Consider the following 260,806-nt stretch of genomic DNA (forward strand, 5'->3'; position numbering starts at 1 on the left):
CACCTAGTGGCCGGCATGTCTGGATTTGGTTATCTGAGTAGCGGTGCCGGACCTGGTTCGAGTCATGTAATTGGCGCGTGTGCACCATTTACGGTTTGGGCTGTAGTTCCACTTTCACGGGGAGGTAGTATAACTAGAACTGCAAGCAGTTATGCAGGGGTCCAAGAAGTGTGCATTTCGCCGGCACAACGCGACAAGAAATGTGCGTTTCGCCGGCACAACGCGAAGCATGTGTTGAAAACGCTACCCTGAACCTGTGGATACAAAGGATTTGACTGTGGTAGGAGTAGCGAGAAGTCAGTGTAGCGTTTTCGCGGCGAAATTTTGCAGACGATATACAATTTCTTCGTTTATTGCGCCCCCTAATGGCGAATTTTTCCGAATTTTTTATCGAACGACGTTAAGGTTAACACCAACATGTGTGTACAATTTGGGCTTGATCCGATGTCTAATTTTGGATTTCTTTGGATTTTTGATATTCCACGTCTAATTTAGCTAATAAACCAATATTCAAAACGCTACCGTTTCGTCGTCAAAGGTCGCATCAAAAAAGTGTGTCGTGCATTCTTTGCGTGTGCGTCTGAAGATGTCGTGTGCAAAGTTTGGTGTTGATTGGTCGAGAAATGTGGGAGGAGTAGCGAAAAAACAGTTTTGCGGTCTTTGCGATTTAGCGAAAAAAAATTCTAGACGCAAATGGGCGTGGCCTAGGCCAAAAGATGCAACAGACTCCAGTGCATCTGTGTGTACAAGTTTTTGGACTCTGGGAGGTTCGGTGTGGGAGCTATTGCCCCAAACGTGTTTCTCCTTGGTATAGCGCCACCTAGTGGCCGGCATGTCTGGATTTGGTTATCTGAGTAGCGGTGCCGGACCTGGTTCTAGTCATGTAATTGGCGCGTGTGCACCATTTACGGTTTGGGCTGTGGGCCCACTTTTAGCGCGGGAAGTATAAAAAGAAGAATCCTTACAAAAACAATAGGGATCCAACCTGTTGGCTTGGACCCCTAACTAGAACTGCAAGCAGTTATGCAGGGGTCCAAGAAGTGTGCATTTCGCCGGCACAACGCGACAAGAAATGTGCGTTTCGCCGGCACAACGCGAAGCATGTGTTCAAAACGCTACCCTGAACCTGTGGATACAAAGGATTTGACTGTGGTAGGAGTAGCAAGAAGTCAGTGTAGCGTTTTCGCGGCGAAATTTTGTAGAAGATATACAATTTCCTCGTTTATTGCGCCCCCTAATGGCGTAATTATCCGAAATTTTTATCGTACAACATTAAGGTTGGCACCAACATGTGTGTACAATTTGGACTCGTTCCGATGTCTAATTTTGGATTTCCTTGGATTTTTGATTTTCCACGTCTAATTTAGCTCATAAACCAATATTCAAAACGCTACCGTTTCGTCGTCGAAGGTCGGATCAAAAAACTGTCTCACGATTCCTTTGCGTGTGCGTCTGAAGATGTCGTGTGCAAAGTTTGGTGTCGATTGGTCAAGAAATGCGGGAGGAGTAGCGAAAAAAACTGTTTTGCGGTTTTCGCGATTTTGTGAAAAAAAATTATAGACGCAAATGGGCGTGGCCTATGCCAAAAGATGCAGCAGACTCCAGTGCATCTCTGTGTACAAGTTTTTGGACTGTGGGAGGTTCGATGTGGGAGTTATAGCCCCAAACGCGTATTCCTTGGTATAGCGCCACCTAGGGACCGGCGTGTCTGGATTTTGTTATCTGAGTAGCGGTGCCGATTCTGGATCTAGATTCTAGATTCTGGATCTGGATCTGGATCTATTGGCGCGTGTGCACCATTTACGGTTTGGGCTGTAGTTCCACTTTCACGGGGAGGTAGTATAACTAGAACTGCAAGCAGTTATGCAGGGGTCCAAGAAGTGTGCATTTCGCCGGCACAACGCGACAAGAAATGTGCGTTTCGCCGGCACAACGCGAAGCATGTGTTCAAAACGCTACCCTGAACCTGTGGATACAAAGGATTTGACTGTGGTAGGAGTAGCGAGAAGTCAGTGTAGCGTTCTCGAGGCGAAATTTTGTAGAAGATATACAATTTCCTCGTTTATGGCGCCCCCTAATGGCGAAATGTTCCGAAATTTTTATCGTACGACATTAAGGTTAGCACCAACATGTGTGTAAAACTTGGAGTCGATCCGATGTGTAATTTTGGATTTTTTTGGATTTTGGATTTTCCACGTCTAATTTAGCTAATAAACCAATATTCAAAACGCTACCGTTTCGTCGTCGAAGGTCGGATCAAAAAAGTAATGCAGGAATTCTTTTCGTGTAGGTCTGAAGATGCCGTGTGCAAAGTTTTGTGTCAATTGGTCGAGAAATGTGGGAGGAGTAGCGAAAAAACATTTTTGCGGTTTTCGCAATTTAGCGAAAAATATTCATGGACGCAAATGGGCGTGGCCTAGGCCAAAAGATGCAGCAGACTCCAGTGCATCTGTGGGTACAAGTTTTTGGACTCTGGAAGGTTCGGTGTGGGAGTTATAGCCCCGAACGTGTTTTCCTAGGTATAGCGCCACCTAGTGGCCGGCATGTCTGGATTTTGGCGTCTGCGTAGTCCCCACGGATCTGGATGTAGTCATGCAATTGGCGTGTCGGCACCATTTACGGTTTGGGCTGCGGTACCACTTTCAAGGAGGTAAGTATAATAATAAACACTACAAAAACAATAGGGATCCAACCTGTTGGCTTGGACCCCTAATAATAAAAATCCTTACAAAAACAATAGGGATCCAACCTGTTGGCTTGGACCCCTAATAACTAGAACTGCAAGCAGTTATGCAGGGGTCCAAGAAGTGTGCATTTCGCCGGCACAACGCGACAAGAAATGTGCGTTTCGCCGGAACAAAGCGAAGCATGTGTTCAAAACCCTACCCTGAACCTGTGGATACAAAGGATTTGACTGTGGTAGGAGTAGCGAGAAGTCAGTGTAGCGTTTTCGCGGCGAAATTTTGTAGAAGATAAACAATTTCCTTGTTTATGGCGCCCCCTAATGGCGAATTTTTCCGAATTTTTTGTCGAACGACAGTAAGGTTAGCTCCAACATGTGTGTAAAATTTGGACTCGTTCCGATGTCTAATTTTGGATTTCTTTGGATTTTTGATATTCCACGTCTAATTTAGCTAATAAACCAATATTCAAAACGCTACCGTTTCGTTATCGAAGGACGGATCAAAAAAGTGTTTCATGCATTCTTTGCGTGTGCGTCTGATGATGTCGTGTGCAAAGTTTGGTGTCGATTGGTCAAGAAATGTGGGAGGAGTAGGGAAAAAACAGTTTTGCGGTTTTCGCGATTTTGCGAAAAAAAATTATAGACGCAAATGGGCGTGGCCTATGCCAAAGGATGCAGCAGACTCCAGTGAATATGTGCGTACAAGTTTTTGACTGTGGGAGGTTCGGTGTGGGAGTTATAGCCCCAAACGCGTCTTTCCTTGGTATAGCGCCACCTAGTGGCCGGCGTGTCTGGATTTTGTCGTCTGCCTAGAACTCAGGGACCTGGATCTAGTCATGCAATTGGCGTGTCCGCACCATTTACGGTTTGGGCTGTGGACCCACTTCTAGGGGGGAAAAATAATAACTAGAACTGCAAGCAGTTATGCAGGGGTCCAAGAAGTGTGCATTTCGCCGGCACAACGCGACAAGAAATGTGTGTTTCGCCGGCACAACGCGAAGCATGTGTTCAAAACGCTACCCTGAACCTGTGGATACAAAGGATTTGACTGTGGTAGGAGTAGCGAGAAGTCAGTGTAGCGTTTTCGCGGCGAAATTTTGTAGACGATATACAATTTCCTCGTTTATTGCGCCCCCTAATGGCGAATTTTTCCGAATTTTTTATCGAACGACGATAAGGTTAACACCAACATGTGTGTAAAATTTGGACTCGATCCGATGTCTAATTTTGGATTTCTTTGGATTTTTGATATTCCACGTCTAATTTAGCTAATATACCAATATTCAAAACGCTACCGTTTCGTCGTCAAAGGTCGCATCAAAAGAGTGTTTCGTGCATTCTTTGCGTGTCCGTCTGAAGATGTCGTGTGCAAAGTTTGGTGTTGATTGGTCGAGAAATGTGGGAGGAGTAGGGAAAAAACAGTTTTGCGGTTTTCGCGATTTTGCGAAAAAAAATTCTAGACGCAAATGGGCGTGGCCTATGCCAAAAGATGCAGCAGACTCCAGTGAATATGTGTGTACAAGGTTTTGAATGTGGGAGGTTCGGTGTGGGAGTTATAGCCCCAAACGCGTCTTTCCTTGGTATAGCGCCACCTAGTGGCCGGCGTGTCTGGATTTTGTTATCTGAGTAGCGGTGCCGGACCTGGATCTAGTCATGCAATTGGCGTGTCGGCACCATTTACGGTTTGGGCTGTGGGCCCACTTTTAGCGCGGGAAGTATAATAACTAGAACTGCAAGCAGTTATGCAGGGGTCCAAGAAGTGTGCATTTCGCCGGCACAACGCGACAAGAAATGTGCGTTTCGCCGGCACAACGCGAAGCAAGTATTCAAAACGCTACCGTGAACAACATGTGGATATAAAGGTTTTGACTGTGGGAGCTTCGGTGTGGGAGTTATAGCCTAAAACGCGTTTTCAGAACATTGGCCAAATAGGAGATAGACAATGTCGTAGTTTTCTGGCGCCGCCCTGTGGCGAAATCTTCCAAAGACAATTTTCCTTTGCCAAATAACTCCCGCCCACATTAATAATTCTTGGCCATATTTTCTATATAGACTCGGGTTTGCCCCTTGATGGTTTCCCTTGAGTTTGAAGAACATTCCTTCAGCCAATTAGAAGATATACAATTTCCTCGTTTATTGCGCCCCCTAATGGCGAAATTTTCCGAAATTTTTATCGAACGACATTAAGGTTAGCATCAACATGTGTGTAAAATTTGGACTCGATCCGATGTCTAATTTTGGATTTCTTTGGATTTTTGATATTCCACGTCTAATTTAGCTAATATACCAATATTCAAAACGCTACCGTTTCGTCGTCAAAGGTCGCATCAAAAGAGTGTTTCGTGCATTCTTTGCGTGTGCGTCTGAAGATGTCGTGTGCAAAGTTTGGTGTTGATTGGTCGAGAAATGTGGGAGGAGTAGCGAAAAAACAGTTTTGCGGTTTTCGTGATTTTGCGAAAAAAAATTCTAGACGCAAATGGGCGTGGCCTATGCCAAAAGATGCAGCAGACTCCAGTGAATATGTGTGTACAAGGTTTTGAATGTGGGAGGTTCGGTGTGGGAGTTATAGCCCCAAACGCGTCTTTCCTTGGTATAGCGCCACCTAGTGGCCGGCGTGTCTGGATTTTGTTATCTGAGTAGCGGTGCCGGACCTGGATCTAGTCATGCAATTGGCGTGTCGGCACCATTTACGGTTTGGGCTGTGGGCCCACTTTTAGCGCGGGAAGTATAATAATAAAAATCCTTACAAAAACAATAGGGATCCAACCTGTTGGCTTGGACCCCTAACTAGAACTGCAAGCAGTTATGCAGGGGTCCAAGAAGTGTGCATTTCGCCGGCACAACGCGACAAGAAATGTGCGTTTCGCCGGCACAACGCGAAGCATGTGTTCAAAACGCTACCCTGAACCTGTGGATACAAAGGATTTGACTGTGGTAGGAGTAGCGAGAAGTCAGTGTAGCGTTTTCGCGGCGAAATTTTGCAGACGATATACAATTTCCTCGTTTATTGCGCCCCCTAATGGCGAATTTTTCCGAATTTTTTATCGAACGACGTTAAGGTTAACACCAACATGTGTGTAAAATTTGGACTCGACCCGATGTCTAATTTTGGATTTCTTTGGATTTTTGATATTCCACGTCTAATTTAACTAATAAACCAATATTCAAAACGCTACCGTTTCGTCGTCAAAGGTCGCATCAAAAAAGTGTTTCGTGCATTCTTTGCGTGTGCGTCTGAAGATGTCGTGTGCAAAGTTTGGTGTTGATTGGTCGAGAAATGTGGAAGGAGTAGCGAAAAAACAGTTTTGCGGTTTTCGCGATTTAGCAAAAAATATTCCTAGACGCAAATGGGCGTGGCCTATGCCAAAAGATGCAGCAGACTCCAGTGCATCTGTGTGTACAAGTTTTTGGACTCTGGGAGGTTCGGTGTGGGAGTTATAGCCACAAACGCGTATTCCTTGGTATAGCGCCACCTAGTGGCCGGCGTGTCTGGATTTTGTTATCTGAGTAGCGGTGCCGATTCTGGATGTAGTCATGCAATTGGCGCGTGTGCACCATTTACGGTTTGGGCTGTGGTTCCACTTTCAAGGCGTGAAGAATAATAACTAGAACTGCAAGCAGTTATGCAGGGGTCCAAGAAGTGTGCATTTCGCCGGCACAACGCGACAAGAAATGTGCGTTTCGCCGGCACAACGCGAAGCATGTGTTCAAAACGCTACCCTGAACCTGTGGATACAAAGGATTTGACTGTGGTAGGAGTAGCGAGAAGTCAGTGTAGCGTTTTCGCGGCTAAATTTTGTAGAAGATATACAATTTCCTCGTTTATGGCGCCCCCTAATGGCGAAATTTTCCGAAATTTTTATCGTACGGCATTAAGGTTAGCACCAACATGTGTGTACAATTTGGACTCGTTCCGATGTCTAATTTTGGATTTCTTTGGATTTTTGATATTCCACGTCTAATTTAGCTAATAAACCAATATTCAAAACGCTACCGTTTCGTTATCGAAGGACGGATCAAAAAAGTGTTTCATGCATTCTTTGCGTGTGCGTCTGAAGATGTTGTGTGCAAAGTTTGGTGTCGATTGGTCAAGAAATGTGGGAGGACTAGGGAAAAAACAGTTTTGCGGTTTTCGCGATTTTGCGAAAAAAAATTCCAGACGCAAATGGGCGTGGCCTATGCCAAAAGATGCAGCAGACTCCAGTGAATATGTGTGTACAAGGTTTTGAATGTGGGAGGTTCGGTGTGGGAGTTATAGCCCCAAACGCGTATTCCTTGGTATAGCGCCACCTAGTGGCCGGCGTGTCTGGATTTTGTCGTCTGCCTAGAACTCAGGGACCTGGATCTAGTCATGCAATTGGCGTGTCGTCACCATTTACGGTTTGGGCTGTGGGCCTACTTCTAGGGGGGAATAATAATAACTAGAACTGCAAGCAGTTATGCAGGGGTCCAAGAAGTGTGCATTTCGCCGGCACAACGCGACAAGAAATGTGCATTTCGCCGGCACAACGCGAAGCAAGTATTCAAAACGCTACTGTGAACAACATGTGGATATAAAGGTTTTGACTGTGGGAGCTTCGGTGTGGGAGTTATAGCCTAAAACGCGTTTTCAGAACATTCCATTGGCCAAATAGGAGATAGACAATGTCGTCGTTTTTTGGCGCCGCCCTGTGGCGACATTTTCCAAAGACAATTTTCCTTTTTCAAATAACTCCCGCCCACATTAATATTTCTTGGCCATATTTTCTATATAGACTCGGGATTGCCCCTTGATGGTTTCACTCGGGTTTGAAGAACATTCCTCAGGCCAATTAAAAGATATACAATTTCCTCGTTTATTGCGCCCCCTAATGGCGAAATTTTCCGAATTTTTTATCGAACGACGTTAAGGTTAACACCAACATGTGTGTAAAATGTGGACTCGATCCGATTTCTAATTTTGGATTTCTTTTGATTTTTGATATTCCACGTCTAATTTAGCTAATAAACCAATATTCAAAACGCTACCGTTTCGTCGTCAAAGGTCGCATCAAAAAAGTGTTTCATGCATTCTTTGTGTGTGCGTCTGAAGATGTCGTGTGCAAAGTTTGGTGTCGATTGGTCAAGAAATGTGGGAGGAGTAGCGAAAATACAGTTTTGCGGTTTTCGCGATTTTGCGAAAAAAAATTATGGACGCAAATGGGCGTGGCCTATGCCAAAAGATGCAGCAGACTCCAGTGAATAAGTGGGTACAAGTTTTTGACTGTGGGAGGTTCGGTGTGGGAGTTATAGCCTAAAACTCGTTTTCAGAACATTCCATTGGCCAAATAGGAGATAGACAATGTCGTCGTTTTTTGGCGCCGCCCTGTGGCGACATTTTCCAAAGACAATTTTCCTTTGCCAAATAACTCCCGCCCACATTAATAATTCTTGCCCATATTTTCTATATAGACTCGGGTTTGCCCCTTGATGGTTCCCTTATAGTTTGAATAACATTCCTCTGGCCAATTAGAAGATATACAATTTCCTCGTTTATTGCGCCCCCTAATGGCGAAAAATTCAGTTTTTTTTATTCAACGCCATTAAGGGTAACACTGACATGAATCTAAAATTTGGGCTTGATCCGATGTCTAATTTTGGTATTTTTTGAATTTTTGCGTTTCGGCGTAAAACGTAGCTAATAAACCAATGTTCAAAACGCTACCGTTTCGTCGTCGAGGGTCGGATCAAAAAAGTGTTCGAACATTCTTTGCGTGTGCGTCTGAAGATGCCGTGTGCAAAGTTTGGTGTCGATTGGTCAAGAAATGTGGGAGGAGTAGGGAAAAAACAGTTTTGCGGTTTTTGCGATTTTGCGAAAAAAAATTATAGACGCAAATGGGCGTGGCCTATGCCAAAAGATGCAGCAGACTCCAGTGCATATGTGCGTACAAGTTTTTGACTGTGGGAGGTTCGGTGTGGGAGTTATAGCCCCAAACGCGTATTCCTTGGTATAGCGCCACCTAGTGGCCGGCATGTCTGGATTTTGTCGTCTGCGTAGTCCCCACGGATCTGGATCTAGTCATGCAATTGGCGTGTCGGCACCATTTACGGTTTGGGCTGTGGGCACACTTTTAGGGAGGTAAGTATAATAATAATAAACACTACAAAAACAATAGGGATCCAACCTGTTGGCTTGGACCCCTAACTAGAACTGCAAGCAGTTATGCAGGGGTCCAAGAAGTGTGCATTTCGCCGGCACAACGCGACAAGAAATGTGCATTTCGCCGGCACAACGCGAAGCAAGTATTCAAAACGCTACCGTGAACAACATGTGGATATAAAGGTTTTGACTGTGGGAGCTTCGGTGTGGGAGTTATAGCCTAAAACGCGTTTTCAGAACATTCCATTGGCCAAATAGGAGATAGACAATGTCGTCGTTTTTTGGCGCCGCCCTGTGGCGAAATTTTCCAAAGACAATTTTCCTTTGCCAAATAACTCCCGCCCATATTAATAATTCTTGGCCATATTTTCTATATAGACTCGGGTTTGCCCCTTGATGGTTTCCCTTGAGTTTGAAGAACATTCCTTTGGCCAATTAGAAGATATACAATTTCCTCGTTTATTGCGCCCCCTAATGGCGAAATTTTCCGAAATTTGTATCGAACGTCATTTAGGTTAGCACCAACATGTGTGTAGAATTTGGACTCGATCCGATGTCTAATTTTGGATCTTTTTGGATTTTTAATTTTCCACGTCTAATTTAGCTAATAAACAAATATTCAAAACTCTACCGTTTCGTCGTCGAAGGTCGGATCAAAAAACTGTCAGAGGGTTTCTTTGCGTGTGCGTCTGAAGATGCCGTGTGCAAAGTTTGGTGTTGATTGGTTAAGAAATGTGGGAGGAGTAGCGAAAATACAGTTTTGCGGTTTTCGCGATCTAGCGAAAAAAAATTCTAGACGCAAATGGGCGTGGCCTAGGCCAAAAGATGCAGCAGACTCCAGTGCATCTGTGTGTACAAGTTTTTGGACTCTGGGAGGTTCGGTGTGGGAGTTATACCCCCAAACGCGTATTCCTTGGTATAGCGCCACCTAGTGGCCGGCATGTCTGGATTTGGTCGTCTGCATAGTCTTCACGTACCTGGATCTAGTCATGTAATTGGCGTGTCGTCACCATTTACGGTTTGGGCTGTAGTACCACTTTCTTGGTAGGAAGTATAAGAACTAGAACTGCAAGCAGTTATGCAGGGGTCCAAGAAGTGTGCATTTCGCCGGCACAACGCTATAAGAAATGTGCATTTCGCCGGCACAACGCGAAGCAAGTATTCAAAACGCTACCGTGAACAACATGTGGATATAAGGGTTTTGACTGTGGGAGCTTCGGTGTGGGAGTTATAGCCTGAAACGCGTTTTCAGAACATTCCATTGGCCAAATAGGAGATAGACAATGTCGTCGTTTTTTGGCGCCGCCCTGTGGCGAAATTTTCCAAAGACAATTTTCCTTTGCCAAATAACTCCCGCCCATATTAATAATTCTTGGCCATATTTTCTATATAGACTCGGGTTTGCCCCTTGATGGTTTCCCTTGAGTTTGAAGAACATTCCTTGGGCCAATTAGAAGATATACAATTTCCTTGTTTATTGCGCCCCCTAATGGCGAAATTTTCCGAAATTTTTATCGAACGTCATTAAGGTTAGCACCAACATATCTGTAAAATTTGGACTCGTTCCGATGTCTAATTTTGGATTTCTTTGGATTTTTGATTTTCCACGTCTAATTTAGCTCATAAACCAATATTCAAAACGCTACCGTTTCGTCGTCGAAGGTCCGATCAAAAAAGTGTCTATCAATTCTATGCGTGTGCGTCTGAAGATCTTGTGTGCAAAGTTTGGTGTCGATTGGTCAAGAAATGTGGGAGGAGTAGGGAAAAAACTGTTTAGCGGTTTTCGCGATTTTGCGAAAAAAAATTATGGACGCAAATGGGCGTGGCCTAGGCCAAAAGATGCAGCAGACTCCAGTGCATCTGTGTGTACAAGTTTTTGGACTCTGGGAGGTTCGGTGTGGGAGTTATAGCCCCAAACGCGTATTCCTTGGTATAGCGCCACCTAGTGACCGGCGTGTCTGGATTTTGTTATCTGAGTAGCGGTGCCGGACCTGGATCCAGTCATGCTATTGGCATGTCCGCACCATTTACGGTTTGGGCTGTGGTCCCACAAGTACGGGGGGAAGTATAATAATAGGAAAAATCCTTACAAAAACAATAGGGATCCAACCTGTTGGCTTGGACCCCTAATAATAATCCTTACAAAAACAATAGGGATCCAACCTGTTGGCTTGGACCCCTAACTAGAACTGCAAGCAGTTATGCAGGGGTCCAAGAAGTGTGCATTTCGCCGGCATAACGCAACAAGAAATGTGCGTTTCGCCGGCACAAAGCGAAGCATGTGTTCAAAACGCTACCCTGAACCTGTGGATACAAAGGATTTGACTGTGGTAGTAGTAGCGAGAAGTCAGTGTAGCGTTTTTGCGGCGAAATTTTGCAGACGATATACAATTTCCTCGTTTATTGCGCCCCCTAATGGCGAAGTTTTCCGATTTTTTTATCGAACGACATTAAGGTTAACACCAACATTTGTGTAAAATTTGGACTCGATCCGATGTCTAATTTTGGATTTCTTTGGATTTTTGATATTTCACGTCTAATTTAGCTAATATACCAATATTCAAAACGCTACCGTTTCGTCGTCAAAGGTCGCATCAAAAAAGTGTTTCGTGCATTCTTTGCGTGTGCGTCTGAAGATGTCGTGTGCAAAGTTTGGTGTCGATTGGTCAAGAAATGTGGGAGGAGTAGGGAAAAAACAGTTTTGCGGTTTTCGCGATTTTGCGAAAAAAAATTATAGACGCAAATGGGCGTGGCCTATGCCAAAAGATGCAGCAGACTCCAGTGAATATGTGCGTACAAGTTTTTGACTGTGGGAGGTTCGGTGTGGGAGTTATAGCCCCAAACGCGTCTTTCCTTGGTATAGCGCCACCTAGTGGCCGGCGTGTCTGGATTTTGTCGTCTCCCTAGAACTCAGGGACCTGGATCTAGTCATGCAATTGGCGTGTCGGCACCATTTACGGTTTGGGCTGTGGACCCACTTCTAGGGGGGAAAAATAATAATAATAGGAAAAAAAAACCTTACAAAAACAATAGGGATCCAACCTGTTGGCTTGGACCCCTAATAATAAAAATCCTTACAAAAACAATAGGGATCCAACCTGTTGGCTTGGACCCCTAATAATAGGAAAAAAAAACCTTACAAAAACAATAGGGATCCAACCTGTTGGCTTGGACCCCTAATTAAAAAAAGATAAATTATTTAACAACACTAAACACTAACAGAGGCAGGGAAAAAGGACAGAGGAAGAAGACTTCTCCGTTGTCACAGCATCAATGTCCATCTGTAGAGATCAAGAAAGGAAGAGGCATGAGGAGGAGCACAACAGAACACTGCTCTCTAGGAAATCGTTTACTGATGTAAACTTAGTGGATGCAGTCTTAAAATTATGATTCTAATCCAGGTTTCTATTTCAGGAGAAAGAAATGGCTCATAATCGTTGCTAAAAAAAAAGCTTTATCATCGGCACTAGTGAGGATTAAAAAAAAACACTAAGTATACATATGTAAAACATTCGCGCATTTCTTTTTTTTACATTAGCTCACTAAAACTCGGTAACTAGTAAGCAAGAAAAAGCCTTACCTCCAACAGCTGGTATTATCGTTGCGGGAAGTGCTTCAGAAACTGCCGTAAAGCACTCAGTACCTCTGACAGTGTGACGTCATCGCATTTTTTGAACACCTTTTTAGAACAGATACGTGACCGTAAAAAATGCAATATTCAGCTGAGTTTATTATTGTAGCCCCACCTTTTGAAATCAACTTTCAAATTACTTGACAAAAAATTACATCTTGAGAAAAGTGGATTTTGAGGATAAAACCCCATAGGCTCCCATTCATTCTGGACTGGCCTACGAGCGCCCCGCGTGGACAGAGATTATTACTGCAACCATTCGAGAAAACCGGAACTAACCAGCGAGTGCCCATTCTCCTCATATTAGACATTTTTTTTGACTCGTTTATTTAGTAAGAGAGAAACAGGAAATCAAAACGTGCCGAAGGTAAACAAATCCCGCATGGGCTCTGACGTCATGAGACGCTCGTAATCCTTAAAAGGGACAGCGATCCCTGAACCACCAAGATAGTGAACGACATGCCTAACACAATTGAAAGAACAACACATAACAAAATACTGTAGGTGAATTATGTTACACTCACTACAACCCATTAAATACGGTATGATTTCTAGATGTCATGGCAACGTCCGCTCGCGACACTGGACTTGCGATCGAGGCATCGACGCGGACGTTCATTCACATAGCCAAAAACAAGAGAATAGATGGCTAGATAAAATATACATCAAGACATACAATTCTAAAAAGAACAGATGATGCAGCTACCCTTTTTTCCTTCGCGGTTTGCCCACAGAGCAGCGCACCTGCATTTAATATATCCGTGTATTGTCACAATTTCTCAGTATCAAAGGTGAAAGTAGAAACGGGTGGCCAAAAGCTGTCGTATTGTTAGTTATCACAGACAATTTTAAGTAGAAACGGGTGGCCAAAAGCTGTCATTTGTTAGTTATCACAGACAATTTTCAACAATGAATGTTCTGTACGGAGCTCCATAAGGGACATTAGGGAGAACCTTAGTTTGGAAGTCATGCTTAGTGACACGACAAATAGCCTACTTCCAATTGAAATACAAAATTTAGAAAATAGGCCTACGTGTCCCTGATCACGTTTCAATCGATTAAATAACGTGACAGTGTCACGTATTTTCGTGAGACCATACCTGTACTTCCATGAGTATACTTAAAGGAAGTATACTATCCGCACTGTCTACTACGTTAATTTTTCAGATGTGAGTGCTGTTCCAAATCGAGTACTCTGCCGTGTTCTTTTTGGAAGAGGTCTGTCGAGTCAGGATCGCTTTAACTCACTTTATTTAGCAAAGGTTTGGACTAGCATACTATGAAGCAAAATGAGGGGAATTGTACATGCACATGTGGAGATACACTTAGTAGGGCATTCAAAAGGATGCTATACCTGGAGCGTTCTAACCCCCTGGGCTATGGGTTGTAACTTTAATACTGGGCAGGCGTGGACTTAGTTATGTGCTCTGATTGGCTAAGCATGGTGTTGAACTCCCGCCTCCCTGGATGTTGTATGTGTCTCTATGCTGCTCCCTTGTGGCTATGTGTTGGCATTGCAACTTGCTTTTTAGTATGGTGCTGACCCCTGGTGGCTATGTGTTGGCATTGCAACTTTGTTTGTGGCTATGTGCGGGAATTACACTTGTTCTTGTGGCCTTGAGCGTCTGGGTCTCTCGAACATCCTGACCGCTCGTATCTCTAGCATTGACACATGATGAATGGTCTCCTTTATGAGCTGGACGCCTCCCTAGGCTCCGGATCCCTCCTTAGCGTGATAAAGAAGACTCTAATTGGTAAGGGTATATGTGGCCTTTGATATAAATGTGTGAATTATGTTACATGGCTATGTGCGGGAATTACACTTGTTCTTGTGGCCTTGGGCGTCCGGGTCTCTCGGTCATCTTGACCGCTTGTATCTCTAGAATTGATAAATGATGAATGGCCTCCTGTATGAGCTGAACACCTACCTAGGCTCCGGATCCCTCCTTAGCGTGAGAAAGAAGACTCTTTAATTGGTAAGGGCATATGTGGCCTTGGTATGACTGTGTGAAATACGTAACAACGCCGTGGTGCACTAACCGGCAATTACGATCACGTTTGCCGCCGTGGCTCCTCCCCCGCAATAAACATCCCGCTTTGAACGGTGAACTACGCCTAGCAGCTATAAAAAGCTATAAAAATTACAAAATGACTCTATTAATGCAGACTATGTGGGAAATGCGCCGACTTTGGCTCAGCCTGGCTCCGCCTCTTTCGCTACGTAGTAAGATGGCTGCCGTTGAGTACGGGGGCCGTGTTCCAATACCCGTACTGTCCGTACTGCGTACTCAAAATTTGATTACGCAGTACGTTCCAATTCAGATCCGGCGAAAAGAAGTATACTTCAAGGACCCGGATGCCGTACTCAAAATGGGCTAATCGTGAAGTGTGGATCGTAAACACATGTGCGCTTATGAATAAAACATGGAAGCAATCAAGCTGATCGTTATTTATTTGACTTTTGTCTGTTATGAATGCGGTCATGTCTCCTTCGCATGGAGCCTCTTTGGGGAAGTCACAAAAGCTTTGTTGTGGTTGATCCATTCAATTTTTATAAAACTAAGTGAAATTGTCTGAGAACTTAATTCATGCATCACATTTACAGTACGGTTGATTACTATTATGCAGGGGGAAAAAGACAAAGAAAGAGATGATAAACGTGTATTTATTTGGATATATTATTTAACTGATCTGATTCATTCATTCATATATGCCTACAATCTACCAGTGCTTTGAACACATAAGTATATCATATAAAATACAATTATATACATTCATTAAAAATTACAAACATTGCAAATGATCGGTTGTGCATTAATTTTACAACATTGGATAGTGGCACTATCCCTTCCACCGGTAAACAAATGTTTGTGCGCCACCCTAAGGCGCACAAAAGCCTCCGTTTGCTGGGCTGACCCTAAAAAAAACGATTCAACACAAACATAAATAGGTATACATAAATAATGTAATCTTGTGAGCGAGTAAATTGACATTGGTGACAGTGGTGTTTAACACCAGCTACGTCCATGCAAAATATAGCAACGTATCATTAAGTTGCAAAAACGTTTGAAAAGTGGCACAGGTCTTTAGGCTTGATTATTTGCATTAACATGATGAATCTATAAAAAGCAATACGGCACAAAATATTTCTGAAAACTAATATAACTTCACTTCGTTTGAACGTGTACTGCTCTGCCATTTTCAAGAACCCGCCCAGTGAACGCAGAGGATTGTGGGTAGTTTTAGTTAAAAAAAACGATTCAACACAAACATAAATAGGTATACATAAATAATGTAATCTTGTGAGCGAGTAAATTGACATTGGTGACAGTGGTGTGGTGTTTAACGGTTGGTGCCTGTCCTTGTTAATCTGCTTTGTAATGCTATCTCTGTCCCCAGTGAAAAAGCTGAAGCTATTGTGAGCTTTATTCGGACAGCAAGGCCAGTCATGCAACAGGGACGTCCGCGGACAGGTGCCAGGATATTGTCATCCCAGCTGGTAGTGTGTCGTGGTTAAAGTGCTTCCACCAAACATTGATGCTCTGTACAAAGATCGTACACCTCCATCCCAAAACCGCTCTTCAAAGAGGTAAAGGAATATATCCAAGACCTCATACTAAAGGGATGGATAGTGAAGTCTAAGTCTCCCTATTCTGCACCCGTCGTATGTGTGCGGAAGAAGGATGGCACACTGCGCCTGTGCATAGACTATCGTCTGTTAAATCAAAAGACAGTCCCTGACAGGCATCCACTGCCTCGGATTCAGGACTTGACAGACACTTTGGGAGGGTACTCATGGTTCAGCATCCTCGACCAAGGCAAAGCGTACCACCAAGGTTTTGTGGCAGAGGGTTCACGACATCTCACGGCCTTCATCACCCCCTGGGGATTACATGAATGGGTAAGAATCCCATTTGGACTATCTAATGCACCTGCTGCTTTCCAGAGAAGCATGGAGGAGATGTTGAGTTCCCTGAGGGATGAATCTTGCATTCCCTACCTGGACGACATACTGTGTTATGCAAAGTCCTTCAGTGATCACGTGGAGGTGTGTCGTAAGGTTCTCCAAGCTCTGCAGCACCATGGGGTGAAGCTTCGACCGGAGAAATGTGAGGTATTCAAGCGAGAAGTTCGATATGTTGGGCGCATGGTGTCAGCCGAGGGTGTTCGAGTTGACCCTAAAGACTTTGAGGCTGTGCTGGCTTTGAAAACCAAAACCCCACAAACAGTCGGCGACATCAGGTTCAGGTTCTTGGCTTCCTTAGCTACTACCGATCCTACATACAGGACTTCGCCAAGATAGCCAAACCACTATATGTGCTGCTCCAAGGGAAGTCCCCCATGCCAAAACAACCCCCCCGGCACTGTAAGTCCAAGGGTCCTCAATTACCCTCCAGGACGCCTATAGAATGGACTGCAGATCACCAAAGTACACTAGAAGAGCTCATCAACATGCTAACGCATCCCCCAGTTCTAGCATATCCAAACTTTGAGGAGCCATTCGTTCTGCATACTGATGCGTCAGAGAAAGGGCTTGGCGCAATCCTCTACCAGCAGCAAGATGGGAAACTGCGAGTCATTGGATATGGATCTAGAACATTGACACCTGCGGAGAGAAACTACAACCTCCACAGCGGAAAACTTGAGTTCCTTGCTCTAAAGTGGGCAGTGTGCGAGAAGTTTAGAGATTATCTCTTCTACGCTCCACACTTTACCATCTACACTGATAACAACCCACTGACCTATGTAATGAGCACTGCAAAACTCAATGCAGTTGGACATCGCTGGGTTGGAGAATTATCAGATTTCCGCTTCAACATCAAATACAGGCCTGGGAAGATCAATATTGATGCTGACACACTCTCCCGCATCCAGCTGGATATGAACAGTTCTGTGGAGACATGTACTGAGGAGCTGTCACAGGAAGTGTTACATGCAACCTGGGACGGTAGTCAAGCAGCAAAGAGAAAAGAAGTGGCCTGGCTAGCTGCTCTCTACGCCTCATCTCTCGATGTAATCCCACAGCCTCGTATGACCCTACCTGAAATCAGTCATGATGAGCTTGCAAAAGCGCAAAGAGAAGACCCGGCAATAGGGGAAGTAATAAGGCTAAAAGAGACAAATGCTGTTCTTACTGATGCAACACGGAAGTCTGTGAGGGGGCTCACTCGAAAGATCCTTCATGAGTGGAATCAACTACACCTTGAAGATGAAATCCTATACCGACGGACAACGGAAAGAAAACAGTTAGTTCTTCCTGTCAAGTACCAACCTGTTGCTCTGAAACACCTCCATGATAACATGGGACCTGTGGGTACAGAACGAGTGCTTCAACTCGCCAGAGAAAGGTTTTACTGGCCTTATATGAAAAGGTGCATAGAGGACTATGTGACAAAGAAATGCAGTTGTATAAAACAGAAGAAGCCCACAACGCATGTGCGCGCACCAATGGGTGGCATAACATCTAACTCGCCCCTTGACCTTGTCTGCATAGATTTTCTGCATCTAGAGAAGAGCAAGGGAGGCTACGAGTATATTTTAGTTGTCATCGACCATTTTACTCGGTTCGCTCAAGCCTACCCAACCAAAAATAAATCTGGACAAACCGCAGCAGAGTGAATCTATAATGATTATGTACCTCGTTTTGGATACCCAAATAAACTCCACCACGACCAAGGGCGTGAGTTCGAAAATGTACTCTTCAGAACACTTGGACGGCTGTCAGGTGTCGGTCATTCTCGAACATCCCCGTACCACCCCCAATGTAACCCAGCGGAGCGTTTCAACCGAACGCTGCTGCAAATGTTAAGAACCCTGGAAGAAAAGGAAAAGGATAAATGGAAAGAACATCTTCCACAGATTGTACATAAGTATAACTGTACGCGCCACGAGTCAACTGGGCACTCACCCCATTACTTACTCTATGGACAGCACCCTCGCCTCCCTGTGGATCTCTTGTTTGGATTACTTGAGGAGACAGACCCGGTAACACACACAGGATATGCGGCGAAATGGTCAAAAAGGATGAAAGAGGCATACCAAATTGCAACCAAAAACAGCCTAGCCTCTAGTGCTAAGGGCAAGTCCTATTATGATCAAAAGGTGAGAGGCTTAGTTCTAAAACCAGGAGACAGAGTGCTAGTTCGGAACTTAAGTGAGCGAGGAGGGCCTGGAAAATTGCGCTCGTACTGGGAGAAGAGGATATATGTGGTAAAAGAGCAGGTCTCAGACAATCCAGTGTATATCATTCAACCAGAAGGAGACTACAAAGGAAAAACCAGAACCTTACACAGAAATCTACTACTGCTAGTCAATGACTTACCAGTTGAATCAACACCACAGTCAGCCAACGCAGTTGCAAAACCACCACAAAGGCAAAATAAGTCTCAGCTGAGAGCAAGCGCTACAACAGACCTGGCTCAAAGTGAGGAGACATCAGACTCCGATGATGAATGGACAGGAGGTTACTGGCTGAGGACGCCTGTAAACAGGATGGGACAAAGCCAAGAACCATCGTCATCTGCAAAGGCTGCAGTTCAGACTCCTAGTAAACCTGCCATAACCCACAGAGAACATGCAAATACATTACCTGAAAGAGGGGATGAACAATACATACCTGAAATAGAGGACTTACAAAACATTCCTGAAAGAGAGGATGATCAAAACGATCCTGAAAGAGATGTGATGTTGATGGGAGATAGAACACGGACAAATGAACTATCGGACGCTGAAAACATGCCAGAGCATGAGGAAGGCGAACAAGATGGATACCCTCAACAAAGACAGGAAGAGAGGCTTATTCCCCCCCTTGTGGTGTCTAGTCCTGCAAGAGATGTATACAGAGAAGTCAGACAGTCGGCCAGAGAGAGGAGACCAAGACAGTTATTTACATATGATACACTTGGCCAACCCTCTCTACATGCTTACATAGACACAGTCTTCACTTGCACTACACCATCCCACATACCTTCTCTTAGTATGCCACACTACATCCGACCATTGTTCTCATCTTTGCCCTACACATCACCTATGTACATGCCATACACATATTACATGCCATACACCACACCTGTTTACCAATGGGGAAATATACGTTTTTGAGGTGTTGTAAATGTCAGGGGCCATTTTTATTTTGTCGGGGAGTGTGTGATGCCCACTAATGTGTGCCCACATTTGTGTATATTAAGTTTTTATATACTACACCATTTTATATTATTAAGACACAATATTTCCTACTAAATTGATCTTATTTTGTATGAGCAATATCTTTTATAGTTTTACATTTTCACAATTCAAGTGCACTATCCTGCCAGTAGGAGGCACAGTAATATTGTGGTTTGCCTGAATCCCTGTGAGATCCTCATAACTAATGAGGATCTGAAAAGACAAGTCACGTCTCCCGTGTCAGCATTCTTTTCTCTTTGTTTCAGGTGGGTTATGTGTTTAAAATGTAAAACAAGTTGATGTTAGTGATTGGATAATGTGTAGTGAAATGTTTTAGTAAAGTATGAGTGTTAAAATGAGTACATGTGTAGCTAGTAAGGTCCGACGCTCGCCGAGAGATTTGTAATTGCGGCGCCGTTGGAAGTTTTACCGTTAAGCTAGTAGCTTTAAGCTACTAGCTAGTAAGGTCCGACGCTCGCCGAGAGATTTGTAATGACGGCGCCGTTGGAAGTTTTACCGTTAGGCTAGTAGCTTTAAGCTAGTACCGACCACGCTCGTCTCTACCTTTTTGTTTTATTGTAATAACACCACACGTGGCTCACTTCTTGACGTTTTGTAAAGTATTAAAATGTTTATTGATTGTTGTAAAGCACTTTAAAGATACTGTCAACGGGTTAAGAAAAGTTATTTGAAGTTCAGTAATAAGAAAATGTTTGATATAGCCTACAAGGTAGGTACTGTTAAAAATACTAGTTCAGTAAAACCTAATGGGTTTTAAGAGCATTAAAGATGCACCTTGTACAAACTGTTTATTGTATCAGAGAGATGAAAGAACAACACTGTGAGAAAAGGTGTGTTTTGAATTGAAGAGTATAGACAACATATGGAGTAATATGATGCTGAGTTTAAAATGCATGGACAATGTGAAGATAAACGGTAACCTTCAGTAAATTGAGAAGTTAAATGAATAAATATAACTAATGAGGATCTGAAAAGACAAGTCACGTCTCCCGTGTAAGCATTCTTTTCTCTTTATTTCAGTTATCTATAATCTGTCCACGGCGATCCCACCTGGGACCCGTTACATTAACACCAGCTACGTCCATGCAAAATATAGCAACGTATCATTAAGTTGCAAAAACGTTTGAAAAGTGGCACAGGTCTTTAGGCTTGATTATTTGCATTAACATGATGAATCTATAAAAAGCAATACGGCACAAAATATTTCTGAAAACTAATATAACTTCACTTCGTTTGAACGTGTACTTCTCTGCCATTTTCAAGAACCCGCCCAGTGAACGCAGAGGATTGTGGGTAGTTTTGGCTCGTCTAGGATGCAGCGATGCATCCTTGAAAAATCTCGGAATTCTCAAAAACAAAGGACGCAAAAATGGCGCGGCTTTCGAGTGTCCTCAACATTGGAACAGTGCTTGTCGGCGTTCTATGACGTAGCGTCCTTAAAAGGGCGGCCGTTGAGCATGCTTCCTTGACATTGGGAAACAGCCGCGGACACGCAGTATTAAAAAGCGGAACCGCTTCCACACTACCAAGTCGTTCCCAAAGTCCGACGTTACAAACGCTAGAAAGCACTCGAGCTAGCACTCTAGTCTCATCTCCATAGGACGCGACTAGCAAGGACGCGTCCTAGCAAGGCTGCAGCCTTCACTTTGGGAAACAGCCAGAGTACTCGATTTGGAACAGCACTCGCATCTGAAAAATTTGCGTACTCAAGTGAGTACGGATAGTGCAGATAGTGTACTTCCTTTAAGTGTACTCATGGAAGTACGGGTATTGGAACACAGCCGGGGAGTGTCCTTCGATCGCCCGTTTTGAGTACGGCATCCTTGAAGTATACTTCTTTTCGCCGGATCTGAATTGGAACGTACTGCATACTCAAATCTTGGCTAGTAAGTACGGACAGTACGGGTATTGGAACACGGCACTGTACTTACGTGACACAAACCAGCACCGCAAACGCTCTCTCCCGCTTGAGATTGTCTTTCTTTATAGGTTCATGGGTCTGATTCGCCGATTTCCCATGCTGATATCCCCGGAGATTCTCGGGCATCTTCGACAATTTGGCTATAGATTGTCTCATTACACGCTAAATAATATAATTATAGCCTAATTATATATATTGCCTATACATATATATAGGCAATATATATAATTAGGCTATATATATATATATACATATAGCATTTGTGGTTTTGGCATAAACATAACTAGGGTGCACTGTACTGTAGTGGTATGAGGCAACACGGCTGCTTAGACACAGTCTTCTGTTTCACCACGCCCTCTCCGGCCCGTTCGCCAATCATTGCTTGTCGAGGGGATAAAAGTAGGCCGTGCCCTTCCTCCTGAACTCTCGCTTCTTGCCTCTTCGGCCCGTCCACTTCCGGGTCGTTGCCCTCGCCGCTCACCTCAGAGCACAGGTAGGCTCACCTCCGCATGCTGTTGCGTACATTCGTCAGCGTTTTACTAAAACTTAAACCATTACTATAATAGATCTGCCGAGATCCTCATCGCAATCGGGGCAATGTATTGGGGTCGTTTACCGCCGCTGACCAGAGCATAGGTGAGTCATGGTGAGCGTTTTGTTGTCGTTTGCCTGTTGGCAGGGGCGATTCTAGGGAGTGTGGGGGCCCTAGGCAGAGGATTGTTGACGGGGGGGGGGGGGGTATGGAGCGATTTTTTTTTTTTTTTTTGTCTCTAGGGGGCCCCCTAGTAGTGGCCCGGGGCCCCAAGCAATTGCGGGGCACCAGGCAATTGCCTGGTATGCCTAATGGGATGTAGCGCCTCTGCCTGTTGGTCCGGTGCTAAGCTCACTTTGCGCTCCTCTCCCTTTAACAGTCTGCTTGTCGCATGGTGCGTGGTGGCTGTCTCCCCCGCTACGCCGATACTCTTCACCCCTCTCCCTCTTTAGAAGGGACGCAAGAGAACCGGGATTATGAACGCTTGACCGAGAGCTGAGCCTTCCGTGTTATCTATTAAATCATTGCTGTATTGTCATTGCTGTTGCTTCGCTGCCACTTCCGCCGACTTGGTTCGGGGCTCTGTTTGCTGCCCCTGGTCGGCTTGCCTCCTGCTGTTAGCCCTGAGTCCCGCTGCTGCTGTGCCTGGTGCGGTGTGTGCGTGTGTGGCTGCCGCTCGGGTGGGCCGCTGCGAGCTCCGCCGGGACTCACCCCTGGTTTGGACTGTGTGTGTGTGTGTGTGTTTTGAGTTAAGTTTTTTTTTGAGTTAAGTTTTGTGTCGTTGTTCATTTAATTTTCATTTGGAAGGGGAACTTCTCAATCTGAGCCCTTGTTTATTTTTGTTTAAAACATATGTTATTGTTACTTGTTGAGTTGATATCTCTGGTCAGAGACTGTTTAATTTTCTTGTTTACTTTCATTTTGAGTGATTTTTGGTTATTGCAAATTAATACTCTTTAGTTTATTGATTTGATTTGTTACGTGATATTGTCTGTCAGTTGTGAGTCCTCCTAACTGTGCCCCTTCCTCGTAGAGCTGAAGGCCGACAGTGGTGGCGGTGGTCCTCCTGGACCACCGCCACACCGCCACACGCACACATGGGTGATCCCTTGTGTGTGCGTGCTTTGCTTTAGATTTTATTCGTTTGGACTTCACGTTTTTGCTGTGTGTGTGAGGTGCCCTTATTTCTTTTGTTGGATTTAATTTCCCCCTGACGACCACTCTCCCAGCCGGTAAGCCTCAGCTTGTACTCACTTCCTTCCCCAGTTGGGCTTACTTCTCTTTTTCCTCTTTTTGTGCCAAACTGTTCGTAATAATAAAATGCTTTGTTATTTTTGAACTCTGTCTCCCGCCCTCCCTGATTGAACGAACCTGAGTGTCTTATCGTCAGAGGTGACAATCATAATCACAGTGTATAGGTCCTTGGGCCCAACCCAAGGTGGCGTTGTCGGTAACATAGAGAAGATACTCTGACATAAAATAGTAAAGCCTCCTCGTGTCGCCACAGTACTATCTGCGCACACCCTTTCTGAAGCCTCTCTCTCGCTCTCTCTCTCTCTCTCTCTCTGTCCCTCCCTCTCTCTCTTTCTCTCTCTCTCGTACCGTTTTGTGGAGCATGTTCATTGTCTGACAACACTCCCATTCAGAAAGCATTGGTTTACATTTCGTTCTGTGTAGCACGCAAAAAGTCGGACTATCGTACTCCGGAACACGCTTCAATAGATTAACGTTTGTGCGCATGAACACGCAATCGCGTGATTCCGCGGTTGAACAATATGATGGATCAATCTCAATCAATCTAATCTTTAGCATGGATTCTGAAAGCCACAAGAGGTCAACATTGTTTGGTTGTTTTTTATTTTAGTCAAAAACTAAAACAAGACAACTCCATCAGAACCATATAGTCATTGTACAGTTTTAGTTGCTCATACGAAAGAGCCATAGAGACTATATTGTGTACATGTAGTGCACGAGTAGCTGCTCTACGATTAATGATGTATTTTATAAGAATTAAAACTTTAATTCTGGATTTAGTTTATATAAGAGGAGAGAAGACGCCCCAAACTGCCTTTTTAACCATTGCCGTGTTCCAATATCCATACTATCCATACTTACTAGCCTAAGTTTGAGTACGTAGGGCGTTCTGATTCAGATCGGGCGAAAATAAGTGTAATGAAAGGACCCGGATGGTGTACTCAAAACGTTCAAATCCCGAAGTGTGTGGTCGATGTACACTTTTCGTACTCAACGGCAGCCATCTTAGCTACGTAGTGGAAGAGGGTGGAGCCAGGCTCCACCCTCTTCAAAGTCGGCGCATTTTCCACATAGCCTACATTCCTACATTAATGGAGTCATTTTTTTTAGTTTTTATAGCTGCTAGGCTTAAAGTGTTCACCGTTCAAATCGGGATGTTTATTGCGGGGGAGGAAGCGCGGCAGCAGTCGTGATCTTAATTTCCGGTTAGTGCACCACGTAGTATTCGATTTGGAACAACACTGACATCTGAAAAGTAGTGCACTTAGTGAGTGCGGATAGTGTGTACTTCGTTTAAGTGTACTCATGGAAGTAGGTATATCGGAACACGGCACATTGCTGTGTTCCGATATCCATGCTTCCATGAGTACACTTAAACGTTGTACACTATCCGCACTCACTCAGTGTGCGGATTGTCAGTGCCGTACCAAAACTAATATTCTGTGGTGCATTAACCGGAAATTACGTTTGCGACTGCCGCTGTCATGCCAAATTTGTACCGGCTGCCAAATTTGTACCGGGAACGTCAACAGTTGTCCGTTGCCAGGCAACGGACAACTGATTACGTAAGGGTTGTCCGTTGCCGGGCAGGTTTAAAAAAACATTCGCGCTCATGTTGCCAAAGACGAAATAACATAATACAGATAACGGATCGCTAGATAACACTTGTTTTTACTTTATATCTGTATTGTATCTAATTGTTTAATCAAATTTAGCAAGTAAACTGAGTGTTTAAAGCAGGTCAAGGACGAAATAGCACAATACAGATAACGGACAAGTGCGAATGAACGAGCTTGAAGGTTCGCGAATGTTTGTGAACCTTTCACGTCATTCGACGCGATCGTCCGTTGCCAGGCAACGGACGACGCGATCATCTGTTGCCAGGCAGGTTTGGAATGGATTACGTATGGATGACGCGCCCGGTACAAATTTGGCAGCCGGTACAAATTTGGCATGACACCGCCGCGACACGTCCCCCGCAATAAACATCCCGCTTTGAATGTTGAACTCTTTACGCCTAGCAGCATTTAAAATCTATAAAAGCTTTAAAAACTACAAAATGACTCCATTAATGCAGGCTACGTGGAAAATGCGCCAACGTTGGCTCAGCCTGCCTCCGCCCTCTTCCGCTACGTAGCTAAGATGGCTGGTGTTGAGTACGGAAACTATACATCGATCCACACTCAGCGGTTTGCCCGTTTTGAGTACAACATCCGGGTTCTATCAGTACACTTCTTTTCGCCCCGATCCTAATTGGAACGCCATACGTACTCAAACTAAGTATAGTAAGTATGGATAGTATGGATATTGGAACACAGCACATGTCTATCTAACCTAATTAACAGTGCCAAATAATGAAATACAATAGTCCTCATCCTCATCGTCAAACCGCTTATCCGGGATTGGGTCACGGGAGCAGCAGCTCAAGCAGGGGGGCCCAGACTTCCCTTTCCCGTGCCACATTGACCAGCTCTGACGGGGGGGACCCGAGGCATTCCCAGGCCAGTGTTGAGATATAAGCCATTTCTCAATTTGCGTTCTTTTCTGTACTTGTGCACTTGCGTTCTTGTGAAACGTCATCAGTCGTAGCCCAAGTACTGTTCCAATTCAAAATATGAATCAAGTCAAGTGCTATCGTAAAACCCAGAAGTGTTCTTGATGTGTTCTTAAACTGGCCATTTCATCGAGGATGCATCGGAGGTGACTTGTGTGGACTAGGGACCGTCAAATATTCCAGGATGCATTTCACAGCATTGCGTACTATGGCGGAGCCTACTGAAACCTTGGAGAAGACCCACAACTGTAAGCATAATTACTATTTTCTAGTGCTGTCAGTTTAACGCGTTAATAACGGCGTTAACACAAACCAATTTTAACAGCGTTCATTTTTTTATCGCACGATTAACGCTCTTTTGGCTTGGCAAACGTTGTCGGTTTTCACCTGCTGTCTAGCAATACGTCACGTCAGCAAAATTACAACACCATACTGGATCTAGCTACACCGGAAACAAAACCACAAGGACGCGGCACAAACTTGTTGGGGCAAGCAAGGATACAGAGCGGGTGAAAAACTCCTTAAAAGTGTGTGTGTGTGTTCTATGTCGTATAGGCTTTGCCTTTTAAGGCTAGCGCTATTGGGTTTTCCCTAGGCGTGAGCCGTAGCACTGAAATTTGTAATCCCCTCAATCACGTCCGCAGTCCGCACATATAACCGTGCGGCGGCGGGCGTTCTGCTCCCATTTTCTTCAGGACGATTCTGTAGCATAGTGAAGTAGATAAATAGATATTATGGACTCAAAGACGATCCGCGTCTGCAAGACATGTCACACGGGTTACATCTTGCCGTATAATGGCCATGAGGTGTGCGAGGGCTGCCTTGGGCATGAACATGCCGTCTTGGCGCTTTGCCGCTCTGCCTGTGTCGGCATTGTGTGGCGCTGCTGGTGGACGACACAGTGCAGAGCCGACACTGCCGCAGTCATTGCTGAATGGGCCAACGACTTTTCTGTCCCGCTCGACAATGCCCTCTCTCTCCTTGTGAGCTCGGAGTCGGACGACTCCGACCGCGACGAGGAGGGGGCGTCTCCCCCGGCTTCCCCTCTCCGAATGGAGAGGCCCGGGGCAGCAGCATTGCCCGTCTCTGCAGCCACCTCACTTCCAGTGGTTGGAACTTTGGTGGCAGAGCTACCGGGTATTATCGCCAGGGCAGCCGCAAACCTGGCCTTGCGGTGCCCATGCCTCAGGCCTCCAAACGCCCGGACCAGCTGCATGGCTTCTGGGTGCTCGAGGCCGCGACACGCCCTGCCCGTCCCGACCCGATCTGGCCGATGTTTACCGCCATCAGACCGTACTTCAGTGGGGCTGCGTCGGAGCCCGGGAAGCTCGGGGCCCCGGTGAAAACATTTATCCAGGACACAAAGACGGAGGGTCTGACAGACAGGGGTTACAGGGCGGTACCGCCGCTGGATCCCGCTCTGTGTGCTGTCTTTGGAGTGAAGCCGGGGCTCAGCGACCGCTGCCCCACTCCCAAAGACCAGCTGACGGCCAAGCTTACAGACATAGCGCATCGGTGTATGATGCCTAAAGAGGCTGTTATGAATAACATCGCCCTGCTGGCACATAACATCTCCACCATGGCGGCTGACCCTCGTCGTCTGGCCGAACAGGCAGTCGACGTGGCGAAAACCGCCAGTGTGCCTCTGCTCCACCGGCGCGGTGGCAGCGGCCCGGACGGCGGCATGGCAGCACCTCATACAGAGGAACCTGTGGCTGCAGCAGTCCCTGAGCCGATGAGGCGACAGTTACTGGAGTGCTCCATCAGCCCGAACAGGCTTTTCGGGCCCCGCCTTTCATCTAGGGTGGATGACATGCAGGCCGCTTCCGAGGAGGCAGAGAAATTCCGGAGACACGTCTCCCGCCCTCCGCCTCCACCCGGGCAGCAGCGCTCCGCTTCAGGCTCCCGTCGCCGCCATAGGCCCCCGACAGCCACTGTCACGGCGCCGCCGGCAGCTCCTCCTCCTGGCCCCCAGGCTTACCAGCCCCCCCCGCCTCCATCGCAGGCTGCGGCGAGCGGCCAGCAAAGGCCTCGGGCAGCGGGCGCATGGGGCGATGTCCTGCCCCACAAGCGCCGGCAAAGGCAATTATGGGGGAGGGAGAAGTGTGCGACAGAGAGAAACACATCTTTACTAAAGACGGCTGTTTTCTCCCCACACCCCAGTTAACGCTGGAGCCTATCGGCTCGGCCATAACTGTTTCACACGCATCTTAAACCACATCCAGGCAGGCCATCAATAAACCTTGTATTATTGATCGAGCCAGCCCTACATTACTTTCCCCTCACCACATCATGCCTGGCATGACATGTGGCGAGACGGCCGCTAAAGCGAGCTCTCTGTCTGCGAATGACACGCAGCTCGTTCACAGTGTCGGCAGTCTGCTGCCCAGTCACAGTTGTATTCCTCCTCGCGTCCCAACGCTCAGGAAAGAGGAAGCTACACTCCTGTCACAAGCTGAGCAGGCAGGGCATGCCTCTGCTAATGACCCACACCCAGCCCTTTCGGGCAGAGCTCCCCATGGGCTACGAGAAGGACTCCTCCCCTCGCAGCGGCGGCAGGGGCTCAAGCGTGGCTTGTTTCCAGGACAGCCGCATCAAAACAAGAGGCTGCACAGCCGCTTTCAGAGCATTACTCAGAATGGCTGAACGTGTGTACCCTGGCCAAATTGATGGACAGGCTAATCAGCAATGAGGTGAACTACAGCATACCCTATAGTTCACCTCCGTCCCGCCATGATTCAACGGGATTGTGGAAACAACGCTGTCATCCAAGGATCAACAGATGTCACTTTTGGTAGAGCTCCAGCAGCTTCTAGCGAAAAAAGTGATTTCCACAATCCCGAAGGGAGAGGAAACGCAGGGATTCTATTCCCGTTATCTCCTGGTACCCAAGAAAACAGGAGGGCTGAGACCGATTCTCGATCTAGCCCTATTCATCAAATGCATCGCGGAGAGGCTGTTTCACATGTTAACAATCAGACGAGGGTTACAGTGTGTAAAACCAGGCGGCTGGTTCACCTCAATAGATTTGAAGGACGCATACTTCCACGTCAAAGTGATCCCCAAACAAAGGAAATTCCTGCGTTTCTCATTCCAAGGGTGACACTACCAGTACACCCGTCTCCCGTTCGGCTATTCTCTAGCCCCAGGAACGTTTTCCAAGTGTGTGGAGACACCTTGTTCGCCCTCTTACGCCACCGGGAAGATATTTACATACTTCTGATTGACTAATGAATTGATTCAGCTATTCCCCCAGAAGTCTGGGGTCAAAAGGTCAAAAGGAGCCGGCACCATGCCGCTTATGAGACAACAAAAGTTAATGTGTCTCTCATAACTTTTTGTCATTATTAAAGAGAGGCCTGATTCTCAGATATGCATGTTGGATGGCTAGGGTGTAGGTCTGGGAAGAACTTCAGGCCAAAATCTTGCAAGCGAGCCGCTGGGTGAGGTGCAACGAGATGGAGCACTTGGGGGGTGTTCACACAGGCAGTTTTTTTTCAGGTGCGGGTGGATGTTTTACATTATATTCCTATGATACAGGGTGTTTTTGTAAAAACATCCTGGGTGCTTTTAAAAACACCGCTGCCAGCGGGTTTTTTTCACTGCTCTGGGTGGTTTTCAAGTTGGGATAAATTCAACTCGCCAAGAAAAAGCACCCGACGTCTGGCAGTTTTTTGACAGCTGACCAATGAACGAGAACCTACGTCACTAGGAAAAACGTTGGAAATTAAAGAATGGCGACCCAAACCAAGAAGTCTTTCCCGACGGAGCAACTTGTTGTTCTTGTCAGTGAACATGTTGAGTTATATGACATGACCAACAAGTTATACCACAACATATATCACAAGGAGAGTATCTGGAGGACGATCGGTGGGATTTTGGGACATAAGTGTAAGTATAGACCAATTTTTTATTTGTAAACATTCGGATGCGCGCGCAGGGTGGTGGCAGAAAACAGCGAAAGGGTAGTTATTTATAACGGCAAAAGGACCACTCGGATAATAATACAAGTAGCCTAGATAGATTTTTAAAAGATTATAGTTAATAATGATTAGATCTGATTAGTAAAATGTTTTCGACATATTTCAATAGCCTGTCACCCAGTGATAAACACTGTTATTTAGCCAAATTGACGTTAGTGGGCAGTGGGATACGTCTTCCAGATCCGTTTGCAATAGCACCTTGTCAATGGTTAAATGATGAAACGAAATGGCCTAGCATCCAGTGGCCAGAGATTTATAATTACCTAATCGAAACTCCAAGTGTATATACCCGGGAGAAGCTAAAAGCGTACAAGTCTCTGGATGCTTACAATTTTGTTCTGTGTGGTCATGTCCAAGACATACTATGGCATGATTACAATGTTCAAAACTTCGTTGTGATGAAGACGGAGGTTCTGCCTAGCCAAAGACAGGGAAAGAAGACAGAATTGTACAAGGCCTGGGTTATCGTCAACAAGACCAACAACTGTATTCTTACTGCGAACTGCACCTGTATGGCTGGGTATGTAAACCAACATAAGTTTACTATTGTAAATGTTCATTATTTACCCAATTGTCAGTGTCAGCAATTGAATCTGTAACTGTAACACTGTAGCCTAGCTGTAACACTGTAACAAAATGTAACTGCTTATTTGCTGGAAATCATAGCTAAAACCGTTGTTAGCCTGCCCTTACGTATATGTAAAGCCTAACGTACAAAAAATGTTTTGTTCAGGTTAGGGTCATGCTGCAGCCATGCAGCTGCACTAATGTTCAAAGTTGAGGTGTGGGTCAGGATGGGAAAGACGGAGAGGTGTTGTACTTCAGGGACAAATATGTGGATCCACACATCCAAGAGAGAGGTGAAACCAGCCAGACTAAGCGAGATCTGCTTCAGAAAGGCTAAAAGGACAGACACCCAACTGAAGCCAGTCAGAGTAAAGCGTAGACAGAATAATGTAAACGGTAGGCACAATCTGAATGTAGGCAAGATCAGGTCATGTACATATAGCAATAAGGTATTCATTATATTTTATAATTAATGTAAATACATACGTTATAATCAGGGTCATGTAACTATTAATGGCAGATGTATGAAAATAAGTTATCTAATATTTATTTTGTGTATTCAGAACTGACAGATGAAGACATTGCGGAATTGAAACTACTGGCACCTAACGCAGCTGTACTCACTACCATGGAACTCAGTGACACAGATTCCGCAACAGAATCTGACACAGAGGCCGGGGACCTCCCAGAGCCACTAGTCGCTCTGTATGATGCCAATCTGAGATGCCTCTGCAAAAATCAACTACAAGAGAGGAGTGAAGAGACTTTTGAAAAACTGAGGATGGGGTTAACTAATGAGCAGTGTGTAAACCTTGAGCTTACAACTAAAAATCAGGCACAGTCTCAGGCCTGGCACACACACAGAAATGGAAGGATAACAAGCACAACCCTACATCGTGTATACACTGTAGTAACCGAAACAGCTAAACTAAACCTTGTAAAACAGGTAATGCACTACAATAAACAAGACTTGTCCCATGTGCCAGCAGTACTTTGGGGAAGAGATATGGAGGACACAGCCAGAAGACAATACACAGAAATAATGAAAGCACAACATTCCAACTTTGAAGTGGAGCTTTGCGGTCTTGTTGTGCGGCCAGACAAACCACATCTTGGGGCATCGCCGGATGGAATAGCAAACTGTACCTGCTGTGGGAAAGCAACCCTAGAGATTAAGTGTCCATACAAATACCGTGATGGTCTTACAGGGAGTAGCGAGGACACACAGTTCTGCTTAGACAAAGCACTACAATTAAAGAAGAATCATGAATACTACCATCAAGTTCAGCTACACATGTTTGTATGCAACACCCAGTACTGCGACTTTGTGGTTTGGACAAAGCAAGTTGTTGCTATCAACCGCATCACCAGAGATGAAGAAATGCTACAAGCAGTCCTGCCTAAAGCTGAAAAGTTCTTCAAACAGAGTATTTTGCCTGAGCTGTTAACACGCAGCATGGATCCACTGATGCAGTCACCTACAGTCTGCTCACACTGTCAAAGGCCAGACTTTGGAATGATGATTGACTGTGCAAAGTGCAAGAACCATTTCCACTACACATGTGCTAGAGTAAGAAGAAAGGTTGTGGATTGGTGTTGTGAACAGTGCAAAAATGATGAATGAAATGTTCTTCGAAGCAAATGATTTAATACAGTACTAATATTTTACATTTTAACACTTGAATGTGCAATTAATTGTGTTGATGACAATAAACAGTTACTTACAGAATAAATCTAAATTAAGCTATCTTGGGACTATACATTTACAAAGGTTTGTTAGTGCTCCACAAACAATCACTATATCGTCTAACAGGTCAACCTGTGTGAGTGGAATAATAGTTGTCAGAATTTTAAAATTTTTCCATCTACCTATTATTCGTTCAATGTGTATTCTCACATTAGACAAACGCCTTGATATGTCCACTTCTTGAGCAGAGAGCTGCTTTTTACCTTTGGTAAAGTGAGGGATCCTAAGTGTGGCACCACGTGTGGCAAGCTCATCTCTGATGGTAAAACCCCGATCTGCTAGTATCTCATCATTATGCTCTAGAAGGTCATAAAATCCAGACTCGGCTGTAATTTGTTTGTCTGAAACTCGCCCACCCCAACCTGCCGACAGAAAAGAAATGGCTCCTGAAGGTGACATGCCAATCAAATATTTAATAGTGTTGTGGCTTTTATAATTCGAGTACGTCTGGGCTCTGGAGGTTAAATTTGTGGGTCTATTGATAAAAATTTCTGTACAGTCAATAATGCACCTGCAATGTTTATATTTAGGTTTAAAACATTTTGGCATATTCTTTAATACTGCATGCTTGCTTGGCCACTTTATGAGAGGCTTTAAAGTCGCAGACATAACAGGGAGCCAACTTCTCAAAATGTTTGAAATGTCACTTTCTGTGACATTAAATCTGAAAGCAATATCCTTGTTGCAGAGCCCTAGTCTAAGTTTCATTAGGACGATCAATAGATGATCCTTCAGGTTCATAGAGCCACGCACAACCTCTACACTGTCTTTAAGTTTGTGACTCAACCACTCAAATAAGACACTGGTCAGCCCTGTGAAAAACAGAACCTGCACTGCTTTACTCTTGATAGAGCTAAAGGAAAATTGTGTATTCATGAGTGTTGCCTTTAGTTCCTCATTCTCAGTTTTCAGTTTGTCGATCTCCAAACGCAGGTTGACACACTCTGTAGAAAGTTGGCTGTACTTGTGTTTCAGATCATCATGGAGAACCTTTGGGACTGTGGCTTCTGAAATAGATATTAGATAGTAATAGACTTAAGACTTAATAAAATAAGCACTGTCACTTGTTTAAGTTGAGCTTTTCTCAATTTTTTTAAGGATGTTTTCAAACAGCATGTGCTAAACAGAATAATGATCAATGTCATTAACAACACAGTTATGCTGTATTAAACAATATATAAACAAAACCTGTTTCATCCTAATAATGACTGCCCTACATTAGTTAAGGTATTATAAGCTCTTACCAGTGCATTGATCAGCACCAGGCTCCATTCTGCAGTCATCTGAGGACAGGCAAGCTCCAGAAGCCTCATCACTAGCTTCTTTGGACCGCTGTACATCATCTGGTGGTCTGTGGATGGTTTCTTCCCTTTTTCTTTTCCTCTTAAATCTGATACACAGAGATGAGGTCAAACAGTCAGTCCAAAACAGTTTAGTTGCTTGGTAGATCATAGGAGGTTATCAGGTACCAAAACCAAGTCAAGTGTAAATTACATAGCATAGCTTAACAGGGCTTCACAAGACAATGTAGACATTACAAAAATCTGGTCTGACAAATTATCTAAAAACTATCTGACCTTACTTGCCATACATTCTCTGCATTTTGATGCATGCAATGTGATTCCAGTTAGCAACTAAATAAGGCTAAAGTGACAATATTTACCTCTCAAGTTTTGTATCTCCTTTGTCTATTTCACACTGGGTTGCGAAGGAAAAGACAGAAGGTACAAAGTCGGGACTATTGAAGTCCATGGAGACCTCTCCTGTCCAAAAAACAATATTCTAGTTATTGACAGTACGATAGTGTAACAGGTAAATTTAGCCTGAGTTTGCCAAGCTTACGAGACTAGCTAGTCGTCAAGACAACGTAACACAATTTAAGGTAAGTTAGCTAAAACGACTAAAACTACATTATTCTGTGTTCTAGCGTTAGATAAGCGTACAACTTTACCATTATTTTGTTGTTGTAAGCCAAACCGAGTGATGTGTCTGATTGAGTGAAGTTCTTAGGTTAACTTACCTGATATGAAGTGTGAACTGCAAAGTCTGGCATTTTTAATAAGGTCTTTGTTCCAATCGGATCTTCTGATAGCTTGTAACCAACGACGTCTGCGGTTTGCATTAAACGAGTTGTTATCTGCTGGTATTCTGTAAAACTTCAGGTCACTGTTTACAGAATTACGATTCTGGCATCCCACGGCACAACACGACATTTTTCTGTTTGTCTTTTGCCACCGTCATGCGCGATTGAACCTGTGTGACGTCGTTCTGACGTAAGGTGAAAATTGGTCTATTCATTTTAATGTTTATCTGCTCACCTAACAAACTATCCAGTTATCACCGTTAAACGTGTTTCTAATAACATTTCTAGCGAGAAATGTACTTTTTACTTGCATAATCTTTAGTCAGTGATTGTGTCTGATCTTTAGTTTTATAGTTATTAGGAAGATTGTCAAAGATGTCCGGTTGCTAGGGACGCTGCTTTCGCACAGCTGAGGGCACAGCTGAGGGCTGTTGATACGGACAACGCAAGCGTTAGTAGCTGCTAGCGAAAGTCTTGGTAGGGCTTAATCCTAGCCTGTTGTTTACTTTTATTCACTGTAGGGGAGGATTGCCGTGACAAATGGAAATACCTTAGAGGCAAGTACGGCAAAGAAAGAAAGAAAATGAAGGAGAGGAGTGGATCGGAGGGAGGCCATAAGCACAGTTGGAAATATGTCAAAATACTATCTTTCCTGGAGCCTTATGTACAGGAAAGGCTCACAATTAGTAACTTCGACCAGCCAAGCCAGACAGCAGAGAGCATTTTGAATGCAATGTGTGAAAACAATGAGGTAAGACTAGATGAGATTGAGCTAATGTGCCATGATGAACAGGCCAATTCATAATTGTAGGCTAAATCAAACGAGTGAAGCTTATCAGCTGTATGACTATGTCCTGTGTTTAATCATGTGGATTGCGAAGGAAAAAAAATATTACGCTTTGTGTAATATTGTGTTTTGTCCCTTGTTTCCTTTACCTGACAGACTACATTGGATGACACAATGAGTAGTCAACCTGGGCCTGGTTCTTCAAATGGCAGTTCATCTAGGCCCCAACCTCATTCATCTAGGCCCCCACCCTCTCCTTCTCCCCCCCCACAACCACCTCAACAAGAACAGCAGCAGGAATTCGGGCCCATGAGAGTTCAAAGAGGGAGGAAGAGGCAGGCCACTGCAACCATAACCCCCTACCAGCAACAGGTCCTCAGTGCTAAAGAGGAGAATGAGCATGAGCGTTTCCTTCTGAGCTTTGCACCCACACTGGCAAGGTTGGAGCCTTGCAAACAGGCATTGCTAAAGTGTAGAATGCAGTCACTGTTTTATGATATCGAATTTGGAGAATGAATGAAATTATTAAATTAAATTATTACATTTAAACACCGACATCTGCTTTGTACCTCTTTCTTTACATTAGATATTCTGAAGGAGATTTAACATTTTATCTTGTTTTATCACTACAATACCCACTTTGATATACATAGGAGCCACACAATTTCTATTAGGTATAAAAAAAATATTTAAACTTATGTCAGCTTTATCGTTCATGGGTGTGGTACTGCTTCCAAGATTCAGAGAAAACTTCAACTTCACCACATCATCTGGGGTCTCATTTATAAAACTGTGCGTGGGATCGTTACTAAAAATGTGCGTACGCCCAGAAGCCAAGTTTTGCGTGCGCCAAAAAATATTCGGATTTATAAAACACTGCGTACGCACACCTGTACGCAATCTTTGCTTTATAAATCACATACTGACTATAATTGTGCGCAGCTGAATCAGCTTCACGTTCCGCCCTCTACACGCCCCTTTTTAACCATAAATGGTCAATGCAAATGACCTCATGAATGCGATCTGCATATAAAACAGACTCAGATGCCGGTATTATGTCTTGTTGGAAACAATGGCAGAAGTACTGAGAAAATCAAAAAAGCGAAATTTCACGGAGGTTGAAGTGGAGACACTTGTGGGTGAGATGGAGGCCCGAAAGGTAGTTTTGTTCGGCGGTCACGGGATTGGGATCGCCAACAACAAAAAGCAGAGTGAGTGGCAACATGTTGCTGCAGCAGTGAACTCTGTCAGTAGCACGGAGCGCACAGTCCCAGAATTAAAAAAGAAGTGGTCTGACATAGAGTTACATATTTTTATGTGGCCTACCAATAAATCGTTATGGTCCCTAAATACCCTCTCCCTCCGAATCCTGCATGGTCCGCCAGAAGTGCCATATGGTGCAGCATTACCACGGCGCTCACCTCTGTATTTATAGGGTTACGGTAATAAGACTGACGAGAACGCCTTGGATAATCAGTTTGTAATTACCCACGTAAAATGTTCTTGAACATAACCCCTTTTTAATGCCTGATTTGTCATGAAAAGCATCAAGAGTAACGGACAACGATTGTGATGAGTGTGGCTTGGTTTTTCACACTTGGGATTTAATTGACATTTGATCATGTGTTTACAGTGTCACATAAAAATATTATGTTATGACACATGTTGGACAGATGCTTTATTCCATGCAGTCGCGCCGTCAGTGGACAGTATGGAGTGACGGGATTAAATATAGAGAATTTATTTTTATTTCTATTCTAAGGAGATATATCTGGAGTTATAACTGAGAAATAACGCAGTGGACTTAAATTATTCTGATTAGGATTTAACGCATGATACGGGTTGAAATTAAATTTATGAAGGGCGATGATAAAACATAATCGTTCTTCTCACTCTGCAATTCTTCGGTCTGACTTCAGTTCACCACCACACCGTCTGTGTCGCCAATTCTCCTTTTCCTTCAAACCATGCGTACGCATGGGTCAGAGTTTGCTTAGGGCTGCGCACATTTTCCCGTCAAGTTGGTTTTTTATAGATCACAACCTTGGCGTGAAAAGTCACGTACGCAACTTTCAGCCCCGTTTGGTGCGTACGCAATGGTTATAAATGAGACCCCTGGTGTTTGCTGGTGATGAAATTAGATTAGATTAGATTAGATTAGATTAGGCTTTATTGATCCTTTTGTGATGACTCCCTCAAGGAAATTGATTGTCCAGTAGTTTACAGAAGAAACACAACACAATATTAAATTATATACAATATAAGATAAACAATACACTCTTAGATAACTATAAAAAGTAAAACACAAAGTAAACAGTAAACAATAATTATAATAATATAAGATAAACAATAAACTCTTAACTAACTAACTAACTATAAAAAGTAAACAAAAACAGTAAACAATAAACTCTTAGCTAATATAGAAAGTAGAGATAATAATAGAAGTAAAACAGGATTCAAGTAAAATAAAAAGATAAATGTAGAGAACTGTATAGAGGATTAATATAAATAAATAAATATATATAAATAAATTAAATAAATAAATGTAAACATAAATAAGCATATATATATATGCATATACACATGCAATGAATGCATGAAATGGAATAGCTTTTAAACAGAAGCTTTGGGTAGCTCTTAAAAGAGCTGTTGGTTTGGTTGGTTCTTTTAAGGCCTATGTAACGGACCTATTGTGTATCCACCTGTATTGCGCCCCGGAACCTTTTGTTTACGTGTCACCCGGTACCCTTTTAGAGGCGCACAGCAGCATTCACGGCAATGCGTGTTTCGCGCGTAGTCGCGTCGAAGACGTAAGTTAATATGTCTTAAAGCCTGTATTTTGGTTATATAAATGTTGGGTTCATATTGAAACATTTTGTGTGTAAGTTTTATAGTTCATTTGTCTTACACCGGTCGCATTTCTATGCCGTTTTATGTCTGTGAATAGCGTATGAAGCAAGCTAACGGCTGACCCATGAATGTCCGGTGAATGCAACTTTTCCCTCTCAATTTACCCTTGTCTTGCACCCTTGGCAAGCGGAGCGAGGTATGTTGGTTTATTGTATGCCTTTAGTGTGATTATGTTTAATTTTGGTGTCTTTATGTAAGTGAAGCAAATAATGCAAACGTTTAAGTTTTCTTTGTTGTGCTGAAATATGTTTTCTGTCATTCTTTTATTTGTGAACATGGAAATTGTACTGCACTGATGTTAATATATTTGTGCAAAAGTGCAACCATTTTGTGTTTGTGCCTAGATGTTATCCTGCCAGGGAACTCGTCCAGCTTCAGACATGAAGTACTGAGCAAACTTCTCCCTCACTGCCACAACATCTCTGTCAGCATTGTTGGTGCCAAGGCGAGGTGCGTTCTGGAGACCTTGTGATGGCTCAGCTGTGGATGTTCCAGTAGATGACTTAGCCGGTATTGTAGTGCTGGCATCCCATCTCAGAAAGTTATGGAGCATGCAGGTGGCCTTTACCACGTTCTCTGCCACTTCTGGAGAGACACACAGCACCCGACGGTACACTCTCCATTGGGATGCCAGTATGCCAAACGCACACTCGACCATTCTACGCACGTGAGAGAGACGGGTGTTAAACACTTTTTTTTCTCCAGTGTTGTAGCCAGGGTATGGGCGCATGATGTTACGGCGCAAGGGGAAGGCTTCGTCTGCCAGAAACACATGAGGCATCGGGCCAAGATGTTCTGCCCCTGGGAGGATGGAGTCATCCGGGATACCCAATGTGTTCTGCCGTAGGGCAGTACCAAAAGCGGAGGAGGAGAGGGTTCCCCCATCAATGTTTCTTCCATAGGCCCCGATGTCAACAAGCCTGAAACAGTACCTGGCGTCGACTACAGCCAGAAGGATGATGGAAAAGGGGCCTTTGTAATTGTAATAGAGAGTGCCAGTTAGGGAAATCCAGCTGTTGGAATCCAGTGGCTATCTTTCTCCACGCTGCTTTGTCTGGAATAGGCATGTAATCTGGCAGGAGGCAATCCCAAATAGCTGTGCAGACCTGATGAACTTTGCCTGCCACCGTGCTGGCACCCATCCTGAAGGCGAAAGCGATGGACCGGAATGAATCGCCAGTTGCCAGATACCTGCCCAAAGAGTGATATTTAGTTTAGTCTGAAACAATTGAGCAAGCACGCATACACCTGTTGATCTTGATTGTAGCCGTTAGCAGTTAGATAGCAGTTTCTATTTCATTTGCAGGCCTGACAGTCAGGTAGGTAATGCTAGCAGTCTACATCCTGTCCAGCGAGGGACGCTATACATATAAAATAGGCCTACTCTGAGCACCTTTAAAACAAGACTGAAGACTTATATGTTTGCTTTAGCTTTCTGCTAAATCTTAAATACATTGCACTTTCTAAAAAGCTTTTTTAAATTTGCCTTTATATTCTATTTTAATACTAAAATGCCTTTTTAACTTTCTATTTTACCCATTTCTTTCCATATGTTTATCTATTATTTTATTTTATTGTATGACAATGTTTATATGTGAAGCACTTGAGTCTGCCTTGTGTATGAAAAGTGCTATATAAATAAAGTTGCCTTGCCTTGCCTACGTATGCTGAAAAAGTGAGAACAAGCTCTGCAACACCAAAGAGTATGGGAGGCAAGACAACATAGCTTACATCAGACCTGTTGCTAGGTAACCTACTACCTGCTTGTTACTAGTAATAATAATGATAGATTAAATTTATATAGCGCTTTTCACACACTCAAAGCGCTTTAAGTAGTAGTAGTAAAATAAGCTACGAGACATGCGTCTGATTTCATAGTCCTTTTTATAAATATAGGGTTAGGGTTAGGGCTGATGGACTGATGGCTTGCCTCATGTGGGTGTCTTGCCTTATTATTGAAGGCGCAACGATGCGCAACAAGGTTTCAAATTGACTCTTGTCGAGTCTGAAATACGCACTGAACCGTGCATTATCAAACCGTAGCTCCCGAATCAAACTATGAAACGCCCCGTACTGCTGCCGTCCCCGGTTTATGTCATGCACCCACAAACGGGAAGGTTCATCGTTATCCTCGTCGTTGTCATCTAACTCCAAAACAAGGGCTAATTTTCTCATCCTCGACATTGTAACTGACACTGTAGCGTAGTCAAACCACTTTGATACGGTTACCGATTTGCAACGTTGGCTCTAGAACATTCTGCTCTAGAATGAACTTGACAAAACCACCCTGTCAGTTTTTTAGTTGGTAAAAAACTGCCCGGGTCAGGTGTTTTTTAATATAAAAAAACTGCCTGTGTGAACACGCCCTTGCTGAGTCATTTCCTGTAGGGCTGGAGCCACAGGTTGAAGCGTATGCGTCCTTTGAGACCTCCTTTGATATATAAGAGACCCCAAGGTACAGTTTAGCTATTGCATCACTTCCTTTAGGGCTTCGGCCTCCTAATTGATCATTGTAGTATAATTGAATGCCCTCTTTCATATATATGATACCTCCACCACTGGGACGTGGCAACAATTCTCCAAATCCATATGGGGAGGGGGGGGGGGGGGATGCTTGTGGACAGTAGGGGTGTACACTAGACATAAATAGGAAGCAAACTCAGGAGAAGGAATGACCTCTCACAAATATTTATTGAATAAATTGTTTCAAATAACCCTTCCTCGTTAAATCAATGAGCTTGGTGTTTTGCTTTCAAAAATAGGCTATAGAAGAAGTCTAAACTGCAGAAAATAAAAACATCCAAGCTGCCTTTAAGGATACCTTGGAATATCTGTCAATTCTTTAACCATCGGACCCTAGTTTACGACAAAAACAACACAATTGACGGCAGCTCCTTTGCCGCGTGGTTTTTAGAGCCATGTAAGGAGAGGGGGTGGTCGATAGCAACCACCATAGCAACCATGACGGTCAAGTGACTGGATGCAGCCCCGTTAAAAAAAAAAGAATACCACCCTACACACTCAGGAGATTAATGATTTAAATTATTAGGACCATGAAGTCTTTATTTGCATGGGTTTACATTTCGTTCTTTGAAGCACGGTTATTTTTATTTATTTATTTATTTTCAGTTTTTGAGGAGTGGCTTCAAAGATGCTAATTTTTCTGCAAAAATCCAATGGAAAAACCCGTAGGCTTTTTGTCAAGGGAACCGAGGGCGACGCTCACTTCCGGGTTGGCCAACATACGTCATCCCTCCACCACTCTATACTGTAAAAACACATTTTGAAGTTGAATGATAATGCATGAATTTATTCTTTATTGTGCCATAGTAACACGGTAAATAAATGGCAAGAAATGGGCTGAGAACAAATTCGTATTTACGATATGTTCAATAAAACCTGATCAGACAAAATACGTTGTTTAGACAAACGTAATTGAGAATGCCGAATAGTTCTCTGGGAACGTAATTTTGATGAGAAAGGGTTGCTCTGTTTGTCTTGGTCTCTAGCAACGACCTCAGCTACCCAGCACTGATCAAAAAAACGATTGTTTCTCTCAATCAAAGCACAAAACAGGACAACTGATGCCCATAAACTTAACCCACACATGTTGTGTAATTAACAAGGACACGTTGGTGTAAAACTGTGGGAGGTGCTGCGGGAGTATGGGGTAAGGGGGTCTATCCTCAGGGCCATCCAATCCCTGTACTTCCAAAGCGAGAGCTGTGTTCGTGTCCTCGGCAGCCAGTCAGTTTCGTTCTCAGTGGGTGCTGGTCTCCGCCAGGGCTGCGCCTTGTCACCAATCCTGTTTGTGATATACATTGACAGGATATCGAGGCGTAGTTGTGGTGGGGAGGGGTTGCAGTTCGGTGGTCTGAGGATCTCGTCACTGCTTTTTGCAGATGATGTGGTCCTCATGGGATCATCGGCCTGTGACCTTCAGCACTCACTGGATCGGCTGGCGGCCGAGTGTGAAGCGGCTGGGATGAGGATCAGCACCGCTAAATCTGAGGCCATGACTCTTAGCAGGAAACTGATGGATTGCTTACTCCGGGTAGGAAATGAGTCCTTAGCCCAAGTCAAGGAGTTCAAGTACCTCGGGGTCTTGTTCGCGAGTGAGGGTACTATGGAGCGTGAGATTGGCCGGAGAATCGGAGCAGCGGGGGCGGTATTGCGTTCGCTTTACCGCACCATTGTAACGAAAAGAGAGCTGAGCCGCAAGGCAAAGCTCTCGATCTACCGGTCGATCTTCGTTCCCATCCTCACCTATGGTCATGAGGGCTGGGTGATGACCGAAAGGACGAGATCGCGGGTACAAGCGGCCGAGATGAGTTTTCTCAGAAGGGTGGCTGGCGTCTCCCTTAGGGATAGGGTGAGAAGCTCAGCCATCCGTGAGGAACTCGGATTAGAGCCGCTGCTCCTTTACTTAGAAAGGAGTCAGCTGAGGTGGTTCGGGCATCTGGTAAGGATGCCCACTGGGCGCCTTCCTTGGGAGGTGTTTCAGGCACGTCCAGTGGGGAGGAGGCCTCGGGGAAGACCCATGACTAGGTGGAGAGATTATATCTCAACACTGGCCTGGGAACGCCTCGGGATCCCCCGTCAGAGTTGGTTAATGTGGCCCGGGAAAGGGAAGTCTGGGGCCCCCTGCTTGAGCTGCTCCCCCCGCGACCCGACCCCGGATAAGCGGACGGAAATGAGATGAGATGAGATGAGACGTTGGTGTAGTTGTGTTGAGGAATGTCACAGATTTCACTGTAAAATCGCCGTTAATGTGCAGCCATCGGGTCTTCCGTTAGCCAATGGGATGAATGAATGCTCATAGCTTCATACATTGCCGTGGAGGGATTACATTGCAATGAGTGGAAAACCCCCTGCGTCGAAAAAAGAAGCACATGGTCCTGCGTTAGCCAATGGGATGAATGCTCATAGCGTCTCTATGTGCAGCCATCGGCTCTTCCGTTAGCCAATGGGATGAATGCTCATAGCTTCATATATTGCCGTGGAGGGATTACATTGAAACAAGTGGAAAACCCCCTGCGTCGAAAAAAGAAGCGCATGGTCCTCCGTTAGCCAATGGGATGAATGCTCATAGCGTCGCTATGTGCAGCCATCGGGTCCCCCGTGAAGGGGTTACATTGTAACGAGTTGAAAACCCCATGCGTCGAAAAAAGAAGCGCAAGGGTAACCTTTTGCGTCAGAAACTGAAGCCAAAGTCACTGACCGTTCGTCAAAAATCGACGCGTTCGGAGTGAGAATGTGTTGGATTGTGTGACTCTTCCCCTCGCATATTAGCACAATGTGAGGTGGAGTCAAACATTCATGCTGAGAGCTCTTTAGAGCTGCTCGTTGATGACGTGCCGTTAGACGCATGACGTATGTTATGCTACGTCTGATGCATGATACTAGCGCGTATGTAGCTGTGTTTCTGTCACTGATCGGGACCAATGAGGCATAGACTATATGGTGCTTCGCCCTTTTAACCCAATAGCGATAGCCTTAAAAGGCTAACACAGAACGTTAGTTACGTATTGTAACTCTAGATTCTATGAGTATAGTTGCAGCCTTTTAAGTGGTCGGCCTCATTGACCTTTAAATAGCTGAAGAAAAGCTGTTTAGTGGGAGCAGAACATCCGCCGGCGCATGCTTATATGTGCGGACGTGATTGAGGCCCACGCTGGGGTTTACAATTTTTTTCAGTGCTACGGCTCGCACCTAGGGAAAACCCAATAGCCTCATCCTCATCCTCATCCTCATCCTCATCCGCTTATCCGGGGTCGGGTCGCGGGGGGAGCAGCTCAAGCAGGGGGCCCCAGACTTCCCTTTCCCGGGCCACATTGACCAGCTCTGACGGGGGGATCCCGAGGCGTTCCCAGGCCAGTGTTGAGATATAATCTCTCCACCTAGTCCTGGGTCTTCCCCGAGGTCTCAGGGCACCCAGTGGGCATCCTTACCAGATGCCCGAACCACCTCAGCTGACTCCTTTCTAAGTAAAGGAGCAGCGGCTCTAATCCGAGTTCCTCACGGATGGCTGAGCTTCTCACCCTATCCCTAAGGGAGACGCCAGCCACCCTTCTGAGAAAACTCATCTCGGCCGCTTGTACCCGCGATCTTGTCCTTTCGGTCATCACCCAGCCCTCATGACCATAGGTGAGGATAGGAACGAAGATCGACCGGTAGATCGAGAGCTTTGCCTTGCGGCTCAGCTCTCTTTTCGTTACAACGGTGCGGTAAAGCGAACGCAATACCGCCCCCGCTGCTCCGATTCTCCGGCCAATCTCACGCTCCATAGTACCCTCACTCGCGAACAAGACCCCGAGGTACTTGAACTCCCTCACTTGGGCTAAGGACTCATTTCCTACCCGGAGTAAGCAATCCACCGGTTTCCTGCTAAGAGTCATGGCCTCAGATTTAGCGGTGCTGATCCTCATCCCAGCCGCTTCACACTCGGCCGCCAGCCGATCCAGTGAGTGCTGAAGGTCACAGGCCGATGATCCAATGAGGACCACATCATCTGCAAAAAGCAGTGACGAGATCCTCAGACCACCGAACTGCAACCCCTCCCCACCAAGACTACGCCTCGATATCCTGTCCATGTATATGACAAACAGGATTGGTGGCAAGGCGCAGCCCTGGCGGAGACCAGCACCCACTGAGAACGAAACTGACTGGCTGCCGAGAACACGAACACAGCTCTTGCTTTGGGAGTACAAAGATTGGATGGCCCTGAGGATAGACCCCCTTACCCCATACTCCCGCAGCACCTCCCACAGTTTCTCCCGGGGGACCCGGTCATATGCCTTCTCCAGATCCACAAAACACATGTAGACCGGATGGGCATACTCCCAGGCCCCCTCCAGGATCCTTGCGAGAGTGAAGAGCTGGTCCGTAGTTCCACGTCCGGGGCGAAAACCGCATTGTTCCTCTTCAATCTGAGGTTCGACGATCAGATTGAAGCCCAATAGCGATAGCCTTAAAAGGCTGCGCCTATACTCATAGAATCTAGAGTTACAATACGTAACTAACGTTTGTGTGTCACTCGATCTGTTCGAGCCTGCACGAGAGTTCAATGTTTTCATTAGCTGTCGAGTCTTTCTGACCAATCGCAGTTCAAGGCCCACCTGGGCTGTACCAGTTCGGGAGGGGCCGCTCAGTTACTCCCCTCTTGACAAAATCGACTTGGTTGCGACGTTGACAGTTTAGGTGAGGTTTGCAGACGCACAGCTCAGGCTGCCGGACGGCGCTGCAAGGACCTTTTATAAATGCAGTATTGTTATCCCGCAGTAATCAGCCCGACAGCCCCGAACCGTTTACGGCCCACCGGGAATTCTCCCGACTACCACTCCTACACCGTGTGTGTGTGCGCGTGCGTGCGTGCGCGTAGGTGTTATTGATAGCCTGGTAATGTGTATAGGCCTACGTACGGTAGGAATATTCAGACTGGATTAAATAATAAATGTTGTAGTATTTCCCATCTTTGCTGAGCAAGAGTTTTGTTCGAAAGTTCAGTGATTGAAACAAATTAAAGCCTGGGCTATTGAAGTTTTACGGTAGGCCTACCACTGTCATGCACCTACCCGATGTCAAGTGGACCGGGTTGAATTCACTACGGGTCGCTCTTATATCCATCTTACCAAACATATTTTGGTATCAACACTCTCTGATCTCACTAAAAGGCTGGCAGCACGAAATCAAGGGATATTTAGAATAGAAAAAAATGTGTGATTAATCGCGAGTTAACTATGACATTAATGCGACTAATCGCGATTAAATATTTGAATCGCTTGACAGCACTACTACTTTGCAAATACTACTTTTGCTTCATAAATGCCGGTATGTATTTTTTAATTTTTTATTAGTGTAACGGGTTCACCGGAGTCAGGACACAGTTCTTCAGCAAAATGGAGCGAACTCCTGTTTAATTCCACTTCGGGCAAACAAACACAATGCCACAAGAACAAAAAGGACAACGTTGAATGTTCATTCTGTCCGTCTAGTGGTCTTACCCGGGGATTCCACCGGATGCGTTACGGCAACGTTACGCTACATGCCCACTGCACCGTCAGTCAACGGACGTGGGAAGGCGTGGCTGACTGATGGGGGAGTAGTCTTTGCAGAGGCTTCCGTCAGCCAATCAAATCGCTTCGCCGGGTTCTTCCCGCTTCTTCCTGCTTTCCAGTATCGTCAGAGTCGCGTCACAGTGCTTAAATTTGCATACGTGATCTGATTGGATGACGGATCCATCGCTGCCGAAAATGTTGACATTTTTTCAACTTCTTGACGGAGCCGAAGGCTCCAACGGAACGGACGGATCCACAATGCATTGCGCGTCCGTCCCCATTCAAAGTCAATGGGGATCAGTCAACGGACGGAGGTAGTGGGCACGGGGCGTTACGGCTGCGGCACGGAACGGTTGCGACTCTGCCCTGCTTGCATTTCTACTGGGCGCGTTACGGCAGCGCCACGTGCGTTGCGAGCCAGCCGTATTCACGCGAGATCACGAGATCACGCGATAAATCCTAAACCTAATGTACTCAACTTCCACTCCCAAAACGACTGCAATTAAGTGCCACGCTTTGACCTTCCGGCCATTGCCCGAAAATTGACCGGATGCTCTATGGCTTTTACTTTTTCACTTCCTGCCCGGCTCGATCTGCTCTGTTGAAATTGACGCGGTTCTGCAACGGCTTGCGGCAAAAATAGAAATGCTACGGAATGATAGCGCTGCGGCACGGCGAGCCGCTCCTGGGACGCTGCTGAGACGTTCCGCAGCTGCGCCCCGTGGAAATGGTCTCATTGATTAGAGTGGAACCTTGGCTGCGGTGACCGCGGCCAAGACGTGCCGCAGCCGTAACGTTGCCGTAACGCGTCCGGTGAAATCAGGCCTTTACGACGCTCTCTCTGGCTCGCAGAGAGCGTCTTCCTTCTCTCTCTCCAACCCCACTGAAAGACAAGCAGGCACATAAATACACACTTCCTAATTGGGTCAGATTGCAGACACCTGTCCGCAATCAGACCCCATCACCCCAGCAGACCCGGTGCTCCATACTCCCCCTGCAGGCCAGACGCCTCCCCACCTCCACAATTAGGCTATCATTGAATTCTCCAACCTGTCAAATCCTACTTCACATCTTCTCGGACATTTTCTGTTTCAGAGCGGGACGGCTAGCTTCACCAGTGAGTCCTCAGTTCATGGACCTATTTTAAAAGCCTTATATTTTATCAAGGGATAATTAAAGAGACAAGGGCCCTTAATGGGGGTGCGGGCAGCCAATGAAGCTCAGTTCACTGGCCTCCGCAACTTATGGGATGGTATTGATTGATTTTGAGTGCTTGTAGTTTTTGGGGACTGTTCAAGTCACGTTTCAGTAGTCTTCATTTTGTTATGAATAATATGTTATGTTATTAAAGTGGCAGTGTGGCTTTGCTTTACCCAGGGACTTTATTTCTACTTCTGGCCTGGGGATTACCAAACAGCCCAAAAAGAAGTGGAATAATTTAAGGGGCAGATACAAAGTAAGAATAAGTGTTTATCTGCTTTGTATTATATACTTATAGAGCTTTCCAGGGATTCCTTCAAAATTTACCTTTAAATAGAGTTTTAAATAAAGTGTACTTAAGTGTGATTACGTGAGAATAATTTGACAGTGCAGTATTGAATACCAGGAGCTTAGGGACCTGCCCACCGGCAGAAGGGTAGGGGCTGGTACAGCTACTGCTGCCTGGCAGTGATATGGTGCAATGGATGCTGCCTTCCAGGGGCAGCACTTCAGTCCCCCCGGTTTTTGCAAACATGACTGCCACTACAGGTGGAGTAGTAAGCACACCGGCTTCTACCTCCTACCTCTGGCTTCTACACCGGCTTCTAAGCCAAGAGAAGTAGCAGCAGAAAGAGACCTAGGGGCAGTCTGCTGGAGCTTTTGAGGGAGCAGGGAGAATGGGAAGAGGAGAGAGAGAGAGAGGCAGAGAGAGAGAGAGGCAGTGGCGAGAGAGGAGAGGGAGAGGGCGGCAGCAATAAGGGCTGAACGGTACCTGTCCCTGTTTGAGCAATTGATTGATTTTTTTTTAATAAATCTAGTTCATCCGCTACTTCATAGCAACAGTGTATTTCTATATTTTTGCATTTCACAAGTATACTGGAGTGTTACACAAGGACTTCAGGAGGTAAGAGTTTCAAGAAGAAAATCGCTGCTTTATTAAGCATAACATTGCAACCAAAAAACATAAACAACTTATTTACACATCAAAACTGGAGTTAACATTACTGAACCGATTGAGCAAGTAAACTACATACAAAGGAGAATATAACATTTGTCATTACAAATATGGACATTAATTTACAAAGCAAGGAATAAATACAAGGTGTGTGTGTGCATGTTCGTGTGTGTGTGTGTGTGTGTGTGTGTGTGTGTGTGTGTGTGTGTGTGTGTTTGTTCATGTTCTCCCAGGCAAATGTCCATTCCTGCAGGAGCAGAAACCTGGGCAGCAAGCCTCGCAAACAGAGACCGGATCTCCAGATACTGCAGGAAGATGGCCCACCAGTGGGTTTTGAGGATCCTGAACGACCTCTCCACAATGTTACGCCCTCTGGCATTGTGCCTGTTGTAGCCTCAACATGACCTGGTAATAAAAATTCACATGGATGTAATAGTGTCACCACACTAACAATTTGTTTCTGTGCATGTGTGACAGAAGAGAGGGTTCTTACCGGCTACAGGGTGTCGGTATGGCATCATGATGGCCACGGGCGCTGCAGGCATGGTTACCCTCAGTAGTAGATAATAGACCCCAAAAAGGCACATTCCTGAGGGCTTCAGCTTCCGGTCAGGGTGTGAGGGTGGGGGCCACAACCCCCCTTCCGTTTCCGGTCTGTGGGGGATTGCGAAGGGTGGGGGCCTCTTTGGAGGTGGTTCGATGGGGTGGGTCCCTGTGTGTGTGTGTGTGTGTGTGTGTGTGTGTGTGTGAGACAGCCTGATTTACAGTTGTAGCGACCGGGGTGGGGTTGGGGGTGCAATATAAAAACGAGTGTTGGTATGGCCTCACGACATTACAACCACACCATAGCCCAGCCACAGACAGCGTTTCATATCAACATACTCCACACGACCAGCGAAAGTGTCGTGTTCATAGACATTGAAAATCAACCACCTTTGGGTATGTCCGGCTATCATACACCTCAATCAAACCTTGCTTCTAATAAAAAAAAAAAACATGCCTCAATTAGAAGAATGAGACCTGTCTTAGGTGTGAAAGACCAGCGTACCGAAGTGTCATTCAGGCATAATATGGACATATTATGTCCTATTAAAAGCAAAAGACTGTGATGATGAGATGCGTATGTATACAGAAGATTGGGTACGTTTCCGTGTAAAGGTATGCCCTGAGCTGGATGCTGAACGGTGGGTATCTACACAGAGACCCTGTGTCACCCAATGGAGATGGGCTTATGGAGATGTGTTATACCGCATGGATTAAGCGATGCGTTGATCCAAGGGTATTACCGGAGGCCCGGTTTTGCCCTGGGACAGTGCTGTAAAATCTGTCGATTGTTTTGAAACTATCTTTTTTATCCAGTAGTGGGATTTGCCCTCGATACTCTCGATTTTTGAGAAGATAGACAGAGTGGTAAAGAAGTACCTGTGTCCCTCCACTGAGTGGTACCCCAATACCCCAAGGAGCATGTGTGCTACTAAGGATGTTAAAAAACAGCTATTTTTATCAGATGCTGGTGAAGAGGGTTCACCAGATCACCGCGATGGTGGTATTGTGCTGGATGGGTTGGATGCAACAGGCCACTAGCTATAGAAAATGGTGAATATATATATCATTAATATATTATTATGTGTGTGTGGTGTGTAAGTCTTATGTATTTTTGTTTTATGTTGCGCAGAACAGGTGTATGCTGATCATCCCCCACATGAAGAAGCCAACACAGAGTGCGGTTATTTAAATTGTGTACAACCCGAACATGGTTTTGACAAACGACTGGATTGAATCTGACCTTACTGCCACATCGGGGGCCCGACAGTGAGCCGGTTACAGATTTGGGTATTGGAGCAGGTGGATGGCCCGGAAGGAAGGTCCGTTCAGACTGTTGGGGGTGCGCGTACAACTGTCCGAGTCAACAATGCCATACATGCCTGTATGCCATCTCAGTATCATTACGAAACCCATTACGATGATATGTGTTGTGTTGGGTAGATATCCCTTCCAGATACTTTTAGAAACTATTTAAAAAAACACAACGGGTCTATCGATTGGCACCTGAAAAAATCATAAGTGTATCTGAATCTATGCTATGTGATCTGCTGTCCGAAACCTATGTTATGGATAAATTGGACGAGATAGGCAGAAAATATGTGGCCCCTGAACACCAGAGTGAGATAATTGAAGCAACGCGGTTGTGGCATCGTACATTGGAGTGGCATCGTGCGTTGTAGGTTACATACCGTAATTTATAATGGGTAATTTGATTTATTTTGCTTATGATGTGTTTAGTGATTCTGTATCAAATAGGCTTGCTGTTTTGATTCATAGTATGGTAGCAAATGATGCTTTTATCAATCATAATACTTTTATCAGACGTGTGTATAAGGATTGTACGGAACCCGTAAAGGGTCATGAAAAAAAAAAGAAAAGTATCCCGTGAGCACGAGAAAGTATCTCGTGCGCACGAGAAAGTATCTCGTGCGCACGAGAAAGTATGTTGTGCGCACGAGAAAGAATCGTAGGCCTACTCATATCACTGGCAGTGTGTGTGTGTGTGTGTGTGTGTGTGTGTGTGTGTGTGTGTGTGAGAGCTACCTGCGATAAGAAAGTAGTGTATCAAATAGAGGAAATCTGAATGGGTATTTTAAATATTCCAGTTAATCCTTCCAGTTGCGTTTAACCCAGTAGTTCATATGAGGAACAATTGTCTACAAATCCATTTATCTTCCAGACATCGAACAAGAATCCACAAAGACACATTGCTTTAAAAGTAAAACCAGTTGTAGGTATATAATTTATTTATTCACAAGTATATACTTATAACTGCGACTGTTAAAAAGTGACACATCACATTATCAACTGTAAGCATAAATATCATTTTTTGTTTAATCTCTCTTGAAACTTGTTAAATTAACCAACTGAAAACAGTTATGGGTCATTTTCAGCACCACTGTATAGTACATTCTCCATATTGCATCAGGATATAAAAATATACTGATATTGTGATCTTTTTTTCTTGAAAACATTCTTTCCATGTTGTTCAATGGCAAAGAAACAAGAAGAAGAGGAAGAAAGGATCTTGTGCTGCAAGTAAAAGTCCTCATTGTCAGCATGTTGTCTTCTAATATGTTCATACACAATATGTCCATTCATTCATGTATTCACAGTACTGTTAAAACATCATTAGCAGTGGGAAAAAAAAGACTACAAATAAAAAAACTATAACAACAGAGTATTATGGTGTCTCTTAGACAGTGCAACACTCACAGTGCCACCGGCCTCCCGAGAGAGAGAGAGAGAGAGAGAGAGAGAGAGAGAGGGAGAGAGAGAGAGAGAGAGAGAGAGAGAGAGAGAGAGAGAGAGAGAGAGAGAGAGAGAGAGAGAGAGAGAGAGAGAGAGAGAGAGAGGGAGAGAGAGAGAGAGAGAGAGAGAGAGAGAGAGAGAGAGAGAGAGGGAGAGAGAGAGAGAGAGAGAGAGGGAGAGAGAGAGAGAGAGAGAGAGAGAGAGAGAGAGAGAGAGAGAGAGAGAGAGAGAGAGTGAGAGAGAGAGAGAGAGAGAGAGAGAGAGAGAGAGAGAGAGAGTGAGAGAGAGAGAGAGAGAGAGAGAGAGAGAGAGAGAGAGAGGGAGAGAGAGAGAGAGAGAGAGAGAGAGAGAGAGAGAGAGAGAGAGGGAGAGAGAGAGAGAGAGAGAGAGGGAGAGAGAGAGAGAGAGAGAGAGAGAGAGAGAGAGGGAGAGAGAGAGAGAGAGAGAGAGAGAGAGAGAGAGAGAGAGAGAGAGAGGGAGAGAGAGAGAGAGAGAGAGAGAGAGCATGTTATAACGTAAAGGAGTGTGGTACCGCAGTGGAAGGGCTGGTAGAGTGAGAGTGTAACATCGGAACCATCATTGCAGGAACTGTCAACATAGAATATCTCAAATAACGCCATGGCAATTAATAATGAATAACAATGTCATGATAACCTTGTGATAATGAGGGACATTGCAGATAAACAAAACTAGAACATACAAAAAGATCCAAATCAAAACACAAAAAGCCAAAATTAGAGACATTTCTTGGGGAGAAAATGTCTTAATTTAAATGTTTGAGGCAAACGAGAAGATCCGTTTTTGTGTGAAGTAAAGGCGCTGTTGGGATGAGAGTTCGGTTCATTTTGCAGTGCATAGAGGGAGACTTCTGATCTGTTCAAACACACACACACACACACACACACACACACACACACACACACACACACACACACACACACACACACACACACACACACACACACACACACACACACACACACACACACACACACACTGTTTCAGCGGAATTGGACGATAATGACCAGATGGGTTGAGGAAGAAAATAATGAGATTTATTTATTTTCACTCTATTTGCTTGTGTGTGTGTGTCTGAGTGTGTGTGTGTGTGCATCTGTGTGTATGTCTGTGTGCATTTGCGTGTGTGTCTGTGTCTGTGGCGCCTTGGCCTTCCTGTCGTTCAGCGTCATCGTAGGAGAGGATGAGGGGGGAGATGGGGTTGACGGGGGGGGTTTACATCCGTGAGGAGGAGGCCAGCTCATAGAACAACACGTACGCATCACTACTGCGCACTTGGCTGGAGGACATTGGCGTTACCCTGAGAGAGAGAGAGAGAGAGAGAGAGAGAGAGAGAGAAAGAGAAAGAGAAAGAGAAAGAGAGAGAGAGAGAGAGAGAGATTGACTCAATTAGGTCGCATTCAGGTGTTAATTGTGCTCACCATTGGTCTTTTACCTGCCTATTTTGTGTTGTGTATTAACGTCATCTCATTGACGACCAATTTTCTGCTGCTGTCAGTGTGTTCTTTACACAGAAATTGTGAGGTTTGTGCGTGTCAGAGAGACAGAGGAGAGGTTCCTTGCATGCCACATGACGTCATAGTTAAAGGACAATTCCGGTATTTTGAAGATTGAGCCCCCTTTCTGGTTTGTTTAGGATGAAATAGAGTGGGTGACACCGAAATTTGAACTATTAGTCCTTTCTCGGGTATTGGGCTCATTTTGAATCGCTCCTGCCTGCTTCACAAAGGTTGTCTGTGTGCATACACAAACCTGTCAACCCAGCAACCCTAAACGTTCGTTTTCAAAAATGTGCAAGTAACCGAGTGGTTAGTGGCATTCGTGAAGTTTAAAAAAAAATGATCGGCGCAATATATGGTTTCCATCCGTGTTAGTTGCTAATTGGAACTATTTCTTCAGATACCTCACAACCGCATATAAACTTCCGCACAAGGTCCCACTCCGTGCAGCACCTACTTTCGACTTCCGTCTGCATCTGCCTGCACTTCCCACAGGCACACCACCAATTTCCCGTGAACCTGGGGACCGCTTCAGCCGGAGCTTCAGGCGCCTCCGTAGCCCTAGCCTCCATCTCCCGTAGCTCCTCTTGGGTGAATTCTGGTTCAAACCGATATCCTCTGCCGTCAAAATCAAAATCGAGTGCGTCCTCCAGAAGCCACCTTTCATAATCCATTTTCAGTGATTTTCTATGTGATTTTCCCTAATCCGAGGTGCTCACGGTACAAGACTTCTAACCAACGTAAACAGCCCACCTTTCCGGTTCGGCGGAGTAATATCAGCGAGCAGTAATGAGTCTTCCAACTGAAATCAACTGGCGATAAATGTGCAATAAAACACGACAGAAACCATATATTGCGCTGATAATTTTTTTTTTAACTTCACGAATGCCGCCAACCACTCGGTTACTTGCACATTTTTGAAAACGAACGTTTAGGGTTGCTGGGTTCACAGGTTTGTGTATGCACACAGACAACCATTGTGAAGCAGGCAGGAGCGATTCAAAATGAGCCCAATACCCGAGAAAGGACTAATAGTTCAAATTTCGGTGTCACCCACTCTATTTCATCCTAAACAAACCAGAAAGGGGGCTCAATGTTCAAAATACCGGAATTGTCCTTTAATAATCAGGTTGCGTTTAGGTGTATATTTGTTTATTTATGATTGAAGAAGTATATAATCAATCGGTTTTCTGGCAATATATGTTTTGGGCGGGTTTTTGGGTGATTGGGCATTTTTTTGTATATAGTTGGGCTGGAAATTGCCAATCCTATCTGGCAACACATGCTATCTACACAAATATATGCAATATGCCATATGAGAGCTGAGACTCCAGGGACTCCAATGGTATAAGACTTCATCATTTTGTGAGCATATTGTGATGAACTAGATGTGAAGGAATAAGGTCAATAACATACCTTTCCAAGTTACTACCACACGCACACACACATACACACAAACGGACACACACACACACACAGAAACACATGCAAGCGCAAGCACACACACACACACAGAAAAGCTCAGCTTCTATAGCTGCTTTCACACATACACGCAATTCCTGCCATTAGCCCGCTATTTCGCCGACAGGCCGTATATGTGAACGACATATCCTGACATTGGTATCCTGAAAACATCCTAAAAAAATACTATGCCTGATGTAGTATTTTAGCCGGCGGAAACGTTAATTACCTTATATGTGAATGAGGAGTAGAAAGTCGGCATTTCACACCATTTGAGGGGGCGTGTTGATGACGCTTCGGTCTGCATTTGCATGTCATAGAGTGGCACCCTATACGATAATCAATAATAATCTTTTTCGCTGAATGGTTGAAAAATATTAAAATGTTGGCACTGCTTTTCTGAGTCATTCGTGGTGAATGAACGCTAAATGATAGGTCTTATCGTAACCCTAAAAGTACACATCATACAATAAATTACAATACATGAGCTCACAGCTGCACGCGTCAAAGTGTGAATAAGTGTGAATGACCCTCACTGACGAACCTCGTGATATACAAATGCGGAGAAAAGACGAGGACATCGGTGAAAACGGCTTATATTTTTATCTCAAATGTACACACACTTTATTTGTTTCCAACCATTTTACATTATTTAAATGGTGTGCATGTTGACATTGTTTGCTCCATTTAGATTATGTTCAAATCCCTTCATTTGATATAAGCCAAAAAAACTCTTTACGTCTTAAACTATGCGGCTTTACTAAAACGTATTTTCAACCTCACTTTTAACCCTAACCCTTGCACCACAGTACTCACTGCCTTTTCAGCAGGAAATGCATTTTCTAGTTGGGTATAAAATAGTAAAATGGACAGCAGTGTGTCTTGCTCAGGATCACCTCTTGGCCAAGACAACGCACAGCATTCCACAAACTGTATCATACATTTTTGAGTCTACGGTTCTGCCACTCTGTGTAACCGGTGTGAGCCATCTACTGCTGAATAAACTGACATATAATAATAATAAATCGTATACTTTTGGTATACAACCCATTGGCCCACAATCCGTGTATGGTTCGTTCTTTGAATATTCCAATTTAAAACAAAATCAGAAAAAACAATTACGGTAACAGAGTCATTTTTTGGTTTTTCTGATTTGGTTTTGAAACGGAAAAAGGGCAAAAGGAATTAACAAATACATCTGTGTATGGTTCGTTCTTTTAATATTCAGATTTAAAACAAAATCAGAAAAAACAATTAACAGAGTCGTTTTTCAGTTTTTCTGATTTGGTTTTGAAGCCGAAAAAAGGGCGAAAGGAATATACAAATAAACTGTATTTTTCTGTTTTTTAAAACGAAACGGGGAAAAATGAATAATCCAGTGGCTTGTTTTGTTTGCGTGATATTTAGATAAAACCCTAATGAATGCCGGGAAAAGGGATTAAAAAAGGGATTAAAAAAGAATATTTAAGACGTTTCAAACATTCCATCGAGTCTCTCCATTATACAATGGCCAGCTTTATTGTTTTCCGTGGGAGCCGGCAACTTAGTCTGCGAGTGGACGATCTGAAACTAAATCGGAAACTAGATTTCTTTCCTCGAAGGTTGTGCTCCACACAGAACCTCCTCACCGTCATAACGGAGCACTTCGGGGCACCAGATTGCTTTAGAGCGGTACTGAACGCGTCGTGTGTCTTTCCAGCGTCAAATAGTTCACGAATAAAATCACCATAAGGTTCAAGTGCGGCCATAACTAAGGCTAAATATAATTAGACAGCTGGTTTAGGTGGTCAAAAGGAATAAACAAATAAACTGCATTTTATTTGTGTTTGTGTGTTTTGTGTGTTGGTTTTTTAAACCCGAAACAGAAAAACAAAAACAAAAATAGAATAAGCAGCGAATAAAAAAGAGCCAACCACCTAAACCAGCAATAGACTGTCCAATTATATTTAGACTTAGTTATGGCCGCACTTGAACCTTATGCAGATTTTATTCGTGAACTATTTGACACTGAAAAGACACACGACGCGAGGTTCTGTGTGGAGCACAACCTTCAAAGAAGAAATCTAGTTTCCGATTTAGTTTCAGATCGTCCACTCGCAGACGAAGTCGCCGGCTCCCACGGAAAACAATAAAGCTGGCCATTGTAGAATGCGAGAGACTCGATGGAACGTTTGAAACGTCTTTATATGTATTTTTTTTAAATCTGCGTGCCCTTTTCTCTGCATTCATTGCAGTTTTATCTAAATATCCCGCAAACAAAACAAGCAACTGGATTATTTAGTTTTCCCGTTTTGATTTAAAAAACTGAAAAATACTGTTTATTTGTTTATTCCTTTTGCCCTTTTTCGGTTTCAAAACCAAATCAGAAAAACCAAAATACGATTTTTTTTTTCTGACTTTGTTTTAAATCTGAATATTCGAAGAACGAACCATACACAGATTATTATTGCCCACAACTACAACGTGTTTTGATTTTTGGAACCGTCAAATTTATATTGAGTTTAGATTGCACACATTCTAAATAGATCAATTGCAAAGAGCCTGTTTTATGAAATATCATGTTGATATTTATTTATTTTTTGGTGGAGAAAGCAAAGATTTCCGATGAGCTAAATTTCCCTGACATTTGGGCTGAAAGGGATCCAACACAACCTGGTGCAACATCAGACTTCCTACAACTCTCAATCCAAAACGCATGTTTGAAAATCTCATTGTGAATCCTAGCTGAAATACTCAAATGTATTGATCCACAAATGGAGAACATCCTGCTGTGTGTGTCTTGTGGAGGCGTACCTGGAGTCATTGAAGCTGTACCATTCGCCTGAGGTGGGGTTGCGACAGTAGGCCGTGTAGTGGCCGCCCATGGTGGTGCCTGAGTGGTTGGACACGGCATACAGGTTGTACACGGCATTGGCTGAACACACACACACACACACACACACACACACACACACACACACACACACACACACACACACACACACACACACACACACACACACACACTTAGTGGACTTCCAAAAGTTGCATAAACAACCCTTGTTTTTATTCGATTTTGGATTTATGCGTTTACACAAAATAAATCATGCCATAGGACATCATGGGCAATCCATTATTTAACTAATTAAATGGTTTTATATGCAAAGAAAGAAAATAAATGTGGAGGTGAGATAGGAACCCCTGGTGGCTTATTTAAAACCCACACACAATGTCTAAACAAAAATAAAATCACTTATTTAAAGCACTTTGGAGGGCAATCCAAAGTTTGTAACATTATACACAGGCAAAAGCACTAAAAACAAACGATAAAAGACAGTAATAGCAAAATTAAAGAAGATAAAAGCAATGGCAAAGGTAGGATATTTTCTTAGATTTAAAAGTAGTCAGAATGTCTGTAGTCTTTACTGGCAGTTTGTTCTACATTTGAGTGGTAAGGAAGCTAAAGGCAGCTTCACCATGTTTAGTTGGACACTGCAGTACCAGCCGGACCTAGTGGTCTGTTGTACGGGGACAGGAGTGTGATAAGTATTTTGGTGCCCGCACCGTTGAGTGATTTATGGACAATCAGTAGGGTTTGTTAGTGGATCTGTGAGATACTGGTAGTCAATGTAGTGATGAAATAACTGGAATTATATGATGAGCTTTTTGGTCCTCATAATGGACCATAATTAAAGTAACATCCCTGGCAGCAGTATTCAGGATCAGCTGGATCTTTTCTGAAGTCTTAGACAAACCCGGTCAGTCAGAGGGCGTTTTGCTAAATGCGCACTGCATTTTTTGTTGAATCCTTCAGTTAAAATAAAAGCATCTTGCTGGCCTTTTGTTCATTGTTAATAAAGAACTCAATCCTGCTTAGACCATGTTTCTCAAAATCATCTTTTGACATCAAGCCTTTGATCCTTATACTTTGAAGATGATACAAAGCAGATTCTGCTATTGATTTAATTTAGGTCTGTAACCAGAAAACAACAGCTTGAGCTTAATTTTTAATCTTCAAGGACTATAAAAGTGAGAACACACTTCAAATCTTTATTCACTGGCCCCCCTGAAAATGAATTCAGATTTCTCATTTAACTGGAGAACTTTTTGAAACATCTAGCTACTCTATTGCGTAATGTCCCAGGGAGTCAATTGAACTGGATTCACTGGGTGAGTGAGAGATATATATTTGTGTGTCATCTGCATACTCGTGATATGAAACGTTTATGTATGATCTCGTAACATATGGGTAATGAGGTGTATTACTTACTATTATCTTTCCTAAGAATTGTCCAGACTTGTGTGTGTGATTGAGAAGCGTTTAAACAGAAGACTAAGGCTGATACTCACTGCTGTTCCCTGAGGCAAACTCCCGCAGGTCCAGCTCCTTCATGGGGAAGTTGACGTAGGTGGAGAGTTTGCTTGTTCTGCGGGCCTCAGAGAAGCGCTTAAGGTCTGGGAAACCACGGGCAGTCAAGGAACACAGTGTCAACTTAATTTAGAGGCTCATAGATGCCCCACTGTGTGTTATATGTATATAATCATTGTTTTATGTTTTAAAAAGAAAAAGAAAAGACTAACAAGGAGAAATAATGTTAAAAGGGATCTCTAGTACAACGTTCCGTGCTGGATATCAGATTATAGATAATTGACCCACGTGGTTTTACTATACATGTTCATGTATGAATCAAAGATGTTTTAAAGTGTATGTAAATCAGCTCTTTGAGCTGGAAACTGAACATTATGAGATAAAAAGTTTTGGGCTGAAAGTCCTAAGAAGGTTGTATTCTACAGGTTGTATCCCCAAGGTTATCAAAAAATGTCTAATTGGTTAAATAAAATAAAAAAGATCTCGAATATAAAAATGTAGGAAGAATACATGCAATACATGCTTATCTATCACCTTTCCACAACACCAAACAGGCCATTCAAATAAATCCCCAGTGCTGATTTAAAGTGATAATTACGGCTGGTTGGTCAGTTATCAAGGAATAACTTTCCTTTGATATCGTCTCTCAGCAGTCAAATCAAGAAAAGTCATGAAATGCTTGAAAATGCTACCATTAATTTTACTTCTACAAATTTATCAGAGTAATAGTAGTTCAATGAGGTTAGTGGGATTCTCTTTCCAAATCTGCTTTCAGTTGTTTGACTGAGGGAGTCTGAGAGCAAGCAGCGCATCGCATCCATACTCAGCTAACAAATGTCTCCAAAGACCTGGAATCCATTATAAATTCTCATGGAGCAATCAAATGAAGTTATAAAAAAAGTCCCTATTGCAACCACAAAGAGGAAAAGGATACGGAGCACGAGGATCTTGGGGAACCTTTGTACCGTAAACTTCTTGGTGCACCGTCGCCTGGCTTTACATCTGTAGCAGGTCTGTGAAGAGGGAAGAACAGCTCATGGGTACAGCTGCTGTATGGACGATTTGAGAGTTGTAAAGAGAGCAGTAGAGAGAAGACAAAGCGCAGGATCTAGAAATCCCAATCATCGGCCCTCCCTCTCTGCTACATTTATATTTAGGGGATTATGCTGACGCTTTTATCCAAAGCGACAACCATTCAATCACACATTCACACACTGACAGCGGAGTCGACCATGCAGGGTGACAGCTGGCTCGTCAGGAACAGTAGGGGACAGGCGTCTTGCTCTGGGACACCTCAGCACTCAGCTTGGAGGAGCCGGGGATCAAACTAGCATCCTTCCCGTTACCAGTCAACCCGCGCTACCTCCTGAGGTACCGTATCCTGACTGACTGCATCACCGCCTGGTACGGCAATTGCACCGCCCTCAACCGTAAGTGCTTTCAGAGGGTGGTGAAAACTGCCAAGCACATCACCAGGACGGAGCTGCCATTCATGGAGGACCTCTACACTCAGTGGTGCAGTACGAAGACTAACGATAGTTATGTTATTATAACTATTATAGTTCTATGATTGTAGGCGTAGCCGTCTAGGCTTCGCCTTATGGGCTTGTCCCGTGAAATTTTCAAACTATGCACCAATCAGCGTGGGCACCACCCACATTTCCCACGGTATCGTGTCTATATAACGCGGTATATACCGTCGCTCATCCTCCACGCTTTTCTTTCAGCATTTGGAGGGTACAGCAGGTGAGAAACTAGATGGCTACGCCTACAATCGTAGAACTAGAGTTATAATAACATAACGATCGTTCTATTTCATGTAGGCTACGCCGTCTAGGCTTCGCCTTATGGGCTAAGGTGAAGCTGTGAGCGGAGCACGATCAATGTACTCCTGCTGGACCCCAATCAAAACGACTTAAGTCACCAGAGCACATTAAGACTCAAAAAGCCAAGGAACTGTAAAACACAACAGCTTAATAAAAACCAATTCCTCCTAGATCAAGCAAGGCAATGATCAAGAGAGAAAAAAGTGAGTCTATAAAGACTCCGGCTCTAATCCGTGCTTCATGGAACCCATGAAAATGAAAAGAAAAACCAGAGCAACACGGTTTCCATTAGGTCCGCTACCACCGGGGGCAGAGCTACGGAATCCGGCTCTCCAATAAGGGGTCTCTCTCGGCCGTTTCTTATTTGAAAGAAACGGCGGGAGTGCCATACTGGCAAACAAAACCACCTGACAATTGGCGGGCCAATAGAAAAACCCCCTAGCCTGTTTTTCATTTGAAAAACGGTGGGAGAGTAAGACTGGTAGTCAAGTCCCCGAAACGCCCTTGAGTAGAGCCGTTGAAGCGGCCACGCTCCGTGCAGAGTGAGCTTTAACGCCCAACGGTGGCGCCAAGCCCTGCCGAGAGTAGGCTAAGCAAACACCCTCACATATCCAGCGAGGAAACCGCTGCTTAGAGAGAGCGCGGCCCCTGCTAACTCACAAATAACTGTTGTGTGGAGCGGAACGCGGCCGAGCGATTCACGTACATAGCCAATGCCCGAACCGGGCACAGGAGATGCAACTCCGCCTCCGCCTCACTAGAATGAGGCGGTGGGTGAAAAGCCTTAAGCACAATATCCCTCGACCGAAAAAAACTATTAATGTTCTTCGGGAGGAACGCAGGATTAGGTCTGAGCAACGCGAAGGAGCTGTCCTCGTTTAGCAAGAAGCAACTCGGGCTGACACCGGCCCGCTTGGCAGAAACCAAGGCAAACAAGAGCGCCGTCTTAAAGGACAGGGCTTCCAAAGGGGCCTGAGAAAGAGGCTCGAAAGGATCCCTGGACAATCCGCGCAACACATGGGGAGATCCCAGCGTGGTGTAAGCACAGGTGAAAACAGGCCCAACCCGTCTAGCCCCACGCAAGAATCTCTTGACCAATTGATGGCTGAAGACCGGTCCACCATCACAGCCTGCATGGCCAGCCGAAACGGCTGCCGCATAGACCTTGATAGTGGAGAAGGCCAAACCTTTCTCCAATAAGTTTTGCAGAAACGAAAGCACGCTTCCCACTTCGCATTGAGATGGGACAGCGTGGTTCCTCTCACACCAATTAGAGAAGGCGCACCACTTCGCCGCATAGAGGGAAGAAGTAAAAGGCGCACAAGCACTCTGAATAGTGTTGATAACCGTCTCAGGCAAACCTTTGCCCTGCAGGATCAACCTCTCAGGAGCCAAACCAACAGCCGTCCCGAGACATCGGGCGGGTGGTGCACCGTCCCGTGGGCCTGTGAAAGTGCATCCGGCCTGAACGGTACTGGCCAAGGCGCCGACCGCGAGAGCGTGGCCAGCTCTGGAAACCACAGAGCTGATCGGTTCTCCGGGGCCACTAATATCAGGGACAGTCTCCCCTGTCTGACCCGTTCCAGAAGAGGAAGGATCAGCTGGAGCGGGGGAAACGCATACAAGAGAGCCCGCGGCCAGTGTGTGTGCCAACGCATCTACCCCCAACGGGGGGAGATCCCGAGGGCTGAGGGAGAACCACCACCTGCAGTGCGTGTTCTCCCTGGACGCGAAGAGGTCTACCTGCGCCGTCCCTAACCTCTGCCAGATCAGTCTGACAATGTCGGGATGTAACCGCCACTCGTCTCGGCGGGGACCGCCTCGAGACATGAGGTCCGCCCCAAAGTTCTGGGCGCCCGCGATATGCAGGGCTCTCAGACTGAGGAGATACTGATGAGCCCAAAGCCAGAGCTCGACCGCCTTTCGGTGGAGAGCAGGGGAGCGGACTCCCCCCTGTCTGTTGATGTACGCCGCCGCCGACACCCTGTCTGTCCTGATCAGAACGTGGCGGCCGCGCACCAGGTGAAAGAAATGCAACAGCACTTGCCTCACAGCGTCGAGCTCCAACACATTTATGTGTGCTGTAGGGGGCGTGCGCCACTCGTCTCCGACCGAGTGAGAGAGGCAAAACCCAGGAAGGAGAGATGGTTTATCACCAACATGGCTTCTCGCGGTCTCCTCTGAGTTGCTCAGAATAAGCAGGTCGTCTAGGTAGAAGAGAATCCTCTTTCCCTGACGCCTGAGCGTTTCAAACGCCGTCTCCACACACTTTGAGAAGGTGCGCGGAGCCAGGGAGTAGCCGAACGGCAGACACTGGTACTCGTACACCATCCCCATAAAGGCAAAGCGGAGAAACTTCCTGTGCGCCTGCCGAACAGGGACGTGGAGGTAAGCATCCTTGAGATCCAGGGATGTGAACCAATCGCCCTCTCTCACACACCGGAGCAACGCTCCGACAGTGAGCATTCTGAACTTCCTCTTGGCAACAAATCTGTTGAACACGCGAAGATCCAGAATAGGTCTCTTTTCCCCTGACTTCTTGGAAACCAGGAAGTAGCGGGAATAAAACCCTAGGTGAGACTCGTGGGGGGGAACGACAGTGATGGCCCCCTTCACCAAGAGACGTGCCACCTCTGCTGCCAGAGCCGTGCTCGCAGCCGGGTCCCGTAGCGTGGTCTCCACCAACCCCATAAAGGGTGGGGGACGACGCTTGAACTGTATGGGATGGCCCCATCTCAACGTGGTGTCCCATCACGATGGCAGAACGCTGCCAACACGCATAGCGGTCGGAGAGAGGGCGAGCCGACAGCTGAGGAAGACCGTCCAGGAATAACCCATATTCCTCGGCCCCTGCCGTCTCCACACGGCAGAACCAAGGGGGGCTTCCCATGAAAGGGAGGAGGCTCAGCGAGAGTAGGAGACGTACCAGAACCAGCCGCTGTAAAAACAACGAGCTGTCTAGACGTCGCGCTCGTGCCCGCTGAACAGGGAGCGAGCCGTTCGGCCGCCGCACCTGTGCGCATGCGCTGTCCGCAGGCTGTAGCCACAGAGCGCAGACCCGTCTCCTCACCTCCCACAAACTGTTGAAGGGAGGTAGAGGGGATAATGTGGGGAACCAGGAGACCGGTACAAGCGGCCGTATCAACGGGCTTGTGCAACGAGTCTCTGATCCGTCCACGAGGCTCCAAGGGACGCCGCTTCTTAGAAGCAGGTGAACCAGAGGCCATGTGAATACGCCGTCCGACCGCCACCCTACAGCCACCGGGCTGAGGGGGGGGAAAGAGGCAACATGGAGGAACGCATCACAAGCGTAGGACGCAGGTGGCCTAAGGAATAACAGTCTGGCCGTGAGAATCGTTCCCGGTTCGGGGCGATTCTCACGGGCTCCTCCCAGCAGCGTTCCGGGGGGCCGCCTCCATGATCAGAACGCCGAATGGGGACGTGGAAGTAAGCATCCTTGAGATCCAGGGATGTGAACCAATCGCCCTCTCTCACACACCGGAGCAACGCTCCGACAGTGATCATTCTGAATTTCCTCGCGGCAACGAATCTGTTGAACACGCGAAGATCCAGAATAGGTCTCTTTTCCCCTGACTTCTTGGAAACCAGGAAGTAGCGGGAATAAAACCCTAGGTGAGACTCGTGGGGGGGGGACGACAGTGATGGCCCCCTTCACCAAGAGACGGGCCACCTCTGCTGCCAGAGCCGTGCTCGCAGCCGGGTCCCGTAGCGTGGTCTCCACCAACCCCATAAAGGGTGGGGGATGACGCTTGAACTGTATGGGATGGCCCCATCTCAACGTGTTGTCCAACCACGATGGTAGAATGCACCGCCGACAATCTGTCTCTGGAGGCAGTCGGGGGACAGCGGCTTTTCGTTAGGGCGCCATCCGGCGCCCGGACAGAGAAGCGCTGCCAGGGGAGGCTCCAGGCGAGGGATCCCCCTCGCCTGAGTATCGGCCCACCCCCCCTCGTTGGTGAAAACCGTGAAGGATTTTCACCGGGGCCTTCAGGGTCGAAGGGTCCCCACCGGCAGCAGTGAACAGGTGCTGCACAGGCGGGAACAGGGGGCACTGGGTAGCCCGCCGGGAAGAAGATGGGGTGCGAAAGCACTCGCCCTGCATATCATCAGATACGGGGACGAGAGGCGGGGCCGGCATGGGACTCCCCTTGATGGCCGCCGCCTCACCCATGATCTCCAGAAGAGATCGGCCATCCGGTGCGGTTTCCCACGTTGGACGACGGTGGCGGTTGGAACCCGGGAGCGGGAAAAACCAGACGCCGAGTTACCGAAGACGTCGTCCATGTCGGCGTCGTTGTCGGCGTCGATGATGCCGTCGTCGTCGTCCAGTCGATGGCGTCAGCGAGGTCCACCACAGGAGAAAAGAAGAGATGCCTGGGGAGGATCCCCTCTTCAGGCAGCTCCCGGCAGGCGACACAGGAGACGGGGGCCGCCATAGCAGCCGCGGCGTGGTCGGCGCCGAGGCACCGAAAGCACGCCAAGTGCCCGTCACCCGGTGCCAGGGAGGCGGGACAGGAGGCGCATAGGGGTCCTGAAAAGGACCTAGCTCCAGGAGCGCTCTCAGGTGGCCCTGAAGAGGGCCGTTTGTCCAAGGCCCCGCCCGAGCCGCTGCCACCGGCTTGGGAGATCCGTTTTGTCAAAGTCATCTTAATGTATTTTCGATTTTCCGCTGATAAGCACAAGTGCTGAAAGAAAAGGGAGGATGAGCGACGGTATAAACCGCGTTATATAGACACGATACCGTGGGAAATGTGGGCGGTGCCCACGCTGATTGGTGCATAGTTTGACATTTTCAGCTGATTGGTGCATAGTTTGAAATTTTAGGCTTCGCCTCATGGGCTTGTCCCATAAGGCGAAGCCTAGACGGCGTAGCCTACATGAAATAGAACCGGAATGTTAAAGACTGATCACCCCAGCAATAAACTTTTCCAGTCGCTGCTGCTGCCGACTGGATGCCTCTGGTGGACGCTACCGCATCCGGTCTCGCACCATCAGACTCAGGGACAGTTTCATCCCAAAGGCCATAAGACTGAGCTACTTAGCTCACCACAGTCGACATCTGTTCAAAAAGGTCTGTTTACATTTTACATCTAAATCTATTTTAAGCTGAATCTATTTTACAAAACCACTCAACTCCACTCAATTCCGAATAAATATTTTTTATTTCACATTATTATATTCCATGTAGAGTATTAAATTTCATTTACAATTATTATTGGGGGTTTCGGTCTCTGAAACGCATTGTTTCTGCAACGTTTCTTTTTCCCTTTCTGTAAAAGTCATACTGCAGCCTATACCAAAATTTTCAGGTGTGGTTACCAATAACCTAGCCTGGCACCGCCCGCCTGCCTACTTCCGCTAAATTTTCATTTCACTTCAGTACTAGGTCTGGGTCTGCTTCATATGAATGCGTTCCTTGGAAGCCCGATTTTTGGCGGTCCAATCAGCGAACAGAGGGCTGAGAACGATGACGTCTCGCACGCCAGTTTCAGTTGTAGTCAGAGGAAGAACAGGAAGACAATGGAGAAGGATACGAGAGAAGCTATTCGGTCTTTTGTGGGATCGCTGCCGAAAATCGATCAATTAAAGCCGGAGCAAGAACAAGCTTTGCTGAGTTTTGTTGGTGACCATGATGTTGTGCCGCTTCTCCCCACCGGGTTCGGGAAAAATCAGTCAATCAAGAACCCCCCACGCATGCACGCACCTCGGATACATTCACACACACGGAAAACGGATCGCTATTTATTTATTTAGCCTATTTATTTATTTATTTTACTGAACACAGCCTCCATGACGATGAACTAGACACGTCAAAAAAATAACTTCACACGGTGTGTCTTTTTACAATTTATTTGTTACCAGCATTCGTAGTGTTGATCAGCAGAGAAATAGTCTGCCAAAGACGTTGACGTCGCTTAGCAACCGAGGAAGCTATTCACCACCGGAAGTTCCGAAGGCCCATGAAAGTCAACGGAGCGTTCAACAGCATTGAGAAGAGCCGTGTAATAAATAACGATAGTCACATTCATTATTCGATATTCTACGTGACTCAGACTATTCGACAATCGTTGCCCATCCCTAGCGTGTACATGTTAAAGTGCTGTACATAGACACGGAGAGCCCTCTCCATAGCCAGAGAGGATCCAATATTTCCGTCAACGACATGGACCTGTTGGTCGACGCAACGGAGACGGCAAGGGCTGTGATTGGTCCTCTAACAAATTCATTTCCGGAATCACTTCTCCGGTTTGACTTTGCACCTTAATTACTTTGTACATTGTTTACTTTGCACCTTAAGGACCAATAACACACCAAACATGATTTGAAAAGCTTTGGAAGTTTATTTACAACACTGCTTACATGGTTTGTAGTAAACATATAAGATAGATCGGGCGGCGAATTGCATTGCATATCCGACATCCCAACGGAGAGCTGCTGAGGTGACACACCAAAATTGTACCGGGGGCGAAAATTGTACTGCCTATGTAATCCGCGTTCGAAAAGTCCACACCGGCCTGGCAAACCCGATCGAATGATTCGACCTGATCATTCGATCGGGTCGAATGATGACGTAGGAAGGTTCATAAACATTCCCGCTCATTAATTGAGCGTCACAAGAAGAAATAACATTAAACAGATAACATTTATTTTACAAATGACATTTATTAGCGTTGCTAACTTTATATTTGTATTGCATTTAATTGTTTAATCGCATCGTATTATCACAAGCTAGCTATATGATACACTTTAAACACTCAGTTTACTAGCTAAATTCAATACAATACAAATATAAAGTAAAAAAGTGTTATCTCTATTATCTTATTTCGTCTTTGGCAACATGAGCGCTAGGGTTGCCGCGGTGTGGACATTTTCACACCGAGTAATCGTGTGAACACCGGTATTACTGGTATAGACGGTATTAACTTTGAAACTATAGGTCAACCGCCATCTTCTCCGTCAACTCTCCTCTCACACTCGGTGACAGCGGCTGGCAGCGCGCCAATTCTCGGCGTCTTATAACGTTCTATATATAATAGTATAATATAATTGTATATATCACAATATCACGGCCAAAAGCTCTGTGCGCCTCCGGATGGCCGTAGCGCGGGGAGCTCATGTAGGGATTGGGCTTCGCGGGGTTTGTTTACCGGCGTTGCTATGATTACCGGTCTTGTAAGGAAGCACGTCAATTCTCGGCGCGACAATTCTCCCGCACAGAGCAGAACTGTGGCCTATTCTACACATTTTAATTTTCTTAATTATAATTATATTATTCTTTTTTTACTGAATTTGTTTTTTATTACTGAAAAAAAGCAAAAAAAAAAACTTGGTGTTGCCGGTATGCAACACCGAGTAAACGGTGTTGGCCTCAACACCGGTAACACCGGTAATAGCGTATACCGCTGCAACCCTAATGAGCGCGAATGTTTTTTGAAACCTGCCTAGCAACGGACCATCGCGTCGAACGCGGATTACGTAGGCGGTGTTCTGCCAATTTCCGCTACCCATCAAATTCTGCTACCTAGTGGTTCTGCGCATGCGCATCTTGAAAAAAACGATCCTGCGTGCGGACCCATCAGTTCCTTTTAGGCTGATAGGGAGTATTTTCTTTAAAACATGTTTTAAACTGCCCAATTATCTTACACATATGTTTAACATTACGCATTTTCACCTCTAAGAACGTAAATATGTGCACACTTCTGATGAATGTCGAAATAAGATCATATATGTGTTATCTTTACGGGTGGGAGCGGAGAAAGATTTTATCGGTTGAGGGGGAGGGGGGGACGACATCTTGTCTTGTTATAACAAGATATTTAGCGTGTTACATCAATTCTAAATGCTTGTGTTTGTAAAGCTATTGGGGAAAGATTGAAACAATCGTTTGACCTCCTGCCTCTGGGAACATTCCCGGACCCGGATGGCTTTGATAAGTCCCTGAAATTAAACCTTAGGAGGTATGCTTCAAAATTCAAGTTAAATGGTGAGTATCTGAAATACATGCTTGTTTATAACGTCTTTGACATTATTTTAAACTACTACTCACCCTATGTACACTGCAAGAATATGGGGAGCATATTTTGATGCTTGTTTATAACGTCTTTATTAAAGTTAGCTGGAGTACGGTATGTGGATAGACCAATCGCCTCTATCAAATAATGCTCCCACTGCAGAATCACATTAACGAAACCACTACTCACCCTATGTACACTAAGAATATGGGGAGCATATTTTGATGCTTGTTTATAACGTCTTTATTTAAGATAGCTGGAGTACCGTATGTGGATAGACCAATCGCCTCTATCAAATAATGCTCCCACTGCAGAATCACATTATTTTAAACCACTTATCACCCTTTTTTCAAAGCAGGTTATTGATGGTTACATGCACATCCTTATTGGAGATCATCAGGCAAGTGGAAATTATATTTATCTAACTTTAGATGTTTATTTAACTATAATTCAGCATTATAAACTTATATTGTTTTAGACAGATGCCTATTCACCAGCTCAGTGCTGTTGTTGCCACATCATTGTTTGGTGGACATTTCATGCCCCTCAAAAAGGTAATTATTTTTTCACATTCATTGTCGGGTGCTGCGACCCAATCTGTAACACTCTAGCATTATTGATTATCAATAACAATAACTAACATTCAATAACTTGGTATTAAATCCATTCCTCAGATGAAGTTTCCAGCGGAAGAAATGTAGATGTGCCCTGTAAATGTTGGGGCTCACTGGATTTTAGTGGTTTGGTTACCTTTCTTTGCATAATTAACAGTGCAATATTATTCACATCAAACACAATTATTTCATGATCATTTTTGCGGGCTACACCTACTGGACTCGTTCTAACTCTGTTAGCCAGCCTGTAACTCAGCGTCTCTCCCTACGTGTTGCAATCATGCATAGATATTTCAATTGAACTCTGATGCATAAGAGCTCATAGTAATTTAGTTATTAGGATCTGCTTAATCAATGTAAATGTCGTAATCTGATGAGAGAATAACATGAATGCACTTAACCTCTTTAGATTGTCAACATGTCAGACAAGGTACTTGTGGTCATGTATCCAATGGGAAACGAAGGTCATCATGCTTGTAAACTCCTACGAAACTGGAGGTAACGGTGCTTGTGATAAAGTTCCAACTTTAAAAACATAAAGATTGGGCTGAATTAATGAAGACCTATGCGATTTCACTTGAATTGGTCTGCTCTGTGTTTTTTTCTTCCTATTTTTTAAACAAAAATTAGGAATTTCTTGAGGATTACAGACTTCGGAGACAAGGACAGCACAACAAGCAGCAAGATTCCAGCAGCTGTGGGATTTTAGTGTTGAGGGTAAACATGTTTGTACTAATTGTACAGCCATTTATAAGTAACTTATTACTTATTAACTTACTGTTGCCATCTAAAATGCAATTTTGCAGTTTGCAGATGATTGATGAGGGGCAGTGGCATCAAACACTGCACGAGAGCGGTGCCATCAAAATAGTTTCGTAGTCAAAATCCATACAAATTCCCTCCCCTCAGTCACATAAGGTAACCTTAGCAGAAGTGTGTGTGGGTAATGTACTATAAAGTAAGGTTACTTTTTAAATTGTTAAACATAACTATTTATTACGCTTTTAATTCAGTCATTTGTTCAGTGCTACAGAAAACATAATGCTTTTAGTGTCTATATAGCATAAACAATAGGGAGGTATTTGTGACACATGTATATATTTAAGCATACTATGTATGTGGATACTTTTTTGAAATGTATTTTCTTTTTTATTCACAAATTATACATTTGTAGTGTACCATGATTTATTTACTCACAGAATGATTGGAGTTTTAAAAGCTTATGAAAACCATTGTTTCTAGGGAATGCAGAGGACTTTGTTGTGTGCTCCTTTGCCAAAGAGAATGCAGATGAGAGCATGATTGCAAAGGTAAAGTATAACGTAACGTGCTTGCGTCATGACGGCGGCCATCTTGGTAGGAAAACACAAGCGAAAACACAGGCGTCTTCTAGCAGCGAACACAATAGTGCGATACAAATGTCAGAATATTTCTCAAATTTAAGCGGTCCCGACAGGGGAAGATACCAGCAGAAAGTTAACCTGTTAGGTTTCGATCCCTACAAGCTGAAAAAGTCGGATTTTAGCGAGGATCATGACCTTTTACCGAGCGTAGATTAGGGGTTAAGGGTTCCTGGTAAAAACAAACTTAGAACTGCAGGCGCAAAAACTCTCGCAAAGAACCTCTCACTAATTGATTGAGCCCCAAAACTTACCAGTTATGAAGTGATTACCACAAATACGAGTGTTGGCGAGATTTATTTGGGCCATGTCGCCCCGGTAGATGTTCGAAATCCAAATCCACACGTCGATTTTTGACGAATGGTCAGTGACTTTGGCTTCAGTTTCTGACGCAAAAGGGTACCCTTGCGCTTCTTTTTTCGACGCATGGGGTTTTCAACTCGTTACAATGTAACCCCTTCACGGGGGACCCGATGGCTGCACATAGAGATGCTATGAGCATTCATCCCATTGGCTAACGGAGGACCTTGCGCTTCTTTTTTCGACGCAGGGGTTTTTCCACTCATTACAATGTAATCCCTCCACGGCAATATATGAAGCTATGAGCATTCATCCCATTGGCTAACGGAAGAGCCGATGGCTGCACATAGAGACGCTATGAGCATTCATCCCATTGGCTAACGCAGGACCATGTGCTTCTTTTTTCGACGCAGGGGGTTTTCCACTCATTGCAATGTAATCCCTCCACGGCAATGTATGAAGCTATGAGCATTCATTCATCCCATTGGCTAACGGAAGACCCGATGGCTGCACATTAACGGCGATTTATCTGTGACATTCCTCAACACAACTACACCAACGTGTCCTTGTTAATTACACAACATGTGTGGGTTAAGTTTATGGCCATCAGTTGTCCTGTTTTGTGCTTTGATTGTTCAAGTTCAAGATGTTCAAGATCATTTATTGTCATTTCAGCCATATACACAGTATACAGTGAAATGAAATAGCGTTTCCCAAAAACATAAGGTGCAACATAGAGCGACAATAATAACAAAAATCAACAACAACAACAACAACATGCTACAAATAACTGCAAACCAGTAAAGTCACTGTGTGGAATTTGTAGTGCGGGAATATAAATATAAATAAAAATATGACTATATGTCTGATTAGTGCGGGAATATAAATATGAATATAATAAATATGAATATAAAACAATAGTGCAATAGTGCATAAACCACGGGTAACAGAGATGATCAGATCTGTCCCTTAGAGTTGAGGAGTCGGATGGCCTGGGGGAAGAAGTTGTACTGTAGTCTGGTTGTGGCGGACCGGATGCTCCGGTACCTTCTGCCAGACGGAAGGGGGGAGAAGAATTTGTGTGAGGAGTGGGAGGGGTGGGAGGGGTCATCCACAATGCTGGTTGATTTGCGGATGCAGCGAGTGGTGTAAATGTCTGAGATGGTGGGGAGAGAGACGCCGATGATCTTCTCAGCTGTCCTCACTACTCGCTGCAGAATCTTGCGGTCAAGTTTGGTGCAGTTTCCGAACCAGGCAGTGATGCAGCTACCCAGGATGCTCTCTATGGTCCCTCTGTAAAAAGTGGTGAGAATGGGGGGTGGGAGGTGGGCTCTCTTCAGCCTTCTCAGGAAGTGGAGGCGCTGCTGGGCTTTCTTAACCGTGGAGCCGGTGTTGAGGGACCAGGTTAAGCTCTCGGCCAGGTGGACACCAAGGAATTTGGTGTTCTTCACGATCTCCACCGGGGAGCCATCAACGTCCAGCGGCTCGTGGCCCCTCTGTGCTCTTCTGAAGTCAACAAAAATCTCTTTGGTTTTGTCTACGTTCAGGGACAGGTTGTTGACTTTTCACCAGGTTAGCAGTTGTTTCACCTCCTCTCTGTAAGCTGACTCATCGTTCTTTTCTATCAGACCCACCACGGTCGTATCGTCGGCGAACTTGATGATGTGATTCGAGCCGTGTAGCGCCGTGCAGTCGTGCGTCAGTGGTGTGAACAGCAGTTGACTGAGCACACAGCCTTGAGGGGCCCCTGTGCTCAGAGTGGTGGTGTTGGAGGTGTTTTTCCCGATCCGGACTGTCTGGGGTCTCCCCGTCAGAAAGTCCAAGATCCAGTTGCAGAGGGAGATGTTCAGGCCCAGCAAGCCCTGCTTCGTGATCAGGTGCTGGGGGACGATTGTGTTGAATGCTGAACTGAAGTCTATGAACAGCATTCTAACATATGTGTCCTTTTTTTCCAGGTGGGTGAGTGCTAGGTGGAGGGTGGTTGAGATGGCGTCGTCGGTAGAGCGGTTTGCTCGATACGCAAACTGCAGGGGGTCTAGGGTGGGAGGCTCTTTATGTGCCTCTGGATCAGCCTCTCAAAGCACTTCATGATGGTAGAAGTGAGTGCTATGGGGCGGTAGTCGTTGAGGCAGGACACAGGTGACTTCTTCGACACAGGGACAATGGTGGTAGTTTTGAAGCACGATGGGACATTGGCGCTGCTCAGGGAGATGTTGAAGATGTCCGTGAGAACATCTGCCAGCTGGTCTGCACATCCTTTGAGCACACTCCCGGGAATGTTGTCTGGGCCAGCAGCCTTACGCGGATTCACTCTGCGCAGTGACTTTTTCACCTCAGCCGTGGTCAGACGTAGCACTTGTTCGTCGGGAGAGGGAATTTTCTTCTCCGCCACCACATCATTCTTTGCTTCAAATCGGGCGTAGAACACGTTCAGCGCATCAGGCAATGAGGCATCGCTGTCACAGGCTGGTGTAGATGTCCTGTAGTTGGTGATGGCTTGGATGCCCTGCCATAGCTGCCGTGTGTCTCCACTGTCTCTGAAGTGGCCGTGGATTTTCTGAGCATGTGCACGCTTAGCGTCCCTGATAGCCCTGGCCAGTATTGCCCTCGCTATGCTCAGAGCCTCCTTATCACCTGCTCTGAAGGCTATGTCTCGGGCTCTCAGCAGTGCACGTACCTCTGCAGTCATCCATGGCTTCTGGTTGGAGCGTGTGGTGATGGACTTGGTGACAGTGACGTCATCAGTGCACTTACTGATGTAACCAGTCACTGATGCTGTGTACTCCTCCAGGTCAATGAAGCCGTCGGTGGTTGCTGCTTCCCTAAACATATGCCAGTCGGTGCACTCAAAACAGTCCTGGAGGACAGAGATGGCTCCTGCTGGCCAGGTTTTCACCTGTTTCTTGGCTGGTCTGGAGCGTCTGACGAGCGGTCTGTATGCTGGGATCAGCTCGACGGAGATGTGATCCGAGTATCCGAGGTGGGGGCGGGGCTCAGCCCGGTACACACCGGTTACATTGGTGTAAACAAGGTCCAGCATGCTCGCCCCTCTCGTTAGGCTGCAGCCCCGTTGAAAAAAATAGAATTCCACCCGTGACCCTACACACTCAGGAGATTAATGATGTTTAAATTATTAGGACCATGAAGTCTTTATTTGCATGGGTTTACATTTCGTTCTGTGTAGCATGGAAAAATCTGAGAAACACTCCCATTCAGAATGCATTAGTTTACATTTCGTTCTTTGAAGCACGGTTATTTTTATTTATTTATTTATTTTCAGTTTTTGAGGAGCGGCTTCGATGCTATTTTTTCTGCAATAATCCAAAATCCAATGGAAAAACCTGTTGGCTTTTTGTCAAGGGAACCGAGGGCGACGCTCACTTCCGGGTTGGCCAACACACGTCATCCCTCCACCACTCTATACTGTAAAAACACATGTTCAAGTTGAATGATAATGCATGAATTTATTCTTTATTCTGCCATAGTAAATAAATGGCAGAAAATGGGCTGAGAACAAATTCGTATTTACGATATGTTCAATAAAACGTAATCACAGACTTACGTTTAGACAAACGTCATTGAGAATGCCGAATAGTTCTCTGGGAACGTAATTTTGAAAGTGTTGCTCTGTCTGTCTTGGTCTCTATAGCAACGACCTCAGCTACCCAGCACTGATCAAAAAAACGATTGTTTCTCTCAATCAAAGCACACACAGGACAACTGATGCCCATAAACTTAACCCACACATGTTGTGTAATTAACAAGGACACGTTGGTGTAGTTGTGTTGAGGAATGTCACAGATTTCACAGTAATATCGCCATTAATGTGCAGCCATCGGGACTTCCGTTAGCCAATGGGATGAATGAATGCTCATAGCTTCATACATTGCCGTGGAGGGATTACATTGCAATGAGTGGAAAACCCCCTGCGTCGAAAAAAGAATCACATGGTCCTGCGTTAGCCAATGGGATGAATGCTCATAGCGTCTCTGTGCAGCCATCGGCTCTTCCGTTAGCCAATGGGATGAATGCTCATAGCTTCATATATTGCCGTGGAGGGATTACATTGTAATGAGTGGTAAAACCCCTGCTTCGAAAAAAGAAGCGCAAGGTCCTCCGTTAGCCAATGGGATGAATGCTCATAGCGTCTCTATGTGCAGCCATCGGGTCCCCCGTGAAGGGGTTACATTGTAACGAGTTGAAAACCCCATGCGTCGAAAAAAGAAGCGCAAGGGTACCCTTTTGCGTCAAAAACTGAAGCCAAAGTCACTGACCGTTCGTCAAAAATCGACGCGTTCGGAGTGAGAATGTGTTGGGTACTCCTATCTTAAATAAAGACATTATGAACAAGCATCAAAATATGCTCCCCATATTCTTACAGTGTACATAGGGTGAGTAGTGGTTTAAAATAATGTCAAAGACGTTATAAACAAGCATGTATTTCAGATACTCACCATTTAACTTGAATTTTGAAGCATACCTCCTAAAGGTTTAATTTCTGGGACTTATCAAAGACATCCGGGAATGTTCCCAGCGGCAGGAGGTCAAACGATTGTTTCAAGCTTTCCCCCATAGCTTTACAAACACAAGTATTTAGAATTCATGTTACACGATAAATATCTTGTTATAACAAGACAAGATGTCCCCCCCACCTCCCCCTCAACCGCCGAAATCTTTCTCCGCTCCCAGAGTAGACCCGTAAAGATAACACATATATCATCTTATTTCGACATTCATCAGAAGTGTGCACATATTTACGTGCTTAGTAGGGCTGTAACGATACGTGTATCAAACCGAAAATCGCGATACTCAAAGCCACGAACCTGTCTCGCGGTGTGAGAAGGCAGAAGCGTGATATGCCCTTTCTAACTCTTCGGTCAAATTGTCTGATTGAAATTTGCTAATAATTAGCAAAGTAAATAATAGTCTGCTGACAGCGCCCCCTCCTATCGATGCCGTAAATATGTGACGAGATGCCCTCTCTTTGATTACACAGCTCTCCGTGGCTACGGAGGATTGCATTTCTCCACAGCCGTCGAAGTCCTCATATGCGATATGAACGACATTTATCCAGATTGGGCCAAGCGCGAAAAAAATTGCCTGTGTGATCCTGTCTCTATTGTTTTGTGTGATTTGACTGGCAGTTTGTCTGCTTATAGGTCGGAATGAAGCGGCCACCGATTATTGACAGGATGGGTACTTTATTCTACCGGACTCGTTCGCTTCTTCACTAGACACACGCGCTACCGCTCGCTCTCCTCGCTCGTCCACTCACTCGCTGACGTCACTCACACACGCATACGCACACTGCCATTCTCGCGCATACACATATGCTACTCGTAACACTATGCCTCGTTATTGCGACGTTCATGTTTTTCCTCATCTATTGAAAGTTAGGCTATTAAACTTGTTGCATTCTATACGGCCTGATTATGTCATTATTTAAGCTACATAGCCTAATAAGAAGCGCTAATAAGGATATTTGAATAAACCAACCAAACAGTTAAAGGGGCCCTATTATGCCTACCAGCAAAAAGCATCCTCCAACTGCAATCTTTGGTTATTTCTTTATTAATTTAGCTATACTTTAATAGTATTCTTTCGGTTCAAATCTGTTCAGTGTTCCAAATTATTTGTTATTAAATGTTACGTTAAGATAATTGGTATTTAAGTGTTGTTTAAATAAAATGCTTTTTAAATTTAAAAGAATCGTGGGATGTATCGAACCGTGGGTCAAAAATCGTGATACAAACCGAATCGTGAATTTGTGTATCGTTACAGCCCTAGTGCTTAGAGGTGAAAATGCGCAATGTTAAACATATGTGTAAGATAATTTGGCAGTTAAAAACATGTTTTAAAGAAAATACTCTATGAGCGTAAAAGGTAGCCGAAACTGATGGATCAGAAACTGATGGATCAGGATCGGGTTTTTCAAGATGCGCATGCGCAGAACCACTAGGTAGCAGAATTTGATGGGTAGCAGAAATTGGAAGAACAACTGTACTCCTGCTATCTTAAATAAAGACGTTATAAACAAGCATCAAAATATGCTCCCCATATTCATACAGTGTACATAGGGTGAGTAGTGACGTAAAATAACGTGATTCTGCAGTGGGAGCATTATTTGATAGAGGCGATTGTTTTACAGATCACATGCGCCCTACCTCACATTTGTGACGTAAGGTAGCATTTTCTGATGGGTAGCATGAATTGATAGACTCCGCTATCGAGTGGCACTACGGTAGCAAAAGTTGGATTACAAAGTCTGTAAATTCCGCATCGCAAAACAAGCCTTTACATTCGCCATATTAACGCTATGTACGTACCGCGGTACACCTCTGTAACCGCTCCTAAGTGCCTGTACCTTGACGGTTCGGTACAAATACGTGTACCGTTACACCCCTAGTTCATGGGCATGTGCGTGCTTGCGTGTGTTTTTACCTGCGCGTGTGCCGAAGGCGGAGCCGTTAAACGTCTTACCAGTGCATGTGTGTGTGTGTGTGTGTTTGTGTGTGTGTGTGTGTGTGTGTGTGTGTGTACGCTTCCGTGTATATGTCGCTGCCTTTGTGTTGACGTACAGTGTGTGCGCGTGCTTGTTTGTGTGTGTGTGTGCGAATGTGTGTTAGTTTCCGTGTATGTTCATGCGCATGTGCGTGCTTGAGGTGTATATATACCTTCGCGCTTGGCACATGCCCACTTGAGTAACATGAGTTACTGGTGCGACAGGCCTGCTATTATAGTAGTACGTTTTTCTTTTTAATTATAATTATTGTATGTCCAGTATTCTATTTCATTTACAGCTATTATTATTATCTCTTAATTTTATGCTAATTATTACTATTACTTATTACTGGCAATGAATAATTCATTGCCAGCAACTGCTGCTGGAATTGTTGTGCATATGACAAGTAAACCTGCTACCTCCCGGCCTCCCCGCATCTGCCTGCCACTGATAAGTGCTGCATTCTCGCACATACAATAACGCAGTTTGCACAATCTGATTGACAGGCAAGATGGATTCCCTGAACCCATTAAAAAATAAATTTGATCAATGGACGGTAATCCAGGAGAGGTCTGAAATTATTTTATGCAGCAGGGGGCGCGGTCAACTTCAGAGAGCATTTATTACACTAAAATGATAGCTCTGCTGTGCTTTGGCCCTTTAACCTCTAAGGGGATTTCCCTAGTCTGAAAAAATGTTTCTGTGTCAAACATATTTAAATGTTGCAAGCTTTCTTTTTACTAAATCAAAACCAAGCAGAAACTAGATTTGTCCAGAATTCTGAAGAACACAATAAATAATGTGTGCTACAGCATACCGTACGTACCATTCTACTATACTCTAGGTTCTGTACTGCAGTACCACATCCTGAAACAAGGGACCGCGACTGAAGGGTTAAGTGGCAGCAGTAAACCACAGTAGGGGATGGAAGGCCACTGGGGCCTTATAGATTGACATTATAAACTTCATAATATTTATAATGTTTAACAAGGCGCACTATGTATGTAGCCTGGTCCTACCAGACCATCGTACTTCATTTCATTTGTACAGAAGGTCTAGAAGTGCTCAATTGACAAACGTTCACTCACTTGGAGGCGGGTGTCTGTAGAAGTTTTAAAATGATTGGATCTGCCCAGTGTCACTCTGGATCTGCCATAACCAATCGCATAGTGTTTGGTCGAGACGTATGTCATGCGACGGGACCGGCTCCTTCACCACTAACGGAGCCAGCTGGAAAATCGAACTTTTCCCGAACCCGGTGGGGAGAAGCGCCACAACATCACGGCCACCAACAAAACTCTGCAGAGCTTGTTCTTGCTCCGGCTATAAATGATTGATTTTCTGCAGCGATCCCTCAACAGACCGAATAGCTTCTCTCGTATCCTTCTCCATTGTCTTCCTCTGACTACAACTGAAACTGGCGCGCGACCCAGACGTCATCGTTCTCAGCCACTCCCTCTGTTCGCTGATTGGACCGCCAGAAATCTGGTTTCCATGGAACGCATTCATATTAAGCAGACCCAGACCTAGTACTGAAGTGAAATTAAAATTTAGCGGAAGTAGGTAGGTGGGCGGTGCCAGGCTACTATGTATGTGCTGCCGGCCAACATACCTGCAGGGCTGTGTAACTCTGAAACATCATAACAGCTTCCTCGGGGTGAATTAGCCCATTACCCGAAAGGAAAGTGGAACACATGAAGTAGTTTCTAATTTTAAACTTTGCTTTTTTTGCTTGAGCAAGAACTTGTCGGAGCGTTATCTGTTGAGGCAGTGGAGCTTAAACTGGTCTGTCTATGGAGAGCAAGGTCAATATGATATAGTAGTGATGGGCAGTGGGTAGGGCTGCAACTAACGATTAATTTAATAATCGATTAATCGATGAATCGGATCAAAAAAGAAACATTTGTTTTTGTAACTTTATTAAAAAAAACTGAACATTACTTCAAATTCACAGTGCAGACTGAATTGTAAAAACACCAGGTTATTGCTCCAACGTCGCGGAACAATTAAAAGTAATATTAAATGATGTATTACTTTTAATGACATAACTGGGATAACATAAAAAAAAATAAGATCTTTAACCGGTAAATACTAACGGTTAAAAATAAATTAAACCATCTTAATTTCTCTCAGATGACAGGAGATTGTTAATTTTTATTTCATTTTCGAGACTCCTTAACGATCCAAGTGTATATTCTTAACACTATTGATACTTTTCTATTATTTTGTTGAAATGTATTATTGCTTTAATTGCTGATAAGATGATCATAGCTCAAGATAATAGGATGTTAAAGAGGTCATAATTCCATCTTTACTATCTATTTTATATTGCTGGGAAAACAAGTTTTTGGCAAAATATCAAATTTCTCTTTTTTTTTGTGTTGCATTTGAACACAACAATCATATTACTGAGCCGACCTGAAGCCAACTAGCTCTATAACCTGCCAATTTTAACATGGATTTAAAAACAGGAATACTATATATATTTTTTTTTTTTTTGATTCGTTGTTGCAGCCCTAGTAGTGGGTTTGGTCTGGGGTTCGGACATGTTTGTGTGTGTGTGTGTGTGTGTGTGTGTGTGTGTGTGTGTGTGTGTGTGTGTGTGTGTGTGTTAGGGCTGGGCGATATGGACCAAAACTCATATTTCGATATTTTCTGTTCGAATGGCAACATACGATATTATAACGATATTTTGAACAAAACAGGTAAAGTGTGTAGTTTTAACTCCACGCCACTATCAACCATTTATTTAGTGTTTTCTTTTTTTTTTGCTCAACGAAGCATAGCTGTGCTTTATCAACAGATATGTAAGGGATAATGTAAAGAACGCCGGTCATTATCGGGAAAATAAGCAGGGCGAACAGGACACCGACCTAAAGGGGCTTATTTTCAATAATGACCGACGACGTTCTATACATTATCCCGATTATTACACGGCTACTTGCCTAAACGAAAAAATAACTTCATGGTGTGTCTTTTTACAATTTATTTGTAACCAGCATTCGTAGTGTTGATCAGCAGAGAAATAGTCCGCCAAAGACGTTGACGTCGCATGTTACCGGACTATTTGCGGAGTGATACCAAAGACGTCATCAGAGACAAAAAATCCTGTTTTCCTTGACAGCCTCTTCTATAAAATGAATAATTTTAGCTTGTGCGTGCCCGTGCCCGCGATAAATCACACACAAGCTAAAATCATTCAAATTAATGTGCTTTATTTTTATCTTGCACTATTGGAGCACGTACTACTTTCTTGCGTTCTGCCTCTGACTACGAGATGGTTAGTGTTACAACTTTCTGCTGTCGGCTCCCAGACATGTTCCCTCCAGGGCCGATCATCTCTCAGGGGCAACACACCCTTCACTTTGACCGGCAGTGGGTCTGCTTATAGGTCGGAATATGGTCGGAATGAAGCGGCCACCGATTCTTGCCGGGTGCTTTATTCTTTTACACACAACCGGACTTGATCATTACTTCACTAAACTTACATGCACGCTACCGCTCGCTCGTCCACTGCACACACACACACACACACACACACACACACACACACACACACACACACACACACACACACACACACACACACACACACACACACACACACACACACACACACACACAGAGTGATATGCGCACCAGATACTTTCTCGTGCGAACCAGATACTTTCTCGTGCGCACCAGATACTTTCTCGTGCTCACGAGAAACGTTTTGTTGCGATGCGAAACGTCCGTGGGTGGGAGAACGCTGTGTACATATAAGGGGCGGGATTGAGCAGCTGAACATGGTTTGTAGGCTCAGAGAGCAGCGGTCAGCTTTATAAAATAGCGCTCGCAAGGCAACATCAAAATAATATATAATATACCGGTATGGCGATATTGTCTCAACTACATATCGCTTTCAAAAATATACCGGTATAATTTTAAAAGCGGTATATCGCCCAGCCCTAGTGTGTGTGTGTGTGTGTGTGTTCACTCACAGGCTTCTCGTCGCCGTCGAGGACGTCTTCCTTGGTGAACAGCCTCATGCAGTCCATCAGGCTCACCTCACTGTAGCCCTTCTGGGCACAAACACAGTGGCAGCGACATTACAGACACGCACAGGCACGCCCGCACACAATCACGCAGACATTCACAGACAGCACAGAAGCCAGGGGCAGCACAGAGATCAAAACAGGATGGACGGAGAGACAGTATGTTGTTAAGACGATGCTGTGAAGGAACATCAATGCTAACAGAAGGAGGTTGACCTTTACAGAGAGCTAGCCTTTACTCCAAGGTCACTCACATAAGGAATAATCCCACCCATGCACGGACACATGTACACACACAGATACATACACACACACAAACCCATAAACACACACATACATACTTCTTCTCCAAATGATTAAAAGTATAATGGCGTTATGACCTGACCAGAAATGATTTGTATGTAAGGCCAGAATCCATCCGTCCATATTTTACGCTGTGCATAATGGAAGGTAACTGTGCTACATTTGTGCGTTGTGTGTGTTCTCTCACCTTGGCGATAGGCAGCGAGAGATCCCAGAAGGGGTCGAAGACTGTTGAACAGAAGCCACAATGACTGCAGGTTAGCGAGCTTCTCAGCTGGCCCACAAACAGGTCTGTGGACACACAGGAGAAGAAAGGTTATTCAACACACACACACACACACACACACACACACACACACACACACACACACACACACACACACACACACACACACACACACACACACACACACACACACACACAAAAGCACATGGCAAAATATTTTCATGGTTAACAAACGTTTATTAACTGACAACATTCATATGAATGTATATGGGATATTCAAGCATGCTTTGGATGGTCAACCACAATCATCAGCTGTGTTGACCGTCTATATCAGGCTCACGCTTTGATTTGACACTTGGTGTACAGTTATTTTACTCACCAACTATTTTACTGTCCTCTCGCTCCAGGTATTTGCTCCACATCTTTTTCCCTTTCTCCTCGTCCCTAAAGACATGTGGACAACAACATTGCAGTTAACTTAGCTGCCAGAGGTTACCCTTAGCTCACTTGTGATCAAGGGCCGTGATGGTATCTCTTCACTGGCTGATAACATGATTCTCACAAATAACAAGGGCTGGACATAAAAACAGAGTGACGTAGGAGAGGGGAAACAAACATGTGTACTAAATGTTTAAGCACTGTTTAAATGCTACATCTCTCCTTTGAAATCTGATATTTTATGGATGTTTTCAGGTGCAGATTGTCTGTCCAGTAGCCACCGTGCACAGCATTGGAATTTGGCTGTGGCTAGCTGATATGCTATGCTAAATTCACTCAGCTAACAACTATGGAATTTTAGCATTGGTGGTGATATACTCTTGTCCTTTCTGAAAGGAAATTTAATTAAAACCAAACCACGTGGACTGAAAACGATGTGACCGTTTAAGGTAGCCCTGAAATATAGCCTCTATCCTAGCCCTGACATAAAGCCTCTATCCTAGGCCTGACATATAGCCTTTATCCTAGCCCTGAAATATAGCCTCTATCCATACCTAGCCCTGAAATATAGCCTCTATCCTATCCCTGAAATATAGCCTCTATCCTAGCTCTGACATATAGGGCCCTATTTTAACGGTCTGAAACGCAAGTGAGAAGGGCTAGCGATGTTGCTATTTTACTAGGGGTGTAACGGTACACGTATTTGTACCGAAATGTCATGGTACAGGCACTTCGGTGCGGTTACAGGTGTCAGGTGTACCGCGGGACGTAAATGTGGCGTACATAGCGTTAAAGGTTGGGTATGGAACAGTGGCGGCTGGTGAATTTTATTATAGGGGGGGCAGAAAGTTTGTAAACCAAATCCCTGTAGGGGGGTCTGGGGCCCTCCTCCCCCCGAAGATCTTTTTGTGTTTTTCATATAAAAATGAAGCATTAAAGACAAAATGGAACATTTGCCCCTAAAGACAAAATAGAACATTTCCTTACAAAGACGAATGGAGCCGGGGAACTAAGTTTTTACTTCATTTATTTGCCTTGTAGAATTCAGCAAGATTAAAAGTGCAAATACATCAATAATAATTGGGAATTACCGGTATACACAAGTTAACATTCTCTCTCTGTCTCTATCTGTATGTGTGTTTGTGAGAGAGTGAGAGTGAGAGAATGTGATTCTAAAAGAGGTGAGTGTGTTACGGACAATCTATTGTGTTGGTAACTTCACTCATAAATCCATCTACAGTTAAGTATGCATTTAGACAAATACGATAAAATATCAATATAATATGTGCAACCTTTAATGTGTGGTTGTTCAAGACACACTGAAGACATGATGCCACCTTAGGTTTGCAGAGAACTATATACAAGATACACACTGAAGGCATGATGCCACCATAGGTTGGCGGGCGCGTTCACGTATTTTGAAAGTTGAAATATTTCAACTTTTCGGCAGCAAACGCGTGATGATAGCCAATCAGCGTTCAACAGCGTTGCCACTGACTGAGTGAAATGCCGTAACAGCCAATCAGTGTTACTCCCTTGGAGTGACCTAGAGTTCACTACCGTTACATTTATTTAGTAACTCGAAAAACCCACAAATTAGCTTTCTGTAGTGTAGTTGTGTTTACAGTTAAACTAAACTATGAGTATGCTAAAGGGCTAGAATAACAACCCCAAACAAAACCCAGTTGGGTGACAGGCAGCACCAGCCTTCCAGGCTCCGAATGGTCTCCCGAAACGACGGGCATTCCAACGTCTCTCCCTCTTCCACAACAGGTAAAGACATGCAATGCTCGTAATGTCGGCCATGGTTGTGAATGAATTCAGAAGCACCGCGAGCAAAACATTTGCTGCGCCGCAAAACCATTGCTGCGCCACAAAACTTGATTTGCTGCGCCGCAAAACTTCGGCGACAACGCGTTCGGGCAGCAAATGCATCTTTTGGTGTGAACGCAGGGTTAGAGTCAATGGAGAAGGCTTGGGCGATTTTCCACGTCGATGAATTCGCCCATAGAGGCGGGACCATTTGAAACGCAACTTGAATCTGACGATTCTGATTGGACAATGACAGATATTAGGTCTACAACACTGAAAACTACTTTTGCCGTGATAGAATAAAAAAAATAAAATAATCCTCTTTCTCCCAGTTGGTAGTGCGTCGCCCCAATCGTATGCATTTAGACAAATACGATAAAATATCAATATAATATGTGCAACCTTTTATGTGTGGTTGTTCAAGACACACTGAAGACATGATGCCACCTTAGGTTTGCAGAGAACTATATACAAGATACACACTGAAGGCATGATGCCACCATAGGTTGGCAGCGAACTATATACAATATACACACTGAAGGCATGATGCCACCATAGGTTGGCAGAGAACTATATACAATATGCACACTGAAGGCATGATGCCACCATAGGTTTGCAGAGAACTATATACAACATACACACTGAAGGCATGATGCCACCATAGGTTTGCAGAGAACTATATACAATATATTTCATTTCCAATTTTTCTGAATTGGATCGTCGACTAAAAGGAACTTCTTTGAGAGACGAAACGGAATTGCACACGTTTGCAGCCATGTTGAAATCAGCAAGTGACTTGATCGAAGATATCCCTTCGCGCTCTTTGCTCAGTTACGTATGACGCAAGCACGTTAGGGCGAGTCCCAAATCCCCATTGAAAATGCATTGAAGGCTCAATTTCCGAAAAAAAAAGTTTTAACATTACCCTGCGTTCACACCAAAAGATGCAAAAAGTTGCCGCGCAGCACGATCCCATTCAAAGTGAATGTAGAGACGCGTTGCGGGTTTGCTGCCGGAGCACTTGCTGCCGAGAAAACCGGCAGCAAAATTTGATTTGCGGTGCGGCAAAATTTGATTTGCAGCGCCCGTGCCCGCTGCCGGGCACGGGCGGCGGGCGCGTTCACGTATTTTGAAAGTTGAAATATTTCAACTTTTCGGCAGCAAACGCGTGATGATAGCCAATCAGCGTTCAACAGCGTTGCCACTGACTGAGTGAAATGCCGTAACAGCCAATCAGTGTTACTCCCTTGGAGTGACCTAGAGTTCACTACCGTTACATTTATTTAGTAACTCGAAAAACCCACAAATTAGCTTTCTGTAGTGTAGTTGTGTTTACAGTTAAACTAAACTATGAGTATGCTAAAGGGCTAGAATAACAACCCCAAACAAAACCCAGTTGGGTGACAGGCAGCACCAGCCTTCCAGGCTCCGAATGGTCTCCCGAAACGACGGGCATTCCAACGTCTCTCCCTCTTCCACAACAGGTAAAGACATGCAATGCTCGTAATGTCGGCCATGGTTGTGAATGAATTCAGAAGCACCGCGAGCAAAACATTTGCTGCGCCGCAAAACCATTGCTGCGCCGCAAAACTTGATTTGCTGCGCCGCAAAACTTCGGCGACAACGCGTTCGGGCAGCAAATGCATCTTTTGGTGTGAACGCAGGGTTAGAGTCAATGGAGAAGGCTTGGGCGATTTTCCACGTCGATGAATTCGCCCATAGAGGCGGGACCATTTGAAACGCAACTTGAATCTGACGATTCTGATTGGACAATGACAGATATTAGGTCTACAACACTGAAAACTACTTTTGCCGTGATAGAATAAAAAAAATAAACCCAGTTGGTAGTGCGTCGCCCCAATCGACCCTATACACCGTCCGCCCCTGGTATGGAATTCTCTTTTTTGGCCATTTTTGCAAAATTACTTGAAATCCTTATCATAACCCACTTACAGCCACTGAGTTAGAAGTACTGACATGAAAATTAAACAAGTCAATCATCTGTGGAACGGGCAGGGCTCGAAAAACTCCAGCCAATGATTTCCAGACCCACCGAATGGCATTGGACAGTAAGTACGTCAATCAAACGGTCGTACTGCACTCCGCCTCCCCCGCTCCCTGCGCGTGACCCCTTCGTGCACGTACTCAAAGCTTGTGACCCAGAGCAGGCTTCTGTTTGTTGTTATCCTGCGGTAGCTACTGGAGCTAGCTAACTAGCTAACGAGCTGTTCGCTCGTGTATGATTGCGCGTCCATGTACTTGGAATGGGTGGAATAGGAGTCAGCGTTGTAGGAGAGGGGCTAGGACCATTTGAGTTGTGTATTTTTTAAATCTGCTGGCGTTTCGCAAATCCCATACCCAACCTTTAATATGGCGAATGTAAAGGCTTGTTTTGCGATGCCGAATTTAAAACTTGAAGTCGGAGTTCCACCCGGACCATTTAGCCAAAGTATACTAATATACCTTTCTGTCGTTACACGCATGCAGTCCGGAACTTATCAACCCCAGCGTCCTCGTTTGCTGAGCGATGTCAACGTCTTTGGTGGACTATTTCTCTGCTGATCAACACTACGAATGCTGGTAACAAATAAAGTAAAAAGACACACCGTGTGAAGTCATATTTTTGACGTGTCTAGTTCACCGTCATGCAGGCTGTGTTCAGTAAAATAAATAAATAAATAGCGATCTGTTTTCGACGGATGTAGATCTATCTTCCTAAGCCCACGTTGAAATAATTTTGATGTTGAATGTTGATGCCGCAGTTGTTGAAATAAACAGATTGATTTCATACAAATCATAAAAGCCTCTCCCTGTGTCATTGTGTGTGCGTGTATCCGCGGTGCGTGCGTGCGTGGCGGGTTCTTGATTGACCGATTCTCGAACATTACTTGAATACTTCTCAGCGAATATGAAAATAGTATTTTTGCCAAAAATACACAACCCTAGCACACGCATTTGAAAAGGCACCATCCAGGTGTTACTATCACCGTTCATTTGGAAAAAACAACGAGCTGTGCAAACCCAGCTCAACACTATTTCAACAAACACTGTCAGAAATGCAAGTACCATAACCAAGTTTATTGGTGTTTTCATTGCTGCTGATCTACGGCCATTCTCTGTTGTTGACAAACAAGCATTTTTTTTTAACTATGAACTGTAACGTACTGTGACTTGAAAACCGGGGCACGTACCGAACCGTGATTTTTGTGTACCATTCACACATGGGATAGCGTTTTCTTCCACAACTTCAGAAGTCCTAAAATAAATTTCGGCAAAGAAAACTTAACCCACGATATGCGGTAACTGTGGTTCTATTTAATGATAGACACAATCCATTAACAAACATCGTTTCTTATCAGTATTGTATGCATTATCGTTGTCGACTTGTGTTCCTAATATGCATGTGTCCCCCCGTTAATATACATTGCCTTGGACTGTATTATGCGTTACGTGTTTAATTTGCGTGTGTCTAAACAGATGGAGGCACACACGCGCGCCCGCATTCAATAATTATTTTACACATACACACACTTCATTCATTCGTTTTAACACTAACTCGCAGTAAAACAATGTTTTCTCACGATCAAATAGGCCTACTCATCAATTCTAAGAGTTATGGGCATGTACACGATTTCTGTGGCAAGAAAATATGTGTTTGCTGTACAGTGTTTGCAGATGCATTGATTTAAAAGTACAACTTATTACCGCTGTATCAGCTGTTCTTTCGCAAATAATTTACCAAGAATGTGTGGCTAGGTAGATGAGAGATTGCAAAGTCTATGCGCGAAGTGCACAAGCAACATTATGTATGCGCCTTTAAAATAGCATCTGAACAACGCGCCACTGACTTGAAACCAGGTATTTCCTGGTTTGTGGCGCAATTGCGTTCTGAACTGCAAAATAGCATCAGGGAACATTTGCGCCAGAACACGCCTCCTCCTTTCGACGAACCACCCCTTTGGGCGCAAGTGTAACAGAGTTAAAAATGTAGTGTATTATTATATATGATTCTCGCCAAAATAAAACTGCCGTGGTTAATAAGTGTGAATGGGAGCCACCCGTGGCCATATGGTGTACTGCAGATCTGCCGCGTTTAGTTCTGTGCTGCGTTCCTACTCGATCAGAGAAGCCCTTGCTTTTGATCTGGTAGGTTCGCTATATAAAGCACTGTACCCAATATCAGTTTTCTTAAAGTGAATTCATGTTTAAGTTGATAACTTCGATGTATCCCATGTGTTATGTTATTTTCCATTTACTGTTACGATCGTACTGTAGTTGCCATGTTTTAGAGAAAGTTTATTAATACTTTTCTTATGACCTTGGGTTTCTACATGCTAAGGCTAACATGGCTAGCCGTAAACTTCGCTAGCCACGTTCATACATTGAAAGTAATATTACTCTCTTTCTTGCTTGTGCAGATGCTGTATATGTACACCGATTTCTGATGGCAATGACTTGATTTATTTTCCAAAGGTATGTGGCTCCATAATGTAAATAGGTTTTAATAAAGTGCTGTAACTGCACTTGGACTACAGTTATGCCCATTCATGGGAAGTTAAATGTTTTGTATGTATTTTCTATTACTAGTAATCATCAGAGAAGCCCTTGCTTTTGATCTGATGCTGTATATGTACACAGATTTCTGATGGCAATGATTTGATTTATTTTCCAAAGGAAAATAAAAGAAAGAAAATATAACATTTTCGCCTCCGTCTCCCTGATGCTCGACCATCGTTACACAAGATCATTCCCTAATTTACCGACGTGTGGCGGTGGAGGGAAAAGAACGCTCTGCGCCAGTTGCAAACTAGCAACGACACATGCGTCAGTGTAGAAAGTAGGGCCCGACCGATTCATCGGCCTGCCGATTTAATCGGCCGATTATAGCCTTTTTGAAAATAATCAACATCTGCCAAAAAGACGCATATTACAACCGATTTTTTTTAATTTTACCGTACAACATGAAAGCACGCTCGCTCAGGCAGCTGCACGCTCACCTCACCAATGTACACAAGACGCATTGTTTGAGCATGTTGTGCCTGTTTTTCTTTAGGTCCCAGGCCATGTTAATTTGTTATACTGTAGACTCTAACGGTGAGACCATACTGCTCAGCACGCACGTGTTAGTCACTGCTCACGAGCGCAGCACATTGGGAGTTAGTTATTTATTTTACATTTTACATTACACTCATTTTTTACTGTAAATGTATTCTAAAACACTCAAAGGTTCTGCATTCAATTCACATATTCGTCAAAAGTGTTCAAAGTATATTTAAGGTATCAGAAACTACGTTTTATAGGCTTTTTTTTGTTTTGTTTTTAATCGGCCGATTAAATCGTAATCGTAATTTTTCTCTGAAAATAATCGGAATCGGCACTCAAAAATCAATATCGGTCGGGCCCTAGTAGAAAGTTAATTGCGCCGGATGCAAGATAGGGCCCATATCCTCTTTCCTAGGCCTGACATATAGCTTCTATCCTAGCCCCTAGCCTCTATCATAAGTAAACAGATAAATCCATTGGAAATGACCTATAGAAGAAACAAGGAGGTCAACAGGTGGTACATCAGCCATATGTCATAACTGTTAAAAAATAGGATGTAAACTTGTACAAAAAAAGTCCTTGCTCCTATTGTGGCCAAAAAAATAACATTAAGCACACTCTCAGAGTCGACAAAAATGTATTTTTGTTAACAAGCCCTGGACTGTGAGCCGTGGCTGGAGACACACACGCACGCCCACGCGCACACGCACACGGACACGCACACACACACACACACACAGGGCTTACCGGAGGTGATCAAAGTCCTCAGAGGTGCCTCTGGGCCTGACAGATACTCTGTTGACCTCGTTATGGAGGCCATCCAGTAGGAAGCGCAGGAACTCCTGAGCGTCCTGTTGGCTGTGAGGTGAAACACAGACAAACAAACAAACAAACAAACAAACAAACAAACAAACAAAAAAACAAACATAGGAATCAGCACCAAACTAAATTTTTCGATGATTCATTATAATGATATATCTTAGTTCAGCAGCCACTAAAGGGTGAATCTTTGTGTCTGACAGTAAGTGTAGGCATGTGAGTGAGTGAGTGAGGGGAGTGAGTGAGTGAGTGAATTGAGTGACACACCAAAAGCGAATTGAGCTGCCAATTCACCGGCAGTCATTCACTTTCTATGGGCAAGAGCGACCAAAGCCACAAAAGCGTCAAATGCTACCAGCGGCAAAAGGTGAGCGACCAGAGCGACCAAAAAAAGTTTAAGACGGCTGAACTTCATGCAAATTACTATGACGCGTTTCAGCGGCAAAACACACAGCCAATCGGAATCCCTTGCGTGGATCCCAGGGAACACCGAACACCGGCAGTTTGGTTCCTACCTACCTTTTAGGTTCCTACTGAATTAATCGCGGCTGTAACTGGGCACCCGGTGTTGTTCGATCCGAGCCTTTTTAATTTCAGAGATCGCAACAAAAAGGCTCTGGCCAGGGCGGAGGTGTCACGCGTGGTTGGTTGGTCTGGTGTATGAGTTAATGAAATGTTTGAGATGATTGTAAAATAGGCGCGATACATGCCTGCTAACCGAGATCCTAGCATACTAATCTTCCTTTCTCTGAATGGGACGATATCGTTTTCAAATATCGAAAATACATACGTTGTGCAAAGGAATAATACGTTGTGCAAAGGAATAATGCACGCATAATAATGCAATAATAATGCAAATTAATAATGCACGGAACAAACGTGTCACTTCAATATGCAGTTTAATAGAGGATAGACAGCTGACAAATGACCATTTGGCAGACGATTTTATCCAAAGCGACTTACAATAAGTACATTTATCATAAGAAGTGAAACAATATATTGCTTTCAATGACAGTGATAATGACAGCTGTGTTTTCTGTTTTGTGTTCATTAGTTATAGCCCATGGTGCAGGTTTTTATTTTCTGGCTTTTTTCTAGTTGGTAATAAACATTTAAACAATTATCCATTGTATTTGATGTTGTAGGGCAGGGGTCGGCAACCTATGGCACGCGTGCCACGGTTGGCACGCCGCAGAATAAACACTGGCACGGCACCACAGTGTTATTACGATACTCACTTTATCTGTCCCGTTTAAAAAAATAAAATAAAAAAAGCCGGCTTTTGTCTGCCGGCACTAGGACCCGGAGGACACCACTGGATTTGATGTTGGAGTGTGGCCATTGGTCAGGTTGCAGCGGGAGAATTTCAGATCAAATTGTCTGAAATTCAAGCGCACTGTCCGCTGTCTTCGTGCTGACATAAATTAATGACAGAGCGTGATATTGCTAACAATGGCCACACCCGCTGCAGCTAAAACTAGGCCATTCCAGTGCTGCTGGACACAAGAGTTTGGTTTTGTATTTGTGAAGGACCGTGCTGTGTGCATTTTATGCTGTGAGAATGTTGTGTGCAGAACGTCAAGTGTTAAGCGTCATTTTGAGATGAAGCACGAGAAGACCTTCAAAGACCAAGCAGACTAATTAGAGTCAATCAAACGTGCTGTGTCCAGATATGAAAAACAAGCTTGCTCCTTCAAGGTTTTTACCACTGCTAAAGATCACGGGACAGAAGCAAGTTATCGCATTGCGCATTGCATTACAAAGCATGGGAAGCCGTTTACAGATGGCGAATTTATTAAGGAGGTTAACAACGGAGCACTCTGAGGCATGTTTGCAACTCAAAGTAGGCCTAACTAACTACAAGCCACAGATCACAGAGCTCAGTCAAGCAAAGCAGGGCCAGGGATCACACTGACTGTCTGGTAGGCATCTGATAATTTGATGTTGCTTCAGCTTACACTAGTTTTAGTTCAAATGTGTAGCTGTTTTTCAGTCTTTGAAATGTTGATGTGGCTATTTTGTTAAGAATACAGATACTGTTATTGTTGAGAATCAAATTCCAGGTATATTGGGAAGAAAAATGTATTGTGTGTCATAATTTATCTTTGCGTTATTGTTGATAAAAACCAGGGATCACACTGACTGTCTGGTAGGCATCTGATAATTTGATGTTGCCTCAGCCTACACTAGTTTTAGTTTAAATGTGTCGCTGTTTTTCAGTCTTTGAAATATTGATGTGACTATTTTGTTAAGAATACAGATACTGTTATTGTTGAGAATAAAATTCCAGGTATATTGGAAAAAATAAAAAAATTGTGACATAATTTAACTTTGCGTTATTGTTGATAATGGCACACTAGATGAGAAGAAAATTTCAAACTGGCACTCCATGTCACAAAGGTTGCCGACCCCTGTTGTAGGGTATCACAAAAAATAAATATAAGGAAAAGTTGGTGATATTTTAGCGGTTAGCAACAGGTTAGCGATGACTCTTATTTCTCCCACAATGCATTGCATGACGTTACATGATGTACTCCGCTTTGGGACGACAGCCGAAGCCGCTAGTGAGAGAGTGACAGTGTCAGATTATATAAGTAAATAAATAGATAGAGATAGCCTAGAGATATATATATATATATATATATATATATATATATATATATATATATATATATATATATATATATATATATATACACATACATACATACATACATACATAGATAGATAGATAGATAGATAGATAGATAGATAGATAGATAGATAGATAGATAGATAGAATAACATAACATAGATAGATAGTGAGGAATAGCATAGCATAACATAACATAGATAGATAGTGAGGAATAGCATAGCATAACATAACATAGATTGATAGTGAGGGATAGCATAACATAACATAGATAGCTGATAGATAGATAGAGAGAGAGTAGATATATAAATAGATAAAATGGTTTACTACTGTGTTTGTAGCTTGAAGGGCTTGAAGGGCTCAAGCGCAGTGTTGGCCTGCTGAGGGGAAAGGACCTGCATTTGGCAACGCTGATCACGGACCGACATCGGCAGGTATTTACAATAAAAATGCAGTATAGAATGTAAATATCTGAATGGCACTGAAGCTGGATGTCTGTGGTTTGCCGATGCACTGAGGGCCACAAAGGTCAATCATTCACAAAAGTTTTTTTTTTTTTTCCTTAGGTTGCCAAATGGGTGAGAGAGGAGCTGATCACTGAAGGGACACAGCCTTATTTTGATGTGTGGCACATTGCCAAAAGTATGTATCCATTGTTGGAACCTTGAAGCAGTTTTTGTTAGTGCATATCAATTAATACCATTTGTTCTAAAACAGGTCTGTGGAAGGCATTGGATGCAGCATCCAAAGAGTGTGACCAACTACAGTTGTGGAGGCCAGCTATAGTGAATCACCTCTATTGGACTGCAGCCTCAACCCCAGATGGCAACCCAGCGGTCATGGAGGCCAAATGGAGAAGTTTAGTCAACCACATCCAGGACATCCATGACCATGACACCCCTGCCTTCTCCAGTTGTGCCCATGGCCCTCTAGACGGAGATCAGCGCAACAAAGAGTGGCTGGACCCAGGTACAGTACTGGTATTATGCACGCTCTACAGTTTTGTAGTATTTGCTGTCTTTGAGAAATTGTCTGGATGCTTTGACATGTGACCTTTGTGATGAAATTATTTTTTCATTCCCTGGCAATCTCATAACATTCTGTTTACTGTTTATGTTTGCTATAATTCATATGCAGGACAATTTCATGTGTGTTTCCATTAAAAAAGGAATTCTGTCTGTCTATCTATCTTCCTGTCTATTTGTACGTTTTCCGTCCGTGTGTTTGTCTGCCTCCCTGCCTACCTGTCTTGGTCTTTGCAGGCTCATTGGCAGCAGTAAAGTTGGAGAACATAATGATGAGGACTGCCTTACTGAAATATGTTCGACAGATGTCTCCACAGCATCAGACCTTCTCCCTTCAGGCTTACCACTCCCTCATCTTGCACTTTGCGCCCAAGCACACAGGGTTTTCATACTTTTGGATGTATAGCAGGTCAGTGCTATCCAATGGAATAACACTGCCAATTATTATGCCTTTTATAGTAATAATAGTAGCTATTAACATGCCTATTGTAGTATTTTGTCATACATACACCAAGTTTCAAAGGTTTTCTCAAATGTGTTATTTCGTAGGCTTCGCTTAGCGGCGCTGCATTATAATCACAATACCAATCGCGAGACAGCACGGAGAAGTGATGGGATGGAGAAGTACTGTGTGCGGTATCCGCGCTTCAGAAAAGGTGCCCATGTGGTGCATCCCATCATAGAGGCAGCCTCATACGGTAAGCAGTGTCATGCAGTTCTATCATATTTGAGATGGCGCACGAGACATAGGTGATCAGTGACAATGATCTTTATAAAGCAATATTATTATTATTATTATAATTAATATTATTATTATTATGTCTGCAGGTTATGCAACATCATTAATGAAGGCCCTTCGGGAGAGCTACGCCAATTCACCCGCGGTTCTTCGAGAGGTTAGCGCCAATTTGTCCTCCCATGCACCCGCCCCCATCGCCAAATCCTTCGAACAGATTCCTAAGGAGGAGGTCAGCCTCTACCTAGCCCGGCAGTCACGCTTCAAGAAAACCTAATTTCACATTATTCTTTTTTTCCACAGACAAGTCCAATGATTTAGTTGTGAGTATTTATTTTAGTTGTTAGTTATCTTCTAACCTTCTGTCCCTGTCATCTCATTTGGTGGTGGTTTCCTGCATGCTGCATGTTTTGTTTTTTGTTTTTGTGCTGTTGCTGTTTTTTACTTTGCACAAAATCATTACTTTTTTTCGTCAATAAGTGCCAATAATTGTCGCTGTACCCCATTCAAGGGGTCCTGAATGCTGCATGTCTGCTCCTCTGTCTGTGTGCTTGGTTTTTCTTTGTTTTTGTTATCATTTGCATGAAATTTCTTTGTATGTAATTCAAAATAATTTACCAATCATTTTACCTGTGCCTTGTCAACCTCTGTGTGCGGTGTTGTCTGGGCTCACTGTGTGTTTGCTTGATGTGCTTTTGCATGTATCACTGCATGTATGCATGCATGAAATAGTGTGTGTGTGTGTGTGTGTGTGTGTGTGTGTGTGTGTGTGTGTGTGTGTGTGTGTGTGTGTGTGTGTGTGTGTGTGTGTGTGTGAGAGAGTGTGAGAGAAAGAGAACCATCAGCTGACCCTCAGGTATGACCACACTATTGCAGAATTAATTAGAATAAGAATTAAACAGGCACAAAGTTTTGTGCCTAACCATTTTTTTATATCGATCTTTTTAACTTCCAACCTCTGTCTTTGTTCAGTAACCATTACAAGCAATTCCAATCAACTTTTTTTTATCCAAAATTCATGTGTTCTGTGTACTTTATAACATTTTAAGGGCAATTGAGCGATCACAACAGAATAAGCATAACAATTATTTTTATTCATTTTCATCCAAACGAGGCCATTGAAAGACCTGATAGGTCTGGTCACCACTCTGGAATTGTTGTCCGATGGTTGAAACCACACAAGAGGGTAGAGGCTTCCTTATACTCCTGCCTGAAATGCCATAAGCCCAGCGTATAGCCTGCCGGTACGCAGTGTACAGGCAGGCATTGTTTCTTATGCATGTTTATTGTGTATGCAACACATCTCCCGTCACCTATAACTGTTGGTTCAAAGGACTCAGTGTCAAAAGATTGGTAAAGTAAACATAAACCATGAACATACTCGTGCGTGCTGGCTTGAAGGGGACCATGATCCTGCCTGAAAACTACGAAAACTGGACTTTAACACCATTTTGGAGACATTTCTAACTTTATACATATTTTGAGTGCTTTATGTACCCATTAATCGAAACTTCCGGTTAACCTTTCCTGCACCATGGGCTTTAATGAGTGCAACATCCATAGTGATTTTGATACAAAGTGATGATAAGTGGGAGTATTTATAGAAAATATTTGCGAACGTTCGTATTCAAGCGGGAATCATTTTCATTTGCTCTCTACTACCAATCTAACCCACCACGTTTTTGAAATCGTCACATACACAAACTCAACGACAAGACGAGGGATAAATGACAAGGGATATATCTCTTGTCTTTTATCCCTCTATTCCCCACTATTCACGGAGCCTGAGGTGAATCATTTTTAAATAAATAGTCTGGATAGATAGATAGCCTAGTCAAGTCTTTATTAATACCAAACGACACAAATAGTCGGGAATTCATTTACGTGATTCGGCTCACACAGGACAGTAGCCTTCAAGACCACACAGAACAAGGGAGACAAGTCTGACTGGACATACACAAAATACATCACATTAAAACTACACGCGTAGATGGATGGAAGGACAGACACACAGACAGACAGACAGACAGACAGACAGACAGACAGACAGACAGACAGATAAATATGTTCCATTATTTGCCTTGCGGAGCCAGCCAGTCCTGTGAGCGTATGCAAATTAGCCATGTGCGCCAATGTCAATATGTTTGATGAATTAGTGCAGATCATGATGCAGATGCAGATGCAGATCAGTGAAACATATTTTAACTAGCCTACTACAGCACGCAACGTGTTTTTGTTCTTGGTTGTAATTACATTTTTAGGAGTTTTTTTAGATATATATTGGAGGGGAATCACTGTCCTACTTGCTGTGTCGAAGCACTTTATCCAACAAGGAAAACCGTCTCTCTCACTCTTTGATATGGCTGTCTGTACTAAAAGCATACGGCTCCTTTAAATGCGTCTGCAAAATTGAATTGTACGTCATGAGCGACTTGAGCGACAAAAGCGAACAGAAATATTTGCAGCGATACTTTATGAGCGACCAAAGCGTCTTTGCAGCGCAATTCGCTTCTGGTGTGAACGTACAGTGAGTGAGTGAAGGTAGTGCGTTGAGCGAGTGGAGTGAGGTGAGCGCAATGGTGAGTGAGTTAGTCAGTACGTTTACATGCACAGCTTAATCAGATTAAGGCTATAGTTCGATTATGCTCCTCAATCGGACAACTACAATTGTCTGAGTATACATGGCGGTGAGAAAATCGATTCATTGGCCGAAGCATTTCTTTCCCCGGTACGATAGGTGGCGCTGTGCCCATTTCACCTAGTGGTAATAGAGCCACCGTTTGACTCAGGCCGCCACAGCATTCGAGAAGGATGTTTTCAGTAGACAGCTGGCAGTTCACTTTCTCCGACGCTCGATTGTTCCGGTCGTATGCGGTCGTATGCAGACTCCTCCGGCGGCGGAGCAGCGGGAGGAGTCCAGCCGGAGGAGTCTGCATACGCCCAAGAGCACGGAACAATGGAGCGTCGGAGAAATGGACCCGAAGTGAACAGACAGCTGACCCGCATACAGCAACAATCCCTTTATCCTCTATGTCGCGTTTCAATATGGACTTCAGAGAGTCAAAGCCAAAGTTCCTTTACCCCAATTCCTTCTCCACCATGGCCGAGATAACCCTCACTACGAGTCTTTACGTGTTGCTGAAGTACCAGAGAGTCGGAGAACCTGACGCAGTCTTTAAGATTCATAATATCAGAGAATATCCCCGTCAGTTCGGCCGCGGCGCAATGAATGAATAAAGATCGTAAAAAAACATTTATTTTGACAGATGTGCCCGAAGTTACTACTTTTAGGGATGTGCATTTCTGGCAAAAATACTACTCGATATTTGCTGAGAAGTATTCTAATAATATTTGAAAATTGGTCAATCAACAGGGTAGCCGCGGGGTCTTAAAAGTCTAAAAAATGTCTTAAATTTCATGTTCCTAAATTAAGGCCTTAAAAAGTCTTAAATTGCGTTACCCAAGTCTTAATTTTTTAAAGATGGTCTTAAATTTCCTACTAGGATATGTTTTCGTAGTCAACCGGACTGTAACACAAGGGGAAAATGGGGGGCGTTTTGCGTATCGGGGTTTTGCGTAGTCAGAGAACGTCTCATTTATTGGAGCATGCGCGAACAATACTTTGGGTTTTCGCGCCGGCAATCTCAACAAACATAATCAGTCGAGAGGAGACGCCACATCATGGGGAAGCAGGGCTCTAAAGTCTCACGCATTCGGCGTGAGACACACGCAATTCGACCCATGCACACGCTCACACGCCACACTTCGTATTTCTCACGCAGAGAACTTACCAGGATAGCGCCCACCAACTTGCGCCACTATTTAACAGTGGAACAGGTAGGAATCAAATGGGTTCCCCTTACGAAGGGTGACCAGACGTCCTCTTTTGCCCGGACATGCCCTCTTTTTGAGACACTTTTAAAAAGAAATGTGTCCGGGCGGAATTTCAAAATCGTCCGGGATTTTATTAAAGCCTCATACATGTTCACATTGAATTTGCGTTGCGTTCCTCTGGGTCGGTCACAAACTACTTAAGCTACGCCCTCCCCACCTCGGTTCTGTTCGCTTTGCATTGGTGGAAGTGAGTAGGGGGAGTGGTTAAATAGAGCCTTCAGATTGGACGGTTTGACTTAAGAGTTACCGTCATGTTTTTTTTTGCCATTATTGTTTTATAGGGACAAACATTAACAAATTTGAAAAGAGTTTGTTTGTTTATATTTTATATTGTTTTGAAAGTTTGATATTTAAACCAAAAATACAGCTACACTTTCACACCATCACTTTGTGTATTGTTTTTTTTAATCTTTTATTATCATTTCTGGGTACATGGTCTTAAGAGACATCAGTTTGGCTCTTTGATTAGTGAGTGCACACTTATCCTTTGGCACATTCATTAATGTATTGACATGAATGTTTCATATGTTCCAAAAAAACATGAATAACATATGCACGACCGCGTTTTACGACCGCTTAATGGGTGCGATGTAGGTCTTAATTTTCATTGAAGTGGTCTTAAAAAAGTCTAAAAAAAGTCTTAAATTCGGGTTGATCAAACCTGGGGAAACCCTGATCAAAAACCCCCACGCACGCACGGACCTCGGATACACGCACACACACTGGAACAGGGAGAGGCTTTTAAGATTTGCATGAAATCAATCAGTTTATTTCAACAACTGCGCCATCAACATTCAACATCAAAATTATTTCAACGTGGGCTTAGGCAGATAGACCTACACGCGCCGAAAACGGATCGCTATTTATTTATTTATTTTACTGAACACAGCCTCCATAACGGTGAACTAGACACGTCAAAAATATAACTTCACACGGTGTGTCTTTTTACAATTTATTCGTTACCAGCATTCGTAGTGTTGCACAGCAGAGAAATAGTCCGCCAAAGACGTTGACGTCGCTTAGCAACCGAGGACGCTATTCACCATCGGAAGTTGTAAAGGCCTATGCAAGTCAACGGAGCGTTCAACAGCATTGAGAAGAGCCGTGTAATAAATAACGATAGTCACATTCATTATTCGATATTCTACGTGACTCAGACTATTCGACGATCGTTGCCCATCCCTAACTAACAACCTTGTTGATGACCAACATTTAGAAAGACATCTAGGCCTACTTTTAATTCATCCTTGGGTGAAATCGAAGTGTTACACGTGTTACGAGAGTGGCGTATGTGTGTGCGCGAGAATGTCTGTGTGTGTGTGTGTGTGTGTGTGTGTGTGTGTGTGTGTGTGTGTGTGTGTGAGAGAGTGACGTCAGCCAATCAGTCGACGAATGAGTGAACGAGCGAGAGTCAGTCTAGGAGGAATTAAACTAATCCGGTTGTGTTCTTCGAGTTACGTGTACTGTTAAATAAAGTACCAAACGGCAAGAATCTGTGCCTGTGTCTTCCGACCTATAAACAGACCCACTGCCGATTATAGTGAAGGGTGTTAACCCCGAAAGGACATCGGCCCTGGAGGGAACGTCTCCCCTGTGCTCCCCGACTACGGTCTGAGAGCTAAGGTACAGGAAAGGTGTAACACACGTTTCCTGCTGTCGGCTCCCAGACCGTAGTCGAGGAGCACAGGAGAGACGTTCCCTCCAGGGCCGATGTTCTCTCGGGGGTAACACCCTTCACTTTGACCGGCAGTGGGTCTGCTTATAGGTCAGAATGAAGCGGCCACCGATTATTGATAGGCTGGGTACTTTATTCGTAGTTCCACTAACTTAACAGTACACTTCTTTTGCAAAGACACAACCAGACTCGTTCATTCACTAAACTGACACGCGCAACCGCTCGCTCTCCTCGCTCGTCCCTGTTTTTCGACGGCGACAACAACATGACTATCGTCTCCTTATACTTCCGGATCACGGCCCCAGAGAAATGTCTCGAGCATGCGCAGAACGCAAAATCCAAATCCATGCGATCAGACCTGATACATGCAAACTTAATTCGACTTATCTAGGTGATCAAACAATCAAATTATCAAACAATCAAATTATCTAGGTGTCTTAATTCGACTATGAGTAACTCGATTCATTTCGATTATAGTTTGACTAAGGTGTATACATGCATCTTAATAATCCAATCATAGTTGGACTAAACCAATAATTTGATTTTCTTGAGGGTCATGTAAACGCACTGAGTGATTGGAGTGTGTGAGATCCGAGTGTATGAGTGAGTGTCTTTTTGTGGGTCAGGGTGTTGAACATACTTGTATCCTACGAATCTGGGTGCGTATCTCTGGATTTGAGTCTTGAACTCAGACGGGCTGACAGCATCGCTGTTGGACGACATCCACATGGTCTGGAGCAGCTTGGCAAATTCTGCCCAAACATACACACACACACACACACACACACACACACACACACACACACACACACACACACACACACACACACACACACACACACACACACACACACACACACACACACACACACACTAGCGGTTGAAACACTTTTGATTTACTTTCTATGTTTGTGCGTGTGTGTGTGGGGTCATTGTTTCCCTCTGTTTATGGATGCTTGGGTGTCTTATTCATGCAAAGGCTTCTTTATGAATAAATGTATGTATGTATTGCACAGTGCCCTATACCACGAAGCTCGCTGAACATACCCAGGCTTTCTTGGGAAAACCTGGCTCGACAGAGCCGCAACTCGCAATCAGAGTAAAATGGTACCACGAAGCTCACTTTAGATTCAATTAGTTGAACCAGGTTTTCCGCTTTAGGTTCAGTGCGCGTTCACGTGAAAGGGGCGTTTTTTGCGTCATTTTTCTCACCTTTACGATAGATCAAGCAGTCTATATGCGTATAAGTGAAAATATTCTGCATATTGTCTGTAAAATAACTATGCCAAATGCAGAATTGTTCGCCATTAATCCAAATAGAATGATGATGATTTAAAAATGCATATGCAACGTCCATCCTGCCTTATTCTATCATTTAGGGAATTCACTTTAAATACACCCTATTTAAGAAATGTATGGCATGTTTTCGACCGCTGAGTGGTAGCGGCTCTAGCGTAATGGATTGGTATAATGGTGCGGCCACACCAAACGCGTATCTCGCGTAATTTTTACGCGCGTAACGCGCGTAAAATGTTGCTTGACCATTTTGTGTCAAAAATGGGCATACGCTCCTAACGCGCCAACGCTCCTAACGCGCCTAGATGAGTCCATGTCCATGCAAGTGAACGGAGCGTTCCCTCTTCGTCATAACTATCAAACCAAACATCCTTCACATTCATCGAGCGAACATTACGAAAGTAAAATGCACATTTCTCACTAAAATTTTTTCCATAAACGCATTTAATGGCGTAACTATGTTACTATTTCCACCCAGAATAAAGAAAGTTGTCGGCCGTGGCTGCGCTGGAGTCCGAGGTAGGAAACCCAAACGCCGCCGTGTTTGGGTGATAGAGTTTAGATCGGGTTAGATTAAATAATCTCGGATATAAATAACAATAATCGGGTTAAATAACTTCACATGGTGTGTCTGGTGTGTTTCCAGCATTCGTAGTGTTGATCAGCAGATATATAGTCCGCCAAGACGTTGAGGTTGCTTAGTAACCAGAGACTCTGTCCATGCAAGTGAACGGAGCGTTCCCTCTTCGTCATAACTATCAAACCAAACATCCTTCACATTCACCGAGCGAACATTATGAAAGTAAAATGCACATTTCTCGCTAAAAATGTTTCCATAAAAGCATTTAATGGCGTAACTATGTTACTATTTCCACACAGAATAAAGAAAGATGTCGGCCGTATGCTTCTGTCCAAGCTCACTACTCTCTGCCAGTGACGTCGGGTCAAGCTCAACGCTGATTGGGCAACGCGGCTAATCGTCATTGTATGAGCGTAAAAAGTTCAATTTTTTGAACTCTTGAAATGTACGCGCGTATATATACGCGCGTTACGTGCGTAAATATACGCGCCTAATACGCGTGTTACGCGCGTAAAATGTTGCTTTACCGCATGTAACGCGTGTACGCGTCTCATACGCGCGTAAACCAATGGTTCCCTATGGAAAAATTGACGATTTTATACGCGAGGTAACACGTTTGGTGTGGCCGCACCTTAAGACCCGAACGCCAGCGACCGGGGTTCAATTTCGCCGGACTTTCATCATGCATTTTACCCCCATAGATGTGGTGCCAGCACGGCCTTGAAAATATGGGTTCCATAAGCTTTAGTGAATTAGTATTCCATATGCATGAGAATTAAGACTTTTAAGCTTCACATAAATTTGCATCACTTGGGAGTCGAACCCCCCGCGCAGAAATTCAAGACTGACGCGCTACCTCCACTCTAGCACACTGTCACGGAGACACAATGCGCAACAGTAATCGTTGTCTACATAAGGTCCAAAAGGACGATCAAATAACGAACACCCTCTGATGAGAATCTGTATCTCTCATGAAGAACCCCAATTTCGTTGTTTGCACAATGACAATAAAGTCTGAAATCTGAATATCGTCAGACAATGCCAAAGGATCGGTTCTGTCCCGTAAAACCCTCTGTCTCCGGAGAGACGCCTGTACGAGAAGTGCGCCGGGGTCCACGGGAACACCCACAAATGGTGACGCCATTGTCAGAGGAGGGGCTAGGAAGCTGCGCACGCCGATTTAAGTAGCCGATCTCCGGCTAGACTAAGCCGAAAAACTGCTCCCGACCAGGTTTGGTTGCGAGCATAAGTCACCATGGTGATACAGCGACGCTAAAAGAGATCGACTTTCGTGGTACAACTAACCCAGGCTTGGAGCTCAACATACCTCGCTAACCCTCTAAGCGAGCTTCGTGGTACAGGGCCCAGGTGTGTTAGGCATATGTTGGATTGTTTAGGCATGTGTCGCTGTGTGCATTCATGAGTGCGTTTATGCATGCAGGTTGTGTTTAAGCATGCACAGGTGTTTTTGTGCATGCATAGGTGTGTTTATGTGCCGGTATGTTAATGGGTGTGTGGGTGTGTTATGCATGCAGGTGTTTTATGCATCTGTGGTTAGGTTTATGCATGGTTGTGTTAGGCATGTCCAGGCGTGTTTATCAATACGTGGTTGTGTTATGCATTTGCAGGTGAGTTGATGCTGTGTGGGTGCGTTATGCATTTGCAGGTGAGTTGATGCTGTGTGGGTATGTTATATGTGCGTGGGCCTTTCTTACCTTCCATGAGGGCTGTGTTGGTGCGGCTGTTGTTGTTAAGGTCTCTGCGGTGCGAGTTGTGCAGGCAGTAGTCTCTCAGACTGTGTGTGTTGCTAAGACACTGCAGGATGCTATTCATAAAACACTGCACGTGCAAGCACACGTACAGATACGCAAACACACACACAAACATAAGAAAGATAAAGGGATACACATATTAAACACATTTAATTAACACATTATAATATGTCAATACATTTGTTTGTATGAACAACTTTGAATGCAAATTTTTTTCTGATTTAATTTTTAATGGTGAAAGCCCTATAACATTCATCAGAAAAGTCTGACAACTTGGACAAATCTAAACCCCCCCTTACACCCTCCCACCGACATAGTTCTTAACAGAAAATTGTTGGTACTTTGTGGTAATGTTATTCAACAATGGCCAAATGGCTTGGAAGACAGACCAATCGTAGTCATCACATGTGTGTGCATAGGACAAAGCAGATCAGACCAGGGGGGTATACCACGAACCTCGCTGAACATACCCAGGCTTACTTGGGAAAACCTGGCTCGACAGAGCCGCAACTCGCAATCAGAGTTAAATGGTACCACGAAGCTCACTTTAGATTCAATTAGTTGAACCAGGTTTTCCGCTTTAGGTTCAGTGCGCGTTCCGTGAAAGGGGCGTTTTTTGCGTCATTTTTCTCACCTTTACGATAGATCAAGCAGTCTATATGCGTAGAAGTGAAAAGATTCTGCATATTGTCTGTAAAATAACTATGCCAAATGCAGAATTGTTCGCCATCAATCAAAATAGAATGATGATGATTTAAAAATGCATAAGCAACGTCCATCCTGCCTTATTCTATCATTTAGGGAATTCACTTTAAATACACCCAATTTAAGAAATGTATAGCATGTTTTCAACTGCTGAGATGTAGCGGCTGTAGCGTAGTGGATTAGTATAAGACCCGAACGCCAGCGACCGGGGTTCAAATTCGCCGGTCTATCATCATGCATTTTACCCCCATAGATGTGGTGCCAGCATGGCCTTGAAAATATGGGTTCAAGTTTGAAATAAGCACAAAAATATAATTCCATAAGCTTTAGTGAATAAGTATTCCATATGCATGAGAATTGGGACTTTTTAAGCTTCACATAATTTCGCGTCACTTGGGAGTCGAACCCCCCGCGCAGAAATTCAAGAGTGACGCGCTACCTCCACTCTAGCACTCTGTCACGGAGACACAATGCGCAACAGTAATCATTGTCTACATAAGGTCCAAAAGGACGATCAAATAACGAACACCCTCTGATGAGAATCTGTATCTCTCATGAAGAACCCCAATTTCGTTGTTTGCACAATGACAATAAAGTCTGAAATCTGAATATCGTCAGACAATGCCAAGGGATCGGTTCTGTCCCGTAAAACCCTCTGTCTCCGGAGAGACGCCTGTACGAGAAGTGCACCGAGGTCCACGGGAACACCCACAAATGGTGACGACATTGTCAGAGGAGGGGCTAGGAAGCTGCGCACGCCGATTTAAGTAGCCGATCTCCGGCTAGACTAAGGTTGAATCTCATTCCTTTGCTCCAAGGAAAATCTCAGCCCTAGCCCTCGCTGTTGCGCGTTCACGCGCCGTGGAGCCATGTCCCAATACCAGTTTAAAGGTAGCTTAAGGGGTAAGGGGGAGGGCTAACATCCCCTCAAAATTGCGATTTTCGATGGGCACACTCAAAGCGCTTCAGTTCTGACTTGCTCCCACAATACCTTGCGAGAAAACGGAAAATCAAGAAATATCCTAGACAAGATGGAGGGCGAAAAGATGCGACAGGATTGGAAAAACACAAATGTAAGTGTTTTCTCTGTAATTAACTATTAATCATTTTATTAATTATACTCTGCAACCTGGCCGCGGGCTACGAAGCCCGGCCGCGGACTCTCGGAAGATCGCGAAAGTCCGCGGCCGGGCTTCTGACCCCGGTCCTCGGCTGGGCTGCAGAGCCCGATCACGGTCTCTGCAGCCCGGCCATCGACCGGGGTCGGGCGGCCCGCGGTCGGGGAGCTGCGGGGCACATGTCGTATGATATCCAGATCTTCCATGTTCTAGTGACTCCAAGTTAAAAATAAGCTTTATACTAATATATTATATTATATTAGTAATATTCTATAAGTATTATTATATATACTAATATATTATATTATATTAGTAATATTACATGGTTAATCAATGTATTTTTTGGCAGTACTATATTGTGTACATAGCTATTATATATTGTACATAACATATGGCCATATCAACCAGTTCTGGCATATAATTCCTAATTCCTTCTAATTTGTTTTCTTTCAGGACATCGTTGAGTCCACTGCCACCAGCCCCCCCACCTCTCCCTCATGCTCCTCCACCACAGGCACCTCTTCCACCACCCCAGACACCCCTTCCAAGAGGAGAGTGCCAGGGGGCAGGCGAGGCATGAGGAGAGCGAGGCAAAGTTGGCGGAATGGTGGAGAAGATGTGATTCTCCACCATTCTCTCAATAGCTGAGAGAGTGTGTGTGTGTGTGTGTATTTTTAGGTGTGCGTGTGTGTGTATTTTTAGATGTGTGGTTCAGTGTTTCTTATTTAAATAAAGTGTTTCTTCTAAAGTGTTCTTGTTCTTAACTGATTATTATCTAAGGGTGCACTCACACTAGGCCATCTGGCCGTGGCCGTGGCCGTTTTAGCACCTAACCGTGCTCAAATCTGCCAGTGTGAGTGTGGCCAGTCTGGCCAGGCCGGGCCAATTTGGCCACTTGGGAGAGGTGTGCTGCTACGGCACGGGCCGCTACGGTACAGATGCTAATGAGCCGACACGCGCACACGCACAGCTACGCAACCTGAGCTGGATGACGTATAGTCAATGCGACGACCACGGACATAATAAAGGCGACGAGCCTTCTTTCCCATTAAACGGTAAACATCGCGTCAAGCGGTTCAACTGTTGGTGTGTTCTCTGTGTTGTTGTCCATTGTTGTTAAAACTCTGACTGGCGGCAGACTTTATTATGGTCCATGCAGCGGACGCTTGGTGATGACGTATTACGACGTGATGACGTATGTACAACCACTTCCGTGGCCAGGCCACAGCTGCGACGGCCAACGGCCACGGCCAGATGGCCTAGTGTGAGTGCAGGCCAGAGAACAATGGGGCCATTTGAGCACGGTTAGGTGTGAAAACGGCCAACGGCCACGGCCAGATGGCCTAGTGTGAGTGCACCCTAATACCACCTTTAACATGTAGCTAAGTGACATTCAAAATAAAGGTATATTACGAGGGACAAATAGTATTAAAAAAATCCTTAATTTAAACATGCCAATTACAAAATATAAATACCATTTCAGGTTAAACATCTTTACAATGGGTCTTGCTCGTTGCCCGAGACAATGGCAGCCAGTCTGTCTCTTGTAACATTACCAGGGGTCTGGTTATCTGCTAGGGGGCACGGGGAGGCCATGATGACGTCACAGGGTAGGGTTGTCCCATTTGGTAGGGGATCGGTTAGGGGTAGCAATGAGCATGAGCTATGAGGGTAAGGGTTAGGGTTAGGGTTGAGATGTAGGGTTGAGACAGTGAGCAAAGAAACGGGATTGGGCCTAAGCCGAAAAAATGCTCCCGACCAGGTTTGGTTACGAGCATAAGTCACCATGGTGATACAGCGACGCTAAAAGAGATCGACTTTCGTGGTACAACTAACCCAGGCTTTGAGCACAACATAACTCGCTAACCCTCTAAGCGAGCTTCGTGGTACAGGCCCCAGGTAGAAGTAGAGATAGAGGTAGAGAGTGAGAGAGAGGTAGAGAGAGAGGGGTAGAGAGAGAGGGAGAGAGAGGGGTAGAGAGAGAGAGAGAGAGAGAGAGAGAGAGAGAGAGAGAGAGAGAGAGAGAGAGAGAGAGAGAGAGAGAGAGAGAATTCTTCAAGGTCCGGAGTACAGCGGTGAGATCAGATTAGGTTACTGAAAAGCGGACAAGTGCATTCTCTCTTTGTCTCTCACACACACACACACACACACACACACACACACACACACACACACACACACACACACACACACACACACACACACACACACTTATCTTAGGAGCAGCCCCTACGCCTGTTGCCTGGCAGAAACATATCAGCGCTAACTGCTAATAGTGATCGAAACATAAAAAAAGAACTCCCTGTCAGCGCTTCATGAGTCTCATTCCTCTGTCTGTGGTCTCAACACAGCTTTTCTCTGTTATGCAATATGCAGTTGCGTCGCGTTTCTTTTATTGATTTTACAGACCAAATACAGTGCCATGATAGCCAACTAGAAATAGAATAGGTATTTGCATTTAGTTGTACCACAATCGCAATCCCATGGGAACTTGCCAAATTCAATTTTCTTTTAAAGAGCAAGTTAACCCCAAACCATTTTCTTTTTTAACAAGATTATACAGTTTGTCTCATATGATCGTCAACATAGTAATGCTGTCTTAGTATTGTTCCTGAATTTTAGTATTGTTTCTGAAATAGGTCTGTCATTTTGAGAAAACTCCTATGGTTTTGCCAGTCTCCGCCAAACAGGAGAACGTTCCACTCTGCTGCGAACAAAGGTCACAACCTTTTGTGATGTTGTGGACCCTTTTCCAAGGCCCTTCAATGACACGACCAAGGGACAAAAGGGCGAGATGTGTCTGGATGTGTAGAGGTCTGTTTGGGCCGTGGCTGACTGTGGCATCCGAGAGAAAGTAAAGCTTCTCGGACACTTATTGTATAATGTGGCTGGATGGGGAGGCTCCGTCTGAACTGCTTATTTTGATGTCCGCATTCCAGTGATGGTTACATTTGTGTGTGTGTAGTGTGTTTGTCTGTGCCTGTGTTTGTGTGTGTGTGTGTGTGTGTGTGTGTGTGTGTGTGTGTGTGTGTGTGTGTGTGTGTGTGTGTGTGTGTGTGTGTGTGTGTGTGTGTGTGTGTGTGTGTTGAACACTTACTGTGTTTCCCAGGTTGCGCAATCCCACAAGGCCTTGTGCACTCTTGGAGTTCTGCAAGGAAGGAAGGAAAAAGACACAATGTTTCAACAGCCGGACCATGTGTCAGAAGCATGTGTGCATGTGTGTGTGCGTGTGTGTGTAAGTGAGTGTGTGTGCGTGTGTGGTTCGTATATTGATATACTGAGAAAATAACTTATACAATTTAAATAACTTAAATTTACAAAAAAAACAGTTTGGAAGCATGAGCTAAAAAACAACACAATAGTTGTTGTTTTTATCCTATGTGGTAATTCTTGACCTTTGCATGTAATTGTACAGAATGACCATGTCATACCACACATTGGACTATCAAACACCTTGACTCGACTTTGACAACCCAAACACTCCTCCTGTTCACATGAGGACGGATTGAAAACGAGGGTTTAACCTTAAAAAGAGCATGGTTGGACACAGCTATCACTGCTGGATGTATTGGCTGATACCATGCTGTGCTGGGGCCTTTTAACTAAGAGCACATGCCACATTCTTTACAAAAAAGTGTACACATCTGAGGTGGTAATAACTCCTCTAGCTTTTTGTTAAAGGTGCTTTAAGTGCTATTATTTGAGTCATAATTTGTTAGACATGACCTAGCCATCCATAAGCTACTAGTGAGTGAAATGTGCTGTGAGAAAATCGTATCAATAAAAATAATTGAGTTGACTGCAACTGCCTCTGTATAAGGTCGCTCCCAGCTCATCTCTGCCCTGATTCTTTCTGAGATTTGATTGTGCCTGTCAATCACAGGTATGTGCGAAATGCCTTTTTTAATTTCTTTATTTTCTAGATGTTTAGTTTAAGATCTTACTCTCAACCTCTTCTTTTATCTGCTCTCTCCATTTTCAACTCTCACATCTTTACCTACAACAGCTTTAATTGACCTTTCGCGCCCCCCGTCGTGACCATGACGAACTTCGACAAACAAACCAGACTAGGTAACAAAAACTTATGGAAACATGTATATCAAAGCAGGTTCTTGAGTTTGGGCAGCAAATTATTTAATTTCTTCCAGAAGCAATCAAAAGGGACTAAATTACGCTATGGAGAAGCATATTCAAAAATTAAAAATACAAGGTGACAAGCTTGAATTCAGTTGCTTTTCTGGCCTGCCACACAGTCTACCCCAAGCACATCGTTTGACCATGTTTATTTAACATAAAATTAGGCCTCCTCCCTGTTGTTTTCAATGGAGTTGTCCGAGCTGATGTCCGACTATAGTTAAGTCTGGAATGTCATTGGCTCATCTACGTTCTAAGGGCGGAGATTTGCGACAGGTCAATTGTCTCTCTTCAACATTTGATTAGAAAAGCTTCATTTTTATGTTTATTTATTTTTATTTTGGTTGTTTGTTTACAACTACAAAAAGAGCTATAACGTGACAAAACAAGTGAGGGTGCTGGTTGGTAAGTCAGTCAGTCAAACGGCAAGTAGACAGGAAAAAGACAAGTCTGTAATGTGAGTGTTGCATGTGAGGGAGAAGCAGATATCATGTTTTCCACATGACCTGAACTCCTCAAATCTACTCAGCAAAGCACAAAGGGACGTAGCAGCTTAGTGTAGGTGTAGCTATATGATGGCTCAATAAGGTATTCACAGGGTATCCGTAAACAACAGTTAGTATAATTCCATCCATTACTCCTCTGTTGTGTCTTAGTAGCTAAGAATTAGATTAACATTGTGTTTGGAAAAACAGCAACCTCCGCTTCCTGCTGGGGTCCTGCATCAGCATTCGCTGTACATTATCCTCCTCACCGTAAAATATGCTGTTTTATGTAAACTATTCCAAAACCATTTTATTCGAAATACAGTTTGCTTTCTGGATAAATTATATGCCCTATGCAGTTATTTTGCCGTAGGAGTTTTTTGCTTTATCATCAAACAGTATTTCTTGCACTTCTTTTTCTTATTAGGTTGTAAAACAAACAAAGCAGCCTCTACTCCAACCTACATGCATGGTGCACCAACCAGGCCTCGAGCCTAACTGCATGGTGCACCAACCAGGCCTAAAGCCTAACTGCATGGTGCACCAACCAGGGCTAGAGCCTAATTGCATGGTGCACCAACCAGGCCTAAAGCCTAACTGCATGGTGCACCAACCAGGGCTAGAGCCTAATTGCATGGTGCACCAACCAGGCCTCGAGCCTAACTGCATGGTGCACCAACTGGGCCTCGAGCCCAACTGCATAGTGCAACAACAAGGCCTAGAGCCTAACTGCTTGAATCAGTATACCCTGCAGAACATTTATTTTATAGTTTATTTCTACCACAGAATCCAAATAACGTGAAGACATGACAAATGAAAGCTTTCCTCAATATCATTTTTTTCAAATGTACAAAACTTTCAGAAGCATTGATGTATGCAAACAGCAAAGAGGGTTTTCAACTAGATTGATAATAGATCCACCCCGGTGTTTCAGGTACATCTCATTTTGCAGCTTTTTCAGCTGGTGCTGGGGCTACTTGGGACAGAATGTCATGGAGGTCATCCCATCATCTGTTGTGCCCCGGATAAGCCAGGAGTTTCCTGGCCGGCTTGACAGTATGTAGGTTTCCGAACACAATGCAAGACTGGGGCTGGAATGCAGAGGAATAGTGGAAAATGAATCGTAACGACTCATTCTACACATCGTCTTCTTTTGGAAGTCTTTGCAAAGGGCGACATACAGCTACCCGAACACCACCGGCAACCCCTCTCAATAGCTTTGTTTGAGGGCTAAGCAGCCGGGAGGTAGGACCCCTGCACTTCCATTCTGACTGTTGACATCAGATTGCCACAGAAATAATGCTGACTGCAAGCAGGGTGTTTCAGGCAGTGAATGAGGAGTTTTTGCTGGGCACAAGTTACTCCATTTGGCTCAAACTTTGAGTTTTAACTAAGCAGATGTGAAACATGGATAAAAACAATACATACACGCTGTGGCAAAGGGAAAAACTGAAATATAATATGTCCCCTTTAAACACTAGATATCTGGATATTTATTTCAAATAGGATTGAAGTCTTTCAATCGTTAAGAAATGAATGAGGAAATACTTGGGGACTTTGCAGTTATCGGAGACCAAGACACATTTCCTGATTTTTTTTTATACATTTGATTCTTTAGAATGAAGAGGTTTTATAGTACAGGCTTTTTTAGTGTCACTTGTACTCATTACTAAATATAACTATATGCTTCTGATATGACAAGAACAGCAATCAATTAAACCAAACAATACCCTCCTTAATAAATGCACCAGGTGCAGATCAAATAAATTAAATTGAACTGGAAAATGCATTTCCTGCAGAAAATGCCTTGAGTGCTGTAGTACAAAGTGAGGTTGAAAATATTTTTTAATAAAGCCACATAGATTAAGACATAAAGAAACGTTAAATGGCTTTAATAAAGTTAAGGGATTTGAACAAAAATGCCAAAGTCTAAATGGATTAAACAATGTAAACATGCACACCAATTAAGAAAATGTAAATGGTTGGAAACAAATAAAGTGACAGCTAAAGGAAAAGCGCAAAGCATTGCCAAAAATCCAGAATTGTAAAATGAATTGAACTGAAGGTCAAATGTATTGCCCTGCACTGCTGGTGTGTGTGTGTGTGTGTGTGTGTGTGTGTGTGTGTGTGTGTGTGTGTGTGTGTGTGTGTGTGTGTGTGTGTGTGTGTGTGTGTGTGTGTGTGTGTGTGTGTGTGTGTGTGTGTGTGATTAAAAGTAGCCCAATAGAGCGGGGAAAACAGCCCTTTCTGGCAACACTGCCTGAACGTCCTCAAAAAGTAGCCCAATCGAGCGGGATAAACGCCCAATCTGGCTACACTGCTGAACATCCTCACACTCCAGCGTCAACGTAAATCAATGAGACCAACTGAAAACAAAGCCGGTATGAAACTAACAATGTGATTCTGAATAAAGTTTAAATAATATCGAAATTTCATTTGAAAAGTGCTAAGCATTCCTGAAAATGAAGAACTGTAAAATGAATTGAACTGAAGAATCTGAAAGTAGTAGCTGAAGTAGTAGTAGCTGAAGTATAAGTAGTAGTAGCTGAAATAGTAGTAGTAGCTGCAGTGGTAGTAGTAGTAGTAGCTGAAGTAGTAGTAGTAGCTGAAGTAATATAAGCTGAAGTAGTAGAAGCTGAAGTAGTAGGTAGTAGCTGAATTAGTAGTAGTAGCTGAAGTAGTAGGTAGTAGCTAAAGTAGTAGGTAGTAACTGAAGTAGTAGTAGTAGCTGAAGTAGTAGTAGCTGAAGTAGTAGTAGTAGTAGCTGAAGTAGTAGATAGTAGCTGAAGTAGTAGGTAGTAGCTGAAGTAGTAGATAGTAGCTGAAGTAGTAGTAGTAGCTGAAGTAGTAGTAGTAGCTGAAGTAGTAGCAGTAATTGTAGTAGTTGTATTGGTAGAAGTAATAGTAATGGTATTATTAGCATTAGTAGGAGTATTAATGGTGGTATTAGCGGTATTGGTAGGAGTAGTAGCAGTAGTAGTAATGGTAGTAGTAGTGGTAGGAGTAGTACTAGTAGTCAGTAGAAATGTTGAATAGCTTTAATCAATTGAGAGACTTGAAAAGTGTTAAAAATGTTAAAATCGAATTGGAATAAAGCTGTGTGTGTGTGTGTGTGTGTGTGTGTGTGTGTGTGTGTGTGTGTGTGTGTGTGTGTGTGTGTGTGTGTGTGTGTGTGTGTGTGTGTGTGTGTAATAAGAGAATGGCGAAGCCATTGCGCGTGTGAATGGGCAGACGGCTTCCATGGGACCAATTGTAGAATATGACGGTTTGAAACTAAAACTGTGATTCTGAAGAAAGTTGAAATGATATCGAAATTCCGTTTGGATAGTATTGAAGATACAAGTGTGTAGATTTGTTAAATGGTTTGAACGAAGATAAAACGGTTGAAAATTGATTGAGTTACGTCTTAAGTAACAGAGGAAATGGGAGGACGGCGGATCCGTCCTCCCATTGACTCCCATGCTAAAAAAAAGTGGAGGTGGAAAAAGCTGAATAGTTTAAAAAGTTGAGTATAAAAACGCTGATATACATCATGTCGTTAAAGAGCTGAACTTATTAATAGTTTAATTTCTTCTGTAGCTGAAAGTATGGCGGAGGAGTTGTGGAGTTTTTTCATCATTTGCTGATCACAGGTAACATAGATACTCTATAGTGGATATAATAAAGCTGAGGGTGAAAGTAGAGAGAAAGATGCGAGAGAAAAAGAAAACGTTTTTAATTAACAAGGGCTTATAATAATCCTCCTTTACTTGAATTCCACTGCTGGGAATGAAGCACTTTAGTGACCAGTACATAACATGTCAAAACCATGACGACACGCACACACACACTGACAAATACACACACTTACAGGCACATAAACACGCTTGCACACACTTACAGACATACACAATCACAGACACACGATTACACATACAGACACACACACCAACACACACACACAGACACGTACGCATGAGCGGATACCAAACACACCCATGTAAGCGTGCAAGGTTACAGACACTTCACTTGCCGGTGAGGCAGAAAATCCTCTCCTGTTATCCTGATCTTAGACCTCTGGTTGGCTGTCTGACTCATGGCTCCATCCCCCTGTCACCCTGCGCTTCATTACACAACAAACGCCTCTGAATTTGCAGAAATCTGCTGAGTAATACCATAGCTGGCCCTTGCTTAATACAGCACCCTTCCTTTGGTTTTTGTTCCACCCAAATCAGAGCCTGCCTGCCCACTAACAGCTCATGACTGTCTCCATGGCAACACTGTCTTGTCATCACATCATATTTTTTTGAGGGAGGGGTCTAATGCCAGACAGCTGGCTATTTTGATTTGTCCCGACAGGGACAGCTCCAGTCCAGTATTTCAATCACAGCCTCGTTGGCCCTGTCAAGTAAACAATGGCCAATAGTAGGCTACCGTAAACCAAAGATTCTAGAGCAGAGCTTTGCTGTAAACGTGCCAGAAACTAGAAACAGGAGAGGGAGATTGACAAATTAGGGCGGAGAGAGAGTCGGGGGAGAAAGCGTGAACATGGAAGACTCTCCATGCACAGCAGGGGCTGATTGGAACGCGCGGTCTGACAGAGACGGATGGTGCGGTAAGCAGGGAAATGTAGACTGTGGCAGTGGGGTTTTATTATTCTTATCTAATAAACAGGATTATTTTAAACTGGAGCCCTTTGTGTGTGTGTGCATTATGTTTACTGCACGCTCGACCCATCATAGTAGGTTTTACTACTCCTTTTACTACTCCTACAATAAATATCCATGAAAGCAGCAGCCTAGATGGTGAGTCTTATTTTGATTTGTTTGCTTGTTAATTTGTTGCAATTTCTTAAAGCCACATAAAGCCTTCTGCTAGATAACGTCATATATTAAGGGCAGTATTTCTATGAAAAAACGTGAAAAAACGTTTCCTTGACGCACATGGTTGTTGCTGAAAAGCATATTTTTACTTAAAACAGGTAATACAACCGTCGAGTCACTTGCACAACTCAAGCCTCCCTCCAGTCTAAAACTCTGGCCCGCTTAAGGAGCACCAGAATGGGTGTGGCTCAATTAGCCTATGAGCCACAGCTGCAGATTATTACGGCTAACAGCCAGACAGGAATATGTGCATCTTTTAAAACAGTGAAGATGCCATTCACATCTTCACATAATGTAATCATTTATGCTGTGATTTATTTCAGGGTAAGAGGAGGTCCATGAGACAGTTGACTGGGGATAACAACAGAGAGACAGACAACAAAGACAAAGACAACTGGATAACAACAGAGACACAGACAAGACAATAGTAAGAAACCACAGAAACAGGTCAGGATAGCAACACCAATATAATGCATTAGCAACAGACAGTTAAGACAGATGGAGAATAACAAAAAGTTCTACACCCATAAATGTATTTTTCTTCAAAATGATCCCCCCCCCCCCCTCAGAGTGGTTCATTCATATAGCTTTCATGAACCAGATTATAGAACTTCTTCTTTGAAAACATGACAGAAATTGGCTTTTTAAAGGCAACTCGCCAAATTGTTATGACTGTTAACCATACACCCAAGCAAGTACAGAAGTGGTTTGTCCTTTAACACCTACAATTAGTAGATTTAGTAGGACGTGTGAGTGCGTGTGTGAGCACACACCTTGAACAAAGTGTCCCTCATTTGGGGCGGAGGAAGTTGGCAACCCTAGGACATGCTCACCTGCATCACCCCCTGTACCCATTTGGACACCATGTATACTTTTATTTGGCGCATTTCCTTTTCTTGCTAGCTGACTAACGTTAGCTAATTAGCCTCCACAGTTAAGCAATCTATCAAACTACCAAATTCCAACTCCTTTGACTTAAACTATAATCAAACTTGATTAAACACAATTCATTAACACTTCACATTTTCATCCCGATAAACATTGACATTCAACTATCTTCAACCACTATTTCTGTCTATCTGTACAGCTGAGATTTTTCAACCACTACAGGAGAGGCAAGAAGTTTATATATTTGCAACCTGCCCTAACGCTACAGGCCAGTTAAGAGAGATTGGAAGAAATGCACAGGTGGGGTGTGAACCACGCTCGCTTAAAGATCCCATGCCATGCTATTTATGGATGCTTTAATATAGGTATTAGTGGGCTACAAACACAGTATTCAAAGACGTCCCCGAAATTCAGCCGTGGTGCAGAGTTACAGCCACTCCAAACCAGTCGCACATTGAGCTTCCCCCAAACGCGCTGTTTCGGTGGGCGTGTCAAGGCAGGTCAAGGAGGGGGGTGGGGGTGTGGCCCTGAGCAGCTTGTAGCCACAGTACAATGCGCTCTGGTTACGGTGGGCGTGTCAAGGCAGGTCAAGGAGGGGGGTGGGGGTGTGGCCCTGAGCAGCTTGTAGCCACAGTACCATGCGCTCGCCGCTCTGTTGACGGTGGATGTATCGCAATGGCTCGTAGAAACCCATATTATACATAGATATCTATATAATATAATATAATATATGATGTATATTATCACCTGGCCCTGCATGCGCTCTGTTTACGGTGGATGTATCGCAATGGCTCTTATAAACCCATATTATACATAGATATCTATATCATATAATCTATAATATATATTATCACCTGGCCCTGAGCAGCTTGTAGCCACGGTACCATGCGCTCTGTTTACGGTGGATGTATCACAATTGCTCTTAGAAACCCATTTTATACATAGATATCTATATCATAATATATATTATCACGGCCAAAAGCTGTGTGAGCCTCCAGACGATCAAACGACCGCGTCTTCTTCAGATTGATGTGGAAGTGGAAGAACCAGAGACGTCGGAGAACCCGACGAAGTCCTTTGCGATTCATTATATCGTCTGCACACAGGTTTTGGCCGTGATAATATGTATTATTTGATATAGATATCTATGTATTATATGATATTATTTAGATGTAGAGCCCCAGGACTGTAACGCTGCTGAAGTTGTTATTAGGATCTAAACAACACGTCGGACTCTCGTCTCTGGTATTTCTACAACGAGACTCGTAGTGGGGGTTATCTCAGCCATGGTTGAGAATGAATTGGGGGAAAGGAACTTTGGCTTTGACTCCCTGAAGTACATGAACCACGACATGGAGGAGAAGGGGATTGTTGGCCGCGAATGTATCCCGCTTGAGCCCTGCTTCCCGCCGCCTCGGCAGCGGTCAGCGCTAATCACCGCCTCCTGAAGCGGTGGTCCATCGGCAGCGAGGCTCCGGCGGGAGACGACCCCGGTCAACAATCCCTTTCTCCTCCATGTTGTGGTTCATGCCTACTTCAGGGAGTCAAAGCCAATATTCCTTTCCCCCAATTCATTCTCAACCATGGCTGAGATAACCCCCACTACGAGTCTCGTTGTAGAAATACCAGAGACGAGAGTCCGACGTGTTATGCGCCATCACACCAACAGCAGAACGGTTATCCAAATAACAAGGAAGTGTACAACACTTGCGTTACAGTCCTGGAGCTCTATATCTAAATAATATCATATAATACATAGATATCTATATCAAATAATACATATTATCACGGCCAAAAGCTGTGTGCACGTCCAGACGATATAATGAATCACAAAGGACTTCGTCGGGTTCTCCGACGTCTCTGGTTCTTCCACTTCCACATCAATCTGTAGTAGACAGAACCGCGCGCTGCCTGCTGCCTGCTGCCGGCGCAAGGCACCACCGCCCGGCTGCCCGCTGCCGGGCGGTGGTGCTTTGCGGCGGTGGTGCCTCGCGCCGCGGCAACCGGCGGCAGGCAGCATGTCGCAGTTCATGTACTTCGATGTCGTTCTGCCATTGCATTCAAAATTCTGTAACTAGCCTGTTACTACGAACTAAGCAACTACCATACACGTATTAGCATTTAGCACTAGCTCAATCACGACTCCTTCAGAATTCTTGTGGGTGGTTACGAACCAACCAAGTGGGCAGGGCCATGAATAATAGTTTGACAACGCTACGTCACAGTGTCACCTTATCCAGATTGGCTCATTTCTTCTGCCTTTTTCCTTTCATTGCCTATTGCATTCAGCAGACAAACTGCATAGATTTCAAACTTACCACAGCTCACAAACTTATTCAGACCTATGTTATTTAACAAACAACAGGAAAAATGTGATTTTAATGGCATGGGCTCTTTAAAGGTGTCCTTCTTACATGGTTAGCCCATAAGTGGGTTGAGCCACCAACCAACCCAACATACCTAGCTTCAGACTCGAGACATCATTATATTATCAGAAATATATTTTTTATTTTGACCGGACGTATAAATACTTTTTAAGATATTATACTTTAAAAATATTATTTTTATAATTAGTCAATGGGAGGATGGCGAAGTCGTCCGCCCATTCTCTGACATTTCAATTTTAAACCGTTAACCTTTGTTTGAACATTTAACAAATCAACACACTTTGATCTTCAAATATATCTAAACAGATTTTCATTATCATTTATATATTTTTCTGAATCAACAGCTTAATTCTATACCAGCTTAATATATTTTCAGTTGGTCTCATTGAGTTCCGTTGAGGCTAGATCGTAATGACATCACCCGCTCTAGCACAAGGCAGCTAGCACAAAAGCGAACTATTTCAGACTTTGAAGAGCCTAACAACGTACATTTTCTTTGCCTAAACTGTAACAGTATTTCTTGTTTCACTGGCGCTAAAATGATTAATCGATTGAAAATCGAAAAAGAATATTGTTATATATCTGGTGTTTGTGTGTGGGGACCCCCGTTTATATGGATATATGCTAGCTGCTTCTTACATATCCGGTGTACCTCTGGTAGAAGCTAAATGCCCAAGGTAAACAATCTCTTTCACATCATGCTATCTACACAAACAATGTCAATATGACAAGCCTTATCATTTTGGGAGCTTATCTCAATTAACTAGATGTGAAAGAATAACATCAGTAACAGTAACCCTGGTTACTACAAGTGATGACCAAACCACCCACACACCCACACCCACACACACACACACACACACACACACACATACACACACACACACACTCGACTGTAACACTGACTTGATTCAACAATTTCAACGAGTTCAACAGCTTAGCTATTCTATTTATCTCAAATTAATTCAAACTTTATCCCTTTAGCTATTTGTTTAACTCTTCACTTAATTTGTTTCCAACCATTTCAAAAAAAAATTAAATGGTGTGCATGTTTACATTGTTGACTCCATTTAGACTCTGTTAAAATTGTATCACTTAATTTAAGCCATTGAACATTTCTTTACGTATTAAACTATGTGGCTTTACTAAAACATATTGTCAACCTCACTTTTGTATTAGAGCACTCACTGCATTTTTTTGCAGGAAATGCATTGTCTAGTTTAATTTGTGAAACTGATTTCTGTCGTTATGGTTGTGGGTCATTTGACAATTGTACCGCCGCAGCCAACACACACACACACACACACACACACACACACACACACACACACACACACACACACACACACACACACACACACACACACACACACACACACACACACACACACACACACACACACACACACACACACACGTGCGCGCGCGCGTGCGTGTGTGTGTGTGTGATAGCTATGTGTGTGTTACACATATGTTAGCATATGTGTAACACATGCTAACACATAGCTTAGCATGAAGATGGTTGCTATACATGATGAGACTCAATAGTTCCATGAAATGGTCAGTGGGCAAAATTGAGCAAGAGGATTTTTGTAATAAGAAAGCGCTCGCTCAACATGGGAATGTAGTTTCAAAGTCTCAAATACCAGCAAATGTAAAGAAAAAAAAGAAAATTACTTGGGTGTCAAAGTTTTAACCACTGTCGAGCTCACTCAATATAATTTAAATTAGTCCAACAACGTTTTGTTATTTGGCCAATTATCTAGAACTACAATACTACAATGATAGGAGACAGGGTTACACAGTGAAAGTTGAAAACCATTAACCCAACTTTGGAGTCCCTTGATTATCCATATAGAACAGAACATATAGACAAGGTGACCAGCTGATTATACCCACAACATATACACCAGACCATATCGACCAGCTGATTAAACCCAGCAGGAACGGGCTAACAATGTTGACCAATCAAAACACAACCTGAAACCACACAAACACACAGACAACAGAAAGTGGAGATCGATAGCACGAAGGGTGGTGCCTGCGGCTGGTGAGCATGACCAACTGTATTTTCATGTGATTTATTTTTACATAACAGTGTGGTCCGCACATGGCTTCCTTGTTTCCCTTTAACGCCTTGGGAGATCTGCACCCCCCCACACACACACACACACACACACACACACACACACACACACACACACACACACACACACACACACACACACACACACACACACACACACACACACACACACACACACACACACACGCACACACACACATAGATCTGAGCTCTGTAAGCTCTCACAAATCCATGCAACAAGCCGTCACCAAGTATTCTTATAGTAGTTATAGTTGCAATTGTGTACACATCGCTCCCAAAACATTTTACACAGCCAGATACCTGACCCCATCAGCCTGATAGTGGAGGTGGGGGGGGGGGGGGGGGGGCGGGAGACCTTCATCTTACCTGATCTATCCACCCATAATGTGGCTAAACAGACCTAGATTTATATCGATAGATCATGTTGAAATTGCCTTTGGCAACATAGCATAGATAATGCAGATCATATAAAAGGGAGCTATTTTTAGATCTTTAAAGACAAACATGGTTATTTCACAGGGGGATGCATTTAATGCTATTGGCAGCTGACTGGTTGACTGCATGTGAGAGATTAAAGGTGGTTATGTAACCAGTGACCTGCTAGTGCAGGCCCTGTTAAAGCTCCTAGTGCAGACTTCTACTGCTGATAGGAAACCCTTCACCGTTTAAGGACAATAGATCCAACCAATAGATCCAAGCGATGTCATCTTTGTTCTTTCAAGTGCAACATACAACGATCGCTGAAAATAATAGATTGATAGATAATAAATGTGTTTGGCTAAACGACGACCTTCGTTACCTTCGCCTGGTTAATGAGGAGTCCCACGAAAGTGGAGACGAGCACCGAGCCGGACATGCTGGCCTTCCTCCGCATCTCCTGCTTGAGGAACGGGAAGGCGGCGGCCGGCGGCTCCTCCGGTACCCTCACCGTGTACGACTGTCGCAGGCTCTCCGGTACCGTCACCGTGTACGACTGTCGCAGGCTAGGCATGTTCACAACAAGGGATCCGATCCCGGTCGCGGATCAGCCTTCACCAAATATGCGAAGAATTGGCGAGGAATATTCGATCCCCTATTTAAAAAAAAAAAAAGGCCCAGAGGAATTATCTTCAATCATGCGATGCGATCTAAGAGTCCAGGGTCCTCTCTCTCCTATCGGTCAGCTGGCATTCATTCATTCATTTAAGGAATGAACGTAAAGACGACCTGTGGCGCTCCATGAAACGAGGCAAGCGAAACACCGCTGATTATATCGACACTATGATCTGCCTTATAAGAAGACCAGTGAGCGTCGTTCGGTTCCACGCTTATATTCACTGTCTATTACCACTTAATGATACGTCAGAATATACGGCAATAAATGAAAATTGTCCACCCACTCTCCGTTCGCCACCGCTGAGACCCGCCCCTCTCGTTTCAACAGGCCTACACGTCACACACCGCCGCCTGGAGGCACCACTACGTCACACAGTTAGAGTTCAACCTCCATTCACATTCTCTTGTGAAAAATCTGACCAATGACAAACATAAAGTCATGAGGCCTACTGTACAAACGCTTGCATTTAAATTGTGTCACCTCTGTCAGGTGAATCCACATACTAATGCCTGCATGTAACCACATGATCCCCAAAGTCTGAGCATAAGGCAGTAATGCAATTGTGAAGGTAAGATGTGTGCCTAGCCTACAGTATAGTGCAGTTACCCAAGTACTGAAACACAAGGTTGTCATATGATTCCTCATGTGATCCCTTGACATTAAGTTTAGTATCCTGCTTGGCCTGCTTTCTTTTTTCTCCTAATACAGATTACAATGATGTACACGAGGACTGATAACCCATAAATGCTAACTCAAAGATAAAATGCTGATATTTCAGCTATACTGAGGATGAGTTTGTGTGTGTGTGTGTGTGTGTGTGTGTGTGTGTGTGTGTGTGTGTGTGTGTGTGTGTGTGTGTGTGTGTGTGTGTGTGTGTGTGTGCAGGGCCGTCGGACTGCGGGGACAAAGGGGACAGTTGTGGGGGGGCCCAAGGCAGAGGGGGGGCCCATGACAAAAAAAAAAAAAAAAATTTTTTTTTCTTTTACCTTTTGGCCCCACCCCCGTCAACAATCGCCCCCCCCCCCCCCGTCAACAATCGCTCCGGACCCCCCCCCCCCCCCCCCCCCCCCCCCTCAACAACCTGGCGCAGGGGGGCCCATCAGTACCTATAGTATAGGGGCCCAGGATTTGGTGCTACAGCCCTGTGTGTGTGTGTGTGTGTGTGTGTGTGTGTGTGTGTGTGTGTGTGTGTGTGTGTGTGTGTGTGTGTGTGTGTGTGTGTGTGTGTGTGTGTGTGTGTGTGTGTGTGTGTGTGTGGTGTGGATTTTGAATCCCTGAATCGCAATTCACAGATGGAAGACAAAGGCCTCGGGCCTCATTTATCAACCGTGCGTAGAAAAGGATCTAAATTCTCTCTCTCTCTCGAATGAAATTTATTTGAAATGTATTATTTATTGGTATTTATCAAATGGCGTAAGGCAATCGTACGCACATCAGTAAGTTCTTATGGTGTGATCCAGATGCCTCGGACATCAGCCTTGTGAGTTGCAAGTGGGGAAATCTCCCAGCTTTCTTGCGGCATTTCACGGAGGAAAGCCCTCTTTTGGTCGGGCCCCCTCGGAATTCTGAGAGTACACCGACTTCAGTTAAGACACTTTAAAAAAGAAATGGCTGCGCTTAATTTTATTTGTATTTGTACTACGTTGGTCATTTAAATGTATTTTTTGCAATAAAATATAAAGTTGTGTTGTTTGTTTTCGAGCTGGTTTGCTCAAGTGGCTAATGTAGCTAACAATAAACAACGACTAGCCAATTTAATCAAATCACAAAGACAAACGGGAACGCTAAAAGTGCTCCCGAAACCCCGATCAAACCATTCAGTACCATACGCGTTCACGCTCAGACCATTTGAATTCAGAAACGCCTCAAATTAACCATATATGGTCACAGACTTCCCTTTCCTTACCAAGGAAAGGGAAATCTGGGGCCCCCTGCTGGAGCTGCTTCCCCGCAATCCGACCCCGGATAGGCAGTTTGAAGATAAGGATGAGGTCACAACGCATACCTTTATCAACCATGTGAATGTGTTTTTCCCCTCACCACTATAATGGCAAAAAGAGGGAAGAAAATAAACTTCTCCAACACCAAAAAATAGAAACGTTCATCAACGAGGTTGATTAAACCAAAAGTTACCTTTTGGTGCAGGAGCTTAGTGCCGGTGGCATTACAAATAAAATAAAGTTTGCTGCATATGAAAAAGTGACTGATGCAGTTAATTCAGTTGGGTCGGGAGCCACTCGCCAAGAAGGTCAGCACAATCTTTGAAAATGCGCTCCGGGCGGAGGGCATGGTTTGCAAAGTCTTCCAATAACACAAGATACGCCATTGCACTACAATTCCAACATTTCTCACACCTGTCTTTTATAGGGTTTGACACTAATTTGTCTGTTTAAAATTAGATAAAGGAGTAATTTAATTTTTTTAACTAAAAGGAAACACGGGACATATGTGGATGTTGATTGCTTGATGCATACGTTGACACTCTTAAATGCTTTTTGCTTGTAATATCGTTATTCTACCACTAGATTTGGTTCGCATGCATGGCCAGAGCTGTGCTTATATTTACCTACATTCCTAAGTATAAGTACATTTTGGTAAAGTCCATACTTTGCGTGGCAATATTCGTACGCACTACTTACGCACAAATCTTTGTGCAAGTACGGTTCATAAATGAGGCCCCTGGAGAGCAGTGTGTAGATGTAGCTAAAGGTTTGGCCGCTTCTATCGCCCACAAACAACTCAGAAGTGGTTTGAAGCCATCTTATAGCCAGCATGTTATCTATGGAAGAGGCGGGGGGGTCAAAGAGAACACAGACTAATGGAACTAATGTGAGCTGTCCTCCTTGTTGAAAAACAAGCACACACTACGCATTCCAATTCCTTTACCGGAGCAAAGCAGAACCCCTCCTCCCCACACTGTAGACTCTCAACACAAAGAGCTGCAAGTATTTCACATAAGAACACGGTTGTTCAGCCCATACTTCAAACAGGGAACACAATTGTTCTTAACAAGTGTTAAAAAACTCAATTCAACCTGTTATGTGTCAGCTCATCTGTGGGGAATGCGGGGAGGGTTGGTGTTGTTCTGTGTTCTAGAACAGAACTAGACTTGCTGTACAATCCAAGGAGCAGTACAAGTACACACCACTACAGACACTCCAATCAGGGTTCAGAGTACTAGTGCCAAGGCCTGCATTCCTTCCTTTTGTAACCTTTTGAAAAAAACATTTTCAAAGAGGTGCATGGAACAGGAATATGAAAATGTAGTACATATACAGCAGGGATGGGCAACTGCGGCCCTCATCCTCACAGAGTGAGGCCTGCAGATAATTATCTAATGTATATAATAATATAGACAGCAAAGTAAATCAAGAAAACCGTACATTTCATTCAAGATGAGGAGCAGAGTATCTGTTCATAGAATTCAAAGGCAAACCCATGTGTCTAGTTTGCTTAGAAACAATATCAGTCATGACATTTTTCAACTTAAGTCGCCACTACAATTACTACAACTGCCCTGGATATAATGCTAGTTGTCGCATTAAATGTTGGGCCACAGTTTTTCAGTTTTGTGCCATCATTGAATGATGTATGTGAGAATAACGAATAACTCATGTAGCTGTTGTAGTTTCTTTTAAAACAAACTTATAGAGAGTATAGACGAGTATAGACATGTTAAAAATGCATTTGAGCATGGAAAATAAAAAATTTATGTATGTTGGTTGAATTAACATACATAGGCTATGAATCTGAATTATTTCTCAGGTAGCGGCCATTCCCAAAATTCCCCAGAATACAGGAAATCACATCTACCAAATTCAAAATTTTCCGGAGGGAGGACCCCAAACCCCCTGTCAGTGACTGGTGCTGCGTTTTAATATCCATCCGTCTCGGAGGTCCGAGGACGTTGCCTAGCGACACGCACAAACACGCCCCTTTTCCTTGGACGGCGAACTCACCATCTCGGTTGAACTCATGCTGCGTTCGAGTATTCTCTGCGAACCGACTCGGATCTCGGATATGACGCCACGCCCACACTTCAAGCGTTTTATTATTTTGCTCGGTCGTTGGAGGAAAACATGGATGCCACCCGGAAAGCTGTTGTCGCGGTAGCATTGGCAGAGGACCAGGCGGTCCAAAATATGTAGGCTATAGTATAGGCCATAGTCAAGTCAAGTCAAGTCAAGTCAAGTTTATTTATATAGTACATTTTAAACAACAGTAGTTGACCAAAGTGCTGTACACAAATACAATATATTTGTGTACATATGCAGAGATACGGACGCAGTAAGGTATTGCAGTAATACGAGTGATTGAAATTGCCATTTAAACCACCAAAGTGGTCCAAGCACAATGAAAACAGTTCATACTTCAAGTCACAATGGGCGCAGCCATCTTGAATTCTGTCTCGGAATTTTGCTCGGCCACCACTGAGTTCAACCGAGATGCTGAGTTCGCCGTCCGAGGAAAAGGGGCGTGTTTGTGCGTGTCGCTAGCCAACGTCCTAGGACCTCCGAGACGGATGGATATTAAAACGCAGCATCAGAGGTGACCGAGCAAAATTCCGAGACAGAATTCAAGATGGCTGCGCCCATTGTGACTTGACATATGAACTGTTTTCATTGTGCTTGGACCACTTTGGTGGTTTAAATGGCAATTTCAATCACTCGTATTACTGCAATACCTTACTGCGTCCGCGTATCTCTGCCTATGGCCTATAGCCTACTTATTTTGGAGCGCCTGGTCCTCTGCCAATGCTACCGCGACAACAGCTTTCCAGGTGGCGTCCATGTTTTCCTCCAACGACCGAGCGAAATAATAAAACGCTTGAAGTGTGGGCGTGGCGTCAGATCCGAGATCCGAGTCGGTTCGCAGAGAATAATCGAACGCAGCATAAGCCCCACCTACCAATTTTAGCACCAGTCCCCACTGATACAGACATATATATACACATATTTTGTTCTTATATACACTTTATTTGTTTACATTTATTTTGTAGCTTCTCTCTTATCCGATTTGTTGAAGTGCGCGGTCATGTGGCCCTCTGATGATGATGATGATGAAAAATTGTGGTCGTCTTTATCATGAAAGTTGCCCATCCCTGATATACAGGAATAGAGCTCTGGATGCTAACACAATAAATAGATCCATTATCAATTATAAAATATATGACATCTAATCCATGAAATAAAGGTAATAAACATAACCTCTATGCTGAGAAGGAACATTTGAATAAGAAAACACTTTTCATTTTACTTCTAGATCAACCAACCTGGTCTCACAGGAATCCGTGAAATGACCACGGACGCTTAACTCAAAATCCGTGGGATCATCACGGAAACACGCCGATTTACGTGATATGGGCACGGAATTTGCTCCAATGCAAGTAAATGACACTGATATTCCGTGGCACAGACAAGGCACGGAATTTGCTCCAATGCAAGTAAATGACACTGAAATTCCGATGCACACACACGGATTCCCGTTTCAATGAGCGAGTCGACCTGGTCTCACAGGGATCCGTGAAATGACAATAAATATATATATATATATATATATATATATGGAGTTAGATTCATGCCAAAACCCCGCACACACGCAAAACGTGTTTTGCTCACGCATAACGATTCACACGCACACAAAACGTGTTTTACTCACGTGTGTGTGAAAATGATTCACACACACGCTCAGTGTGGTTTGCAAATACAAAACATCATTCACAAACTAATGCATTTTGCTTCAGAAACAAATACAGTATGTTTTACACAAAGTACAAAAAAAAATCCTTCAAGTACACAAAACCATTTTACAAGTACGGAACACGAAAGCTGCGCGTGGATCGGAATGCATTTGCGCACGGATCGGATTGCATTTGCGCACGGATCAGCAAGGCGGAAAATTAGTGCCAAAAGTCACGTGACAAATAAATGTCCTGTGATTGGTGGCGGTGTTGAGTCAGTTTAAGGCCGCCAGGACGATCTTTTTTCTCCCCAAAATCTTTATTTGATGCCGGCCAAACGTGTGTGGATTCAACTCCATACTATGCGACTTTCCACCCCTTTGTCACGGAATCTGAATTGACGAACACAGAGATTGTGACATCTGTCAGCAACACGCAAGCTCTGTGTTCGCCAATCTACTTATCGAGTCTTAAAAACAAAATGGCGTCGACGGGTGATCTACTGATGGTATTGTGTGTATAAAATGTACTTTTTAATAAACAATCTGTACACTTATAAAGTTCTCAATGCCTCGTTTTATATCTTAAGACCCTTATTGTACTACCAAAGAAGTGTCGGGCTACTTCTAGCATTTTAAATGGTTTAAAATAGCGATTTAGTTTTTACCATAACCACTGCCCCCATTGTTCCAAGTTTATAGCGTTTTGATAGAATCGGCTAAAAACAGCCAACTGAAGAAAGCGTCTATATGCGTTTTTTGTGCTCCAAAACGAACGTTTCAACTCAAGCATCAAATAAAGATTTTGGGGAGAAAAAAGATCGTCCTGGCGGCCTTAAACTGACTCAACACCGCCACCTGCTGCTGTGTAGTATGAATCACAGGACATTTATTTATCACGTGACTTTTGGCACTAATTTTCCGCCTTGCTGATCCGTGCGCAAATGCAATCCGATCCACGCGCAGCTTTCGTGTTCCGTACTTGTAGAATTGTTTTGTGTACTTGAAGGATTTTTTTTTGTACTTTGTGTAAAACATACTGTATTTGTTTCTGAAGCAAAATGCATTAGTGTGTGAATGATGTTTTGTATTTGCAAACCACACTGAGCGTGTGTGAATCATTTTGCGTGAGTAAAACACGTTTTGTGTGCGTGTGAATCGTTATGCGTGAGCAAAACACGTTTTGCGTGTGTGCGGGGTTTTGGCATGAATCTAACTCCATATATATATATATCACCTAGCCTATATCATGCGATTTCGTGCTCATGCGCACAACCGTTAATCTATTGAATCGTGTCTCAGAGCACGGTGCACCTTTTTCGTCTTCAACAGAACGGAATGTCAAACCATTCATTTTGAGAGAGAGAGAGAGAGAGAGATAGAGAGATAGAGAGAGAGAGAGAGAGAGAGAGAGAGAGAGAGAGAGAGAGAGAGAGAGAGAGAGAGAGCGAGAGAGAGCGAGAGAGAGAGCGAGAGAGAGAGAGAGAGAGAGAGAGAGAGAGAGAGAGAGAGAGAGAGAGAGAGAGAGATCACGCCAAAGCGTGTAATAGATATGTTGGTCCAACTCGCAAGACTTGTTCAGTGTCGCGCTTTGCCTTACCAAAGCGTGAGGAGTAGACGCTTTCTTCCGCTCATCTAAATGAATGGAGGAATAGCACCAACAGGGGGCGAGACGTTCCCCCAGCATTTGGTGAAATTGTTACATAGCCTATTAATCTTTATTATCTGAATGGTAAATGCAATATCTTAGGACAGATACACCATTCAACGTATTTCTAATGACATTTCTAGCGAGAAATGTCACAACAGTGATTGTGTCTGATCTTCAGTTTTAGTTATTAGGACGATTTTATCGGCTCGCTCGCATGTTTCAACGACGTCAAGTTGCTAGGGACGCTGCTTTCTCTAAACTAGCAGCCCACGTGTTTTCTGCGGTTTTGTTATTAAACCGTTACTTTATGTAACTTTTAATGATATCATCTTGTTAGAAACACGTATATCTGAGAGCCAACCCAGTCGCCAAGAAAAGCATACGTTTTCGTGAACACTGGATTACGTCGCATTTCAACATAAAATAGCGCGTTATAGCTACAGTATGTATTGTATAATCTTTATGAAAACTCAGTCAGAACTATTAAACACCAAAGGATGGGCGGGGTTGGGCCGTGGACACACACACACACACACACACACACACACACACACACACACACACACACACACACACACACACACACACACACACACACACACACACAATGCATTTCACTGCTAAAACAACAAAAAAAAATAGAAGAAAAATTCCCTCAAAGATTATTACTTTCCAAACATTGGCCAAAATGGAATATCTTTTTATTTGGGCTACTTCTAGGACTTTGGGTGGATTTTGAACGGTATTTGGGCAGGACGTTTTGCAGGACCTGGCAACCCTCCGCTGTTGCCCGAGGTGCTGAAATGGTCCGAAACCAATCTGGATTTAAAGTGTGGGGTCAAAAGGTCAAAAGGAGCCGGCACCACGTCGCTTATGAGATAACAAAAAGTTAATGTGTATTTCTCTCCTAACTTTTTGGCATTATTAAAGAGAGGCCTGATTCTCAGATATGCATGTTGGATTGCTTAGGTGTAGGTCTGGGAAGAACTTCAGGCCAAAATCTTGCAAGCGAGCCGCTGGGTGAGGTACAACGAGATGGAGCACTTGCTGAGTAATTTCCTGTAGGGCTGGAGCCACAGGTTGATTCGTATGCGTCCTTTGAGACCCCCTTTGATACATAAGAGACCACAAGGTATAGCTTACTTGTTTTCGACTCAGTAACCTATTGCATCACTTCCTTTAGGGCTCTGGCCTCCTAATTGATCATTGTAGTATAATTGAATGCCCTCTTTCACATATATGTTACCATCACCACTGGGACGTGGCAACAATTCTCCAAATCCATAGGGGGAGGGGGGGGGGGTGCTTGTGGACAGTAGGGGTGTACACTAGACATAAATAGGAAGCAAACTCAGGAGGACTGACCTTTCACACATATTTAATTAATTGTTTCAAATAACCCTGCCTCGTTAAATCAATGAGCTTGGTGTTTTGCTTTCAAAAATAGGTGATAGACGAAGTCTAAACTGCAGAAAATAAAAACATCCAATGTGCCTTTTAAGGATACCTTGGAGTATCTGTAGGGGTGTGACGAGATCTCGTGCCACGAGATCTCGCAAGATTAAACTCGACGATATTACCCGTCGCGTTAAAAATCTGTCTCGCGAGATTTAAAAAAAAAAAAAAAAATACCCGTATTACCGTCGAAGATGCCCCCGCCACTTTTAAATGATTTGTTTGTCAGCATTTTGGGTACCCGGCGGAAATTATGAATGGCAGTAGAGTGACTGATAAGACACTCTATATACCAAGTTGTCAGTGACATACTTGGTCAGACTCTCTGTTTGCACTCTGTATTGACGGAGTAGAACTTTGATTTGGTTTTGCACATAATATTGTTTGCACTTGAAAAAAAAGAGAATTATTTAATTTACTTCAACTTTTATAAATTTTAGTTTTAGTTTCAATTTCATGAATGTTAAGAGTTATAATAAAACATTACAAAAGGCATGTGCAACTCGGTTAAATAAAAGTCTGTTGGTCCAGTCATATATTTTGTCATTGTAGTTTTCTTAAAATCTCGTCTCGTCTCGATCTCGTGAACCAAATATCGTGTCTCGTCTCGTCTCGTGAGCTGAGTGTATCGTCACACCCCTAAGTATCTGTCTATTTTTTAACCATCAGACCCTAGTTTACGACAAAAACAACACAATTGACAGCAGCTCCTTTACCGCGTGGTTTTTAGAGCAATGTAAGGATTAGAGGGGGGGGTCGATAGCAACCACCATAGCAACCATGGGCCGTATTCACAAAGCATTTTATCTTACCGCTAGGAGTGCTCCTAACTCGCGCTAAAACATTTTACGTAGGAGTTTTTTCTTAAAAGTTATTCACAAAGCCGCTGAGACCTACTCTTACTAAGGATAAATCACAAAGAGTGAACTAAGACTGACGCGCCGTTGCTATGGATTACGTCAATTCTCGTGCACGAGTTTAGAAGCGGTCAATTCGGTGTTTGGTTGTTCAGACGAGCCCACTGAATCACCGAAAAACAAGGAAATAGCCTAGGCTAGAAATGAATTCCTATTAAGTAGTTATAGTGCAGTTAGCAGAATACACACATGATGACAATTTTGTGCAGACCACGATAATGATGTTGTAGCCTGCACGTTCAAGAGAGAGAGAAAGCAAACAATAAAAATACGTAAAATCTAAAAGAAAATAAATGTTACGAACTACCCAAGTGTTGACTGATTTGTGCCAAGGTGTTTACCTAAAATGTGTTTTCAAAGTGATCCCTAAATGCCTGTCCACTCGTTTCCACATGGCCAAATTCCTTGTAATGTTGATCGCCATCATCATCATCATCATCATCATCATCATCATCGTCTGGCTGTGGAATGTTCCTCCGCTTGCAAAGGTTGTGTAGAATGGCACATACAGTGATTACTGTGCTTGCCCTCTCTGGGGTGAGGCGTATTTCGCCGTGGAGGACATGAAACCGACGTTTCATCTGCCCAATTCCTCTCTCCACAACATTTCGTGTATGTTTGTGTGCTCGCAAAGAGCGAATACGATGTGTTTTACGCATAGGACTAAGCGTAATCTGCGTAATCACTTACATTACATGTTACACTTTAACTGTGCTCCCGGTTGTGGATTAAGGTAGGGTGTCTAGAGCCACGTCTTGCATGGATAGTCACTGTCACCGAGCAAGTGACACCTAACTGGTAAATCTCAAAAAGCTGCCTCAGACCGCTCACCATTAAAATGCGCGAATCATGGGTAGCTGAAGATCCAGGCCACTTTGCAACAACATCCAGTAGGCTAGTATGTTAAAATTTGCATCAAAAACAACCTGCGTGTTGATGGAATGCACTTTCTTCCTATTGACGAACACGTCCTCGTCTTTTGATGGCGCAATTATTTTAATTTTTTATAAGTTATATATTTTTTTTTATAACTTATAATTTTTATAACATTTTATTTCGGGACTAATCGGATTATTCCTGTTAGTCGGGGATGTTATTGCATCGCGCATTAACTCCACAATAAGTTGAATACCCTAACATTTCGTCTCGCAGGCATTTTAAGATTCTTTGTGAATAGGACTAAAAGTAGCACCTAAGTCTTACTGAGTTAGGAGTCCTCTTGAGGAATTTTAAGCTCTCCTAGACTTAGGTGCTACTTTTAGTCCTAAAATACTTTGTGAATTGCTCTTAGTGAAAAAAGTTAGGAGTCCTAAATTTAAGAGTGACACGCCCATTATTTTTAGGACCTACTTTTAGCCCTAAGATCCTTTGTAAATACGGCCCCATGACAGTCAAGTGACGTGGACGAAGCCCCATTGGAAATAAATAGAACTCATACCCTACACACTGAGGAGATTAATTATATTTAAATTATTATGACCATGGAGCCTTTATTTGCATGGGTTTACATTTCGTTCTGTGTAGCATAGAAATATCGGAGAAACACTCCCATTCAGAATGCATTGGTTTACATTTCGTAATTTGGAGCACCGTTATTTTTTATTTATTCTCAGTTTTTGAGGAGGTGCTTCAAAAATGCAAAATGTTCTGCTATCATCCAAAATCCAATGGAAAAAACCCGTTGGCTTGTTGTCAAGGGAACCCAGGGCGACGCTCACTTCCGGGTTGGCCAACATACGTCATCCCTCCACCACTCTATTCATACGGTTCATCTACGTCACGTTTTCTGGAAAGCCGCCATTTGCACGACCAATCTCGCCTAGTATGGCCGCCCACACTGCTCATCTGAATCTCGATTTTAGGCTGCGATCCTTATTTGTTACCCCCAGTTTTTTTTAGTCCATTAGTATCGGCCTCACGCTTGCCTCAAATACATTTTCATTACATATATATTTATTTAGTCCACAACCCCTCCCCATACAGCAGAGATATCTTGAGCGTTCAAGAGCACTGATGCCTACCAATATGCTGTGGCTGGATGGGTGAAGGACGCTAAAGTGAGGCACTTGGCCACCAATAATCTTTATCTGATAATGGCAAAGTTAAGTACTATATATTTGTGACGTCTTGTGAACAGTTTGTGGTGGGCTACTATCATTGATCGTTGAAATCCATCATCAAATCATAGATAATTTCGTCGGGGACCCTTGGGACGAGTTTTCTTCAAGATTCATTTTGTACCCACAACAAAACCCGATTTGAATTATTATGGATTATTTTGGACAATGAATGAGGTATTAATACCAATACTCTTTGGCTGGGACGTTGTCAACATTGGGTATATGGAGCAGAACATCGTGGGTCATATGTCAACGTTTTTTGTATGCATTTTATTCATTAGTAAGCTACATGGATATGCCATCTTTCAGAACCTTTCATTACCTGCACTAAAGAGAATAAAAGAGCGCATCCTCATTGTTTGATTGTGGTCGTTGGCGTTGTTGTTGGTGCTGAGTTACCACTGAAATCAGTGGATGGGATCGGTCGTCAAGATGGCGGCGCAAAGCTACAGTGACGTCACGTGAACCAAACGAATACTGTAAAAACACATGTTCAAGTTGAATGATAATGCATGAATCTATTCTTTATTCTGCCATAGTATTTATTGAAAGGGGGGGGGGGGGGGCATACAAGTCTTTTGGCCATAGTGGATCCAGATCTGTTCCGGAGCATTTCAGCACCTCGGGCAACAGTGCAGGGTTGCCAGGTCCTGCAAAAAACATCCTGCCCACATACCGTTCAAAATCCACCCAAAATGTCCTGGAGGCAGCCCAAATAAAAAGATATTCCATTTTGGCCAATGTTTGGAAAGTAATAATATTTGAGGGAACTTTTTCTTCTATTTTTTTTGTGGTTTTAGCAGTGAAATGCATTGTGTGTGTGTGTGTGTGTGTGTGTGTGTGTGTGTGTGTGTGTGTGTGTGTGTGTGTGTGTGTGTGTGTCCACGGCCCAACCCCGCCCATCCTCTGGTGTTTAATAGTTCTGACTGAGTTTTCATAAAGATTATACAATACATACTGTAGGTATAACGCGCTATTTCATGTTGAAATGCGACGTAATCCAGCGTTCACAAAAACGTACACTGTCAACGTATGCTTTTGGCGACTTGGTTGGCTCTCAGATATACGTGTTTCTAACATGATGATATCATTTAAAGTTACATAAAGTAACGGTTTAATAACCCAACCGAAGAAAACACGTGGGCTGCTAGTTTAGCGAAAGCAGCATCCCTAGCGACCTGACGTCGTTGAAACATGCGAGCGAGCCGATAAAATCGTCCTAATAACTAAAACTAAAGATCAGACACAATCACTGACTGAAGATTATGCAAGTAAAAAGTATATTTCTCTCTAGAAATGTCATTAGAAACACGTTGAATGGTTTATCTGTCCTAAGATATTGCATTTCTGCTGACCGAAACCGTAAACTTCTGAAACCACCCTCGGAGGTGGTTTCAAATCTACCCGGTTTCGTTTTGGATTTGTGTGGACGCCTGAAACCGACTGAAACCGTAAACCATGACGTCATCGCCCCACCCCTCGACCCTCTAGCAAATGACTGTTAAGCCCGCGGAGTCTCAGAACTCACAACAACAAAGATGATGGCGGACTACAGGCTTGTAATCGTTCTGCAGCAGATCGTGTCACTTGTTGGGGGTTGCTAAGCTATTATTTATTGAGACTGTTGACTGACTATTTGTTTGTGTTGTTAGTGGTTCGGGGGGCAGCCTTTATGCGCATGCTCGCCTCTTCTTGTTATTTAATTTCCTACTGGATTTCTGTAGCAGAAGCAGCGCCCCTTATGGGCCTGGCATGTGTACTACAGCGTTTCTACAATCTACCCGGTTTCGCTTGACTCCGTCTTTACGGAGATACTCCGAAACTGGATAGATCGAAACCGGAACGGCTTCGTGTGGACGGGGCCTCTCTCTCTCTCTCTCTCTCTCTCTCTCTCTCTCTCTCTCTCTCTCTCTCTCTCTCTCTCTCTCTCTCTCTCTCTCTCTCTCTCTCTCTCTCTCTCTCTCTCTCTCTCTCTCTCTCTCTCTCTCTCTCTCTCTCTCTCTCTCTCTCTCTCTCTCTCTCTCTCTCTCTCTCTCTCTCTCTCTCTCTCTCTCTCTCTCTCTCGATATTGGCTAGGTGATATATATATATATATATATATAAATTTATTTAATGTCATTTCATGGATCCCTATTATATATTCCGTGATGATCCCAGGGATTTTGAGTTAAGCGTCCGTGGTCATTTCACGGATTCCTGTGAGACCAGGTTGAGATCAACAGTATAACATACATTTTTTTATTATTCACAGACCACCCTTGCAACATGTTATTCCTTCTCTTTCATCCAGCCAGTACATAGCACAGCTCAAACTCAAACCATAAAAGATTTTCTTTCTGAGAATGTGAGCCAAGTTGAGACTAAAGATATTGTTGACTCAATTCTGGTCTTGATGAGAAGCAGGAAGAGAACGACAGAAGCTGACAGTCTTCCAACCAAGGCCCCCTGACGGTATGTGTCACTTTCAGCTCAATATTGGCCGAAACTAGTTAAGCACTCAAAACACGTTGCATTAACATTTTGAGTCTGATGGTGCTTCCTTAAGGCCTGTGCAGTGTCCAATATCCACATCCATTGTGGATTGATTAATTGGCTATTCTGATCATATAAGCCACAACACACATTGTACCTGCTTTGGGATAACTTAAGAGTTGTGTGCAATTTCTAAAGCAGGGGTTTTCAAAGTGTGAGAGAGTGAGCCCCCCCTCGGAGAAAAAGAAATGTTCTAAATGTTTTGAAAGCTATTTTAATTATTTTACACATTTTAAACATCTCTGATCATAATTTTAAAACATTTTAAACATATTTATTTTTTCCATTTTGCTAAAGTTAGCCAGCAATATTATTTTCTAGGGCTGTCCCCGACTCTGAATTTTGTGAGTCGATCAGATCTTCCTTTTCAGTCCGGAGATTCGACTGTTCGGCGGGGTTTGTTTACTGGCGTTGCTATGGTGACCTAAATTATTATAAGCAACTGTAAACAATGCCGGTTTGAAACTAAAACTGGGATTCTGAAAAAAGTATAAATGCTATCAAAATTCCGTTTCGATAGTATTGAAGATACAAGTGTGTAGATTTGTTTAATGGTTTGAACGATGGTAAACGGTTGAAATAGGAATGAGTTACGATGTCTAGAAATAGGTGTATCAGAATGGGCAGACTTCTTCAATAAAAACAGCTGAAAACGAAGCGGTATGAAACTAAAACTGTGATTCTGAAGAAATTTTAAATGATATCAAAATTCTGTTTAGATATTATTGAAGATACAAGTGTGTAGATTTGTTAAATGGTTTGCACGAAGATAAACGGTTGAAAATTGATTTAGTTAATGTAACTTCTACAGTTGAAGTACGACTGATGATTTGAATCATCGACTTTCAGGTTTTTTTTCGGGTTTATTTTTTTCTCACGTCGCCCCCCCCCCCCCCCCCCCCCCCCCCCCCCCCCCCCTGAAGAACTCCGGCGTCCCCCAGGGGGGGCGCGCCCACAGTTTGAAAACCACTGTTCTAAAGTAAAGAATTTTCAAGAAATACCACGACACTGAAAAGAGATACGTTTACTGAAACATATGAGGGACAACTCCACAAGCCTCCTCTCCAGGGGCGTAGGAACGAGTTTAACATCGGAGGGGACACATATCGGAAACCTGACAGATCCATTAATGGTTCGAAGAGAAATATGTCATAAATGAACTACACTGCAAAACAATCACAAATGTATTTTATTCTTCTAAAAATATACATTTGTAAAGGAAAACACATTTTGAATGGCAGTATTGAACTGATACATATCAAATCAATTCTTTAATTGCAGGCCTTATCATACCGTTTTGTAGACTGATAAATAACATGTGTGTGTGTGAGCTTTACTAAATGTGAATGCAGGTTACCTTGACAACCAATGATTCTGGGAATAGTTTAAGTAATTTAATATTTAAATTGAAGTCATGTCACCGGACGAGACGTTGGAATGCTTTGTAGATTATTGAAGAGAGATATTGATGTGACCTTCAAGGCTAGCTTGTTCTTTTGTTAGTTACTTGTAATTCTCAAATAAGTAATAAGGTAAGTGGTGCTAAATGGATATTTGACTAATTTAATTCCATTGCCATTTCAAAAATGGTGACTAAGGACTTCATTAACGATGGAGTCCACTTAAAACAGATAAAAAGATAGCATATGACAACATTAGGAAGGAACAGAAATTATGTTGTTGTTTTTATTGTCTGGGTGAAAGACAGAAGTTGTGTCAGCTCTAGGTCACATATCACATTTATGCCAAAAATGCGGCTAAACTACCTTGTAATATTCAATGATGTAATGATTCATGTGTGGTTATTTCTGTAGCTGGGGAATTTTTAACCTTGAATGACCCTAGCAGCGAGGTACAACGGAAAACAATTCCAACACATTTCTTGCAACATAAGGGATGATAAACAAGTGTGGTAAGCGAAGTAGGGGAAAATAACAACTGCCACCAACAAGTCTCATCGTCATCAATATGATGATGATTAATCATTATTATCACTGACGTCTGCGTGATCCACTTTGCACTGACTGGTGAAAAGTGACAAATGTAAAGAGTGATGGGGCCCTAGGGTCCGATCACAGTGGACATGGAAGGTTCAGATGCCCCATTCCCCAGGAGCAAGGCAGGGTGATTAGAAGCTTGGGTGACAGAGACCTCTGGGTTCATTATTACTGCAGCCTCCATAGAGGGACTCAAACCCTTATGGGGGCACTTCATTTCATCACCTCGCCCCTACCTGATGGGCGGGCTGTTGTTTACTAGTTTAAAGGGTAAAGGCAAATTAATATAAGGATACTAGGAGCTTCTGTGAAAAACTAACGCACAGTGTAAGAGGGTGATCATAAACAAGACTCAGGAATAAGTCTTTCATCATTCATACTAGTGATATTGTGAACCAAGAATAAAAGAAAGCCCGATTTAATAAATATTCTGCCAGACACGATAGTCAGGAGGGAATTCATAAAAATTGTGCACTTCTGGAAAAGTTTTTCATTTTTGGCAGGGTGTTAGGTATGGGCCTGAGGTTTTAAAAAATCTGTGGATGCAAGTTAGGGCCAAAATGGCCCCCGCTGAAAAGAGAAAAGGTTATATCTCAGCTTCCTTTAGTCTTAAATTGTTGCATATTTTTGGATGTGTTTTTTCTGCTTTGTTTGATAAAAGGATCCAATTCTGACAGTCTTACTATTTTAAGTCCATTTCTATGTTAAATGTATTATCATAGACCTATTTAGCTCAAATAAACTGTCAATACCTCTGAAAAAGTCACATTTAAATATTAGTCAGGGCACTAGAGACATATTTTGTTACCTCCAAGGTATGCTTTTGTTTTTTGATTGGACAGGGCGCTAGCACTATTGTGTCAGAAAGCACACGTGGTGATCAAAAGGACCATTGTTGAGGATTTAGATCACAATTTCAGAACTAAGCCACAATGAAGTTATATTTGGCTTTTCAACATGTGAAGGATCAATATCAAATTTTTGTGAAATAACACAAAGAAAAATACATACTTAAACATTATATATTTATTTAAAGGTTTCTGTTGTGGCTGAGGCCCTCCCCTTTGCCCTGTCTTCCTTGAACCCTCTTCCTTCCTCTAGAGTCTAGACCGTCGCCTCACTCTTCATCATTATTCGTACAGCCTCCCCACACTTGCACAATGTAGTACAGCGAAGTCCAGCTCGGTGGCACTTACAGTTGCCTTTACAGGCAACCACACAGCCACAGTTGAGGAGAAGTGAACATCCCTTGCTGACATCTTCCAGGTCTTTCCAATACGGCACCCAGACCTTGATTCTGTCATTCCATTCTCAACCCCACTCACTGGGGTTGGGAATCTCTGGAGTTTTGGACAGGGATTGCTTCCAGACAAAAGCTGCAGTGTGCAGGGCACGCTTCCCATGCTGGAATAAAGCATGCTTGGTCGGGGGGATTGAATCAAGGGACTTAAGGCCATGAGTAAAAAGAAGCTTCTGGGCTTCATCGACTGACTTGAAACTGCAGTTCTTACTATACATGAGTACAGTCCAGCTTTCGAGGACTCGCATGTGCACTGATTCCAGTGTGAGGCTGGTTGGATCTTGGGTGATCGCAATGAGGGTCTTCGTGACTTCTGGGTAAGCTGCCGATGCATTCCATGCAGTTTTCTTGCCAATTCCATACATTGCTGATACCACGTCACATCCTGTGAACGCATGGAAGAGGGGCAGTGCTTGGCATTTTTGAGGTCCAAGCATTCCTGAGATGAGTTGGATTGGGATATCTTTGTATGCCTTCCCTGATCCACAACCAATCCATAGCTCTGAGAGCCCCAACTCCTGGAACAGAGTGATGGCCAGCACAACCACATCACTGTCTACTGTCCGTAAGGTAAATCTTGGTGTGACCCTGTTCAGCAGCATGACGTAAATGTAACATCATCCGGGTGTCTGCTTCCTCCTGCTGACATGGTGACAAAGCTTCTAGGTCAACAGTGTTATTGCTCAGGACCAAGTTAGCCTTTGTTGTCAGGAGGGGGTACTTTGAGCCAGCTGTGGGCTTCTGAAGTTCATCACTGATGTACTGAAACAGCGCATCTTTATTAAGTAAATCTTTATTCTGACTATCTTTGAGGAAATTCTGCCATTGAGCTCCCTTTGGCAGAGGTATTTTAGCGGAGACCCTGCTGTCCCACCATGCTTGACACAAGTCTGGGATTGGAGACTTGCCTCTATATACTTGTCCCAGACTGCATCCACTTGTTCTCCTTTCTGTTATCAGGCTGTGTAAGTATGGCGTCAAGTCCATCTGAGTGTACTCTCCAAACACTCGCACGCTGGGATTTGATGATGTGTATGACTGCTGCCATATGACTGCTGCCATATTTGAAAACAAAATCAAACCCCGCGCAGACGCCGGTTAGTTACATAAAAGCACAACCACAGAAGCTTCTTTGGCTGATGGAGAGGGGCTAGGACCTGGTATTCTTGGTAAGCACCAAAGAAGATCTGACGTGGTTCCTGACCGCAGCTTGCCTTGATCGGATAAAGATGGCGGCTCACGCTGATTTTCATGCTTGAAGAAGTCATCAATGTCCAGATCAGGACGGGCTTGTAAGGACATGAAGAGCTTGGTGACAAGAGCAGTGGCACAGGTGTCACCAGTGTCTAGGGTAATGAGCTCTGTACCCGTTTCTTTGAAGGGATTGATTATTTTATCTTCCTCTGCAAGATTGCATAGTTCTTGGTGCAGGAACTTCTTCTGTTCAGCAGCTGAGGTGTCTGGATGTTCCAGACTTTCCTTCTTGCTTGAGGCAAAAAACAGGCAACCTCAAACTCGTCAATGGGCCGTATTACTTCTGGTTTCGAGAACTAATTTATCTCCTTCTCCTCCTGCTTGGCATACAGGCCCTTTGAACCACTGTCCTCCTGCAGAAACTTGATACTGTGCTCCTGGCTCTGATCAAGGGCCATTAGGGCGATTTTTTTATCTCCCCGTTGGACCACAAACTTCCCCTTCATGAATGCCTCGTGGACTGCTGGATGGGTATCCGGCAGGTTTGCCATGTCCTTCAAGAATACTGGCACCCAGCGGGCATAATTTGTGTGCCCAAAGGCAAATAACCACGGGCACAAATCTTTAAAGGCATTCAGGGTCATTGGCCAATTGCCCACTCGCTGACCACGGCTGAGGCGGCAGTTGATCATGAGGTAGTCTCTCACATTTAGCCTGTTGGCTATTGAGGCTGTTGGAGCATTATTCCTAATCGACTCTCCCACATCTCCATGAGGCCCATAGCCCTCTTGGCAATACTCTTCATATGCCTGTAGTTTGAGTAAATGGAGCCAGGCAAGGGTAAGCTGGTAGGCATACCATGTACGTTTGACATACTTGCCGCTTAGTAGAGATGCTGCAACACCAGAATTGAAGATCTTTGCAAGAGCAAAAATCCTGTCCCATCCAGAGCCAGCTAACAGCTTACCTCCAAACTCTTGGGATATAATCTCAATATGAAGGAAACCCATGAATCACACAATTTTTGATTCGCCAACCTCGTCAGGGAACTTCCACTGGAATTTTTTCTGTTGCATATACTGAGGGAAGTCAGCCACTATGACTGGAATCTGACCAGGATTTACAAAGTCAGTGGCCCTCATGACCACAAGCATTGAGTGTTTCTGCATGGCCACAGATGAGGCCTCCTCATAAAAAACAGGGAAAACCCCAACTGTGGCCCTTGGCCAGACATCTTCTTTGCGTTGGCCATAAGAGAAGAATCCAGAGTAGGTCACTGGTGTGTCTTGAAGTAGTCCATATTTTTCTCTCAGGACTGTTTGTAGATGGTTTAGCTATGCTTCGTCAGCGACGCCTGCTCGAGCGTTCTCAGTGAAAGCTGGTCTGGGTGTTGCCTCTGGAATTTATGGCAGCTTGATTTCCCCAGAATATTCAGCGATATATGGCACAATGGCAAAGTCATCCCGAATCTTGATAGAGGTGCCTTCAGAACCTTCAAGGGTTAGAGGAGGAGGGTAAACCCCCAGGTTGTCATGAGTGAGATGGTTGGTTAGGGATATAGCGGTACTGTGGAGCTCAAATTGACCAGAAGCATCAATATTATCAACTCCACCAGTGGTGAAAACTCCCCGCTTCATGTTTGAGGGAACAAAAACTCCATCAACTACATACTGCATTGACATGGCACAGGCAAGCCCCCTCCTGACATCCATGACTCGTTCATAAGATACCGACATGCCAAGTGCATGGAAGGTTTTGATGATGCCTTTATTGCGATCATTTCCATGCAGTTTCAGTCCCACATAGAGCGGAAAGGGTGGTTCTCTCTCCTTCCTCTGATAGAGAGTGAGGGCTTGACTACTTTGCTTTGCAGCATTGCTGCATATCAACTGACTTATAGTGCAGGCAACTCTGACCCTGGCATTGATGGTGGCCTGATTCTCTTCATTCTGCTAAAAAAGAGCCTGAGCCTTGAATCAATACATCTAGAAGGGTCTGAAGAGGTTTTGCTGGCTCTGTTAGACAGGTTGATGTAAAGGATCCATTGAAAATCATCTGTTGCAGAAGGATGTATTTGCGCAGCATTAGACCCGCTTCAACAATGTTCTTTGCTTCAACACTTGAAGGCAAGAGGTCTGAGCCACTGCAGCACCAACTGTCTTCTTGTGGGCTATGTAGATATCACGGCCCTCTGAGAAAGCTGCCCACTCAGGCCCAAGCTTCTTTAGGAGGTGCTCTTTGAATCGTACACCATGCACATATGTTCCACTCCATTCTGAGCCCAGTTGCTCTAGACGACGATCATAAAGTTTCCTCAAGTCAGCTTGCTGAAAGGTAGATTCATTATGCTGCACATATGCTACAATCTGATCATACTGCATTGGCATTTTCATTGCTTCTGATTTCTTTCTTTCCTCTGCACGAGCATCACTGCTTAGTTTTGTGCAGCAGGATGCATGATAACTAATATCTCCAGCACTTGCATCAACTGCCGTGTTTAGTCTGGCATAAACTGAACAGTTTTTTGATTCCATGGCCCATTTCTGGAGATTCTTTGAACAGTTGTCACTCCTAGCCCTGTGAATGGGCTCAGTGGAATCATCATGTTTTTCACAGTACACACACTGCACTTTTTTACGTTCTAGGCTAGCAATCAAACTTGACCTGTTTTTTTTGGGATTGAAAGTAGTCACATCACTGGTTGATTCCTCTCTTGCTCTCTTGTTTCTGGCTCGCTTCAAATTATGAGACCGGAAGTGTCCTCGACATCCATGATGATATTAAGCTTGATTTTTTTTCCAAGGTGCGGGCCATCCCTGATCCATCTTTTAATCTTTCCTTCACCAAATGCTATCAAATCTTGATCAAGGGTTTGATATGCTTTGAGATAACGCTCCATTTTATATGGACATCGCAAATCTTTGTTTGATTTCTGTTGACACAAGCAACACAATGCCCAATCTATTCCTCGTATTTACATCACTCCTGATGAGATATGTACATCTTCAGACTTGGCATATGAAGAGGGAAGCCTGAAATGTAGAAGGATGGCCGCATCGGAATTTAAATGTTAGCTAATGTTTAGAGACTTCTGAATTTAATTAATTATCAATGAAATTGGCAACATATACATATCAGGGCTGTATTTGTATGACTAGCTATCTCAGTAATCAAGATCAGTTTAAACTGTAGGCCTGGCTGTAATCAGTGAAGGCTGTTGAGTGGAATCAAGTCACCCATGTCTGAAATGTTGGTGAAAATTGTTATATACATCTCTATATAAGCTCTCCGAGGACTTCTAAGAAGAATTCTAAGAATTAACCACATCAAGTTAGCCAAAGTAAAAGCTGGTTTCCCATCACTTTAAATTAAATGTTCATATGTTATCATGAATTATTACTAGTGGTGTAACGGTACATGTATTTGTATTGAACCGTTTCGGTACGGGGTGCTCGGTTCGGTACGGAGGCGTACCGAACGAGTTTCCATACGGACATATTAGGTAGAGGACCGCATGCGTGGAACATTCTGCAGCCGCACATGCACAGTTGCGCACACCATAGCTGTGTTCAAAATCGTTCCCTATTCACTCACTCACTATTCCCTATATAGTGTTCATGATATAGTGCACTATTTAGGGAAAAAACAAACGAGAATTCGGACACTATGCTGAACATTTCTAAACGTCAGTAAATGCGCCAGGTATTTGTGTGACGCAGACAGATGCGCCCACATCATGTAAACAAACTGGGCACTCACGAGGAAAGCTGGAGGTTGTATTGATGTTGAATGTTACATTTCCTTGTTCAAGTTTTTTTAAATTAATTTTGAATGTTAAATATTCTGTTAAATCCCAAATAAATTGTTGACATTTCTAAACGAAAGCCGGAGACTCCATCATTAAATGTATTCGTTTTCGCTGTTATTCAGCTTTTTCTTCTCCTCCAGAAAAACACGACCGCATTGCATTGTGGTATACGGGAGTAACATGTAGGGTACATCGTCTGTACACTCAAATTTTGGGAATTCGAACACCACTACAAAATGGCGAGCACCCTATTTAGTACTCGCCATTTTCTGAGCAACAACTTGAAACTGTTTAGTGTTGCAATTTTTCATTTGTTGCGCATTCGATTGAGAAAAGATTCGATTTTAAAGAAACAGTCTGAACCTTATTCATGTTATTTAATCTGAGCAACAACTTGAAACTGTTTAGTGTTGCAATTGTTACATTTTGCACATTAAGAAATATATTTTTTAAAGAAACAGTCTGAGCCAATGTTATTTATTTTTATTTCTACATTTCAGAATCTTGTATTTAGATTTTTGAGCAGAATTTCAGCTTTGTATTGTCTAATTTTCCTATTGTTAAAAGCACAAAAGTGTGTTATGAACAACTAGCACATATATTTAGCATTTTGTTTTCTTACTGTACCGTAAATGAACCGAACCGTGACCTCAAAACCGAGGTACTTACCGAATCGAGATTTTTGTGTACCGTTACACCCCTAATTATTACCCACTAATAAATGGTTGAAGCTGTTATGAGAGGGCTCCCCAAATCAAATACTAAAATATACTTAACACAACTTCCTTGGTTGCTCAATCTGCTGATTTTCTTTCAATGTTGAAATGAAGAGGAATTTGGAGACCTTAGCTAGCTAGCAAGCTCAGTAATCAACATAGCAACTTCAAACTCACTACACAGAGAAATGTGGGAAAGTCAGTGTACCCTAAAATATGTATTTTTACTGTACACTTACCTCAGAATATAATTATTATTTTCTTGGGAAAGTAGGGAAGTAGGACCTTGAAACATCCAAGGGTGTCGCAGTGGTTCAGTGGTTAATGCAAACCACCTTGTTTAATTTATGCCATGTTTTTTTTTTTTTTTTTCATTTTACAATGGACTAAATATTTGAGTAAAACCAACTGAATCCGATGGCAAAGCTTGGCTAGCTGGTCGAACACATTCTGGGGCATTTCATAGAACACTGAAACAATTTCTGTACCTTATTTGACTTTCAGAAATAGCCAGTTTTTGGTAAAGGCCAAAACAATATTTTTCACGCTAGAATGATTGTAATTAGTTCAATATTATTCCTAAAGGGTGAGTATATGGGTTTAGAGGCCTGAATGATCTTTATATCTTATTTAATTTCAGAGATGGACCGTTTTTCAAGGAAAACGTGACTATAATAATCCATTTAACATAAAAATGGACTCAAAATAAGAAGACTATATCAGAATTGTATTCCTTGTATTACACAAAGCAGAACAATTACATTATACAACAATTTAAGACTAAAGGAAGCTGAAATATAACCTTTTCTCTTTTCAGCGGGGGCCATTTTGGATCTTTATGTATACCGGCCACTAGGGGGCCGCCCAAACTTGTGTCCACAGATTTTTAAAAATCTTGGGCCCATACCTAACACCCTGCCAAAAATAAAAAACTTTTCCAGAAGTACACAATCCCTATGATTTTTCACAAATTCCCTCCTGACTACAAGCATAAACAATATTTTCAAACAGGATTTCAATTGTATCATTACGGGACATATAATTAAACATATGAGTAAAGGCAGACAAAGCCTATTAGGCGTATTCTTTATGTGAATTGAAAAAGCCAAACGAAAACAATGAGAATCGATAAGCACAAGGGATTGTTACAGGTCAGACTGCGATGAGCACTGGCCTTAAATAGTAGTTATTACCATCATGTTTTACACACAAATGAGATAAATAAATATTCATTATAGAAAGATAAATAATCAGAGAATTCTGGTAAGCATTGTATGGAGTTGATTGTTCGGGCTGTATCATCGATTTGGTTACTTTGAATCTAAGCTACGGTTAACCTAAGCTATTTATCCATCTGAAACATTCATAGGAAACATTTTCAATATTATATATATTTATACTATCATTTGGTAATTCTAAAAAAAACACATGCGATTAGAAACCTATCAAAGAACCCAACAGAGATTAGAAAATATGGTATTTTTTGGTATGCGACAACCAGATGGAAGGTGCATTGGCTAACAGGCGGTCAAAAACTAAAGTGTGCCAGACACCTGGACTGAAGCACAGTTTAACCTATGAGACTTAAGAGCAGATGGTGTTGCTCCTATGTGAACAGACCCAGTAGCAGGCCCGCCGCTCCCTATACGCAGAGTACGCAGAGTGCGTAGGGCACCAAGTATATGGGGCACCAAAAATTAAGGTTTGTTAAAAAAAAATAAAAATAATACATTATTGAATAAAAAATATATGTAAATTAGTTATGAAGAGGCCCACCGTTGTTTGTTCTTAATTGTATAACCTATCACTCAAATTCTGCAAATTAGAAGTTTTAACCTAATATATAAAACGTGCTTCCCCCCCCCCCCCCCGCTATCGTAGGGCACCGAAACGACCAGCAGCGGCCCTGCCCAGTAGTCATGGTTATTACTCTGCTTAATGCATCCACTCCATCTGTTTATGTATCTGCCCTCCTATTCTACTTTTACCACCACTCCCCCCCCGACCGCCTCTTTAATATGGTGTGGTAAGCAGATATCAAGGCTAATCCCATGGGATGGAAAGTTCAGGGGGAAGTGGGTCTAATGACTTCCAACCTCACTAGTGCCACAACTACTCCTACCCAGGTTATTAATATCAGGGATCAGGGATGGGGTCCAGTGTTGTAGCCCAGGATAACTTACTCGAAGCCAGGATCTGTTAGCTGGCTATTTGCTAGCACAGGTGGTATAACATCTAATTTTCACTGCATTTTTATCTCCCAGGCTCCGAATGTAATTCAGGTTTAAGAGAAGGACTTGCCAACTCTGTCTAATCATGACCACGGATGAGTTTATAAGCCGTCTCCTGATTATAAAATCTCTATAAGTGTTTCTGTTGTTGTTGTCAATATTAACAGAGGGTTAGGCCAGCTACAGAAAAGGAATGAATGAGAAAAACAGAGCAGGAGAATAGAGCAACAGTGCCCCGGCGTGGAGAAAACCAGTCATGTCATGTCCTCTGCCATAAATACCTCATAACAGAGCTGGGAGCTTGTTGTGCAATGGTCGGATGGGCATTGAATTTGAACGGTTAAAGGCCTTAAATCTTGTGAAATTTGTGTAAATTAACAAAGCATGTCGCGACAACACCTTGTTCTGACAAGCATAGCTCAGATTACTATATCCATCCCGAAGCAACAGACCTGTAACTAACCATTGCATAATGTGCTGCTGCTGGACGGTGACAATAATATCACAATTATAATTGATATCAATAACGACAGCAATATTAAAACTTCGACCTACTGAAATTAAGTTTGGTAATTAGTTACCAAAATACCAACATTTTAAATTAGATGTGAATATATAATTGATGTGAGTAGGTCTGTGATGTGTAGCAGAGGTCCTTACTGTGGAGTCCCTGCTGGGGGAGCTGGTGTGCGTGCTGCTGCTGCTGACGAAGGCCTCCTGGGTGCTGCTCCGAGAGAGGCTTGGGTAGGTGGCACAGGAGCTGATGCCACCACCACCGTACGTATTGGTAGCCTCACGGGTTGGATCCCGGTAACTCCTCAGGGCGCTGGCGGAGGAGGCGGAGGAGTATGAGTGGTCAGTCAGGCTCAGCGAGGACAAACCCTGGCTCAGGTCACTCTGGGACACAGACTTGCGCCGGCTAAGCGAGAGGCCTGAGGTGGCTGAGGAGGAGGAGGAGGAGGAGGAGAGGTAGCTGGGGTAGACCGAGGAGGTGGTGGAAGGCGACCTGTAGGAGCCGTATCCGTAGCCAGGGTACGCCGTCCCACCAGCACTCAGGCCCGACCCGGAGTAGCTCTTGATCGGGTTGCGGCTCAAGCTCTCACTACGGCGCCCCACTCCAAGGAGGCTTGGCACCGCCCGGCCCCGGTCAGGCTCAGAGGAGCTGCTGTAGTTGCGGGCGCGGGAGGCAGAGCTGCCCAGGTAACTGGACGAGGAGGAGGAGTAGGAAGAAGAGTAGCCTGAGGTGGAGGTGGAGGTGACGGGTAACCTGTAGGAGGAGGCCTTGTCCCGTTCGCTGTAGGCCGTGCTAAGGCCCGGCGTGAGGGAGGAGCCATAGGAGCTGTAGTGGCTGGTGTAAGAGGAGGGGCCCCCATAGCGTTTGGCCGTAGATGACACGCGGGACATACTGCTGCTGCTTCTGGGTTCTCCGCCACAGGAAGGAGGCACCTCTGGAAGACCGCATCGACTGCAGCAAAAGCAAAAGGTGCCGAGACACAAGATGAGCAAGCACAGTGTTTAGCTCATCAGCAACAATTCAATCAATACTAAGACTACAGAAACATCCAAGTCAGTGTTTAGTCATACACTACAGTAAGAATAGTGGTTCATTTCTCTGCTGGAACGTAGAGCAAATTGGATTTAAATGACATACATGTATAAGGGTGCAAGCTAAGTAAAAAGGTAATATTTCTCTTCATTTGAAGTTTTGTGGTGTTTCGGTGGTGAGTCAGATTGTCATTGAAATAAATATAATTCAATGCTAGCAGGGTGTCACTTTTGTTAAATGGGGGATTGATCGCCGCCATTTTATCGCATGGTACACCTACACTTACAGTTCACAGCTCATTCCCCAGACCAGAGGTGTATTTGCATAGGTAGTGGTATTTGTGCTGTACAAAACACTGCTGAACTTTAGCAACCACATAGACACAGAGAGAACCACACACAAAGCACTGATAGCTTGCTTTTCAACAGATGAAAAGCCTTCCCCTACATTTCCCATCCACTTTCTCTGCCAGTGCAGGTTCCAGAGTGTCAGCTGTTTCTTCTTACGCAATGCAACCCTAGCTCTCTCTGGCTGAGTTTCCACACTATCAGCTCTCAGAAGGCAAGGCGAGTGACCACATTCACTGACGCGCACCTGGGTAATGCACACCTTGCTGAGTTGCAAGGGGTGAAGGAGGGCTTAGTTGGAGGTGGGAACGGGGTGCAGAGCACAGCAGCCTGCACAGGTCCTGTGAAGTCCCTGCTCGGAATAGCAGTGCACAGGCAAAAATTCCAGAACCGAAACCCTGTCAGCTGAGAGGGTTGGGACAGATTGACCTAGAACAAACTAAATATTTCAAAATAACTTACTGTACGTCTAAAATGACAACAGTGCATGTGGCCATCTGGTGGCTTTATACAAAAGTGCATATGGCCATCTGGTGGCTTTATACAACAGTGCATAATTATTGCCATCTGGTGACTTTATAGAGTGTCAGATAGAAGGTCAGAGGTCAGCTTCTGACCTGCAGGCGTCAAGAAAAGACACAGAGACACCGCCTGCGACAGTCCAGGCAGGGAAAGGCTCTCGCTCACAGGGTAGCACAGCGTCTGAATAAGTAAAAGTATCTGGTGTTGTTGATCTGTGTTGAGTTCAGCAGGGGGGTCGGGGGTGGGGGGGGGCTCCTCTTTCATCTCCTTCCCCTTGTTTGTTCCCTATCCTCAGTGCTATTGCTATATGTATCTCGGTATAACCACGATTACATTTCTTAATTATATTTACTCCTACTGCCTTGATATAGTGGTGGGCATAGATATTTTTTTTAATCTAGATTAATTTTGGAATTAATCTAGATTAAAATGGCAAACGCCAAAAAATACTTTTGTTTACCTTGACAGCTGTCAATTATACTTGGCAACGGTGAATTATCAAATATAATTCACCGCCGGAAGTTGTGAAGTGCCCATGCAAGTCAACGGAGCATAAACAAAAATAATTGACAGCTAAACGTTGGGAAGGCCCATGTAAGTGAATGGAGCAGTCTGCAGCATTGAGAAGAGCCGTGTAAGGGGCCTTGTCCACCAAAAGCCTTTTTAAAAGGCGGAGCGCTCCGTGCAATGCTTTCAACGCGTTTGTGCGCACCGCTCAAAAAAGGCGCACGGAGCGTTTTTCGTTCACATCATTAATATGCGTCATCGCTTGTATCCATAGATATACAGCTTCTATCTGTTGGCTCTATCATCTGGCATCTGACACCTGAACGTCCTCTCTGGTTGCTCCTACAATTTTATTAGAAAATGAATGCAAGATTAATAGCGCTTCTTGCCGTGGCAGCGGAGGTTGCGGACGATCCCCCTGCGCCTGTCGTGGTTGCCCGGAGGAGAGTGTGGGTCCACAGTAGGGATGGGCACGAGTAGTAAATTCCAAACTCGAGTGATCGAAGGAATTCCTCGAGGATCAATCGTACTCGTTAAATCAAATCTATTTTTAGAATGCAACGCATCTGCAGCAGGAATAGGCCTGATGATGAACGGCAATATTAGGCTACCAATCAAACATGTAATGCTTATTCTCCATCAAAACAGTCAGAGTTATCAGAGTAGGCTATTCATTATTTATTTTTGCAAACGTTCAAAACACATTTTCCTTACAAAAATAAATATGCGTCTCACAATTTAAATCACGTCGAACCAAGGCCTGTAACAGTTTAAAAAAAACGAAACAAGTAGCCTGACCATTGCAAATAAATGCTTAAAGGGCAACTTCACCCATTTCACATAAGCTTTGTATTTTTATACAAAGCTTATTTTTGAATGGTCTAGCATCATTCCCTTATTTTCTGGAGAGACTGGAGAGATCCGTATCGATCTCCAACACTTCCTGTTTTCAATGACGCAATATGACGATTTTTGCGTACAAGAAAATAGGAAGTGTAAGAGGGGATGATTCTCGTAAGACTACGACCACTAGTCCCACCCCCCTCTAGGGGGTGGGACCCACTGACGCTACAGACCTATTAGAGCAGTGCCAGTGGGTGGGACTTCACCAGCAGAAACTAACATCCACAGCGTCTGAAGCTAAGATAACAGAGGCTGTTGATAAAACTGAAGTACATTGGCGGAGGGTATTGGATCTGACATAGAAGATGGCTCCATGCAAAAGTTCACCATTTTGAAAGAAATACAAACGAGGACTACCGTATTTTCCGCATTATAAGGCACACCGGATTATAAGGCGCACCTTCAATGAATGGCCTATTTTAGAACTGTTTTCATATATAGGGCGCACCGGATTATAAGGCGCATAGAATAGAAGATACTGCTGTCAAACGTTTGACTGGGGTTGCGTTATGCATCGACTAGACGGAGCTGTGCTAAGGGGAATGTCAACAAAATGGTCAGATAAAGTCAAACTTTATTAAGCGTTCTGACAACTCCGGTCACTCCCATGGTAACGATGTTCAAACGTTAATGTGCATATTAACAATATCTGATCAATATCATCAATATCTCATCAATATCTCATCAATATCAATATCTCTTAACAATAAGCTCACTTTTTCAGTTCATTCCCCGTCTACGAATCCCTCGAATTCTTGTGTGTCCGAATTGAACAGTTGGGCGAGTACGGCATCCAAGATGCCCAGATCCCTCTCGTCATTATCCGAGTCAGTGTCGCTGCTGTTGCCTGGCAGTTCAGTGATTATTCCTGCCTTCGTGAAAGCTTGGACCACAGTTGAGACTGTTATATCAGACTGTTAAACTTTCGTCCGACATGTTTCAGTTTGTTTCAGTTTGTGTTCTGTTGATACTTTTAGCCTTGCCTCCTTCTCGATTTTGATTGGTCGTTCGAAAAAAGCGCAGATGACGTGGAGCGCTTTTCTTCAAAAGTTCAACTGTTTTCAACTGAGGCGCGCGTCTAAAAGCGTGAGGCGCGCGGAGCGTTTAACCGCCCCGGGCATCTTTCTAAAAGGCGCGCTGCAAGCGCGTCCTGCCATAGAGAATGCATTGCAGACAGGCGCTCCGCCTTTTAAAAAGGCTTTTGGTGGACACGGCCCCTAATAATCCATAATAATGTAAGGTTTAGAAGTTAAATATTTGAAAATTGTAGAATAAATTAAAGTAATTTATACTGGAGTTAATTTGCTAGAAATGTACTTACAATCAGTTAATCATTTCTATATTTATGTTACACAATTATTACTTACATATTTGCATGTTTACATATTTAACAAAGTCAGGATATTCTGTTGAATCTGCCTCTCTGATTCCCTCACGTTTACCTCAGTCTAAATTCTCGCTCCTGATTGGCTATTTCAGTTACATGATGGGTCCGAACAAGGAAGTGCTTTGAAAATAGATTAACGGCGATATTTTTTTTATCGCCCGATAAAAGTTTTGCGTTAACGCAGCCGTTAACGCCGATAACGGTTCACCATTAATATATATATATATATATATATATATATATATATATATATATATATTAGTGGTGCGCATAGATTATTATTTTTTTATCTAGATTAATTCCAAGATTAATCTAGGCAAAAAATCTGTTTGTTTACCTTGAAAGCGGTCAATTATACTGGGCAATGGTGACTTATCAAATATAATTCACCGCCGGAAGTTGTGAAGTGCCCATGCAAGTGAACGGAGCATTAACAAAAATAATTGACAGCTGAACGTTGGGAAGGCCCATGCAAGTGAATGGAGCAGTCTACAGCATTGAGAAGAGCCGTGTAATAATCCATAATAATGTAAGGTTTAGAAGTTAAATATTTGAAAGTTGTAGAATAAATTAATATAATTTATATTGGAGTTAATTTGCTAGAAATGTATTTACAATTTTTAGTCAGTTAATCATTTACATATTTATGTTACACAATTATTACATATTTACATGTTTACATATTTTACAGTCAGGATATTCTGTTGAATCTGCCTCTCTGATTCCCTCACGTTTACCTCAGTCTAAATTCTAGCTTCTGATTGGTTAGTTCAGTCACGTGATGGGTCCGAACAAGGAAGATTTTGAAAATAGATTAACGGCAATATTTATTTTATCGCGAGATAAAAGTTTTGCGTTAACGCAGCCGTAAACGCCCCACCAATATATATATATATATATATATATATATATATATATATTAGTGGTGCGCATAGATTATTTTTTTATCTAGATTATTTTATCTAGATTATAACGGCCCACCAATAATATATATATATATATATATATATATATATATATATATATATATATATATATATATATATATATATATATATATATATCAGTGGAGGCTTCTTCAGTAAGGAGAGGGAGGAAGAGCCTCCTTAACATTGTTGAGAATAAAAAAAATGGCCAGACTACTATAATGAATTAATGCCCTTAAATATGACTGCTTTAATGCCATTATATATGTAATGTAATGCTGTGCTATGAACCAATAAGCAGGAGCCCTGGATTTGGAGCAGCCTGGAGGGGAAGCCCTGCCCGGCCAAACTGCGGAGCCTGGCTGTGGGCTGCTAAGCCTGTGGCCGGGCTGCCCGCGGCCGAGCTGCGGAGCCCACGAGGAGGATTTACTTGATCTATAAATGAAGTCCCTCAATCTTAATTGGCTTAACACCAAGACCATCCACATTTGCCTCAAACAATGTTAGGCTTACAGCCCATACAAATAGTTGTGAAATAATGTTCTTGTTGTTCTTTTAATTGTTAGTTACTCTGACCATTCTGTTTGATATTGTGGAAAGGATGTTAGTGAATGATTCAGAGCATGATGCATTTTAAATGGCATCACTTTTGGTCTTGTGTCTTAATTTTTCTTAAAACAATTGAAAATAAACATAGCCAAATTACAACCAATAGCTTCAGTCATTGAGGGCAAAAATAGGCCCAATTCTAGGCCCAGATTTTTTTATTTCGTTTTATGAATAAAGAATAGGCCTGATTTGACTAATTGGCTTTGCATGCTTTCCTTCTGCCCTTGTAGTCCAAGACATGCGGCCCACCAGCTTTCAAAGCACAATGCTGCCACTGGTGGATTTGTATCAATTCACATAATTATTCCTCCCTGCAATTTTGTAGTTCACCAAAACACCCTGAAACAACTTGAGTCTCACATACTTATGCCACCATGTACGCCACTAACAGTGCAAGCAGGCCAATGGCAACGAAGCGTGCAGACCTTCCTCCCTCACTTTAAAAACCACCTGCCGCCACTGATATACACACACACACATATGCATATATATATATATATTAGGGATGTCCGATATTGGCTTTTTTGCCGATATGCGATATTGTCCAACTCTAAATTTTCGATTCCGATATCAGCCGATACCGATGTCGATATTTGGGTTATTTTTCCTCAAACCTAATTTAGGTAACATTACATATCTCCTGCTGTGGAATTAACACAACATGCTTAATGTTTTTGTGATGCCCCACTGGATGCATTCTTGAATGCAACAAGGCTTTCCAATGTTAACATTGTCTGTGCAAAATAAGAAAAATACTTCAACTTAATTTAAGGGAAAAGTGCCATGTTTATTTTTATTTTTTTAATGGTCTCAGACAACAGTTTGGATTACACTCTCCCTGAGATAATCTTGACAATGCCCACAACAAATAGGGCAAACTTGAATTCCACAAATGATAAAACATTGTACCTGAACAACTATGTGCAACATAGCAGTATGTTTCTTTAACTAAAACTCAATAACCTTCGTTGAATAAATGCACAAATATGAGTTAATTACAATGTGCACTGTACTGCACAATTTTGAAAACATTTATTTGAGCTATAAATAAATTAAAAAAAAAAAAAAAAAAAAAAAAAAATCGGTTTTAAGGCAAAAAAAATCCGATACCGATATTGACAGATATTACATTTTTATGCTAATATCGGGCCGATAATATCGGATATCTCTAATATATATATATATATATATATATATGTATATATATATTAGTGGTGGGCCGTTATCGGCGTTGACGGCTGCGTTAACGCAAAACTTTTATCGCGCGATAAAAAAAATATCGCCCTTAATCTATTTTCAAACACTTCCTTGTTCGGACCCATCACGTGACTGGACCAACCAATCAGAAGCTAGAATTTAGACTGAGGTAAACGTGAGGGAATCAGAGAGGCAGATTCAACAGAATATCGTGACTGTGTTAAATATGTAAATATGTAATAATTGTGTAACATAAATATGTAAATGATTAACTGACTAAAAATTTTAAGTACATTTCTAGCAAATTAACTCCAATATAAATGATATTAATTTATTCTTCAACTTTCAAATATTTAACTTCTAAACCTTACATTATTATGGATTATTACACGGCTCTTCTCAATGCTGTAGACTGCTCCATTCACTTGCATGGGCCTTCCCAACGTTCAGCTGTCAATTATTTTGTTTATGCTCCGTTCACTTGCATGGGCACTTCACAACTTCCGGCAGTGAATTATATTTGATAAATCACCATTGCCCAGTATGATGGACCGCTGTCAAGGTAAACAAACAGATTTTTTGCCGTTTGCCATTTTAATCTAGATTAATCTCGATTAATTTTGGAAATTAATCTAGATTAACAAAAATTAATCTATGACCACCACATATATATATACATTAGAGCTGTCAGTTAAACGCGTTATTAACAGCGTTAACGCAAACCAATTTTAACGACGTTAATTTTTTTAACGCGCGATTAACCCAAATTATTATTTATTTATTTTTTTGGGCTCAAAACAAAGAAGCAGTAGCCTGACTGCTATGTTCAAGGAATATCTTTGTATGTTCATCGTTTAATTGCATTATAGGCTTTTTTTTGTACCGTCCTGTTTTGATCAGTATATGCCAATGTTATTATCAATAAAAAAAAATTTGCACAAGGCAAGCCGATGCACTTCTCCATGTTGATAAGAGCATTAAAATGAGAAAAATTTATGGGACAAAGAATTCAAGGGATATTTAGCATCGAAAAAAATTACGATTAATCGCGAGTTAACTATAGCATTAATGCGATTAATCGTGATTAAATATTTTAATCGCTTGACAGCCCTATATTTATATTACAATAGCGATTTTATAATAATAGAACGCCGGTTCTAAATGGGCGAAGTACCCCTTTAATTATAAAAGTAGGACATCCATCCATCACCCCCTATTTATACCCAAGTGACAGATTGAGGGTCTTCCTTTACACAATCTGGTCACAATCGTTATTTGTCGTGAGACTATTGGTATAATTCGGCCTGCAATCTGTATGTTTCAGGTTACATTGGATTACATCGGGTCTAATTCGGGTAAAAAATAAATAGAGTGACTCTATCGGGTGTAATTCGTGTGCATTCGTGTAATAAACGTGCTATTCCGTATGTCTTCCCTAGAGACGTCGGGTGTCTCTCGGGGGTCATTTGTGTGTTGAGGTCGCCGATATAAAGACGATAAAACACGATAAAGCGTGGAAGATTAACGAATATAGCCGATGTACCCCAGGAAAATTCCTGAACGACTTGCGATGTCTTACGTTATACTCCAGTTCTATTCCCGATTATAGCCGATTAGCCCATAGCAACACCTGGTAACCGATTCTACCCCGATAGACCCAAAATTAACAAACATGTTCGTTCTTTGCCGATGTTGCCCGATGTTACCCGATCATTGAGCTTTTCTTCCCGTTGTCTAACGATGTTCCCCGGAAGAGTAACAGTGTTTCCCGATGCAACCACGCTATTTGCCGATGTTATAACGATAGCTGCTGATTTAGCAATCGGGCACCATCGGGGCCCACTATCGGGTAGGTGTAAACAGGGCATAAGGGATAATGTTTAGAAGGCCGGTCATTATCGGGAAAATACAGGGCGAACCAGACAACGACGCGAAGCGGAGGTGTCTTGCTTCGCCCTGAAGGGGTTTATTTTCGATAATGACCGGTGACATTCTATACATTATCCCGCCTATTACACGGCTACTTGCAAAACGAAAAAATAACTTCATACGGTGTGTCTTTTTATAATTTATTTTTTACCAGCATTCGTAGTGTTGATCAGCAGAGAAATAGTCTGCCAATGACGTTGACGTCGCTTAGCAACCGAGTACGCTGGGGTTGATAAGTTATATGTGTTATATTATATAACACATATAACTTATCAAATACACAGACACACATATATATATATATATACATATAACTTATATGTATATAATTCAGTGGAGGCTTCTCCAGTGAGGAGAGGTAGGAAGATCCTCCTTAACATCGTTGAGAATAAAAAATGTAGATTGCCCATACTACTAATGAATTAATGCCCTTAAATATGACTACTTTAATGCCTTTGTATATGTTATGTTTGTTTCCCTTGGTAAAGGGACATTAGCACCGCCTATTGACAATATCTTCAGGGAGGACGTACCTCCCTCAGCCTGACTTGAGCTTGACTCCCATTGATTTACCTGAAAGTGTTGGCAGCGAAGGATTTACTTGATCTATAAATGAAGTCCTTCAATTTTATTTGTCTTAACACCATGACCAACATTTTGAAACAGCCATTAACTTTAATGCCTCAATATATATATATATATATATATATATATATATATATATATATATATATATACATATATATATACATATATATATACATATATATATACATATATATATACATATACAGGGTTTCCCCAGGTTTGATCAACCCAAATTTAAGACTTTTTTTAGACTTTTTTAAGACCACCTCAATAAAAATTAAGACCTACATCGCACCCATTAAGCGGTCGTAAAACGCGGTCGTGCATATGTTATTCATGTTTTTTTGGAACATATGAAACATTCATGTCAATACATTAATGAATGTGCCAAAGGATAAGTGTGCACTCACCAATCAAAGAGCCAAACTGAGGGCCTAACTCAAAGCCTAGTGGCCTGACGTCTCTTAAGACCATGTACCCAGAAATGATAATAAAAGATTAAAAAAACAATACACAAAGTGATGGTGTGAAAGTGTAGCTGTATTTTTGGTTTAAATATCAAACTTTCAACACACAATATAAAATATAAACAAACAAACTCTTTTCAAATTGCTGTAGTTTCTCAGCATTCAAATTTCCTCAACCATTTCAATGAATCCACCACTTGCCTCGTTGACCTCTTTTACTAACTCCTTCGTAATGTATGGAGCCAGCCCTAACCCGTCCACAGACATGGTGACTAATGTATAATAGTAAGCATTATTGGCCCTTAACACTAATATTCGGAAACAACACTGCCTCAAAAGGATATTGGCCTAAGCAACACCAGTAGAGGCTATACTTTTCCCTGAACTTTTAAACGTTGCAAACGTGCAAAAACATAATTATATATTTATGTGGCATTCAGTCCAATGCCTAAAATATATCTGTGGCATTCAGTAGGCCAATGCTGTGGTAAAGTGTGTAAAGTATGACCAAGTGTTTCTTTCTGTTCAATAGATAGAACTTTATCAATCCCCTGTAGGAGAAATGTGTTAATGTTTGTCCCTATAAAACAATAATGGCAAATAAAAACATGACGGTAACTCTTAAGTCAAAACGTCCAATCTGAAGGCTCTACTTAACCACTCCCCCTACTCACTTCCAGCAATGCAAAGCGAACAGAACTGAGGTGGGGAGGGCGTAGCTTAAGTAGTTTGTGACCGACCCAGAGGAACGCAACGCAAATTCAATGTGAACATGTAGTAGGCTTTAATAAAATCCCGGACGATTTTGAAATTCCGCCCGGACACATTTTTTTTTCAAAGAGTCTCAAAAAGAGGGCATGTCCGGGCAAAAGAGGACGTCTGGTCACCCTTCGTAAGGGGAACCCATTTGATTCCTACCTGTTCCACTGTTAAATAGTGGCGCAAGTTGGTGGGCGCTATCCTGGTAAGTTCTCTGCGTGAGAAATACGAAGTGTGGCGTGTGAGCGCGTGCATGGGTCGAATTGCGTGTGTCTCACGCCGAATGCGTGAGACTTTAGAGCCCTGCTTCCCCATGATGTGGCGTCTCCTCTCGACTGATTATGTTTGTTGAGATTGCCGGCGCGAAAACCTAAAGTATTGTTCGCGCATGCTCCAATAAATGAGACGTTCTCTGACGTTACGCAAAACCCCGATACGCAAAACGCCCCCCATTTTCCCCTTGTGTTACAGTCCGGTTGACTACGAAAACATATCCTAGTAGGAAATTTAAGACCATCTTTAAAAAATTAAGACTTGGGTAAGGCAATTTAAGACTTTTTAAGGCCTTAATTTAGGAACATGAAATTTAAGACATTTTTTAGACTTTTAAGACCCCGCGGCTACCCTGTATATATATCAGTGGAGGCTTCTCCATTGAGGAGAGGGAGGAAGATCCTCCTTAACATTGTTGAGAATAAAAAATGTAGATTGCCCAGACTACTGTAATGAATTAATGCCCTTAAATATGACTACTTTAATGCCTTTGAATATAATGTTCGTTTCCCTAGGTAAAGGGACATTAGCACCCCCTATCGCCTTTTGACAATTACTTCAGGGAGGAAGGTCCTCCCTCAGCCTCCGTTGACTCCCATTCATTTCCCCAAAAGTACTGGCGGCCGGTGAATAACATGGGTTTCAATGGGAGAGAGGAGGAAAGTCCTCCTCTGAGTGGGTGTGACCTTACAGGCGTCTGATTCGCGCAAAAATCTAGTCGCGCTGCGCCATGAACCAATCAGCAGGATCCCTTGCTGGTGAGCAGTGTTGCCAGATTGGGCAGATTTCCCACCCAATTGGGCTACTTTTAACCGCTTTAGACCATGCTTTAGACTGGGAAAATTATCATTGGGCGGGAAATTTACCCAATCTGGCAACGCTGTCGATAACAAACAAACCCGCTCTGCCTGCATTGCCGCTCAGTCTAGAGACGCAAAGCAGGTGAAATCATCTGAAGGATAACGAGATTCTAACATCTGCGAATAAAGTGTACAATAGAAACATTGGAAACATAGGACATTGTTCATGTTTAATTACACTAAGCATTCCATTCATTGAGTTACAGTGCTAAGTTAGCGACCAAAGAAAAAGGTAGACCACTTCGCAAAATCGAGATCACCAAAAGTAATGGCAACGTCAGTGTTGTTGGTGCTACATGGTTTGCTACGTACTCATGGCTTACTGATAGCATTACTAGCAATCGACTGTATTGCTGGCCCTGTTTGCTAATGAATAATGGCAAATCTCCAACGTGGGCTGTTTATGGTTTCCCTGATGTGAAAAATCTTGATAGGGCAACCAAACGCCACGACTAGTGTCAAGTTCACGTTGGTGCTGCAATGCAACTTTCCTTGCTAGGCACCATGCCTATAGATCAGGTTGAATCTAGAATAATGTTCTCGTTATTTTACTAGTTTGCTACTCTGACCGTTGTTTGATATTGTGGAAAGGGTGAATGATTCAGAGCATGATGCATTTTAAATGGCATCACTTTTGGTCAGTCTTTTCTTTAAACAATTGTACCTGAAAATAAACATAGCTAAATTACAACCAATAACTTCAGTCATTGAGGGCAAAAATAGGCCCAGATTTTTTTATTTACTTTTACAAATCAAGAGTAGGCCTGATTTGACTAATGGGCTTTGCATCCTTTCCTTCTGCCCTCTATTTCAAAGACATGCTGCCCACCAGCTTTCAAATTACAGTGATGCCACTGGTGGCTTTGTATCAAATTTATTCACATAACTATCCCTCCCTACTATTTTGTAGTTCACCAAAACACCCTGAAACAACTTGAGTCTCACATTCTTATGCCACCATACACCAACAGTGCAAGCAGGCCAATGGCAACCAAGCGCGTGGTCCTTCCTCCCTCACTTTAAAAACTACCAGCCGCCACTGATATATATATATGGATGGATATATGTATGTGTGTGTATGTGTATATATATATATACATATACAGTATATATACATGTATACACACAAAGACACAAACTAATATATATATGATATCTCTCACAGGAGGGGTATTCCATCAAAAACGCTAACGAAAGCGGCGCTTAGTTGATTAAGCCTGATTAGAACTAATGCCAACTTCCACTTGAGGCTAAAGCCATTCCATCAACCCAGTTCAGCCACGCCTTGCTCAGGTTAGTTCAAGCCAGGCTTATGTTATCGTGGATTATGCGCGCTCACGAGATATGTAACCAGCCCAGAACCGTGTATGGACCGAGCAGGATCTTTTCCAGCGGCGAACAGAAGCTGCTTGTGGAGGTCTATTAGGAGTTCATGGGCGTAGCGGACTCGGGGTACGCGGGGGACATGTCCCCCGCACTTCCCGTATCAGTGCCCTCTGTCCCCCGCACTTTTTACAGCCATTACAACCATTCAATTCATTTTTAACACGTGGAAACACGTTTTTCCGAGCCGCCTTTGAACGCACCATGAGCAGGCGGAGCCAGGTGGCACACACCGCTGTCGTGTCGTAATTTCAATAGATTCAGATCTGTTTCAAGCATGTTCAGCAAACCAGCAGCCAAGAAGCAAAAAACTTTACCTTGTTTTCTCCAAACAAACCGTGTAAGTTGAGTAATGCTGTTGCATGTTGTTTAGCTAAAAGATGACTGACTAATAGATGACAATATATCAAGTTAAGCTGGTTAACAATTGTTAACTGTTACCTATGTTAAATCGCTTGCTAGGTGCAGAGTGATAGTAACTAGTGACAATTACTCTGTTACATTCCCTTGAGTAACTTTTTGGATAAATTATACCGTGAGTTGTTTTACTGCAAAATATTTTTTTACTGATATAATTCTAAAGTAAGCGCAACAACCGTGAGAACTTGTGCTCACGGTTGTTTTTCACATATTTGTGACTAGACCATGACTGACATGTGATTACACCATGTCTGGGAGCACCCAGTATTGCTTTCATGGAAAATGGAATGCACCTTGCAGTCCATGCTAAGTTCGAAAAATACATATAGTCTAATAAATGAATAACAAATGTGGCCAGACGTCACCCAAGGTCCAAAGAAGGGCCACAAATATTAACATCACAGTTATTTAACTGTAGAGGATAATCAACATCGAAACTTTATTACTTTTTAGTTAATATAACCATTATTTCATTTTTATTATATTATTGTTTCTACTTGGGTCTAAAAGAAATCTAGAACTGAAAATATTATTTTGTAATATAGTTAATCAGGAGACCCTATAGCCTTTCATTCCCTTAGTTCAAAAGGTAAATACTGACATGGATGACTTAAATATGTAGTATATATATTTAATTTCAAAGAGACTTTTTGTTTATTATTTATTTTGCAGATATTATTTGACTACTGCATTATTTGTGTTTTAAAGAAATCATGGTATAGGTCATACCATTTGTCTTAGTCAGTGGAGCAAGTAAGTTACATATTCATTTAGTCTTTCGGCCTGTCGCATATAAACAAAATTAAGCAACTGTCCCATATTTCTAACTGCATTTGAAGTAGACATTGAGACTCACCAAAAATGGACACTATAGGACAGTGATCATGATTTGATGGATCTGGAGTTGGCAGAAAGGCAGCACGCCGGGAGGCCACAGCAAACAGACTCAACCGGCCAATGAAGTGCAAGCTCAGCTAGCTATGCTAACATTAAAAAAATACTTGGGCTGGCTCCTTATTTTTAGCCTCTTTGAAAACTATTTTTACTTACTTCCTTGCCAAATTAGGAGATTAGGGCAATATATTGAATCGTAGCTACATATCATTCAGTGTGTCTCTGCCAAGGTAGTTCTAACTGGTGCTCTTATCTTACTTTTTATTTCAGTTGGATTTGTTATTCAAAATGTTCTATCTCCAGCATCAATACTTCTTCAGTAAAAAAAATAAAGGAAACAACATTTGGCCGAGCAGCAAAAAGAAAGCATTACGCCTTGTTGTCGTTGACGGAGACCACAAAGCGAGGCTGTGTTAACAATGTATGGTCTTAGAGTATTGAGCTGGCCTATGCCTCACTGACTGAGAGGGCTGCTAGCAGTGTCATGCTGCTCCTAGTACAGCGTTTAAAAACAGGTATACACAATAGGAGTTGAAATAGAAGGAACTGTCATGAAATGTAAAATCCAGATTACTGAGGTGTTATTTAAACTCACCCATAAAGCATCCACACTGCCTTTTTTTTTTTGCAAAAGAGGGTTAGTTCAAGCTGCGTTATAACAAACAGTCATATTATACGCATAGGAGGGTATACTAAACGTACTTAGAAACACAACAACTCTAAGGACTCAGACAACATTAGCAACCCAGTCTAGAGAGGCCGTCTCCACAGTAACAACACAACACAAACACCACATGCAAATGGGCCCACAAAGACTGGAACAACCACATGCATGTGCATGTGGTTGTTCCACATGTACACGCACAAACACATACACACACAGACACACAGACACGTTCCCAACTACTGGGTACTCTGCATTTTCAGCCTCCCTTGCGGTGGTGCTGACTGGTGGTTACCGTAGCTACAGAGGCAACAAGCTGCATTTGTTTACTTGCTACAAACATGTCAAGCTCTTAGAAGTCATAGTAGCGCCGAATATTATTCTATTACGCTATTTCACTTGAAATAAAATAGTACGCCTACAGCAAATTTGCAGCAGGATTGCATCGAATACATTATAAACTAAAAAATACATTTCCTGCAGAAAATTTATGTGCTGTAGTGTGCTGTAGTGCAAAGTGAGGTTGAAAATATGTTTTAATAAAGACACATAGTTTAAGATGTAAATAATGTTAAATGGCTTAAATCTAGTGAAGGGATTTCAACAGTCTGGGGTAAACAATGTTAACATGACACCATTTAAGAAAATGTAAATGGTTGGAAACAAATAAAGTGACAGCGGAATGAAAAGCGCAAAGCATTGTTAAAAATGCAGAAAAGTAAAATGAATTGAACTGAAGAATCTGAAAGGTCATATGTATTGCCCTGCACTGCTGAAAAATCTGAAAGGTCATATGTATTGCCCTGCACTGCTGAAAAATCTGAAAGGTAAAATGTATTGCAGTGCACAGTACACCTGAAGTCGAAAGCTGAAGTCGAAAACTGACTGATGCTGAATTACATTACATGAAGAAGGAAAGTGCTGAAATACATTGTTACAAAAGCTGGAAGCATGGTATCGATTGAGAGGTATGGTATCGATTGATTTTTGTAGAAAGAATTATAATAATCCCGCCATTTTTTTTTCAACCAGCCTAAATTGTATGTACTCACCTATTGCTAATTTTCCAGCCTAACGTCATTAAAAGTAGTCCAATTGGGCGGGAAAAATCACCTAATCTGGCAACGCTGCCTTTATGTCGCATAAAGTAGTCCAATTGAGTGAGGAAAAACTGCCCAATCTGGCAACATTGCCTGCACGTCCTCGCGCTGTAACCTCAGCGTAAATCAATGAGACCAACTGAAAACAAACCGGCATGGAACTTAAACTGTGATTTTGAAAAATGCATAAAGGTAATCGAAATTCAGTTTCCATTATTGAATAATTAATGTTGATTAGTTAAACCTTTGAAAGAAGGTTAACGATAAAATATTGAAGTTACGAAGTCTGAAGTAGTAAGTGTCAGTGAATGAACGTTGACTTCCATTGTAAAAAATAGTATTTTAAAAGTAGAATATTTTAAAAAGTATAAAATATTTAAAAAAAAAATCTGAAAAGAAGCGCACGATTCCAAACTAATCTGAAAATTTCAAAATTGGAATGGATCCTGTAGGTAAAAAATTTAGGAAGGAGATAGGTCCCAAAGTTTGTAGAGAATAATAAGGAAAGAAATAATAAAACTGCTAGCAGGCAACAGTTCAAACCAATCTAGTTTTTGACGTCTCCCAAAGAAATCCTTTCTCAGATTAACACACAGCTATCTCACAGGCTTTGTCACTTCAACCACAATCAAAATCCTGGACGGAAGATTTCACCTCTGTTTAGACCCATACTATTTTTTGGCCAGCTGTTTCATTAAAAAAATGTGTCAAATTAGAGATGTAACATATTCCCTGTCTGAATGCCATTTCACACTGTATTTAACAGCTTATATATTATTATACTGTATCAACATGCTAAAATACAAAGGGAACAGAAAGGAGGGATACCATAACCTGGCGGTGACTCAACTGTGACCTCTCAAACATTGGATCCTTTGATGGCTTACAGTATGGGCCGTTAAGTGGCATTATTCCTTAGTAATTGAGCTCACCATTTTCTCAATCAAATATCATTCATTTTTAAAAACTGGCAAACAGTTTTTGCTTGGCTGCTAGTGCTTGCAGATGCCCAGAAACATAAAGGCTAAATTAAAGGTAAAGTAAAGATACTATTTTACCATACCTTTGTCAATTTGTGTTCGGTTGGTTGATTGGTCGGCTGATATGTATTTCTTTAGCCAATTATTAATGGTTGGACAATCGCTGGTGTTTTTTGATAAGGAGTAAATAGTATCTTGATCCATTTATATTCAGGACCGGTAGGAACATATGCAACGATGTGTTTAAATTGTGAGTGATAGTTTGTTAGAAATAACTTATATTATTAATAAAAAAGAATATGAATCAAATTATGAATAAAAACGATAACAGGGCTCTGTAGTTTCTGTTTTAGTAATTGCATGGTTTAATAGACTATAAGCCCGATTTTCGCAATTTTGAACTCGCCCAACTTCATGGAGACTGCTCATAGTTTACTGAACATTTGCTAAAAGACTAACAGGCACCATGTCTGAAAACGCTTGGGGGGTCCGGGGGCATGCCCCCCCGGAAGAAAAAATCGAAAAATAACCCTTTCAATTGTTACTTCTGGTGAGATTTTTGGGGAAAAAAGTACAGATTGAGCTTCCAAATCTGTCATAACAACCAACAGAGTCAAGGTATCCGCTGAGACCAGATCATTGTGCAAAGGTGCCTTGAACTTCAGAGCTACAGACTAACTTTTTTCACTAGGAGCACTGTGGCCCCTAACTGAAAATTTTAGGGGGACAACCAGAAATGTTAGGGGCACACACAGGCCCCCAGGATCTGTGCATACATCTGTGTTTGTTTTTTGTTTTGTTTGGACATGGCCCTGTCCTTTGTAATGCTGCTGCAATGTGCCCTCAATTGCCCCTTGGGGACAAATAAAGTTTTTTTTTAATTTGAATTTGAATTTGAATACTTCCGCAATCCTCCAGTGCTCAGCGGCCAAGCCTGGTATTGCAGCTGTTTAAGCGGGCTTTGGACGGGTCCCTCGATTCAAGGGGCCCAGAAGTAGATATCTCCATTCACTGAAATAGAAGTGGGGAACAGGAATGTGTCTCCGCAAAAAATGTCTGAATATCAATCAAAGGCTCATAATTATCTTTATACCATGTATTAATACAATTTAAGTTTTCTCCTTTAAAAACGCCACCTCAAGCGTTTTATAAGCCGTTGTATTAATTTATTTTTTGTAGGAGGAGGCGTGGGCAGTTGAAAGGAGTCGTATTGAAACAAATGTTGTCTTTTGGTTTTTAGGCACTGTGTTGACTTTTTGTTACTTAAAGTCGGCGAGGGATGTGTAAACAGACCTCTCGCTTATGATGCTACAATGCTAACAATGCTAGATTACGAGAATATTTCTGCATCCGGCATGTCATGCACTAGGGCTTGGCTGGCTCCCATGATGCAGAAGCAAATCTCTCCTTGATGTTGCCCTGCGCCATTGAGCAGTTTTCATTGGAATGAATGGGCACCATATTTTAATCCGCTGTCCTTTGTTTAATATGTCCATGGCACGGAAGCGACAGTTTCACAGGAGTGCGCCCACTTGTCATGCCGCATGACAGGACGCTGTACCTCCTCTCTGCTCGCTCGCCTCTCCATTGAGAATGCATCAGGTGCGACAAACGCCTCCCATGCGATAAGCCATTTATGGCACATGAAGTCCTGACCTGGTTTGGGTACCTGCGGGGACGCGGGTTTTGCAATTGACTTCTCCGGTGCTGGGTATGTTATTTAGGAGTGGAGGAGTCAACTAAAACCGTCAACAGTGGATGATGTGCTTTTTTGCAGAGCAATCTACTGTCGGAACACGGGTCGGATGCGGTATTAACTATTGCAGTTACGGGCGGGTGCGGGATTGCAAAATAAGACCCGTGCAGGACTCTGGCACTGGCACACTAGCCGCAGATTGGAAGAACGAGTCAATATTTTGAGAATTGTTCAAACACGTAGCAGGTTGTAAAATCGTTCTCCTTATCAGAGACGTTTACGCACGCTCAATATTAAATCTCCACTCATTAGCAACTAACAGTGGCCATTCCCTATCCTTCTCACATTTATTGGCCTGCTACAGATTCCGAATTCGTTGTCTCGCCCTTTCCCCGTTTAACGTGTAAAAATGAAAAATTCCGTCGCACAGTCTCACATTTTGGTCACATCAATATTTCCGGCAGGGTATGAATTATGGATTATGTGTGATCAAGACGCAAGGACACTACTGTATCTCACATCATCGCCTCGCATGAAGAGTGGAAGGATTGCCTATGTGTGCATCTGCGTGCGTTTGTGTGTGTGTGTGTGTGTGTGTGTGTGTGTGTGTGTGTGTGTGTGTGTGTGTGTGTGTGTGTGTGTGTGTGTGTGTGTGTGTGTGTGTGTGTGTGTGTGTTAAGTATGTGTGCATGGTGCATGAGTGCTCTTACCTACTTTAGGTGTAGCTGTGTGTGTGTCAGTCCCTGCAGATGGCAATAGAGTCTGCGCAGCACATTGTTCTGCTACTAACCCAGAGTATAACACACACACTTACACATAAACAGTTACACATTCACACACTTAAGACACACAAGCCTGGTCGATGATCAATTCTGAAAAACATAAAACAGGGAATCTACATTTAATCCATATAAAACATGCTGTGAGCATGCATCATATAGACCAAGGGCAAAATTGTCCGCGGCCCTGGTAAGGGATGGCTCGTATATCTTGACATTGGAGCAGGGTTCTATTTCCACTGACCTAGACCGACTTAGGCGACTCTTTTTCAGATTCTCTGTGATCAGTTGTGAACACACCGCATTCACAACTCATGACTCAAGGATGAGGGCATATAAAGTGCGTATACCCCCCCCCCCCCCCCCCCACCTAACAAATAAAAATAGCGGATGGGATGAACAAGAAAACCAATCGATTAAAAGGAGTCTTTCTCTCTCAGCCTAACAGCTTTCTCTTTACAGCCAACAACATGCAACGTCAACAAGGCCAAGTGAGCATACCGGCCATTGGTCAACAAGTGCTCTAGATTTCATGGCCCATCATTAAAAATGTATGATGCATCCTTCAGCTCGTTTTATCCAATCCGGAAAAAGTTGCTCCCTTTGCAGGCTTGGGTAAAAGAGAGGATTCATAACCTTCTCTGGCAGATAACACCTCGCTGACACCATAACACCTGTTTTAAAGGTTAGCTACTTGCTGCCCCCAAAAAACTCTGGCTAGCATACACTAATTCACTCATTAACTCATACTGCTGTCGCATTATGTTGTACCATCATTGGAATACGTTTCTAGGAAGGTGCAGTGTGGTTAATAGCTGAGCAGAGAATTCAAAGAATAACACTCACACACACACACAAATATTTTAAGCTATACTCACAAAGCAGGTACCTAGGAGAACAGACCTAAGAAGCCCTATTTGTTGGGTAAGGAGATGCTCACCCTTGTGACAGCGTGGATCGCAGGGCCAAAAGAGAGTGAGAAGATTGAAGGGAAGGGCGGTAAATTGGGCGGTTGCTGTGGCGAAGGCAGCCTGGTTAGAATTATAGCAGGGCTGGTATCATCAACCATTCAGCATGCCACAGATCAGGTTACAAGAGACGATAAATATAGCAGACTCTGATGACCTCTGCAATACCCTGAACACTCGCTGGCATTCCAGTTGGGCTAGCATCACAGCTTTTTATAGTCCATGGCTTGGCAAGGAACCATCCACATCCTCCAAATCTGGTAATCAGAAAACTTTTTTTCTGTTTCACACAGTGAAATAATATAATTAGCCCGTGGCTAATAAGATGGTCGCTAATATTGATCCATTGTTCAAATTCTTCAAGGCTGCTTACATATTTATAATGAATGAGGAGTAATAAAAATACTTGTTTCCCAATCGGGTCATTTTGTTGATAAAAAAAGATTGGAGAAAGAGTTAGTAGAGATAGTAGGTCTCGGGCACTTGCTGCAGCCAATGATACATAATCATTGGCTGTTTTTCATACATATTCCTTCAGAAAGGAAGGAGAAATTATCAATAAAATCATACATGATTTTATTGATAATTTCTCCTGTATTCTGTATGAATAGAATAGAATGACATGTCCAACGTGATGGTGAGCATGGTGGACCAGTCCTGTGGGGTGAGGGCCAGTCTTGTGGGGTAAGGGCCAGTCTGGTGGGGTGAGGGCCAATCTGATTGGGTCTTGTGGGGTGAGGGCCAGTTTGGAGGGTGAGGGCCAGTCTGGTGGGTTAGGGCCAGTCTGGTGGGGTGAGGGCCAGTCCTGTGGGGTGAGGGCCAGTCTTTTGGGGTAAGGGCCAGTCTGGTGGGGTGAGGGCCAGTCTTGTGGATGAGGGCCAGTCTTGTGGATGAGGGCCAGTCTTGTGGGGTTTGGGGCAGTCGGCTGGGGTGAGGGCCAGTCTTTTGGGGTGAGGGCCAGTCTTTTGGGGTGAGGGCCAGTCTGGTGGGTTGAGGGACAGTCTGGTTGGGTCTTGTGGGTTGAGGGCCAGTTTGCTGGGGTGAGGGCAAGTCTGGTGGATTGAGGGTCAGTCTAGTGCAGGGGTTTTCAAAGTGTGAGAGAGTGAGCCCCCCCTCGGAGAAAAAAATTTGGCTGATTTAAAACATCTCTGATCATAATTTTAAAACATTTTAAACATATTTATTTTTTCCATTTTGCTTAAGTTAGCCAGCAATATTATTTTCTAGGTCTGTCCCCGACTCTGAATTTTCTGAGTCGATCAGATCTGCCTTTTCAGTCCGGAGATTCGACTATTCGGCGGGGTTTGTTTACTGGCGTAGCTATGGTGACCTAAATTATTATAAGCAACTGAAAACGATGCCGGTTTGAAACTAAAACCAGGATTCTGAAAAAAGTATAAATGCTATCAAAATTCTGTTTCGATAGTATTGAAGATACAAGTGTGTAGATTTGTTTAATGGTTTGAACGATGGTAAACGGTAGAAAATTGATGTAGTTAAGTTACTTCTACAGTTGAAGTACGACTGACCCTGCGTTCACACCAAAAGATGCAAAAAGTTGACGCGCGTCGTGATCCCATTCAAAGTGAATGTAGAGACGCGTTGCTGCTTTGCTGCCGCAGCATTTGCTGCCGAGAAAACGGGCGGCAAAACTTGATTTGCGGCGCGTCAAAATCTGATTTGCGGCGCGGCATGCCCGTGCCCGCTGCCGGGCACGGGCGAAGGGCGCGTTCACGTATTTTGCGGCCCGTCAAATGCTGCTCGAGTTGAAATATTTCAACTTTTGACGCGCGTCAAAAGTTTGACGCGCCGCAAAACTTGATTTGACGCGCCGCAAAACTCAGGCGTCAACGCGTTCGGGCAGCAAATGCATCTTTTGGTGTGAACGCAGGGTGATGATTTGAATCATCGACTTTCAGGTTTTTTTTTTTTTGTCTTCATTTAAAAGAAATTTTAAATGATATCAAAATTCTGTTTAGATATTATTGAAGATACAAGTGTGTAGATTTGTTAAATGGTTTGCACGAAGATAAACGGTTGAAAATTGATTTAGTTAAGTTACTTCTACAGTTGAAGTACGACTGATGATTTGAATCATCGACTTTCAGGGGTTTTTTCGGGTTTATTTTTTTCTCACGTCGCCCCCCCCCCCCTGAAGAACTCCGGCGCCCCCCCAAGGGTGGCGCGCCGCACAGTTTGAAAACCACTGGTCTAGTGGGTTGAGGGCCAGTCTAGTGTGGTGGTGGCCAGTCTTGTGGGGTGAGGGCCATTCCTGTTGGGTGAGGGCCAGTCGGTGGGGTCAGGGACATTCTAGTGGGGTGCGTGCCAGTCTTGTGGGATGAGGGAAACTCCTGTGGGGTGAGGGCCAGTATTGTGGGGTGAGGGCCAGTCTTATCTGACCACCAGTATGATGGTGCGAAGAAGAGGAGAACATTGACCATAAACGGACTTTCTCAAAGTAGCATATCACTTTTACATGGCAGATTATTAACTTCATGGTACGTCTAGTTTGAGGAGGTAACTAGAATCCGACTCCAGAAACTATCGGTTAATAATTCGCTAACTTAATGGACCAACACGACATGCAGGCTGAACCGAGCGGAGCTGCTGTACTCACCATCCAGCTTGAAACCATCCCGGTCCGACCAGGAGCCTCCTTAACCCTCCCTTAACCCGGGCTTCTGTTGAACTTGTATTGCTGTTTGACTACTGCAACACCAGCTGCGATGTACGGTCGAAAACCTACGAGCAATACCCTATATATACTGTATATATACCCGCTACTGATGTGATAACCCGGCGGTACCGTCCTACCATCCGCTCTACTATCCTGGTAAAATAACACGGCGTGACGACCGACAACCCGCAACTGTTGCCAGATTGGGCCAGATAGGGCGGGAAATCTGGCAACACTGGCTTCGCACCAACCAAGTAACTGTTATTTTCCCTTTAAACGTGACGCCAGTGCAGGAAGAAGCACGTCTCTGATTGGTTGAATCAGACCTGGTGACATCATGAGGAGTCCATCCCCTCCATCGTCACCTTGGTGACCAACGTAAACATCACCAAAAACGCAGTTTATTTAAGTATAAATAATTCCAAATTAAATCTTTGTCCCGATTATTTTAGACGCACATAAAGCACAGTTGAACGATAATAAACGTCATGGATATTCTGTGAATATACCCCAAGTAGGCCTACCTACAAAAGTGGCAAAGGGGACTTAAGATACCCACTATGAAACATTGACCTCTTCCCTAAATTACAAGGATCTGATTACATTTCCCTCGATTTCCCTACATTAGTTTGTACCTATAAATATTTAAGTGATACATTTGTTTTCCTAGTGAATGTAGCCTATACCATTGTGTGATGAAAAAAATGGTCGGACAATGCAAGGAGATTGAGATTTTATTACCATTCTATGATGCATTTTACCTCAGCATGAGAAGCAATGATTCTGAGAAGGCTATTAAGAATACATTTTAACACGCACATCCATTGTAGTCATGTATTATAGCTGAGTGAATTGATGAGTACATACAGATGAATAGAGCTTGTACACCAGAATGCCTCATGGTGTTGTATGTTGACTTATGAGTTATAGTAATGTAAAATAAAATAATAATAAAATAAATATAAATATACCTTCAACTGGGCAGATGAAAACTTTGTTTCACCACATCCTGCATAATACACACTGTGGCACTTTCAAACACCAACTTTTTCCATAATGACCAAAACATCATCACTATCAACAACATTCCTATGCTCCTTTACGTCCAAAACGGAGGTGCTCATTGCAAAGTGATCGATGGATCAGCCCGAGAGGACCTATCATGATCATCTAGTGCTTAAATGCAAAAAGGAGCACTTTGAGTTAAAAAGGCAACACTGTCAGCGCAAATAGACGTTAAAATAGTTACCTAGTAGGTGTGGCTATGTGTGGAAGCAAGGTATTTCACTCAAGTCTTCATGGGAATACATATTAATATATCAAGACTAAATCAAATACCTGCTAAAAGCTGTGTGTGAGTGTTGATGTGGTAATGGAACTCTAGATGATCTGATAAATATCATGTTCTAGTATTGTAACAGGTTGTAACAGATCCTCGCACACAAAATCAATAACTTAAATAAATTAAAGCATACTCCAAATTGAGTAACAAACATAAATATATTAAATAAATACATCTTTATATGATTTTAACACATTAAAATGAAAAACATGAATCATTTTCATAAAACGTCCAGTAAATAATGGATTCCATAACTTGATAAATAAAAACAAGCTGGGATCTCAAAACAATAAAGGTAGACATGCCAAACACCTTAAAAGGGCTTTGTGTGAATGAATGTGACCTTATGGTCATACTTTCCTCTCACAAAAATACAAATTCAGGCATCCTGAATCATACTTGTGGCGGGCATACAATAACACATATTGTATGCTGTAAATCAATCAAACAAATACAAAGTTGTCAAGCAAATAAAAATAAGCATACTTTCAATGAACAATTTAATGTATGCTTAAATTGAGGCATTTGTGGTTTGGGCCCATTTTGTCATCCTTTTCTTTCAAAAGCTTTTCTTTATGTTGATATTCAAAGAAATGGTGACACACTTATTCCAGAAAAATAATCAATGAGCTTGGCTTTGGGGAAGATAACACAGCTGTGGCTAGGGAGTCTTTTTGCTCTGTAGGGCCAGGAAGGGATTCAGTCAAAATAAAAACGCATGCATTGTTTGATCAAAGTAAACAAATATAGTGAAGCAAGTTAAGGAAACGATGAGTTCACAAAGATCTGCTAGATTATTGTAAACACTGAAAGGCAATCTGAGATAAATACATGATCTATATGATGTGATAACATTATCATGGCTATAATATTTCATTCATGAAAAATAATGGAACTGTTACTCTCCTATTATTGAAATCTGTATTAAAATTGGCAACCAACAAAGAAGATCAACAGATTTCAATGTCAACAGAGCTCAGAGCCTGAGCCCATACGAGGACAGCTTGCCTATATCTGTCTACATTATACATATATTATGCATATAGGATTGGCCGATATCCTTTGATTAACAATATATCATACAACATAAACACAGGGTGCTTTTCCCTGTGTTTAAGTTGCATGATATGATAGTTAATCAAATAATATCTGCCCATCCTGCATCTTATGTTCTTATAATTGTTAAACTCGATATGATCTATATAAATGGAACATAATATGTATAATGTATTAAATGGACCTTAATGTCCTTAATTACTTGATGTCATTCAGGACAGAGATGAAGGAACCCAGACTGAGATGGCTGGAGCAGGGATAGAATAGGACACAACCTAATAAGCTGTGCAGTTGTGTATGTTTGTGTGTACAGCACAGGTGGTTGTCGTTCATATAAGTGTGAATATACGTGTGTGTGTGTGTGTGTGTGTGTGTGTGTGTGTGTGTGTGTGTATTGGTTTGTAATGATGCAATGTCACACATTATTATTAAGACACGCTGCTCTTCCTGATAATCTTTCTTTTCACTTAAAAGTGCAGATTCAAAAAACAAACATCCATCGTTTTTAAATAAATATATGACAATATAGCCAACTAGTTTGAGTAGGATTTGGGTGACAGATGGGCCAGCTGGTGGTCTTTGATGCCCGTAAAGGTGCGATAAGCCGTAGACTAACAGCTTGGACAGAGCTGAGATTTGCTGGTGCACCAGTTTCCAACGGCCATCTGCTTCTGCCTTCCTGGTCGCTGCTCCGCCATCCTGACTTGTAGCTTGGTCTCCATTTTTTACACAGAAACATTCCAGAAATTCCCTTTATGTTTAAGACTGGGATTTTGAAAAAGTCTAGAGAGGATATTATCTAATAGGAACTCCTTACCTCCGGATTGGTGGTTCTGCTAATTCAGCAGTCAAACAGCCTGCATTCCATTGTGGAACCGTTTCCTGCATTATTTACCTCAACTTTGACCTGCGTGTCACACCTATCCCATTTTAACTGTGCCTTTTATTAAATAACTTAGCAATTGAACCAGTGAAACAATCAGTCCGTCCCTTCTCTTTTTTTCATCCAATAGCGTGGGATATTGAGACCTGGAGCTTGGGGGGAGGATATAAACAAGCGCGTGGCTCATTTTGTCTTGGGCACCACCAGGATCTCGTCCCCGTCGCGGATGCTGTAGGAGTGCAGCGCCCGCGTGCTGTACTTCATCTCCTCTGGGCCGAACACGCAGCAAAGGTCCTTGTCGATGTAGTAGACCCTCATGTGGTTGGTGGGCAGCTGGACCACCTCCTTCAGCTGCTTCTTCAGTTCCGCCACCGTCTGGTCCAAGCGCACGTTCACCTGGAGAGACAGGTCCAAAATATTGGAATTTTACTTGAAAATGCAATATTAAGGTTTTATCAATGTTTTCATTGTTTCTGGTTTCATTGTGAGAGCAACTTAAAAAGTGAACAGCAGTAGTTACTAGGTATGCAACGGTACAATTGGCCCACGGTTCGGTATTTTGGTCAAGGTAACGTACGGTTTCGCTATTTATATATATAAAACTATATCACAATAAACAATGAACTCTTTATTTTGCCTATTGACAAATACATCCTTCCATTCAGAAAAATAGCAGCCTGACTGGTTGGCCTGGTTTCTGTTTCTACTGTATGAAATGAAGGGGAGTAAAAACCAACCTGATAGTTTTTCGGCTTCTATTTTAAATAAACGGGGTACTTCAATCAATATGAAACATAGCTGCGAGCAGCAATGTGGGGGTCAAGCAGAATAGGACTCAATAAACTAATTCTGCTGGACAGACGTAATCGGCTAGTTGGGTACATTATGACCGTCTCAATAATTAGTAATAACGACAGCTGGTGAAATCACACAAAGTCAATGTTTACAAAATGGAAAAATGACCCCATCTAGTGGTAAGGGCGCATTATCGTCTGCCTGACAGAACAAATCACACAAATACATAGGGGTATTCGGAACAATATCCCTAACAGAAACACAATGTTAACAAGCATCCGTTCTTGAGGTGGTTCATGAAGCATCTAATCCAGTAAGAATTGCAGTTTCTATTGTAAGTGGGCGGAATGGTAAATAAATTCATGTTGCATTATACATGCAGTACCGCAGTGCAGTGTCTACCCTTTAATGAGCGCTGTTCAGCGCAACTAACATTGATATAAATGAAGAAGTGTTCTGATTGTATGCTGTTTGTCAGATTGACATGATGATTTAATATGATTGATATGTTATCAGTTTTATATAACACAGTATATGATGACCATGATAAAATGCATACGATTAGATATAATTTTACTGACAATGAAAGCTATTGGGAAATGGTTATCACAATGAAAATACATTGAAGTTGCTTTCTAAGGGCTGGAATAGACTTGCTGCTAACAACGCCCCCCTAGAGGTCAAATTACACCAAATATTTGGGCATCATCAGGATAGGGTCATAAGACTCTGGGCCAAGTTTGGTTTGGATACATGAAGGCCTTGCAGAGAAATTAGCTCAATTCCTTTTTGACGTCCCCCTGAGGTCAAAGGTCACCAAATTGTTTGGATGTCCCCAGAATTATGTCATGAGTCTATGTACCATGTTTAGCTATGATATATTAAAGAGATGCTGAGAACAGGCTAACTTCCTGTTTTGCAGCTTTGCCGTAAAGTTTAATTGGCTGTCACGGCCAAACGGTTTTGAATTTGAAAAAGCTGTTTAACACTCAGCTGGTCTGAAGATCATATATGGCAAGTTTGATGATTGGACATAATCTGTGGCCTGTGGATGTGTACTATTGATTTTGACAACTTCAACATGAGAAATAATTCATTAGCTACATGGGGAGGTCTGAAAGTATCACCAGACATTGAAGATAATTTTGAAATATAATCATGGCATGGGTCTATGTACCAAGTTTGGTCATGATGTGTCAAAGGGCTGCTGATTGGCTTACTTCCTGTTTGGCGACTTCGAAGTCGAGGTTGATAGCGGCCATACGGTTTTGAATTTGAATTTATTTTTTTGTATGTTTTTTGACACATCGTTGCCTGAAGATCATGTGTGCCAAGTTCCAAGGTGATCGAACCAAATTTATTATAGGAGAAGCATTTTGAAGGTTTTTGACATAAACCAAGATGGCGGAATATCCATCATGGCGCAAAAAAAGACGACATATGGTGCGAACTCGGCTTGGACCAAGGAATCCAATGATACCTTGTTTGTGAATATTGGATTAATGGGTCAAAAGTTATAAACATGAATGCATGTCAAACTTTGACCTGTTGGTGGCGCTACAGCTGATGAGCTAGCGACCTCAAATTTGCTTGACAGGATAATCGGGCTGTCACAACTTTTGACCAAGGCGTTCTATGGGCTGCTATAGACTCCCACGGAGATAAAATAATAACAATAAGAAAACGTACAAAAACAATAGGTTGTCTCGCAGCTTCGCTGCTTGACCCCCAATTAGGGGTCAGAGCAGCGAAGTTTGTGTTTTGGAGATAAATGTTGAGCTTTTTTTGTTTGACACGCTAGCGCTCCCTCGCTCCACACTGATTTAAAGCGATGTCAACAATTGTACTCGCATCTCGGAGAACATGTCGGTATCGTCGGCATGAGCAACCCAGACCCAGAACTGACAGACAAAAAACAGGAACAAGTACAGAAAACATGGATAAGAGGAGGAGGTCCGAACTGGAGGATGAGTCTCTGGTAAGTTTAAGAAAGCCGATTTCTCAGCAGCCCTTTGACATATCATAACCAAACTTGTCATGACCTCATCATGGTGACACTCAATGCATTTGGTGACCTTAAACCTCTAGGGGGCGCTGTGTTCAATGTTCAATGTCGATGTGTTTCAACTCCTCTCACTTCACATGAGTATATTTCATACAAATTTTCAATGCCTGGTGATACTGTCAGACCTCCCCGTATAGCTAGTAAATGATTTCTCACGGAAACATCCGCGACAGCCAATCAAATTCGACCGTGAAGCCGCCAAACAGGAAATACGCCAATATCTCAGCAGCCCTTTGACATATCATAACCATACTTGGTAAATAGACCCATGACATCATCATGGGGACACTCAAGTTTTGTGATCATTGACCTCTAGGGGGTGCTATAATTAACAAAGACGTGTTTTAACTCCTCTCTCTTCACGTGAGTATATTTCACACTAATTTTCAATGTCTGGTGATACTGTCAGACCGCCCCATATAGCTAATAAAATATTTCCCATGGCAACCTCAGAAATTGGCCACCATGTTTAAAGTTGTCACAATCAATGTTACATATCCACAGGCCACAGATTATGTCCAACCATCATGAAACTTGTGCTATATGATCTTCAGACCAAGCCAAATAAATGTGCCAAACAACTTTTTCTAATTAAAAAACGTTTCGCCTTGACAGCCAATCAAACTTGACGGCAAAGCCGCCAAACAGGAAGTAAGCCTGTTCTCAGCAACTCTTTAACATACTGTATAATAGCCAAACTTGGTACATAGACTCATGACATCATTCTGGGGACAGCCAAACAATTTGGTGACCTTTGACCTCAGGGGGAGGTCAAACAACAATGACTTTATTTACCATTCCGCCCACTTACAATATAAACTGCAATTCTTACTGGATTAGATGCTTCGTGAACCACCTCAAGAACGGATGCTTGTCAACATTGTGTCTCTGTTAGGGATATTGTTCCGAATACCCCTATGTATTTGTTTCATTTGTTCTGACGGGCAGACGATAATGCGCCCTCACCTCTAGGTAGGGTCATTTCTCCGTTTGGTAAACATTGACGCATACTCGTATAATGATCCACCAGCCGTCGTTATTACCGATAACCGAGACGGTCGTCATGTAGCCACCCAGCCGATTACGTCCGTCCGGCAGAATTAGGTTACCGATTACCGAGACGGTCGTCATGCGCCCATACCAGGTAGGGTAGGTAGGGTCATTTTTCGATTTTTCCAATTTTCATGATGATTGGACATAAGCTGTGGCCTGTGGATATGTAATATTGATAGTGAAACTTTGAACATGGCGGCCAATTTCTGATGTTGCCATGGAAAATATTTCATTAGCTATATGTGGCCGTCTGACAGTATCACCAGACATTAAAAATAAGTGTTAAATATACTCACGTGAAGAGAGAGGAGTTAAAACACGTCTTCATTAATTATAGCGCCCCCCAGAGGTCAATGATCACCAAATTCATTCAGTGTCACCACGATGAGGTCATGGGTCTACCAAGTTTGGTTATGATATGTCAAAGGGCTGCTGAGAAATTGGCTTACTTCCTGACCAAGACTTTCGTCTTGTAGCCACCCATTCCACCAGCCGTCGTTATTACAGATTACCGAGACGTTCGTCAAGTAGCCTTCCAGCCGATTACGTCCGTCCGGCAGAATTAGGTTACCGATTACCGAGACGGTCGTCATGCGCCTTTAACACTAGGTAGGGTCATTTTTCCCTTTTGTTTACATTTACGTGTACTTGCATAATGCTGTACTTAATCCCACCTGCCGTCATTATTACCGATTACCGAGACGGTCATAATGTAGCCACCTAGCCGATTACCTCCGTCCGGCAGCATTAGTTCACCGATTACCGAGAAGGTCTTCATGTAGCCAACCAGCCGACTTCGTCCGTCTGGCAGAGTTAGTTAACCGATTAACGAGACGGTCGTCATGTAGCCACCCAGCCGATTGCGTCCGTCCGGCAGAATTAGCTTATCGAGTCCCATTATGCTTGACACCCACATTGCTGCATGCAGCTATATGAAGCATTGTTCCCGCTTTAGATCCCGTACCTGCAAAATGCATAATTAGCAGTTTAATAAAGGACTTATTAACCTTAATAAGCATGGTTCCCGCTTTAGATCCCATACCTGCAAAATGCATAATTAGCAGTTTAATAAAGGACTTATTAACCTTAATATGCTTGGTTCCCGCTTTAGATCTCGTACCTGCAAAATGCATAATTGGCAGTTTAATAAAGGATTTATTAACCTTAATAAGTAAAAGAAAAACGTAGAAAAGGTTTAACAATGACATAATAGGTAACTTAGTAAGACTCAATAAATGGGTTTGTAATGTGTTTATTAACAACTATAAGAATTTCATTATTATATATGAGACCATTATTAATGTTATGAAGCAATCAATAAATAGTATACAAGTTTCTTATTAAGTGTTTATAAAGGTCTTATAATTTCATAAACATAAACATGTTATATGTTATTATTTACACTTATTGATAGTCTTATTAACACAAATTAATGGGTCTTATTACATATTAACTAAGGCTTAATACAAGGATCTTAATATAAACCGTTACCGACAAATGAACACGATGAGCCAAGGTGCAACAACACATAATTTGGACAATGGACATTTCTAGTAGAAAAGTGAAGAAAATAAATTACAGACATTGGGCCTCATACCAGAGCCACTCATACGCACTATATTGTTCTTAAATCATTCCTATAGAGAGCGTTTACACAGCATTTACCAAAACTCTTGTATTTTGAATTTTCTCATAGGAACAAACAAAATCTAAGAGTAGTCCAAAACATATCGTACCAGTCATGTTAGGTTGACAAAAGAAAAAAACGTCACATTGTTTGACCAAACGATTCCTATTCCATGATTTGATTTATAAAAAAGATGGGAATACCGGTGTTATAAAGAATGGCATTAATAACAGTGTTACTTTTGTCAGTATTGAGTGATCTAATGATTACTCTTCCTATCATTATAACGCTGCTACCGTTACTGCCAAAAAATGTGGCGCGTTACTATAATTGAAGCTGTTTTTACATTAGACCATCTAGATCTCTCTCTCTTCCTTTACTGTTTTTCCTTCGTTAATGGGCACGAGACAATCGCATTAATGATAACGATTGGCTGAGGTAGAGTAAAATTTCTTGGTGAGCCAATCAGAGGTAGAGTTGGGCAGGTGTTGTTTACACATATTCAAAAGCATTCATGTCGGAAACACAACAACATAAGTGAGTCAATGAGAAACAGAAATGGTGAGCTCAAATAATCCAAAAAGAGAAAAATGTAACATGCACATGAATTTTAAGTTCTGTTAAAGGTGGGTGGAGATGGGGTCTAAATTATTTGACACATTTGAGCCTTTAAAAATGTACTTCAAAGTAACGCAATAGTTACTTTCCACAGTAACTAGTTACTTTTATAATTTGGAATTGAGTAACTAATTTAGTTAGACTTCGGGAGAAGTAACTAACTGTAAGTAATTACTTTTACGAAGTAACTTGCACAACAGACTGTAGAAAATATTTGTAGAATGAAATTCGACCAACTCTTTAATATAAACATATGCTCGTTATCTCTAGATTTAATTAATCGGCCAGATTGCACTCTATTCTAACAAGCCAACAAAGACCTTGCTAAATGCTATGAAATTAACTATAGAAATTAACTATAGGTCTATAGCATTTTCTGATTACAGTTTAATGCATTTTTCACAATTTACCAGCTCTCGTTTTGAAGGCTGAACAGACAATTTGACTGGAACTACTTAGCAAGTGTCCATATATCAGGGATTAATGGACACCATGTTAAGAAACCATGTTAAGAAATATGATGCTCTTTCTTAACATGCATGCAAGCAGGGGTGCTAACTGTCACGCATCTGGCGTGTCACTCACACTTTCAGCATCAATCTCACGCCAAAATCCATTTTTCTCCCCTCTCAATCTGTAATTTTCGGTTGATAGACTAGACCTAAGTCTTATTCTACTTTGTTTAAGAATGTTTGATTCTGATTCGCCGTATCTAAGGTCTGTCCTATTTACTGGAGGAGTGAAAAACGTTTCCGTTGCATAAGAACCTTATGGGAGGGATTGTTCCAGGTATTAGTCAAACCCTCAGGCGTTGTGAAAAACTTTATATTTGGATTGTAAAACGCATGAAAATATAAATTAATGGTCTTAATTTTTTTTCTTTGGCAAGTGACCATGGTATAAGCGGGATGATGCCCATTGAGGTGTCCAAAACATTGCATATTTGATCGATCGTAATTAAGGGGACTACTTTTTGAGGGAGAACTCAAACAGAGTATACATTTAATAAGCATGCAATACGAATAAGAAAAAGCATAATTATTAAAGTATTTGAATTGTTTTATTATGTTGGCAAGCAAGAAGTAGAATAAACGGGATAATCACCTCAAGGAAGGGCAAAAAACATTGCCCTGCCTCTCGGTGATTATCCCTTACTTAATGACAGGAGAGGAGTTTAAGGCTGTAACATCTACCTTAAACTTCGCTGTAAAATCTGCCTACAACGTGCGTGTGATAAGTTTAGAGTGAGTTCGGAGCATAGGTTCGGAGCATGTTTCTGAGTCAGAGCCCACTTATGCCAGTTTGAAAGTTTGGATGACTATCAAGGTAAGCAGATAAATAGCCTAACAAATCGAATAATCTATTGTTGATTAAAATTGTGTACATCTGTGTTGTGACTACTGACGTAGCCTTGCCATCAGTCTATCTGCATGTCGAGATAGTACAGACTTCCACTATAGTTGCAAATGTATGTATATAAATAGTGGAATCAATAAATTAATTGTGAATTTTGAAAAAGCGTTTCCATTCTATTCCTTAATTTTTTTACATATATCTTAAATTAAGTAAACAAGGACTGTCATAAAAAATGAAAAAATAATGACATTTAACATAGTCTCACTCCAGCCAAAGTCTAAAAGTTGGCAACCCTATGCAGGTATTGTGCCAGCATAAATATTATGCATGTGCTGTTATGAGAAAGTCAGTGGGTTTTAGATCAACTCTTGGTCCGAGTCCGGCTCGGTTACAGAAAAGCTTCAATCATGTAAAGCGGGTCACACACTAGACGAGCAAGCTGACAGCGATTGTCCGACAAATGAGAATTGGTCGAACAAGTGTGTGTGGACCAAAAAATCGATCAGCCGAACAGAGCTTGACAGCCCTACTAAACTGACAAAACTAAAGCTAAAGTTACGACCGTATCCCTGGTTCTCTGATAGCATGAGTGAGGTATCTCACATATGGGTACGCCTCCCCCGCGTGTCCCTCAGAAGCACTTTATCACTACGCCAGCCATGGCCACATCTGACACACCCAGGTCAGCCTCCTATATAATTATCTGACTGTGGGTACGGCGTCATTCAAGGCAGCAACCTCTTCTCGCTCACCGCAAGAAGGGCAATCCGGTGAGATACCTCACTCATGCTATCAGAGAACCAGGGTTATGGTCGTAACCTTAAATTCTCTTTCAAGCAATCGTGAGGTATCTCACATATGGGATATGTTTACTCCCATATTGCCGAACAGGCAAACCTCAACGATACGTGACGATTCCAATCATGACAGAGCGTCTTGCGCTCCCTGAGTTCCTACTCAAAGCAGCATGAGCCAAGCAAGGCGCAGTAACATCAAGTCTGTAAAACCTCATGAACGTAGTGGGCGAAGCCCAAGAAGCGGATTCGCACACCTCCTGCAACGAAACCCCTTTAAACAAGGCCCACGACGTGGCAATGCCCCTTGTTGAATGCACATGCAAACCAACAGGCGCCTCCAGCCCTTTAGCTGAATAAGCCAAAGCTATAGCCTCAACAACCCAGTGTGATAAACGCTGCTTCGTGATAGGCTTACCCTTGTGAGGACCAGACCATGAGACGAACAATTGATCTGCTTTCCTAAACGACAGAGTCCTTGACACATAAGCTCTCAGAGCGTGCACAGGACACAACGTATGTAGCCGCCGTTGTTCCGCAGACGTGAACGGCGGAGGGTAGAAAGCATTAAACTCCTTGGAAAGGCACGAGTAGGACGTGTCCATGACCTTAGGAATATATGCCGAGTTTGGCCGCAGCGACACCTTAGAGTCCCCAAAGCCAAACTGCATACATGACGAATGCACCGATAAAGCGTGTAGATCACCAACTTGTTTTGCTGAGACTAACGACATGAGCAACACCTTCTTAAGGGAAAGCAATTTTGCGTCCACTTCTGACAGTGGTTCAAGAGGAGGCCCCGATAAAGCCCCCGACACCAGTGGCAAATCCCATCCAGGTGATAGAGGTTTTGACACAGGGCGCAAACGACACGCTCGCCGCAGGAAACGACAGACCAAAGGATGCTGTCCCACTGTCTTACCGTTAATACCCACGTGACACGCTGATATGGCAGCGAGATATACTTTCAACGTAAAAAAGCTCTCCCCTTGTCAAGGAGAGACTGTAGAAATATCAACACAGTATCAACAGAACACTGGAAGGGGACTTCATCAGTAGAAGTACATCAATCCTCAAAGACACGCCACTTAGCCAACAAAGTACGCATGGATGGTCATTATAACATTCTGTTGCAGGCCCGATGACGTTAGATTTACCCTTTCATGGGCCAAGCCCAGAGAGCTGGACGCTCTGAATGGGGAAGAAAAACTTCTTGCTTGATAAATTCAGCCAACGTGCTCTCTCCTGTGCCACCATGGTGCCCATAGCCCTTCTCGCCCGAGAGTAGGGGTGTGCAATTAGATTTCGATTATTGGGTCAAACGATCTCCAAATTAATAAAATCAAGTTGGAACGATTCTTTTGGAATTTTCCGTTGTCAATGAGGTTTTGTGAAAGAGACGCCCATGCGTCATTCAGTCCCTCCCCCAGAGCATAAAACACGGCCCTGCGAGCTGTGTGTGGTGACCTTATTCAGAAAACAGCACGAGCTAGATGGCAGAGGGAGGACAGACGTGTTTACTCGATAAAAAGGGTAAAACGAGTTCTCTAATATGGCAACTTCAGATTCGAAGAAGCCGACGAGGCACAGGCCCACATAATGTGCAAAATGTGCTACAATGTTACATCTGCACCCCTTGGAAACACGACAAACTTGTTTAATCACCTAAAACTGAGAATTCCGACACTGAAAACTATGCTTTTCGAAAACGATCGCTGAGGTGGATAAATGTGAAAATGCTGGGTTTGTGTTGTAGTGTAGACAGGGTAGACGGAGGCTTTCAGAAACTATGACGTTCGGTTGCCATGATGCTGCCAGAAGCTTGCGCTCATCAAAAAAATGGCAGGTGAAAGGCAAATGATGATCTCTGTACAATGTACTAATTTATCTACAGATAAAACTTGACATATTGGCACAAGCATATTCTTTGCTCCAACGCCGGAGGCGAGCGCTGTACTTGATGTTCATAAGTGACGGTAAAAAAACAGAAATAGGGCAGTTCAAACCGTACTAGGAGCGGTGTTTCTGGAAAAGACCGGGTCGAAAATGATTAACCAGCTGATCAACTGTAAATACCAGCAGATCGCGTGCTTGTAATATAAACAGAGAGGCGTGGCGGAGTTGCGTAACCATGACAACAACTGTTTATCAAAATAATTTCAGTGTGGAACGTGGATGCAAAACATTCCGAAAACAATATTAAACGATAGTGTGGCCGGAGATAGTTTTCATCGCGGATCTGCATTTTTACATTTACCCGGGTTAGTGTGGACGGGGCCTGAGGCGCAATCACAAAGTCGCTTACGACGAATTGGCAAAGAAACAAAAACACAAGACCACAACCCCGACGACAGCAGGACAGACGTAGATTACAACCGATTGTTCTGTCTTATTTAATTTTCTAGTATATTTATTTCTTCCAAGTTTTATAGAACAGCTGGATGTATATTTGTTTTGTACATTATTTTCAATTTGAACATTTTCTATTTTTTTACTTGAACAGTTTGTGTACTGTGTAGTTTAAGAATTTTAAAACTCAGTTACCATGAATTTTTTTTGAACTGCTCAATAAATGCATTTTATTTTCAAACTCTAAAAAAGTCGTGATTTCAATTTTGACCAAAAAAATCGTCATTCTCATTTTTTCCAAAATCGAGCAGCCCTACCCGAGAGTTTGCGGTTTATGTCTCCCGATCCTGACATCTCGTCCTGTAGCTCAGCCTGATACGCCATCAACATGGACGATGCATTGAGAGCTCGCACACCAAGGGCCACAGACTTGTGTGCTTTGTCGGTCATAGAAGACTGGAAACCGTCCGTCTTCGACGGGGAGCTCGGTGCGGACGATGTAGATTGGCATCTCCGGTTTGAGATGGTGAGCGACCAGCGGCTCCACAAGTGGCTCTTTCCTCCATGGCTACGTATTCCAGCGTGGCTCCCCCCTGGATCGGGCTCTTTGATGAGAACGGCTGTGACCAGGTGCGAATAGCCTCTTCCACAGACTCTGGGAATAAGGCGAGAAGTTGCCTCTCCGCGCTATTCACCCGGGGTAAACGCTTGCCTTCGTACCGGGAACCGGTCTTAGCGGGCGGAGCACTGGGCCATGGGATTTCCAGCTTGGTGGCAGCGCGCCTGCACACATTGTGTAGGCTCGTGCCGATAGCCGGGGAACCGCCGTCAACGCCTCACGCACCCTCTGTGCTTAGGTCGCGCAGGGTTCTTCGTAATCCAGTCTCTTCGACTGGTTGGAACGGGTCGGCGCCGTCCTCTTCAAACAGGACTGCGTCGTCCGAGCCATCGAGTGAGTCAAGCTCATCGTGGGCATCGCAGCCCTCTAGGCATTCGGACTCGGTCATCGCCCTTAGGTCCTCTTGTTCCATCCTTTCACCCCAGTCGGTGCTTGCGCCCGCTGGGGCTACTTGAGTCTGGCCTTTAGGAATGGGGGGCTCCGACAACAACGGGTCTTCGTCTGTCAGGCTAATATCGTAATATACTCTAGCTAGCCGACGCCGGAGACTTTTCATTGGGTGTCGGGCGCAGTGGTCGCAGGTACGCATAGGAGCTAGTGCTTCTCGGGTACGTCTCAGCCCGAGGCACTCGTTGCAGGTGAGGTGGGTATCTTCCTCAGATATATGGTTCCCGCAAATGCACACCCGTCCAGGCTTTTCGTCCTTCGTGTTAGGAGGGGGCAAAGCCATGGTCTAACTGCAGTTTGAAGACTGGCCAGTTGTATTACTATTGAAGCTTTGCAGCCAATTCGGTTTAGCTTCCCAGTTAAAGTTCCCGGTGACTAATGTTTGGATACAAGCTAGCCACTGTAGAAGCAAGTAACCACTGTTTGGAAACAGGCCGGTTAAAGATAGATGTTTGGCGACAAGCCTATCTGTCGACAACCGCTAAGTAGGCACTAGTGCCCGGCGAGCGAGTGGTAAGCTCACTCTGTGGACAGTAGCATAGAACCTTGGCACTTAGCAGTATCGTCGACCGATCTTCTGAGCGAGAAGAGGTAATTGAATGACGTCGTATGCACGGTCAGATAATTATATAGGGGGCTGACCTGGGTGCGTCAGACGCGGCAAGCCAATCATGGCTGGCGCAGTGATAAAGTGCTTCTGAGGGATACGCGGGGGGACGTACCCATATGTGAGATACCTCACGATTGCTTGAAAGAGAACCACAGTCCTTCTTGGCTCTGCGTTCTGCACGCTTGCCCAAACATAGTCTATACATTTCAGAAAAAATTCTCTACTGAACATGCATGATTCATATTTTTGGATTGCAGTAGCAATATCAACAATACAAAAGACATGGACACATGGATAACTTTGCTGTCACCAAGCCATCTTCTGTAAACAATAAACCCTTTATAGTATATTTCATTTACTGTGCAGCATCAGTGGTTACTGAATTGACAGCATTGGTTCTTTTTTACTTTAGCAGGTGTTCTACTGCCATTACCATTGCTGCTAAATATTATATATTTTCTTTATGGACTCCGAAGGAAGACCTTAAGTTCTGCACCCTTATTTTTGTTTTTTAATGGGTTCTATTTTTTATGAGTGCTTATGGAGTTTGGGCGGAACGCCTTCTTATTTAAGAAGAAGGAATGTAGCACCCACTTGGGTGATGCACGGCAGCCAATCGGCGCCAGAACGCTCACCACACACCAGCTTGAGGTGGAGAGTGAGGGAATTAAAGAGTCAGCCAATTATACAGGAGGACGATGAGGAGGCCAGATTGAATGAGCCTGGTTGGGCAGTTTTAACCAGGACACCGGGGAAACCATAAGTGCCCTGGGATCTTTTATGACCTCAGTGAGTCAGGACCTCGGTTTTATGTCTCCTCCGAAGGACGGATTTAGCCTTTTTGGGATGGAAATCATGCTTATTCACATCTAATGAATTTTAACACTAATTTACAACAGATGTAATTCAGCTTTTTAACCCATAATTTCGAATGATTTGCTGTACAGCGTTTGCTGAAACGTACAATCTCGTTCAACCTCAATTCGCACCAAAGTACGAGAAAGTTAAAAGAAAAATACAAAAATTATCTTAAACGAGGTCCAATGTGGGTGGATATCGATGATTTAATATAATCTTTTAAAAAATATTTAGTATTTATTATTTTGACTAACTTTTCTAATTAACATGTACACAAACCTACTACATGTACCACTACGTCCTTTTTATTTTATTTATTTTTTATGACTTGGTGGCGACTGACCTGTACAACCTTGTCCTCGCAGTGCACCTCCACCAGGGCAAGGCATCGGGGTCGGAGGTCTATCTCTGCCAGCGGCTCCAGTTTGCCGTACTTTGTCACTAGGCAGTGGTATCTGGGGTGAAGAGAATATACATTCGGTACCGGATTAAACACACACTTTCCTTTTAACAAACAGAGATGAAATGTAGGAGACTGGGGGTCATCTTAGGGAAGACAAATCAAAGTCTGTTCTTTTAGACATAGAATGAAAGCAGGGTCAGTTGATCCTTAAGAACAATGAAGTGGAAAAGCTCTACATACAGGAATGATGAACAGCAGCCTTATAATTTTGTTATATTTCCTAAATTGAGGCCCAATTGTGCCCATGGAAAAAACTGTATGTGAGTATCTGTATGCACAGTAAGATTCTTATACATACTCCTTTAACAAAAACTGACTATGTTTGGTATTCTTATAACCTTGTTGGATGCCCTTTAATCGACATTGATCAGTGCATGATCTAATAGCATGTCTGATGTTACCACTAGTATCACACTTTACATTGTAACATTGCAACATTGCAACATTTGCCCAATATTATGTACTATATTTAGTATGTGACTTACATTTTTAATTTAGTTTCTCTCTGATAATTGAAGTTAATAAAACATAAAAAAACAATCAATATTTTGACTTTCTACCGGCCTAAAAGAGGCATAGTGAAATATTATTGAGGGAAGTTGAAGTTGCCAAGTTATTTATGGTGTGATGTGGGCATGGCAAGGCATCGGATGCAAACCTAGTTGCTGGATTGCTTAATCGCAGGGAGTCATACAGCTGTGGGTGGTGGACATCATGACGCAGATGTAAATAGTCAGGTCTATTCTGCTCTCCTTGTCAACGACTAAAGCACTGGTCATGAAGGTTGTTTTGAACCATCAGTCTGACAGTTTAATGGTGCTGGAGCTGCTCCTGGCGTCTACCTGTACGGGAGCTCTTCCTCTGGGTAATCCAGGTGATAACGGATGAAAAAGCGCTCTGCGTCTTCTCGTTCACCGGCGCTCACCACACTGCCATTCAGTGAAGAGATTGAGGGAAGTCTGTTGAGAGTGAATGAATGTATTGATTAAGTTTGTGTGAATGGACTGTTGACATTGGCAAGAAAACAAGAAATAAATGCATGATGTGACGATATCAATATGCCTTAAGGTAAATGTACAGTCACTGTCAAGTAGAAACCCAAAATGAGTATTGACTCGGCAGAATCACCATGGGAAGGACAATACTACTCAGTAGGAGGAGAGAATTTTTTACGCATCAAAAAGCCCAAAAAAACACATCTGGCCCAAGACTCCTGGGCCCCGTTTCCCGATAACGATGGATCCACCCTCGTACGAACATTCTCACGAAGGATCTTGCGAACCTTTGTACATTTATTTTGAGCGTTTCCCAAAACTTCCCGAAACTTAATATGAACGCGCATGCACTGCTCTAACGACGTTCATAGGCTTGTAACTGTCCACTGACACTGTGCTGAAATGGGCTCTGTAGAAGCCCATTTGTGGCAGCAAAAAAATATCTCCCCATCAAGTTCAACAGCAGAGTATCCTACGATTTGTCTATTCTTTATAGACTACAATATGAATGCTAAAAATATTAAAAACATGAAACATGCAGACTCTCTCTGATTCCGCATAAGGTTTCATTTGGTGCGCACTGACTAGTCTAGAATCTTTGGTGTAAACATTAAAAATGCAATGTTCCATTCAATCATTATCATTCAAACGCAGAGGCATATAGGCGTTTTTACACTGCCAAATATGCCGTCTTATGCACGCCTTTTTCGCAGCCCTGTCCGCACATTTACACTGCCCGAGGTAAATTGCCTGCTTGAACTAGAACCCCAATTTACCCTCCCGGACCCTACAAATATTGGCGGTTTATTGGGTTTCATTCTGATGTTAATGCGATGGCTCCGCAGTTCCAGGGGGGCTTCCAGAGGGGCTTGGGTAGAGGTTTTGCTGTGCTGTCTCCACATAGACAACGTAGCGATATCAACATGAGCAGTTCTTACTGGAGAGAAAGTGAAATCCGCTAGCTGCTGATCATCATGGGAGTGTAGGTGATGCAGTCGCATTAAACAAAGACGTTGAAAGACGTTTTTGTTTTTTTGCACTTGTAAATAGTTTGTAGCCTTTGTAGCCTAAACTCAGACGTGAACTCATTCTTGCATGTGGGTGTCTTCATTCGTAAAACCATAAAAACATTCGGGAGCATGCCAATTATTCTGAAGAGGTCTAGACTCCGTGCTCAGCCTTCTCCAGTGAACCAAGAAAGCCCGCGCCGTGACGAACGGGGTATTTTACCCCCTCGGTTTTACACACTCTCAACTGGGCGATTGTGCACTCCGCTAAGGGATGTTCATACTACTAGACACAGTCCAATAAATAGTGAACTTCATCACAGCCTCACCGAAGCGCCTACAGTGCCTTATGGCAAACAAACTGTATCCTCTCGTTTTAATACCTGGAATATTTTTTAACTGTATTTTCTCGTTTAACTGCCTGGAATCTTTTTAAATTATTTATTTATTTCTCCTCCACTATGGAGGTAATACTATTTATTCATTAGGCTTAGGCAAGGATCTTTGTATATTTTCTGCGGGGCTGATGGTGTGTGTGTGCCTGTTTTTGTTTATTTTGTGTACTGTTGGGTATGGACAAAAAAAAATGGTAACGGAAAAATAAAGTTATTTGAATTAAATTTGAATTGAATTGAATTGGTCATCACCATGATGGTTGAATTAAAGTCAGAGGGAGACAGCAAATGCAGCTCGAAAGTGACCTCCCACATAAGAGCAATGGAATCATTTGATTGTATTATATTCCTTGTGATCAGTGTTTGTAATAACGCCGTTTAAAAGAACGGCGTTAGGTAACGCCGTTATTTTTTCAGTAACGGGGTAATCTAACTAATTACTGTTTCCATCGTGACAACGCCGTTACCGTTACTGTACGTTAAATGCGGTGCGTTACTATGAATTGATTGAATAAACTGCGTAATGCGAACGCACCCCTGGCTCCAAACATAAACTGCTAGTGAGGAGACGGGTGGGTTAACAACGAGATAAGCGATTATGATTGGCTAAGGCAGAGTCATGTTTCATGGTAGCCAATCGGTGCAAGTGTTATTACACACAAGCCAGGACACGCGCGCCACACACATGCACACGCACACACCAAACAGATTCAATGAAGCAGCAGAAATGGTGAGTCCGGAGCAATCCGATGAAAAGTTGGCATTTTCTGTAGTATTCGGCATATGTTCCACAGCCTTTGCAACCAAGCAAATAAAATTCAGTTGGAAGTATATCAGGGTAGTTCAACCATTTAACACATTAAGGTCAAGTGAAAATTGCTCAGAAAAATCTATTTTTTTCTTTTTTTACAGTAACGCAAATAGTTACTTTCCATGGTAAGTTACTTTAAAGATAGAGTAATTCAGTTAGTAACTCAGTTACTTTTTGTAACAAGTAGTGAGTAACTATAACTAATTACTTTTTTTAAAGTAACGTCCCTAACACTGCTTGTGATAGGGTTGCCTTGTGACGTGGCGTTTGATCGGTACATACACTAACCCGGTATATGTATTTTGGGATTTTTAAATTGCTGCAATAAATTAAGTTGCTATTGACTTCTAACATGTCTCTGTCTTTGCTGTTTAAATCTAAAAGTAGTCTATGAGTAATATATCGGCAGTGACCATTGTTTTTGGGGTATTGCGAAAGTGCACCAGATGGACATTCTGTGGGTACCCTATGAGTACCCCTCGTTAGCTATGATTGTTGTCACGACGTTCGTTACGCAACGATGCTTTCGGGAAAGGGGGCCCTGTCACTATAAGACAACAACAACAGCAACAACCACAACCATTCTAAGCCTCTAAGGGTGCTGGTGTCATACACTTCCTTTGCCCATACTGAGATGCAGTGCCCCCACATGGCATTTGGAAAGTGTATGTTTGATGATGTAGGGTGCAGTGTTTCCCCTAGATTTTTTTGTATCAGTGGTGCTGTGAGTTGGTAACTTAGCAACACTAGGGGGATCCGGGGGCTTCCCCTCTGAAAGAAAATGTTGAAAAATAACCCTTTAAATGGTTACTTCTGGTGAGATTTTTGGGGAAAAATGAACAGATTGAGCTTCAAAATATGACACAACCAACAGAGTCAAGGTATCTGCGGAGACCAGCTCATTGTGCAAATGTGCCTTGAACTTCAGGGCTCCAGACTTACTTTTTTCATTAGGAACACTGGGGCCCCTAACATAAAATTTTAGGGTCACAACCAGATATTTTAGATGCACACACCATAAATCAACATGCCAATGTGATTTTCTAAATTTTTCCCCTGAATTACTAATTAATATTTAGGTAATAGACGCAGAAAATACAATGTGCGGTTTCAAATTCAGTGTCACATTTTATTGTGATTCTCAACCATACCAAATGTTTCGACATGTGCGCGCATGCGTTCGACAAGCAAAGATGCGACAGGACCCTGGGCCTCCTCTCTCCCCGCTCGCCTCTCCATTGAGAATGCAGCAGGTGCGACATACGCCTCCAGTGTGATAAGCCCTTTACGGCACATGAAGTCCTGACCGGGTTCGGGTACCCTCGGAGGTTATGCAATTGACTACTCCGGTGCTTTCAAGCATCAAGCTGTGTTTAAATGTGTTGTTCTGACTCTGTCCCTGTACTCACAACCATGAGGCTGCGTCTCTCTGTCTGGGTGTAGGTCTGCAGGAGGTCTCTAGAGGGTACTCACTGAGCGACCATGAGGCTGCGTCTCTCTGTGTTGGTGTAGGTCTGCAGCAGGTCTCTAGAGGGTACTCACTGAGCGACCATGAGGCTGCGTCTCTCTGTGTTGGTGTAGGTCTGCAGCAGGTCTCTAGAGGGTACTCACTGAGCGACCATGAGGCTGCGTCTCTCTGTGTTGGTGTAGGTCTGCAGCAGGTCTCTAGTGGGTACTCACTGAGCGATCATGAGGCTGCGTCTCTCTGTGTTGGTGTAGGTTTGCAGTAGGGGGATGCCCTGCAGACGCACCTCCTCCAGCTTAGGGAAGGAGTTGAGCTTCTCGATGTCCTCCCACCGGTTCAGACCTGGGAGGAAGGGACACATAAACAAGCTCAACAAGCCAACAAAGACCTCGCTAAGTCCTATGAAATGAACTGATCCATGGTTAATTTTCTTAACATACATGCATGCAAGTATTGTTCATGCCCTTTAATATATATTCTATATCAACACAATTATATAATGATTTATTTAATCTATCAAGAAAATGTGCAATTATGATATAAAATGTCATAATACAGCTTTCCATTACATACACTTGTATGCTCATTACAGTACAGTCAAGCCTTCTATTGTATCTACTGAGCCTAATTTAAAGTCTCTTAACAATCACTGTGTAGTTTGTGTCTTTGGCGACACAACTTGCTCCCTAATTATGGACTTTATAATAGATTTTCGTATATGAATAAAAGGCAATTTAGGTCTGATCCGTGCTGTCAAACTATCTATGAACAAAACAATTACAATCCCTAATTTTCCAGTGCACCTGCATATGAGATTAAAATAGAGGTAGCAATTTAAATGTATGAATAAACACTTTATTAAAGACTTAAAAAACTAAAATTGTTGACAGCCAGAATAGTTACACATAATCATAGTCCTAAAATAACTATGCTTAAAGGGCAACTTCACCCATTTCACATAAGCTTTGTACTTTTAGCACCCCCCGCATATTTTTGAATGGTCTAGCATCATTCCCTTATTTTCTGTAGAGACTGGAGAGATCTGTATCGATCTCCAACACTTCCTGTTTTCAATGACGCAATATGACGATTTTTGCGTACAAGAAAATAGGAAGTGTAAGAGGGGATGATTCTCGTAAGCCTACAACCACTAGTCCCACCCACTGACGCTACAGACCTATTAGAGCAGTGCCAGTGGGTGGGACTTCACCAGCAGAAACTAACATCCACAGCGTCTGAAGCTAAGATAACAGGGGTTGTTGATAAAACTGAAGTACATTGGCGGAGGGTACTGGATCTGACATAAAAGATGGGTCCATGCAAAAGTTCACCATTTCGAAAGAAATACAAACGAGGACTACCGTATTTTCCAATAGTATCCAGGTGCAGCCCCGGAGAACAACACCCTGGCGTGACAGAACACCCTGGCGTGACGGAAGTACTGTGGCTGGACGGAAGTTACCTCCGATTATTTTCTATAGACAAATAAACGTATTTATCGCTGGAAGTTACCTCCGATTATTTTCTATAGACAAATAAACGTGTTTATCGCTTGAATTAACATAACAAATAAATTAAAAAAGAAATTGAAACGTTAGTAGCCATTTTTATAGCTTAGAAAAGGTTTTTTAACGTTATTTAGAAAAATACCTCAGGATTCTTTGAGTTATTGAACTTATTAGACCAAAAAATTTAAATAATAAAACAATATTATGACATGTCAGTAACCATTTTTATAGCTTAGCTTATAGCTTATTTTTTTTTAATAATAGTAATAGCCTTGTTTTTATACAGGCTAGGTTTTAGTAGCCTATTAGATATTCCCCAGGAGAAAGACACTTTTCTGCTCCGGTGGCCAGTTTTGCTAAATTGTGTTGCTGTAGCATCACATTGGTGATTACGGATGACACTAAATCAGCACGGCTTTAACATGAATTTTACTCAATATATTAATTAATAATTAATAATAATTATTATTATGAACAGGTTAACTCTCACTTACTTCCATGAACGAAGTGTAGCTAATTTTTCTAAATGGGCGCAATATTATTATATTATAGTAAATAAACTACGGCAAAACTTTAACATGAATATTACTCAATATATTAAGCATATTGACAGTCACACTTACTTCCATGGTTCATCTTCGTTTTTTTTTTTTAATAAATCACTTCCGTCACGCCACAGTACTTTCGTCGCGCCTGGGTTGTCACGCCAGGGTGTTGTTCTCCGGGGCTAAATAACGTTAAAAAACCTTTTCTAAGCTATAAAAATGGTTACTAACGTGTCGAAATATTTTTTTATTTCTTTGTTATGTTTATTCAAGCGATAAATACGTTTATTTGTCTATAGAAAATAATCGGAGGTAACTTCCGTCCAGCCACAGTACTTCCGTCACGCCAGGGTGTTCTGTCACGCCAGGGTGTTGTTCTCCGGGGCTGCAGCTGGACCCTACTCGTATTTTCCGCATTATAAGGCGCACCTTTAATGAATGGCCTATTTTAGAACTGTTTTCATATATAGGGCGTACCGGATTATAAAGCGCATAGAATAGAAGATAGCCTACTGCAGTCAAACGTTTGACTGGGGTTGCGTTATGCATCGACTAGACCAAGCTGTGCTAAAGGGAATGTCAACAAAACAGTCACATAAAGTCAAACTTTATTAAGCGTTCTGACAACTCCGGTCACTCCCATGGTAACGATTTTCAAACGTTAATGTGCATATTAACAATATCTGATCAATATCAATATCTCTTAACAATAAGCTCACTTTTTCAGTTCATTCCCCATCTACGAATCCCTCAAATTCTTGTGTGTCCGAATTGAACAGTTGGGCGAGTACGGCATCCAACATGCCCGGATCCCTCTCGTCATAATCCGAGTCAGTGTCGCTGCTGTTGCCTGGAAGTTCAGTGATTATTCCTGCCTTCGTGAAAGCTTGGACCACAGTTGAGACTGTTATATCAGCCCAGGCATTCACGATCCATTGGCAGATAGTGGCGTAAGTCGCCTGGCGCTGTCTCCCCGTCTTGGTGACTTGGTGACGTGATGTTCGCCTTCTTGGCCCCGTCCACACGAAGCCGATTTTTTGGGTGAAACCGCATAATGCTACGGCCACACCAAACGCTTGTAACGTGCCTAACTTGACGCTTGATCATTGTGTGTCACAAAAATGGTTCAACGCGCCTGTGGTTGCGCTGGATTTAGGAGTCCGAGGTAGGAAACCCAAACGCCGCCGTGTTTGGGTGCATGATAGAGTTTAGATCGGGTTAGATTAAATAATCTCGGATATAAATAACAATAATCGGGTTAAATAACTTCACATGGTGTGTCTGGTGTGTTTCCAGCACTCGTAGTGTTGATCAGCAGATAGTCCGCAAATCCGGGGGCAGCTCAAGGTCCAAGTGAGCCGGTTTGAGGCGATCAACCGACACACACTCAGGCTTACCCCCCATGTCAACCATGAAGCTCTTGGCTCCTGCTTCGATGACACGGAAGGGTCCGTCATAGGGATGTCGTAGCGGAGCCCTGTGGCCATCGTGGCGGATGAAAACGTAACCCGCAGACTGCAGCTCCGGGGGCACCCGTGAAGCAGGGACGCCATGCTGCGTGGTTGGGACCGGGGCGAAGGTCCTGGCGCCGTCCAGCAGGGAGGCGCGCTGAGGGGAGGCTGACCAGGGCTCCGTCGACTTGGGGATGAAGTCACCCGGGACCCGCAGCGGCTGTCCGAACACCAGCTCGGCCCACGACGACCGGAGGTCCTCCTTGGGCGCTGTCCTGAGCCCCAGCATGACCCACGGCAGTTTGTCGAGCCAGTTGCTGTCCGTGAGGCTGGCTCGAAGGGCGGCCTTCATGGAGCGATGAAAGCGCTGAACAAGTCCATTAGCCTGCGGGTGGTAGGCGGTAGTGCGGTGGAGCTTGACCCCCAGATTCTCCGCCACTGCCGCCCACAGCCCCGAAGTAAACTGCGGGCCACGGTCAGAGGAGAGGTCAGCAGGAGTGCCGTAGCGGGAGACCCACTACGCGATGAACGCCCGGGCCAGGTCGGGGGCTGTCGTTGAGGAGAGCGGGACTGCCTCCGGCCAGCGCGTCGTCCTGTCCACCATGGTGAAGAGAGACGTGAAGCCATGCGAGGGGGGTAGGGGTCCCACCAGGTCCACGTTGACATGGTCGAACCTCCGCTCTGGCACCGAGAAGTGTTCCAGGGGGGCCTTGACATGGCGATGCACCTTGGCGCGTTGACAGGCAGTGCAAGTGTCGACCCAGGCCCTCACATCTCTCTTGAGTCCGTGCCAGACGAACTTCTCTGACACCAGCCGCCAGGACGGTTTCCGACCTGGGTGAGACAAGCTGTGTACCGCCTCGAAGACGGGGCGTCTCCAGTGGGCGGGGACTACAGGCCTTGGCTGACCCGTGGAAACGTGGCACAGGAGCTTGGCTCCTGCATCACTGAATAGCACCTCCTCCAGACGCAGCCCCGTGTCCGACGACCTCAGAGCTTGGACGGAGGGGTCGGCGGCCTGATCCACAGCCATGCGGGAGTAGTCCAGGTTCAGCTGGACTGCACCGCCCACCGCCCTGAAGAGACAATCCGCAACCACGTTGGACTTCCCAGCCACGTGCTGGATGTCTGTGGTGAACTCAGAGATGCAGGAGAGTTGGCGCTGCTGGCGGTCGGACCACGGCTCCGCTGTCTTGGACATGGCATGTGTGAGCGGCTTGTGGTCCACGTAGGCAGTAAACTCACGGCCTTCCAATAAAAAACGGAAGTGTCTGACCGCGAGAAACAGCCCGAGGAGCTCCCTGTCGCAAGTTGCTGTACTTGCGCTCTCTGGGAGACAGCTGGCGGCTGAAGAATGCGAGTGGCTGCCAGGCATCCCCAACCCACTGCTCATACACTGCGCCCACGGCAAAGTCCGACGCGTCCGTGTTTAGAGCAGTGGGCGCAGAGGGTGAGGGGTGGGCCAACATGGCCGCGCGGGCCAGGGCCGCCTTGGTGTCCTGGAAGGCCTTGACACGTTCCGCCGTCCAGTCAACCTGCTGCTTCAGAGCCTTGCCCTTCTGGGCCTCGTACAGCGGTCGCAGGATGTGAGCTATGTGGTGGAGGAAACGGTAGTCGAAGGTCACCATCCCGATGAACCCCTTGAGCTCGCTGACCGTGCAGGGGCGTGGGAAGGCTGCAACAGCTTCCACCTTCAAGGGGAGGGGGATCACACCCTCCGCGGAGACCTGATGGCCGAGAAAGTTAAGGGTGTCCCGTCCGAACTCACACTTTGCCGGATTGACAATCAGCCCATTTTGGCTGAGCCGCGTGAAGAGTGTCCGGAGGTGGGACAGGTGCTCCTCTTCCGTGGTGCCCGCGACGAGGATGTCATCCAAGTAGACGAAGAGGAAGGGCAGGTCCTGGAGCACCGAGTGCATGAGGCGTTGGAGGGTCTGTGCCACGTTCCTCAGGCCGTAGGGCATTCGCAGAAACTCGAAGAGACCGAAGGGGGTGACGACGGCTGTCTTAGGGACGTCCTCTGGGTGCACCGGGACCTGATGGTATCCTCGTACCAGGTCTACCTTGGAGAAGATGTGTTTGCCCGCCAGGTGCGCCGAAAAGTCCTGGATATGCGGGACCGGGTAGCGGTCAGGCTTGGACGCGTCGTTGAGGCGGCGGTACCCCACATGGGTGCCACCCACCGTCTGGCTTAGGGACGATGTGCAGGGGAGACGCCCAGGGGCTGTTCGAGCGTCGAACGATGCCCACCTGCTCCATGTGCGCGAACTCTGCCCTGGCGACGGACAGCTTCTCCGGGTTGAGGCGCCTGGCTCTGGCGTGGAGGGGAGGCCCAGTGGTCTCGATGTGGTGCTGCTCCACCCCGTGCTTCACTGTGGGCGCGGAGAAGGTGGGCCTAGTAAGGTCAGGGAATTCTGCCAGCAGCCGAAGGTACTGGTCACTTTCGGCGAGCGTGTTGGACAACCCGTTGTAGACCGCCTCCCCCTGCGTACAGGCGAAGGAAGCGAAAGTCTGTGAGTTCACCAGGCGCCTGTTTCCCACGTCCACTAACAGGTTATGGGCGCACAGAAAATCTGCGCCAAGGAGGGGAAATGTAACAGCTGCGACGACAAAATCCCAGGTAAAGCGTTGCCCTCCGAAGCACACGTCCACCGCTCTAGTGCCATAGGAACGGATAGGCATGCCGTCCGCACCCACCAACTGCGGGCCGTGCTCCCCCTTCGCCACATCCGATCCCCCTGACGGAATGATGCTCCACTGGGCACCTGTGTCACAGAGGAATCTGCGACCGGAGACGGTGTCTTGGATGAAGAGCATCCTGTTGGTGACACCAGCGCTCAGGGCTACTACTGAGCGCCGGCCCTGCCATTTCCCGTCCGTCCAAAGGAGCAGGGCGAGCGGCAACGTTTGGCCATGGCGCCAAAATTGGCGTGGTAGAAACAATGGCCCGCAGCGTTACCCTGCTGGCCAGAGGGTCCGGCGTTGTCCTTCCCTCTCCTGCGACGGTCCGGTGGCGGGGAAGCCGCGGGAGCAAGCAGGTCGGGGGACCGTTGAGGCATGGCCAAGACGAACCGGTCCGCCTCCCTGGCCAGGGCGCGGGGTCCAACGATGGTGGTGTTAGCCAGCGCCATCCTGACCTGAGCTGGCAGTGTGCGCATAAACAGCTCTGTGAAGAGGATCATGGGGTCTTCTGCACCGAGCAGGTTTAGCATCCTCTCCATACGTGCAGAGGGCCTCTCATCACCCAAGTCCGACACGTCAAATAAGCGGCGCACCCTCTCCGCGGTGGACAGCTCAAATGTCTCCAGGAGCAGGGCCTTGAGGCGCTCATACTTGTTTGTCGTCGGGGGGGCGGTGAGAAACCCAACCACACGCGCTGCGGTGGAGCTGCCCAACATAGCCACAGCATGGTTTTACCGGTCGTCGTCGTCGGTAACGTCGCTTTTATTGAAATGTGCCTCCACTATAGCAAACAATGCAGCAGGCGTTGAGTCCCAGAACTCCGGCAGTTTAAGAGTGGGGGTGCGCACGGCCTGCGTCATCCTGACAGGAGACGGTGATGTTTGCCGCCGTGGACGTCTTCCCCGGGTGGACATGTTGAGAATCATGTTTGTTGTAAACAAATAAATAACAAAAACGAACGTCGGGGTCACCAGTGTCGTGCCGGAGGAAAAGGAGGACGTAGGCAACTTAATTATAACTGTTTAATCAAAAGAAACAGATAAGAACAAACAGTCACAGTGCATGGCTAGGTCGCTGTGTAACACTCTAACGCGTCCCCCTAGCCCCCCGTGACATCTAACCAGTTCCCTCCCACTCGATCCGTAAGAGGGGAACACAAACCTATAATGTGGTCACTACAGGCGTGTCTTCTTAGATGTATGACGGAGAGGTGACTAGTTTTAGCTTATGTCTCATGTGCCTGCTGTTTTTGCGTGAGCATTAGTGAAACGTGACTCTTTAACTGTGGCCCTCTGACCCGGGCGTGTAAAAAGCATACCACCAGCTTAATTTATTGTGTCTTCTCTATGGTACTGCAACATTTACCCATGACATTACAGCTATGAAACAAAAATGCATACGCTAGTCCAGCCTGAATAGTGCAACGATCAGCAGGACGAAGAGAGTAAGAGTTATCACCAAAACGATAGTTATGTTATTATAACTCTAGTTCTATGATTGTAGCCGTAGCCGTCTAGGCTTAGCCTTATGGGCTTGTCCCGTGCGCGCGCGCGCGCTGAAAGTTCAAACTATGCACCTATCAGCGTGGGCACCGCCCACATTTCCCACGGTATCGTGTCTATATAACGCGGTGTATACCGTCGCTCATCCTCCACGCTTTTCTTTCAGCATTTGGAGGGTACAGCAGGAGGGAAACTAGACGGCTACGCCTACAATCATAGAACTAGAGTTATAATAACATAACTATCGTTCTATTTCATGTAGGCTACGCCATCTAGGCTTCGCCTTATGGGCTAAGGTGAAGCTGCGAGCGGAGCCCGATCAATGTACTCCTGCTGGACCCCAGTCAAAACGACTTAAGTCACCAGAGCACATTACGACTCAAAAAGCCAAGGAACTGTAAAACACAACAGCTTAATAAAAACGAATTCCTCCTAGATCAAGCAAGGCAATGATCAAGGGAGAAAAAAGTGAGTCTGTAAAGACGCTCTAATCCGTGCTTCATGGAACCCATGAAAAGGAAAAGAAAAACCAGAGCAACACGGTTTCCATTAGGTCCGCTACCACCGGGGCGGAGCTACGGAATTCGGCTCTCCAATAATGGGACTCTCTCTGCCGTTTCTTATTTGAAGAAAACGGCGGGAGTGCCACACTGGTAAACAAAACCACCAGACAATTGGCGAGCCAATAGAAAACCCCCTAGCCTGTTTTTCATTTGAAAAAAGGTGGGAGAGTAAGACTGGTAATCAAGTCCAACTCGCCAGCCGGCGAGAGGAAATCCAACCACGCCGCTTTAAAGAACATGTCTATATTCTTAAGCCGTAAAAGGGGTCCCGGACTCCAGCACAGAGTTGCTGAGTGAGCCCCTGGACATGTCTAACATGTAAAAACGAACAAAGGGGCCGGGGGAAGACCAAGACGCAGCCGCGCAGATGTCTTCCACCGAAACGCCCTTCTTCCAGCTCGCTTTAACGCCCAACGGTGGCGCCAAGCCCTGCCGAGAGTAGGCTAGGCAAACACCCTCACATATCCAGCGAGAAAACCGCTGCTTAGAGAGAGCGCGGCCCCTGCTAGCGTCGCTATAACACACAAACAACTGTTGTGTGGAGCGGAACGCGGCCGAGCGATTCACGTACATAGCCAACGCCTGAACCGGGCACAGGAGATGCAACTCCGCCTCCGCCTCACTAGAATGAGGCGGGGGGTGAAAAGCCTTAAGCACAATATCCCTCGACCGAAAAGAACTATTAATGTTCTTCGGGAGGAACGCAGGATTAGGCCTGAGCAACGCGAAGGAGCTGTCCTCGTTTAGCAACAAGCAACTCGGGCTGACAGACAGAGCGGTTAGCTCACCAGCCCGCTTGGCAGAAACCAAGGCCAACAAGAGCGCCGTCTTAAATGACAGGGCATCCAAAGGGGCCTGAGAAGGAGGCTCGAAAGGATCCCTGGACAATCCGCGCAACACGGTGGGGAGATCCCAGCGTGGTGTAAGTACGCGTGAAACAGGCCTAACCCGTCTAGCCCAACGCAAGAATCTCTTGACCAGTGGATGGCTGAAGATCGGTCCACCATCACAGCCTGCATGGCCAGCCGAAACGGTTGCCGCATAGACCTTGATAGTGGAGAAGGCCAAACCTTTTTCCAATAGGTTTTGCAGAAACGAAAGCACGCTTCCCACCTCGCATTGAGATGGGACAGCGTGGTTCGTCTCACACCAATTAGAGAAGGCGCACCACTTCGTCGCATAGAGGGAAGAAGTAGAAGGCGCACGAGCACTCTGAATAGTGTTGATAACCGTCTCAGGCAAACCTTTGCCCTGCAGGATCAACCTCTCAGGAGCCAAACCAACAGCCGTCCCGAGACATCGGGCGGGTGGTGCACCGTCCCGTGGGCCTGTGAAAGTGCATCCGGCCTGAACGGTACTGGCCAAGGCGCCGACCGCGAGAGCGCGGCCAGCTCTGGAAACCGCAGAGCTGAACGGTTCTCCGGGGCCAATAATATCAGGGACAGTCTCTCCTGTCGGACCCGTTCCAGAAGAGGAAGGATCAGCTGGAGTGGGGGAAACACATACAAGAGACCCCGCGGCCAAGGTGTGTGTGCCAATGCATCTACCCCCAACGGGGGAAGATCCCGAGGGCTGAGGGAGAACCACCACCTGCAGTGCGTGTTCTCCCTGGACGCGAAGAGGTCCACCTGCGCTGTCCCGAACCTCTGCCAGATCAGTCTGACAATGTCGGGATGTAACCGCCACTCGTCTCGATGGGGACCGCCTCGAGACATGAGGTCCGCCCCAAAGTTCTGGGCGCCCGCGATATGCAGGCCTCTGACTGAGGATACTGATGAGCCCAAAGCCAGAGCTCGACCGCCTTTCGGTGGAGAGCAGGGGAGCGGACTCCCCCCTGTCTGTTGATGTACGCCGCCGCCGACACGCCGTCTGTCCTGATCAGAACGTGGCGGCCGCGCACCAGGTGAAAGAAATGCAACAGCACTTTCCTCACAGCGTCAAGCTCCAACACATTTATGTGTGCTGCAGGGGGCGTGCGCCACTCGCCTCCGACCGAGTGAGAGAGGCACGTTCCTCCCCAACCCGTCAACGAGGCGTCCGTGAAGACCACTACGTAGGACGCCACCCTGCCCAAGGGAACACCCCTGAGAAGGGCGGAGGGTCCTTTCCAATATTCCAGGTCTGGCGACACCGAACGGGGAACGAGGAGCACCCTGAGCTTGTGTCCCCTGGGGTCCAACCGTTGGCGAGCAAACCACCGCTGGAGTCTGCGCATAAAAAGCAGACCCAGGGGGACCACGGGGTGGGCAGCTGCCATCAGCCCTAACAGGCGCATGGTGGACAGTGCGGTCACGTTTCTGCGAACGTGAAAACGGGAGAGCGCCGACAGGATGGCGTCTCGCCGAGGAGGCGAAAGCATCGCAGTCATGGTGGCTGAGTCTAGGCAAAGCCCCGAGTAGACTGTCTGCCGGCTGGGGAGCGGGGAGCTCTTCTCCCAGTTATTGGCAAAACCCAGGAAGGAGAGATGGTTTATCACCAACATGGTGTCCCTTCTCGCGGTCTCTTCTGAGTTGCTCAGAATAAGCAGATCGTCTAGGTAGAAGAGAATCCTCTTTCCCTGACGCCTGAGCGGTTCCAACGCCGTCTCCACACACTTCAAGAAGGTGCGCAGAGCCAGTGAATAGCCGAACAGCAGACACTGGTACTCGTCCGCCATCCCCATAAAGGCAAAGCGAAGAAACTTCCTGTGCGCTCGCCGAACAGGGACGTGGAAGTAAGCATCCTTGAGATCCAGGGATGTGAACCAATCGCCCTCTCTCACACACCGGAACAACGCTCCGACAGTGAGCATTCTGAACTTCCTCGTGGCAGCGAATCTGTTGAACACGCGAAGATCCAGAATAGGTCTCTTTTCCCCTGACTTCTTGGAAACCAGGAAGTAGCGGGAATAAAACCCTAGGTGAGACTCGTAGGGGGGAACGACAGTGATGGCCCCCTTTACCAAGAGACGTGCCACCTCTGCTGCTAGAGCCGTGCTCGCAGCCGGGTCCCGTAGCGTGGTCTCCACCAACCCCATAAAGGGTGGGGGACGACGCTTGAACTGTATGGGATGGCCCCATCTCAACGTGGTGTCCAACCACGATGGCAGAACGCACCGCTCTTGCCAACACGCATAGCGGTCGGAGAGAGGGCGAGCCGACAGCTGAGGAAGACCGTCAAGGAATAACCCGTATTCCTCTGCCCCTACCGCCTCCACACTGCCTGTGAACCAAGGGGGGCTTCCCATGAAAGGGAGGAAGCTCAGCGAGCGTAGGAGACGTACCAGAACTAGCAGCTGTAAAAACAACGAGCTGTCTAGACGTCGCGCTCGTGCCCTCTGAACAGGGAGCGAGCCGTCCGGCCGCAGCACCTGTGCGCATGCGCTGTCCGCAGGCTGTAGCCACAGCGCGCGGACCCATCTCCTCACCTATAATGTGGGGAACCAGGAGACCGGTACAAGCGGCCGTATCCACGGGCTCGTGCAACGAGTCTCTGATCCGTCCACGAGGCTCCATGGGACGCCGCTTCTTAGAAGCAGGTGAACCAGAGGCCATGTGAACACGCCGTCCGACCGCCACCCTACAGCCACCGGGCTGAGAGGGGGAAAGAGGCAATATGGAGGAGCGCACCACAAGCGTAGGACGCAGGTGGCCTGAGGAATATCGCTCTTTAGGTAGCATGTACTGCCGTTCAGCCGAACGGTCTTTACTTTTTTCTTTAATAGGGAAAGAAAAAGTAGGAGCAAGCGTCCAGAACTTTCCGGTCCGTGGCGCTGCTGCTCTCCCCATGCGCGGCGGCTGCGGCTGCTGCTGCTGCTGCTGCACCGGGGCTGGAGTCGGAGGCGGCCCCCTGGAACGCTGGGACCGGCCTAGACCCCGCTTCCTCCCAGCCTGCTGGCGGGAGGAGCCTGTGAGAATCGCCCCGAACTGGGAACGATTCTCACGGACTCACTGCTGGTGCGCGAGCACCTCGGAGAACCTGGGACCAAATAGGCCATCCGGCGCTAGTGGACCCTGGACGAGGCTGGCCCGCTCTCGTTCCGGCACCGCAGTGTGGGAGAGCCATATGGCCCTTTGAATCATGGTAGCCCACGCCATATGCTGGCCGGCCGAAACGGCTATCGGCTGGCATAGCTGGAGGATGGCGCTGGAAAAGCGGGAAACCGCCAGCCATCTCGCGGCTTCCTCCGGGCCGTAGGCCTCCCTGTCAGCCGACAAGGAGACCATGGCAGAGGAGAGCAGGGCGATCTTGTTGACCGCCGCCGCGGATTGAGAGGCACAAACGAACACCCTGTCCGTTAGGCCGACAATCTGCTTCTGGAGGCGGTCGGGGGGCAGCGGCTTTTCGTTAGGGAGCCATCCGGCGCCCGGACAGAGAAGCGCTGCCAGGGGAGGCTCCAGGCGCCTGAGTATCGGCCCACCCCTCCACGTTGCTGAAATACGTGTAGGATCTTACCGGAGCCTTCAGGGTCGAAGGGTCCTCACCTGCAGCAATAAACAAGTGCTGCAAAGGCGGGAACAAGGGGCACTGGGTAACCCGCCGGGAAAAAGATGGGGTGCGAAAGCACTCGCCCTGCATATCGTCAGATACGGGGGCGAGAGGCGGGGCCGGCATGGGAATCCCTCAGGGCCGGCCCTGAACAGGTCGATGGCGTCAGCCAGTTCCACCGCAGGGGAAAAGAAGAGATGCCTGGAGAGGATCCACTCTTCAGGCAGCTCCCGGCAGGCGACACAGGAGACGGGGGCCGCCATAGCAGCCGCGGCGTGGTCGGCGCCGAGGCACCGAAAGCACGCCAAATGCCCGTCACCCGGTGCCAGGGAGGCGGGACAGGAGGCGCATAGGAGTCCTGAAAAGGACCTAGCTCCAGGAGCGCTCTCAGGTGGCCCTGAAAAGTGCCGTTTGTCCGCGGCCTCGCCCGAGCCGCTGCCACCGGCTTGGGAGATCCGTGTTGATGTTCTCATCTTCTTAATAGTAGTTCTCAATTTCTCGCTGATAAGCACAAGTGCTGAAAGAAAAGGGAGGATGACGAGCGACGGTATACACCGCGTTATATAGACACGATACCGTGGGAAATGTGGGCGGTGCCCACGCTGATAGGTGCATAGTTTGAATTTTCATGGGACAAGCCCATAAGGCTAAGCCCTAGACGGCGTAGCCTACATGAAATAGAACTAAAAACTCATTACACAAGCTGTGTGTGAAGTTCAGTAGAACATAACAACGGCCCGGGGTGCAAAACGCATGACAGCAGACAAATCAAACACTAACAGTAAAGCTTTTTCTCCTTGGTTGATCGCGACATCCACAAGTATCGCATGTGGTTGGTGCAGCTGAAATGCTTTTCAAAGGCTTTTGATTTCTGAACCAATTTTAGCTTTGGTGTGGGACTTTCTGTTATTTACTCCAACCTTTCATTAAAAGTTAACCTAGAAATTGGTGTTGATAACAATTTAGAAACAATTCCCTCCTTACTAGCAGTCACATTACTGGTGGCGGCTGCCATCGTCAAGTAAACCAAATGATGCCTGATAAGCTAGTATCAAGTTTATTGGATTCATGTTCCTCACAGCAGGCAGAACTAGTCATAAAGTCAGCGAAAACAAGGCCCACCCAATTTGAGGGAAGTAATGATTGGTCAATTTTACGTCAATTGAAATTAGTCTCATTGAATTACTATTACTCAACCCTCTGTGAAATTATAGTGGGACCCCAATCACAGAGCACAGCTATGTGATCAAATGCACAGCAACTGAGTCAGCAAAATTCTGGCCAAGGGCCTTCTTTTTTCATTCAACCCTTCACATTTCAACACAACATTTTCTAGGCAGGTTTGAAGGGTTGATTACCTCAGAAACATATATCTAGAATATCTCTTATCCAGTTCAACCTAGCCTTACCATCAGGAATTTCATCTTCTTTCTAATCCAATGAAATGCTTATCATGATTTAAATTCCAACACTTTGGCAACAAACCAATAGTTATTCCCTAAACCATCGGATAAGCAACAGCAAACTAAGGCCCCGTCCACACGAAGCCGAAACGGGCGAAACCGTTACGATTTCGATCTATCCGGTTTCGAAGTATCTCCGTAAAGACGAAGCCAAGCGAAACCGGATAGATCTGTAGAAACGCTGTAGTAAACATTCCAGGCCCATAAGGGGCGCTGCTTCTGGTACACAAATCCAGAAGAAGAAGAGGCGAGCATGCGCATAAAGGCTGCCCCCCGAACCACTAACAACACAAACAAACAGCTCTTCTACGATGGCGAACTAGATTCTCAATAAATAATGGCGTAGCAACCCAACAAGGGCCATGATATGCTGCAGAACGATTACAAGCTTGTAGTCCGCCATCATCTTTTTTGTTATGATTTCTGAGACTCCGCGGGCTTAAGAGCCATTGGCTAGGAGGTCGAGGGGTGGGGCGATGACGTCATGGTTTGCGGTTTCAGTCGGTTTCAGGCGTACACACGAATCCAAAACGAAACCGGGTAGATTTGAAACCACCTCCGAGGGTGGTTTCAGAAGTTTGCGGTTTCGGTCAGCGGATTCGCCGGCTTAGTGTGGACGGAAGGCCGAACCGTACAAGACCTTTGCGGTTTCGCCATGAAATCGGCTTTGTGTGGACGGGGCCTAAAGGGCTGTAATCTCCATCGCTCCTGACCTGAGTTGTGCAGGTTGATGCTGCGCAGGTTGGGAAAGAGGCCCTCCAGGACCACCCCACTGTCCTGTATGGATGCCAGGTTGTTGTTGGCCATCACAAGGGTGTCCAGGCTGGGGAAGATGGAGCCCAACTTGCGTACCTCCTCCCAGTCATGGAGACTGTTGTCGGTGATGTGCAACAGGCGCAGCGTAGGGCAGGGCGTGGCAGCGGCCAGCACACTGTCGTACTTGTTGCGGCACAGGAACAGCTCCTCAAGCCTAGCGGAGGAAACTAGGTTAGAACAGGATGGGATGTGACTCCCCCTAGAGTAGAATTTACAAATACTGAGAGAATGAGAGAAAATATGAGGTAAAAAGCTTGAAAGGAATTCAGTAATTGGTTGTATGTTGTGCCACATAGGGTCGGTTTTGGGTAGGTCCTGTTGTGGAAAATACGCCCCTAATATTAAACATGCTGAACTGAAACAGGACTTATCCATTTTACAGAGAGGGAGGCTTGAAGTAAACCATATACAGAGACAACAACAAGACAAGAACCCTATACTTACATCAACATAACATAAAAAATATATGAAAATGGCCAAATCTTTAGCCATAGCTCTGCAAACAAGCTACTATCCACAACCAAATATTTTTGTGTAATTTCATTTCACGTGGTTCGATTTTTTGTTTTATATGCCCTAAAACCAATCCGAGAAGCCCACCAATGAGCGCTTTGTTACGCTTTTGTGTAGGTCTTACTCAGGCATGTCTCGTGTGAGGGTGAAGACCGTGTCCCAGGACACCTGTGTGTTGTTGAGCACCAGACGCCGCACACCACAGAAGGCCTCGCCACTGACAGGCCCCAGCGCTACGCTCGCCAGTGGGTTGAAGCTCAGGTTGAGGAAGTCCAAGTTGGGGATGTTAGAGACAATCTTACTGATCTGCAGACACACCCGAGATAGTAGGGGGGGGCAAAGACAGCGGCACTCAGATACTGGGTTGAGAGAGTCCTGGTAGTAGTGAACTCAACGGAGTAAATTGCACTTGGTCAGGCCTCACCTGTAAGTGATCTCAATGGGGCTTACCTGATTCAATTGAAAGTCAAACGTGTCGTTGGGTTTAAGTGTGTCTTTACCTCCCTCCAGTCCTGGAGCGTGTTATGAGACAGGTCCAGCTCAATGACGTGAGCACAGAAGGCTGCGATCTCGCCCTGGTCCCCAGCCCGGGAGATCCCACTACCGTTCAACACCAGGATACTGGGCAGGTTCAGCCGATCTGCAGGAAACGGGACACACTTACTCAGGCTCATATGTGTTTATAGACAGGAAAGATAAAGACAAACAGGAGAGATGAATAAACATCATCATTGCAATGGAAGCCATTGGGCAAAATTAACAGTGATATAAGGGAATTTGGGAAAATAAATGGGGTAAGAACTAAAAGAAACACAACCAGTAAGGAGAACAGTGCCTGAAATGTGGAATATGGGAATAATGAAACCACCCCAAATATGATCAATCCTACAGGCATTTTATAAGACGCAAGGGGTCCTCCTCTGGACCAGACTTCAGATCCCATGTTTGGTTCTTGACAGAAGCATACAAAGTGCACTTCACAGGTCACACTTCTACACTACGGAACATAATTAACAATCGATTTTTTTCTACATATCTCAATTGCTGTACTTTATGTCTATTTAATGAGAAAATGAAACTCAAACAAACTAGGATAAAAAGGTTGAACAATGGTTTCAAATGCAACCAGGGTTCAAAAAATCTGTCACTATTTGTAATTTTGCACACCTTTTGTAAGCCTACTGGCAGTGTGAAATTAAGAATATTCAAACAACATGGGCCAGGGCCCATTAAAATTGAGATCAGGCCCTGTTCCCTACCTCTCATAGGGGAGCCCTGGGGGGCGACCACCGGTACCACCACCACCCCCATGCCGGGCCCCCGGCGGTAGGGGAAGTTCTCGGGGCTGTACTTCTCACTGATGGCCTCCATAAAGGTCCGACCTCTCTCTTGGTCCATCTGTGTGGCTCCCTGTTCTAACATGGCAGCTTCTTCCTGGTCTGGGCAGCAACACAAGAGGGAATGAAAGGTCTAGGGCATAGTTTGGAGCCACCCCCAGATGTTGGTGTCCCTCTTAACAGAGGGGCAGAAGAAATACTAAACTTCATAGAATGGTGCTTCGGTTAGTCTGAATATTTCTGTACTAGCCCAGTAGAAACACAGAAGCTCAAGGTCAAATTACCATATACAATTTAAGATACATTCAAAATATGAATCCAATGTTATATATTCCACCAACTATAAGAACAAGTACCAGACACTGATCCTCAGTCTGCTAGTTCTTATATATGTGCATACAGCTCATTGAGTATCTCACCTGCAGAGGACAACACCACAACCTGCCCACTGTCACTGCTCACGGTCCGCTTGCGCTTTTGCACAGAGGGCCTGTGTGAGGGACATTTATTCACATAGATATCTATATATATATTCATTCACAGATTCATTCATTCTATTGGAATGCTTATGAGAAGCAAGACCTGGAAGAAGAGGTTTGGGGGTAAGGATATAAGCCTAATATGGAATGGACACACATAACAACAATGAGAATACATCTAGTCACTTGACTATGGAACAGCCCAACAATAATAAAACTGTAGAGGCCACGGTTCAGAAAGGAGAACTTCATACAAATGTTTTTGTTCGTTTTTTTAGATATAGTCTTCAAATTTGGCATTGGTATACTTTGTAATCTCCTCTTAATAATATTCGACAGCTGGGCCAACCTGTTTTGGACACAATGTTAGAGCTGTTCAAATGTGTTGTAGAGGTGTTGCATGTATTTGACTTTAAAATGTATTTCTCTGCTGTCCTTCGCCTTATTGCTATGAATTTTTACAGCTTTTACCATCTCTGGCAGCAAATATGTTGGAGTGTGGGTGTTTGGTCAAGATGTGGTCACTACACTCTATCCAAATGGTCTGACCTTATGGGTTGCAGTTTCAAAGTTGTTAATCATGACGAATAGGTCAAGTATAACAAATTGCATGCATATTGCACCTTCCTAGTGGTAATGGCAGCCCGTTGAAATGCTGAACTTCCAGGCCTTGTTATAGCACCCCCCTATGTGTTATTCTGGCCCAAAAAGCTTTTGGAGCCAAAAAGTCAGGAAGATAATAATACTACCGATTACAATAGGGTTCCTACAGATTTCGTAGTACCCTTAATAAAACTAATGATTACAAAAGGGTTCCTTTTCGTATGACCCCTAATAATAACAATAATAATAATACTAACAAAAACAATAGGTTTCCTAAGGATTTCCTAGGACCCCTAATAATACTAGTAAAGACGATAGGGTTCCTACGGATTTCGTAGGACCCCTAATAATGACAACAAAAACAATAGGGTTCCTGCGTCATTCGTAGGACACCTAATAATACTGTAGAAATATAGTCAAAACTTTCATTCATTCTTACTCCAGCGTGGCTGTTTGGTGAAGACAAGGTGAGGAGTGAAGAGGTCTCCAGAAGATGTGATTCCCCCTGTGGCCGGCTGTTAGTCTCAGGACAGGCTATAGGGTGAGGAGAAGCCAAGTGGCTTTCAATGAACACCTATATTCAGTACATGGCGCTGTAACGTGAATAAGTTCAAAGGCCAAGCATTTGACATTTAAAGAACTTCTAAAAAGATTCCACAATTGACTACAAGAATAATTCAATATTTTTGTTTTTGCTTTTTTATTTCTCTAGCCAGATTATTGTCATTACACTGACCATGACTGGTGCAATACATTTTTCTTAGAGTAAAGCAAGTCACAGTCAAATAGGAGCACAAATTATCAGAGATGTCTTGAACATTGTTTTTGACACACACCAATGGATTTTCTTTTCGACTTCGGCTAATTTACTGATGAATCCTACATTTACTGAAACAATCCATTGAACCATGACATCTGCACCACTCTGCCTACCTTGTTATTTTGTTAGAATCTGGCCCCACATATCCCATAATAAACCATCACATAAGGCCTAAGATCCAATAATAAACCATCACATCAGGCAAAAGATCCCATAATAAACCATCACATCAGGCCACAGATCCCAGAATAAACAATCACATCCGGCCTCTGTATCCCACAGATAATAAACCATCACATCAGGCCTACGTATCCCAGTGTTCCAAAAATCCTATAATAAACCATCACATCAGGCCTATGTCTCCCAGTGTCCCACAGATCCCATAATAAACCATCGCATCAGGCCTCTGTATCCCAGTGTCCCACAGAAAATAAGCCATCACATCAGGCATATGTCTCCCAGTGTAGCTATAGCTTTACTGTATATGTATGTATGTATGTATGTATGTATGTATGTATGTATGTATGTATGTATGTATGTATGTATGTATGTATATATAATGTAATATAATGTAACGTCCTTCCTGATTAATGTTTAATGTAATAATGTTATATAATATATCGTCCTTCGTGATATAATGACAGTTCGTCATCATCTGATGGTCTATGGTTATAACATTGAAATTATGACATTTATCTTTAAGCGATGTACGTGTAGCCGATAAGGGGGAACAAACTGAGCAAATGGGTTGTAGAACCACATCAAAAGAACCACATCAACCGAACCACATCCAGAGGCTCTACTCCACTATCCGGAGATGACCCCGCAGCATCTCAGATAAGACCGACAACACGGTCACCAATATGTAATAACCTCTAAAGCCATTACGACCAATACAACCAACATGGTATTGTTACTATGCGCTGTTTACGAAGCATGAGGCCATTCCGTCAACATACCTTTGATTTCCACTTTGAATTATCTTGTTGATAACAAACCTACTGATCCGATCCCGGAAGTGACGTCAACTGCCCTTAAAGAAGGGACGTTTTTTGTTCTTGATATAACAATATTATCATATATAATATAATATCCATAAAGCCTACATTATGTTATCTAAGTCATTGTTGAAATTAAATACTCAATACTTACTTTTAATTTAATTATTTACATGGTAAAGGAATAAATGGATGTGTTCTGAAGATAAGCGGGCGATATGATGCAAGAAAGAAAGAATAGAATATGAAAGAATACTGCAGCCAAGTCAGCCGTCATTCGTTCATCCGCGGTTAAACCAGCCACAAATCTTCGTGCGCCCGTACTCTAAACGACTCTAAACAGCGTTTGTGTGGCATCTCGCAACGTCTTCAAAATAAAAGCCTTCAACTACGTTTGTGTGCTAACATAAGGGAATTTCAAACCTCCAAAATATGCATACGTGAGATTTTCAAAGGACATTTTCCCTTAAACTATATAGTAACTTCACAAGGTTCTTTGTCTACAACTATTCAGTATAAAAGTTATTATGGTCACATCAGTCAGTCACAGCGGGATTATCAGTCTGCGTCACTCTAGAGTCTACGTCACTCCCCGCTCCACGCGCATGTCGTTGGCAGAAAGAGACGAGAGCGACACAGGGGCTGTGTTCGAAATCGTTCCCTATACACTCACTCACTATTCCCTATATATAGTGTTCATGAGTTGTCTTTCTTACAGCCTGTGAGCCATTCTCTGTTTATACCATCATTGGTTTCATAGATACACATACCTTTCCTGGGGGGTTGTTGAGGGTGGAAGAAAATACAAATCAATACAATGAAATCCCTCATCTCGGTGTACAGCTAGCTCAGCTTCCCCTTTGCTGGACCCTGAATCTGCCTGTGTTGACGGTAGAGCTACATTTGCATGAAAGTGACAAGTACCAAATAATTCTAATTTAGCAGGCCAATACATTAAAAGGGAATAGTGGATATTCTCTTAATTTATGTTTTTTTATTTTTAGCATTTCGGAGGAACAGTTACCCTTTAAATGCAAAGAAAATGACAAAATGAAAGACAAAGAAATACAATACATTTAATGTAAGGCTAATATTAATGAGTTTAGGAGTTTAAGTCATTATTGTATTGCCAAACATGCCCGCTAATGCACCTGTCATATCTATGCTGATGGGTCCTGTTCCTTTTCGACGTTTTCGTATTTTTCTGTGACTTCAGAGGGAGGTAACCGGGAAGTAAAGGTATTATTGTAGCAAAAGTCTTTAGCACCTGTAACTGCAGAATTTGAATGCGTACACTAAAGTCACAGTAAATTTGAAGTCGTATATATTTATTTTGCATGTGTACTCTAAGGTCACAAATGTGTAACAGTACATTTGTAGACGTAAATATTTTTTATACCATTGTAAACACAAAATAGGGTCTACGAGTACGCAAATCTGTGTTACAGGTGCACAAATCCTTTTGCTACAATTATTGCAGCGCAGTTGGTGCAAAACACATTCGCACACCCGTGTTTCATAATCTGAGACCATGCCCAAAAGGTGTGAATTCGTAAACCCAAATTTGAACTAATGCATCAGAAGTTGCACATCTGTGAACGCTATGTTAATTCAGCATTTTAATGAGCGAGCACAAAACCATTTTACAACTGCTCGAATCTGCTCCTGCAAGTCTCAGTTGTGGGTTTTTTTGCAGGTTGTTTTGCACCACGTCTAGGTGGTAAATGTGTAGCAAAAGTATTCGTATCCGTAGATGACAGAGCGTCCATGAGCGGGACAAAATAGTCCCGCCCATAATTTCCTAATCCAATGAAAATCGCCGGCAGGGATGCATTTCTCAAATTACACTGGGACCCACCGCGTGCCAGCCATGGAGCTATAAAGATCGCAGCACACTCAGCGCGGGATAGGCCTACGTTTCTTTCTGGAGAAGTGAAGAGGGCGTCCTGCTGAACGGAGGTGGGTATCCTACATTATGTTAAATGAAATGACTTAGTTCAAGTGAATTCCCCCCAAAGTATTTCATTAACATGCCGCAAATGCCCTTCAATGTATTTTAATGGTCGCCATAACATAAATTCAGAAATGTTAATGCAATACTTTGGGGAGAATTCACTTGAACTAAGTCATTTCATTTAACATAATGTAGGATACCCACCTCCGTTCAGTAGGACGCCCTCTTCACTTCTCCAGAAAGAAACGTACACGCGCTGAGTATGCTGCGATCTTTATAGCTCCATGGCTGGCACGCGGTGGGTCCCAGTCAGGGACGGCTGGTATAAATGGGCTAACAGGGCTAAGCCCTCCCTACCTTTTACAGTGAAAATGAAAAAAATATTACTAAAAACTTAGAACATATTGTTTTAAATTTTGGTAGAACCTAAAGGAGCAACAGCACCAAAAAGTGACAGAAAAACCCAGGATATATATATCTTCGTTTTTTTCCTGTGAATGGGCTAAATGTATTCAGCCCAAGCGGAGTAGCGTAAGCTTCCATTCAATTTTGAATGACAGGTATGGTGACACGCCCCCTTCATATGCTTCCCATTCGGGCTAAAGTCATTCAGCCCAGTAGCGTAAGCGGCCATTTTATTGCGATTGACAGGTGTCGTGACACGCCCCCATTTGGGCTAATTTCATTTAGCTCAAGCGCAGTAGCGTAAGCTTCCATTGACGTTTGATTGACAGGTGCCCTGACACGCCCCCTTCATATGCCTCCCATTTGGGCTAAATTAGTTTAGCCCAAAGGCTGACCTAGCACAGTAGCTACAGTACAGTGACCTTCGACTAATCGCAGCACAGTAGCGCAAGTGCAGTATGGCGGGCGTTAGCATGAAAATGAACGAAGTGGATTATTTACTTTCTAATCGGTTTTCTTTAATGTCTTTGGAGGAAAAATTGGAAGTGAATAGATTGGGGACACATCAACCAAACGATGTACAGATTTACTGCCAGGAGTGCGGTCAGAATATGGCCGGTAATAGTGCATTTGTAAGCGGGTCAACTACGTTTCGTATCGAAATATTAAAAAAGCTGTCTAAATAACCCAACATGACGTGACAAGTGTGTAGAGATAGTGGCCCCTCTCCAAGCTGCATTTCAGCGACAGGCAGTAACAATAAGGTTCTCTAAGGAATCGGAAATGATCTCATTTAATGTTGCATAAAACATTGACAAAGAGGAGTTGCCATTCTCAATTTAAATCCGAAATTATTCTCATGAAGAGAAATGGATTAAACATCAACCCGACGTATAGCAATGAGATGGCATGTGCACAATTCATTGCAGTAGGCCTAATGGGCGACACCTTAAAGCAAAAGACAACTGCGGACGTCAGAAACGCCACATAGGCCTACATGTCCTTCATGATTGATGCCGACACAGACGTCTCTACCAAAGAGTGTGTGATCGTCTACAGCCCATGGTCTACAGCGGCATTTTGCGCAAAGGGAGACCAGTCAACATTTTAATTGTGTAATACTTTAAGCACAAAAAAAGTTTTTTTTTGCTTAACAGTTTAGTTCGAAATGTTCAATTTCAGCTCAGTGAAGCACTTTAAACACCTTATTTTTCTTTTTATTTAGGCCTATAATTGTGCTTCAAATAAAGACATGCCTTTCTCTACACCTTAATCTTGTTTAAAAATCATTCACATTATATGAAAGTTATGAACAGAGATATAAAGGTGACCTCATGGCATCTGGAGCCCTGTGAAGTATTGATAAATGCAATGCATTCTTTAGCCCACCCACCCAAAATCACCACCAGCCGTCACTGGTCCCAGTGTAATTTGAGAAATTCATCCCTGCCGGCGATTTTAATTGGATTAGGAAATTATGGGCGGGACTATTTTGTCCCGCCCACGGACGCTCTGTCATCTACGGATACGAATACTTTTGCTACACATTTACCACCTAGACGTGGTGCAAAACAACCTGCAAAAAAAACCACAGCTGAGACTTGCAGGAGCAGATTCGAGCAGTTGTAAAATGGATTTGTGTTCGCTCATTAAAATACTGAATTAACATAGCGTTCTTTATCATTTTATTTGTGTGGAAAGTTTTCACAGATGTGCATCTTCTGATGCATTAGCTCAAATTTGGGTTTACGAATGCACACCTTTTGGGCATGTTCTCAGATTATGAAACACGGGTGTGCGAATGTGCTTTGCACCAACTGCGCTGCAATAATTGTAGCAAAAGGATTTGTGCACCTGTAACACAGATTTGCTTACTCGTAGACCCTATTTTGTGTTTACAATGGTATAAAAAATATTTACGACTACAAATGTACTGTTACACATTTGTGACTTTAGAGTACACTTGCAAAATAAATATATAGGACTTCAAATTTACTGTGACTTTAGTGTACGCATTCAAATTCTGCAGTTACAGGTGCTAAAGACTTTTGCTACAATAATACCTTCATAGAAGTAAGTGACCCGGGCCTTGTGTCAGGCTGATCCAATCAGATTTGACAGAATGCGGAGCAGTCCGATTTGGGAGTACCGTTCGGCCGCTCGCTTTGCCCCGATACACTGTGTTTAAAAGTGATACCACCTCTAAATTGAGATTATTGTTTCGCACTGTTTGCGAATATCCGGCAGGCCAGCCCAAGTCACTTTCATATTTTTTTATTTTCTTTAAAAAATAATATTAATAAAATAATGACGGCAAATAATAATAACAAATGACGGCCGGCCGGCTCGGCCTGGAACCATCCGGTGTTGTGCCGAATTTCGACCCCCCTGCATATTACAACCCCCCTTCGCGTGAACGCACATTCGCTTATTGTCAACGCCCCATACTTTCATTTAGTTCGAGGCGCTCTTCCTTCTGACAATATTAGTCAAAATTAGGGTTTATATTATATTACAACATCACAAGTTGAGGAATTTATCACAGAAAGCGATGGCATATTTTAGGTTGTAAGTTTTAAGACGAACACATCGCAATGGAACCTCCGACCGCCCATGTGCGCTATAACATTCAAGACAATGAACTACGAGAACACTTTAATACGTAATAGTTAGAAGTAGTACATCTATGGATTATGTTATTTGCTCAATTTTAACAACCTCTTGGTAGCCTACCCTAGAAAGCACATTTAACTGTGACTGATCCAAAACTAAGGAAATCCTTTACTATGTACAGACTCAGTGAGCACAGCCTCGCCTTCGAGAGAGTGAAGGATATTGGATATATTGGATATATATTCAATATATATTCATATTATAGCTCATATGACCTAGTGCTGAAAAAAGGTTACATGAAAAAGTGTGAGGGTAGCGGTGGTGCGCTAAACTTGTTCTGTGAGCAGCTGGATGTGAACGATCGATTTTCAACTGTGCGCGCATGCACTGGTGTAATTGAGCTGCGCTGCTATACGTCTTTTTTTATCACGAGTTGCGAGTCTAGTGCAGGCTGAGTTTTTTTTCCCCAGCACCCCCTGCTGAGAATACGTTCTCGCTGCTATGGTTGCACCAGATGTTATAAACATTAAACGGTCACATAAATCATTACTATTTTTAGAAAATGTATGTTTTTTTCATATAATTGTATTGGAAGTCCTGGTTTTCACTAGGGTTGCCGCGGTGTGGACATTTTCACACCGAGTAATACACTCGTCTCCACACCGGTATTACCGAGTATAAACGGTATAAACTTTGAAACTAGGTCAACCGCCACACAAGCATCGGTTTTTAGACCCTTCTCGTCCTTCAGTTGCCGCCAAGGTTCGAAAGCAGCGCCTAGGATTATTCTTGATTTCAGTTTTTCTCTTTCAGCGTTTTTATTATCAATTACTCTCTGAAAAAGAGTTTTCCTTCTCTTTGCTGGTGGTGGTGGTGGTGGTGGGGATGGTGGCGTCTTGTCTGCCATGGAAATTGTCTTCTACTGCTAGGTCCAAATGTGGATTAACTAGTTCCAGTAGCTACCGCAGGATAACAACAAACAGGAGCTTGCTCTGGGTCACGAGTACTGCACGAAGGGGTCGCGCGCGGGGGAGGGGGAGTGCAGTACGACCGTTTGATTGACGTACTTACTGTCCAATGCAACTCGGTGGCAATGGAAATGATTGGCTGGAGTTTTTCGAGCCCTGCCCGTTCCACAGATGATTGACTTGTTTAATTTTCATGTCAGTACTTCTAACTCAGTGGCTGTAAGCGGGTTATGATAAGGATTTCAAGTAATTTTGCAAAAATGGCCAAAAAAGCGAATCACCTACCCAACCTTTAAATACGAACGTTCTAGATGTATAAATACTCCTTATCATCAATTGGTATCCAAACCACTATGGCGTTTCAATCTCTGAACTGAAAAAGGGTTGGGTCGTACAACACCGGGTGCCCAGTTACAGCCGCGATTAATACTTCAGCCGACATTTTGTTCAGTGAGTGAATAAAGGTAGGTAGGAACCAAAGTGCCTGCCGGTGTTCCCTGGGATCCACGCAAGCGAAGAGCGTCTACATTCCGATTGGCTGTCAGTGTTTGGCCGCTGAAGCGCGTCATAGTCATTTGCATAAAGTCAAAAAGTTTTCAACTTTTTTTTGACGCTCTGGTCGCTCAACTTTGGCCGCTGGTAGCGTTGGTCGCTTTGGTCGCTTTGGTCGCTCTTGCCCATAGAAAGTGAATGACTTCCGGCGATTTGGTCGCTCAATTCGCTTCTGGTGTGCACGTACAGTTAGTAATAAATCAGCGGTAACCACTGTTCTTGGTTGCGAAATTGCGCCAGCCGGGCATTCCGTGGTATTGGATGTGTTTGAATAAAACACATCCAATACACGGAATGTCCGCTGGTGCCGCCGCTGAGGCTATAGTAGGCTAATGCCGCGTTTCCACTGCAGGGTGCGGAACGGATCGGATCGCAAAGGGGCGGTAGGGAGGGGGCGGTATAGCCCAGCTCAGTTCCGAGGTCGCGTTTCCACCGCCGACAGTACCCTTTGTGGTAGGCCGGATGTCGATCACCGCGGCAGCTACGTAAACATCGTAAACAACGTCTTCCTCCGCAAGAATGCAGACGAACGTCTCCACCTCCTTGTTCGCCCAAGCAAGCTTTTTACGCAACATGTTAATTGTAAAGAATAATACCTCGAGGCTACTGTTTGTTTGTTTTTATCCCCGCGTCACCCGGAAGTGACGATTCTGTCGACCAATCAACGGAGGGGGGGTGTAGCTAGAATTCCAGGGTACCCTTTCAGGCGTCTGGTCTCGTTTTGGGTACCGCAACGGAGGAGTCCCTAAAATGGGGTCGGAACGGGTACGGCAAAGTCCGGGTCACGCCCACTTTTGGCGGTGGAAACGCGATCCGACCCGCACCTTTGCGATCCGATCTGTTCCGCACCCTGCAGTGGAAATGCGCCATAACGATGCTCTTAGCATCCTACGAGTACCCCTGGAGTCCTCGTTAGCTACGAGCGTATTCGCGACGTTCGTTACCAACGATGCTTTTGGGAAACGGTGTGAAAATTGTACGATGCTCGCACGACGCACATTACGATCCACTTAGGCTAACGATGCTTTCGGGAAACGGGGCCCTGGCCTGGTGTCTCTTGTTTTTTCCCTCTCCCTTGTGTCCCTGCGTATCTCTTGTGTCTCTAACCCTAAAAAATAGTAATATCTAATAATATAGGATGATATTGGACCTTTAAAGAAACTATGTTGCGTAGGACAGTCTGTTGGCTATTATATTTAAACCAGGACGATTTTGCAGCAAAAGAGGATGGAAGGGATAACTTAGAGCCGATAATATCCAAAATGTGTGTTGAAATTTTTTAATCAATGTTTATTTTGTTTATTTAAATTAACAACAGTTTAAGGGGTAGGACTGTTATCGTCTTAGCTATTGGCCACCATTAATTTATATTTATTATTTCATTTAGAAATAATAAATTTCGTCCACCCTCCATTTTAGTGTTAGACTAGGCTGCATCCGAATACCTAGTACATACTATTTCTGTCTAGTGTCTACTACTTGACCATACTACACTTGACTGTGTAGTACGGTCTACAGACATGCGTAGAACGCCGCCGAAACTCCACCGGATGTTTGGAGATGACGTATCTCCCCCCAGATGGCGGCAAAATGTACCTGTTTTCCGTCTTGTTATATTGCTATTAAATAAAAAAATGTCTCTTTCTACGCGAATGGCTCTTGAAATGGATATCTCTGCTAGAAGGCGTCGTCGTCGGTCATCTCGTAGAGCGACTTACCGGCAGGTTATGTTGTATATATGTGGACATTTGGTAAGTCATTTTTTTGGAATAATAATAATACATTTACAGTTATTTGTTACTCCGTGAAAAAGACGATTGAAGTTAATTTTTCCTTTTTTATTGAACACACACACACAAATAAAAAGCCGCTGATGGTTGGTGGTGTCGGGTCAGCCATCTCTTCTTCGTTTGTTACCAGACTCCGGTTGAATTGTGGGATAGCGTAGTGTGGTCCGTGGTTCACTTTGGCGGTAGTATGCATTCGGAAACGACTTCCGTACTACAGAATGCATACGGAGTATTCGGACGCGCTAGATTTTTCGCATACTACAAAATGCATACTATATAGTATGCAAGTACGAGTATTCGGATGCAGCCTTAATCTTTGTTGCCGAATAGATCCATCATTAGAGGATTGCTTTTGGTTTATCAAGCATGTGATTGAAACACATTTTCAAACATAAATTGTACAAATTATAGTCATAATGACAATCCAAAAATAATAAATATATCAAATTCATTATCATTTTCAGAATGAACATAACATCTCCCTATCAGGTAAAATACACCTTTTTGTCAACTTCTTATTGAGAAAACTTCCTACAGTCACACCATTGTCTCTCTCTGACATCTACCAACCCCCCAAATAACACACATACACAAAGTAAGCTTATGTGTTCATGGAGAACAAACAATCATCAAACCCCTGTGAAGTATTGATCCAAATAAAGTTGAATTGTACCCGAGAGAGTGTTCTCTTATCTACCACCCCTGACCCCATCCCAATCCCTACCCCCCAGCCCAAGAGGACCCCTCTCAGCCAGGGATCCACACGCAGGGGACCTATGTAGAAACAGTTAATAGGGTTTGCTCTGCAGAGGAAACACACACACACACACACACACACACACACACACACACACACACACACACACACACACACACACACACACACACACACACACACACACACACACACACACACACACAAAAAAACATCAGTGTCGTTACATTGAAGACATGGTTTCTAATCTATAATCAATCTGGGAACCTGTAGCCTGAAATGTTTAGCATAATCTTACCTTCCTCGACTCTTGACGGGCTAAGACACGATGATGAGAAGAAGAAGATGATGATGATTACTCTCCAGTATCAAAAATACTGGTCTTGTACAGAGTTTGTATATCAAGCCTCAGACTGACCTGTGTACAAGTAGTGTAGCATTCTGAATATGATCAGAAATATGACCAACGTTGAGACCACTGCCAGGTAGAAACTCCAACTGGTTGGCTCTGGTAGAGAACATTGGCAACATATTATTGACTATTGTCAAAATTGTCATCATTCAACCTCATTATTTAAGTGTTTCCATAATAATTTCCACCAGTATGTCATAAGTTACATATCCCTATTACCTCTTTGTGGTAGCAAACCGTAATACAGTGAGTATAAATGAACATCCTTTTCACTATCACTATACAGTGAAAAGGATGTTCATTTATACTCACTGTGGACCAGCAGGGTGAAGCCCCCCTAACACACCCACCGTGGACCAGCCGGGAGAAGCCCTGGCCCCTAATAGACTCACCGTGGACCAGCAGGGTGAAGCCCCCCTAACACACCCACCGTGGACCAGCCGGGAGAAGCCCTGGCCCCTAATAGACTCACCGTGGACCAGCAGGGTGAAGCCCCCCTAACACACCCACCGTGGACCAGCCGGGAGAAGCCCTGGCCCCTAATAGACTCACCGTGGACCAGCAGGGTGAAGCCCCCCTAACACACTCACCGTGGACCAGCAGGGTGAAGCCCTGGCCCCTAATAGACTCACCGTGGACCAGCAGGGTGAAGCCCCCCTAACACACCCACCGTGGACCAGCCGGGAGAAGCCCTGGCCCCTAATAGACTCACCGTGGACCAGCAGGGTGAAGCCCCCCTAACACACTCACCGTGGACCAGCAGGGTGAAGCCCCCCTAACACACTCACCGTGGACCAGCAGGGTGAAGCCCCCCTAACACACCCACCGTGGACCAGCCGGGAGAAGCCCTGGCCCCTAATAGACTCACCGTGGACCAGCAGGGTGAAGCCCCCCTAACACACTCACCGTGGACCAGCAGGGTGAAGCCCCCCTAACACACTCACCGTGGACCAGCAGGGTGAAGCCCCCCTAACACACTCACCGTGGACCAGCAGGGTGAAGCCCCCCTAACACACTCACCGTGGACCAGCAGGGTGAAGCCTATGCGGACAGGGGTCCTGAGGGAGCGGTGCATCACCCTGCAGGTGAAGCGCCGCCCTGTGTCCAGGAGTGCCGCCCGGTAGTAGAAGAAGGCTGAGAGAGCGTAGGTGCCCTCGCGGTTGTGCCGATGGCTGGAGAGCAGGACGTTGTTGAGCTTGGTGGGCAGTGGGGCCCCGGCCCTGTAGTCTTTCGGCTCCCCGGGGGGCTCCTGGTACCATTCCATCTCCACGTCTAGAGGGTAGTAGCCCTCCGCCTCACACACCACCTTCTGCTCCGCGCCGGCTTGCAGGGCCAGCTCAGGGCCCACGTTTAGAGACACGCTGGGGGGTTCTGGGGAGGAGGGGGGAAGGTCACTGCTCTGCTGGTAGGGTTTTACCCTGAGAAACCATCGGGGGAAACCTCCTTCAGAGAACCAGAGGGGTCACACAATCTCGAACTGTCAAAGATATATAATTCGATTTTTTATGTGTATTATACTTACAGAATAAAACATGACAGCAAGGCTTTTTACGAATGAATTCTATTACTTGTTAATCATGTAATAGATAAAATAATGACTACAGGGGAACTAATACTTCCTGAGGAGACAGAGGCATTTCATGTTGGAGACCAACATATAAAAGAAACCCTTGATGGGTAAGTGCATAAGTAACCATATGTTGCTACAAACCACACCGTACATTCAAGACGCGGGGAACTGTTCACTACCCCGCGTCACATCGCCGTAATTTAGAGCCTGAATATCTGTAAAATATCCAATATCTTTCTAACTTAAAGGTTGTATCAGTGTTGTTGGGTGACGTCACTTTTGTTGGTATTTGAAGCGAAGAACAAACAAACAAACAGAGCCAGCTCGCTCCTCCCTTCCGTGTTTCGTGCATCCAGTAAAAACTATCATGAACGCAGCGCAAAACCCCACAACACCCACCCCTTTTATTTTTGGCAATTGGTTGGAATTGTCAGGATCCTCGCATGGACTGTTGTTTTTGTCTCCCCCTACCTGTTGGAGTGTGATAGTTCTGGACTTCGTTTATGTTTGGAGCCATGTGTTGGTCATGTGTCCGGGGTGACGCCCATGTCCTTATTTGGGCGACTTCCTGCCTTTTGTTTGTGCCCTCCATTTTCTCTGTCCACCTGTCCCTCATTTTGCATTGATTGGTGGAGTATTTAAACGCTGCCCTTTCTGCTCACTTTGTCAGATCGTCACGTTAGGTACTGTTTGCTACCCGACTGCCACGTGAGTGCGACTAGCGTGAAGCTCTTTAAAGAGAGACTATAGTTTCTGTTCTTCCCGGTTTTGAACCCTGCCTGTTTGGACTAAGCCTTCTGCCTATCAGTTTTTGGATCTCTTGCCTGTAGCTGTCCGTCAGTATCTGTCTGCCTGCCTGCCCGTTTACGAACCCTGCCTGTACCTGGAATCTGATTTGCCCGCTGGACTGTATGGAAATAAACCCTTTTGATCTGCTATTGATTCCCGTTCTGTGTCGTGACAGGAATACTATTGACTAAATATACTATTATATAAAAATATATATTTTTTGGTTTTGGGTGGTTGGTAGTACCATTTGTTTTCGTGCCACCAAGTGGGGGCCATTCTCCATTCATCTCCCGCACTCAACACCAGCCGTCAATCCTCCATCAGCACACGATATTTCGACCCGGTTCTCCAGACAATCACTAGATCATTGTTTAACAGTAAGTACCTCATCCCTGGCCCTCCCTAGTTTCTGGATTGTTAAATCCTTGTGTTCCGACACTCACCATAACAATCTCCTCCCTGTGTACAGTGTTGCCAAACCCCCTACTGAAATGATGAGCCCATCAGCTCATCCAATGGAAAGTCAGAAAGATAATGTTATGTTACTACTAACGTTAATGACATAACGTGACTTAACGTAACACGGATAAAACTTGAATACATTAAATCGCCACAAAAAGGATTTCTGCATAACTCACGACAGATCGATTATGACCGGCAATGCTGGAAGAAAACAACTCCCATAATCCCACCTTCATCACTTCGTCATCAAACTACGTCTTTTGTTATTGTTTTGATTGATTGACCCCTAGAAATATTTTTTTTGCTTTAACCAGTATTAAATGCATTGTTCAAATATATAAGGTGGCCTGAGACTGATTAGACTCTGGAGCCTTCTTCCATCTTCTCATTTATCCAATTCCTAAACGGTTTCATCATTCAACACCCCTATCCCAAACTCAACGTAGACGTGCAGCACCAGGTCAAGGTTTGCACCACCTCCCCGTCCCTTGTCCTTAACTCACCGTAGACATGCAGTGCCAGGTCGAGGCTGGCGTCTAGCTGCCCCACGGACACGGAGCAGACGTACTTCCCCTCGCTGGAGATCTTGACGAAGGGGATGGACAGGGTGGCGTCACCTGTGGACAACAGCCCCTTTTGATTGACCCCCGACCCCCGGGTCACTCCTGAGTGGCTGTCGTGGCTGTACAGCTCCACCCAATCTCCTTTGATCTGCGCGCGCCACCCCACTTTGAACTTGGGCCCCTTGTGGTCCACGGAGAACCGACATTGGAGCTTCTGCTGGGACCGCAGCGCCACCTTCAACACTACGGAGCGTGTGTGCAGCACCATGGAGGCTGGGTGGATGAACACACACAGACAGGATAGGACAAGGATGGGCCTAGAGGCATATCTTAAACATCTGAGAACAGGGCACTGCAGCAGTACATATGTGGAGAGGCTTGAGAGAGAGAGCAAGATGGAATCAAATCGGGCAGCTATTTGTCTTTCATACTGATAAACAATAAACCCTCTTACTTTCATGACAAATAAGTTATAACGCATGCTAATTTTTTTTTTAAAAAGCCCATTCATAGGCTCTCAAGACAGAGGAGGGTATGCTGCTCCAGCCGACATGTCTGTGCTTCGGTGGCCATATTTTGAGTAGCTGGAACAAGAAATCCAGAATCCTATACATTTCAACCAATATCAACAGTGTTATGTATGCATGCATTACAATCGCCTGCCACTGTAAAGTTTCCAAGGGAGATATATTTGCATGAACATTTTGTGGTGATTGGGTGAAATGTCCTGAAAACCGGTTACTGAAAACATTGCAACCTAAAGTACAGACCCTATTTTATCGTGAAGCCTGCTTGAGAGATGAGCCCATTCATATCCAATATGTTTTTTACGGTTTAAGAGTTCTGAACTTACTTGTGGTCGTGTGTTTTTGTATTGATATTTGTCGTACCAAGGAGGTCAACATGGATGAGGCTGGTGGTTACCTGAGGCTGTGATCAACTCTCTGTCCCCAATAGGAGGAAAGCTGTCAAAATCGTCCATTGATGAGGGGGGCTGGCTTGGTGTGTGTCTGAGGTAGCCGGTGAAGGTGAAGGAGTCCTCTGGATGTTTGACGGTACAGGTGAACCAGAGGTCATAAGGCATGGCCCCCTTGCTGGGCCAGAGCCCCTGGATCCCCCTCATGCTGTACCTGCGGATCTCACACTCGAGGTGTTCTGGACTGCCCCCCACTATGTAGGAGCGCAGGTCCACCCTGGAGGCTACCGAAGAGAGGACGTTTTAAACTGGTTTAGAGTGGATCAAGGATCGTTGAGCAACCAACTTTGCTAACAGCCACAATGACGTTTATGGCTTGAGATCCCTACCAGTAATCAAGAAGGTGATTGTGTGGGGGTTGACAGGTGGACCGCCAGCTGGACCGAACTGCAGAAGAGCGTCTCTGGGGTGGAGCTCCGTCTCGCGTTGACCCTCATTGTTAAGGAACACGCGTTCATCGATGAATGTACAAGCGAGCCACGGGACCTGCTCCTCAGAACAGATCACTAAGGAGAAACAAACACACTCAGAAGTTAAGACCAAACGCACATTGTCTATCTACAAAATACAAACAGAAACACAACGAAATTAAACGCTTACCTCCAAACAAATACATGCAAATAAATAGTTTTAGAAATACACCCATGTTAGTTCATCTATGTTATACTCCTATATTCAGGCAAAGCGTCGTAACCCTCGTAAGACCCTCCAGATATTCAAGTTCAAGTCGGAAGCGTTAGGAGATTTTGACTCCTGAGTTTTCACTTTCGTTTAATCGGAACGCCCATGAGGGCTGTCTCCCGTAGGGTGGCGCTGTAACATCGCGAGAGTACATCAGACAGACACGGCTCGGGACGAACTCGTTGGCTGTGAGACACGGAAGTACTTAACGCGTGCTTTCCAAACTCCACCATGGCTCTGAGTTTATCAGAGCTGCACGTTGGTAATATGAATTTAATAAAGTATATATTTTAGACGAACGAAAGTCAGAATAGTACCGTTGTGGACATGTAATATATCCTTAATTCTATCCGTCTAACCATCAGACTAAATATGGACAAAGGTGAGGTTAAATATTAATTAATTAAATGGTTTTAGTTTATGGATGTGTTGTTGAAACTGTCTTCGGGTGTGTGTGTGTGTGTGTGTGTGTGTGTGTGTGTGTGTGTGTGTGTGTGTGTGTGTGTGTGTGTGTGTGTGTGTGTGTGTGTGTGTGTGTGTGTGTGTGTGTGTGAGAGATTATATGAGATGGGAGAAAGGGTTTTTATTACCCTTAGCCACTGATTGCACAATGTGTCTTATTTCCTTTGGCCATTACTTATTATTTGAAAACTCGTACCCTTTTGTCCATTTTTTGAAAATCAACAGATATGCCCATAGCATATAAGCAGCCAATGCAATCAGCTTTTTTTATATCGACCAAATGGTCTGTTTCAGACGTAAGATAGCAGTAATATAAAGTGGAATGGGCGATTCAAAGCCGTGATAGAAAACCCTCAGCCGGGAACTTGAAGCATGCATCAAAATGTAATAGCCACTTTTCCCAACTTTTCAGAGGCGGCAATTCTTCAAGGAGGCTTTCTCTCAGCCAATAAGTTGTGCCATCCCTCGTCGCTTCGCTCCGTTCAAAAGGGAGACTGGAAGCGTGTGAGACAGCCCATCCTAGATGCTGTTGATGAACTCTGCAAACAAGTTGAATGCAATGTTGGCCTGGCCTCGAGCGCCATCCAATGCAAGACAAACATAGTGACCGTTCTGTGGTGCAAACTGCTGTGCAATGAAAGGAGAGAGGATGTGGAAACCACCTGGAGGGAGAACCTCTTTTTCGCTTTACAAAGTGGCCTCCCCGAGATCAATCGAGTCGTGCTGTTGGAGCTGGTGAAGGAGAGAGCAGCTGCCGGTATATACGGGCAGCTTCTCCTCCGTCTACCCGACCCTCAGATCTGCTCCGAGCTGAGCTTGCTGGTAGATCATGTGGTCTGCAGCCCAACCTCAGAGGGTGACATCGGCCTCCTCCTGGACGTGTGGTGGGAGCTGTGGAGGGGAGGGGTCCGGGGCGAGGATGGAGGGATGGGTATCCCGGAGGACGTCTTTGCCAATGAGTTTGCACGTCTCACTTCCAAGCCGTCCCTTGAAAACGGTGGCGTGTCACATCAGGCCGCCAAGAGGTTCAAGTTGGACACATCTTTCCCTTTAGAACCTCTGTCTTCACTACCAGTGTTGCGGTCCTCACCCCCTTTAGACATCCTTTACATGCTACTTCAAACGCTTTGGGACGTAAGAGACTGTATAGCCACTGCGGACCTCAGCCAGCAAGCCCTTGTAGTCGCCCTTGATGCCATCTACACCTCGTTTCTACTAGACCGAGTGGTCATTCTCACCACAGAGGAAAAAATGCACTTCCTGACAAAGGTCGTCAGCCTCAAGGAGAAAGAAGACAAAAAATGGAGCCTGGCGCTTCTCAGAGAGGCCCAGCTTGACCTTCGCACTTGCAGCAAGCCTGCCAAGTTTCGACCCGACATCACGACACTGCCCCGTGCTCTTCGGATCATCACTGAGCTGACGCAGTGTTGGCTGCAGAAGGGTCTTCTGAAAGTGTCTGACAGCGCCGATCCCAGTAACTCTGCCTTCAGACTACAACAGAGCCTACAGAGAGGCCTTGTGGCACTGGAAAACGGCACCCTGTACCAGTCAATGAGCGGAGCAGAAGACCAACAGACGCTGAAAGACTTAGTAACTTTAATTAGAGGTGTACAGGATGAGTTTTCTACCTCTCCTGCCGTTCACTGCAGCCCAGAGGCATGCGCCAGGCTCACCATGACCATCATTGACCACCGCCTGGAGGAGTACTTGGACTTTGCTGCCCTATTTGTCAGGGAGACCAGTTGGGCTACTAGTGGCAGCGAGTGGACAGACTGCCTGGAAAGGAACCAGGCTTTGTTCCGTAAAAAGGACACTGTTTTTGCACTTGCCACCATGCTGATAAGCATATGCAGCAGGGAAACTGTGGACGTAAGCCATTGTAAAAAAATGTCCAAAATCATTGCCAATATTTTCTTGGAGCTCCCGCTGGGGGACAAGAACCAGGCGCTGGCCAGCATGCTGAGGCTGTCCAGCAGGGGGCTCTTCGGGGGACAGCCGCCTCCAGCCTTGGTGCTAGGCTTCGACCAGGAACTCAACATGGCCTTCAACTGCATCATCCAGGGAGGGGACTCGGCGGGCACCAAAGCTGGCTCTCCTGACAACCTGAGCACGGCCACGTCCCTTGTAGCGCGGGTGGCGTTCCAGAACCCAGAGGCAACGCTGCGGAGCTGCTGCAGTGCAGCCATCTTCAACAAGGGAGCATTCACCCTCATGGCCAAGATCCTGTTGCAGCTGCCCGGTCTGAGGGGAGGGGGTATCACAGAGGGGAGTCTACTCTGCTGCTGCCTGCGGGAAGCCATTGGGAACAAAGCGTTGCTGGCATGCGAGAAACATCAGTTTGTGAGGTTTCTGGCGCTGCTGATGCAGCCGGTCCCAGAGGATGACTGTGGGGTCGAGGGACGCCACGGGGGGGGTTTCTTTCTCTCCCCCGCAGATGTTGTTAAAACCTTCGTCCTGCCCCACATCTTTTCTCATAACGGTAGGATTGCTTTATCGATATACTAATTTCTCTTCCTTTTAAACTGTTTTACAAAGCAACATAAAAAGACCCAACCTAAATGGGTGCTTGATACATACATGCATTCTTATTTTACCCTGCACCAATTGGAGGTAATTAAATTAATGTGAATCTCATTAGGCTGTCTTAATCATTGAATAGGATACACTGAGGCTGATTACTCACAGCGTAGCATCCTAGCAAGTGTGAATCAAGTAAGGGTATTTGAACGATGAATAATTACTATCTTCTTTCCTCCAGGCGGCCCAATAAGTGTGGAGCTGGCTGTGCAGATACTCCACAGTGCACTGTGTGTGGAGGTCAAGGAGCCCCCTTCCTCTGCTCACTGGATACTGCTGTGTTCTCCATTCCCACTACTTTACGTTCTGGCACAGCATCTCAACCAAGCATTCAGGTCTGCTGTTACCATGCTGCTCTATTGAGTAATGTTACTATCCCATTCCCAACCTTGATATACTACTTATACAGATTTCCTCTTTCCTTTTTGCAAAGTTTTTGACTTTATTTATTTATCATGATTCAGCTATTGTAGTCCCACTGAGTTTCCTTTCCTGTTTGACTGTTTTTCTTTACTTAACTACCTCAATTAATCTAAGGGCGCACTCACACCAAGCAAAGTTTCCTGTACCGTACTCAAGTACCATTCCCCAACCCCCCCGCTGTGCTGCTGGCCTGTGCTCACACTAGGCAAAACTGGGCCTGAAGGCGCGTTCACCGTCCTGTTGATACGTCATCGCCAAGCGTCTGCTGCTTAGTAGAACAACAATGAAGAACAACACAGAACACAATTGGCACTTTGCTGACTTTGTTGCTTATTTGGAACCGTTCTATTGTGATATAGGCCTCTCTCGCTGAGCGTTTTTACACTGCCAAATATGCAGTTTTATGCACGCCTTTTTCGCAGCACGGTCCGCGCATTTAGACTGCCCAAGGTAAATTGCCTGCCTGAGCTAGCACCCCATTTTACCCTCCCGGACCTTGCACACATTGGCGGTTTAAAAAAACAAGTGGTCAGCAAAATAAAGAATATGTTGTCGTTTTTGCACTTGTAAATAGTCAATCGCGTTTGTAGCCTACACTCAGACATGAACTTATTCTTGCATGCTGGTGTTTTCATTCATAAAAAAAATCGGAGGTATGCAATTATTCTGAAGAGGTCTAGACTCTGTGCGCAGCCCACCTTCTCCAGTGAACCAAGAAAGTCTGCGCCGTGACGAACGGGGGATTTTTGATCTAACACTCGCTCTCGCACCAAGGGTGCCATGGACTATTCATCATCCAGATCAGGTTGCGTATCCGTGCATGTGCGCGTGTCGGCTCATTAGCATCTGTACCGTGGCCTGAGCACACCTCTCCAAAGTGTACTCGGGCCACGGAATTGAACTGTACTTGAGTACGGATGGTGAGCTCACACTAGCCAACAATCTAGACTTTAGGGGAAAAACGTACTTGAGTATGGTTCAGATTGCCTAGTGCAGGGGTCACCAACACAGGGCCCGCGGGCACCATGGCGCCCGCAAGGACCATATGAGGGGCCCGCAGGCCTGTTCTGAAAATAGCATAACTCATTCTTGAACAACTATTTCCCACCTTTTTTAAGTCATTGTGGATAATTATTGTGAGAAATCAGTTTCATTAAAGGGGACCTATTATGCTTTTTCGACTTTTATGACCTATAAATGTTGTTATAATGATTGATGAGTCATGTTTAACCATACTAAAGTGTCAAATAATGACGTACATGCATTTCGACGTATTCCCTGCTGACAGTCTTGGGTGGCTGTGCAGAGCGCTAAACACTCGGGACAACGTTTGCGATTCACTTGTTCACATTTCCGGGAAATCATCTACGTAGAGGCACTCCTGCCGCGCCCCCATATGCCTGGTCAAATCTGCCCGCGCGCGCGCTTCAAGGAAGGTAACCAATCACAACGGAGTTGGGTTGGCAGGAGGGGGGCGAGGGGGCGGAGAAGGACGAAACCGAGCGTTGATAGAGAAGGCTGAAAGCGTATCTGGAAAATCGACATCGTCTTTTGTGTATGATTAAACATGACTATCAATCATTATAACAACGTTTATGGGTCATAAAAGTCGAAAAGCATAATAGGTCCCCTTTAATCAAAATTAATAATATATAATTAAAGGCAAAATCAGCAAATTTGTTATTTCAGAAGAGTATCAAACTGGGTGCCCTTTGTATGACTCGGTACCCATGAAGTAGCTCTCAGGTTCAAAAAGGTTGGTGACCCCTGGCCTAGTGTAAGTGCGCCCTAATATAATCTCTATGTAATGTCATCTTTATGTTAGATGTTGGGAGCCTCCAGCAGGGGGCACCACCTCACCTTTGTCATCAGACACCAAGGAGCTGCTGGTGTGGGTTCTGGGCACTCTGGGACAGGCAGTGGGCCGAGTGGTAGCCTCTGAACCATCCACCTGGTCCAGGGCCCTGTCTTGGCTGTACAGCAAGGTGGAGGACCTTGACTGGACCGTGCGCTTCCACTTCCAGCCTGTCTGGGGAGAGCACTTCAAAAATGAAGTTCCCTCGTCTCTGCTAGCGGTTTGTGATCTTGCTGAGCAGGTAATAATTGTACCTGAATGTCCATACCGTAAAACTTTAATTAATAGGCCAGGCTTTTATTTGTTTGAATCACTGAACTCAACCAGCTTATATTTGGGACAGGAGTCTATATGAAACAGGGCTTTAATTCCTTTCGGTCCACTGATGGTCCAATTCCTTTTGGTCCAACCGAAGCACGGATGCCATCTACTGGCGTAAATTGGTAATGCCTGGAATACGTCTGTCTGATGTTGTCATGCAACCTGGCAAGACGCTGGGGCTGGAGGGCAGAACGCTCGCGCTACAATCTTCTTGTCCTTGGTTTACGGTGGTTGCCATCCAGTTTATTGGGGTATTATGCTAACTTCTAGAAAAAACTGACTGGGTGTCTAATGGAGACCAGCGTTTATTTGTCAAACGTGTAGCCACACCCGGCCAGTACAACGGACTCGGCGTTTAATTGGACTCTGCTTTTAATAAGTTGATTTAATTTTTTAGAGTGAAGGATCACGGTTAGCACTGTCTCTGAAACACTGCGCGAGTGGTCAGACTGTTGTGCGACTGTACTGTAACCCAACTGACAACAATGTAAGCCATTTACAAACTATAGCATAATGTTTTGCACTGTCCCTACGGTATGTCCCATTTGATCTTCCACCTTCACAATCCCTAATTTTGGTGTTTTATTTTCTTCAAGTGTTATGTTAATCACATTGTGCGGTTACATTCATTGTTACCTATATTATTCTCTCCAGGAGTGGTCGGGTTTGGAGCTGCCCAAGTACGGCCAGGGTTCAGGTCTCTTGGCCTGGTTGGAGTGCTGCTGCGTATCCGACTCTCTGCGGTCCACAATGCTCTCCCACCTCTGCGTGGACCGCCGTCAGCCCGACCACATCAACATGTTTAGCAAGGGCCTGCTGGTGGCCCTGGCCCAGGTGCTGCCCTGGTGCTCAGTGTCTGAGTGGCGGCGGCTGCTGGGGGCCCTGGGGGAGCTGCTGGACTCTGGTCTCCTCCACACACCGTACTCCCTTGAGTATGTGGACTACCTGCCCCTGCTGGACCTGCGCTGCTTCTCCAGCCAGCTGCGCCTCTCCGTTCTGCTGCTGCGTGCCTTACAGTTCCTCTGTGGCTCCAGCTGTGACGGCTGGCTGCCGGTCCAGGGATGGGCGCACGTGGGCAGGCTGTACGCCTACGCCATCAGGCAAACACTGGAGGTGCTCAGGACCAAGATGGGTCTCTCGTCCTCATCAGTCAGCTCGGCTGACCCGACCTCCGGCTCACCCAATCCTCCCAAGAGCAAGCCCAGGACCCAGTCCGGAGAGGTTCAACAATGGAAAGAGGTGGCTCCTGAGAAGTCCTCTTCCAGCCTCCATCCAAAGTCTACCAAGTCCCCTGCCGTGGTCCACTCTGCAGAGGGAATAGTGGGAGATCTAAGTGCTGAGGTTCTCTTTGTACTCGGCCAACTCTTTTGTCATGTCCAACATGTCCAGGTATGAAATACTAGGACACCCTAATGTGCTCACAAATTTGTAAGAATTGTAGGGCCATAAGCCTAGGCTTGTCTTTGGGGGAAAATGCAACTTGCACAAATAATATACAGATGTTTAGCCAAGATTGCGTTGTTTGTGAAGAGATAATCTAATACTTTTGTTTTCCTTCATGAGGTGATGATGCCTGGTGGACAGTGCGAGGCTTTGTTCCTGTGCGCACTAGAGACCCTGAGCCTGTATGAGAGCGTCATGGCCTCCTACCCTGAGAGCAGCTCTCACCTGGAGAGCGCCAACACCAGACACTTCTTCACCACCATCACAGACAACCTGGAGAGTCAGGAGATGAAGGCGGTACTGCACCAGAAAATAGCCAAGCTCTTGTCTTCTATCGCTTGAAAAAGAAGCCATGCTCTGCTATTCCTTTGTTTCAAATACTGCCCTCATTACAAGATTTTTTTGAAATATAAATAAAAAGGTTATTTAAAAAAATAACTGGCCATGGTTTCATGCTACACTGGGATGTGTTAATGATTTACCCACCAGGATAAAGCTAATACTTCAAAGCATCACTTCACTGTCATCTATCCGTAATATGGCTCTTCAATTTCTTACCACTTGACTGCATTGTCCATTTAGAATAAGGAAAGAGACATCTCATCTCTAAGCTTTTGACTTGGTTTAAGACACTTACAAACATGTTGACAAGCAGAATACAATTTTACTTTATTTTATTAGGTAAATTCCCCATAGAACCACCAGCATTACAAAACAAACTTTTGTAAAACAAAGGACAAAATTTGTTAAGATCCTGTCAGATTTTGAATTTATAAATTCATGTTTTGTATGGCACGTTCACAATGGGTTTAGTGCCTCTGGGGACAAAACCATCAATTAATTAAACTACCTTTCAATTGTTTTTAAAGGTGCCATTCAAAGTTTCACTCTTGTTTTGGCCCCTGGTCTTTAACCTTCCTCCGGTAGAGTCTGTGTGCCTTCTTCACCAGCAATATGAACCAGTAGACCTGGGGGACCATGATAGAAAGGTTGCCCACGTTGCAGTGCAATGGCAGGTGGAAGGGGACACTGTGTAGGGGGAGGTCAAACTGCTGACCGTACATCCAGTACATGTAAGGGAAGAGCAGTATTCGGCAGGTGAAGAAACTGCAGAGAACCATGACCCCATTGATCCAGTGGAGCTTGCTGTTCTCCAAGCCCAACTAGAAATAAGCAAGTGTAAACCATTAGTGAGATTAGGAATTGGTTAGTACATAAGAAACTAAAAAGTTAACAGCATGTTTTGTTGGACACAACCACTTTACCTGAATGAGAATCTTCCCCAATGAAACAAAGGGAGTGCTGAACTCTGTCATCCAAAAACAAGCTATAAAGAAGTCTCCAAGGTCTCTTCTGAAGAACTGATGGACACACACAGACGGTTCAGCCAGTCCAAATATTGATCCATCTATCTTTCTACGGTTCTATGCATCTAGTACATAAAGCATTCTACAGTTTGAGTTTCATAATTGAGGGGGTTCAATGAAGTCTTGCATACCAGAACAATGGGCATGAAAACAAGAAGGAGGGCCATGTGATGGAAGACCAGCAGTCGCTCCTTCGAGAGGAACGCCTTTACCGTCTGCAGAGAGTGGTTCTGGTGAGCAGCACTGTTGTTTATCAGTCTCTGCTGGTGGTAGTGGCTCAGGTACATGGCGTAGAGGTCATAGGCCATGTAGGGGGCCCCAAAGAGCACAAAGCTGTTCACCAGCCAGTGTCTACGATACAATGATACAAAGCCAGTTTGGTGAGAAGGCAGGCAAATGTGATGGGAAAATCCATATGTTGTATCCTTTTAATTCTCTTAAGCTGTTTCCTATTCCTTGTTTTGTCTAGCCACCATACCTTATCTCAGTGTCATATAAATATTAACCTTTGACCCTGGGGTAAACCTAGCCTGGCCCAGCCCGCCTAAGTACTTCCGCTCAATTTTAATTTCCCTTCAGTACTATGTCTGGGTCTGCGGTATGTCAGTGGGTTTTCTCCGTCCAAATTTTGGTGCGTCCAATCAGCAAACAGAGGGAGTGGCTGAGAACAATGACGTTAAAGTCAGCTCTCGTTGACGGACATCTTCACGCATGGCTGTTTACAGCCTGCGCGCAACGTGATTCCCGGCCAGCGATTGGTTATGGCAGATCCAGAGTGGCACTGGGCAAATCCAATAATTTTAAATGTCAACAGACACCCGCCTTCAAGTGAGTTAACGTTAGTCAATTGAGTGGGTCCAGAGACTCTCTGTGCAACTTAAATGAAGTACGAGAGTCTGGTAGGAACAGGCAAGGGTAAACCGGTCACAAGGGAGAAGGCATCCCCTTATGCATTCTTCTGCTTGATGAGAACACAGGCCACTCTGTGTCTTGGGTAAACATAACCTGATTTGATTATTAACATCTGCATTGTGGGGAGGGTGTGAAAAAGTTAAAATAGCTCTGCCTAACTGTATTCTGGACATGATGGATGCAAACATTAAAATAATTATAATAACTTTTGAGTGCTTGTCCTAGATCTGCCCTAGACGAAATATCTCTTAAAGAAATTGTCACGATCCACATTGTGCTTCGGTTTGTATGCAGTTTCATTAGTGTAAACTCCTACCGGTCATTCATTACATCCCTGCAGGTGTTTACCACCAGGACTCCAGACACAGTGGCCAACGACGCATGGACGGAGGAGACCAATCTGGAGCCAAAGTGTGACGTTAACATACGATTCACCTTACTTCCATTTTAAATGTCCATTTAACATTCCAGAAGGTCATTTTTTTAGTCATTACCTTTCGCTAACAACCACCACATCCGCATCACTCCAGTGTGTAAAGGCGGACTTCAGCACTTTCCTCAAGCCGCAGAACAGACCTGGGAAGAACACCATTCCACACGCTAAAATATAAAGCATTGTCTGAATATGCGGACACACTTTGCAGAACAAAATAAAACCAAATATAAGTACAGTCGAGTTGAGTACTATCAGGGCATACTTATAGGAGCAACCGCGAGAAGTCTCGTGAGATAGCGTGATCTCGCGTGTGTGGACAGCAGTAGCTCAGGGAGTGAGTAGGGTAGGGTCAGAGCTATAGAGAGAGAGAGTTGCGACACGCTATGATCTCGCCGACGCGGATTTCCCTTTCGTATACGGTCGTTGCCATAGACATCATATACCTATATGATGTCTATGGTCGTTGCCATCTGAAAGGGTCGATGCCCGACTATGACGTATTCAGTAGTGATGGCAGTGTGACACTGAAGCTTCGATACGTGCTTCAAACCAACTCCCAAGAAGCACTGCTTCGAAGCTTGCTTCAGAGCAAAAAAAACACGTGACATGTGACGTCCGAAGCAGCAACTGGCTCGTTGCCGGAATGAATCACTTGACTGGTCCGCGGCTCGGTGGAGAAGCTTCGAGCAAAAAAAAAGAAACCGACTCAATCCATAAGGCAGCCTACCTCAATACAAATCTTTGAGTGTCTGACCCCATTCCTACGGAAGAGGATTAGGGCCACACGTGTAAAAAAAAATTAAGTTCTGACTTTATTCTCAGAATTCTGAGAAAAAAGTCAGAATTCTGACTTTAATCTCAGAATTCTGAGAATAAAGTCAGAATTCTGACATTAATCTCAGAATTCTGACATTAATCTCAGAATTCTGAGATAAAAAGTCAGAATTCTGACATTAATCTCAGAATTCTGAGATAAAAAGTCAGAATTCTGACATTAATCTCAGAATTCTGAGATTAAAGTCAGAATTCTGACTTTAATCTCAGAATTCTGAGAAAAAAGTCAGAATTCTGACATTAATCTCAGAATTCTGAGAAAAAAGTCAGAATTCTGACTTTAAAGTCAGAACTACGGGTATCTGTAAGGACCAACCTCCGTGGGAGAGACACTTTGCTTTATGCAGTAGGAGGAAACCTATGGAAGTCCAAGAAAGCCACAATCCGGCCCTAGAATGGCGCGGTAAAAGTGCACGTCCCATAGCCAACTCACCAAGCTCACCAAGTCCAGTATTCAGAATTCAAAGCATTTATTCACAAATACGTTCTATTTTTTTGACAAGCGGAGCCGACAGTCCTGTGCAAGTATGCACATTAGCCATGTGCGCCAAACAGAAGATAGACGCAATGTATAGAACTGATTGTTGTGCATTGTTGTGGATATGTAGGCTGGTTAGTTGTGGTTGTTTGTGGTCTTAGTGAAACAGCTTTGCCTTGGAGTTGGAGAAGTTGGAGTGATTGTGTGAATGTGCGAGAGAGAGCGCACCTGCCGTGGCGATGTTGGGCTTGTTGTTGGCTTATATGTGATCAATGATGTATCTGTCTGATCGTATTAGCTGTAGATGGATGGTTAAATTATGTCACAAGAACGGTCATACTGCAGGCTCTTATTTGCAAATGCACTGATTGTGTGCCTGTCTCCGATATGCTATATACCTGTCCTGGCATTTATTCAGTTCATGTTCTTCTGAGTGCGCAAGAACTGTGCCAATTATTGTCGTGTTTGCATTGTAATGCACAACTTTGCCCCTCCCTGTTATAAAATAACGTGCATCCCAACAACTTTAGCCAATGCAGGCTCCTATTGCTATACCAGTGTGTTTAACGTGTGTGTGTGTGTGTCTGTGTGTGTGTGTGCGTGTGTTGTCATGTAGGCTATAGATATAGATTTATTGTCTTGGCTTGCTTGCATCCATGAAATATTGTAATGTTATGGCCTAGCTGGCTACTGCATATCGAGAACAATCTGGGGATGAGGGCATCCCCGAATATTGACGGGTATTTCGAACACTGCCATCTCAATATATAGCCTAACATATACAAATATATCAGTGTATTAGACACAAATGTATTTTCCACTAGCTAATGGTGGTCATTACATTGTAGTGAAACTAGTAAAGACAACACAGCTTTATGTTACGGCGAAACATGGAGGCACTGCAGCTCTAGTCTCGACAATGCGTTACTTTAGTCTGGTATTTCTCTTCACTGATTGGTTAGACAGCCTTCAAACTTAGTGGTCAAGCTAAGAAGAGGGAGGGCTCGTTCTGCATACCTAATAGCCGGAGTGAATAACTAATAGCCGGAGTTAATAACTAATAGCCGGAGTGAATGACTAATAGCCGCGGCTATTAGTCATTCAAAACCGTACGGAATTCTTGCCAAACCGCACAGGTTTTGCACTTTTACCGCGCCATTCTAGGGCCGGATTGTGGCCTTCTTGTCTTTCCATAGGTTTCCTCCTACTGCATAAAGCAAAGTGTCTCTCCCACGGAGGTTGGTCCTTACAGATACCCGTAGTTCTGACTTTAAAGTCAGAATTCTGACTTTTTTCTCAGAATTCTGAGATTAATGTCAGAATTCTGACTTTTTTCTCAGAATTCTGAGATTAATGTCAGAATTCTGACTTTAATCTCAGAATTCTGAGAAAAAAGTCAGAATTCTGAGATTAAAGTCAGAATTCTGACTTTTTTTCTCGGAATTCTGAGATTAATGTCAGAATTCTGACTTTATTCTCAGAATTCTGAGATTAAAGTCAGAATTCTGACTTTTTTCTCAGAATTCTGAGAATAAAGTCAGAACTTAATTTTTTTTTACATGTGTGGCCCTAATCCTCTTCCGTACATTCCACATAATCACCCCCTAGTTACTCAAGCACACCCAACCAACCTTGTCCGAAGCCAGCTGGTCACCGCCTAATTATTTAATGAAAAAAGAAAACACAATCGATGCTACAATCGTTTACGGGAGTTGTGCATAGTACGATATGTATGTAATAGATCAACGTAAGGTATCGATTAGAGTAGACTAGGGGATAACACACTGACTGTGTAGTGGAGGACCCGGGTTCGAATCCCATTCCTGGGTGAGGAAAGTTTTTATATGCTGTTTCAATTATATCCTAGCCTACATCAGTTAGCCTATGTGGACAGAAGGCTAGGCATATCCCTTTAAGAACAATTTAGACATCTGTATTTAGATCAATCTTTATTCGTGAAAAGATCATGCTATTAAGTATTTGGGTTTGTGTGTTTGTGCGTCAAATCGTTTTCAAAGCAGGGATACGTTGAATCCACTGCAGCCTCGAACTTCGCCAGCAGAGGTCACTGTCACTGAAGCTTCGAGTAATGAACCCATTTTCGAAACATTTGGCTCAACTGGTTCGATGCTTCATAAAAGCTTCATTTGCCCATCACTAGTATTGCGTCAAAACACACCGCGTACATCACAGCGTGGTAACTATGGTTACTATGATGACACAAAGACTGGCTATGATGGCAGACACAAACGTAATGAAAGAACTTATAGAGTCGGCAATTCAAGATTTAAATACAAAATATTCGTACAATACAACAACGATTAACGATAATTATGTTCTTGCGTCACTACCAGAAGATTGTTTTTACGAAGTAAAGTCCGTCAGCGGCACAGATCCTGTGTCCCTGTCCTCCCGCTCTTGTTGGGCTTTGTCTTTCCAATCCTATAAATATATATATCAAAAATCAAGGTTTGCCTTTGCATTTGTTGCCTTTTCTACAATAGCCTACTGAATTTCTCTCTCAAGACACATACATACACCAACATCAATTTACTTAATATCTTACTTGTGAATCTATTATTATTATTATTATTATTATTATTATTACATTACACTTAGCTGACGCTTTTATCCACTTACAACCCTCTGATGTTAAGTCCACCTTAAACATTAGGCCATGGCTGCCTAATGCATGTGACAATAAGCTTATACTTGTGTCCATTTCATTATTTATTAAGAAATTATGGTAGCAGCTAGTGCATACAGAACCTTGCGTAGGCTACTTCCGAGGGCAAGTTTTCCACATTCTCCCAGTCACTTTGGAAACGTGTCCAATGTCTGCTTCATTTCCCCCGTTTCCAAGCTCTTTTATGACATCGGACTGTTAAACATAGCAATGGCAAACGGTGTTACATGGCAACCATTCATATGGAGGGAATATATTTCTTGTCGGAAGAATGATTATCTATGAATATATCTTTACATTTTTCGTTGCTGTGCCTTTGTTTAATGAAATCTTGCTAGATCAACGTAGTAACCGTTTAAGAAAAGCAATAAGCCACTCGAGTCTGTGCTTTGTACTGTATAATAAATCCCCTTAGCTGTTCGATTAGCCTACAGTATAAAGCACGGCCTCTCGGGGCTTATTGCTTAAATATAATATAATAGGCCTACATACAATAATACATATAATAATACAATATAATGCTAAATTATACCGCAACTGCCTAGAAAAATGTATTCCATCCTGTCGGCTTTTTAATGGATTTTTTTTTTTTGCACCAGCAGAGTCATTAGCACCACTACGTTCCGCCATTTTTTCATAATAATAACAGGACCGACCTTACGTCGTGACGTCAGGAGCGACGTTGAATGGCATCGACCAGAGGCATCGACCCTTTCAGATGGCAACGACCGTTTACGAAAGGGAAATCTGCTTCGCCGACAGGGTGGTCACGTGGTTGTCACGTGGTTCATGTAAGCCTCAATAGTTCCAAACACGCCGCGCTGTCAATGTTATTCTATGGGACGACAGCAGAGATTTCAATATTAAATGGTAAATATGAATGAAAAAAACACATACAAGTATTTGTCTGACTGTTATTGCATTATTGTATATTTGTAAATGTCAGTTTTACATTTAGAGTGGTTGGGGGACACCTGAAAGCAATCTATAAGTATTGCTACGTTTTTAAGTTTGAGGGAAAGCTTCACGTTTGTGTTAGCATACTGGCTTAACCTTAACTTTTACCTTACATCTGTATTGATCAAAGGATTCAAAATGTTTTACCATTATCATTTTAAGATATGAGCCACACAAAGTATCAAATATATTAAAGAATAACAACTCATTACGCTTGGATGAATGAAATATTTTTATTTTTTATTAAACAATTAGTGTGACAAGAACAAGTGAGTGCGATTGTGTGAACAGATTCAACAATGGACACAGCAGGGAACACTATATACTTAGGGCAAACCATTAACATATAACGTTGCAAATATACTATACTTTATGCCATTACAATACTTATAATAGCCCTGAGCAAATTCAAAATTGGTTTCGACCACATGTATGGCTTCCCCAAGGACCAAAGTGACAGGGGCCAGCAACAGTCAAAAACTAGGTAATGTAAGTAATGTTCACATCACTTGATAGCATTTCAGAGGGCATAATAATTCTAAGTGTAGAGAATTATGACTTTTCAATGATATTTGAAGTGCAATGGAAACTGATCTTACAAGCCTACAGGTACACTTTGAAGATGACCAATTCACTGCCACAAAAGTAGATAGGATGTTGAAGTTGAGGCCCGATGCAGTCCCAACAGTTTTCATTCATCGCCCTAAGCCGAAGAAGAGGAAACCCCCTTCTGTGAGGGTGCCTCCAGAACCAAGTGCAACGGACCACACATATTGCGCCAAATTAAACTTCAGTATGATCCATGCAGCTAACAATATTCAATTCAATTTTATTTGTATAGCCCTTAATCACCATTGCAGTCTCAAAGGGCTTAACAGGCCAAATATTCAAAGTTCCCCATTTCATGTAATTCAAGGATAGACTACACTCCTAATGAGATTACATAATTCATATTTGTACATTCAGTTCAAAAAACAACCAGAGGTCAGGGATTCTCTGAGGATTTGCACACAATGTAGATAATCGACACATTTCTACCCAATTAACAATTGCCGGTAGATCCATTTATACATTTTATTGGTTTCTGATTGTGGCAGATGATTTAATTCACATTACAGAAATGATTTGCTTTAATTAATGTTCTTACATTGGCTTACATTGGAGATGACAGTAGTTGCAAATGCAAAGGGAAAATACATATAACAGCAACATTACCTTGTAATTATTACAGAGATTGATGGAGAAATTGAGGTGGATTTCAAGAGCGATGAAAAGGACATGACAGGAGACACAGAGAGCAATCAAGAGGCCACATTGCCAGGGGCAGGTGATCCAGGGGGAGGTGATCCAGTGGCAGGTGATCCAGGGGCAGGTGATCCAGGGGGAGGTGATCCAGGGGCAGGTGATCCAGGGGCAGGTGATCCAGGGGCAGGTGATCCAGGGGCAGGTGATCCAGTGGCAGGTGATCCAGGGGCAGGTGATCTAGTGGCAGGTGATCCAGGGGCAGGTGATCCAGGGGCAGGTGATCTAGTGGCAGGTGATCCAGGGGCAGGTGATTCAGGGGCAGGTGATCCAGGGGCAGGTGATCCAGTGGCAGGTGATCCAGGGGCAGGTGATTCAGGGGGAGGTGATTCAGGGGCAGGTGATCCAGTGGCAGGTGATCCAGGGGCAGGTGATCCAGGGGCAGGTGATTCAGGGGGAGGTGATCCAGGGGCAGGTGATCCAGGGGCAGGTGATCCATTCCAGGGATGTGTGTGCCGAGGGCCAGTCAGTCAGGGGTCAACAGTGAAGGAATAACTTTGCCAGGGCCAGCTGCTCCAGGGACCAGACTGCCAGGGACTGATGGGGCGACTGTGGAGGACCTAATAAGGCAACTAGAAAAGGAAAAATTAATGAGAAGGAGAGCAGAGAGGGCTCTTGTAAAACAAAAAAGAATAAATTTGGCACTAAGAAAGAGAAAATATTCAGTCAACAAGAAGTTAAAACGAAAAAGCCATACAGGTTAAATTCACCGCCCATCATTATCAGCATTGTTGAAGCGGCGGCATCTGCAGGGCTTAATGTGCTGAACATCACCCTTTTTAGTTTCCAGGATATAATTAAAAAAACACGGTTATTTCTACTAGCTATCGCATCATTAAAGCCGTCCTTAAATCAACCTAAATGATCCTAGTAATCCAACATAAATAAATAACTAAATAAAAGTTAGATTCACTACTGAACTTCGTAATTGTTGGTGTAGATACCTTCACATGGCGAAGTCGAGCTAACACCAGCAGGCAATCGGTCGTCTACCAAGATAAAGAAATATATATAATTACACTGTGCATATTCAAATACATATCAGTATATGCAATCATAAAGGTCCTGATAAAATACAGACAGTTGACAACTCAAAACCTGAAAAACACGGCCATTGCTCTGCCAAACATGCCCATTGTTCGTTGCTATCTTACACCGGGATTCCACCGGACGCGTACGCGCCGCGGAACGGCTGCGTCCTCTGCCCCATAGACATCTACCGCCTACTGGCGCTGACGAGACGCGGGGCCGCCATCTTGGAGTGGTCATCTGCTCCACTCAGTGTAATCCGTTTGGCTGGAGCAATGAACTGTCAGCGCATTTAATTAATCATACCTCACTGAATACCACTGATTTTCATGCGGTTTTTTGTCATACGTGCAGCTATGATAAAGGCCACATGGTTTGGCGTGTTTTATTATTCAATACCAATTATACCAATAGTACGGTAATGTTAAATCTTGCTTGTGAAAAGTAATCCCCCGATTCCTATTGTGGATGGTCCGCCGATTTGAGCAGGAATACGCTGAACAACAGCCCGGCATCCTGTTTCTGCTGCTGTTGCTGCTCCCGGTTGACCACTCCAGGATGGCGGCCGTATTTCTCGCGTCCCAGCAGCCAATGGTCCGTCTATCTATAAGATGTCTATGCTCTGCCCTGCGCCCATTCCTACCGGGCGCGTAACCCTACATGCCCACTACATGCGTCCGTTGACTGATGTGGGAAGGCGTGGCTGACTGATGGGGGAGTAGTCTTTGCAGATGCATCCGTCAGCCAATCAAATCGGTTCGCCGGGTTCTTCCCGCTTCTTCCTGCTTGTTGCGAGGCAAGATGACCCGCTTTCCCGCTTTCCAGTATCGTCAGAGCCCGAGTCGCGTCACAGTGCTTACATTTGCATACGCAATCTGATTGGATGACGGATCCGTCGCTGCCGAAAAAGTTTAACATTTTTCAACTTTTTGACTGAGCCATGACTGAGCCGACGGCTCCAACGGAACGGACGGATCCACAATGCATTGCGCGTCCGTCCCCATTGAAAGTCAATGGGGATCAGTCGACGGACGCATGTAGTGGGCACGGGGCGTAACGGCAGCGTAGCGCTGCCTTGCGAGCCAGCCGTATTCACGCGAGATCACGAGATCACGCGATAATCCTAAACCTAATGTACTCACCTTCCACTCCCAAAACTATTGCAATTAAATGCCACGCTTTGTCCTTTCTGACAATTTCCTTAGAAAAAGGATGATTTGGTACATAAATGACTTTATGTTGCTGAACTTCGACAATGAGTCTCTCGTCGTCCATGTTTCCGACCCTCTGAGACCCTTTGATTGATTGACTGCTGACCTGGTGCCAACGGTCATGACGTAATAATGTTGATGTGAAGTTACATGATCTGAGTATTGTGTTTTATTTTGAAAATTGACCGGATGCTCTACGGCTTTTACTTTTCACTTCCTGCCCGGCTCGACCTGCTCTGTCGAATTTGACGCGGTTTAGCAGCGGCTCGCGGCAAAAATAGAATTGGACGGAAAGATAGCGCCGCGCCGCGGCACGCCGCTCCTGGGACGCTGCTGAAACATTCTGCGGCGCGCCCGGTGGAAATGGTCTCATTGATCACGCCCCGTGCCCACTACATGCGTCCGTCGACTGATCCCCATTGACTTTCAATGGGGACGGACGCGCAATGCATTGTGGATCCGTCCGTTCCGTTGGAGCCGTCGGCTCAGTCATGGCTCAGTCAAAAAGTTGAAAAATGTTCAACTTTTTCGGCAGCGACGGATCCGTCATCCAATCAGATCACGTATGCAAATTTAAGCACTGTGACGCGACTCGGGCTCTGTCGATACTGGAAAGCGGGAAAGCGGGTCATCTTGCCTCGCAACAAGCAGGAAGAAGCGGGAAGAACCCGGCGAACCGATTTGATTGGCTGACGGATGCATCTGCAAAGACTACTCCCCCATCAGTCAGCAACGCCTTCCCACGTCAGTCGACGGACGCATGTAGTGGGCATGTAGGGTTACCCTGCATGCCCACTACTTCCCGCGACATACGCGATGGAGGGTGGGTGACATTCCTACAGTCTGTGATGATAGGCTATATTTCTACAAATGACTTACTATTACTAGCGATTAACATGACGAAACAACACGAAGTAAGGTAACATTAGACTATAGCCATACCAGATAACGCCATACCAGCTAACCCTAACTATTTCTATTAAACTCCGAACCATTTTGCAACAGACAACTGTGTGTTGGTGCGTCTTATTGCTTCCCACGTCTGCGTCTGCATCTTTCCCACTCCGCTAATAGTTTCAGCTTTTGTACTGTATATCAGAAATGATCACCCTGTACCACACTGCTGACTTGTTGATGTTTTGTGAGCACTCACGCATTTCTCTATCTTAAGTTTCCTACTGAGGCCCGTTTCAGGTAGCTGGTTTTGAGGCAACCCCGAGTTTGTTCGCTCTGAGTTAGTGGAAACTCTGGGTTTTCCGTTTCAGGTAGCAGGTTCAGCGCAACCGAGAGTTAGTTGCTGCGGCAACATACGCCGTGGACCTAACCTGCTCGGGAGGTGGTTAGACCTACTCTGAGTTGGTTGTCTATAAGGCTGAAGGCAGCTCTCCGACAGAAGGAAGCACTGGTGTAGTCCAGGGTATACGCGGGTATACGGCGTATACCCACTTATTTTGCAGTCATCATTGCGTAAACCCACTTCTGAATCCCCCCAGATGCGCACCATTCAGCAGTATCTGCAAGCCAAATTTCCCTCTTTTTTGCGTTCACAGTACACCAAACGCGACGGGGCGACAAGATCCCATACAAGTGAACGTAGAGACGCGTATCGGGCGAATTTTTCGCGAGAGAAAACCGGCGTCAAGTTTTGATTTGTCGCGTCACACTTTGGCCGTCGACAAATTCGCTCGAGGTGAAATATTTCAACTTTGACGCGAATTTCGCGTGATGACAGCCAATCAGCGTTCAACAGCGTGGCCACTGAGTGACATATGTAACGTAACAGGCAATCAGCGTTCAACCGGCCAACTCAGTGCAGCGCAGTCCGGGGTGAACTGCAGCATGGAGGAGAAAGTGAATGTTGCCGTTTGCGACACCCGGAGCTCTATATATAATAGTATATAATATAATTGTATATATAATATCACGGCCAAAAGCCCTGTGTGCCATGACCCACGCTACTCTGCCTCTTATTGGCTAATACTCGCTGCCTTTTCTGATTTGATTGTTGAATAATTTGAATGATGATGTTCAATCATCATATGATATTCATATATATATATATTGATATTATATATATCTAACGAGATGATTGATGTGGAAGAGAATGATGTACGTTTTTTTAATCTAAGGTGAAATATGAACAAGGATGCATTGTCAAATTCAGATCTGAAGTATTTTATTTAAATAAATGTTCAAAAAATTACTGAAACACCATGTTTGCCTCATCTATATTTTACATTCAGGCTGCCTGTGTGACCAGTAATAGCTACAAACTGCTCCTGATCAAGTCATGTTAATTTTATAATAGTGGCCCACTCCGGCGCATGCTGTGTTGCAAATCAGCTGTTCAAAGACACAGTTTACAAAATAAATTACTGACTTGCCAAGTGAGAGAATAGGTGTCATTCCAGGAATAAGGAATAGTTCACTCAAAATGCATAGTTGTCTGTCACTAGTCTGTGGGCCAGTATTGATTTAGTTTCATAATCCTTCTTCCCTGAGATCAAGCAGCAGAAGTTATGTGACAATGACCAAATACTACTGAAGGATTTTTGGGTAAGCTAAATAGAGTAGTCTCACATGTAACTGTTTCTAATACAGAGCGTTTTTCTGGGCTGCGTTGAAAAAAGGGAAAACATTTAGAGTATACCCACTTCTCCAGGGACCACTACACCACTGGAAGGAAGTGTTAGAAATGGCATGTCCTTTTCTACGAGAGCCTGTGGACGTAGAGGCTGCGATCCTCAGAAGGAATCTCCGTGAGGAACGATTATTAAGACCCCGGTTGGATATACTTTATTTTCCTGATAATTTTCTTCACGAGCGCTATCGTTTTTCAGCGCAATCTATCATTTATTTAGACCACCTTCTCAGCCCCCATGTTAACTGTCAAACGCACCGGGGGCATGCTTTAAGTTTATTTTTTTATTTTTTATCGCAATTAACGCATGTGCAGAATGATCCGCCCCGTGCATCCCACCCGCTCTGTACTACAGTCACTTCAACGTTGTGGCTTTCCCATGATCAGAGTAGCTGACTAACCACGGACCTATAACTGCTGCAAGTCAAGAAACTCATTTTAAGAATGCAAGGCAGAAAAGACCCTGGTACTGCTTTTAACCAGATGCTGTTCTTCTCTACATGCACATGCTCAGCAAAATCGTCTGCATTGTTCACTGAAGTAAAACCCTTTGAGTAAACTGTTCAACAAAATAACTTGTCCCACCACAGCCCGTGTTCTAATAAAGACAATCTACTTATGAGGATTTTTTTATTTCCTGAAAGCACAAAAAAAAAAAAGTATTTTATATTGGGTATGTTTTTAGAGCAGGGAACAGTAGCCTATCCCAGTTTGCACCTCACCCACCTATAACTTATGTTCCAAAATTTGGATCTCCAAAGCATCCTTTTGCATCTTTTGAATTGTTACAATTGCATGGAGGTTGGTGAGGGCATCTGGTTCAAGTAGGGCGATGACGCCATCAGTAACTGGAAGAAGATGATTAGACAGTGCAATTATTACTTGAGCCAGAATATTGCCCCATCTAATTTGCAACGCGCTGGGTTGCGTGTACATATTTAATTATTTTGAATAACCAACCTCTTATACTGTAAAGGCACTTCTATCCTGGGGGGTGGGGGGGATCAGAGGAGCTCCCCCCAGGGATGCCCTCAGCCACAGGACGCATACTCTGTTGGCTGAGGGCCATCTCCTCAGCCTCTGAGGGCTGCAGGTGGTGGACCCCCTCCAGTCTGCCCGGCCTCTGCATTTTTTCGATTTGCTAACATGGAGGAAAATGTTACCCTAATATTCAGTAAGCGCTATTTTGAAGACACATATATATTTATAATGCATTTTGCCTAGGTGTAGCCTTCTAATATATCTAAATCCTATTAAATATTGGCAGTGTTGGGGTGGCTGGGAAATGTAGGCCTACTACTTACATTTACTGCTTAAATATAGTATACAAATATATAGCCTAATACATGTTGAACATAGCTGTTAAATTAGGTACAGGCAGGCAAAACAGCACAATTGATTTGATTTCAATTAAACATTAGTTTACCTGTTTAAACTATATTTTTGTACTTCATTTGCTGCCAAGTCCTCGTGGGGCAACTCGGGGTTGCGTAAATTGACACACACACACACACACACACACACACACACACACACACACACACACACACACACACACACACACACACACACACACACACACACACACACACACACACACACACAATTTACATATTGAATAAGTGGAAGATATTAAACTTTCCTCTTATTTTATTTTATTTTACTAATTTATTTGACTCACGCATTGACTTGTTCAGCTATTTCCTGCCAAGCTCTCCCTCGCGCTCTCGCTGCCGCGGCGGTATTGCTTTTTTTTGTTAAAATGGGTAACTGCTCGGCATACACGTTCATTAGAATTTCCAATTCCGTGGGGGAAAAGTAAGTGGATCTACGCTTTTGGTCCATGTTTGATCATGTTATCAGAGATCCATTGATGATGGCTCTTTATAGTCAACAGGCACGCCCTCAACCCAGAGTGAACATACTCAGAGTTGATTAACCCAACGCTGATCACCTGTTCTGAAACCGAAAACCCAGAGTTGCTTTTCAACCCTGAACTCTGAGTCAACCAACTCAGAGCGCAGGATTAAACTCAGAGTATGTTAAACCAGCTACCTGAAACAGGCCTCTGGTCTTAGTACATGCGATTTAAGAGTTAACCACTTGACAATCTTTAAACTTCGGTTGCCTAGAAATTGTAAAGACAGTGATGTGTGTACATTGTGCGAGTATCCGTCACTCGCGATGTGTGTGCAGTCCAAAATGAAAGAAAAAACCTTGCATCACTAGGGAATCGAACCCCCAATCATCAGTTGGTCGTTGGTAACTGTAAACAAAGAGATCGCATTTTGTTTAACTGTTAACTAACAAATGGGTTTATGCGTTCACTGAACAAAGATTATGGAAATAAAAGACCACTTTTCCATCAGAAAAATCATCAGAACCGTTATTACCAACCCATAGACACTAAAGCCAAAACCTTTCTCACATGCACACCCGTGGCGAGTGACGGCTATGCGCACACATGCACACCCATAGCGAGTGACGTAGGACGTAAAGTCCCGCCCAGGTCGAAGTGGCGTCGATTTAGAGAGTCGCCTATCCATTTGGATGGTACGCTGGTACGAACGACGAGCTTCAGCGAGAACGTGACGTATTTCACTTGCTCCAGCCTTCCAGTTTGCCATTTGTGTTTTTTTCGAGCCACGAGGGGGAGTAGTAGCAGGCTAGTCATCATTAGCAACATAGCCTCTTTAGCAAACCAGCTTCAAAACAAAACTTTACATTGAATTGCACGCAAGGCAAGACCTTGCAATGCATACATTGTTGACCGGATTAAAGCAGCAATGAAATCAAGTGTGTAAGAGGTTTTAAAAACGACCTTAAAACCACCAACGTGGTACAAATAGAAAGAAAATACATCTCATCCCCCATTAATGCTGCTATCCATTTGGATGGTACGCTGGTACGAACGACCAGCCTCAGCGAGAACGTGACGTATTTCCCTTGCTCCAGCTTTCCAGTTTGCCATTTGTGTTTCTGTCGAGCCACGAGGGGGAGTAGTAGCAGGCTAGTCATCATTAGCAACATAGCCTCTTTAGCAAACCAGCTTGAAAACAAAACTTTACATTGAATTGCACGCAAAGCAAGACCGTGCAATGCATATATTGGTGACCGGATTAAAGCAGTAATGAAATCAAGTGTGTAAGAGGTTTTAAAAACGACATTAAAACCACCAACGTGGTACAAATACAAAGAAAATACATCCCCCATTAACTATGGGTGCCGCCATCTTCTTTGCGAGTTGTACAGCTCTGCTCGCTCTACTTTGAAAGCGACGGTGCATTCGAGTATTCTCTGCGAACCGACTCGGATCTCGGATCTGATGCCACGCCCACACTTCAAGCGTTTTATTATTTCGCTCGGTCGTTGGAGGAAAACATGGACGCCACCCGGAAAGCTGTTGTCGCGGTAGCATTGGCAGAGGGCCAGGCGATCCAATATAAGTAGGCTATAGGCCATGGTTAAGTCAAGTCAAGTTTATTTATATAGCACATTTAAAACAACAGTAGTTGACCAAAGTGCTGTACACAAATACAATATATTTGTGTACATAGGCAGAGATACGGACGCAGTAAGGTATTGCAGTAATACGAGTGATTGAAATTACCATTTAAACCACCAAAGTGGTCCAAGCACAATGAAAACAGTTCATACTTCAAGTCACAATGGGCGCAGCCATCTTGAATTCTCATCTCATCTCATCTCTCATTTTCGTCCGCTTATCCGGGGTCGGGTCGCGGGGGGAGCAGCTCAAGCAGGGGGCCCCAGACTTCCCTTTCCCGGGCCACATTAACCAACTCTGACGGGGGGATCCCGAGGCGTTCCCAGGCCAGTGTTGAGATATAATCTCTCCACCTAGTCCTGGGTCTTCCCCGAGGCCTCCTCCCCCATGGACGTGCCTGAAACACCTCCCAAGGAAGGCGCCCAGTGGGCATCCTTACCAGATGCCCGAACCACCTCAGCTGACTCCTTTCTAAGTAAAGGAGCAGCGGCTCTAATCCGAGTTCCTCACGGATGGCTGAGCTTCTCACCCTATCCCTAAGGGAGACGCCAGCCACCCTTCTGAGAAAACTCATCTCGGCCGCTTGTACCCGCGATCTCGTCCTTTCGGTCATCACCCAGCCCTCATGACCATAGGTGAGGATAGGAACGAAGATCGACCGGTAGATCGAGAGCTTTGCCTTGCGGCTCAGCTCTCTTTTCGTTACAACGGTGCGGTAAAGCGAACGCAATACCGCCCCCGCTGCTCCGATTCTCCGGCCAATCTCACGCTCCATAGTACCCTCACTCGCGAACAAGACCCCGAGGTACTTGAACTCCTTCACTTGGGCTAAGGACTCATTTCCTACCCGGAGTAAGCAATCCATCGGTTTCCTGCTAAGAGTCATGGCCTCAGATTTAGCGGTGCTGATCCTCATCCCAGCCGCTTCACACTCGGCCGCCAGCCGATCCAGTGAGTGCTGAAGGTCACAGGCCGATGATCCCATGAGGACCACATCATCTGCAAAAAGCAGTGACGAGATCCTCAGACCACCGAACTGCAACCCCTCCCCACCACGACTACGCCTCGATATCCTGTCCATGTATATCACAAACAGGATTGGTGACAAGGCGCAGCCCTGGCGGAGACCAGCACCCACTGAGAACGAAACTGACTGGCTGCCGAGGACACGAACACAGCTCTCGCTTTGGAAGTACAGGGATTGGATGGCCCTGAGGATAGACCCCCTTACCCCATACTCCCGCAGCACCTCCCACAGTTTCTCCCGGGGGACCCGGTCATACGCCTTCTCCAGATCCACAAAACACATGTAGACCGGATGGGCATACTCCCAGGCCCCCTCCAGGATCCTTGCGAGAATGAAGAGCTGGTTCGTAGTTCCACGTCCGGGGCGAAAACCGCATTGTTCCTCTTCAATCTGAGGTTCGACGATCGGCCGAACCCTCCTTTCCAGCACCTTGGAGTAGACTTTACCAGGGAGGCTGAGAAGTGTGATACCCCGGTAATTGGCACACACTCTCTGGTCCCCCTCCTTGAACAGGGGAACCATCACCCCGGTTTGCCACTCCTTTGGCACTGTACCCGACTCCCACGCGATGTTGAATAGGCGTGTCAACCATGACAGCCCCTCAACACCCAGAGCCTTTAGCATTTCTGGCTGGATCTCATCAATCCCTGGGGCTTTGCCACTGCGGAGATGTTTAACTACCTCAGTGACCTCCACCAGGGAAATTGACGACGAAACACCATCAACCTCGAGCTCTGCCTCCAACATAGAGGGCGTGTTATTCGGATTCAGGAGTTCCTCAAAGTGTTCCTTCCAACGTCCGACGACCTCCTCAGTTGAGGTCAACAGAGTCCCATCCTTACTGTACACAGCTTGGATGGTCTGCGTTTCCCCCTCCTGAGGTGCCGGATAGTCTTCAAGAAACACTTTGGTGCCGACCGAAAGTCCTTCTCCATGGCCTCTCCGAACTTCTCCCACACCCGCTGCTTAGCCTCCGACACGGCAGCAGCTGCAGCCCTTCGGGCCTGTCGGTACCCTGCAACCGAGTCAGGAGTCCTCCAGGATATCATATCCCGGAAGGCCTCCTCCTTCAATCGGACGGCTTCCCTGACCACCGGTGTCCACCACGGTGTCCGAGGGTTACCGCCCCTTGAGGAGCCTAAGACCCTGAGGCCACAGCTAGCCGCCGCAGCTTCAGCAATGGAGGCTTTGAACACCGCCCACTCCGGCTCAATGCCCCCAACCTCCACAGGAATGCCAGAAAAACTCCGCCGGAGGTGTGAGTTGAAGATACCTAGGACGGGGGCCTCCTCCAGACGTTCCCAGTTCACCCGCACTACTCGTTTGGGCTTACCAGGTCTATCCGGAAATTTCCCCCATTCCCTGATCCAACTCACAACCAGATGGTGGTCGGTTGACAGTTCCGCCCCTCTCTTTACCCGAGTGTCCAAAACATGCGGCCTCAGATCAGATGACACGATCACAAAATCGATCATTGATCTTCGGCCTAGGGTACTCTGGTACCAGGTACACTTATGAGCACCCTTATGTTCAAACATGGTGTTTGTTATGGATAATCCATGACTAGCACAGAAGTCCAATAACAAACGATCGCTCGGGTTTAGATCAGGGAGGCCGTTCCTCCCCACCACGCCTCTCCAGGTGTCTCCATCGTTGCCCACGTGGGCGTTGAAGTCACCAAGCAGAACTACGGAGTCCCCTACTGGAGCCCCATACAGGACTCCATTCAGGGTCTCCAAGAAGGCCGAGTACTCTGAGCTGCTGTTTGGTGCATACGCACAAACAACAGTCAGAGTTTTCCCCCCTACAACCCCTTAGGCGCAGGGAGGCGACCCTCTCGTCTACCGGGGTAAACTCCAACACCGCGGCGCTCAGCCGGGGATTTATGAGTATCCCCACACCCGCCCGGCGCCTCGAGCCCTTGGCAACTCCGGAGAAGAATAGAGTTCAACCCTTATCCAGGAGTACGGTACCAGAGCTGAGACTGTGCGTGGAGGTAAGCCCCACCAGATCTAACTGATAGCGCTCCACCTCCCTCACAAGCTCCGGTTCCTTTCCCCACAGCGAGGTGACGTTCCACGTCCCCAGAGCAAGCTTCTGCCGCCCAGGTCTGGTCCGTCGAGACCCCTGACCTTCGCTGCCACCCATGTGGCTGCGCACCCGACCCCAACGGGTCTTCCCACAGGTGGTGGGCCCATGAGATGAAGAGAGGGGGGGTGTCACGTAGTTTGTTCGGGCTCTGCCCGACCGGGCTCCGTGGCAAACCCGGCCACCAGGCGCTCGCCATCGAGCCCTCCGGGCCCACCGGGCTTCCTCCGGGCCGGGTCACATCTCCTCTTATTCCGATATTCATTGAGGATTTTTGAACCATTCTTAGTCTGGCCCCTCACCTGAGAACACTCTGCCATGAGAGACCCTACCAGGAGCACAAGGCTCCAGACAACACAGCCCTCACACAGGTTCACAGGGACACCAAACCTCTCCACCACGATAAGGTGACGGTTCCAGGAGAGGTTGAATTCTGTCTCGGAATTTCGCTCGGTCACCACTGACACCGGGATCCCACCGGACGCGTACGCGCCGCGGAACGGCTGCGTCCTCTGCCCTGCGTCCATTCCTACCGGGCGCGTAACGGCAACGTAGCGCTGCCTTGCGAGCCCGCCAGTATTCACGCGAGATCACGAGATCACGCGATAATTCTAAACCTAATGTACTCACCTTCCACTCCCAAAACTATTGCAATTAAATGCCACGCTTTGTCCTTTCTGACATTTTCCTTATAAAAAGGATGATTTGGTACATAAATGACTTCATGTTGCTGAACTTCGACAATGAGTCTCTCGTCGTCAATGTTGCCGACCCTCTGAGACCCACCGGTCATGACGTAATAATGTTGATGTGAAGTTACATGAGCTGAGTATTGTGTTTTATTTTGAAAATTGACCGGATGCTCTATGGCTTTTACTTTTCACTTCCTGCCCGGCTCGACCTGCTCTGTCGAAATTGACACGGTCTAGCAGCGGCTCGCGGCAAAAATAGAATTGGACGGAAAGATAGCGCCGCGGCGCGGCACGCCGCTCCTGGGACGCTGCTGAAACGTTCCGCGGCGCGCCCGGTGGAAATAGTCTCATTGATTATAGTGGAAACGATCAGCTGCGTGACTGCGGCGCAGCCGTCCCGCGGCGCGTACGCCTCCGGTGGAATCTAGCCTTGAGTTCAACCGAGATGGCGAGATCGCCGTCCGAGGAAAAGGGGCGTGTTTGTGCGTGTCGCTAGGCAACGTCCTCGGACCTCCGAGACGAATGGATATTAAAACGCATACGACCAAAAGGGGGCGTGCCTCAGTGAAATGCCGCAAGAAAGCTGGGAGATTTGCGACTTTACCACTTCGTAAATCCAAATGGATAGCAGCATCTTCTTTGCGAGTTGTACAGCTCTGCTCGCTCTACTTTGAAAGCGACGAGATACTACGGCCAAAAGTACTCATTGTCGAAGTTCAGCAACATGAAGTCATTTATGTACCAAATCATCCTTTTTATAAGGAAAATGTCTGAAAGGACAAAGCGTAGCATTTAGTTGCAATAGTTTTGGGAGTGGAAGGTGATTACATTAGGTTTAGGATTATCGCGTGATCTCGTGATCTCACGTGAATACGGCTGGCTCGCAAGGCAGCGCTACGCTGCCGTTACGCGCCCGGTAGGAATGGACGCAGGGCAGAGGACGCAGCCGTCCTCTATGGCAAGCCATCCCCGCCAGAAAACGGCATCAGCTGTAAAATGTAGAAAAACGCCGTATTTTACGCCGTCATGCGCAAAAAAGCGCCGCTTTTTACGCCGCAATTAAGCCTTTCAAGAGCGAGCGTAAAAAGCACAGTTTTGAACATCAAACCGCGTGTAAAATACGGCGCTTTTGTGCACATCACAACGCCGTAAAATACGGCGTTTCTTTAGTATGCTAATAATCTCCGCCCTTCTTTTCTCTCAGCCAATGCATTTGAAGTGTTTGCGCCCAATCGCTGAACAAGAGAAAGCAGACCAAATCAGTTCAGCCGGCACAGATCTGCTTTGAGGAGTTCTCCTCTCATTTGTTGTTAGTTGTAGCGTCATATAGATATATATTAGTAAATCCAGTTACAACAGTGTGGTCACCGTGGCCGTGGCCCAATCGATAGAGACGCTTGCTCTGTAGGCAAGAGGTTGTTTTAAAAAATAAATAAAAATACATTCGCTTCTTCGGCAGCCAGTCAGTTTCGTTCTCAGTGGGTGCTGGTCTCCGCCAGGGCTGCGCCTTGTCACCAATCCTGTTTGTGATATACATGGACAGGATATCGAGGCGTAGTCGTTGTGGGGAGGGGTTGCAGTTCGGTGGTCTGAGGATCTCGTCACTGCTTTTTGCAGAAGATGTGGTCCTCATTGGATCATCATCGGCCTGTGACCTTCAGCACTCACTGGATCGGCTGGCGGCCGAGTGTGAAGCGGCTGGTATGAGGATCAGCACCGCTAAATCTGAGGCCATGACTCTTAGCAGGAAACCGGTGGATTGCTTAATCCGGGTAGGGAATTAGTCCTTAGCCCAAGTGAAGGAGTTCAAGTACCTCGGGGTCTTGTTCGCGAGTGAGGGTACTATGGAGCGTGAGATTGGCTGGAGAATCGGAGCAGCGGGGGCGGTATTGCGTTCGTTTTACTGCACCGTTGTTACGAAAAGAGAGCTGAGCCACAAGGCAAAGCTCTCGATCTACCGGTCGATCTTCGTTCCTATCCTCACCTATGGTCATGAGGGTTGGGTGATGACCGAAAGGACGAGATTGTGGGTACAAGCGGCCGAGATGAGTTTTCTCAGAAGGGTGGCTGGCGTCTCCCTTAGGGATAGGGTGAGAAGCTTAGCCATCCGTGAGGAACTCGGATTAGAGCCGCTGCTCCTTTACTTGGAAAGGAGTCAGCTGAGGTGGTTTGGGTATCTGGTAAGGATGCCCACTAGGCGCCTTCCTTGGGAGGTGTTTCAGGCACGTCCATTGGGGAAGAGACCTCGGGGAAGACCCAGGACTAGGTGGAGAGATTATATCTCAACACTGGCCTGGGAACGCCTTGGGATCCCCCCGTCAGAGCTGGTCAATGATGCCCGGGAAAGGGAAGTCTGGAGCCCCCTGCTTGAGCTGCTCTCCCCCTGCGACACGACCCCGGATAAGCGGACGAAGATGAGATGAGATGAGATGAATAAAAATACATATAAAGACATTTCAAACGTTCCATCGAGTCTCTCGCATTCTACAATGGCCAGCTTTATTGTTTCCCATGGGAGCCGGCGACTAGTCTGCGAGTGGACTATCTGAAACTAAATCGGATACTAGAATTCTTCTTTGAAGGTTGTGCTCCACACAGAACCTCCTCACCGTCATAACGGAGCACTTCGGGGCACTAGATTGCTTTAGAGCGGTATACTGATCGCGTCGTGTGTCTTTCCAGTGTCGAATAGCCTAGTTCACGAATAAAATCACCATGAGGTTCAAGTGCGGCCATAACTAAGGCTAAATATAATTAGACAGTCTAGTGCTGGTTAAGGTGGTTGGCTCTTTTTTCTTCGCTGCGTTCTGCCTTCTGGTGTAGCCTATAACTATGCATGTATCTATTTTTGTTTTTCTGTTTCAGGTTTAAAAAACCAACACACAAAACACAGAAACACAAATGCCGTTTATTTGTTTATTCCTTTTGCCCCTTTTCAGTTTCAAAACCAAATCAGAAAAAACTCAAAACAATCCTGTTAATTGTTTTTTCTGATTTTGTTTTAAATCGGAATATTCAAAGAACGGACCATTCACGGATTCTCCTACCTCCTATATTCTATCACTTTACTGACACACACAATGTGTGGCAGTAAAGTGACAAGATCATTCCATAGACAAAAATATTTCCATACAACTAATTTAATTTTGGATAGTCATTGCACAGCTGTAACCGAGTATTCTCATTGTAGCCTAGTTATATCCTAGTTTTGCATATTTATACATTGCATCCTATTTTCATATTTCATGTGGCATCTGTATTTTTATGTAGGCTACAGCATCTGTATTTTAAATGTAGCTTATATCTTCTTTTTACATTTTACCTTTTGCTGAGGTGGGCGCTGTATTAGCCTACTGTATAGGCTGTCTGTATTTGTGTAAGAGTTATTTGTATTGTGTAACCTGCTGGATTATGAAAGTTAGTTTTGGGTAAATAAAGTGTCTGTCTGTCTGTCTGTCTGTCTGCCTGCCTGCCTGCCTGCCTGCCTGCCTGCCTGCCTGCCTGCCTGTCTGTCTGTCTGTCTGTCAGACTCAGTAGACTGTTTACAAGCCTCTGAACGTTGTTAGAGCATGGCTCCCCAGTTCATCAGTGTCTCTCTCTATGGCTCCCTCTCACTCCTTTCCACTGTGTATTTATATCGATTGAACAAGAGAGGATGTTACGATAACTCCGCGAAAATAAAGGCTCCATGGCTGTAATAATTTAAATATAATTAACTTATAAAGCGTGTAACAAGACACCTAGATGATCTGGCTGGCTGACTAAAAAGGCACTGAATTTGGAACTTATAACACAGGAGGTCTGGCTTGCGGACTAAAAAGCATTGCGATCAGTGGTGTAGTGGTCCCTGGAGAAGTGGGTATACTCTAAATGTTTTCCCTTTTTTCAACGCAGCCCAGAAAAACGCTCTGTATTAGAAACAGTTACATGTGAGACTACTCTATTTAGCTTACCCAAAAATCCTTCAGTAGTATTTGGTCATTGTCACATAACTTCTGCTGCTTGATCTCAGGGAAGAAGGATTATGAAACTAAATCAATACTGGCCCACAGACTAGTGACAGACAACTATGCATTTTGAGTGAACTATTCCTTATTCCTGGAATGACACCTATTCTCTCACTTGGCAAGTCAGTAATTTATTTTGTAAACTGTGTCTTTGAACAGCTGATTTGCAACACAGCATGCGCCGGAGTGGGCCACTATTATAAAATTAACATGACTTGATCAGGAGCAGTTTGTAGCTATTACTGGTCACACAGGCAGCCTGAATGTAAAATATAGATGAGGCAAACATGGTGTTTCAGTAATTTTTTGAACATTTATTTAAATAAAATACTTCAGATCTGAATTTGACAATGCATCCTTGTTCATATTTCACCTTAGATTAAAAAAACGTACATCATTCTCTTCCACATCAATCATCTCGTTAGATATATATAATATCAATATATATATATATGAATATCATATGATGATTGAACATCATCATTCAAATTATTCAACAATCAAATCAGAAAAGGCAGCGAGTATTAGCCAATAAGAGGCAGAGTAGCGTGGGTCATGGCACACAGGGCTTTTGGCCGTGATATTATATATACAATTATATTATATACTATTATATATAGAGCTCCGGGTGTCGCAAACGGCAACATTCACTTTCTCCTCCATGCTGCAGTTCACCCCGGACTGCGCTGCACTGAGTTGGCCGGTTGAACGCTGATTGCCTGTTACGTTACATATGTCACTCAGTGGCCACGCTGTTGAACGCTGATTGGCTGTCATCACGCGAAATTCGCGTCAAAGTTGAAATATTTCACCTCGAGCGAATTTGTCGACGGCCAAAGTGTGACGCGACAAATCAAAACTTGACGCCGGTTTTCTCTCGCGAAAAATTCGCCCGATACGCGTCTCTACGTTCACTTGTATGGGATCTTGTCGCCCCGTCGCGTTTGGTGTACTGTGAACGCAAAAAAGAGGGAAATTTGGCTTGCAGATACTGCTGAATGGTGCGCATCTGGGGGGATTCAGAAGTGGGTTTACGCAATGATGACTGCAAAATAAGTGGGTATACGCCGTATACCCGCGTATACCCTGGACTACACCAGTGATTGCGATCATAAAAGCGTGACCATCTGACAAAAGCACAAATCTGACAATAATTTAGGCTATAAGCTAGAATTTTTTTTATTTGCACTGTTAGGACATTTGGTTACAGAGAAAATCTAAGTGCTAAGGAATAT

The 260,806-nt window shown here is 44.2% G+C and overlaps 7 protein-coding genes and 1 long non-coding RNA gene across 28 annotated transcripts; 3 read left to right on the forward strand and 5 right to left on the reverse strand.

Moving 5' to 3' along the window:
* Positions 1-29,771: 29,771 nt before the first annotated feature.
* On the forward strand, positions 29,772-34,469 carry LOC115561775 (uncharacterized). Its single transcript, XM_030382008.1, has 2 exons — positions 29,772-30,381; positions 30,992-34,469. The coding sequence occupies exon 2, from the start codon at positions 31,057-31,059 to the stop codon at positions 32,050-32,052; it is 996 nt and encodes a 331-aa protein (XP_030237868.1). The 5' UTR covers positions 29,772-30,381; positions 30,992-31,056; the 3' UTR covers positions 32,053-34,469.
* On the reverse strand, positions 32,057-34,466 carry LOC115561774 (uncharacterized). 3 transcript variants are annotated; one of them, XM_030382005.1, is made up of 4 exons: positions 34,196-34,466; positions 33,839-33,938; positions 33,420-33,565; positions 32,057-33,182 (listed from the first exon to the last, which is right to left on the reverse strand). In XM_030382005.1, exons 1-4 carry the CDS (start codon positions 34,386-34,388, stop codon positions 32,173-32,175), a joined length of 1,449 nt encoding a protein of 482 aa, XP_030237865.1. In that variant the 5' UTR covers positions 34,389-34,466; the 3' UTR covers positions 32,057-32,172. The 3 variants fall into 3 exon arrangements, with proteins under 3 accessions (XP_030237865.1, XP_030237866.1, XP_030237867.1); XM_030382006.1 differs by having other exon boundaries at positions 33,839-33,935; positions 34,196-34,427; XM_030382007.1 differs by lacking the exon at positions 33,839-33,938 and having other exon boundaries at positions 34,196-34,427.
* A 12,442-nt stretch (positions 34,470-46,911) lies between the features above and the next one.
* LOC115528870 (uncharacterized) lies at positions 46,912-51,553 on the forward strand. The gene is made up of 2 exons (XR_003973390.1): positions 46,912-48,575; positions 49,843-51,553. It is a non-coding gene; the product is annotated as an uncharacterized LOC115528870 (long non-coding RNA).
* Positions 51,554-52,360: 807 nt separating this feature from the next.
* On the reverse strand, positions 52,361-171,757 carry usp2a (ubiquitin specific peptidase 2a). 11 transcript variants are annotated; one of them, XM_030381197.1, is made up of 15 exons: positions 171,454-171,757; positions 167,804-167,961; positions 147,793-148,597; positions 108,671-108,721; positions 103,694-103,817; positions 100,743-100,854; positions 90,069-90,179; positions 82,408-82,472; positions 81,990-82,093; positions 81,446-81,526; positions 59,725-59,803; positions 58,772-58,876; positions 57,236-57,356; positions 54,672-54,771; positions 52,361-52,782 (listed from the first exon to the last, which is right to left on the reverse strand). In XM_030381197.1, the coding sequence occupies exons 3-15, from the start codon at positions 148,534-148,536 to the stop codon at positions 52,747-52,749; spliced, it is 1,833 nt and encodes a 610-aa protein (XP_030237057.1). In that variant the 5' UTR covers positions 148,537-148,597; positions 167,804-167,961; positions 171,454-171,757; the 3' UTR covers positions 52,361-52,746. The 11 variants fall into 11 exon arrangements, with proteins under 11 accessions (XP_030237057.1, XP_030237060.1, XP_030237053.1 ...); XM_030381200.1 differs by lacking the exon at positions 171,454-171,757 and adding an exon at positions 168,809-168,916 and having other exon boundaries at positions 81,446-81,523; XM_030381193.1 differs by lacking the exon at positions 171,454-171,757 and adding an exon at positions 168,809-168,916.
* Positions 171,758-172,229: 472 nt separating this feature from the next.
* Positions 172,230-213,853, reverse strand: tbcela (tubulin folding cofactor E-like a). 7 transcript variants are annotated; one of them, XM_030381485.1, is made up of 12 exons: positions 213,639-213,853; positions 211,490-211,584; positions 210,388-210,409; positions 209,891-210,070; positions 209,132-209,271; positions 208,756-208,937; positions 208,016-208,272; positions 193,337-193,463; positions 189,291-189,407; positions 188,329-188,440; positions 175,532-175,549; positions 172,230-175,190 (listed from the first exon to the last, which is right to left on the reverse strand). In XM_030381485.1, exons 1-12 carry the CDS (start codon positions 213,697-213,699, stop codon positions 174,978-174,980), a joined length of 1,524 nt encoding a protein of 507 aa, XP_030237345.1. In that variant the 5' UTR covers positions 213,700-213,853; the 3' UTR covers positions 172,230-174,977. The 7 variants fall into 7 exon arrangements, with proteins under 7 accessions (XP_030237345.1, XP_030237351.1, XP_030237352.1 ...); XM_030381491.1 differs by lacking the exon at positions 213,639-213,853 and adding an exon at positions 213,023-213,207 and having other exon boundaries at positions 210,388-210,458; XM_030381492.1 differs by lacking the exon at positions 213,639-213,853 and adding an exon at positions 212,830-212,952.
* Positions 213,854-221,332: 7,479 nt separating this feature from the next.
* Positions 221,333-227,421, reverse strand: dhrs13b.2 (dehydrogenase/reductase (SDR family) member 13b.2). Its single transcript, XM_030380727.1, has 8 exons — positions 227,238-227,421; positions 226,967-227,143; positions 226,586-226,861; positions 225,602-225,934; positions 223,298-223,648; positions 222,284-222,373; positions 222,164-222,183; positions 221,333-221,953 (listed from the first exon to the last, which is right to left on the reverse strand). Exons 1-8 carry the CDS (start codon positions 227,281-227,283, stop codon positions 221,939-221,941), a joined length of 1,308 nt encoding a protein of 435 aa, XP_030236587.1. The 5' UTR covers positions 227,284-227,421; the 3' UTR covers positions 221,333-221,938.
* Positions 227,422-227,447: 26 nt separating this feature from the next.
* gemin4 (gem (nuclear organelle) associated protein 4) lies at positions 227,448-234,825 on the forward strand. 2 transcript variants are annotated; one of them, XM_030380725.1, is made up of 6 exons: positions 227,448-227,580; positions 228,193-230,259; positions 230,539-230,692; positions 232,606-232,876; positions 233,611-234,345; positions 234,520-234,825. In XM_030380725.1, exons 1-6 carry the CDS (start codon positions 227,550-227,552, stop codon positions 234,739-234,741), a joined length of 3,480 nt encoding a protein of 1,159 aa, XP_030236585.1. In that variant the 5' UTR covers positions 227,448-227,549; the 3' UTR covers positions 234,742-234,825. The 2 variants fall into 2 exon arrangements, with proteins under 2 accessions (XP_030236585.1, XP_030236586.1); XM_030380726.1 differs by having other exon boundaries at positions 227,494-227,700.
* A 226-nt stretch (positions 234,826-235,051) lies between these two features.
* On the reverse strand, positions 235,052-237,430 carry LOC115560989 (protein FAM57A). 2 transcript variants are annotated; one of them, XM_030380728.1, is made up of 5 exons: positions 237,173-237,425; positions 236,995-237,078; positions 235,898-236,117; positions 235,665-235,760; positions 235,052-235,562 (listed from the first exon to the last, which is right to left on the reverse strand). In XM_030380728.1, exons 1-5 carry the CDS (start codon positions 237,292-237,294, stop codon positions 235,284-235,286), a joined length of 801 nt encoding a protein of 266 aa, XP_030236588.1. In that variant the 5' UTR covers positions 237,295-237,425; the 3' UTR covers positions 235,052-235,283. The 2 variants fall into 2 exon arrangements, with proteins under 2 accessions (XP_030236588.1, XP_030236589.1); XM_030380729.1 differs by lacking the exon at positions 236,995-237,078 and having other exon boundaries at positions 235,059-235,562; positions 237,173-237,430.
* Positions 237,431-260,806: the final 23,376 nt, after the last annotated feature.

Source organism: Gadus morhua, chromosome 16 (assembly GCF_902167405.1).
Source record: "Gadus morhua chromosome 16, gadMor3.0, whole genome shotgun sequence".
In the NCBI taxonomy this organism is placed as follows: Eukaryota; Metazoa; Chordata; class Actinopteri; order Gadiformes; family Gadidae; genus Gadus; species Gadus morhua.

What these genes read in the sequence shown, in the direction of transcription:
- LOC115561775 (XM_030382008.1), top strand. Translation starts at nt 31,057, where the DNA reads ATGGAACTCAGTGACACAGATTCCGCAACAGAATCTGACACAGAGGCC.
- LOC115561774 (XM_030382005.1), bottom strand. Translation starts at nt 34,388, where the DNA reads ATGTCGTGTTGTGCCGTGGGATGCCAGAATCGTAATTCTGTAAACAGT. An exon ending in CAGTTCACACTTCATATCAG is followed by an intron (nt 33,939 to 34,195) that starts GTAAGTTAACCT and finishes TTTTTTGGACAG; the next exon opens with GAGAGGTCTCCATGGACTTC. An exon ending in GGAGATACAAAACTTGAGAG is followed by an intron (nt 33,566 to 33,838) that starts GTAAATATTGTC and finishes TCTGTGTATCAG; the next exon opens with ATTTAAGAGGAAAAGAAAAA.
- dhrs13b.2 (XM_030380727.1), bottom strand. Translation starts at nt 227,283, where the DNA reads ATGGGTGTATTTCTAAAACTATTTATTTGCATGTATTTGTTTGGAG. An exon ending in AATCACCTTCTTGATTACTG is followed by an intron (nt 226,862 to 226,966) that starts GTAGGGATCTCA and finishes TCTCTTCGGTAG; the next exon opens with CCTCCAGGGTGGACCTGCGC. An exon ending in CCTGGCACTGCATGTCTACG is followed by an intron (nt 223,649 to 225,601) that starts GTGAGTTAAGGA and finishes CCTCCTCCCCAG; the next exon opens with AACCCCCCAGCGTGTCTCTA.
- gemin4 (XM_030380725.1), top strand. Translation starts at nt 227,550, where the DNA reads ATGGCTCTGAGTTTATCAGAGCTGCACGTTG. An exon ending in CATCTCAACCAAGCATTCAG is followed by an intron (nt 230,693 to 232,605) that starts GTCTGCTGTTAC and finishes TCTTTATGTTAG; the next exon opens with ATGTTGGGAGCCTCCAGCAG. An exon ending in TTTGTGATCTTGCTGAGCAG is followed by an intron (nt 232,877 to 233,610) that starts GTAATAATTGTA and finishes TATTCTCTCCAG; the next exon opens with GAGTGGTCGGGTTTGGAGCT.
- usp2a (XM_030381197.1), bottom strand. Translation starts at nt 148,536, where the DNA reads ATGTCCCGCGTGTCATCTACGGCCAAACGCTATGGGGGCCCCTCCTCT. An exon ending in TGCGCAACCTGGGAAACACA is followed by an intron (nt 103,818 to 108,670) that starts GTAAGTGTTCAA and finishes TTGCACGTGCAG; the next exon opens with TGTTTTATGAATAGCATCCT. An exon ending in TACAGCTTCAATGACTCCAG is followed by an intron (nt 54,772 to 57,235) that starts GTACGCCTCCAC and finishes ATTATCGTATAG; the next exon opens with GGTGCCACTCTATGACATGC.
- tbcela (XM_030381485.1), bottom strand. Translation starts at nt 213,699, where the DNA reads ATGAGGGATTTCATTGTATTGATTTGTATTTTCTTCCACCCTCAACAA. An exon ending in TGTGGTGTTGTCCTCTGCAG is followed by an intron (nt 210,071 to 210,387) that starts GTGAGATACTCA and finishes GTTGCTGCCCAG; the next exon opens with ACCAGGAAGAAGCTGCCATG. An exon ending in CGCTCCAGGACTGGAGGGAG is followed by an intron (nt 208,938 to 209,131) that starts GTAAAGACACAC and finishes GTGTGTCTGCAG; the next exon opens with ATCAGTAAGATTGTCTCTAA.
- LOC115560989 (XM_030380728.1), bottom strand. Translation starts at nt 237,294, where the DNA reads ATGCTTTATATTTTAGCGTGTGGAATGGTGTTCTTCCCAGGTCTGTTC. An exon ending in GTGGTGGTTGTTAGCGAAAG is followed by an intron (nt 237,079 to 237,172) that starts GTAATGACTAAA and finishes CTTTGGCTCCAG; the next exon opens with ATTGGTCTCCTCCGTCCATG. An exon ending in AGGGATGTAATGAATGACCG is followed by an intron (nt 236,118 to 236,994) that starts GTAGGAGTTTAC and finishes ATTGTATCGTAG; the next exon opens with ACACTGGCTGGTGAACAGCT.